Source organism: Bubalus bubalis, chromosome 3 (genome assembly GCF_019923935.1).
Source record: "Bubalus bubalis isolate 160015118507 breed Murrah chromosome 3, NDDB_SH_1, whole genome shotgun sequence".
Classification (NCBI taxonomy): domain Eukaryota; kingdom Metazoa; phylum Chordata; class Mammalia; order Artiodactyla; family Bovidae; genus Bubalus; species Bubalus bubalis.
Window position 1 is genome coordinate 68,368,458 of NC_059159.1, and position 288,358 is coordinate 68,656,815.

A 288,358-nucleotide genomic window follows, 5' to 3' on the forward strand; every position below is an offset into this window, starting at 1 on the left:
GATCTTACTTTGTGGAAAACTTTGTCATTCTAGGAATTTCTATAACCAATTCTCTGGACAATGATCCCTCCTTTGTACAGACACAGCAGTATTTTGTCTGTTCAGTAACCTCAAGGCCTTTCTCATTCCCACATTGTGTGTGTAGGGGGGTCTTTTTTTGGAGGGGGATGGTTCCAGGAGTGGGAGGGTGAGGAGGTTTCAAGGGTCTTGGGAATGGATTAAATATAACCTAGAATCTGAGTGTGTTCTCTCTGCTGAGTAGGAAATCAAAAGCAAGTCTATGCTCAAAAATCAAAAACAGAAGTCAGTTTGATAATTCCATGCAAATGTAAAATAATCTTAACATGGATAAGATTTAACCCAAAGAATCTATTTCTCAAGCCTTTCTCCTGCACAAAATCCCTGTAGCACTCCACTCTCAACAGCCTGGATTCGCGTTAGCTTCTAATGCTTGTCCTCCAGTGCCGGTGCTGCTGCCCAGCCTGCACACCCCTCCCACCCCTGCAACAACTTTCAGGGAAACCTTAAAGCTCCGTGCCTCTGGATGCCTATATTATGTCTAAAGCCGGTGAGAAAAAAACACTGAAAACATACATGCTGATTTATGACACAGGAGCAAAGGAGAAGACAAGACAGGTAGAGAGGTGACTGTAACAAGCAGTAATGATGAGGGCAGATCATGGGGCAGGTTGCACATAGTGACATGTGTGCTGGGGGATGTTAGACTTATAACATTCATGGCTAATGTCATATGTATTTAACAAGAGAATGTGATACGGGATGCCATTTATTTAACAAACATTATGTCTGCTTTGTGCCAGCCACTGTTCTAAGTGCTCTAAAAATACTTAATCCTAATAATGCCAATGAGAGAGAAATACTACTGTTATCTTCACTTTACAGAGGAAGTCACTGAGGCAAAGAGTGAGTTAGTTGCCCTAGGTCACAGTATCAGTTAGTATTCAGTCAGGAAGAGAAAAGCCACTTTGGACATTTCAGAAGGGATGTTACTCCCTTTGTTTTGAGGGAATCCTGACAGAAGGACTGAAGGACCAAAAGGGAGAGAGTGATATACAGCTCTCCGGAGGGTGCTGCAAGAACACCTAGCATCCCTGCCCTGGAGAAACAGAAGAGAAAGCTGTGTTATCCAAAACCCACAAATGTGTGCTCCTGAGATTTTTAGAAGTGAACTGTTGGATTATTAGGATGATGTCTGCTAGCTGCTTTACAGGAAGCCAGCAGCCTTCCGGGCCCCCTGTTCCTGGAGCCAGCACAGAGGAGCACAGCGCTGCTGAGGCTACTGGAGCCCCAGGAAAGGAAGAGCGCCTTCCACCCTCCTCCTGACTACTGAGCTCCCGTCAGCAGAACCCAACTGGAGACGTCCTGGCATGTGAGTCTAGGACATGTTCAGGGTTCCAGAACCCTTGCAATCCAGAGGAGAGGCTAGAGAAAGAAGCTGAGAGACTACAGACAAATAACCTACACAGTCAAACAACTGGCAAGTGGCTGAGCTTGAGTCTCAGGCAGTCTGGTTCCTGAGCCTATGCTCAATCAAGTACTGCAGTGTGCTATGGCCCTGTGAAAGAAACAAAGTGAAGTCGCTCAGTCGTCTCTGACTCTTTGCGACCCTATGGACTGTAGCCTACCAGGCTCCTCTGTCCGTGGGATTTTCCAGGCAATATTACTGGAGTGGATTGCCATTTCCTTCTCCAGGGGATCTTCCCGACCCAGGGATTGAACCCAGGTCTCCTACTTTACCATCTGAGCCACCAGGGAAGTCCTATGGCACTGTGGTATAATGTAATAAGAGTATTTCACACATTTTAAATTAATGCCTGATTATTGATGTCTTTTGGCAGCAAAAAAATTGTAGGACTTGTATGCATTAAATATTCTGCAAATATTTAGCAAGTTCCTACTTTGTCCTAGGTTCTATTGGAAATACATTGAGAGGGAGGAGAAACAAGCAAAGAGGAAAAAGAGCTCCCATCTCCCTGTTTCAGATTGAACAAAATTCCCTGGGAAGGATTCCAGCTGGCTTGGCTTGAATCCTGTGCTCACCCACTGGACCAAGTACTTTAGCTCCTGGGCGGATTTTAGGGAAATAGCCTTGTGGAAATGCCCTCTATAATCCCGAGACAAGGATTTGAGTGCAGGTAGTTTATCTGGAGGATTCAGGAAACACCAGTCAGAGGTGGGGAAGTCAGACAAAGAAGGGAAGGCAGTAAATAAAGGGTGCCTTATCAAGCCGGCTGGCTACCACTGGTACTGCCTGGAGTAATCCCATGGGAAAACTGGGAATTTGTATGAAACCCAGGCCTCAAAGTTACCCACCTGAGGGGCAAGAGAGCTAGGATATCTGTTACAACAGATCCTGTCAGTCATTAGGTGAGATCTGCTGAGAGGAGAGCCTGGCCCTTTTTCCGAAATGCCCTGACAGCATCGTCTTTATTCTCAGAAGACAGCCCTAGGGCAAAGATGCTGATCCTGGGAGCAAGAAAGCAGCCTGAGATAATGGGAAAGGCCAGACTATCATCAGTAGGCGTGACTTACAAACCTGATTATACATTCTTTTGTGGCCAGACTTCAAAAACTTCCTGCAAAGTTAGGGAAGTGGTCCATAGGAGACCACCCTCACTTCTGACACCAGCTTCAGAGTTCAGGGTTCCCAAGACCCTTGTTCGGGTTGATGATATATTTGAAGGATGCAGAGAATTTACTGAAAACAGTTATACTCACAGTTATGGTTTATTACAGCAAACGGAAACATTAAAATCAGCCAAGAGAATTGGTACACAGACAGAGGCCAGAAATCCAAATGTCCAGCTTCTAGTTGTCCTGTCCCAGTGGAGTCATGGACAGCATTACTCTCCCAGAAACAATGCGCAGTGACACACACAGAATACTGCCATCTAGGGGAGCTTATCTGAGTCTTGGTTTCCAGAGTTTTCACTGGGGCTCAGTTATATGGACATGGTTGACAGCCCTCATGGCTGATTTTTTAGTCTCCAGGCCCTCTGGAGGTAGAAAGGATACCACGTGGCCCAGGGCCCCAGGTAAACAAAGCTACTCTTCTTAGAAATTACCTCCCAGGACATGAGGGCAAAGACCAAACCAGTAAGGTTAATTCTTTACTACACATCCCCAAGATGTCAAAACACTCAATTCTCTGATTATATTCTCATAAAATATAGACATTAATAACCTATTGTCTGGCTCCCAGCTACCTGAGTCTTATGCTTATTATTTCTTTGTGATTTTACTTCACAGCTATGATTGTTTTGTTAAGCTTTTCAGATTCATATTGAAATTATACTTTCATTTGTTTTATGGTAAATTTTCATCTTCTGTAAGAAAATTGTGTTTTCTTACTGTAGCTTTCAGTAACTATTATGCATATGACTTTAACAATCCTTATATTTTAATTTTCCTAGACTTTCATCAGGAGGTAGAAAGAAGGGCCACAATAGCCTTACAGAACTTATCTCTGGTGGGCTTTCTCCTCCTTTGCTATAGCAAATGACTTCCCTAAAATATGGCAGCTTTATGAAGTTACATTTCCTCTGCCTCTCAGTACCTAACCTGGCTTTGAAGAGCTTCTGCACAGAGTTCTCAACTTCCTGATTTATTCACAGGCTTTAGGGACCAAGGCTTTGCTTTCCAAAATAATAATATTGCTTTTAGAAAGGTATTTTACTGGTATTTTCTAAGATCTGCTATCTCTGATTAGTAACTTTCTGTCCTGTCTCACCCTCTTGGATGTTTGAACCCTATTCAAGCTCAGTTCTTTCCCAAAATGTCCTCTTGAGTTCCTACATACACTTGTACTGCTTCTGGTCTCAGTTGCCTACTACAGTGTTCACATGTAATTTGGAGTGTTGGGGTTTTGTTAGTCAGCTGTTTGCTGAAAATTGTTTCGTGTGAATTTATTTTCATTTCCATGTTGCTATGGATAGATTTCAGGAAATGAAAAAAGTTTCAGAACTAAACAGACTCCATGCTCTTACAGAATGATTATATAATTAATTTTTCTCCCATGTTCTTAAACGAAGAAAGTCTCTGAAAGTACTATAATTATTGGCTTTAGATAATGAACAAGAACGTTCTAGCTATCATCAGCCTAATTAGAGCCAGTTATATAGATGTTTGGGCTTCCCAGGTAACACTAGTGGTAAAGAACCCACCTGCCAATGCAGGAGATATAAGAGGTGCAGGTTCATTCCCTGTGTTGGGAAGATCCCCTTGAGGAAGGCACAGCAACCCACTCCAGTATTCTTGCTGCAGAATCCCATGGACAGAGCAGTCTGGCAGGCTACAATCTGTAGGGTCACACAGAGTCGGACACAACTGAAGTGACTTAGCACGTATGCACATATGGATGTCACTCCAACTATGACACTAAACCTATTGTCTAGAATATAATATGACAAAGTAGTTTAATGGAAAATCATATGAGGCCTACAGTGTAGATAAAATTTTTAAGTGAAACAGCCTCAGAGAGAAGCAGCGTTTTATTTTGATATGCTAAAAAGAGAATTGTTAGTAAAATGTTCCTCCTGGACCCAGATGATTAGAGCATAGTGCAGGAATGTTGCGAGGGTCTTATTGGATCTTATCATAATCCAGTTGGATTATGGATGAAGAGATGTCCTGAGAATTCTTGGTTTATCCTGGGGATTTAAAGCTATAGTCAACTTATTTTTGAAGATTAATACTATTCCATCTTGGTAGTCAGCCACAAATAGTTTATTTGTAGAGCAAGCTCCTGCATTATCTGGGAATTATCTCTGCTTTTTGTACGCCTCACATTCTGGTGAGAAGAAAATCATGGAAGCAGCAGAGATAGGCTAACCAAGATGTTAAGACTCTGAACAGTATTAGATTGCAGATGTTGTTTTTAACATAAGACGGTACTAGTTATAACCAGGCAACTTAAGAAAAGAGGTGAGAAAAAAAGCTGAGCATGTGTCAGTCATTTGGGTCTAGGTTTGGAGTCCAATACACATTAAAGATGGTAACCCTAGTGAAACATCCCCCAGTCTGACAGGACCCCAAGAAGCATAACCCCAAAGTGGAGATGTGGACCAGGATCATTATTTTGGCTTAGAAATCCTCAAGTATTGGCTTAGGACTATTAGCACCCTTAGGACCTGAAAGAAGGCAATGAAACTCCTATTTGGAAGAATGCAACATGATCCAGTGCCTTAAATTATTTCCATAATTACTTTTTCAAATAAAATGAATAGCAAATAATCCAAGATGATGGGATGAAAGGATAGTCATAATCAGCCAGCACCAACAGAAACCACAGACAAAAGAAAAACTTAATAACAAGCATAGTCTTTATACCACTATGCTTGTTCTATTCATGAGAAGAAGTCAAGCTTATAAATTTTGTCAAAAAACTGGAAACCATAATAAGTGACTTTTAAGATTTGAAAAATAACCAAACTGGAATTATATAACTAGAAAACAGAACAATTAAAAGGATTAAAACTCTGGGTAAATTTTAGAGCTGATTAGGCACACCTAAAGAGACAATGAGTAGGAAGGTAGGTTTACAAAGCATGCCAAATGAAGAAAGGAGAGACAAATTAAAAATAAAAAAATACTGAAGATAGAACAGGAGACAAGGAGGAAACACTGGAATGGTCTAATATACATGGAATTGGAGCCCCAGAAATGAATGAGACAGTAAGGTCCCAGATGATTGTTCTCATTGTTCAGTCACCAAGTTGTGTCTGACTCTGCCACCCCATGGACTGTAGCACCAGGTGATATGTGAAGAAATAATGGCTGAAAAATTTTTTTTAATTTATTAAAGATGTTAATCTATTAATTTAAGAAGCCAATAAAGTCCAAGTAAGAATTTAAAAAACAAAAGGCATTTTACTTTAAATGAAACTAGAAGATCAAAGACAGAAAAAAGCTTTTAAAAGACGCTAGAAAAAAAAAATCCCAAATGAAAGAGGGCAAAGTAAAGATTACTACTAGGCTAAAAAATGTGAAGAACACATAAGTTTCAGTGTTAAAAGAATAGAAACAAAGTATATAATTTCCAAACTAACTAATGGGACTATAAAAAATAATCCAAAAGAAAGCAAAAAAAAGAACAGAGAGTAGGCAAAACAAATATAAAGCACAAAAAGTGAAGAATTAGTATAGTTGGATTTAAATATATTAAAATATATTAGTAATTACATAACTCTAAATGGACTAAATGCCCTAGTTAAAATGCAAAGATTATCAGGCTAGATTTAAAAAGAAAATATGCTAAACCACATGTTCTAGAAACACATCTAACACATTAGGATACAGAAAGGCTGAACGTAAAAAGATGGAAAAATATGCCAACACCAAATAAAAGACAGGTGCTATAACTATTGATATATTGATAGCAACCAGACAAAACAATTAAAGCTAAGATCAGAAGGTCACTACAGAATGCTAAAATGTTCAGCTCTGGGTTTACATAACAGTTTTTAATATGTGTTAATAATATAGTCTTAACGTACGTAAAGCAAGAATTGATAGAACTAAAGAGAGAAATCAAACTAAGTGGGATATTTTTACTTAGTGGAACAAACAGACAAAAAAGTCTCAAAGGATATATGAGTTATTAATCCATTTAATAGTACCCAAAGGGCATAGAACACCAACCTAACACAGAAAATAAATTGTTTTTAACTACATACAGAATATTTTTAAAAATTAACCATATTCTTGGTTAAGAAGCAAACCTCATTAAATTTTAGAGGATTTAGAATTACCAGACCATAGGTATATGTTTGGAAATTCAGACATGATTCAGCAGTTCTGTTCATCAATACCCATCCTATTAAACTGCAATCACAGATGTACCAGAGCACATGCACAAGAATGATCATGGCCTCAAACTGGAACCAACTCCTATGTCCATCAACAATAGGATGGATTAAATAAAGTGTATTTTATTCATCCACAATGAAAAGAGCTAGTTAAGCGAGGTACAAGCAGATCTTCAAATCAGTGAAGTCAGAGAAAACAGTAACGAAGTGTGAGATTCCACTTTCCTAAAGTTCAAAACCAGGCAACTAAAAAGCCTTTTTAGAGTTCATAACTGTGCCGTAAAATTATAAAGAAAAAGGAGGCAGTGACCATCATAAGTCAGCATAGCTGCTGATGGCCTGCAGACGATTATGAGGGAAAAGGAGCACGTAGGGTGCCAGCAGTCAGTCAGGGTCGGCTGCAAAAATCTTTTCCTTTGTCCCTTGGTCTGTCTCTGGACCTGCTACAGTGTTTTTCTAATCTGCTATTTAATTTTGCTCTCCCTTGGGTACAGCGGTTCTTATTGGTCAAAGGCAGACTCTTACGGGGCCTGATTCCCCACTGAGCTTGCTGGCAGGGAGAGGGAGGGACTGCCCACGCCAGCAGTCACTCCCTGCCATCAGGTCTCAGTGCTAAGGCAGAGCAGAGATGGGTGAGGAGAGCCGATAGAACCCACAAATTCAAAGAAAAGCGGTTAAGAATTTCATTGTGGTAATCACTGAGCTACAAGCAGAGTGGAGAGAGTAAGGCGGTGGCCCTGAGTCTTCTGAGCCTTAGCCCTGTTGACAGTGTTCTATTTCTTGAGCTGGGTTGCAGTTACATGGATGGTTATTTTACCACAACTGCTTAAACTGGACATTTATGTGGTATGCACTTTTTTTGTTGTGCTTATTATAATTTAAACTAGGACAAAGCATGGAGTAAAACAGCATGATCTTAGTTGCAATAAAGTAAAATTATTCCTCTATAAAGATGTTTATACTGGTATGTTAGTCGCTCAGTCATGTCCAACTCATTGCTATCCCATGGACTGTAGCCCACCAGGCTCCTCTGTCCATGGAATTCTATTTTTTTTTTTTTTTTGTCCATGGAATTCTTGAGGCAAGAAAACTGGAGTGGATAGCCATTGCCTTCTCCAGGGGATCTTCTCAAGCCAGGGACTGAACCTGGGTCTCCTACATTTCATGCAGATTCTTTACCCTCTGAGCCACCAGGGAAGCCAATTTATGGTATATACACATAATTGTTTTCTTAGAAGGAAACATAGGAAATTAACATTAGTTGCTTTTAAGGACATGGATTTGGAGAGATGAGGGGAAATGGGCTTTGGTTTTTCATACTGAATCTTTTTGTGTCATTAGAACTTACAATCATGTTCATGTGAGGATTAAGGACCAATTTGCATATTTTTGAAATTATGGAATTGCTTACTTTGCAGTAAAGCTAGAAAAAAATTCAATCATATTAAAAGCCTTAGAGGGAAGAAAGGCAGGGAAACATTCTTTTTAAAGAATATTTTGAACTGTTTCAGAAAGCAAAGAATATTTTGATGATGTCAAAAATAGCCTTATTATTTAGGTTTAATCTATATTTCTTTTTTGTCTGTTGTGAGGAAGATTTACCATGAAGCAAATGGATATAAGGTTCAGAGTCCCTCACCTGGACAAGGCTCGTATCTAATTTTTCATTCATAATTCTGTATGTTTTTTCTTAAACGTCCCTCAGATTATATAAACTTTGTTGAAGTTCAGTTGCTAAGTTGTGACTGACTCATTGGGATCCGATGGACTTGAAGCTCCCCAAAACATGATTCCATCCTTGACTTGGATTATGCCTCCTGCTGAATATGAGAAGTTGTAGAAATAAACAATGAACCATGGTTGTTAAGAAAATTTCTTTGTAGAGACAACAGATACACTAAAGAGATACTTTAAATCAGGGATGGTGAATTTACATGTCATCTACTCCGGGAACATTTTCTACTTGCCAGAGGTGAATCATTTCCTCCTGTATGCTAAGTCTATACTTTTCCTTTAATTTTATTGAGGGATGTGTCTTACTCTGTTTGTGTGCTTAGTCACTCAGTCGTGCCTGACTCTCTGTAACCCCATGGACAGTAGCCCGCCAGGCTCCTCTATCCATGGGGATTCTCCAGGCAAGAATACTGGGGTGGGTTGTCATGCCTTCCTCCAGGGAATCTTCCCAACCCAGGGATTGAACCCAGATCTCCCACATTACAGACAGATGCTTTACTGTCTGAACCACCAGGGAAGCCCAAGAATACTGGAGTGGGTAGCCTATCCCTTCTCCAGGGGAAATTCCTGACCCAGGAATCAAACCAGGGTCTCCTGCATTGCAGGTAGATTCTTCACTAGCTGAGCTGCCAGGGAAGCCCTAGTTTGTCTGTTGCTGCTGCTAAGTCGCTTCAGTTGTGTCTGACCCTGTGCGACCCCATAGACGGGAGCCCACCAGGCTCCCCCGTCCCTGGGATTCTCCAGGCAAGAACACTGGAGTGGGTTGCCATTTCCTTCTCCAATGCATGAAAGTGAAAAGTGAAAGTGAAGTCGCTCAGTCGTGTCCGACTCTTAGCAACCCCGTGGACTGCAGCCTACCAGGCTCCTCCGTCCATGGGATTTTCCAGGCAAGGGTACTGGAGTGGGGTGCCATTGCCTTCTCCGCTAGTTTGCCTAGGATACTATAAAAAATACCGTTAGCTGGTGGTGGAGCAGTAGGCGGGGGGCACTTATGAACAAAATTTATTTCTTCCAGTTCTGGAGGGTGGGAAGTCCAAGATCAAGGTGCTGATAGGTTCATGGCTGGTGAGTGTCCACTTTCTGGTTAATAGATGGCAATCTTCTCACATGGATGGCAGAAGGAGTGAGGTTGCTCTCTAGAGCCTCTTTTCTAGGGCACTAATCCCACTCCTTGGGGCTCCACTCTTATGGCCTAATCACCTCCTAAAAACCTGACCTTCAAATCTCATCACATTAAGGATTTGGTTTCAACATAAAAATTTTGTGGGGGACACAAACGTTCGTTTACAGCAGCAAGTATCGTGCTTGTTAAGGTACCTGTCTCCCCATTTAGACTGAGACCCAAAATGATTAGGACCCTCTCCCAATTATTTTTCTATCCCAAGGGCCCAGAAAAGATCCTGGCATGCCAATAAATGAGTATTTGATTGGAACTTTTAAAAACATTGCATTGTCTGTAAAGGAGGCATAGTCAGTTTATCACTTTCAGTTAAGTTCAGTTGCTCAGTCGTGTCCGACTCTTTGCGACCCCATGAATCGCAGCACGCCAGGCCTCCCTGTCCATCATCAACTCCCGGAGTCCACTCAAACTCATGTCCATCGAATCGGTGATGCCATCCAGCCATCTCATCCTCTGTCGTCCCCTTCTCCTCCTGCCCCCAATCCCTCCCAGCATTAGGGTCTTTTCCAATGAGTCAACCCTTCGCATGAGGTGGCCAAAGTATTGGAGTTTCAGCTTCAGTATCAGTCCTTCCAATGAACACCCAGAACTGATTTCCTTTAGAATAGACTGGTTGGATTTCCTTGCAGTCCAAGGGACTCTCAAGAGTCTTCTCCAACACCACAGTTCAAAAGCATCAATTCTTCGGCGCTCAGCTTTCTTCACAGTCCAACTCTCACATCCATACATGACCACTGGAAAAACCATAGCCTTGACTAGACGGACCTTTGTTGGCAAAGTAATGTCTCTGCTTTTTAATATGCTATCTAGGTTGGTCATTGAAGAAGGCAATGGCACCCTACTCCAGTACTCTTGCCTGGAAAATCCCATGGACGGAGGAGCCTGGTAGGCTGCAGACCATGGGGTCGCGAAGAGTCGTACACGACTGAGTGACTTCACTTTCACTTTTCCCTTTCATGCATTGGGGAAGGAAATGGCAACCCACTCCAGTGTCCTTGCCTGGAGAATCCCAGGGACGGGGAGCCTGGTGGGCTGCCATCTATGGGGTCGCACAGAGTCGGACATGACTGAATCGACTTAGCAGCAGCAGCAGCAGCAGCAGGTTGGTCATAACTTTCCTTCCAAGGAGCGTCTTTTAATTTCATGGCTGCAATCACCATCTGCAGTTATTGTGGAGCATCCAAAAATAAAGTCTGACACTGTTGCCCCATCTATTTCCCATGAAGTGATGGGACCAGATGCCATGATCTTAGTTTTCTGAATGTTGAGCTTTAAGCCAACTTTTTCATTCTCCTCTTTCACTTTCATCAAGAGGCTTTTTAGGTCCTCTTCCCTTTCTGCCATAAGGGTGGTGTCATCTGCATATCTGAGGTTATTGATATTTCTCCCGGCAATCTTGGTTCCAGCTTGTGCTTCATCCAGCCCAGTGTTTCTCATGATGTACTCTGCATATAAGTTAAATAAGCAGGGTGACAATATACAGCCTTGACGTACTCCTTTTCCTATTTGGAACCAGTCTGTTGTTCCATGTCCAGTTTTAACTCTTGCTTCCTTACCTGCATATAGGTTTCTCAGAGGCAGGTCAGGTGGTCTGGTATTCCCATCTCTTTCAGAATTTTCCACAGTTTATTGTGATCCACACACTCAAAGGCTTTGGCATAGTCAATAAAGCAGAAATAGATGTTTTTCTGGAACTCTCTTGCTTTTTCCATGATCCAGCAGATGTTGGCAATTTGATCTCTGGTTCCTCTGCCTTTTCTAAAACCAGCTTGAACATCTGTAAGTTCATGGTTCACGTATTGCTGAAGCCTGGAGTGGAGAACTTTGAGCATTACTTTACTAGCGTGTGAGATGAGTACAATTGTGTGGTAGTTTGAGCATTCTTTGGCATTGCCTTTCTTTGGGATTAGAATGAAAACTGACCTTTTCCAGTCCTGTGGCCACTGCTGAGTTTTCCAAATTTGCTGGTATGTTGAGTGCAGCACTTTCACAGCATCATCTTTCAGGATTTGGAATAGCTCAACTGGAATTCTGTCACCTCCACTAGCTTTGTTCGTAGTGATGCTGTCTAAGGCCCACTTGACTTCACATTTCAGCATATCTGGCCCTAGGTGAGTGATCACACCATCATGATTATCTTGGTTGTGAAGATTTTTTTTGTATAGTACTTCTGTGTATTCCTGCCACCTCTTCTTAATATCTTCTGCTTTTGTTAGGTCCATACCATTTCTGTCCTTTATTGAGCCCATCTTTGGATGAAATGTTCCCTTGGTATCTCTAATTTTCTTGAAGAGATCTCTAGTGTTTCCCATTCTGTTGTTTTCCTCTATTTCTTTGCCTTGATCGCTGAGGAAGGCTTTCTTATCTCTCCTTGCTCTTCTTTGGAACTCTGCATTCAGATGCTTATATCTTTCCTCTTCTTTGCTTTTCGCTTCTCTTCTTTTCACAGCTATTTGTAAGGCCTCCTCAGACAGCCATTTTGCCTTTTTGCATTTCTTTTCCATGGAGATGGTCTTGATCCCTGTCTCCTGTACAATGTCACAAACCTCATTCCATAGTTCATCAGGTACTCTATCTACCAGATCTAGTCCCTTAAATCTATTTCTCACTTCCACTGTATAATCATATGATTTGATTATATTTGCAGAAGATAGGTTATAAACTTTTGGGCAAGAACCACACAGTATTATACATTATTTTAAATTATATAAAAGTACCCAAAATAAGAAAATCTAACATCCTAATATGTTTGCTTTAGATTGTAAATGGAAACCACCTTTCAGCCATCCCCACATAACATCCATGGCCTCTCTCCTAACATGACCACCACCCTGAAGTTGGTCCATCCTGTTCATATATTCTCATTTTTATTATTTAAGACACTATATCCATAAACAATAAGAAATATTACTCTGCATTTTAATACTTTAAGCCAACAATATCTAATACAAACATAATGTGAGCTATATGTGTACTTTTAAATGTTACAGTGGGCATATTTTGCAAAGTTGAAACAGGTCAACTTTAATGTTATATTTTATGTAACCCAGTATAGCGAAAATATAATTTGAACTTGTAATTAATGTAAAAAAATTACTAAATTAATATTCTTAAGAAAAATGTTACTAAGTCTTTGAGATCCTGCTGGTAGTTTATATATACTGGCATATGTCAGTTCAGGTTTTAAGTTTAGACTTAACACTTAAGTCGAAAAAATAGATTGTTCCAAACATATTTAGAAGTTTTCCAATAAGTGAAATCAGTTTAAGATTTTTTAATGAATTAAAATGAACAATTCAGTTTTTCATTCACAATTAACCACATTTAAAGTGCTCGATATCCACATAAGGCAAGCAGACACCCTATTGGACGGTGCAGCTTGAAAAGAAAACACAACACTCACCATTAAGCATCTTTTGCCCACTACATTTATTTAAAGTTTTTCTTCCTTTGCTGTTTCTTAGAGCGGAAGTGCACAGATGGACTGGATGGCTATGAATATCAGGGTAGATGACAGTTTACATTTTTAAAAACTCATCTATCACTCAGTTTACTCAGCAAATATAACAGAGCTTTCAAAAAAACCCTACTGCTTTCTATTTTTGTTTAAACAATGGGATTGAACAGGATATACGTACTGATAAATGACGCGCTACCATTAGCAAAGATGCAGCTTTCGTACCAGCCACTCCCAACCTTCCACACCGCCCTCCACAGGCAGGCGTACACACGTACATTCACACGCGCGAGCACACAGACACGTACCCAGACACGCGTGTGCGCGCTCACGAGGTCGAAGCGCCACTTTCCCGGAGCTCTCGGCCGAGCGCGCGTCTTCGGTCTCTGGGAGCTCGTGGCTGACCGGAACTCGGAGGGGTTCTGCTTTTTATTTTTCAAGGGTGATTAGGTTCCTTCGAGGACAAAGTGGAGGTGCCCGGGCTGGAGGAGGAAAGCAGCCCCTTTAAGTCCACTCGTCCGGAGCTCCACCTCAGGAGGCCAGACAGAGTGCGCCCCGCAAGCCAGCGCGATCCTCGCACGGACAATGCTAGAATCTGGAGAGCCTCCAGTCCTCCTGCCGAACGGGAGGTTAGGACGCATGTCATCGCCCTGCCCACCGCCCCCGCAGGCGCCCTGATGGACCATCTCGGGCGTCAGTCGGCAGAGCTGCTACCCAGACCCCATGGGGTTAGACATGAGACCTCTGGGACCCAAAAACTGCCAGAGCGCCGTTCTCCTTGGTTTGGGTTTCCCACAAAAACGTTGTTTAGTTGCTAAGTCGTGTCTGACTCTTGCAACCCCATGGACTGTAGCCCGCCAGGCTCCTCTGTCCATGGGCTTTTCCAGGCAACAATACTGGAGTGGGTTGCCATTTCCTTCTCCAGGGGATCTTCCCCACCCAGGGGTCGAACCCATGTCTCCTGCGTTTGGCAGGCGGATTCTTTACTACTGAGCCACTTGGGAAGCCCCACAAAAGACGTATTTACATCAAAAACTTTTTCACAGATACAAAAAAGGCCCGAAACTTTTTTCCCCCACACCTTTCCTCCTCTCGTATCCCCTTCCTTCCTACCCTCGCATCCCCTCCCCTCCTACCCCCGCCTCCCGCCTTTTGTGCTTCGCTTCAGGAGTTAAGTGACCTCTTCGTCTGAAGTGCCAGCTCTGCAAAGTCCAGGAGCTAAACACAGCTCAACTTCCCGGGAGCTACCAGAGCCAGAAAACATCACAACCCCCCTCCCAACCACACGCCCCTGTTTTCTCAATGTATTACCGAAAAAAAAAAAAAAAAAAAAAAAAAACCAGCTCCGCCTCCGCGCGATGAATGCTGGGATAAGTAGTTCCCCTAAACCATGAAGCTCGATGTCAGACTGGAGCTCAGGTTGGCTTCCCAAAAGAGAACTACAATTCCCGTGGTGCCCTGCGGGCAGAATGGAAGGGGCGGAACGGCAAGGGCGCAACGCGCTTGCGCAGATCGAGGGCCGAAGGGAGGCGGAGGTATTGAGGTCCAACTGCTGAGGAGTCTCCATGTGACAGAGAGCGGCGTCCCAGCTCCAGGCGACGCCAGATTCCAGTTCCCGATCCCACGCCCCGTCCACTGACCCTGTGCCTGCAGATAGCAGCAGGCCGGGGCCCCGTGGTCTTGGCCGGAGGACCCTGGCTCAGAGTTAATAGTCTCCGCCAAGCAGGTGCGAGGGACCGCCGAGACCCCCTGCATCTCCAGAGAGGCAGGCGGCGCGGAGAGCAAGGCTTCTGTCATCGCGGCGCTGCGAGTGCGGGAACATGAACGGCTTCACTCCCGAGGACATGAGCCGCGGTGGGGACGCGGCCGCCGCTGTGGCCGCCGTGGTCGCCGCTGCTGCCGCCGCCGCGTCAGCCGGGAACGGGGCTGGGGCTGGCGCCGGGGCCGAGGTGCCGGGTGCAGGGGCAGTCTCGGCGGCGGGGCCGCCGGGAGCGGCAGGGCCGGGCCCCGGGCAGCTGTGCTGTCTGCGCGAGGACGGCGAGCGGTGCGGCCGGGCGGCGGGCAACGCCAGCTTCAGCAAGAGGATCCAGAAGAGCATCTCCCAGAAGAAGGTGAAGATCGAGTTGGATAAGAGCGTAAGTGACGGCGGTACGAATCTGCTCTGCCCGCCCCCCGGGGCGCTCGGGGAGAGGAGCAGACGCGTGTCGGTGAGGGTGCGGGAGCCCCAGACCTGGGTGCCTCGCGAGCCCGTTCCGGGGTCCCTAGTAGGAAGCAAACAACAAAGTGCTGCAACTCGGCCCGCCGTCCGCAGTAGACACTCTCGCGCCCCCCGGACCCGCTCCCGCGCCCCCACCCCTTAGGGCCCCCACTCCTCCTCTGAGGGGGTCGGTAGTGAAACAAAGGGGGCGGCCGCGCCGAGAACCCAGAGTAGCTGTTCTGCAACCCACGGCTCCTTCTGGAACCGAGGCACCTTCTTTGTTTTGTTGCCCGAGCGGGTCGCTTCCCCGGTCCAGGAGTGGAGTTCAGCCAGGACCGGACGCTGCGGGCGATTAGGACCCTGTCTCGGGTCCCGCGGGTGCGGGGTAGGGGACCCCCGGCTGCGAGCCGCGCGGCCGTGTCATCATCTAGGGCAGCTGCTCAAGACGTGGGGAACGGGCAGCCGCTGCGGGTTAGCAGCCCTCCGTTTGGCAGCCATCAGGGTTTCTTTCTTCGTCCTTTCGCAGGTCTGTTCCTCAGACCATCTAGGAGGTTTTTAGAAACCACCGTTTCCACTTTTACGAACCCTGGGGAGCGGTAATAAATCACAAGATGTGAGAACCAGCACACGTCCTGCATCTTCTTAACTTGCACTTTAGCTCAAAGTTTAATGTGAAAGCCTGTTAGCTCACTCCTCAATTTTTTTTTTTTTTCAAGAAGTAACTGCTGATGTATAAAACCCAGTATTTCAGAGGCTGCCGTACAGCTCTCAGAACTATGTAATTAACGTTTTTGAGAACTTTATTTGGGATACTTTCTGCCTATTCAGTTAGTTCCTCAGTTCTGTTCTTGAGAAACTTTCCAGATATACTTGAATCATTTCACATTGTTTTGGTTGGAAAAACGTATTATACATAAATGCTTTTATTTAATGCTCATGAAAGTTCATAATTCAAATTTGAATTTAGTAAGGATGTGAAATCAATTATTTGTCAAAAGTGGATGGTTTTATGTCTGGATTATAATTTGAGTATTAAGTTAGATTAGGAAGCATTCACTATGGTATTAATATTTTTAAATGCTCTTTTAAGTAAAGAAAATACTACCAAATAGCAAAATTGTGGCCAGCATCTTTTTTCTCTTGTTTAAAAAACCGGCAAAGCTGAACTAATCTAGTTCACCATCGCTGCAATTTGATGACAGAATCCAGAGCGTAGGAATTTCTCATTCTCTGCTTCTCTCCCTTCCATTACTGGCACTTCTCCCCACCCCACCCCCCAGTCCTCTTTAACAATATTGCTAGACATGATATGTTTTAACTGGGTTCAGGACTTAAGAGTAGGAAGAAACGTGCGTTGTCTTAATAATGGCCTGTTACTAATGTTTATATTTTTAATAATTCACCGTAACTATGTATTTTACTAATACATAGACACATTTTCCTGTAATCATAAGTTGTCTGTGAAACTTTTCTGTTTCAGGCAAGACATCTTTACATTTGTGATTATCATAAAAACTTAATTCAGAGTGTGCGAAACAGAAGAAAGAGAAAAGGGAGTGATGATGATGGAGGAGATTCACCTGTTCAAGATGTTGATACTCCGGAGGTAGGTGAAAGCTTTGTAAGTTAAATGTAAAACTTCTGAAAGTTTTATTTAAAAAATACAAACAAATTCTAAAAATACTTGAAGCATTTGAAAACTCTAAAAATGAAAGCAAAATTAAATATAGCCAGTTAACATGCAGTTATGCAGTTTGACTTGTTATGGCTTCAATTGATAAATTTTTTTTTTTACTTTTTAAAAAATTTACTTATTTTTTAATTGAAGGATAATTACAGAATTTTGTTGTTTCCTGTCAAACTTCAACATGAATCAGCCATAGGTGTACATATGTCCCCTCCCTCTTGAACCTCCCTACTCAACTGACAACTCTTATAGTCCCCAGTCTTTAATAATCATCCTCAAAAGATTGAAGCGTTTAATGCATTTTTAGTTTTGATTATTTAAAAGCCTTTTAGAATAATGGAATTAAATTTTCACTGTGTTGAAGTTGAAATGTTTTTTATAGCAAATATTAGTCATTAGCAAATGATATGAACTAACTCATATACATTAATTTTTTCTAGGTTGATTTATATCAATTACAGGTGAATACACTTAGGAGATACAAAAGACACTTCAAACTTCCAACCAGACCGGGACTTAATAAAGCACAGCTTGTTGAGGTATATATAAGTTTTAAACTATTTAACCTTTAATACAAAAAAAGTCATTAAATGCTAATGATATTAATTTAGTATATATAACAATACATTTTAGTTAGAAAAATCAAAGTTAATAAAATCTATTGTGGAAGAATCTAGTTGCCTAGAAATGTTTGTCTACCACTTAGGAAATTCCTTTATATAATGATTACTCAGTAGATTATATGCAGTTTTCTAAGCATCTTCTAATACTGATTTTCAGAAATAGTAAGTAAAAGGTTTTTTTTATTCTCTCTCTAGAAACCTGTTTCTTTTAAAATTTTATTTTACTCAGTAAACACTTATTGAGCACCTAATTGAGGCATAATAGTAAATTAATAAGCTTTGATGTCTTTGTTAGAATTTTTTTGAAGTTTTTGTTGGAATAGATTTTACAGATAAACCTCTGAACAGTATTCCTGTAACTTGCTGATTTAACTATTTCAGAACTTGTTCTTGTTGATGTTAGTTTGTTTTATGTGAAGCATCCCTGTTTTTATGACTAGAAAACACAAAGACTTTTATCCAAGCTTTTACTTATAGGTTCTTGAATATAGGACTTGCAGTCCTTCAGTGAATTTTGAAAAGTTGAGTGCTTGTGTTCTCAGGAAATAATAGAGCCAAGAAATCTGTGTGTCATATTAAGATATCTATAGATTTATATGTTTATACTCCTATCATGTTTAAAATAAAAATGCTTAACCTACTTGACAGACTATAAATAAATATGTAAATCAGTTTTCTCATATTCTTCAGCTTGAATTTAGAAAACTAACATTTTATAAAATGTCCATATTGAATAACATAGGTGAATAGAAGGTACACTTTTTTAGCAGAATGCTTTTTAACATTAAAGCTTTAGCCAGAATTTCTTCTTTCCTTCTTGTTTAGACAACAACAATCTAATTTTTCTTTAAATTTGATTTAAAAGGTCAAGTCCTTTTCAAGTTGTATGGTACATTAATATAACATAAACATATTTCCTGCCATGATAAATTATTAATATGTTGATATATAAACAGATACATAGTGAAGGTGCTTTTATTTTGGGACAAATGACAACCTAAGAACTGGTTATTTTAAATGTTATATTTAAATGTATATTTTTTTAAATGCAGAAGTCAAACCTGATGTTTTTGATAATCTGATCTTCTTTTAAAGATCTGTTTTCTTATTTAGAAATGAGAAATCCAAATAGTATGAGTGTTATAACTTAGTCAGAAATGCAGATATTTATAAACAATTCCAGAGTTGAGTGACCAGCCTCCGTAAGTCTCTTATCTTTTTTTTAAGAAGTTTTATCTTCTAGAATCTAAATATGCATTTCAGTGCCCCAGTTTAGTCTAATATACTTCTACTGGTAGTTGCAGTGCATGTGTTACACAAGCAGAATGAAAAGGCAAGAAGGCAGGTAGACATTCTTCAGTGGACATCCTTTCCCTTCTCATTTCTCATCCATAATTTTTATATAGAAAAAATTTCAGGGAATCTTAACAAAGAATATTTCCAATGAATGAATGAATGTTAAGTCATAGCAAACATATTTGTAAGATAATTCTTGGTTTGTTTCTATTGTACCAAAACTTTTCTGACTTAATGGTGGTTCTTTTTCCATAAGAAAAACCATAAACCATTATATGATGCATGTGGACTCTTAACATTCTGTTTTATTTCATTGATATTTGAAGTTTACAAGTAAAAGTATTTAATTCTTGATCTATGTCTCAGCTATAAAATTTAAAAGAAAGTGCAGTACACATTCTGATTAATATATACTTAATTGAGTGGGCTAAGGGGTCTTTTGAAATTACACTATCTCTTGTTCATAACATCTTATTCTTATATGCTTTTTGTCCTGTTGGTATTTTGTTAAATACAATTTATTTTTGAAAGGAAATAGCTCTTACCACACTTTTTCTTTTGATGACAGTGTTTTTTTTTACCTAGTTTATAAAATCTATTAATATCTATAATTTAATTTCCTCAATTTTTTTTCTTTATAGATAGTTGGTTGCCACTTTAGGTCTATTCCAGTGAATGAAAAAGACACCTTAACATATTTCATCTACTCAGTGAAGAATGACAAGAACAAGTCAGATCTCAAGGTTGATAGTAGTGTTCACTAGGAGAGATGGAATTAAAACTTGGATGTTCAGATGTTAAGACTGCTTACTGCTTTTTCACGTGTAGAAATGTTCCTTGTGTATTTTTTCTACAGAGGATTTTCTCTGGTTTTATTTTCTTTGTTTTGACTCTAATTAGTTGGAAGCTCATGTACAATGAGCTTTCCTAGATTAAAAAATATTTTAAATAAAGGTTATTACTATTATAGTTGCTTCAGTGTATTTATTTTGTGGAACTTGATTTTTATTTTAAACTGACTTTTAGGGAACAGTATTAATTGAAATTTTAATTTGAAGATCACTTTATTATCTTTTTTCCCTTTTTTTAGTTCTGAGAAACTAACAAAAGTAATAGATGTTGCCCATTTGCTCTCTCTGGGGCAATCTGATTTGGAATTAAGGATATCCTAAATAGTACTATTTTTTAAGTGCTTTTTAGTACTAACAAGTTCGAAATAGCAGGAAGAACAAATAGTTTGATGCCTACTTCCTTCCAAAGAAGAGTTAATGTGTCAGCAAAGGTAAATGCAGTGCTGAAAGTTGAAATCTGAATGTAGAATTAAATAGTTTGTCATTTCTTTAAATTTTGTTTTAGTGAAAAAGTATTTACATGGCACAAATATAGAAAGAACCTCTGAACTGCCCCTTAATTTTCAGTCATGTTCTGTACTGTTTACAATGCAAATTAAAACTAATAAGTTGGAGAGATTGAGAATTTATCAAGATCTTTAAATTTTGGTCATACATAGCTCTGACTTGATTTCTGTTTTATTTAGTTTTATATTTCATTCTCTGTTAGTTTTCTCTTATATATTTTTACCTCTTCTTTTCATGAGATTGTAGTATTTAGCCAAAGGCTTACAGTTACAAATCAAATTTATAGCTTGTGACATCAGAACAAAACATGTAGTGCAGATTTTAGGATGCAAATGCATGAGCCCATTAATGCAGCTCAGGATATCTCAAAGTCAACATTTGGTCCTGATAATTCTTTATTGTGGGAGGCTGTCCTGTGTGTTTTAGGTTTGGTGGCGTCACTGGAATCCACATACTAATGCAGTAGAGCTCTAAAGGTAATAACTAAAAATATCCCTAGACATTGTCAAATGGCTCTGGGGGACAAAATCACCCCTGCTTGGGAACCACTATATAGATAAGTTTAAAGAACATCTTAGTTCCACAGAAGGTGAGTCTGTGTATTTCTAAGTGTTCTGAGTGTACTGACAGCTAGAAAATATGGTGAACAGTAACACCATACTGGTGTTTAGGCCATTTAAAGATTTACTTGCAATTTTATTTATGAGCTAGAGGCTGTAATAATTAGTATATAGAAACCACTTGTTTCTAGTACTCCAGAAATCTCCATGAGAAGTTTTTTCTTAGCTGTATGAAGATAAACCAACCACACAGCTACAAAATGTGGTGGTTTGTTTGAAAAAAGTCTTACTTCTATGTTGTATATTTTTGCATAAATCTATAAAAAATTTCTTTTTCAGTAGAAACTTGACTGTAGGCTTAAATTTTATGAAATAAGCTTGAAATTTTGATCATATATAGCTCTGACTTGATTTCTGTTTTACCTTCTTTTATATTTTATTCTCTGTCAGTTTTCTCTTAAATATTTTTACCTCTTCTTATGAAAAAAGCTTGAAGCTATTTGCTGACATTAAAATCCATGTTTATGAATATAACCTTTGCCTCTCAATCTTAGTTTCATACAATTGCTTGCATAAAATGTAGTTGTATAAGAAAGTGAAATAATGAGAGTTGAGTGTTGATTTAGCCAATGAAATTAAATTTTGTTAGAGCAATTTAAACATGAAAAACAGAACTTAAGAGCCTCCCCCTCAAAGACAAGAGACTCAAGAAGCTGCAAAGTAAAACTTTTACATAGAAATTTTAATTCTTACTGAGTTTTTAAAATTATGAGTTCTATGGAAATCTTTATTGTACTTATCTGTATCTGAACAAGAAAAAGTAAATGGAAACTCATATCTCTGAAAGGATATGGATTACGTTTAATGTTAGAACATCAGGAAAAGAATCAAAATTTGACTGCTGTTGGGGTAGAATGTGTGGCAGGAGTTCAAGAAATTGTTTGGTAACTACCCTTCACGGAATTATTTAGGTAAAGGCTAAAAATTAATGTCTGAAATATATTTCTTTAAGAAAGTAAGCTCTATTATTTCTAAATAAAGGTTTTTTTTTTTTAGTTGAAATGTACATGATATACAATTAATCACTTTATACAGTTTGGTAGTATTTAGTTTATTCACATCTTCAAGGGTCACAGCCTTGTGGTGAAGGGACTTGTGTAACTTAATGAAGCTATAAGCCATGCCATGTAGGGTCACCCAAGATGGATGGGTCATAGTGGAGAGTTCTGACAAAATGCTGCTCCTTGGAAGGAAAGGTATGTCAAACCTAGACACCATATTAAAAAGCAAAGACATCACTTTGCTGACAAAGATCAGTATAGTCAAAGCTATGGTTTTTCCAGTAGCCATATATGCATGTGAAAGTTGAACTATAAAGAAGGCTGAGTGCTGAAGAATTGATTCTTTTGAATTGTGGTGTTGGAGAAGACTCGTGAGAGTCTGTTGGACTGCAAGCAGATCAAACCAGTCAGTCCTCAAGGAAATCAACCCTGGATATTCATTGGAAGGACTGATGCTGAAGCTCTAATATTTTGGCCACCTGATGCAAAGAACGAACTCATTGGAAAGACCCCTATGCTTGGACAGATTGAAGGCCAAAGGAGAAGAGGGCGGCAGAGGATAAGATGGTTCAATAATATCACCAACTCTATGGACATGAATTTGAGCAAACTCCAGGAGATAGTGAAGGACCGGGAAGCCTGGTGTGCTGCAGTCCATGGAGTTGCAGGGTGGGACGTGATTTAGCAACTGAAAATATCAACAAAGTGTGTTCACAACGTTGTGCAACCACCAGCTCTAATTTAAAATTTTTTCATCACCCCATAGAAACACCCACAAGTAATTACTCCCAATTCCACCTCTTCCCATCCCCTGATAACCTTTAATCTTTTTGTATCTATGGATTTGCCTGTTATGGTATATCATGTAAAAGGAATCATATAACACATGTCCTTTTGTGTGGATTTTTCTTTTACTTAAGATGTTTTCAAGGTTTATCCAAAATGCAGCATATATTAGTACTTTGCTCCTTTTTATGGCTGAATGACATTCCAATGTGTGTGTGTATGTGTGTGTGACAATTTGTTTTTCCAGTCATCCATTAATGAATATTTAGACATTTTGATTTCCACCTTTGGCTATTATGACTAATGCTACTATAAACATTTGTGTACAAGTTGTGTGGGCATGTCTTTATTTCTCTTGGGTATATGTCTAGGAGTGGAGTTGCCTAGTTACATGGTAATGCTGTAACATTTTGAAGAACCTCCAAACTTTTCCATAGTGGCTGTATTAACAACTATTTCTCGAAATTGCTAATGCCTGTATTTCCTTTTTTTTTTTTTTTAATTAAAGCTGTCCTAATGGGTGTTAGGGAGAAGGCAATGGCACCCCACTCCAGTACTGTTGCCCGGAAAATCCCATGGACGGAGGAGCCTGGTAGGCTGTAGTCCATGGTGTCGTGAAGAGTCAGACATGACTGAGCAACTTCACTTTCACTTTCCACTTTTAAGCATTGGAGAAGGAAATGGCAACCCACTCCAGTGTTCTTGCCTGGAGAATCCCATGGACGGAGAAGCCTGGTAGGCTGCAGTCCATGGGGTCGCACAGAGTCGGACACGACTGAAGCGACTTAGCAGCAGCAGCAGCAATGGGTGTTAAGTGATAGCATTGTGGTTTTGATTTGTATTTTTTTCAGTTCCTTTTTTCATTTTTAAATTGGGTTGTTTGTTTTTGTTGTTCAGTTGTAGGAATTCTTTATTCTAGGTATTAACTCTATATGTGATATATGATTTACAAATATTTTCTCTCATTCTGTAGATTGCCTTTTCACATTTTTGATAATGTTCTTTGATGCAAAAATGTTTTAAGTTTTTATTTAGTATAATTAATTTTTTTTCTTTTGTTTTCTCATACTTTTGGTGTCAAGCCTAAGAATCTATTGCCAAATCCAAGGTTATAAAGATAAGTCCCTATTTTTTTTCTAGGAATTTTATAATTTGGGCTCTTAAATGTAGGTTGTTGACCCATTTTGAGTCAATTTATGTATATATGGAGTGAGGTAGAGTTCCAGCTTCATTGTTTTGAATGAGGTTATCCGGTTTTGCAGCACTGTTGGTTGAAGAGACTGTTCTCCACTGAATGGTCTTGGCAGCCTTGTCGAAAATCAATTTGCATAGATATTTGGGTTTATTTCTATATTTTCAGTTCTATTTTAGGCTGTATTTCTATTAGGCCAGTATTATATATATATATATTTTTTTTTGACTATTGTAACTGTGTAGTAAGTTTTGAAATCAGGAAATGTGAGTCCTCCTACTTTTTTTTTTTTCACTACACTCAGTCACAAGTCTTGTCCGACTCTTTGCAGCCCCATAAACTGCAGCCAGGCTCCTCTGTCTTTCACTATCTCCTGGAGTCTGCTCAAACTCATGTCCATTGAGTCAGTGATGCCATCCAACCATCTCATCCTCTGTCATCCCCTTCTCCTCTGCCCTCAATCTTTCCTAGCATCAGGGTCTTTTCCAATGAGTTGGCTCTTTGCATCGGGTGGCCAAAGCATTGGAGCATCAGCTTCACCATCAGTCTTTCCAATAAATATTCAGGGTTGATTTCCTTTTTGGATTGACTGGTTTGATCTCCTTGAAGTCTAACAGATTCTCAAGAGTCTTCTCCAGCACCACAATTCAAAAGGATCAATTCTTTATGGTCCAACTCTCACATGAGTACATGACTGCTTTGTCAGCAAAGTGATGTGTCTGCTTTTTAATATGCTGTCTAGGTTTGTCATAGCTTTTCTTCCAAGGAGCAAGAATCTTTTGATTTCATGGCTGCAGTCATCATCTGCAGTGATTTTGGAGCCCAAGAAAATAAAATCTGACACAGTTTGTACTTTCCCCCATCTATTTGCCATGAAGTGATGGGACTGGATGCCATGATCTTAGTTTTTTGAATGTTGAGTTTTAAGCCAGCTTTTTCACTCTCCTCTTTTGCCTTCATCAAGAGGCTCTTTCCTCTTCGCTTTCTGCCATTAGAGTGGTATGATCTGCATATCCAAGGTTGTTGGTATTCTTCCCGGTAGACTTGATTCCAGCTTGTGATTCATCCAGCCCAGTATGTCACAGGATGTTCTCTAAATAGCAGTTAAATAAGTAAGGTGACTATATACAGCATTGATGTACTCCTTTCCCAGTTTTGAACCAGTCTGTTGTTCGATGTCTGGTTCTGTTTCCTCTTGTCCTGCATACAGGTTTCTCAGGAGACAGGTAAGGTGGTTTGGTATTCCCATCTCTTTAACAATGTTTCAGTTTGTTGTGATCCACACAGTCAAAGGCTTTAGCGTAGTCAATGAAGCAGAAGTAGATGTTTTTCTGGAATTCTCTTGCTTTTTCTATGATCCAACAGATGTTGGCAGTTTGATCTCTGGTTCTGCTGCCTTTTCTAAATCCAACTCGTACTTCTGGAAGTTCTCAGTTCATGTACTGTTGAAACCTAGCTTAAAGTATTTTGAGAATTACTTTGCTAGCTTATGAAATGAGCACAATTTGTGTGGAAGTTTGAACATTCTTTGGCATTGCCTGTTTTTGGCAATGAAATGAAAACTGACATTTTCCAGTCTTGTGCTCACTGCTAAGTTTTCCAAATATGCTGGGATATTGAGTACAGCACTTTCATAGCATCCTCTTTTAGGATTTAAAATAGCTAAGCTGGATTCCATCACCTCCACTAGCTTTGTTCGTAGTAATGCTTCCTAAGGCCCACTTGACTTCACACTCCAGGATGTCTGGTTCTAGGTGAATGACCACACGATCATGGTTATGTGGGTCATTAAGATCTTTTTTGTATAGTTCTTCTGTGTATTCTTGCCACCTCTTCTTAATATCTTCTGCTTCTGTTAGATCCTTGCTGTATCTGACCTTTATTGTGCCCATCTTTGCATGAGACATTTCCTTGGTATCTCCAGTTTTCTTGAAGAGATATCTAGTCTTTCCCATCCTGTGGTTTTCCTCTATTTCTTTGCATTGTTCACTTAAGAAGGCTTTCTTATCTCTCCCTGCTATTCTCCAGAACGCTGCATTCAGTTGGGTATATCTCTCCCTTTCTCCTTTGCCTTTCACTTCTCTTCCTTTCTCAGCTATTTGTAAGGCCTTCTCAGACAATCACTTGGCATTCTTGCATTTCTTTTTCTTGGGGAAGGTTTTGGTCACTGCCTCCTGTACAGTGTTAAGAACCTCTGTCCATAGTCCTTCAGGCACTGTCTGTCAGATCTGATCTTTTGAATCTATTCATCACCTCTGTTGTATAATTATAAGAGATTTGATTTAAGTTATACCTGAATGGTCTAGTGGTTTTCCCTTCCTTCAATTTAAATCTGAATTTTTCAATAAGAAGTTCATGATCTGAGCCACAGTCTGTTCCAGGTCTTGTTTTAGCTGACTGTATAGAGGGCTTCCATCTTCAGCTTCAAAGAATATAATCAATTTGACTTTGGTATTGACCATTTGTTAATATCCATGTGTAGAGTCTTCTCTTGTGTTGTTGGAAGAGAGTGTTTGCTATGACCAGAGCATTTTGGCGAATTACTGTTCGCCTTTGCCCTCCTTCATTTTGTACTCCAAGGCCAAACGTGCCTGTTACTCTAGGTATTTCTTGACTTCCTACTTTTGCATTCCAATCCCCTCTAATGAAAAGGACATCTTTTTTTTGGTGTTAGTTCTAGAAGGTTTTATAGGCCTTTATAGAACTGTTTGACTTCAGCTTCTTTGGCATTAGTGGTTGGGACATAGACTTGGATTACTGTGATGTTGAATGATTTGCTTGGAAATGAACCGAGATCATTGTGTCATTTTTGAGATTTCACCCAAAGTAGTGCATTTCGGACTCTTGTTGACTATGAGAGCTGCTCCATTTCTTTCATGCCCACAGTAGTAGATATAATGGTCATCTGAATTGAATTTGTCCATTCCCATTCGTTTTTAGTACACCAATTCCTAGTCCAGTTTACCTTGATTCATGGACCTAACATTCTTGGTTCCTATGCAGTATTGATCTTTACAACATCAGACTTTACTTTCAGCATCAGGCACGTCCGCAATGGACTATAGTTTCCGCTTTGGCCCAGCCTCTTCATTCTTTCTGGAGCTCTTTCTCTGCTCTTTCCCAGTAGCATATTGGACACCTACTGACCTCAGTGACTCATCTTCTGGTGTCGCATCTTTTTGGCTATTCCATACTGCTCATGGGTTTCTCGAGGCAAGACTATTGAACTGGTTTGCCATTCCCTTCTCCAGGTTTTTCAATATGGTTTAGGATACTTGGAGACCCTTGCGGTTACATATGAATTAGAAGACTAGTTTTTCTATTTCTGCCCCCTCCAAAAGACCATAGACTTTTGATGAGGATTGTACTGTCTCTGTAGATCACTTGATAATTGCCATCTTAAAAATTTTAAGTATTTCAATCCATGAATATGGAATGTCTTTCCGTTAATTTTCAGTTCAGTTCAGTCACTCAGTCGTGTCCGATTCCTTGTGACCCCATGAATCACAGCACGCCAGGCCTCCCTGTCCATCACCAACTCCCGGAGTTTACCCAAACTCATGTCCATCGAGTCGGTGATGCCATCCAGCCATCTCATCCTCTGTCGTCCCGTTCTCCTCCTGCCCCCAATCCCTCCCAGCATTAGGGTCTTTTCCAATGAGTCAACTCTTTGCATGAGGTGGACAAAGTATTGGAGTTTCAGCTTCAGCATCAGTCCTTCCAATGAACACCAGGACTTATCTCCTTTAGAATGGACTGGTTGGATCTCCCCGCAGTCTAAGGGACTCTCAAGAGTCTTCTCCAACACCACAGTTCAAAAGCATCAATTCTTCGGTGCTCAGCTTTCTTCACAGTCCAACTCTCACATCCATATATGACCACTGGAAAAACCATAGCCTTGACTAGACAGACCTTTGTTGGCAAAGTAATGTCTCTGCTTTTTAACATGCTGTCTAGGTTTGTCATAGCTTTTCTTCCCAGGAGCAAGCATCTTTTAATTTCATGGCTGCGGTCATCATCTGCAGTGATTTTGGAGCCCAAAAAACTAAAGTCTGACACTGTTTCCACTGTTTCCCCATCTATTTAGGTCTTCTTTAATTTCTTTCTGTAATGTTTTCTAGTTTCCAGTGGGCAAGTCTTTTACCCCTTGGTTAAATTTATTCATGATATTTTATTCTTTTGATGAAATTATAAGTGGAAATGTTTTCTCAATATCTTATTTTGCATTATTCATTACTCGTGTATAGAAAACTGATAGTGTGTGTTGACCCTGCAGTTGTCCTGAATTCATTTATGAGCTCTAGTAGTATTTTAGTGGATTTTATGAGATTTTCTATCTACAAAATCATGTTATCTTTAAGTAGAGATAATTTTACTTCTTTTTAATTTGATGCCTTTTATTTATTTTTCTTGCAAAATTGCTCTGGCTAGGATTTATAGTACAATATTGAATAGGAATGATGAAAGTAGGCATCTGTGTCTTGTTCTTTTCCTTATGAAGACAGTTTTCAGTCTTTTACCAATGAGTATAATATTAACTGTGGGTATATCATAAATGCTCTTTGTTTTATAAGGAAAGTTTCCTTCTATTCTTAGTTTCCTGTTTTTATCATGAAAGGGTATTGAATTCAGACAAATATTTTTTCTATATATATTGAAGTACTCATGTGCTTTCTTCCTTTGTTTTATTAATGTAATGTATTGCATTAAATTATTTTCTTTTGTTGAATCACCCTATCATTCCTGGGGAAAATATCACTTGGTATATAATACTTATATTATGTTGTTGGGTTTGGTTTGTCACTATTTTGTTGAAGACTTTTTGCATCTGTATTCATAAGGGATATGAATATAGCTATCATAGGTTTGTAGTTTCTTCTACTGTTTTTATCTCACTTTACTATTAGGATAATGCTAGCCTCATAGAATGTGTTAGAAAATGTTGCCTCTTTTGGTTTTTGGAAAAATTTAAATAGGATTGACATTAATTGATCTTTAAAAGTTTGATTGAAGTCACTAGTGACCATCTGGTCTGGGACATTTCTGTGATGGAAAATTTTTTATTATTGATAGAATCCCTTTACTTATTATAAGGTAGATGAGGTTTTCTATTTGTTCTTGAGTCAGCTTTGGTAATTATGTGTTTCTAGGAATTTGTCTGTTTCATCTAGATTAGACAGTTTGTTATCATACATTTGTTCATACTGTTCACTTATACTACTTTTACTTTCTGTAAGGTTGCTAATAATGCCCTTGCTTCCTCCCCCAACCCCACCCTGTGCTGAGGCAAAGAAGACTTCTAAGGAAATTCTGAGGGAAGGAAGGAGATTTCTCAGTGAAAGAAGATTTCTGAGGGAATTTTGAAGGAAGTAAGCAGATTTCTGAGGGAAAGAAGGAAATAATGAGGGAATTCTAAAGAAAAGGAGATTTCTGAGGAAATTGTGTGGGAAAGAAGATTTCTGAGGGACTGAAGGAGATTTCTCAAGGGAAAAAAGGGTTCAGAGGTAAAACATGACAGAACCTAGGACTTTCTGAGGTAAAATCTGACAAAAAGAAGAGGGTTCAGAGGTAAAATCTGACAACCTAGAGTGTTCTGAGGTAAAATCTGACAAGCTTAAGACATTCTGAGATAAAATCTGACAGAAACTAGAGTCTGCTGAGGTAAAATCTGACAGAAACTTGATGCTTCTGAGGTAAAATCAGATAGAACCTAAAGAGTACTGAGGAAAATCTGACAGAACCTAGAGAGTTTTGAGATAGAATTAGACAAAACCTAGAGATTGAATCATCGAAAAAACAAGAGTTCCAGAAAAACATCTGCTTTATTGACTATGACCAGGCCTTTGACTGTGTGGATCACAATAAACTGTGGAAAATTCTAAAAGAAATGGGAATATCAGACCACGTGACCTGACTCTTGAGAAATCTGTATGCAGATCAGGAAGCAACAGTTAGAACTGGACATGGAACAACAGACTGGTTCTAAATTGGGAAAGGAGTAGTCAAGGCTGTATAATGTCACCCTGCTCATTTAACTTATATACAGAGTACATCATGAAAAATGCTGGGCTGGACAAAGCACAAGCTGGAATCATGATTGCCGGGAGAAATATCAATAACCTCAGATATCCAGATAACACCACCCTTATGGCAGAAAGTGGAAAACTACTAAAGAGCCTCTTGATGAAAGTGAAAGAGGAGAGTGAAAAAGTTGGCTTAAAACTCCACATTCAGAAAACTAAGATCATGGCATCTGGTCCCATCACTTCGTGGCAAATAGATGGGGAAACAGTGGCAGACTTTATTTTTGGGAGCTCCCAAATGACCGCATATGGTGACTGCAGCCATGAAATTAAAAGACGCTTGTTCCTTGGAAGAAAAGTTATGATCAACCTGCTGTTGCTGCTGCTGCTAAGTTGCTTCAGTCATGTCTGACTCTGTGCGACCCCATAGACGGCAGCCCACCAGGCTCCTCTGTCCCTGGGATTCTCCAAGCAAGGACACTGGAGTGGGCATGACCAATCTAGACAGCATATTAAAAAGCAGAGACAGCACTTTGCCAACAAAGGTTTGTCTAGTCAAAGCTATGATTTTTCTAGTAGTCATGTATGGATGTGAGAGTTAGAGCGCCAAAGAATTGATGCTTTTGAACTGTGGTGTTGGAGAAGACTCTTTAGAGTCCCTTGGACTGCAAGGAGATCCAACTAGTCCATCCTAAAGGATATCAGTCCTGAATATTCATTGGAAGTACTGATGCTGAAACTGAAACTCCAGTACTTTGGCCACCTATTATGAAGAACTGACTCATTTGAAAAGACCTTGATGCTGGGAAAGTTTGAAGGTGGGAGGAAAAGGGGATAATAGTGAATGAGATGGTTGGATGGCATCGCCTATTCAATGAACATGAGTTTGAGTAAACTCCAGTTGTTGGTGATGGACAGGGAAACCTGGTGTGCTGCAGTCCATGGGGTCACAAAGAGTCAGACACAACTGAGCGACTGAACTGAATTGAAAGGTTTCTGACATAAAATCTGATGTTTCTGAGGTAAAATCTGACAGAACCTAAAGGGTTCTGAGGTAAAATCTGACAGAACCTAAAGGGTTCTGAGGTAAAATCTGACAGAACCTAGAGGGTTCTGAAGTAGACTGTGACAGAAACTAGAGGGATATGAGGTAAACTCTGACAGAACCTAGGACATTCTTAGGTAAACTGACAGAACCGAAAGGTAAAAGGTAAAAATCTGACATAACCTAGAATGTTCTGAGGTAAAATCTGACAAGCCTAGGACATTTTGAGTAAAATCCAGTAGAACTTAGGACGTTCTCAGGTAATACCTGACAGAAACTAGAAGATTCTGAGGTAAAATCTGACAGAAACTGGAGGGTTCTGAAGTAAAATCTCAGAAAACCTAGAGGATTCTGAGGTAAAATCTGACAGAACCTAGGACGCTCTGAGTTAAAATCTTCCAGAAACTAGAGGGTTCTGTGCTAAAGTCTGACAGAAACCATATGGTTCTAGGTAAAATCTATCAGAAGCCACAGGGTTCTGAGGTAAAATATAACAGAAACTGGAGGGTTCTTAGGTAAATTTTGACAGAAACTAGAGGGTTCTGAGGTAAAAATCTGACAGATCCTAGAGGGTTCTCAGGTAAAATCTGACAGAAAGTAGAGGGTTCTGAGGCAAATCATGAGAGAACATATCCCAAGTTAGAGAGGTGTGAGGTAATATATAACAAAACCATAGGATTCTGAAGTAAAATCTGACAGAATCTAGAGACTTCTGAACTCAATCTGATAGAAAAAGAAGGTTTCTCAAAAACCTGACACAAACTACTGCTTCTAAGGTAAAAAATCTATGAGAAATTAAGAAGTTCTGAGTTAAAATGACCTAAATAAGGAGGTCATGAGGGATTTTTGTATGATTTCTGAGGGTAAGGAGGAGATTTCTGAGGCTTTTTTTGTGGGAATGGAGGTTATTTCTGAGGAGTTTCTATGTGAATGTGGGAGATTTCTTAAGTTATTCTGAAGAAAAGACAGAGATATCTGAGAGAAAGTAGGAAATACCTGAGAGATAGTTAGATATTTCTCAGGGAAAGGTGTTTTCTCAGGGAATTTTGCAGAAATTCTGTATATTTCTGAGATAATTCTGAGATTAAGGAACAGATTTCTGAGGGAATTCTCAGAGATAGAAAGACATTTCTTCAGGAATTCTGTGGGAAAGCAGGATATTTCTGAGGGAAAGAAGGAGATTTCTGATGGAAATAAGATTTCTTTAAGGAATTCTGAGGGAAAGAAGATTCCTGAGATAATTCTGAAGTTAAAAAAAATCTGATTTCTGAGGGAGTTCTGAGACAAAGAAGATTTCTGATGGAATCTGAAGGCAAGGAAGAGATTTTGAAGATTCCTGAGAGAAGGAATTTTAGAAGGGTTTCTGAGAGAAGGTGGGTGAGTGGAATTGTGCTTGAAGGAGAGTATGATAGAGCTCTGAGAAAATGAGGTTGAGAGGAAATTCTCAGAAAATGAGATTTAGAGGGTATTCTGTAAGAAGTGTAATGCCCCTGCTTTTATTTGTAATTTAGTTATATGTGCTTTCTCTCTCCTTTTTTTCAGTAGTGTTGCTAAGATTTATCAATTTTGTTTATTTTTTATTTGAGGTTGTTGAATATTGTTTTTACATTTTCTATTTCATTTATATCTGCTCTAATTTTTTTTAATTTTCTTTCTTCCACTGGTTTTGGATTAAGTGTGCTCTTCTTTTTCTAGTGTTAAAGTGCAAAATTCAGTTGATTTGAGATCTTTCTTCTTTATTAATGTATATGTTTGCAGCTATAAATTTCCCACTGAGGTCCTCTTTTGCTGCATCCCATAAGTTTGGTATGTTTTATTTTTATTTTCATTCATGCTTAAATTATTTTCTAATTTTTCTATGCTTTTCTTCTTTGATTCACTGTTGTTAAGGATGCATTTGTGGATTTCCACATATTTGTTGATTTTCCTGTTTTTCTTCTGTTATTGATTTCTAGCTTCATCCCATTATAGTTCGAGAAAATAGCTTGTATGATTTCAATTTTTTTAATTTACGGAAAAGTGTTTTATGTGCTAACATAAATATGCTTCAGTCTATCCTTAAGAATCTTCCATGTACACTTGAGTAGAATGTGTATTCTGTTATCATTGGGTGAAGTGTTTTGTATATGTCTGTTAGGTTTAGTTGGTTTAGAGTATTGTTCAAATCCCCTATTTCCTTTTTAATTTTCTGTCTAGATGTCTTTCCATTATTTAAAGTAAGGAATTGAGGTCTCCAACTATTATTGTAGAACTGTCTTTTTCTCCTTTAACTTCTGTTAGTTTCCTTCATATATTTTCTGGCTCTGTTGTTTGGTGTGTATATATTTGTAATATTAAAATCTTATTGTAGCTTGACCCTTTATTTAACTACAAAATGTCTCTTGTACAATTTTTTTAACTTAAAATCTATATTGTTTGATATTAGTATGGCCAGACCAGCTGTCTTTACTGCTATTTACATGGATTTGCATAGCTTTGATAGCAAAATTTAGATTATGATCTAGGCAAGTGATAGTGGTTCAAAAATAAATTTTTGTCATGTTATTGCTTATTCATTTATCTTAAGTTAGTTTAAAAGTGTCAAGAAATGTCTTACATATGTATATCTATTTTTTTCAAATGTGTGTACTATTTACTATAGAATTCATTTTTTTGAGATCATAAAATTGCTTATATTTATTTGTAGCTAAAAGCTGATACTATAAACTTTAGTTTACTGTATGTGTCATGTCCCAGTTACATTTATAGTCTACATGCTGCTGCTGCTGCTAAGTCGCTTCAGTCGTGTCCGACTCTGTGCGACCCCATAGATGGCAGCCTACCAGGCTCCTCCATCCATGGGATTCTCCAGGCAAGAGTACTGGAGTGGGGTGCCATTGCCTTCATAGTCAACTATAGTTCTCAAATAATAATCATAGGAATTGCTACTGGATTATCATATGTTTGTGTGCATGTGTATTGTGTGTACATCTCCTTTAATGTATATTTTAAATGGACATCAAGTCAGTTTTATATCCATAATACCCAACAGACTTATATTTTGACTTCTAAGACTCTAGAAACATAGATCACATATACTTTTTTCATTTAAAATTTACTATAGGTCTTTGTTTGTAAAATTCTGAGAGTATATTGGCTACATGTGTGCCATGCATTGCTTTCCAGTTATACCACTATACAAAAATGAGAACATTTTGGTGATATAATTTTATAGAAGTAAATTGAGGGAGCTAATTCAATGTCAATTTACTATACTTTTAAAATATCAGATTCTTTTTAATTCTTTGAGAAAAAAATTTAGGTATAAGCTGTTAATGCAATATGATTTAGAAATATATGAATTTGATAATTTTTTTCCTTTTGTGAAAATTATTTTAAAGCCCATAGTGTTTACTGACAGATTATTTACATTTTAGAAGCACCTGCCATAATACTTTGCTAAAACAATTTATTATTAAAAGAATTCCTGTGTATCTATGAGCAATTATAAGGAAGTTAAAGTTGCAGAATAATCTGTGAACGTTCTTACCTGTCCTTCTCTCCCTTTGAGAATTGTTGCTCATTGTTTTATTTCTCCATATTGCTTCCAATCTTTAATAATCCTCTAGGATTAGTACTTAATCCCAGCAAACAAAAAAAGCAAAGCATCCCTATACATTATGATGAGGAAAAGAAAAATTTCATCAAGAAGAGATGAGATATTAGTAAGTATTACCAACAACCATCAACTTTGTGCTCAGCACCATGGAATTTATAGTGAGAACAAAAATATAGAAAGTCAAAGATAAATTGTTATTGTTATTCAGTAAGCATTTAGCATATATAAACTATATGAAATGTACAGTCGTATGTCTCATACAAGTAAGTTTGCTTTCCTGAAAAGGAAATAGATTAGATGATGCTATTAAGTAAAGCAGAGGTTAAGACTTGAGTTCTAGAGGAAGACTGGCCATATTCAAAACCTGGCTCTACTGCTCTGATAATGTAATTCTGGATGAACCACTTAATCTCTAAGCCTTGCCATTTTTGTCCATAGAGTAGGGATGATGGTAGTAGTACATACTTCATTCAGTTGAAAGATGGTGTTAGTATATTTTCTTTTTTTTTTTTTTTTTAAATTTTATTTTTAGACTTTACATAACTGTATTAGTTTTGCCAAATATCAAAATGAATCCACCACAGGTATACATGTGTTCCCCATCCCAAACCCCCCTCCCTCCTCCCTTCCCATTCCATCCCTCTGGGTCGTCCCAGTGCACCAGCCCCAAGCATCCAGTATCGTGCTTCGAACCTAGACTGGCAACTCGTTTCATACATGATATTTTACATGTTTCAATGCCATTCTCCCAAATCTTCCCACCCTCTCCCTCTCTCACAGAGTCCATAAGACTGTTCTATACATCAGTGTCTCTTTTGCTGTCTCGTACACAGGGTTATTGTTACCATCTTTCTAAATTCCATATATATGTGTTAGTATACTGTATTGGTGTTTTTCTTTCTGGCTTACTTCACTCTGTATAATAGGCTCCAGTTTCATCCACCTCATTAGAACTGATTCAAATATATTCTTTTTAATGGCTGAATAATACTCCATTGTGTATATGTACCACAGCTTGCTTATCCACTCATCTGCTGATGGACATCTAGGTTGCTTCCATGTCCTGGCTATTATAAACAGTGCTGCGATGAACATTGGGGTACACGTGTCTCTTTCCCTTCTGGTTTCCTCAGTGTGTATGCCCAGCAGTGGGATTGCTGGATCATAAGGCAGGTCTATTTCCAGTTTTTAAAGGAATCTCCACACTGTTCTCCATAGTGGCTGCACTAGCTTGCATTCCCACCAACAGTGCAAGAGGGTTCCCTTCTCTCCACACCCTCTCCAGCATTCATTACCTGCAGACTTTTGGATCGCAGCCATTCTGACTGGTGTGAAATGGTACCTCATAGTGGTTTTGATTTGCATTTCTCTGATAATGAGTGATGTTGAGCATCTTTTCATGTGTTTGTTAGCCATCTGTATGTCTTCTTTGGAGAAATGTCTGTTTAGTTCTTTGGCCCATTTTTTGATTGGGTCATTTATTTTTCTGGAGTTGAGCTGTAGGAGTTGCTTGTATATTCTTGAGATTAGTTGTTTGTCAGTTGCTTCATTTGCTATTATCTTCTCCCATTCTGAAGGCTGTCTTTTCACCTTGCTAATAGTTTCCTTTGATGTGCAGAAGCTTTTAAGGTTAATTAGGTCCCATTTGTTTATTTTTGCTTTTATTTCCAATATTCTGGGAGGTGGGTCATAGAGGATCCTGCTGTGATGTATGTCAGAGAGTGTTTTGCCTATGTTCTCCTCTAGAAGTTTTATAGTTTCTGGTCTTATGTTTAGATCTTTAATCCATTTTGAGTTTATTTTTGTGTATGGTGTTAGAAAATGTTCTAGTTTCATTCTTTTACAAGTGGTTGACCAGATTTCCCAGCACCACTTGTTAAAGAGATTGCCTTTACTCCATTGTATATTCTTGCCTCCTTTGTCGAAGATAAGGTGTCCATATGTGCGTGGATTTATCTCTGGGCTTTCTATTTTGTTCCATTGATCTATATTTCTGTCTTTGTGCCAGTACCATACTGTCTTGATGACTGTGGCTTTGTAGTAGAGCCTGAAGTCAGGTAGGTTGATTCCTCCAGTTCCATTCTTCTTTCTCAAGATCGCTTTGGCTATTCGAGGTTTTTTGTATTTCCATACAAATTGTGAAATTATTTGTTCGAGCTCTGTGAAGAATGCTGTTGGTAGCTTGATAGGGATTGCATTGAATCTATAGATTGCTTTGGGTAGTATACTCATTTTCACTATATTGATTCTTCCAATCCATGAACATGGTATATTTCTCCATCTGTTAGTGTCCTCTTTGATTTCTTTCACCAGTGTTTTATAGTTTTCTATATATAGGTCTTTAGTTTCTTTAGGTAGATATATTCCTAAGTATTTTATTCTTTCCGTTGCAATGGTGAATGGAATTGTTTCCTTAATTTCTCTTTCTGTTTTCTCATTATTAGTGCAGAAATAAATGCAAAAGAAACAAAAGAGACCATAGCAAAAATCAACAAAGCCAAAAGCTGGTTCTTTGAAAGGATAAATAAAATTGACAAACCATTAGCCAGACTCATCAAGAAACAAAGGGAGAAAAATCAAATCAATAAAATTAGAAATGAAAATGGAGAGATCACAACAGACAACACAGAAATACAAAGGATCATAAGAGACTACTATCAACAATTATATGCCAATAAAATGGACAACGAGGAAGAAATGGACAAATTCTTAGAAAAGTACAACTTTCCAAAACTCGACCAGGAAGAAATAGAAAATCTTAACAGACCCATCACAAGCACGGAAATTGAAACAGTAATCAAAAATCTTCCAGCAAACAAAAGCCCAGGTCCAGATGGCTTCACAGCTGAATTCTACCAAAAATTTAGAGAAGAGCTAACACCTATCCTGCTCAAACTCTTCCAGAAAATTTCAGAGGATGGTAAACTTCCAAACTCATTCTATGAGGCCACCATCACCCTAATACCAAAACCTGACAAAGATCCCACAAAAAAAGAAAACTACAGGCCAATATCACTGATGAGCATAGATGCAAAAATCCTTAACAAAATTCTAGCAATCAGAATCCAACAACACATTAAAAAGATCATACACCATGACCAAGTGGGCTTTATCCCAGGGATGCAAGGATTCTTCAATATCCGCAAATCAATCAATGTAATACACCACATTAACAAATTGAAAAATAAAAACCATATGATTATCTCAATAGATGCAGAGAAAGCCTTTGACAAAATTCAACATCCATTTATGATCAAAACTCTCCAGAAAGCAGGAATAGAAGGAACATACCTCAACATAATAAAAGCTATATATGACAAACCCACAGCAAACATTATCCTCAATGGTGAAAAATTGAAAGCATTTCCTTTAAAGTCAGGAACAAGACAAGGGTGCCCACTTTCACCATTACTATTCAACATAGTTTTGGAAGTTTTGGCCACAGCAATCAGAACAGAAAAAGAAATAAAAGGAATCCAAATTGGAAAAGAAGAAGTAAAGCTCTCACTGTTTGCAGATGACATGATCCTCTACATAGAAAACCCTAAAGACTCCACCAGAAAATTACTAGAACTAATCAATGACTATAGTAAAGTTGCAGGATATAAAATCAACACCCAGTACATTTTTAATAAAATGTTAGACATCTTGTAGCTAAAAGCTATGGAAAAAAATATCTATTCATTAAATAATTGGATGAAATGTTTGCTTTTAAAAACATGTTGACCAAGTTAGAGACTGTTGCATAAGTTGTGTGAACATTCATGTTTTTACCTTTATTTGCTAATTTATAAGAAACAATGTGTGCTTTGTTTTTTATTACAAAATATTACAATGTGTGCTTTTTTTTAATTATAGAAACAATGTAATGCATTTGTTTCTAAAAGAATGTAATATAATTGGATATTACAAGTTATTTCCAGAAAGGAAAGAATATGATGAAAATCATCATATTTATTTATAAAATTCCATTTATTAAATATTCAGCCTTTTTTCAAATACTGTTTTTCTCATCAGGGTTTGATTGCAGCATTAACGGGATACTTAATAAAATGCCATTGCTGGATTGCTTTTTTTGTCTTCCTTAGAGACAGTCTCTACTGAGTAGAAAATGTTACAGATTTACTGATAATTTTCTTTGTTTACCTATTCTATGTACTGTTCCAGAAAGGATGTAAGATTTCTGTTAATGAGTTAGTTTGACTTTAATACTTCACTTCAGTGAAGGAGAAAAAACTCAATCAAATCATATGCTATGTTGATTAAACAATATATTTTAGTTTTTTAAACAATTCCACTTCATGGATTTTTGCAGAGGTCATACTATTTGAAAACATGTTCTGACTTATGCTTTTGTAACTTTTAAGAGGAACTGAATTCTGACTACCTCAAAATTATTTTGTTCAGCCCAGTAACACCTATTGAACACTCAATAGATACCAGGTACTGTTCTGGATGTGGTCTTCAGAAACAGATCAGGGACCCCAAAGGATGTATTTCAATGAAATAATGTCACTTTAATACACAAAATGGTTATCTCCTAGTTTTACTACAAGTGTTATGCTTCTCAAATGTTTCCCCACAGCAATACTTTATAAAGCATTCTATACTTCTTCTTTGGAGCAGCAGGCTTCACATTTATAAATATTTGTAATGATTACTGTTTTGGTAGAATACAAGTTCCAAGAAGAGAAGTCCATCTTATTCATTACTACATTCCCAAATTGTTAACATCCCCAAATAACTGGCACTGAGCAAGTATTTAATACATTTTTTTTTATAACATGAAGGACTTTCTGAAATTACTTCTGCTGGCTACCAGTCAGTGAACACTCCTAAGGTATGGCGCATAGTCCAATACTGCCTCTAACAACCAGAAAATATCTTTGAAAGAATCTGTTTTATTTACCTTTAAAATTTGTGTGACTTTTTAATTCTCATCCAACATCCATTTCTTTTCATATGTGTTTTGTTATTCCCCCCAAAAAGGGACATGTCAGGGGTATGCTGCATAGTTTTAAGGATACAGCTATGTGAGTATTTTGGAGCTGGAACTCTATTCAAAGTCTGTCTTGATTTTTTAGCAAATATCTTAAACTTGAGTTAGCATCTAAAAGATTGGTTTAAGAATACTTATCTTGACAATTTTGTTGTTTTTAAAAGAGCAAAATGCAAATACACTTAAAGTATTTGGCATGCATAATATTTATTCACATGTTGGCTCCCTTTTCCCCTCTTACTATTAATAGAAAATTTCTAGTTTCCCTTCCAAGAACCTCAATTTATCTCTGGTTCTCTCCATTAAGTGTACATGGTCAATAACTGTTAATGAAGAAGTGAAAGTATTCTTCATCTTTGATCCACAGTTATGGCTCTGCATCTAGAAAACAGAATTCTTTTATCAAGCATATTAAACGCCTTATAGATGAAAATTTTCTAGTGAAAAATTTTAAACAATGTCCACAGAGAAAAATTAAATTGAATTTTTATTACTACTTATTTAACACAAGTTTGCTTAGACAAGTAAGAATTTGTAGAATCTGTGCTTTATTGCACTGCACAGAAACCAGAAATACAGTTACACTATTGTAGCGCTGTTTGCGGGGAACTATGGGTGGTTTGTCTGGAATACATGAAGATGTTCAGTGATTGTTGCAAGGAATCACAAAAGAGATCTTTGGTCCAAAGAAGACATCTCTGAAAAAGAGTAGAACATGAATTAAATCCAGCTGGAAATTAAGATACATGTTAGTCTTTGCTGGGCTAAAAATGGACAGTGATTTCCAGGATTTCAGACATAACTGTTCTTTTTAGGTGTACAAAGTACAATGAGAATGAATGGGAAGACTTGCCACAGGAGCAACAAAGATTAAGAAGGTAATCAATTCTTCTACTTTTCCCCATTTGCCATTGACATGATGCTATCATTTATTGATAAAGAAAAGCAAAGACTGGGTGACTTCAAAACATTACAATCATACCAAAAAATTCATTTCTCTGTTATGGGTGGGAATGGGCATAATGTTTAAATCTACTGATAAGAAACAGAAGTTTAAAATTTTCTAGGGAAGCAAATAAATACATTTCTAGGTTTTATAGGGAAAGGTGAAATGTTGAGCTACTCAACTTTACTCTTGTTGGAAAAATCACTTAAGGTGATATGTAAAAATGTGATGCTACCTTCTGTACTAATGTTATGTGTAATCAAAATATGATCCACAGGACTTGGAATTATTAAGGTGGGAAAATATGGATAAACTAATTAGGAAAATGAGGGCTGTTTGTAATAAAATGCCACTCCATTTGAAAAAATGCATGGAATAATATCAAATTATATGTATGTGCAAGGTAGTATTATGATTATGGCTCAGTAGAAATATACTTAGCATACAGTGTACAACATGATAACCATAACTAACACTGTGTGTGATATATTTGAAAGTTTCTGAGATAATATATCCTAAAGTTATCACAAGGAAAAACAATTTTTTGACCATGTGAGGGGATTTGTGTTAACTGCACTTATTATGGTAATCATTTCATAATACAGTTGACCCTTGAACAATACAGCAATAAGGGGTACTGACCTTCTGTGCAACCAAAAATCCGTGAATAACTTTACAGTCAGTCCTCCATACCTGTAGTTCCACATCTGAGAATTCAGCCAATCATAGATGATATAGTGCTATAGTATGTATTTAGTGAAAGAAATTTGCAGGTAAGTGTACCCATGCAGTTCAAATATGTGTTGTTCAAGGATCAGCTGTCTTTCTTTCAACTCATTGTGCTATACACCTTAAATGTGAACAGTGCTATATTTAACTATATCTCAGTGCAACTGAAAAAAAAAAGATGCAAAATTTGTGTTTACAGGTTAAAAAAAAAAAAAAGAAATATACTTACCTATTTGTTGCTAATGCAACAGCAGTAACCCAAAATCAGATAGAAACTACTTTCATATATTCATACTTCTATTTCATCCATTTACAATAGATGATCACAAAATTATATCATAAAATAACTACATTTCAGTAAATCAGTTTCAAGTCTTATAAGAAAATTTTAAGTATGATATTTTAATATTAGATGGCATTTCATTTATGTAGGAAAAGTTAGGTCATTTTATGGAATCAGTTAACTTGAGTTCTTGATATCATTCTTTAATCAAGTGATTCTCACATTTTATGATGAATCAGAATTACTCAAAGGGTTTAAACCATAATTGCTTTGCTTCCTCTCCATTGTTTCTGATCCAGCTGGTTTGGTCTGGGGTCCAAGGTTGAATTACATTTTTAACAAGAACTCAGCTAATACTGGAGCTGCTGCCCTGGGAACAACACCTAAGAACCAACTGGTTTGGTAGGAAAATTACCTGGTCCAAATCAGGAGTCCTGGGTTCTAGTGTCAGAGCTGATATTAACTAGTTATGTGGTTGGTGCTGGTCATTTTACCTCTCTGCACCTTTCCCTGATAAAGCGGTTTTATCTGTCCTTTCTGTCTCACAGATTTCTTAGAAAAATGAAAAACAATGATGACATATGTTGAAAGTAATTTGGAAAAACTAATTTCAAATGAAATAGGCAAGATCACAGTATTTGAGATTCCCCAATCACCAGGAAAAGATTACATTAAAATCAAGAGCTAAAAATCTATTGATTTATCTACCTTTGTATTATACTTAAAATACATCTACTTTCCAAGTTGGTAGAAACTTCAGTTAATTTCTGGTTAACTCATATATGGAACTAGAAGGTTTTTCTCTCACTATTATAAACCAAACTTTTCCATCCTGTTACTTGATCTGTTCACTGGGATCTTTTATCCAAAACCTTTTAATAGACTGGAATGTTCTTAATTTGTCTTTCATTTAGCTTAACTAAAATCTGCCAAACTCTGTCTCTTAAATGAAAACATTCAGTTGAGTACATACATAATGTTGATGATCCTAAAAAAGAGCTCCGATCTGAATAGGATTTTATTGAAAAGGGTGACAAGTTTCAGCAAACTCCTTGTGAAGGTGTCTTAAGAAAGTTGTTATGCATGCATTTTACAACCATACGTTCTGTGACTGCATTTCCTTACTTTGGGCAGCAGAGTAGTTCGCTGAAGTTGCAGTAGCAGATCATCTCGCATCCCTTCCCATCCCAGAAGTGATCCTGGACGTTGGCATCGATCTTTGTGAGGTCAGCTACTCCTTCTGGGAGGCTGTGACAGTTGCGATCTTCTAGTATTTTTCTGTAGCAGGAGAGGCGGTTTGCAGGCATGGCTTGGACTCCTAGCAGCAAAGTTAGTCCAACGGCGACAGCAAGCACTGTAAATTTCATTTTGGCTCTTGGCTCTGAGATAAAAGAAAATCCAAACTGCGTCAGCGTGTGTTTGTTTCGTAGGTTTTTTAAAAGGATGGAGTTCATCGGAACATAAACTTCTACAGCGTCCTCATTAACTCTTAAATTGAAAGAGTAGGAATTGATTTTTTTTCTACTTTATTTCAATGTCTTTCTCAAAGTTTTATGACTATCTACAATAAAAATCACTTATTATATTTCTTTAAACTGACATTCCTGAGCGCTACAAAGAAATATTGACTGAGAGTTGTGTGAGGGAGGGAGAAGGAGAAAGTGGGAAGAGCCACTTGCATTTTCAAGTACTCAAGTTCATTAAAAAAATTTTTTTTGTTGAGTTGTAATTTTCATACCATACAATTCACCTGCTTTACTTGCACTATTCAGTGATTTTTGGAATATTTACAGACTTGTGTAACTATCAGCACAGGCGTGGATGTTCTTGTTGTTTTTTGTTTTTGACCATGAGGCATACGAAATCTTAGTTCCTTGACCAGGGATTGAACCCACGCCCCTTGAGTCTTACCTGCTGGACCGCCAGGGAAGTCCCCCAAATTCACTTTTTTACCAGTATATTCAGTAGGGGAAAACTGCTTTTAAGATGATAAAACTGAAGTAAATTTCTAAAGCAGATATCATTGTTGTGTACAGTGATTCTTGACTTTGCATATCCTAACAACATTGTCAAATAACCTGGACCCCACCCTGACAGAAACAAAAAGCCCACTCATCCTGACACTGACAGATTATATTCTATAGATATATTTACAGTTAAGTTTTTAAAAGTTTCAGACTTATTTAGGGAACTGATTTTTTTTTTTGCATAATTTTAGTAATTTATGAACACTTCTCCCACATGGGTTACATCTGAGCCTCAGTTGAAAGCAGAGGCTTGAATTCCCCATAAGAGACCTTTAGCCTGTTTTTAGACACCTACCGTGATGGGGAACTCAATTGTTGACTAAATCCACATATTCCACTGATATAGCTCTAATGTTTCCCTTCCTGGAAAATATTTTTCTGTGGCTTCCACCCATTGGTTCTAATTTGAACTCTTGTGGTCATACCAAGCAAGTTTAAATTCCTCTTTTAGGAGATAATACTTCAAATATAGTATTTGTATGGAATATTCCAAAAGAAAGCAGAGTGCCAAAGAATTGATGCCTTTGAACTGTGGTGCTGGAGAAGACTCCTAAAAATCCCCTGGACAGCAAGGTGATCAAACCAGTCACTTTTAAGGGAAATCAACCCTGAATATTCATTGGAAGGACCAATGTTGAAGCTGAAGCTCCAATATTTTGGTCATCTGATGTGAACAGACGACTCATTGGAAAAGACCCTGATGCTGGGAAAGACTGAAGGCAAAAGAGAAGGAGGCAACAGAGGATGAGATATTTGGATGGCATCACCAATGCAATGGACATGAACTTAAGCAAACTTCGGGAGATGGTGAGGGACAGGGAGGCCTGGTGTGCTGCACTCCATGGGGTCTCACAGAGTCAGGACTGGGCGATTGAACATGGAATGTTCATGATCTATTGAATTTGGCTTCTCTGGCCTCCATATTAAACGTGAAGAGAGTAGAGGCGTTTGCAGTAAAGGGAGACTAGCAAGATAGTGGGAGCCAGAATCAGACACCACAGTCATTCAGATTTCGTCTTGTAGGCAGGTGCTGAAGTATCTGAAATGTTTAGTAGAGTTCACCACGGAGCCCATCTGGCCTTGGTGATTTCTCTTTTGGGAGGTTATTAATTACTGATTCAATTTCCTTAGTAGATACAGATCTACTCACATCATCTGAGGAAGGACACTCACTGCTTTTTATGAGTTTGGTGGTTTAGGTGGTTTAGTTGCTAAGTCGTGTCCAACTCTTGCGACCCCATGGACTGTAGCCCACCAGGCTCTTCTGTCCATGGGATTTTGCAGGCAAGAATACTGGAGTGTATTACTATTTCCTTCTCCAGGGGATCTTCCCAACTCAGGAGTCGAACCCAGGTCTCCTGCATTGCAGGCAGATTCTTTTATGACTTTAGAAACTGAAAATACTCTTTCGTACTCTGACAGAGTTTTAGATTTTATTTCATATTCTGATTTGAATTAGTCATTTTTGGCTTTGCTTATATATTTTCTTAGAATTATAAATATTCAATTTAATTCTTACCTCCAAATAGTAGTGAAAGGAAAGACAAAAAAATGAGATCTATTTCACTGTATGTTTTTTTCAGATTTAAGAGAACAAGGCGCTACAGTGTTATATTACATCACAGTCTAGTATAGATAGAATAATACCTTCCAATAATAATACCTTACACTTTGCAAATTGTAACATAAGTTGTATTTTTTTAATGTAATTCTGTGAGGTGTTTTAGTTCTCAGTTACTTCTGATTCAGGCCTTCTTTATCCCCATAATGTAATTGATGTTTAAAAAAAAGAGTTACATTTCTTGACATTTTTTTCAGATTACTCTTCAAAGAAGGATAATTAAATCTCTTGTTAATTGAACATTTAATATATGCTAGGAATCACCACAGTCATTAAACTTTAAAAGACATACTGAAGTCTAAGACAGAACTCTACTATGCAAAGTTTTTTTTAAAGAGCTTTATTGAGGTAAAATTGACATATACTAAAGTACAGATATTAGAGGATACACTTTGGTAAGTTTGGGCACATGTATGTCCCCATTATACCATCACTATATTCAGGATAGTGAGGGGACCCATCAGCCCTAAGTCTCCTCCTGCCCTCTTGTCATCCACCTGTTTCACTCCTCCCTGCCCCCACTCCCATCCAGACAAACACTGACCTGTTTTCTCCCCCGAGATTAAGGTGCATTTTCTCCAGTTTCATATAAATGGAGTCATAAAATATGCACTCTTTTTTATCTGGCTTTTATCACTCAGCATACTTACTTTGAGAGATATATATCTGTCCATTGCCTGTATCAATAGCTGACTCCTTTTTATTGCTGAGAAATATAGCATTATGTATGCTATAAATTGTTATCCATCCGTCTACTGATGGGTATTTAGGTTTTTTTCAGTTTCAGGCTGTTGCAAAGCTGTTATGAACACTTGTGTACAAGGCTTTGCACGATCATAGCTTTCATTGTGTGCATGTGTGTGCGTGCTCAGTCGTGTCTGACTCTTTGCTCCCCCATGGACTGTAGCCCACCAGGTTCCTCTGTCCTTGAGATTTTACTCTCCAGGGGATAGCTTTCATTACTCTTGAGCATATACCTGTGAGTGGAATAACTGGTGGGTGTATGTTTTACTTTTTAAGGAATTGCTAAATTGTTTTTCCAAAGTGGTTGTACCATTTAAAATTCCCACCAGCAGTCTGCAAGAGTTCCAGTTTGTCTACGTCCTCTCCAACACTTGATATGGTCAGTATTTTTAATTTGTACATTCTGATAGATGTCTTGTGGTTTTATGTAGCATTTCCTTAATGATTAATGGTATTTAACCTCTTTCATATGTTTTCTTCATCTGTGTATCTTCTTTGTTGACCTGTCCAAATCTTTTCTTATTTAAAAAAGTTGGATTGTGTTCTTGAGTTGTGAGGGTTCTTTGTATATTCTGAACACAAGTTCTTTATTAGATATATACTTTCCAAACATTTCCAAACATTTACTTCACCTATGACTTTCCTTTTCACCTTCTTATTTAAAATAAGCAAATGTTTTAAGATTTTAAAAGAAGGAAAGGTTTAAAATTAATGAAGTATAATTTCTCAGTTTTTTAAAATGGAATGTGGTTTTGGTGTTATTTCTAAGGTCACAAGGGCTTCCCAGGTGGTGCTAGTGGTAAAGAACCTACCTGCCAATGCAGGAGACATAAGAGATGGGGTTCCACCCCTGGGTAGGGAAGATCCCCTGGAGGAGGGCATGGCAACCCACTCCAGTATTCTTGCCTGGAGAATCCCATGGACAGAGGAGCCTGGTGAGTTACAGTCAATGAGGTCACAAAAGAGTTGGACACAACTTAGCGACTAAATGACAACAACATATAAAATAAATAACAAAGTCCTGCTCTATAGCCCAGGGAAGTATACTAAATATCTTGTAATAACTTATAATAAAAAAGAATCTGAAAAAGAATATATAACTGAGTGACTAACACAACATTGTAAATCAACTATACTGTATTTCAACAACAAAAGTTTTTTGAAATAAAATTCTATCTTCCTTCACAGATTCTTAATCTGCCTTTCTTGCTCTAATTTTCCATGACATTTATAAACCTAAATTATTATAAAATATTCTTATTGCGTCTCCCCCAAATTGAATGGACGCTCCAGGAAGGCAGGATTTTTTCCGATATGTATCCATCCCAAGCACCCTTAACAGTGCCTGTCACGTTAGTGAAAGAATAAATAATATATCCTCATCTCTAGATGCTTACAGCCAGAGAAGGATGAGTCTCTCAGATTGCTAAACTCAATAGCTAGTTGCAGAGAGCTGTTTATATCTGGAAGAGGTTAGTGACCTGCCACATCCTTAAATTTGCATGTCATCAGGTACTATTGTTTTAATTTAAATTAATTCATTGTATTTAACTTTTTCTAAATAGTCTGACTTTAAAATGTATATCCCAATTTCTGGTTTTTGTTCATTTGCTTCATTTTTGTCAAAACTAGCATTTGTTCTGGATTACTAGCTCATATCTGACTTAAAAATATATATATTTCTATGTACGTGTACATTTATGAGAAGATTCAACAGCAAACATCAGCTGCCTTTTCTGTAACCTCCCTCCCCTGATTCCTATCTTTCAAAAGATTGGGAGTATGGGGAGGAGTTGGGAGGAGAGCTGTAAGCTCTTTTTAATCTTTTTGCCTTAATGTGTTAGAATTTTTCTGTTACTTTAGATCATTGGCATTTTTCATATCTTTTTGAGCTTTGATCTTCCTAGTTTTTACTATGTAATCATGTTCTTATTTTTGGTAATCTAGTTTAATTTTGTCTATTTCTTGTGGCTTTTGAACAAACTCATTCATTTAGCCAACTTGGGCTCCTATTGCCTTTCTTATATTTCCCACATTTAAGTGTAGTTTGTTCTTAAGCTCATTTCATGACTGTTAATATCTTATGCTTTCTTTCTATTAGATGGTTCTAATAAGAGCCATTAGATTTTTTTAAGAAAAATTATTTTTCTAAAAAAATAGTAATACCTGGAGAAGGCAATGGCACCCCACTCCAGTACTCTTGCCTGGAAAATCCCATGGATGGAGGAGCCTAGAAGGCTGCAGTCCATGGGGTCGCTGAGGGTTGGACATGACTGAGCCACTTCACTTTCACTTTTCACTTTCATGCATTGGAGAAGGAAATGGCAACCCACTCCAGTGTTCTTGCCTGGAGAATCCCAGGGACGAGGAAGACCGGTGGGCTGCCGTCTATGGGGTCACACAGAGTCGGACATGACTGAAGTGACTTAGCAATAGCAATAGTGTAAGGCATGGAAAATACAGAAAAGCACAGATAGAATAAAAGTCAACTAGAGTTTCAATGTGGAGAGGACAGTTGTTAACCTCACTTTGGACTTCTAAATTTTTTTTAAATTGTGATATAGTTGCTTTACAATGTTGTGTTAGATTCTGCTGTACAACAAAGTGAATCAGCTATACATACACATATATCCACCCCCTCTTGAGCCTCCCATGCAGTGGCAAGGATGTTGAGAAGGAGAAATGGAGATGGCCAGGGACACTGGGAAACTAACGTTTATGTTCTTGGTGGGAAGTATGTCGGAGAAAGAAGTTGATCGAAGAGATGAGGTGAGAGAGAAAGACTCCAGGATGCCTATTAGGTTTCTGACCTGAATGGTACTGACATTTATTGAGCTGAGGGGGATTTAAGAGTAAATTTCTGGACAAGTTAATCTGAGATGCCCATCAGATGTGAAATGAAGATGTTGAGTAGACAGCTGAATGCAAATCTGGAGGTATGAATTTGAGGGTCATGGGGATATTTATTGCTTTGTCTTTGTCGTGGTGGGACTGCGAGTACAGACTGGGACGAGAAGAGATGAGGGACGGAGGCCTGGGCCAGCCTCTGTGTGGGGACTGGAGGAGGCGATGCCAGTTCCGTGAAGGCAGGGCGTGCACCTTTTCCTCCTCCCTCACCTCTCAGAGGCCTGCTTCCAGGCCAGGCTCACAGGACGGGCTCACACAGCATCCGCTGAAAGAATGAACAAGTAAATTGCTAGAGAAGGCAGTGGGTATGTTGCCACACCGTGTGCCTCCCTGGCTGTGTCCAGGCCAGAGCACAGAATGGTGTTTCTGTCTGCCTTGGTCACATACTAGGGTGGAAAGTTCCACACCTGGCAAGTACTCGCTTGAAGCTTTTTTTTTTTTTTTTAAACAGTTTATAAATTACCTGTTTGAACTGAAGTCTTCTCTTTTCCTTTACTTAAGTACAGATAAATAGCTTTAACTATTATTCTGCAAGTGGGGAAATGTCTGAACCAGTATGTTCCCATGATACATTGGTTTGTTTTTTCTTTAAAAGACACTGACCTTCATCCTTAGCAATCCATCAAGACCATATATTTTCAAGTGCCAACAAGAGTGAAATTATTTTGACCAGTTTGAAGCAAATTGCTCTCTTTTTTCCCCTCGTTCTGTTGAAGGACCTCCCCTTTAAATTCCTCCTGGAATGCATGCAAATTACAACAGCAAATAAAGCTAAAAACTGAGCATCTGAGGAAATAACAAGAGATCTTTAGATAGTTACCGATTGTTTTTTTTGGATTCAATTTTATGTAACTAACGTTGTTTCTAATGTTGTAAGGTATCATTCCTATCCCAATAGGATAGTGGCATTATTTTTTACAATAAAGTTATATTGTATCTCATTTTATGTGTTTAATAATTGATATTAACAAATACAATTCAGATGAAAAACCTAAAAAAATATAGATCACCTGATAGATGTCTGATTAATCATCAGATCAGATCAGATCAGATCAGTCGCTCAGTCGTGTCCGACTCTTTGCAACCCCATGAATCGCAGCACGCCAGGCCTCCCTGTCCAACACCAACTCCCGGAGTTCACTGAGACTCACATCCATCGAGTCAGTGATGCCATCCAGCCATCTCATCCTCTGTTGTCCCCTTCTCCTCCTGCCCCCCATCCCTCCCAGCATCAGAGTCTTTTCCAATGAGTCAACTCTTTGCATGAGGTGGCCAAAGTACTGGAGTTTCAGCTTTAGCATCATTCCTTCCAAAGAAATCCCAGGGCTGATATCCTTCAGAATGGACTGGTTGGATCTCCTTGCAGTCCAAGAGACTCTCAAGAGTCTTCTCCAACACCACAGTTCAAAAGCGTCAATTCTTCGGCGCTCAGCCTTCTGCACAGTCCAACTCTCACATCCATACATGACCACAGGAAAAACCATAGCCTTGACTAGACGGACATTTGTTGGCAAAGTAATGTCTCTGCTTTTGAATATGCTATCTAGGTTGGTCATAACTTTCCTTCCAAGGAGTAAGATTAATCATAACCCTGGATAAATTTTTTTTGAGCTTTTTATTTTGTACTGGGGTATATCCAATTAACAATGTGGTGATGGTTTCAGGTGAACAGTGAAGGACTCAGCCACACATGTACATACATCCATTCTCCCTCAAACTCCCTCAATAGTGGCCTTATTCTCAAAAGATCAGTGTAGAGGATATCGGGCTGTACGCAAGATGTTTCCAGTTAAACAATAAATCACTGCCACTGTCATATAGGGAGGGGATTGAAAATGTTGGTTGTGTAAGGGTGTTTGGCACCAGCAAGCTTTTGAATGGTTGGACTTAAAGGGAAACTGAAAAAGAAAAATTATCTCATTTAATGGCCAAAACTTGCAGGGTTATGTCGTGAAAGCGTTCAGACCTTCAGGGAGCAATGCTCCCGCAGACAGCTGATGTCTGTTCTAGAAACTGGCATTAATAGCATGGAATGAAGCAGAATTGATGAATTAGAAAGGGCAGCCCTTTTTCTGATTCCTTTTGTAACACGGCCAGAAAGAAGTGAAGGCTGCAAAAGCAATGAAAATTCCAACCCAGAGCTTGACATTTAAAATATCAAAATTATAGTTGGAAGAGATGAAAACTGCCGTCCAGTCCATAATGTTTTCCATTCATCTTTCCTGGCCGATGAAAATCAATGATTTTTTTTTTTAACAATTCCCTCTCTTTCTTATTAACTGCACCAGAAGAGATTTATATTGGAATGACTGAGCACTGAATTGAAACTTCTCAAAGTATAGGTTAAAGGAACAGAAGTGGTATTACAAGGTGAATAAGCCTTCCAAGCATCTTTAAAACAGACACAGTCAGCTCCAAGAGACCCTCATCAGTGGAAAAACAAAGTCCACCTCCTCCCCGAAGGTGATCTGCCTTCGAGCATCTTAGAGGATGCTATGAATATGCAGGCTTGCATCATTTTCATTATTTCCCTGAAATCATTATCACTGCAGCATTTGAGAGAGCTTTTCACAGCTTGTGTAACTAAGTGAAAGACCTTTAAAGAGAAATTTTCATAAGTCCCAAAGGAAAAAAGGGTTCCCTTTATTGTAGCAGTATAGACACTGTGTTGTATTCCATCCTGGGGGTGCCGAGGATAAATTTCATGAATTCCCTCTTTGTCTCAGATATTTATACCAGTTTCTTTTTAGGAATCAGGATTTTCAAAAGCAAAAAACAAAACAAAACAAAACAAAACATTGCTTTCTCACTGTTTTTATACTTCATGTAAAGTAGGAATAAAGAGATACAGCTAGTGCCTTGAAAAGGAGCTTATATACTTCCATCAGTCTCACGTAGTCCTGAGTAATTGTGGGGCCAGATTCAGAGTAGATGGGGGGCTTTAATAAGGCTTTCATAAGGACCAGCGGTGAGGGAGCTGCCCCCCAATTAAATGCCTTTCCTGTTAAGAAATGTACATTTTCTCTTCTCTTTTCATCTGATTCTTTCCCTCTAACCTGGGAAGTATCATTTTTCTCATCACCTCCTCTGAGGCTTTCTCCATCTCCCTTTCTCTTCTGACTAAAACACAAAAACACTTCTGCCCTATTCTATAGCAGTAGTTTGCAGCAGAAACAACAACCTAAAATGATTTTTAAGGAAAAAAGTACATACCCTTTTTCTTCTTCTTTCCTTTGGTCTTCTTGGCAGAGGAATCTCCTTAAATGCTCCAACTCACTGGGTGAGTTTGGGCAAAAGGAGAAAAGAGGAGGTGCTGGAAGGAGGTTACAAGTGGACCTTTGTCTGCTTCATCCCTCGCTAGCCCGCCTGCCAGGCCACTGCAGCCAAGACTGGGGAGAGAAGGCAGTGGAGAGAGACGGGGCTGCAAGACAGAGAACAGCCCCCTGGACTCTTCCAAACCAGGTGGGAGTGAGCTAAGAGCTTCTTGACAGAAGGAAATAGGTGGTCTGCACAGGCACCTCAGGGAGGCGGACTGTCGCAGCAATGAAGTGTAGAACCCGAGGCATTTAGAGAGCACAGAGAGTGATTTTTCCTTAGGGTGTGTGTGTGTGTGTGTGTGTGTGTGTGTGTGAGAGAGAGAGAGAGAGAGAAAGAAAGAGAGACAGACAGGCAGAGAGCACAGAGTGGTTTTTACCTTAGGAGAAGAGTGTGTGTGTGTGTGTGTGTGTGAGAGAGAGAGAGAGAGAGAGAGAGAGAGAGAGAGGAGAGAGAGAGATAAGGGCAGAGAAAGCAAAGGAGAGGAGGGAGGAGGAGCAGGAGGAATGGCCACTGTGATTCAGGAAGGCGGTTGGCTAAGGATCTTTTCCCTTTCACAGTTTCTCTGTGTTTTTGCCAAGTTTTCCTTACCATCTAGATGTCTTTTTGATATGGGTTGCAGAGTTGGACACGACTTAGCGACTGAACAACAACCATCCCAGCTTACCAGGTCCTCACCCAAATGTTATCCATCACTGTAAAACAAAACATAAAATGACTAAAAACGAAATCTATTCTGTGCCTCAAAATAAAGGCATGAAAGGAATTTCATTCTGTTTGGAGTGAAGTGGAATTGTAGCATCTGTTAACTATCCTTTGGTCATTGTTGTTTTAATTCAATTTTGAGCAGAGTTCCAGGAGTTAGAAAGATTATAATAGAGCAGGATTATCTAGATGAAGAATAGGGGGGAAAGCATTCCTGGTTGTATCGAATGAACTTTTCAGCCAACCCAGTGTGTATGTCTGTATATGTATGTCTTATATATTTATTTATGTATATATATATATATAGAAGGAAATGGCAACCCACTCCAGTATTCTTACCTGAAGAATCCCAGGGACAGGGGAGCCTGGTGGGCTGCCATCTATGGAGTTGCCCAGAGTCGGACACGACTGAAGTGACTTAGCATGCCTGCATGCATATATATGTGTGTGTGTGTGTGTGTGTGTGTATACGTTATCACTCTTATGTTCAATCAAAGTTTATTACAAATAGAAAGTGTTAGTCACTCAGTTGTGTTCAACTCTTTGCTACTCCATGGACTGCAACCTGCCAGGCTTTTCTAAGTCCATGGAATTCTCCAGGCAAGAATACTGGAGTGGGTAGCCATTCCCTTCTCCAGGGGATCTTCCTGACCCAGGGATTGAACCCAGGTCTCCCACATTGCAGACAGAGTCTCTACCATTTGATCCACCAGAAAGAAAGAAAGTGAAGCCTCTCAGTTGTGTCAGCCTCTTTGATACCCCGTGGTCTGTAGCCTGCCAGGCTCCTCCATCCATGGGCTATTCCAGGCAAGAATACTGGAGTGGGTTGCCATTTCTTCCTCCAGGGGATCTTTCCAACCCAGAGATGAAACCCAGGTCTCCTGCATTGCAGGCAGATTCTATACTGTCTGACCCACCAGTTCAGTTCAGTTCAGTTCAGTCGCTCAGTTTTGTCCGACTCTTTGTGACCCCATGAATCGCAGCATGCCAGGCCTCCCTGTCCATCACCAACTCCCAGAGTTCACTCAGACTCACGCCCATCAAATCAGTGATGCCATCCAGCCATCTTATCCTCTGTTATCCATTTCTCCTCCTGCCCCCAATCCCTCCCAGTATCAGAGTCTTTTCCAATGAGTCAGCTCTTGGCATGAGGTGGCCAAAGTACTGGAGTTTCAGCTTTAGCATCATTCCTTCCAAAGAAATCCCAGGGCTGATATCCTTCAGAATGGACTGGTTGGATCTCCTTGCAGTCCAAGGGACTCTCAAGAGTCTTCTCCAACACCACAGTCCAAAAGCATCAATTCTTCGGCGCTCAGCTTTCTTCACAGTCCAACTCTCACATCCGTACATAACCACTGGAAAAACCATAGCCTTGACTGGACAGACCTTTGTTGGCAAAGTAATGTCTCTGCTTTGCAATATGCTATCTAGGTTGGTCATAACTTTTCTTCCAAGGAGTAAGCGTCTTGTAATTTCATGGCTGCAGTCAGCATCTGCAGTGATGTTGGAGCCCCCAAAAATAAAGTCTGACACTGTTTCACTGTTTCCCCATCTATTTGCCATGAAGTGATGGGACCAGATGCCATGATCTTCGTTTTCTGAATGTTGAGTTTTAAGCCAACTTTTTCACTCTCCTCTTTCACCTACATCAAGAGGCTTTTTAGTTCCTCTTCACTTTCTGCCATAAGGGTGATGTCATCTGCATATCTGAGGTTATTGATATTTTTCCCGGCAATCTTTTTTTTTTTTTTTTCAGTGTTACAGCTCTGTTTTATTTAGAAGATAGCAGGAGAGTGAGAGAGAGAGAAAGAAAAGAGTGCACGCACGTGGGAGAGAGAGTCCGAGAGAGAGCGCTTTGGCTCCTCCTTTTATATGTTTTTTCCTCCACCTGGGCCTGCCCTATGCAAATTGGGCTTAGCCAGGAGTGCTGTTTGTTCTGTTTGTTCTGCCTGAAGTCTTCACTCTGGTCCTCGGACCTTCCTTGTCTTAGCCACTGCCATTTTGGACTCCTTTTCCCTATTCTACCTACCTAACATTCCCCCCTCAAGAGATGGGAGGCCCAATTCTTTGGGAATAGGGGCATCGAGGTCTTTCTGGCTACTTCCTGCTGAACTGGGGCGGTGAGGTGTATTGGGCCTCCCCCTCTTGCTAGTCTCAATCCTCAGAGCCCTTATAGCGGTGTCCAAGGGTGTGTGATATATTCTGTGGTTAGCTGTAGTTTTATATCTTTGTTGAACTGGCACTACATGTTGTAGCTGATTGACCTGGGCAGAGACGAAACAGGTTAGACAATTGACAGTACATGGAATAATCATAATCATCATCAATATAGCATAACAAGGACTAGTAGGGACATTGGTCAATTTTAAATTCACATCGCCAGGATAGCTCAAGTCCCTCCTTGTTCAGGGATCAGATCTATCTCCTGTCTGTCTTGGAGTACAATCTCTGTCAAGCTGTGTTGGCTCCTTAGAGTTATCCTGAGAAATGTTATCCCCAGAAACCAGATTTTGGGGGTGTTCATTAGAATGGCACTCATTTGTAGTTCTTAATAGGTATCTGGGATCTCCCAGGGGCTCACAGGTGTATTGAGTGTCCTCTTCTGTTTTCTTCCATGGCTTGACTTGGGAGTAGTGAATCCAGAAGTCATGTCTTGGTACCTTGACTGCTGTGGGGGTAGAAAGTATTACAGGGTAGGGGCCCTTCCATGTGGGCTGAACTTTTATAAGGACTTGAGTTCCTGGAGCATATAGTGGTGACTCTTTAGAATCTTTTGGGTCCTGGTTCATACCCACAAGTGTATATCCTGTTGGAATTGCCCAATGGCTATGGTATAAGACTGGAGGGTCTGAACCTCTGGCAATCTTGATTCCAGCTTGTGTTTCTTCCAGTCCAGCATTTCTCATGATGTACTCTGCATAGAGATTAAATAAGCAGGGTAACAATATACCGCCTTGACGTACTCCTTTTCCTATTTGGAACCAGTCTGTTGTTCCATGTCCAGTTCTAACTGTTGCTTCCTGACCTGCATACAAATTTCTCAAGAGGCAGGTCAGGTGGTCTGGTATTCCCATCTCTTTAAGAATTTTCCACTGTTTATTGTGATCCACACATTCAAAGGCTTTGGCATAGTCAATAAAGCAGAAATAGATGTTTTTCTGGAACTCTCTTGCTTTTTCAATGATCCAGAGGATGTTGGCAATTTGGTCTCTGGTTCCTCTGCCTTTTCTAAAACCAGCTTGAACATCTGGAAGTTCACGGTTCACGTATTGTTGAAGCCTGGCTTGGAGAATTTTGAGCATTACTTTACTAGCATGTAAGATGAATGCAATTGTGCGGTAGTTTGAGCATTCTTTGGCATTGCCTTTCTTTGGGATTGGAATGAAAACTGACCTTTTCTAGTCCTCAGCCACTGCTGAGTTTTCCAAATCTGCTGGCATATTGAAGGCAGCACTTTCACAGCATCATCTTTCAGGATTTGAAATAGCTCAACTGGAATTCCATCACCTCCACTAGCTTTGTTCGTAGTGATGCTTTCTAAGGCCCACTTAACTTCACATTCCAGGATATCTGGCTCTAGGTGAGTGATCACACCATCATGATTATCTGGGTCATGAAGATCTTTTTTGTACAGTTCTTCTGTGTATTCTTGCCACCTCTTCTTAATATCTTCTGCTTCTGTTAGGTCCATACCATTTCTGTCCTTTATCGAGCCCATCTTTGGATGAAATGTTCCCTTGGTATCTCTAATTTTCTTGAAGAGATCTCTAGTCTTTCCCATTCTGTTGTTTTCCTCTATTTCTTTGCATTGATTGCTGAAGAAAGCTTTCTTATCTCTCCTTGCTATTCTTTGGAACTCTGCATTCAGATGCTTATATCTTTCCTTTTCTCCTTTGCTTTTTGCTTCTCTTCTTTTCACAGCTATTTGTAAGGGCTTCCCAGACAGCCACTTTGCTTTTTTGCATTTCTTTTCCGTGGGAATGGTCTTGATCCCTGTCTCCTGTACAGTGTCACGAACCTCAGTCCATAGTTCATCAGGCACTCTATCAGATCTAGTCCCTTAAATCTATTTCTCACTTCAACTGTATAATCATAAGGGATTGGGAAGCCACCAAATAGAAAAATTCCCCCAAATTAATGACAGTGCCAGTTCATGATATAGAACTTAAGCAATAATGTTAAAAGTATCGGTATTAAATTTGAAAAGCAGGCTGATTAGTATTTCCTAAAAAAAAGTAACAGCAAAATGCTCCCAATCAGAGAAAGTCTCGGAAGATGTTTTAGGTATAAGTAATTGCAGACATTGGACATCTTAAACTTGTGGGGAAAAAAATGGGAACATACATAAACTCTTCCCCTGATTCCCACCTGGGAGCTTATGCCTGCACCCAGATTTAGGATATGCTGCTGGTCCCTAACCAGCCCCTTTCTCCCGTTTCCTCCAGGCTTAAAGCCTTCTGGAGTGGCTGAGGGTGCGGTGTGGAGAGAAGCAGCCTCAAGTTTCAACCTTCACAGGTCCCTCCCAGGAGAGAAGGAGGACCTGTTTTATGTGAGTATCTTCGACAAAAGGATTTTCACAATAATGATGCTAATTGAAAACGAATTCACAGTATATTTGTTGACATTATGAGACAAAATAGCCTTTGAAAATGTCTCTAAAAATCTTCCATCCGTTAAAAAGAAACAATTAACCTGTTTTATTAACTTAATTACCTTTGAGCTCCTTATAAGAGTATTCTTTTTGATGAAAACTAAAATTTCCTCTGAACCTGGAACGTTTGTGCTGAGAATGGCTTTTGCAAGTGGATTGAACAAGATAACCTCCAGTACCCAGACTTAGCTTTCTGCTACTGCAGTGAAACAGGAAAATTGACCCACTGAGGAGCCTCCATGAGGCCCGGAGGAGACAGCAGAATTAGTCACCAAGGGGCTGTGGCCTGTGAACTTACGCCGCTGTAGCTGCAGGAAGGGACCTGCTTCCTAAAGGCCCTCCTGTTGGTATTAGGATGCACTTGGGAACTGCTAGGACCCCCGACAGGCAGCTGTGACTGTGACGTGGCTTATGGGGCTTACGGGGGGAACATCCTGCTCAGAAACTTTCATCAGAAGAGCAAACACACAATCTCCTTTGCCTGGGTGTGCACAGCAAGGCTCCCTGACCCGTAGAGGTCGTGAGCACCCTGCTGGACCTGATCTTTATTTTTTGTTCTGGAATACACTAACTTATTGTTCAATTTGTTTCAAAATAATCCCTGGTGTCCCAGACAGTATGCAGGAGACCCGGGTTTAATCACCTGGTGTAGGGAATGGCTTCCCACTCCAGTATTCTTGCTTGGGAAATCCTATGGACAGAGGAACCTGGTGGGCTACAGTCCATGGGGTCGCAAAGAATCAGACAAGCCTGAGCAACTAACCCTTTAATAGTGAAATAGTTTGGTATAACAGCAATCACCATTTAAAGTGTTTTATGTTTTTAAGTATAGCTCAAGGCACGTGTATTCTGTTGCTTAGTCAACTCTTTGCAATCCCGTGGGCTCCTCTGTCCACAAGATTCTCCAGGCAATAATAGTGGAGTGGGTTGCCATTTCTTCCTCCAGGGAATCTTCCCGACCCAGGGATCAAACTCGCATCTTCTGCATGCCTCCTGTGTTGGCAGGCAGATTCTTTACCACTGAGCCACCTGGGAAGCCCTCAGCTCAAAGAACATCCGTTGCTTAAATGCACTTTGACATAATAAGACAATACTTTTATAGGCATCATTGACACCTGTGAACAATAAATAGCCTAATAGACAGATTAAGGTTTAACCTTTCTTTTCTTTGGTGGCTATTTAGAGATTTAAAAGAACAAATAACTCATTTCAACAGGAATCTGCTACAGATATTTACCTCTATATAATCTTCAGCTCAGACATGGAATGCCAACAACAAGCTTTTGTTAGCTTGACCCCCTCCACCCCCAACAATAAAAATTATCCCCAAACCCATGTTTTTATTTTAGATGTATTGATCTTCTAGTGTAAAGCTTGTCTTTTTAAATACCAAATGCAATCTAGGGCCAACAACCTGACTCCTCCTAAAGAGTGAGAAGAAAGCAGAACTGAGAAATTTATTTGAATTGTTTGGTGACTATGTACAAATTTTAGGAGGTCAGTCAATCTTGATACATGGAGCTAAACCTGCTGGTAAATAATCAATTACACTTCTCAGACACTGCAGTCTTTATCTTATGACAAAAACTGATCTTTAAATATCATAGAAATAAAGTCAGAAAAATGGACCTCAGGAGAGAAGTGAATCGAGGAGAACTAGCCAGTTTTAGGAGCCCATGGAATATTTAGAATGAATGATCATGTTCACATGAAAATAAACCCTGGCAGGAAAAGAGGCCAAGAAAGAAGGAAACTTGAAAATGAGCCCTTTGGTTTCCTGGCAGTCTAAAAGAGGCCTTGGTCTGACAGTAAATGGAATCATAGCCCAGATCCCAACAATAATTGTGTGGTTTGTTGGACACAACCTACTTATCAAACCGAGAATGAGAAAAGGTTAAGTTGCCAACGGGTGTTCTCTGTAGAGCCCAAGTGAGTGCTGAAGCCTCTACAAGCCTCTGGTCAGTTGGTAATGAGGACAATACCTGTATCAACATTAGTGATAAAAATGACATTGCCAAGTTCACCAAACACTTTAGAAATCTTGGCTTATTTCACCCAAGCAACATTCCTTCCCGAGGTACTTTTTCAGGTGGGGAACTGGGGCTCCAAAAGGTCAGACGGCAAGACCAAGCTCACCCAGCTGATAAGCAGTGGAACTGAGACTGGAAAGAAGACAAAATTGTGCTGTTAGCCTGTCGCCTTGGTAGTAGGAGGAGTGGAATGAGAGTGAGTCTAAAATTGCAACACAGTTGGAAACGACAACCCGCTAGGGCCACAGGGCTTACGTGCAGTGCCTTTTGCCCTCCGTTTTATAGGGTCTATTTCCAAAGTTGCTCAGGTCAGCACCTTTCTCTTCATCCCACTCTCTAGAAAGGTTGTTTTGTACAGTTGTCATATAATTAGCTTGTTCTGTCACATTCTACTTTCCATCCTGCGATACCCCAACCTCTTAAATATACTTTTTAAACTTGCATGCATTAAGGATCAGTCTTCATACTGTAAAGGTCAGTGGGTTTTGACAAACACATGGTATTCACTATCCCCTATTACATTATAATACAGAATAGACTCATTGCCTTAAATATCTCCTTCTTGTTCAGTCGCGTCCAACTGTTTGTGACCCTATGAACTGCAGCATGCCAGACTTCCCTATCCTTCACCGTCTCCCCTTGCTTGCTCAAACTCATGTCCATTGAGTAGATGATGCCATCCAACCATCTCTCCTTCTGCCCTCAATCTTTCCCAGCATCAGGGTCTTTTCCAATGAGTCAGCTCTTCGCATCAGGTGGCCAAAGTTTTGGAGTTTCGGCTTCAGCATCAATCCCTCCGAATGAAGAGTCAGGATTGATTTCCTTTAGGATTGACTAGTTTGATCTCCTTGCTATCTAAGGGACTCTCAAGAGTCTTTTCCAGCACCACAGTTCAAAAGCATCAGTTTTTTGGTGCTCAGCCTTTTTTTGGTCCAACTCTCACATCCATACATGACTGCTGAAAAACCATAGCTTTGACTAGATGGACCTTTGTCAGCAAAGTAATGTCTCTGCTTTTTAATATGCTGTCTGGGTTTGTCATAGCTTTTCTTCCAAGGATCTAGCATCTTTTAATTTCATGGCTCCAGTTACCGTCTGCAGTGATTTGGGAGCCCAAGAAAATAAAGTCTGTCACTGTTTCTCCTGGACTTCACCTATTCTTCCTGGAACTCGGACAATTACTGATCTTTTCACCATTTCTAGAGTTTTATGTTTTCCTCACTGTCATATAATTGGAACCCTAGAGTATGTAATCTGTATAGACTGGCTTCTTTCACTTAGCAGTCTGTATTTGAGTCATTCATGTATTCTTAAGCTTTCTTAGCTTATTTCTCTTTATCACCAAATAACTTTCTGTGATAGTGATATACCACAGTTTGTTCATTTTTTTCACCTGTTGAAGAATATCTTTGTTACTTATAGTTTTGCAATTATAGATAAAAGTGCTATAAACATTTGTGTGCAGGCTTTGTATACACATACATTTTCAAATATTTTGATCAATGTCTTTTTAATGTTTTTCAGGTTGATTGTAATTGTTGATTTATAATCAACTAACTTTTATATGGCTTCTCAAATATAGCTATTTGAAAAAATAATTTTCATATAATAAATCTGTTCAGAGTCAGGTATCATTTTTATAAAAATATAAACAATGAGCCCATAAGTGTTTTATGGAAGAAGAGAGCTCTCAATATAGAGCAATTTAAATGTATTTAGATTTCATATTCTTTGAAATATGAGCAGACATGTGGTCTGCTGAGGCCATTTCTTCTACATTGCAAACAGGGAAATTTATAGGTGTTAAATGAGCCTCAAAATTGTTCCTTTATTGCTGTAACCTCACTAATAAAACATGTTGAAATTTACACATTTGGAAATCCAAATAAAACCACTTGCAAGTTGAAGTAATAAATACAATAGGGTCTTAGATAACTAAAAGCAGCTCCCTTTGTGAATATACATATCAAGTAGGACACAGGAAATGCCAAGAAATAATAAGCTTTGGAAATATTTTTCCTGGATATTTCATCTCTAAGTACATGATATGTTTTACATATATTATAATCCTATTAAAACATCACTTACTGGGAGTCCCCTGGCGGTCCAGTGATTTGGACTCAGTGCTTTCACTTCTGGGACCCAGGTTTGATCCCTGCTCAGGGAACTAAGATCCATAAGCTATGCGGAGCAGCCAAAAAAGTTAAATTACTTCCTGTTTCCTAGGGTAGGGCATGCATTAGAATGGAGGGCAAACATGTTCACTGTGTGTGTGAATCACTCAGTTATGACCGACTCTTTGCGATCCCATGGACTATAGCTGGCCAGGCTCCTCTGTCTATGGAGTTCTCCAGGCAAGAATACTGGAGTGGGTTGCCATTTCCTTTTTCAGGGGATCTTCCTGACCCAGGAATCGAACCCAGGTCTCCTGCCTTGCAGGCAGATTCTTTACTGTCTGAGCCACTAGGGAAGCCAGTTATACGTTCACTGAAATTAATCTAAAACATGATAACAATTCTACCCAAAAGCCTTTCTGTTACTCAGTGTTCTATCAATGGCAAGTCAGCCTTTGCCTTTATTACTGGTATTCCAAAGAGAGCTCCTTTGGGAATGAATTAGCAAAAATTGTCCCCACATTGTGACCACCTTATAGAATCTTTACTGAGTCTTTCCACAGAATCCAAGTGATTTGTACTGATTGGACCAGCAGGGCTGAAGTATAAAATATCCCACATCAAGAGAGTTCTAGCAGAGTATGCTATGTTTTAATTTGTGTCTTGTTACTCAATGTAAAGTATTTCAGAAAATGGTGTTCAAGTATCAGAATGATGGATTTAAGACCATCACACAAGTTCCATTTATTTCTCCTCTCCATAGAAATGACAGCCTTTTTAGGGTCAGAAAATTAATGAGTCCAAACCATATTGGCAAATGCTGGAATTTTTCCCCCTAACCTAAAAGTTTTGGAGATTTCTCCACTAGGAGTTTGACTCACTAAGAGGTGAGGACTGGCTTCCAAGAAGCTCATGGCAGGGTGGTGGATAGGGGGTGGGAGGGGTGGTTAGGGCTTTAATTCACTGGAAGAAATTCAGGAGAGAATTCTTAGGAACTTGATTCTCTCTGAAGCAGAACACACCTTATGATCCATCCAACAAGGGCTTCTATAGAGAGACCCTTCCCCTTTAATATGTAAAATTATAGCAGGGGAAAATATCTTCTTCTATCTCTCTTTCACAAAAATATATATTTGTTTTAATTTGTTTTTGGCTGGAGGAGCAGCAAGACATTGGCCCTCTGGATCTTCTTGGGTTATTCCCTGAATACTGTCGATGATGCCAGTACAAGTGAGTTGATATTCATGTCTCCAGTGAAGGAAGATTTACAAAGACTGTTCTCAGTATCCCCCGCCATGTGCTAAGTTGAACTTATCAAGAGTTTTCCAGAAGAGGGGTCAAGGCCCTCTTCCCTTCCCTTCTGAGATTCAGCTTCCTAAGAACTGTGGTTTTTCCAGTGGTCATGTATGGATGTGAGAGTTGGACTGTGAAGAAGGCTGAGTGCCGAAGAATTGATGCTTTTGAACTGTGGTGTTGGAGAAGACTCTTGAGAGTCCCTTGGACTGCAAGGAGATCCAACCAGTCCATTCTGAAGGAGATCAGCCCTGGGATTTCTTTGGAAGGAATGATGCTAAGGCTGAAACTCCAGTACTTTGGTCACCTCATGCGAAGAGTTGACTCATTGGAAAAGACTCTGATGCTGGGAGGGATGGGGGGCAGGAGGAGAAGGGGACAACAGAGGATGAGATGGCTGGATGGCATCACTGACTCGATGGACGTGAGTCTGGGTGAACTCCGGGAGTTGGTGATGGACAGGGAGGCCTGGTGTGCTGCGATTCACGGGGTTGCAAAGAGTCAGACACGACTGAGCGACTGAACTGAACTGAACTGAAGCACTGAGATGGCCCTGGCACTGTTAGCAAGAAAATGTAAAAGTTCCCCCTACAAAAAAAGAGGGAGTCTTGGTCAGGGCCTTGGGCTCCAGACCAGAGCCTAGAGGTTTGTGAGGGATAGCGTGTTCTAGATACAGTGTGCAGCTGTGGTTAGAAACCCAGTTACACCCGGGCACCTTGGCAAAGCAGCCGTGTTTGTGGAACAGTGGCTGGCTGTGTGAGTGCAAATTGACTTGGGAGCCTGTGGCCTCAGAGCCACCCTGCTGCCTGCGTGGGGTTCTGAAGCAGAAAGGACAGCCTTTCAGCCTGACAGAACCAGTTCTCAACAGTGACACCACACAGAATGGATTAGAATCAGAGCTAGTTTAAGAATTGAAATATCGTTGATTTACAAGGCTGCATGAGTTTCTGGCATGCAGCAAGGTGGTTCAGATATGTGTGTGTCTGTGTACTTTGTATCCTTTTCCATCATGGTTTATTACAAGATATTAAGCATAGTTCCCTATGCTGTGCAGTAGGACCTTGTTTATTTTACATATAGTAGTTTGCATGTGTTAGTTCCACATCCCTAATTTATGCCCCCACTTGGAAACCATAAGTTTGTTTTCTTTCTTTCTTTTTTTTTTTTTTTAACGTATTTTATTGAACAATAGTCGTGGCACACAGGCTTAATTGCTCTGAGGCATGTAGGATCTTCCCAGGCCAGGGATTGAATTTGTGTCTCCTGCATTGGCAGGCTGATTCTTTACTACCAAGCCACCAGCGAGAAGCCCAGTTTGTAGACTTCTTTTTAAATTTATTTATTTTTAATTGAAGGATAATTGCTTTACAATATTGTATTGGTTTCTGCCATATGTCAACATGAATCAGGCACAGGGATACGTGACCAGCGTGAGGTGATACCTCACTGTAGTTTCAGTTTGCATTTCTCTACTATTAGTGTTGTTGAGCATCTTTTCATGTCCCTGTTGGCTCTCTATGTGTCTTCTTTGGAGAAAGGTCTATATTAGGTCTTCTGCCCATTTTTTTTTTTTTGATTGGGTTGTTTGTATTTTTTAGTATTGAGTTTTATGACCTGTTTGTGTATTTTGGAAATTAATTCCTTATTGGTCACATTGTTTGTAAATATTTTCTTCAGTCTGTAGGTTATCTCTTTGTTTTGTTTATAGTTTCACTTTCATGCCTTGGAGAAGGCGATGGCACCCCACTCCAGTACTCTTGCCTGGAAAATCCCATGGACGGAGGAGCCTGGTAGGCTGCAGTCCATGGGGTCGAGAAGAGTCGGACACGACTGAACGACTTCACTTCACTTTGCCATGCAAAAACTTGTAAGTTTGATTAGCTCCCATTTGTTTATTTTTGCTTTTATTTCTATTGCCTTGGGAGACTGTCCTAAAAAAACATTGGTATGGTTTATGTCAGAGAATGTTTTGCCTGTGTTGTCTTCTAGGAATTTTATGGTGTCCTATCCTTTAAGTCTCTAAGCCATTTTGAGTTTATTTTTGTGTAGGGTATAAGAATGTGTTCTAACTTCATTGATTAGATGCTCTCCCAGCAGAGCTTGCTGAAGAGACTGTCTTTTCTCCATTGCATATTCTTGCCTCCTTTGTCAAAGATTAATTGAACATGGTTGTGTGGGTTTATTTCTGGGCTCTATATTCTGTTCCATTGATCCATAAGTTTCTTTTGTGCCAATTCCACATTGTTTTGTAAAATCAGAACATCTAATGGGCAGATCAGAGTTTGTTCTCTCTGGAACTTTGAAACAAGACTGCTCCCTTTGGACTAACTAAGTAAATTCCCAGGTTGTGAACAATTTGGGGAATGGAGAGTCCCTGAGAGAGAGATACTGAATTACCTATAATGTGGAGGGATGGAGCTTAAACAAATAATTAGAAAAATAGAGATGCCCAAATTTTGAATCCAAAACCAACGGAGGTCCTACAGATTAGTATGCCAGTTCATTGTGACTCACCAAGAGCTCAAGTGTTTGCCAAATTTGTTTAACAGCTGAAAAAATATTTTTAACTAAGAATCTTGAGGGATGAGATTCTAAGGAACACCTGTTGGAAAATGCTTTTCGAATGGCAGAATTTTAGATACTAAATTGTGACAAAGGAGCAGTCAACGTATGGCAGGAGTTCTTTCCTGGAGCCTGTCCTTATGATGCTTACCCGTCTCAGAGTAGATCAGCCCCACCGTTCTGTGGAATTGATCACCGTGTTCTCATACTCCAGCCCGAGGAGGGCAGAGCAGCGGGTGCTGACTTGAGGTCAGAGGCTTCTCCTGGGCTCAGTCTATCCATCTTCAGCCTTTGAATAATGACTACCTACAATTCCTCATTGACTCCGGGTGTAGGTTTTTTTGTCCTTTCTGTTGTTATGCATCTTTAGTATCCAGACTCTGCCTGGCCTGATTTAGCTGCTCACTAGCGATGTGTTAAGCAGAACTCCTGGCCCTCTGTGTCCTGGCAAAGTCACTAGAAACCTAACCTGGCATTTCCTTTGCAGAGTCTATACTTGTACAGCAGGTCAGACCCTTTGGAAGGTTCAGGAGAGCAGCAGTGGCTGGGAACTCCTGATTGGGTGTGGTGGGCCCAGTCCTCAGCCACAGATGGAAAATGACATTTCACTTGTCAATCAAACAAAACCCAAAATCTGCCCAAGTCTGGTCATTCTGGGATGGTGGGGAGCAGGGGTTCAGTGAAGCCTTTCCAGGCTCCACTGGCTGAGTCACTATCCCCCAGCTTACCGCTGCCCAGTCTAACAATGATGTGCAGAGTATTTAACCACTTATATGGCAAAATACATTTTATAAACAAATGTATTTCAGTAAATCATTATATAAGTAAAAACATTAAATTTACCGTGTGTATTCTCTAAACTAAACTCATCCTGAAGCTACTTATGCTGTGATATAAGACAAAATGGTCACCAAATCATTCTAATTATTTCTAAGTCTCTTATTGATGTTTAGAAACTTCTGGGTGGGGACTTCTCTGGTGGTCCAGTGGTTAAAACTTCGCTTTTCAAAGCAGAGGGTGCAGGTTCGAAGTCAGGAAGCTAAGATTCCCCATGTCTCTTGGTCAAGAAAACCACAACATAAAACAGAAACAATGTTGTAAAAAATTCAATGAAGACTTTTAAAATGGTCCACATCAAAAAAATCTTTAAAAAAAATTACAGCTCATGGAGCCTGTACCTGGAGCCCCTTTGCTTCCGTCCCCACCTGCAGTGCTGTCCCCTGCTGGCCTCCTGCCCACCTGGGCCCCTCCTGAGGGCCCAGGGGGTCTGTGTCCATGCAGCTACCAGCCTTGAGCTGCTTGGCTCATGGACCAGCATCCCAAGTCCATTGCCACTGCAGGGTGGCCTTAGATGGCCATCCAGTGATACGTGGTCTAACCTCAGCTGTTATCAGCCCTCAGGGCCATGGTTCTGTGTGTTAACCTGCAGGAACACTGTGCCAGTGCATAGAGGCTAAATATCAGCCATGGTCTTGTCCTTTCTGAGTAGCTCAAGGCCTCAGGTCTTCTCCTCACGCCTTGCCTTGGTAACCACACATCTGATCTCTTTTTTCAATGCAGTTTTTCTTTTCAAGATTCCCCGTGTAAGTGAGGGCATACAGTATTTGTCTTTCTGTGTCTGACTCATTTCACTTAGCATAATGCCCTCAAGTTCCATTCACATCTTGCAAATGGCAGAATTTCCTTCTTTGTTATGGCTGAATATTCCATTGTGTGGCCACTTCAGTTGTTTCCATGTTTTGGCTGTTGTGAACAGTGCTGCTATGAACATGGATATCTCTTCAATGTAGTGTTTTCATTTCCTTCCGTTATATTCCCAGAAGTAAAATTGCTGGATCATATGGTAGGTCCATTTTAAATAAACCAATAGTAGAATTGGCCCATTTTTAAATTGGATTATTTGTTTGTTGTTGTTTTTTTTTGGCTATTTAGTTGTATGAATTCTTTGTTGTTGTTCAGTCACTAAGTCATGTCTGACTCTGTGACCCCATGGACTGCAGCACGCCAGGCTTCCCTGTCCTTTGCTGTGTCCTGGAGTTTGCGCAAACTCATGTCCACTGAGTCCATGATGCCATCCAACCGTCTCATCCTCTGTTCCCTCTTTCTCTTCGTGCCCTCAGTCTTTCCCAGCATCAGAGTCTTTTCCAGTGAGTCATCTCTTTGAATGAGGTGGCCAAAGTATTGGAGCTTCAGCTTCAGCATCAGTCCTTCCAATGAATATTCAGGGTTGATTTCCTATAGGATTTTAGAATAAATTCTTTATATATTTTAGCTATCAACCCCCTACTAGACATAAGATTTGTAAATATTTTTTTCCCATTATATAGGATGTCATTTCATTTTCTTGAGTATTTCTTGAGTATTTTCTTTTGCTGTGCAGCCTGAATATTTTGACACTCTTTCTGCCCTGGGTAATACTTTTTCCCCAATAGCTTGGGCGCTTAAGAAGAGATCTTTAATTCCAAATGGTTTAAGGAAAATTTTCTTAACACACCTGGGCACCAGAATCAGCCATTTGATGAGTCCCTTTGCTGTCCACCTGAAGCTATCACAACATTGTTAATTGACTATACTCCAATATAAAGTAAAAAGTTAAATGCAAAAAAAAAAGGAAAGGAGCAGGCATTTGAGTGAGACTGAGAAATGAATACTGAAACTGCATGTGTGGACTGGGTCTGCATCTGGTGTTGAGGAGAACCTTTATCTTAGGGGTCCTCTGTTTGGGGTCCAATGCAAGCACCCCGTTTTCCTCTCCATTTGTAGACACAGTGCTGAATCTAGTGACATACCTCAGTGAGACTGAGACTTAGGAAATTCATGGTTGGTTGTTATCAGGGCCTCCTGCCGCTCTGCAAACCACCCCTAAGGAGAGTGATGCACAATTTCCTTTAGGTTAATTCCATAAGTTACATTTCAGAAAGAAAAAGTGACCTGACATCACAGGGAAACCACTTTTAGTTGCTCCATTTCCTGGAGCCTACAGCTTTTTTTTTTTTTTTTGGTACAGCTGGCAAAACGCCTGGGACAAGATGTATTCAAGTCAAGTCAAAGCAGAGCTGTGTTCAGAGAAACAGATGGCCCACCTAAGGTGAAAAAATTACTTTCTTGCGGGGAAAGGCCGGGTGGTTTATTCACCTCTTCCTCTAGGAAGGCAGGAATGCGTGCAGGCAAAATAAATACAACGTATCGCAAGGGCATGCCACAGATGAATAGAATCACTGGTTCTGAGCCAGGCGGTGAGAGGCATCGTCCTGCTCCAGGAAGGCTGCGGGAACTTGTCACACACATATGAAAGTGCCCCCAGACCTGGAAAGTCACTCCATCAGTGGACGTAATAAGAATCAGGACATAAGGGAAGAGACCCTGCAGTCCGCTCTCTCTGAGGGCCTGTAATGACACACCGAGAAGATGGGGAACGGTTAGGACGAGCCAGGCACAGGCTCAGGAAAATGACTGAATGTGAACAGAGCAGAATTGTGTTGTGTTCCACCTGAAGAAACCCTGTCTGGGTTAATGTGGTTGGAGGTGTGGTCGACAGATAATCTGGGCTTGTTTAGAAAAGCGGAGACGTGGAATGGGAGTTCGTCGCTGGTTATCTAATACTCTCTGCAGAGGTTTGTTGTTCATTGTTTAGTTGCTAAGTCATGTCCCACTCTTTGGGACTTCATGGACTGTAGCCTGCCAGCCTCCTCTGTCCATGGAATTCTCCAGGCAAGAATACTGGTCTGGGTTTTCATTTCCTTCTCCAGGGGATCTTCCCTACCCAGGGACTGAACGTATATCTCCTGCATTGGCAGACGGACTCTTTACTACTGAACCACCGGGGAGGCCCTAAATGCAAAATAGAAATACCAGCATTGCATATTAATGTCTTCTTTCCCTGACGGGGAGAGTTGGCCAAAGGACTAATAATGATGACTGTTGTAAAAATGATCTTGAAATAGTCACTACATAGATAAAATAAGAGATGCCTTCACTTGCAACTGAGATTTATGGAGGTTCTGTGGGATGGCAAAACGGGGTTTGCAACGCAGGATGTTTATTGCTCCCAGAGGCTGTGGCTAATCTCTCATGAAGCAAGGTTTCAGTTGGGTAGTGATTGAGAAATTAGAACAGAGCTGCATTGTGTAACTCCTTCTTCCTCTTTATTTATTGTGAACCAGTGAATATCCCTAGTATCAAGCTATAGGCCAGCTTAATATATTTGATTTTTGAATATCTCATATCATAAGAGCTCAACGGTTCTTGCAAAAGGTGCCCACAGAAAGCCATGGCCTTATATTTATCTCTGCTGATGCTGAGCTTGTCTGATAGATTCATACTAGGGCATCCTAACAGCCTCGTGTTTAAAGGGAACAGTAACTTACATTTAACCACCTTATCTTTATTTCTCATGGCTAAACTGTGAGACTGCTATTATATCCCATATGCTAAGGGTGGAATTGAGATGCAGAGAGATTAAGTAACTTTCTCCAGGCAGTAGAGTACCTTCAAAGCTGAAAAAACATGCTCTCTTCCGCTCAGTTTTATACAGGAGAAGTGAGGTGTTAATGCAGTTGTTCAGTCGCTCAGTCACGTCTGACTCTTTGTGACCCTATGGACTGCAGCATGGTCCTTCACTGTCTCCCCGAGCTTGCTCAAACTCATGTCCACTGAGTACATGCTGCCATCCAATCATCTCATCCTCTGTCGCCCCCTTCTCCTCCTGCCTTCACTCTTTCCAGCATCAGGGTCTTTTCCAGTGAATTGGTCTCCATATCAGGTGCCCAAAGTATTGGAGCCTCAGCCTCAGCCTCACTTCTTCCAATGAATATTCAGGATTGATTTCCTTTAGGATTGACTGGTTTGAAATCCTTGCTATCCAAGGGACTCTCAAGAGTCTTCTGCCACAGCACAGTTTGAAAGCATCAATTCTTCAGCCTTCTTTATGGTCCAACTCTCACATCTGTACATGACTATTTGAAAAATCATAGCTTTGACTATACAGTAGAGCTGGATTTTCAGATTTCAAACCAGGCCCATCTGACCTCAAAGTCACTGCTCCTTCTGCTGTGCTCTGTGGCCATGTTGGCATATAGGAGGCTTAAGAAATTGCTAAGGGTTTTTTTGTTTGTTTTTAAATAGTTATGCTATTCTGTATTACTTTTCTTTTTTACAGTTGTGTGTATATGTGTAAAGTACATATAATATACAATTTACCAACTCCGGGAGTTGGTGATGGACAGGGAGGCCTGGAGTGCTGCGATTCATGGGGTCGCAAAGAGTCGGACACGACTGAGCGACTGATCTGATCTGATCTGATACCACCTTACCCATTCTTTTTATAATTTTATTTATTCATTTATTTATTTTTATTTTTGCTGTGCTGGGGCTTCATTGCTGTGCAGGCTTTTCTCTAGTTGCGGTGAGCAAGGGTTACTCTCTGGTTGCTGTTTGTGGGCTTCTCATTGCTGTGACTTCTCTTGTTGCAGGACACAGGTTTGAGGCAAGTGGGCTTCAGTGGTTATAGCACATGGGCTTGGTCGTTGTGGCCCATGGGCTTAGTTACTCCACCGCATGTGGAATCTTCCTGGACCAGGGATCGAACCCATGTCCCCTGCATTGGCAGACAGAGTCTCATCCACTGCGCCACCAGGGAAGTCCCATCTTACCCAGTTTTAAGTTCAGTGATATTTAAATGCATTCATAACATTGTGCATCCATCATCACCATCCTCTGTAACATTTTGCATCTTATAAAACTAAAGTTGTATTCCTACTAAACAATAATTCCCCCTTCCCTTCTCTTCCAGCCCCTGGGAACCACCAGTCTACTTTTGTCTCTAAAAATTTGACTACTCTTAGTACCTTATACATTTACTCATGTTCTCTTTTGGTGGCTGTTTGCATGAAATAACTTTTTCCATCCTTTTACTTTCATTCTATTTATGTCTTTGGATCTAAAATGGGTCTCTTGTAGATGTAGTCATATTCTGTGTTTTTTATCAATTCTGCCAATCTCTGTCTTTTGATTGAAGAGTTTATTTCAGTTCAGTTCAGTTCAGTCGCTCAGTCATGTGCAGCACACCAGGCCTCCCTGTCCATCACCAACTCCCAGAGTTTATTCAAACTCATGTCCATTAAGTTGGTGATGCCATCCAACCTTCTCATCCTCTGTCGCCCCCTTCTCCTCCTGCCTTCGATCTTTCCCAGCATCAGGGTCTTTTCCAATGAGTCAGTTCTTCCCATCAGGTGGCCAAAGTATTGGAGTTTCAGCTTCAGATCAGTTCTTCCAATGAATATTCATAACTGACTTCCTTTAGGATGGACTGGTTGGATCTCCTTGCTGTCCAAGGGACTCTCAAGAGTCTTCTCCAGCACCACAGTTCAAAAGCATCGATTCTTCGGCCATCAGCTTTCTTTATAGTCCAACCCTCATATCCATACGTGACTACTGGAAAAACCATAGCCTTGACTAGATGGACCTTTGTTGGCAAAGTAATGTCTCTGCTTTTTAATATGCTGTCTATGTTGGTCATAACTTTTCTTCCAAGGAGTAAGCATCTTTTAATTTCATGCTGCACTCACCATCTGCAGTGATTTTGGGGCTCCCCAAAATAAAGTCTGCCACTGTTCCCACTGTTTCCCCATCTATTTCCCTTGAAGTGATGGGACTGGATGCCATGATCTTAGTTTTCTGAATGTTGAGCTTTAAGCCAACTTTTTCACTCTCCTCTTTCACTTTCATCAAGAGACTCTTTAGCTTCTCTTCGCTTTCTGCCATAAAGGTGGTGTTATCTGCATATCTGAGGTTATTGATATTTCTCCTGGTAATCTTGATCCCAGTTCGTGCTTCATCCAGCCAAGCATTTCTCATGATGTACTCTGCATATAAGTTAAATAAGCAGGGTGACAATATACAGCCTTGACATACTCCTTTTCCTATTTGGAACCAGTCTGTTGTTCCATGTCCAGTTCTAACTATTGCTTCTTGACCTGCATACAGATTTCTCAAGAGGCAGGTCAGGTGGTCTGGTATTCCCATCTCTTTCAGAATTTTCCACAGTTTGTTGTGATCCACAGAAGAGTTTATTTACAATTAAAATAATTACTGGTAAGGATTTACTTCTGTGATTTTGCTATTTGTTTCCTAAATGTCTTGTAGCTTTTTTTCTTATTATTATTCATCTCCTGCATTACTTACTGGTTTCTTTTGGTGTATTCAGTTGATTTTTAATTTTAAAAAATTATTATTATTTTGGCCTGTTGTGTGGCTTGCAGGATCTTAGGTCCCCTTGCAATGGGATAGTGCGGTCTTAACCTCTGGATCACCAGGGAAGGCCCTGTGTTCAGTTGATTTTTTGTAGTGAAATGTTTGCATTCCTTTCTCATTTCCTTTTGTGTATCTTCTATAGCTATTTTCTTTGTGATTACCACAAAGATTTCCTTTAACATCCTAAAGTTATAACAGTATAGTTTGCGTTTATGCCAGCCTAACTTCAATAACATGCCCAAACTCCTTTATAGCTCCACCCCGATCCCTCTCAGTTGTTGATATCATAAAATTACCTCTGTCTACATCATATGCCCCAAAATGTAAAATATTATATTTTTAAAATGCAATACTCTCAAGTCATGTACAAAACAAAAAGTTCAGTTGCAAACCATTGTTACAATAACACTAGCTTTCATAATTATCCATGTATTTACCTTTGTTGAGATCTTGATGTTTCCATCTTGTATAAGAGTTAATTCTTAGGTAGGTTGATAAGGAGTCTGGGGCCCTCAAGGAGGAAGGGGTCCAGGGTCCTCAAGGAGTATAAAGGGGTCCAGAGCTCTCGAGGAAGAGAAAAAGATAAATGTTTTTCCATCTGAGGGGCTTCTCTGCTGGCTCAGTCAGTAAAGAGTCTGCCTGCAATGCAGGAGATCTGGGTTCAATCCTGGATTGGGAAAATCCCCTGGAGAAGGAAATGGCAATCCACTCCAGTACAGACAATGGGGTCACAGACAATGGGGTCACAAGGAGTCAGACAGGACTGAGTGACTAACACTTGTGATTTTTCCATAGAGATTTGAGTTTCTCTTATGGCTTCAAGTATCTTTTCATTTCACCTTGTAGGACTCTCTTGAGCATTTCTTGCACAACAGGTCCACTGGTAACAGACTCCCTCGCTTTTATCTTGATATCTTAATTTCTCAGTTACTCTCCAAGGGCAGTTTTGCTAGATACAGAATTCTTGGTTGACGGGTTTTTTCTTACAGCATTTTGACTGTATCAGCCCATTGCCTTATGGTCTCCAAAGTTTCTGATGAGAAATCTACTGATAGTCCTATTAAGGATCCCTTGTGTGTGATTATTTGCTGCTGTATTGCTGCTTCCTGGATGTTCTCTTTTTTGGGACTTTCAGCTCACCATCCTTGGACATTGTTGAACTTGCTGGATATTTATATTCATGTGTTTCATCAAGTGCGGCACATTTTCAGCCATTATTTCTTCAAATATCCTCTCTGCCTTTTTCTCTCTTCTCTTTCTGGGACCTCTAATATGTGTGTGTTGGTCTGCTTATTAACACCTCACTAACAAGCACTGTTTAAAAAAAAAAAAAATAGGACACTGTTCCCTTTAAATCTCCTGGCTGTCACTTAAGCCCGATGAAGAGGGACTTGCATTAGTGGGGGGAGGTGCTACAACAGGGACACCGCCTTTTTGTCTGGACCTATGTGGTCAGGAACAGCGACCAGTGATCAGAGCACAGACCACTGGTATCCACCTTGCCCACCCAGGCTCCTGCGAGTTGTGCACAAGCTGCTGCAGGAATCGGGCATAGCTGCCTGCCATGGGGTGAGGATGCAAGGCTGCTGTGGTGCTGAGAGCGGGAACTGGCCAAAAGTAACTGTCCACACCGCCTCCTGGACATTGCAAGCCTTCAATAAGCTGTCCAGAGTTCCACAGTAGTTACACCAAACAGATTCTGCCAGCTCAATTGTTATCCAGGGTGGGACACTGATTCTCAGAACTTCCTACTTCATCATCTTCCCAGAATTGGCCAAAATTAAAAGAAAGAAAAAGATTTCCTTTTTTCTTTTTTTTTGAGCAGTTTAGGTTCACAGCAAAATTGATTGAAAGGTACAGACATATCCAATATAGCCCTGTCCCCATTATCAACAGAGAAATGCCTCTGGATTTTAAAGTGTGTGTGTGTGCGCCTGCTTAGTCATGTCCAACTGTCTGCAGCCTCATGGACTGTAACCCGCCAAGCTCCTCTGTCCGTGGAATTTTCCAAGCAAGAATACTGGAGTGGGTTGCCTTTTCCTACTCCAAGATTATGAAGTACCACCATTAAAATCATGTATAAGGAAACATTTCTCAAGAAAAGGCTAGTTGTCATATCGGAGCATTTCAATGCTTTCCACAGCTGACAAGTCTGGCCCTTTTAAGACCAATACTCATGCACCAGGGGCTTCTTGGTACCCAAGAGGCAGGAACCATCATGTTTTATTCTTCTAGGTGTGCATTTGAAGTGCAGGAATAACAGTAATACTGTCTCCCATAGTCATGTGCTGTCAGTGGGCCCAGCATCTTCCTACTTATCTGGGAGCCATCTTTCATTATGATTTATCCTATTTGAAGCCTCTTGATGTAAATAGTTGCCAAGTTTTAGAATCGGTTGCTGCACCATCTCACCCATTGCTGTGCTCACTCCCACTCTTTTGTCTCAGATCCATGAACATGGATCCCATCCTGTTATATGAGTCTGCTGAATAATTTTCCCCCATGCCAGATTCTATCACATGGCTGCTATCTGTATCATCTTATAGCACAGCTCCAATGATCTCATGCTTTTGCTCAAAAAAAAAAAAAAAGGTACCTCTCCTATTCCAAAATCCCTAGAAAAATGTGATAGTTCCCAATTTCCCAGAGTCCTTTTCCAAAGCATGAGGTCCTAGGACTAGAGGGAGCATTTGATGTTTTGGGGTGGTGTTTCCTCAAAGTGGTGCTTCCTGAAAAGCTATCAAATGCTACAGCTCTGCTTTGTAACAAATCTATGCTGCTGCTGCTGCTATGTTGCTTCAGTCGTGTCTGACTCTGTACGACCCCATAGATGGCAGCCCACCAGGCTCCGCCGTCCCTGGGATTCTCCAGGCAAGAACACTGGAGTGGGTTGCCATTGCCTTCTCCAACAAATCTATAAGAAAATAATAATTCTAGACTCTCCAATCTCCGCAGAAAAGCCCTCATCTTTTTCCATTAAGTTGTTGTCTAGCGCCACCTGGTGTTAGAACTAGTCAGCAGCGGCTCTAGAGAAAAAGGAAAGAAAACCCTGTTAATGTTTTATCCCAGACTGAGGATCTTTGGCCACTTCATGCGAAGAGTTGACTCATTGGAAAAGACTTTGATGCTGGGAGGGATTGGGGGCAGGAGGAAAAGGGGACGACAGAGGATGAGATGCCTGGATGGCATCACTGACTCGACGGACGTGAGTTTGAGTGAACTCCGGGAGATGGTGATGGACAGGGAGGCCTGGCGTGCTGCGATTCATGGGGTCGCAGAGAGTCGGACACGACTGAGTGACTGAACTGAACTGAACTGAGGATCTTTAGCCCCAGAAAGGAACCTTACAGATCATTTAGATGGATGCCTCACTTTATAGATCAGTAATTTATCCAGGATTTAGAGAAAGAACTGGATCAAGGTTTCAGTCCCAGGCTTCTCAGTTTTCCCACACATCCACTCCTTGCCCCTGTAACTTCTGGGTTTTTTTTAAGCACTTTTTTTAAAGGTACATTTGGCTTATTTGTTTATTTGGTTATGCAGCATGTAGGATCTCAGCTCCCTAACCAGGGATTGAACCCATACCCCCTGCAAAGGAATCACAGTGTTAACCACTGGACTGCCAGGGAATTCCACCCCACCTCCCACCCAACAGCCACCCAGCCCTCCAGAGGAACTGGGCCAGAGTGATGATGCAACTTCAACTTTCACTCATCCTTTCATATAAACCAGTTACGTTGCTAAGTACATTTATAATATCTTATTTCTTCTTCACAGGTAGCCTGTTCCTATTCCTGTTTCACTGTTGGATAAGGTGAGAGACTGAGTGACTCCCCACAGTTACACTGTATTATTTCCTCACCGTTATCCACTCCCTCCTTGCCCTTGTGTCTGGGCCACATTTACACTTCCCTGCTCCCACTGACTCTGGGCTTGGCCAGTGGGACTTCCTTTGGTCAATAGAATGTGAATAAACTTGATGTATGCCCCAAATGAGAAGAGGCTGTAAGTTCTGTGGTGCAATTAGATGTACTTCAGCCCTGTCCTCCTCTGTGGGGACAACATACCCCAGAAGGTGGCTGTCTCTTCAGCTCTACCCCTGAAATAGGACACATGTGGAGCAGGGCTGTGCCCACCAGTCACAGTCGACTCAGAGTTAGCCTGCAGCCTTTACAAGATGTAAACAAAAAAATGAATATTTGTCCTTTAAACCATTGAGAATTTGGGGTTGTTTGTTGCTGCAGCAAAGCTGACCCATACAGGTTTGAACACAAGTCTGACTGACTCTAAAATCTCTTGCGAAACTGTGAAAAAGAAACTTGCTCTCAGGCGATGTCTTGTTAAACTAACTTGAGAATCTATGTGTTAGGGCTTTTTTAAAATGAACCTTTTCTTTGAAAAAGTAATGAATTGATTTGGCTGCACTGGGTCTCAGTTGTGGTATGTGGAATCTTTAGTTGCGGCATGTGGGATCTAGTTCCCTGGCTAGGAAATCGAACCCAGACCCCCTGCATTGGGAGTGCAGAAGTCTTAGCCACTGGCAGGGAAGTTCCTGTGTGTTACGTCTTAACTTATTAAGATTCTCGCCTCCTTGGACTCCTTGCTTAATTCTACCCTTGCACTGACACGTATCCTGAGGGTCTGATTTAATTCTGCAGCCTGCTTCTCCAGTTCCGCCTACTCTATGCTTTTGAGTCTCTTTCCCTTGATTTCCTTTTTCCTCTTTTTAAAAGCACTTATTACCTTCCAAAATACTCTACAATCAACTTATTTACAACACATTGTTTAAACGCTGCCCAGTTGAATTTTAAGAGGGAGGGAGTTTTTAGGTCTGTTTTGTTTATTGTCATTCCTTCATCAGTGCCTGGCACATGTGTGATTAGTCGCTCAGTCACGTCCAGCTCTTTGTGACCCCACTGACTGCAGCCCACCAGGCTCCTCTGTCCACGGGGATTCTCCAGGAAAGAATACTGGAGTGGGTTGCCATGCTCTGCTTCAGGGATTGAACCCAGGTCTCCCGCGTTGCAGACTGATTCTTTACCATCTGAGCCACCAGGGAAGCCTGGCACATAGTAGGCGCTAAAAAGTGTTTGATCAATGAATGAATGAAAACACTTCTGAAATCTTGGTAGCTGTTGTGTTTTAATAGCTTGACCAGTAGAGGTCATAGATGAGTTCTTTAAATATCTTGGACCTGCAAAGACTTCTCCAGCTGCTTTTATGTCAAGGTCTGTTCACTCTGGATATCTCGGGGATCAGTGTGGGTTGCCCTGTGGCAGTGATCAGTCTGGTGGTGGCATTTGGCATATATCTTGACAAACTGATGATGCGTCAGATCGTTTTCTCCTCCACCTTTGACCTAGTGTTGGCAGTCAGGAAAACAATGTCAAGTAGGGTGCAAAATGGGGCACAAAGTGTTGGCTTTAAGGTTGTATCTATTTATAGAAGTTGCTTGTAAAAAAACGTTAAATTCAGTCAAACAACCAGAGAGGATAGTAAATGCTTAGTGTCAGTTGCAAAGCTATTTGCCTAGATTAACAACACAGCCTCCCCAAAGTGTGTGTATGTGTATGTGTGTGTATGTTCAGATACAGCCTAGAAATCCTGGAACCCTTCACTGACCATTTCCTCTCCTCTTTTACAACGAAACGTGGCAAAGCAAGAATCATGAGCCTCGACTCTGCCTGTGTGTGTTTTATTCTCCTTGATTCACATGCTTAACCTCACCATGTATAACTGCATGGTGGGTAGGGGGATTTAAAGGGACGATGACACTGGATTGGAAGCTAATCGTTTTCTTCAGGTTGGCTGATTGATGGGTTTTGGTCGATTGATGAGTTCAAGGATAAGGATTTGAGAAGGAAAGAAATCTAATTTTGTGGCTTGCCTGCCACATACCAGGCACTGTGCTAAGTACTTTTACAGGTAATCTTGTCCACTCCCTGAAGTGAATGGCCTCAAAGGTCACACCTAGTACTTAGTGGAAGCTCAAAAATGACTGAATAAAGAAGCGAGCGAGTCGATGACTGTTAAGAAAAGGATCTGTTTCTTTTTTGGTTTGTTTGAGGGGGTTGCTTTGTTTTCTTTCCTCGATAGAACAAAATCCAACTGAAACCCAGAATGTGGGTTACACATGTTTGGTGTTTGTTCGTACCACATGTCCATTTACTGGGCACTGAAAAAGGATGCCCGGAATGTGGTTCCTGTCTCCAGATACTGGAAGGCGGGCATGGATGGAGCACTACAGGCGGCTGTTGTTGTTGTTTAGTAGCTCAGTAACATCCGATTCTTTGTGACCCCATGGACTGTAGCCCACCAGACTCCTCTGTCCATGGGATTTCTCAGGCAAGAACACTGGAATGGGTTACCATTTCCTTCTCCAGGGGATCTTCCTGACCCAGGTGTTGAACCCACCCAGTGTCCTCCATTGGCAAGCAGGTCCTTTACCACTGAGCCACCTGAGAAGCAAATAGCCAAGATAGCATAGTTTTATTCTATTATGAGGCTTGTTGCTAGATACATGCAAGGGTGGATTCTCCTATCTGATGATATAAAAGAATCAACTACCAACTACTCAACAACACGTTTAGTGTGGTGCATTGGGCAGGAGAGGAGGAAGAGTCCCCCCAAGGTTTACAGGGGAGGTACGTCCTCACTCTGACTTCTTCCTCTCCCCTCTCTTTCCTGCTCTCCTGTGCTGAGAGCCTTCCTGGACTATTAGGCATGTGATACAGTCAATGCGAGAGTAATCGGTACACAGAATGTAAAGACACCAAGTGTGCATGAACAAATGAGAGGTTCTTAGTCAAATCCAAACAAACATATACTTGATAATGGCTTTTGGCTGAAATTTATTTTTATACTTTATAGTATGTTCCCATTTGCCTGTGGTTAGCGAAGATTAAGCTTGCCAAGCTTTAATGTGGTACAAATGCCATGTTGAAGGCAAGTGCACGGTTACAGGATCTGGCAAGTAGAAAGCATTATCAACAGCTGCGGTTTTCCAACGCTTTGTGAGACTGGAAAACTAGAGCACATGTGCCTTTAGTAGAGTGGGCATTAACATGCCCATTAATTTTTTAAAATATAACTTGCGGTCACTGGTCGTTTCATATGGTTTTATAGTTACTATGAAATTCTGATTATGTGTGATAATGTCCAGAAGGCAGAAATTGGTTGAGTCCCTCATTAATTAATTATTGAAGGATTTATGGAGAGACTTCTCTGTTCACGGACATGTACTTGGTGCTAATTGTAGCCAGTCACGTCCCTCCCCTCCCCATCCACACGTTTGCCAGAATTGCCATGAGTGTAAGTGTTCATTTGAACCTCATCCCTTTCCTTTTATCACCATTAAAGGATACATCTTAAGAAATAAAAAGGTCGAAAGGTAGGAGAATTGTCATAAACATAATGAAGGAAAAGAGTAGTTCTAAATTGTTAAACAGTTTACTTCTGTGGAGCAGGAGGATTCTATTTAATGGTTCAAAGTATCTGATGTCAAAAACCATTTGAAATAAGTGACAGAAATTTGAAATTTTGCTTTACCTAGTGTCTTGAATTGATAAGGTTTCATCATAAATATTCTCTCACACATCTACTGAATCTCTTCCGATTGGCATAGGAACATGGAAGATTGTCAGTCATCATCTATTTCTGCCAATTTTCCATGTTCCTGTGCCAGTCATCAGAGAGAAAGCAACATATGTACTTTATGACTCCTGAACTGACAAGAACTGGTTGCTGTGGAAATACTTGCATGGTTCTGTAACATCCAGTAAACCCAGCAGTAGAAGTGTATTTTAAAGAAAAAAAAAAAAAAAGATGGAGCTTCCCTGGTGGCTCAGTGGTAAAGAATCTGCGTGCCCGTGCAGAAGACATGGGTTCGATCCCTAGTCCCGGAAGATCCCACATGTAGCAGAGCAACTAACCCTGTGCACCACGGCTGCTGAGGCTGTGCTCTAGAGCGTGGGAGCCAGAACTACCGAAGCCCACGCACACTAAAGCCTGTGCTCCACAACAAGAGAAGCCTTGGCAGTGAGAAGCCTGTGCCGCGCAGCTAGAGAGAAGCCTGTGCGGCACCGAAGACAGCGCAAAATAAATAAAATCCTTTTTAAAAAAAGAAGAAAAGGGTTATCAGTGAGCTGCCAATTTCATGACCACCACTTTGACTTAATTTTTTTTTTTGCTCTTGTGGCATTCTTTCCATTTTCCAAAAGATCTCTCATGACTCCTTAGGAGTGTCTAGCCAGAAACTCAGAAGGTGTAAGCTGTTCGAAAAGATCACTGTATGCTTTTCTTGAGTTTCATTCAGCAGCAAGGAATTTTCTGGTTGTTTTGATTGGTAGCTGGGCTTCCTAGCAATTTTCCAGTGCCATAATACACTTAATTTAAAAGACATCCATTCCCATGTATCTCAGACATCTCCTGAATCTCTCCTGCATCCCCTCAGGAGTCAGTACAGTGGCCACTGTGTCTGCAGGCCTTAGTCCTCTGTGCTGTCAGAACTCTCTGCTCTTTCATTCCATTGGCTCAATGCCCAATGAGATGCACAAGAAGAACAGATATGGGACATTAAACCAGCATATCTCATCAGTCTTTCACCTCATTATATAAGCCCTCCAGTGCCAATCTACCCTTGGAACAATAATAACAGCCCTTATCTTCTTGCCTTCTGCCTTCCCCCGCATCTTTTCCTGAGACCTATGAGGGTAGTTCCCAATTGCTATAATAATAATAGTTGTTGTTTAGTTGCTAAGTCATGTCCAACTCTTTTGCAACTCCACGGACTGTAGCCCACCAGGCTCCACTGTCCATGAGATTTCCCAGGCAAGAATGCTAGAGCAGGTTGCTGTTTCCTTCTCCAGAGGATCTTCCTGACCCAAGGATCAAACCTGCATTTCCTGCATTGGCAGGCAGATTCTTTACCGCTGACCCACCTGGGAAGCCCCCATAATAAAAATAGGCAGTATTTATTGAACATTCCCAAGCATTTACCAGACAATTCAAGGACTTTACATGCAGAGCAGGCCTCAGTGTCCCCACCTTTGCTGCCACTTTTATGCCATCACTCCCAGCTCGGGGACTGAGGCCCCAAACTAAAAGTTCTCCTGGGATAGAATTTTAACTGCCAGATTTAACAAATAGAATTACAAAAATACCAGTGAGATTTTAATTTCAGATTAAACAAGGGAAAAAATTAATATAAGCATGTCCCAAATATTGCATGAGAGGTACTTATGTTTAAAAATTACTTATTTTTAAAGATTGTTTTTGATATGGACCATTTTTAAAGTGAGGGACAGAGAGGCCTGGTGTGCTGCAGTCTATGGGTTGCAAAGAGTCAGACACAACTGGGCAACTGGACAACTACAAGTTTTTAAAGTCTTTATGGAATTTGTTACATCTCTCCTGTTTTATGTTTTGATATTTTGGCCAAGAGGTACATGGGGTCTTAGCTGCCCGACCAGGGTTCGAACCCACAACCGCTGCATTAGAAGTCAAGTCCTAACCACTGGACCACCAGGAAAGTCCACTTTTTGTTTATATAACCTTGCCTTTTCCAAACCAGATCACTGGCTCTACCTCCCTCTCAAGCTTTCTGCAATAACTCATTCCCAAAACATAGGGAAGTGGATCCTCAGAAAGTTCTCCTCAGAGTAAGCAATTTAAAAATCCCTTGATTGTGCAATTGTGGGTGTGCACAGTAAGCCCATGTGCAAGCTTAGGTTGGAGGCAGCAAGACAGAGTAGCAAGCGTTAGGAACAGAACAGATCTATGTTGCATGGCAGCCCTACAACTACTGCCTGTAGGATCTGGGGAAGGTCTTTAATTGTCTTATGCTACAGAGTTCTCATTTTAAAAAAGAGAAGAAGACTGCAATTGTAAGGTTGTGCATTCATTTTCTAGGGCTGCTGTAACAAAGTTGGTGGTTTAAACAACAGAAAGATGTTACCTCCTGGTCTGGAGGCTGAAAGTTTGAGATCAAGGGATGGTTCCTTCTGAGGCTGTGAGGGAGGAATTTGCTCCAGGCCTCTGTCCTCAGTTTCTAGATGGTGTAGACAGTTGTCTTTATAGTCACGTGGCATTCTTCATGTGTGTGTCTCTGTGACCACATTTCCTTTTTTTTTTTTTTTAAAGGACACAATTATATTGGATGAGGGTTCTCCCTGATACATCATGTTGACCTAATTACTTCTGTAAAGACCTTATTTCCAAATAAGGTCTCACTTTGAAGTACTGTGAGTGTGGACTCCAGGGTATCTTTTGGAGGGAACATAGTTCAACTTACAGCATTTTGCTGAAAGAATGGAATATGGTAATTTACAGGAGGCACCTAACAAAAACACTGGATTATAAGAAATACTTAACAAATAGCAGCTTTTGTGGTTGTTATTAACAGTTTTATCTTATTTTATAATGATCTTATGAGTACATGGTTATTCTCTGGGATTAATGGACACATATATAGAAGGCAATGGCACCCAACTCCAGTACTCTTGCCTGGAAAATCCCATGGGCGGAGGAGCCTGGTAGGCTGCAGTCCATGGGGTCGTGAAGAGTCAGACACGACTGAGCAACTTGACTTTCACTTTTCACTTTCATGCATTGGAGAAGGAAATGGCAACCCACTCCAGTGTTCTTGCCTGGAGAATCCCAGGGATGGGGGAGCCTGGTGGGCTGCTGTCTGTGGGGTTGCACAGAGTCGGACATGACTGAAGCGACTTAGCAGTAGCATATAGAAGGTCTGGCTTCCCAGTGTTAAAAGAATCCTCCTGCCAATGCAGTAGACACATGGGTTCAATCCCTGGGTCAAGAATATCCCCTGGGGCAGAGCATGTCAACCCACTCCAGTATTCTTGCCTGGGAAATCCCATGGATAGAGGAGCCTGGTGGGCTACAGTCCATGGAGTCGCAAAAGAGTTGGGCATGACTTAGCAACTAAGTAGTAACAATAAACATAGAAGGTCTTGGTGGGGAAAATGTATAAATATCCAGAAAATCTTAGGCATAAGAATCAAATATTGAGAATAAAGGACTTTATGTTACTGTATGTGGTTAGAGTAGAGAAACAGCAGGGATGTAGGATAGATGGTGAATAGAGGATATAGTATTTAATTATCCAGACTGACTGATGTTGAATTGATGAACACTCTATTTTAGTTCACTTTGAAAACAGAGAATCAAAGTTTACCCTTGGACTAGACAATCTGCCAGAAACAATCAGAATCATTATGTTTTCAGAGCAGAAAAAAGTCACCAGAGAACCAGTCACTTGATTCTGATGACAGAAAAACTCAGACTGTAGTTATCCTACAAACAGTATTACTTGGAAAATGTTTACAAGAGCGACAGTTTCAAGCCCCTGAGGGATTTGAAAGTGGTGCATTTTCTGTGGCACCTTTAACTTCACTGTATTATTTGAAGGGAAGTTCTTACTGCTAATAAAACTAGAAAGGAGAAAATTGCCCTTGGTTCATAAAGAGAGACACCCTGTTCCCTGCAGGATATCCTTGTTGGGCCGGGTAACTAAGACAGTGCAGTGGAATGTGTGGTGGGGAGGGTACGTCTTCAGTACCACAAAGAAGGGTGATTATTTAAGAAGTCTGGTCTCCATTAAGAATAGAACAAGAGGAAATATGTTTGATTTGCAGAAGGAAGGATTTAGGCTGGATCCAAATACTCTCTGTATTGGCAGTCTGTAAAATAGATACCCAAGGGAGGCGCAGTAATACCATTCCTAAGAAGGTCTATAGAATTATGATCTACATTGCATTGTTAATAGTTTCTGAAAATAGTAAGGCCTTACGAATATTCTGTCCAGCATATGAGATTTGCCTGTGAACATCTGAAAGAACATAGCCAGGGTGAGCAGCAAGAAAGAGTCTCACTGACCTTTAGCTGGGTCAGTTTTCTTGCTTTGTAACTTTGAAATGAAATCTAGAGCAGAGGACAGCCTCAGTATCAAAAACAAGGAAGCAAACAACCACTTCCTAAGGAAAGTGTGCAAAAGTGTGTCCTCTCTTCCTGCTACCTCATTGCCACCTGTCACAAAATTGAGGATGTCAGGAACTTTTTGCGCACAGCCAGAGGAAAGCACACCAGATCTGTTAAGATCAAGAAAAACAGGGATCCTGTGAAGTGGGGGCTTGGGTGCAGCGGCTCCGTGACTGTGGCAGACCGAGGGAAGGCGGAGCAAGGGGGCAGCCCTGTTCTGGGTTTGCAGCTGAAGCAACCAGTCCTGCTGACTTACCTGTATTAGTATTTTAAAAGTTCAAGCGAACAAGTTTTTAAAGGGATGAAAAGGCTACATATCTTCTAACTGAGCCGGCTGGTCACCTGTGCCTCCCAGCCTGGGTGATGCTGCTGGGGACTTAGCACGGACGGGCCCTGGATCTGATCGGGAAGCTCACCAGGCTTGCGGCTTCTCAGTGGGGGGATCTGTTGACATGAACAATCCTCAGCACATTGGGTGATTTGAGTGCACTTTCATGATTCGCTCTCATTTTACCCCGTTGCTATTTCCACATGCCACAAGAACCCCTCCACTCCCCTCTGAATTATGTGCTGTTCAAGACGGATGCTCGGACCTCCCACCCAGGCAGGGCAGCCCCAGCTCCGCGAACTCACAGGACCCATTGTTCGTCCCTTCCGTACCCAGCGCTGTCACCCCAGGCCTGCGCTCCAGCGCAGCCGGGAGGCTGGGAAACGAGCCCCCGGAGGGTCATCCGTCATGCTCATAAACGCTCTGAGTTCTACCAAGTTCCATCAGAGTTCACCTACACACCGAAGCAAAACAATCCTGCTCTGTGCATTCCTGTTTTCTTCAATGTATATGCTGCCCACAAACGTGCGTGAAGTATCTGCACGTGTAATGCGTACGCTTGAAGCTGTGCGCACATCTGGGCACTGTGCGCAGCAGGCACGGGCCGCGTGCCAGGGTGCGCGGGACGCCGGGCGCGGCGGAGCCTGCACCTTCACGGCGGCACGGAGAGGCCGCGCTGCTTCTGGGCTTGCATGTTCATGAAGCACCATTCTCCGGTTTTCTCTCAAGCCTGCCTTCATGAGCTGGTTTTGTTTTTTTTTTTTCCCTCCTAAAAATTGAAGTGTAGTTGATTTACAATATTAAATGTTATTAATATTTCAGGTGTACAACAAAATGATTCAGTTTTTTATATATGTATTATATATAATATTTATATTACATAACTGAATCACTTTGAGATATATATATATATCAGATCAGATCAGTGGCTCAGTCGTGTCCGACTCTTTGCGACCCCATGAATGGTGTGCTGCTATATATATACATTTCAGATTCTTTTCCATTATAGGCTATTAAAAGCTATTGACTATGCTTCCCCAGTGCTATACAGTAGGGTCTTGTTGGTTATCTCTTTTGTATATTCGTTGTTGCTATTTAGCTGCTAAGTCGTGTCCTGCTCTGTGACCATGGACTGTAGCCTGCCAGGCTCCTCTGTCCATGGGATTTTCCAGGCAAGAATACTGTTGTGGGTTGCCCTTTCCTCCTCCAGAGGATCTTCCTGACCCAGATGTGGGATCAAACCCACATCTCCCACGTCTCCTGCATTGGCCAGTAGATTCTTTGCTGCTGAGCATATAGTAGTGTGTGTATCTTGTGCCTTGGTTTTAATAGCCTCACTCATCTAAGCATCTCCAAAACCTGTGATTAGTTAGGGTCCTGGCCTGCTGCTGACTCCCCCCTCCACCGCTTCTGCCCCCACACCCAAATTCACCAGGAATGTCTATGGCTCGGTAATGAGGTTAAAATTCCTCTCCATGGAATCCAGGAGAACATGAAAGACAGACTGTCTTTTGTGTTAACATCAAGTACGGCTTTCACCATCTTCTTTCTACTGTAAGCTCTCTGCCCACTTACTTTAGAAAAGAAGCAAACTTTCCCTGAGCTTCCCAGAGCATGCAGTCTTGTTACTGAATAATCTTTAAACAGTTTACTATGTAAGACACCCAGAGCAACACACACACATACACACACATGCACGCAGTGTATGTTAAAACCAACCAGTCTGGCATCCTTTCCTTGTGTTTAATCTATGGCTGCTTCCCATCTAGTTTTCACCTCATGAAACTCATGAGAAATCTGAAGTCATCACCTCAGCTTCAGTCTGCGTGTTCTGCGGAGTCCTGGAGGGCAGATGTGGTAGGAATTTGAAGGCTGTTTCTCCATATTTTTGGATCCTTTCAATATGCATCCTTTAGACACAGATGTCTAGAACAGTCTTTTGGAATCTGTGGGAGAGGGCAAGGGTGGGATGATTTGGGAGAATGGCATTGAAACATGTAAATTATCACATGTGAAACGAATCTCCAGTCCAGGCTCTATGCATGACACAGGGTGCTTGGGGCTGGTGCACTAAGATGACCCAGAGGGATGGGATGGGGAGGGAGGTGGGAGGGGGGTTCAGGATGGGGAACACGTGTACACCCAGGGCTGATTCATGTCAATGTATGGCAAAATCAATACAAAATTGTAATTAGCCTCCAATTAAAATAAATACATTTATATTAAAAAATAAAGTATCAGGTTAGAAAGTGCCTAAAAGTGGTAGTTTTGACGAGAAGGGAGAAGAACCCACAAATTCCTTTCTCATTCAGCTCGAGGATTTTCTAATCTCTTTCAATGTAAAACCTCTTGACTGGAATGAGGCTTCTAGTTTTACCTCTTATGAAGAGTGTTTTCAGACCCCTTAGAAGACATACTAATAGTCGAGAACAAGAAGAAATTACCACAGAACAGGTGGAAAATGATCCAGGACTTGTATCAACAAAGTCGGACAACAATGATGAAATTCCATATTTTATCTAGAATCAGCCCTAGCATCCTGGGATGATTAAGGCTGTAACAGGGGATGATCCTGTTAGAGCTGTGGTGCCGGTGGTCCAGACTGACCCGCAGGTGCTGGTCACCTGTCTTTGGAGAGCGAGCCCCCAGACCCAGGGAGGCTGGAGAGAGTGCGGTTTGTGTTGCATCTCCAGACAGCTAGAGGAGAATTTGTGCCCTGGGGAGATGTTTCTGCCTTGCCTTTATTGATGACTTTCTTCTCTGAACTCTCATGTTTTTTGGTTTTCTAATTAATTTTTATTTGAGTATAATTGCTTTATAATGTTGTGTTCGTTTCAACTGTATAACAAACTGAACCAGCTGTATATATACATATATCCCCCTTTTTGTCACCAGAGAGCACTGTGTAGAGCTGCCTATGCTATACAGCAGGTTCTTATTAATTATTTCTTTAATACATAGTCATGTATATATGTCAACCCCAGTCTCCCAGTTCATCCCAGCCCACCCCCTTTCCCCCGTGGTGTCTGTATGTTTGGTCTCTACGTCTGTGACTGTGCTTTAACCTTGATGCACAGTTTATATGATTCATGCAGTGTGCCTATATGCCCTCAGCTTTCTCTCTGCGTTTCGAGGACAGAGAGTATGTTTTTCGAGCCACGCTGACTCGCAGCAGTCATTGTGCATGATGGCTGCTCCCGACGCTGCAAGGTCCCCAGGAAAACAAGGGGCAGGGTGTTAGAGTCAGGGAAGCCTTTCCCCGAGGTCTGCACCAGAAGTCCCTGGCTGAGGACGGTCCAGCACTGGCAGGATGACAAGGCTGAGGGAATCCAGAGATGAGAGAGACCCTGACGTGCCTCACCAAGCCCACTCTGATCTGGTCTCCAAACTACACGAATTAATTGATGTTCTTCTCAGGTAAACCAGTTAGCCTTTTTCCTTGCAAGAAAGCATACTAATTGATATATTTATACCTCTGAAATGTTTAAAATGATGTTAAATTGATGTAAATTAAATCTGGCTTCTCTTTGAAGAAATATTATATACTTCATATTACATTTCATTTTAACATTTATCATTAGTCTGTGCTGGGTCTTAGTGTGGCATGCGGGAGCTAGTTCCCCTAGCAGGGATCGAACCTGGGCCTCCTGCATTGGGAGCATGGAGTCTTAGCCACTGGACCACCAGGGAAGTCCCAGTTCATAATACAATTCTGATACAGAACCCAGTGTCCAACTTTTTATAGAAATTATTTTTTTTAAATGCCATGTTGAGTCAAACATATATGATGTATTTCTAGAAAGTTGTTTTTACAGAGCATATAACTGATAATTAGGACAGAATAGAGCCAATCTCTTCAAATTCAAATTCTTGTGACTATGTATCACATGTAGTTCTTGTCTTCCACCTTCATAATTCCTCCGCTGTGTTCAGTGCAGGAAGTAAGCACTCTTGCAGATCTCAGAACCGACTGGGGTTTTTAGGGGACATTTCACAAGACTCTTTGAGGAGACTTTTAAGGATATTTGGGCCCACATGATAAGTTAAGACATCATGCAAACCTACTTTTTGAAAATAGTTTTATGTATTTTTGGCTGCACTGGGTCTTTGTCGCTGTACACGGGCTTTGCTCTGGTTGCGGAGAGCCAGGCCTGCTCTAGCTGTGGTATGTGGGCTTCTCACTGTGATGGGTTTTCTTGTTGAGGACTGCAGGCTCAGTAGCTAAGGCACACGGGCTTAGTTGCTCCGCTGCATGTGGAATCTTTCTGGATCAGGGATCAAACCCATGTCTCTTGCGTTGGCAAGCAGATTCTTTACCACTGAACCACCAGGGAAGCCCCAAATGCACTTTTTTAATGGAGGTATTTCTAAGCCAATTATTTTTTCACTTTATTAACTGTAAAAGTCATACAGGATTATTTCTTAAAACTCAGACAGTACAGAATAAAAATGCTGCCCCTCATGCTGCTGAGGATTATACTAGTATTTATCCTCTTTGTGATTAGGCTGAAGCCATGTAAGTGTCATATTTCAGAGGATCTGTGAGGTCATAATAATGCTAACACGCTGTTTGCTTTTTCACCGCGTTGATGTTTGCACCGATGGTACAAAGGCAACAGTGGGTACACCCGCTGGTCCCTTAGTGTGAAACTGCACTGCGTATCCAGCTGTGTTGGTCAGCGTTGCATTATCCATCGCCGTGCATTCCCGGGAACCCAAAAAAGCCCACTTTAATTAAGCATGTTCTTGAAGAATTAGTAAAAATTGTGACTTTTATTCAATCTCAGCTCTGAGCATGCATACTATTCTGTGACACATGAACCACTTCCGCATGTGACGTCCTACAAGCATAAGCATTTGTGTCATTATCTACATTCCAAGATAAATGAACCTCTTTTTTCGTTAAGCAGTTTTTACTTGAAAGACAGACTACCGTTATTCAGATTGAGTTTTGGCATATCTTTTCTTTCAAATGAACCAAGTGAGCCAGTTACTTCAAGGAATGTTGCCAGTGACAGTGTGCTTTCAAGCAAAAATTTGAATTTTGAAAAATGTGTCTGCTACTGTGAGAGCTTGATAGCGTCTCAATACTGGAGGCATTTCTGATGAGTCAGTGGCGTTACTAATTACTGTGATTTTTTTTTTTTTTTGGATATAGCACTGTGAAACATGTCAGCTTTTGGAAGGAATGCAAAGTCCACTGAAGGGTTTAAAAATCACATTATGTAAACTTGAAGCAAACACTACTTGCCCAGTTGTGGTTCAGAGTCGGAGAAGAAGAGCTACAACGATCTGAGATGGCTGTTAAAACACTTCTCCCTTTGCCAATGATATATCTGATAGAGGATGAATTTTCTTCATATATTTCCCCCAAACAACGTATCATAGTAGACTGATTGCCCAAGAAGATAGGAGAACCAGCTGCCTCCCATGAAGTCAGACACTAAGGAAACTTGCAAAGGCATTTTATTTTTCTTTGGCTGTGCTGGGTCTTTGTTACTGCACAGGCTTCCTTGAGTTGCCTCCAGGGGGCTACTCTCTGGTTGCGGTGTGCAGGCTTCTCATCGTGGTGGCTTCCCTTGTTGCAGAGCACAGGCTCTAGGGTGCTGGGCTTCAGTAGTTGCAGCTCATGAGCTTCATTGCCCCACCGCATGTGGAATCTTCCTGGAGCAGGGATCAAATCCGTGTTCCCTGCACGGGCACGGGGATTCCTAACCATCAGGGAACTTCTATAGTAAATATATATCTTAAATTTCACCCTTTTAATTTTCTAATATGATTCATGTCAATAAATACAACTAACAAAACCTCTTCAGGATACTTAGTATTTTTAAAGAGTGTAAAGGGGTCCAGAAACACAAACTTGAAAATGTGCTTCAGAAAATATGAAGATACTAGAAACACAATGTCAGGGGTACAAAGCAGAATGCTGAAATGGAGGTGCAGTGACTCCAGCCATGTGAAAATATATGTGCACAGAAAAGGAATAGGATGAAACTATAAAATAATAATAATTAGGTGATTTAAGTTTTATTTTCATAAAATTTCCAACTTTTCTACAATAAAAATGTTTTGCTCCTATAATCAGGAAGGATAGAATTTTGGTTCCAACCACAGAGCATATATTTATCTGCCTTCTAATAGTGGCAGCCACCAAAAGAGCATCATGTTTTCATTTTATTAGTTGTGTAGAAGGATTTAATGTGCCTGACTCTAAGACAGGGAGATTTTTAAATAAAGAAACTTTCCCAAATCAAAACCATTTCTTTCTGGTAGTTCCCTGAAGAGGTGATAAACTTATTCAAATGACATTTTGGGGGCTCCTATTGAAGAATTGGACTTCCTTTGCGGCTCAGACAGTAAAGAATCTGCCTACAATGCAGGAGACCTGAGTTCAGTCCCTGGGTTAGGAAGATCCCCTGGAGAAGGAAATGACAACCCACTCCAGTATACTTGCCTGGAGAACCCCATGGACAGAGGAGCCTGGTGGGCTACAGTCCATAGGGTGGCAAAGAGTTGGATACAACTGAGGGACTAAACAATAACAACAAATTGAAGAATTGTCTATGAAGAGTCAGCCACAGAAGAAATGGATCTCTCTCTATAGAGACACAGCATTCTCTCTCCTCCCTCCTCTAACAGCTTCAGCTAACAGTTTATATGCTTGTTGACACTGACCTTGAAAGCTGTTGTGAAAGACCATAAGGCCACCTACAGGGGAGGAGCCCAGAAGAGCCCCCAGTCTCCTTATAAAAGCAAGTCTCTTTGGAGCTAGCCTAAGTTACTTGGCTGTACTCTGCAAAGGAGAATTAAAAGAAAGCAAGGGGAACTTCCCTGGTGCTGCAGAGGCTAAGACTCCATGCTCCCAATGCAGGTGGCCTGGGTTTGATCCCTAGTCAGGGAACTAGATCCCACATGCTGCAGCTAAGACCTGGCATAGCCAAATAAATAAATATGAATTTTTTTTAATAAAATGAGGACATAATTACACTTTCCTTTTTATCCCTACTCAGTACCGAGTGCCATACTGAGCACAAAGCAAAGGCTCAATTAACTTATGTTAGTGGCAGCCTCTATGCCACCCTAGGGTCATTCAGGCTGTGGACTGGATTGTCTGTGTTGACATGGCTCAGCTAAAGAGAAGCTGAGAGTTATCAGCTTGTTTAGACTCAAAGATGATTCCGCTTTCCCCAGTAACCTAAAACTCAGTCTCCTACTGGGGTGACCACTTCAGCATTCTTAATAATGCAACTTCACTCCGTCTTGGTCTGACCTGACTTCTCCAGCTAAGCTTATTCACCCAAGGCCGACCAAAGCTGGAGAGAGGCATCTGCTGGCCTGGCCATCTGACCTCTGCCATGTATCACTGTGCTACAGATGAACAAGTCAGAACAAAGGGACAGACTGCGCAGAGACAGGGCCCTGAACGTATAATTTTCACGGGAAGTTTGGCCTCTGGCTTACCCGTCAACTCCTTTTGAAGAACAGCTGCCTCTCAGGTTGAATCATCTCCTCTCTTTTGCCTGCAACGTACAGAAAGATAAACCAACCTGCCCAATGCGACTCTCTTCAGAACGAGGTTTTCTGCCAGGATTCAGGTGCTGGAAAACTCATGTCCCTTGAAAAGAAGCCCCAGCAAAATGAAGATTTATTAGTATTTATTTTTGCATTTGGAGAGGGAGGGCGATGTCATTCCATGTTTTAGACACATCTTAATTTGCGGATTTTTCTTCTAAGACTCTTCTAATTGGATGAAAGTGCGCCGGGGCTGATTTATGGATCTCCGGAGGTGCCAGGCATCACTTCACATCTGCACAGCTGCTCTGCAGCAGTTTAACTTGGCGGAGGGTGTAAGCCTTGGAATTGTGTCATCTATTTGTACATGCTTACAACAGACTCCTTGTGCAGGTTCTTCAAGACTCTTTGCGGGCACGGTCGAGCCTGGGCGTTGAAGGAGTCTCACGGAGTGATTTATCCTATTGGGAGGCTTTCAGAGTTTCCATAATGAAGGATGAGATAGTGTTCTGTGCCATGGATTCAGTTCCCCAGGGAATTAGAGATGGGCTGAGGTGGAGAGGCTGCCAGAATGCGAGGCTTCAATCCCACAGTGGTCATCCAGCCAATGCCGGAAGTGCCCCTGTGCACAACAGGCTCACTTTCACTCTGAGGTGTCACAGGGAAGCAGCCAAGAGCAGGAGCATGGGGGTGGGGGTGTGTGATGTCGTGTGAGTCACTGCAGGTATAAATAACTTGACAGGCTCGACTGACAGTAGAGGATCTGGCCTCCACAGTAGCTAACAAGGCTATCTTCCAACTCCAAGGGCCTGAGTTCTGGCCCTGATGTCCTTTGTAGTCAAGGATGATACTGTGTGTTCCTCCCTGTAGCCAAGTGTGGCTGAAAATACCCGGGTGACAGATGATAAGGGCTTTCTGTGGGGCGGGGTGTGGGATGGGGCATGGAAAGCTTGTGTGGGGTCTGTGTGGGGGGCCTCCTAGCAGTCAGCTCAGCTTGTCACAGAGCATCAGGACTCCATCTGCAGCGACCCAGCAACCCTGGCATCATCCCCTTGGCTCCAATGGCCCACAAATGTCTCCACTCTTGAGCATCTTTCCCTGGGTCCTGTGACCAGGGATTTCCCCTCCTACCTGGCCGCTTGCTGTCCCGTGTGCCCATGCTGGGCAGGCAGGCGGGGGCCAGCTTTCTTGCTACACTGTTTTCAGGGGGTGGGGGGAGAGGCCTTTGAGGTAGGCTGGGTCCTTTGGCAGCTTTCTTGATGGGTGGTTTTATTTTGCCACTTCAGCACTGATTTGTTCCCAACCTTTAAGGCTGAAAGGACTTCCCCCGCTTTCTCAACATCTCCTGTCTTAGACCAGGGAATGCAGAGGCAGTGCTTTGGGCTAAGATCTGCCTCTCCTGTCGGTAGGCTAAGTGGACCCTTACATAGTTTATAGCCTTAAAAAAACAGTACCATACCAGCCTATTTTCAAAATCCTTTTTTTTTTAAAGTTAGAAATTCCTAAAGGCTAATCTCAGAAACCTAGTAACGGGTTCACAAGCCACCGACAGAGCTCAAGTGAGGCCCAGGCAGCGCTGGTGGCTTCAGCCAATGGCAAGCACTGAGTGGCTGCTTTTTACTTCGCCTCTTTTGCAGATCAAGATCTTCTCACATGTGGGTTTAAGATGGGATTAGGAAAGATAGGAAAAGGGCTTCTTGGTGGTGCCTTAGCCTTAAAATCTCCTACAGGAGGAACTGCAAACTATCTTGAACAGGGAAAGTCCAAGAAGCTTACTAGCTCCTTAACTTCCTCGAGAAGCATCTGAACTGAGGGTAGCTTTGGGCATAAGGAAGTTGTGATGAGGATGGGTGAGATGAGAGGGTTGGGGCTGAGACCTACCCTGCCCACTGGGCTTCCGCGGGAGGGGAAGACAACCCAGTGCCTCCACGAGCAGCCAAGGGATACCAAGTCCCTTGGTGTCCAAGAAGGGACACCTTCTCGGGAGGGAGAAGGGCCCTGGAATTAGGAGACAAAGGAACTGAAAACAGACTTTGTCTACTTCACAATCCTGTCTCTTTGGTTTGAGGTCATCCAAGAGTCCCATCCTACACAACGTTTGAAGCTGTTTCTCCAGGGCACATCTCTAAATCAGCTTTCATCTCTTCCTGGCCCTGCGAGGATGCTGGAAGTGAGGCCCAGTCCCCAAGTCTCCAGCACATGAACCAGTGGTCTCTGATCTTGTAGGTATTCTTTTTTTTTTTTTTTTTTTTGACAGACTAGGAGGAATGGGATTGAGGGTAACAAGCATCTAATATGTTTTGGTATTCCCATTTTGTAGATGAGGAAACTGAAGTTTGGTTATGGAAGCAGACTCATGTGAGAGCAAACAGCAAAGCTGGGATGTAAACTGAAGCCACCTACCAGGGGTGAGCAGGTTGGCGAGTCAGCCCGAATCAGGGAGCCCCTGCATGTGACGTTGGCAGCCCTGTGTCAGAACCCTGGTCTTCTCTCTAAAGTCCTGACCAGGAACTCTGGGAAAACATTTAAGTTCTCCTCATGGTGTTTGAGAAGGAAATAGTTCCTCTGAGATTCTCCTTCTCCAAGGAAGATCCTAGTAGGTTTGGGTTGATAGACCCCCAGGAAGTCACTGGTAATAGAGGCTGACACCCCTATAAAATCAATCTATGCCCAGTAGGCTGAGCCCTTGGTTTCCTTTTTCCCACTGGATTTCTGTCAGGAATCCCAACTTCACAGCTTGTGACACGATCCGGCCCTTCTAGTTACAGAGCTCTTCCTCGTGAATTACTCAGTCAAACCTCAAAGCCCGTGTATCGTTCCTTCTCTGTCAGGTGAGGGCATGGAGACAGAACGCCCATGCATTCCTGACGGCAGCAAGGCTAGGACCCCGGGGACCGGGGTAGACTCTAGAACACGAGTGCTCTTAGCACTGCCCCGCCTGCTCCTTCTCCACATCCTACGCAAGGGTTTATTGAGGACCACGCTTCTGCACAAGGCAGCCGACGGCAGCAGTGGTCGCCTGGAGGCAAGGTCCTAGGGTGTGGTGCTGGTGGGGTTGGCCCGAGAAATGAAAATCAGGGCTGACTGGGGTACAACAGGAGGGATGCCAAGCTTGGCCGACAGGCCCGGCCTGAATTGGGCAGTGCTGGCAGATGCAGTGTTATGAAACATTTTCAAAGTACCTAAGAAATCTTTCTTAAGGTGATAAAATTTCTATGTTCAAAGTGTTAGAAAATACTTGAAACAAGCCATTCCTAAGTAGGTTGAGGTAAGTATTGCTAAGACATACTATTCACACGTGTAAGAGTAAGTTCTTCATAATAGAACTGAATTCAATTGTTTAAAATGGGTTTGCTCTTGGGTTGCATGGAGACATGCACGTGATTTAATTGTTGCCCTCACTTTTGAGCGTTTTGACTGTCAGACAGACATAGGATGGCACCTTTCCTAGGAAATGTGATTTATAATATACTCTACTCTTACTGAAAATTGTTCGTGTATTAGTTAGGATTAGATTGCCAGAAGATCCAAAACAGCACTGGTTTAAAGGAAATAGTTTATTTTCCTCTCATGAAAAGAGGTCAGGATGGTCATGGATGGTTTGGTGGCTTCCTGGTATCAAGGACTTCTGCTCCTCCTATCTTGTTACTCACTATGCATGAATTCTATTTTCAAATTCACCTCATGGCCCAGTATGGCTGCTGGAGTGCCAACAATTATATCTGCAGTCCAGGGAGCAAGAATGAAGAAACACTCTCTTCCACTTCCACTTATGTCTCCTCAGCTAGAACTCCGTGATTTGCCAGGTCTGGCTACAAAACAGACAGAAATGTATGATTTTAGCTAGCCATAATGTTCTCAGCTAAAATGATAGGATTACTTTTACAAAGAAAAAAAGTGAGAACAAATATTTAATGGCAATTAGGAGTCTATATACCACAGCTTGATTCTGGAACCTATTCCCTTCATCTTGTTCCCTAGGCTCCAACACTTGCTCCTTGCCCACGTGCATTTAGATTTCCAGCATTAAGGTCCTGTTGAGAACTGTGGAATGTCTGCAATTCCCCCTACTTGTGAGTGAGGAGCCTGCATGCCAGTGTCCTCGGTGCTGGCAGGAGACACAGGGCCCTGGGTCAGAGATAAAGGCTTAGTTACAGCAACAGTCTGAGCGCCAGTCTTTTCTTGCGGCAGCTCCCAGCCTCAGTCCCCATAGGGACAGCTGCACAGCAGCAGCTGGCATTACAAGAGAGGCTGGGAGCTCATGGAAGGCAAGGGTTGTCTGGTGGGAAGGGAGGCTGTGGCCTTCTGCAGAGGGAAACTCCACCTCTGTACTTCCAGGCCGTCCACTGTGAGGTACCCTTGTGAAGACAGTCCATCCAGAACACCAGTGTCAGCGTCTCTGCCTGCAAGATGACAGACAGAGGAGAGGCCGTGGGGAACAAAGACCAATGTGACACAGTACACATGGAGCGGGTCACCAGGAAAGAAGCACCAGACACTCCCCGGCCTCTTGTGAGTGGGCAGAGCTCTGGGGGCTTGGGGGAGGGAGGGGCGAGGCTGGACCTGGAGCCAGGAGAGGCTCCGCCTCACGTGTCGGTGTGCAGATGGGGCCAATGCTTCACAAACCTGCCCGTGTCCTGAGGAGTATGTGGAAGTTACACCTGCTCTCCGTGGACAGATGGAGTCAGGTTCTGCTCACCCCGTGTGTCCTGTTGGCCCTCTGTCCCACCCCTCAGCATCCTCTCGTCTCCCTGAAGGAATTCTTGTGCCCTGAGTGAAAGCGTATCTCCTGTATAAGGTCTGTGTTTCTCAATTCAGGGGGCCATGGGTTGCCCTGGATTCTAGGGTTCCCTGGCAGGGCAAAAGGATCCACCAGGGACAGACCACTGCTGGTCTGGGACTGGAATACCCTCTGGATTCCCTCAGGGGAACGAGAATTTCAGGAACCTCACAGCCCTCAGGATGGCAGGACTCACTGAGGTGACCTGGGCTCAGAGCTGCAAGTGCTCCTAATAGGTTGTTAGGGGCTGGGGTGTAGCGGGGGAGTACAGCCGAGCTGACCCTGCTTTGGGGAAGTTTAAAAGCGTACAAGTGAGTCCAGTCAGGGAAACAAAAGCAGGTAAGCAACTGTTTAGTGCTCCACTTGTCCTATGGAAGTAAAATGCAAGCCATGTATGGAGTTTTAAATGTTTTAGTATGTAGCTGCTGAGTCGTGACTGACTCTTTTGTGACCCCATGGACTGTAGCCCACCAAGTTCCTCTGCCCACAGGATTTCCCAGGCAAGAATACTGGAGTGGGTTGCCATTTCCTCCTCCAGGGGATGTTCCTGGGATCAAACCTGTGTCTCCTGCATTGGCAGGCAGATTCTTTACCTGCTGAGCCATTGGGGAAGCCCATAAATGTTTTTTAGTAGCCATATCAAAAATATGAAAAATAGGTTAAATTAATTTTAACATTATATTTTATTTAACCCAATATACTGAAAATGTGATCAGTTTAGTATGCAGTCAATATAAAATTATTTGGGAAAAAGTTCATATTTTATGCTAGTCTTCCTAGTGTGGCATGTATTTTATACCTACGGTGAGTCTCAATTCAGACAAGTCACATTCAGGGGTTCAATAACTATATGAAGGTTGTGGCTTCCATACCAGACAGCAAAAGCTTAGTCCAAGATTGTGGTGTGTGTGTCTGTGTGTGTGTGCGCGCACGTGTGGTGTCAGTGGTGCTTGACACAGACAATACGTGTACTGTCCTGACCTTGTCTTCTGTGGGGGGCAAGTGTTCTGTCTTCCCAGGTGTGTAGGGTGTCCTTTTCTTTTCCTCACATCTTCCTTTGCGCACCGGAAAATTAGCTATAGGGGAGACTTGGTGCTTGTTACCTTAGCCAGGCCCACATCCGGCTGGCATAAAGAACATTTATGGACAAAGTGGCCAATCTGAAGTTTAAAAAAAAAAAAAAGAGGTTGTGGGGGGACAGGTTAAAAAGAGAAGAGGAAGCAGGAGGAGGAGAAAACCTAGTACACTGCAGAATACACCACCGCTGCTGCTCTAAGTCACGTCAGTCGTGTCCCACTCTGTGCGACCCCATAGACGGCAGCCACCAGGCTCCCCCATCCCTGGGATTCTCCAGGCAAGAACACTGGAGTGGGCTGCCATTTCCTTCTCCAATGCATGAAAGTGAAAAGTGAAAGTCAAGTTGCTCAGTCGTGTCCGACTCTTTGTGACCCCATGGACGGCAGCCTACCAGGCTCCTCCGTCCATGGGATTTTCCAGGCAAGAGTACTGGAGTGGGGTGCCATCTCCTTCTCTGAGAATACACTACACTTGCGGTCAAATGGAACAAATTCTTTACTTGGTACATAGACTTGTCCTAGGCAGTGTGCTCAAAGGGAGAATTCCCAAGAAGCAGTGAGAGGTTCGGAGTCATTCATCGACTTAATCATGATCTATTTTCTTGCCTTGCCCTCCAGTGCCAGCTGGAATATGTTACATTCTATCCCAGGAAGGGAATCCAAGGAACAATTCCCAGCAAGCAGTTGTTCAGTGTGCAGAGAGTAAAAACCTCCAAGGCCTTTCATTAGGAGTTTCACAAGATTTTTCCATCATCTTCCACCTAGAGCTGTGCAGTGTAGCAGTGTTAGCTGCTCAGTTGTGTCCGACTCTTTGGGACCCCACGAACTGTAGCCTGCCAGGCTCCTCTGTCCATGGGATTCTGCAGGCAAGAATACTGGAGTGGATTGCCATTCCCTTCTCCAGAGCATCTTCCTGACCCAGGGATCAAACCCAGGTCTCCTGCATTGTAGGCAGATTCTTTACCATCTGAGCTAAAGGGAAGATCCACCTAGACAGATGTAGTCAAATGGGAAAATTAGGACTGGAATGTTATACAATTTGGGACCCAACACTGTGTTGGTGTGAGGAGAGACTCAGATTCCAATCAGAAGGCAATTTGAGTTTTGGTACAAGACATTCACTTAGGGCAGGCTTCCCTGGTGGCTCAGAAGGTAAAGAAGATGGAAAAAACAACAAGGCAGGCCTGGTAAATTGCCTGACACAGACATGGAACAGTACAAAGACTTAACTCAGCCCTGTCCCAGGCACCTGAGATAAGTGCTTGGTCTAATGATGTTTTAGCATTCAACTCTGTAATATATCACAAAATAATTGAATTAATATGCAAAACTATAAAAACGCAGTGAACTCTATATTGTGAATGGAACTGTACACTGTGAACTGGGAAAAATGAACATCAATTTGAGGGCTATGACAGACTTAAGATGTATAATTCTGAAATATGATGTTCGTTTACTTTATCTGAGATTTTAAGGAAATGCCAATATTCTATTTGACTCACAGACCTGATGTAGCCCCCTAAACCATGAATGTCCACAGTAGGAAAAATGAACTGAGCCTATAAACTAGTTTCTCTACTTTCTGAACTATTATCAGCTATGAGTTGTCCCCCTCTTCCAAATGTGGGCCTGATATTAATACTACAGAAGGGTAGTATCTATACACATATGTATCTACAATTCCAGGAAGCTGGGAATTTTCTGGATCATGTGGACTAACAAAAAATTTCTCATGGAATATGCAGTGAATTGAAACAATGCTTTAAAATTTTTTCTTAATTATAATTTATCAAGTTAATGTAGTCTGTTCTTTATTTGGATGTGAGTAAACAGTCTACTGACAAAAGGGATTTTCCTGTTGTACTAATGAATCACATGACCCAGTTTTTGGCATTGGTCTAGAATCTAGGCATTATTGTATTATGCAAAAGAATCACTAGAATTTAACCTAATTGACTACTCAAGTCTCTATAGATTAAAAGTCAGTGAATCCACCCAGGAGACAAGCCCGCACAGGTGCACAGCAGTTGACCCATGACCTGCCAGCTGTTGCCTTTTGGGTTCACGTGACCGAGAGGAAGGTGGAAAAACTCGAATTTATTGACAAAAACTGTTAGTCACCAAAGGCCAGAATTTTTTTGCCTTGGATTATTTTGGGAGAACCCTGCCAACAATTTCATAACGAGAACTTGGACATTTGCCTATAATTCTTGTAACCCCTCCCAGCTGGAGCTAAGTATTAGCATTAAAACACTCCTGTTAAAATGGTCCTCCAAGGTTCAGTGTCTCTATGCTGCCTTAATCTGCTCCCAGTTCCACTTCACCTGAATTCCCAAAGCCACACATGTTCTTCTATTCCAGTGATGCGGAGTCACATCAAGTCAGCCAAGCCAGCAAGCTTGGGAGTTGGAGAAGAACATTTTGAAATCATCTAAAAAGAACATGTTTTTTAATTACAAGAGGGTGGGAGAAGAGATTTCTCCCCAAATAATTGAACCCAAATGGAACTAAGGCTTTGTAAAAATGGAATTATTTAAAAAATCAATAGTGATCAATGATTATTTCAACGATGTAAGTCAGTGCTCCCTACATATTTTAGGCCAATAGGCCCACAAACTCCTCCCACTTATCCCTCACTGATGAAAACCTCTCCGTAGTGTGTGCTATGTGCCGAGCACGTGGCTGGGTATCACACAATGCTCTGTGTGAGGGCGATAGCTCTGATCCCAGAGCCATTCTCTGAGCTCCAGCCAGACAAGGACAGCCACCTGGTGCCCTCGCATCTCTCCCACTGACACTCTTACATAATCCAGAAGAAGGAGACTGAGACTTAAAAGGTCCTTAGAGTATTCCATGGCTCTCCCCTTTCCAACTGACAGACATCAGAGAACGACCCTGACTGTGGAGAGCCCAGGACACTAACGACACAAAGCATGACTTGAAAGTGGATGCTTCCCTCCTGAAACCCACTGATAAACACAAACTTTGCAGATAAAACAACAGTAACGGAGAACAGGAGGCAGTTGCTAGGGGTTGGTGGGAAGGAGGGAGCTGATGGCAAAGGGCAGCAGCGGGAGCTTTCTCTGGGATGGAGTGGTTGCTTCTGGGTCCTCATGGTGGTGCATCTATGACTCTGTGCATCTCTCAAAGTGTACAGAAATGTACACACACAAAATGAATTGTACTATATGCACACTAACAGTAAACTCAAAGAAAAGGGACCAACCCCTCTACACTGTTGGTAGAAATGTCAATTGGTACAGCCACTATGGAGAACAGTATGCTCTGCTGCTGCTAAGTTGCTTCAGTCGTGTCCGACTCTGTGCGACCCCATAGATGGCAGCCCACCAGGCTCCCCCATCCCTGGGATTCTCCAGGCAAGAACACTGGAGTGCGTTGCCATTTCCTTCTCCAATGCATGAGAGTGAAAAGTGAAAGTGAAGTCGCTCAGTTGTGTCCGACTCTAGTGACCCCATGGACTGCAGCCCAGCAGGCTCCTCTGTCCATGGGATTTTCCAGGCAAGAGTACTGGAGTGGGGTGCCATTGCCTTCTCTGGGAGAACAGTATGGAGGTCCTTAAAACTCTGTATGATCCAGCAATCCCACTCCTGGGCATATATCTAAACAAAACTCTTAATTCGAAAGGGCAGCACTATTCACAATAGCCAAGATATGGAAGCAACCTAAATGTCCATCAACAAATGAATGGATAAAGAAGATGTGGTACATATGTACAATAGAAAATAACTCAGACATCAAAAAGAATGAAATTTTGCCATCTGCAGCAACACAGATAGACCTATGAAGATAAACATTTAATAGATGTACTGGACAAGAATAGGAGTCTGTCTCCTGAAAAACAGCAAGAGCGAGAACTCTCTGCCCCCAGAGACAGAGTAAGCAGGGACAGCACAGGTCAAGACCCTATTCCAACCAGGCCCGTCAAATCAGGCACTGGGCCTGACCCACCTGTGTATTGCCAGCACCATGTTTTGCTCAGAGTAGGTGCTCACAATGTCTTGTTTTACCTGAAGTGTTGGGAGTAGAAGGCTTCTGGCAGGCACATACAGAGCAGCGACTCGGAGTATCCCCAGTGCAGTGATCCATGTAACTTAGAGTTAATTCTGCCACCGTATGTAAACAAAGACTGCCCAAGATATTTTCATTTCGTTTAGTTTGGCTGTCACTCAAGGCAGAGTTCAGAATTAAGGAATTGGATACTATCTTGGATATTAGTGATGGGCCATAAAAAATAAATTAGGTCCTTTAAATAGTAAGTACTGCATAAAACCACCCAGGGATTAGCCAGAGAAAAAAATGGCAAAGCAAATCTTTAAGAAAATTTTTCTGTAATCAATTGAATCTTTTTAGAATTCAGACAATATAAGATGACTCAGAATTTGGTCATAAAAAGAAAGCTGCCAAAATAATAACACAAAATAAGTGTTGAACCCTTTATTTTTATGAATTTGTTTTCTCAAAAGAAAACAGAGGTGCTGCCAATTTATCCCTCAGTAACTTTCCAACTGGGTAAAGCATTAAAATAATATATGCTATTTAAAAATTATAAGGAATTCATTAAATGGGCAAGATCTCAGATTTCATGTATTGAGGATTTTGCTTTGATGGGAAGCAAACTCCCTATTGGGATTAGATATTTTTGGATATGAGCAGCAGTTCTCTTCTCACTGGAGGGAAAATGCTGAATAAATGAGTGAATAATAAATTCTTACCTGCGAATTTCTCTGTCAGCATCAGACACCAACAAAGCAGCCTGCAGGAAGGAGAGGCGGGGGAAGGTGGGATGGGGCTCGTGGAGTCTGGCCTTCTGGGTGTAGGTAGGGAAGAGCTGCCCTCCAACCCAGGGGGAGGCTCGCTCCTGCAGCCTGACTGTCTACACATGGCCACGGACTCTGTAAGAGGCATATGTTGTTGCTTATGCTGCCTTGTAGCTGCCAAGGCTCTGTGCCTGCACACATGTCTCTAGAGAGACAGCATTTCCAGAGGTCTTACCTTCGTCGGGAGGTTAAGCATCTGGCCCAGCCCACATGGAGAAGCAAGGAAGAGTTGGGAACAGGGTTACAGTTCATATTAGTGATCTGTCCATTTCCTTTCTTTTTTCCCTTTCCCTCTCTCTCTCTAATCTGTTTATCATTGGTAAGCACCATAATATATATTTACCAGGTGGTATAAGATGTTATCAGTTCAGTTCAGTCACTCAGTTGTGTCCAACTCTTAGCAACCCCATGGACTGCAGCATGCCAGGCCTCCCTGTCCATCACCAACTCCAGGAGTTTACCCAAAGTCATATCCATTGAGTCGGTGATGTCATCCAACCATCTCATCCTCTGTTGTCCCCTTCTTCTCCTGCCCTCAATCTTTCCCAGCATCAGGGTCTTTTCCAATGAGTCAGCTCTTCACATCAGGTGGCCAAAGTATTGGAGTTTCAGCTTCCTTCCAGTGACACTCAGGACTGATCTTTAGGATGGATTGGTTGGATCTCCTTGCAGTCCAAGGGACTCACAAGAGTCTTCTCCAACACCACAGTTCAAAAGCATCGATTCTTTGGCCCTTAGCTTTCTTTATAGTCTAACTCTCACATCCATACATGACTACTGGAAAAACCATAGCCTTGACTAGACGGACCTTTGTTGGCAAAGTAATGTCTCTGCTTTTTAATATGCTGTCTAGGTTGGTCATAACTTTCCTTCCAAGGAATAAGCGTCTTTTAATTTCATGGCTGCAATCACCATCTGCAGTGATTTTGGAGCCCCCCAAAATAAAGTCAGCCACTATTTCCACTGTTTCATCTATTTGCCATGAAGTCATGGGACTGGATGCCATGATCTTAGTTTTCTGAATGTTGATCTTTTAGCCAACTTTTTCACTCTCCTCTTTCACTTTCATCAAGAGGCTCTTTAGTTCCTCTTCACTATCTGTCATAAGGGTGGTATCATCTGCATATCTTATTGATATTTCTCCTGGCAATCTTGATTCCAGTTTGTGCTTCATCCAGCCCAGTGTTTCTCATGATGTACTCTGCATATAAGTTAAATAAGCAGGGTGACAATATACAGGCTTGATGTATTCCTTTCCCTGTTTGGAATCAGTCTGTTGTTCCATGTCCAGTTCTAACTGTTGCTTCCTAACCTGCATACAGATTTCTCAAGAGGCAGGTCAGGTGGTCTGGAATTCCCATCTCTTTCAGAATTTTCCACAATTTATTGTGATCCACATAGTCTAAGGCTTTGGCATAGTCAATAAAGCAGAAATAGATGTTTTTCTGGAACTATCTTGCTTTTTCAATGATCCAACGGATGTTGGCAATTTGATCTCTGGTTCCTCTGCCTTTTCTAAAACCAGCTTGAAATTCACAGTTTACATATTGCTGAAGCCTGGCTTGGAGAATTTTGAGCATTACTATACTAGCATGTGAGATGAGTGCAGTTGTGCGGTAGTTTGAGCATTCTTTGGCATTGCCTTTCTTTGGGATTGGAATGAAAAATGACCTTTTCCAGTCCTCTGGCCACTGCTGAATTTTCCAAATTTGCTGGCATGTTGAATGCAGCACTTTCAGAGCATCATCTTTCAGGATTTGAAATAGCTCAACTGGAATTCCATCACCTCCACTAGCTTTGTTCCTAGTCATGCTTCCTAAGGCCCACTTGACTTCACATTCCAGTATGTCTGGCTCTAGGTGAGTGATCACACCATTGTGGTTATCTGGGTCGTGAAGATCTTTTTTGTATAGTTCTTCTGTGTATTCTTGCCACCTCTTCTTAATATCTTCTGCTTCTGTTAGGTCCATACCATTTCTGTCCTTTATTGAGCCCATCTTTGCATGAAATGTTCCCTTGGTATCTCTGATTTTCTTGAAGAGATCTCTAGTCTTTCCCATTCTATTGTTTTCCTCTATTTCTTTGCACTGATTGCTGAAGAAGGCTTTCTTATCTCTCCTTGCTATTCTTTGGAACTCTGTATTCAAATGCGTATATCTTTCCTTTTCTCCTTTGCTTTTCACTTCTCTTCTTTTCACAGCTATTTGTAAGGCCTCCTCAGACAGCCATTTTGCCTTTTTGCATTTCTTTTACTTGGGGATGGTCTTGATCCCTGTCTCCCGTACAATGTCATGAACTTCCGTCCATAGTTCATCAGGCACTCTGTCTATAGTAGAAGTTAAAAGGCTTTTAACTGAGTGTCTCCACTGTATAAGCATTCCACGGTGATGGTCATAGGGAGGTGAGGTGCAAGATGAACGGGTCTGATCCGTCTCTCCCCCTTGGCATTCACAGTCTAAATGACTGATATCAACTCACAGGCGATTTGGTGTTTAAATCATGTTAATGTGTCAGGTAGACTGGTTGCTAAGCAAGTGATCGTAAAGACTGTAGAAAAAAGAAGCAAGCAAAGACAACAACAAAAAAACACAAATTACCTTTCAACCAAAGCTAACTGTTAAATAACAAAGATCCAAACTGGATCACTTACCTTTTTTTTTTTTTTGAGGAGTTCCTGACATTTATTTTATCCTTGTCATCATCCTGACATCCCACAGTTCATAGAGCCATTCCAGCCTTTACCATTCCAAATTTGCCTTTGAATTTTAATTTTTTAAATTGAAGGATAACTACTTTACAGACTTTGGTGGTTTTTTGTCATACTTCAACAAGAATCAGCCATAGGCACACCCATGTTCCCTCCCTCCCATCTCCCTCCCCACCCACCCTTCAGCCTGTCACAGAGCCCTGTTTGAGTTCCCTGAGTCATACAGCAAATTCCCACAGGCTGTTTTACATATGGTGTGGTAAATTTCTATGTTACTCTCTCCATACATCTCCCCTTCCCCCTCCTCTCCTCCCTCCATGTCCATTGGTCTGTTCTCTAGGTCTGTTTCTCCTTTGCTGCCCTGAAAATAAATTCATCAGTGCCATCTTTTTAGATTCCATATATATGTCAGTATATGATATTTATATTTCTCTGACTTAACTTCACTCTGTATAATAGGCTCTAGGTTCATCCACCTCATTAGAATGGATTCAAATGTGTTCCTTTTTATGGCTAAGTAGTATTCCATTGTACAAATTTACCATAGCTCTTTATCCATTCATCTGTTAATGGACAGCTAGGTTGCTTCCATGTTCTAGCTATTGTAAACAGTGCTGTAATGAACTTTGGGGTGCATGTGTCTTTTTAAATTTTGGTTTCCTCAGGATATATGCCTAGGAGTGGGATTGCTGGGTCATATGGTGGTTTTATTTCTAGCTTTTTAAGGAATCTCCATACTGTCTTTCATAGTGGCTGTACCAGTTTACATTTCCACCAGCAATGCAAGAGCATTCCCTTTTCTCCATACCCTCTCCAGCATTTATTGTTTGTAGACTTTTTGATGATGGCCACTCTGATTAGTGTGAGGTGGTATCTCATTGTAGTTTTGATTTGTATTTCTCTAATAATGAGTGATGTTGAGCATCTTTTCATGTGCTTGTTAGCCATCTGTATGTCTTCTTTGGAGAAATGTCTCTTCAACTCCCTTTCCCATGTTTTGACTGGGTTGTTTGCTTTTCTGGTATTGAGTTGTATGAGCTGCTTGCATATTTTGGAAATTAATTCTTTATCAGTTGTTTCCTTTGCTACTATTTTCTCCCATTCTCAGGGTTGTCTTTTCACCTTGTTTGTACTTTCCTTTGCTGTGCAAAAGCCTTTAAGTTTAATTAGGTCCCACTTACTTATTTTTGTTTTTATTTCCATTACTCTAGGATGTGGGTCATAGAAGATCTTGCTTTGACTTATGTCATCAAGTGTTCTGCCTATGTTTTCCTCTAAGAGTTTTATACTTTCTGGTCTTACCTTTAGGTCTTTAATCCACTTTGAGTTTATCTTTGTGTATGGTGTTAGGTAGTGTTCTAATTTCATTCTTTTGCACATAGCTGTCCAGTTTTCCCAGCACCACTTATTGATAAAAACAATATGATCATCTCAATAGATATAGAAAAAGCCTTTGACAAAATTCAGCATCCACTGATGATAAAAACGCTTCAAAAAATGGGCATAGAAGGAACCTATCTCAACATAGTAAAGGTCATATATGACCCTTACAGCAAACATTATTCTCAGTGGTAAAAAACTAAAAGCAATCCCTCTAAGATCAGGAACAAAACAAGGGTGTCCACTCTCACCACTGTTATTCAACATAGTTTTGGAAGTCCTAGCTACAGCAATTATAGAAGAAAAAGAAATAAAAAGGATCCATATTGGAAAAGAAGGGGTAAAACTCTCACTGTTTGTAGATAACATGATACTCTACATAGACAACCCAAAAGAAACTATCAGAAAATTACTAGAGCTAACCAGTGAATTCAGCAATACAAGTTGCAGGATACAAGGTCAATACACAGAAATCACTTGCATTCCTGTATACTAACAATGAGAAATCAGAAAGAGAAACTAAGGAATCAATACCATTCACCATTGCAACAAGAAGAATAAAATATCTAGGAATAAACCTACCTATTCTGAAGGAGATCAGCCCTGGGATTTCTTTGGAAGGACTGATGCTAAAGCTGAAACTCCAGTACTTTGGCCACCTCATGTGAAGAGTTGACTCATTGGAAAAGACTCTGATGCTGGGAGAGATTGGGGGCAGGAGGAGAAGGGGACGATAGGATGAGATGGCTGGATGGCATCACTGGCTCGATGGACGTGAGTCTGAGTGAACTCTGGGAGTTGGTGATGGACAGGGAGGCCTGGCGTGCTGCGATTCATGGGGTCGCAAAGAGTCGGACACGACTGAGCGACTGAACTGAACTGAACTGAACTGAAAGAGACAAAAGACCTGTATACAGAAACCTACAAGATACTGATGAAAGAAATCAAAGATGACATAAACAGATGAAGAGATATTCCATGTTCCTGGGTAGGAAGAATCAATATTGTGAAAATGACTGTAATACCAAATACAGTCTACAAATTTAATGCAATCCCTATCAAATTACCAATGGCATTTTTCACAGAACTAGAACAAAAAATTTCACAATGCATGTGGAAGCACAGAAGACCCTGACTAGCCAAAGCAGTCTTGAGAAAGAAGAATGGAGCTAGAGGAATCAACCTTCCTGACTTCAGACTATACTACAAAGCTACAGTCATTAAGACAGTATGGTCCTGGCACAAAAACAGAAATATAGACCAACGGAGCAAGACAGAGAACCCAGAGATAAAGCCACGCACCTATGAATACCTTATTTTTTACAAAGGAGGCAAGAATATACAATGGGGCAAAGACAGCCTCTTCAATAAGTGGTGCTGGGAAAACGATTTTGTTTTAAATGTAGTTCATAAGAACATTTGCTTACTGAGTTTTTGCATTATACAACATTAAAGAAGCCCTATAACGTTTGTCTTTATTTCTTTTTAATATAGTTCAATGAAATTATCTGGATTTTGCACCTTGATTGTTACTTTGTAGCATTATGTGAATTTTTAGAAACAACTACCCTAACTATTAACCATTTATTAAGAAGTTTTACTTACTAGCTTTTAAAGTTAGACATGTTTATAGTTCAATACCAAAACGTGACTAAAATGAACAAATCTCATGAAGTATCAGTGGACTCTAGGAAACATGGCATTAAAAAAAAAAAACCTCTGTGAGCAATAGATTTTTAAATGTATTTTCTCCCAAAGGTCAAAGGGTAAGATTAAAATCAAATTTTAAAACTGTGATGATTTTTAACCTTTGAAGGTTAAGTATTTACAAAGAAATAAAAGCTGAAGATGTTATATATATTATGAAAATTAAAAGAAACATAGCAACTTGGCCCATGTGATGAAATAATATTGACTACACACAAAGTTTATAAAGTCTAGTTGTCCTGGATACTGAGATTTGAAATGCAATACAGACTCAGTTAGAAAAAAGAAATCAGCTGATTGAACTTAGGGGAATAAATTCCAAATTCATGAGAAGGCAAAGAATTAAAATCAGCCTCTATAATGTCAAACACATAGTAGGTTCTTAATAAATATTGGGTGCATTGGGAGAAAACAATGCATTTTTCGGTTGGATGCTTAGAAAGGCTTTTAGACTCTTCTTGGTTTCTTTTTTCTTCTTTGGGCACAGCACACAGCATGTGGGAGCTAGCTCCCTGACCAGGGGTTGAGCCTGTGCCTGCTGTAGTGGAAGCATGGCGTCTAATCCAGTGGCTGCCAGGGAAGCCCCTCCTCGTGGTTTCTTGATTGTAGTTATGCGTCCTGACCTGGATTCTGGATGAGAATCACCCATCCACAGGGCAGCTCAATATGAAAACTGGAACAGTCTCTTCTTAAGCAAACCCTCCCCCAACAAGACACTATTTTATACTCAAATGAGTATTTAACATCAATTTTAAACGTTTTCGTGGCCATTTGAGAGTTTAAAAAAATCAGGCAAACCAGTTTTTGGACTGACTTGCCTGGTTACTACACTGCACTGGTCGCCCTGGTAGCTTCTGCAAGCCCCTGCTCATGAGAGGCACTAACTCCTGGAGGTGGGGGTGGGAAATGACTTTGGAAAATGGAAATCATACTGACCTCTTACTACCTCTGCTTCTTCCTTTTCTTCCCTGTTTCTTCCTTAATTTCAACAAAAGCTTTCATTTGTTATATGGAGGGTTTATCATGGAAGAATCTTTCTTTTAAGGAGGAAAAGAGAAAAATAAAATTTAATGTCTAATGCTTGGCTGTTCATTGATATTTTATCTTTATTGTATATGCTTTTCTCTACAAGTTGCAGCTCCAGTACATTAACTTTAGAAGTATTATTTTTATGTGAAGTTTTGTGATACTTCATGGCTGAACCTGACAAAACTAGATTTCCTTTTGCCGGTGTATTAGTCAGGGTCCTCCAGAGAAGCAGAACCAACAGGACACACACGTGCGTGCATGCGTGTGTGTACGCACAAGTTTATTATAAAGAACTGGTTCAGACCATCATGGAAGCTGAGGTTATTAGATCTGCAGTCAGCAAGTTGGAGACTCAGGGGAACTGATGCAGTTCCTGTCCAAATCTGAAGGCCTGAGAACCAGAAACATTGATGGTAGGATCTCAGTCTAAAAACTGGCAGGTCTGACATCCCAAAAGAGCTGATGTTTCGGTTTTAGTTCAAAAGCAAGAAAAAACTGATACAGCAGCTCAAGGGCAGTCAGAGAGGAAGAGTTCTCTCTCAATCACAGGAGTGTCAAGACTTTTTTCTTCCACTCAGGCCTTCAGCTGGTTGGTTGAGGCTCACCCACATGAGGGAGGGCCAACTGTGTTCCTCAATCTACTGACTCAAATGTGAATCTCATTCTCAACCCCACTCACAGACGCACATACCCAGAACCATGTTTGACCAAATGTCTGGCACTCCTTGGTCCAGTCAAGCTGACACATAAAATTAACCATCACAGCAGGTGAGATTCATTATAAGATTTAATGAGTATTGATAGATTTACTTTAAAAAATTATGCTTGCAACATAAGTTCAAGTATACAGTTACAGAGCATTTGAAGATTCAATGAGCCATCTTAAGGGAAAATTAGTTGGCCTTTTCAGTGTTCCCTGAAAAACTATTGTTTCACCAAAAACAATTCTACAAATATTAGCCACTATTTAACTAGTTCACCAGTCCATCCTAAAGGAGATCAGTCCTGGGTGTTCATTGGAAGGACTGATGTTGAAGCTGAAACTCCAATACTTTAGCCACCTGATGAGAAGAGCTGACTCACTTGAAAAGACCCTGATGCTGGGTCTTTTCCTGAGGATGAGATGGCTGGATGGCATCACCGACTCGATGGACATGGGTTTGGGGTGGACTCTGGGAGTTGGTGATGGACAGGGAAGCCTGGCGTGCTGCGATTCATGGGGTTGCCGAGTCGGACACGACTGAGTGACTGAACTGAACTGGACTGAACTAGTTCATTAAATCATCTATCAACCATGCACACATGTTCAGTTGAGTATGTATTTTGTGCCAGGCACTGTGCCAGATGAAGGGTATTCAGATGCCAAAGGAGAGAAACCCACTCCTGTCAGCCAGGAATTAATGTCCTGCCCAGCAGGTGAGGCAGCCAAATACATAAATTAGAAAGTAAAGTTGATTTTTAAATTTTTTCCCCAGATATAACTGACATACAACATTATGTTAGTTTTAGAATGGAGGTAGAGAAAAGATGGTGAAGTAGGACTTGAGCTCACATGCCCTCACAAAAGCACCAAAATCACAACTAGCTACTGAACAACCATAAACAGAAAAGCCTGGAGCCTACCAAAACCAAGATTCTACATCCAAACACAAAAAAGGCCACAGTGAAATGGTAGGAGGGGCACTTGTGCAATATAATTCAACCCCAAACCTGCAGGGTGGGTGACCCACAAATGAAAATAATTGTATTGCAGAGGTTCTCCCAGAGGAGTGAGAGTTCTGAGTCCCCTCTCAGGCTCCCCAGTTCTTGGGCTGAGGAGGCCATCTCTCGGAAACTGCTGCAAACCACACATAGCAAGGACCCACAGGTAAAGAGTGTCTTGCTGCAGGGACTCTGCAGGCAAGGACTCCTGCATGGAAGCTCCAGAATAATGTGGCTGGGCTTCCTTCACCTGTGACTCTATCCGGTGCTGTCAGTGACTTTAAAATTTTTATTTTATAAATTTAAAAAATTTTATCAATTCAACTCTTATGTATTTTCTCTTAGATGGTTGCCTGTTTGTGTTCTTGTTTGTGGGGAGGTATAGCCAACATTTTTCATCTTGATGGAAATGCATCTTTTGCTTTGTCTTTTTTCCTTACAAGAAAATGATATTAATCTGAGTATTATTTAATTGCAGACATATAGTTGGTCAATAGGCACATGAAAAGAAGCTCAACATAGCTCATTATTAGAAAGAAGCAAATTAAAATCACAATGAGGTACCACCTCACACTGGTCAGAACAGCCATCACTAAAAAGTCTACAAACAATAAATGCTGGAAAGTGAAAGTGAAGTCGCTCAAGGGAGTGGGTAAAAAGGAACCCTCTGCACTGTTGGTAGGAATGAAAACTGGTACAGCCACTATGGAGAACAGTAGGGAGGTCCTCAAGAACCTAAAACTATATGATCCAGCAATCCCACTCCTGGGCATATATCCAGACAAAGCTATAATTCAAATACACACACACACACACACACACATATAATGGAATATTCAGTTCCCAGTTCAGTTCAGCTGCTCAGTCGTGTCCAACTCTTTGCGGCCCCATGGACTGCAGCACTCCAGGCTTCCCTGTCCATCACCAACTCCCGGAGCTTGCTCAAATTCATGTCCATTGAGTCAGTGATGCCATTCAACCATCTCATCCTCTGTTGTCCCCTTCTCCTCCTGCCTTCAATCTTTCCCAGCATTAGGGTGTTTTTCAATAAGTCAGTTCTTTGCATCAGGTGGCCAAAGTATTGGAGTTTCAGCTTCAGCATCAGTCCTTCCAATGAATATTCAGGACTGATTTCCTTAAAGATTGACTGGTTTGATCTTGCAGTCCAAGGGACTCTCAAGAGGCTTCTCCAACACCAGTTCAAAAGCATCAGTTCTTTGGTGCTCAGTGTTCTTTATAGTCCAGCTCTCACATCCATACATGACTATTGAAAAAACCATAGCTTTGACTAGACAGACCTTTGTCAGCAAAGTAATGTTTGCTTTTTAATATGCTGTCTATGTTTTTCATAGCTTTTCTTGAGCAATATTCAATGAATTGGTCATTGAAGACCAATATTCTTGACCAATATTCAATAGAATATTGTTCAGTGATAAAAAAGAATGAAATGTCATTTGCAGTAACATACATGGACCTAGAGATTGTCATACTAAGTAGCTCAACAGGAGAAAGACAAATACCATGTGATATCACTTATATGTGGAATCTAAAATATGACACAAATCAATGTATCTGTGAAACAGAGACAGACTCAACAAGACACAAAGAACAGACTTGTGGTTGCCAAGGAGAGAGGAGGGGGATGACCTGGGAGTTTGGAGTTAGCAGATGCAAACTATTATATACAGAATGGATAAACAAGGTCCTACTGTACAGCACAAGGAATTGTATTCAGTATCTTATAATGTATAATGGAAAAGAAGCTGAAGTTGTATACCTGGAATTAACACGATATTATAAATCAACTATAGTTAAATTTTTAAAAATTGTAACTGTGTATGTTGATGGATGTTAACTGAACTTATCCTGCAATATATTGCATTTTGCAATATATACAAATATTGAATCATTCTACTGTACCCCTGAGAACTAATGCAATGTTATATATTTCTTGCTTAGTCGCTAAGTCGTCTCTGACTCTCTGCAACCCCATGGACTATAGCCCACTAGGTTCCTCTGTCCATGGGATTTCCCAGGCAAGAATGTTGGAGTGGGTTGCCATTTCCTTCTCCAGGGGATCTTCCCAACCCAGGGACTGAACCCACATCTCCCGCATTGCAGGTGGATTCTTTGTTACTGAGCCACCAGGGAAGCCCAGTTTTCTACTGCAGGTCCCTGTTTTCTATTTGGGCATGAAGGAAGGAACCAAGCTGAATGAATATGATTAAGTTCTTGGCCTGAGATGTCCCCCACATGGTCTTGTGTTTGTTTTTCTTTAGAGGAAATGCTAAACCCTAGTGGCTCCCCCAAACACCTGGATTTTAGTATCTGAAAATTTAAGCTAATTAGCAAAACATAATTCCTACTTAATATAGCTTTCATCTGCTCATATCAATCTAATATGATTATTCCCAGTGCCAATTTCAAGTTCTAAATATAGTCTCCTGTAACAGGCAGCTTGCACAGAATCCGCATCTTCATTTCACTAGTTCAACTGCAGATAAGTGTTCCCTTGGCTATTCAGGCAAATCCTTCTAATCCTGGGAATGTGGTCCTTAAGTAACTAACCTCTTGTTGGGGGAAAAAAAAAATACCAGTCCTGGTCTTCATCACATTTCTATACTCTACTGAGCCCAGGTTTGAGCAGTTCCCAGTTTCCTTGCATCTAGAGATTTTAGTTGCCTGTAAGGCTTCTGACTTTTCTTATTTTCCTGGCATGTCTGTTGTGGAACGTCTCACAGTTTTAGCTCATCACCTCCTCCCACGCTCTCTCTTTCTCCTTCTAACCCTGGGAATTAAAGGTATGTGCTCTGCAGTTTCAGTAACCTGGCTTTTAAGTGAGACCGCAGTACAAAATAATAAATGAGATTTTAAACAATGTTTGAAGTGGGTGCGAGCCGTGCTGGACATTTCAAGATGGATATTCTTGCAGAAGCCATGGTAGAAGATGACGAAAGGCAAATGGATCACAGATGAGAGTGAAACAAAAACAAATGAAGAAAGAGAATGAACAGACACAGATTTTAGAAATCATTTTCTATTCCTAATTAGGCTTCATACACCCATGTTTGGTTACTGCTATGCTTTCATTCATGTCTTTTGACCTTGTTAAAAAAAAAAAGAAAGAAGTCACTTTGAGGGACCTCCATTTCAAATCCAGTGTGTGGCTCAATTCACTGATGGTCAGAGTCCAGCAGCCATCGTATACCTTCAGGAAAGCCCACCTTCTTGGTCACTGGGTCCTGCCTGGATCTCATTTCATTACTCAGGACAATATGTCATTCAGGTCTACAGCAGTTTACATTGCTCTAGGTCTGAACACAGGTATGGAGCAACCATAAAATACCAAGAGTGGATGAGGAAACTACAACACTCAGCTCCGGGAACCAAATGGTGGCCAATGTACTAGCCCAGGTATGCATGAACACTGAAAGCCAGAATGGTGCCAAGAATGACAAAGACAGGAGGGAGAGAATGAATAATTACCTACTGGCTTAATGCAGACATTGATTTGTTTTCATAATTTTAAGTGAATATACCAACTCAATGAAAGTGTTGAAAAACCAAATATAATTCTTTATTAAAATAGAAAGTACAGTGAGGTATGCTGTAAAAAAAGACTAACTTTAGGGAACTGGATATTTTCATGGCTCCACTGATGATTTGCTAATTGACAAAGAGAAAACCCACCTTACAAATGGAGAGAGATGGGACTATCATCACCTTAACTCAGGGGTCAAACCGGACATCAGTAATAGCGTGGCGGCCAGGCTTAGTACCCAGCTGGCGTCACGCACGATGCGGCACATGCCCGCATATGTGGAGCATTCTTCAAATGTGTAACCTGAGCCTCATAGAGACTCTACAGGACATATTGAACATGAAGGAATGTGTTAAACCACATGAAGAAAGAATCCAAACAGCTCAGAATTAGGGCATTCTAAAAGACAACTGGCGTAGCCTCTTCTAAAAGTCAGGAGCATGGGAAAGTGGTGTGTGTGTGTGCTATTTTGGATAAAAAGAAACTGAAGACAGACCAACTGCAACATGTGCTCTTTGATTGGATTCTAAATTGGAAAAAAAATTCTATAAAGCCCAGGTTACAATTTGAATATGGACTAGGTATGGGAATTGACTTATTAAGTGGATTATGTAAGGGGATGTTCTCATTTCTGGGGGATGTATGCTGAAGTGCTTGGGGGTGACTGACTTTAAAATGGCCTAATAACAACAGAACACAGATGAAGCAAAGATGGCAAAATAATGACAATTATGGATTAAAGGTATGGGATCATGGGTGTCCATTGTACTTTTTACTATTTCTCTTCATGCTTGAATATTTTATGATAAAAAGCTTTTTTAAAAAAAACCCCATAACTTCATGAGCCAATAATTTCTGAAAATTAGATGTTTCAAAACTAATTCATTTCTCTCCATCCATCTGGACCAGATCCACCTGCCAAATTTACCAAAAAATAAAATAATGAATAAAATACTAATGGTTAATATAAATTTTAAGTAAAATCTGCAGTTTTCACATGAAGTCATCCACTGGCAACAACAAAAGGCAGTAATTTAAACTAAACAACATCAACTTCCCTTTAATTGTCTTTATGAGGAAAAAACAAAAACTTGAATGGTAACAGTGCCTGGTAAATATCAATATAACTGAAAATGTGCTGTTTTTGTTAATGAGTGCATTTTTAAATAGATGGTGTAAAAGTGAAAAGAATCTTGCTAATCTCAAATTATCTGTGTAATCAACTTTTCAGCATGAGTAAGTTGAAGCATAAAGAATAGCTGTCAGTAAAAAAAGAACCACATGTAAGGAACTGCCCATAACTTATAAAGTTATGCCAGTTTACAAATTAATAAAATAATAGCGTAGTGGTATAGTGTTAGTTGCTCAGTCATGTCTGACTCTTTGTGACCCCATGGACTGTAGCCCACTAGGCTCCTCTGTCCATGGAATTCTCCAAGCAAGAATACTGGAGTGGATTGCCATTTCCTTCTCCAGGAGATCTTCCGGACCCAGAGATCAAACCCAGGTCTCCTGCATTGGAGGCAGATTCAATCCCCACATCTATTTTAGCCAGTCAATTTTCCTCCCTGGATGTACATGTACAATATGAGATCAAATATGCAATACTTACATTCTACTGTATACATTTCAATTGTTGTCCAGATTTGGGAGTCAAAGTTGACTTCTGAAATCACTAAAATTCCCTTCCGATAATAATGAGGTGATTATCAACTGGGCAGAATGAAAATAGCACAGGCTTGGGAGTTATGAAACTTATGTGACAGCCCACTCTGCAATGCTCGTGTCCTATACAAACAGTCCTTAGTGTCTTTGGACTTTAATTTCCTTGTTTAAATAGGCCAATGGTTAGAATAAAGACCCTTAACATGGATTGCAAGGGTCTGTGGATCCCCTGAAAGTAAACTATTTCGTGCATATTAGTGTAGAAGCATTTCTCTGAGAAGAGAATGGTAGATAAGACATACAAATTGCAACAACTCTCATTGAAGGGTATTATCTGATTCCCTGTCCCCTGGTCTGGGTTGGCCTTGTGACTCGCTCTGAGCAACAGAATGAGGCAGAAGTGATGGCATGTGACTTGTAAGCCTTGGCCTCGCAGCTTCTGCCCTTGTTCTCTGGGAAGGCTGCCACATGTAAACGAGCCCTGCACCCCTAAGGCAGAGCTGTAGTGCAGCTGGCAGCCAGCAATGACCACCAGACATGTGGCTGAAGCTGTCCTGGTATATCCAGCCTCAGTCTAGCCAAAGATGACTGAAGCTGCCTGAGGGACACCAGACAAAACTAGCCAGCTGGGCCCAGGAAAACAGAATTGTGAGCAAATTAATAGTGTTATAAGCCACAGAGTTTTGGGGTGGTCAGTTATAATGTATTATTTAACTATTCCAAGAGGGTTTTCAGCTTTTATAAAATTCTCTTTATTGAACTTCTGAATTTGAATTCGATTATTTAAAAGGTTATAATTCCTTGTCTCTGCTCTATTAACTACATCATTGGTATGATTTAATGTGGCAAGTCATGTATTCAAATTGCATTTTAAAGTACGTCCTAGAATTACTGAACTGAAGAATCAGCAGGTCTTTGAGTGTATACTTCAAAGGTGTTTTCTACTTTCTTCTTAAAAAAATGTGGAACAGTCCTCAGGCTCATCTTACATTCTTATTTTTAAAGATTAAAGCAATTTCATCTGAAAATTATATTAATATTCCAGTTTGTTATTTCCAGACAAGTGTTTGAACTTATTTAGGTCAGCAAGCATTTGCTCTCAAGTGATCTTATTCTTCAACCCCTTTTAACCAAACTCTGTCCCATCCTTTCTAAAGTGTGAAACAGTTTGAGGGTGTGGTCACCCTGTGCCTTTCCTGCTGACATAACATGGCTGAAATGCCATCCAGCCCTGTGTGGCTCCTGAAGTTGCTTTTTGTCAAATGACCCTCTTCATCATCAGGAATGGTGGACTCCTTCTGGATTTAGTCTTTCTGACTCTTTTCTCACATGTTCTTGACAGATTTTTTGTATCCATGCTTGTTTCTCAGATCATATTTCACATTTATATACACTATTGAAAAACATATCTGATCTCAGCAGCCAGCTTCCTACACAAAAATAGTAAATCTTTTTGGCTGCCCCCTTCCCTTTTCTTCTCTTCTTCCCCTTGGCCCCAGCCCTTGCTTTGGATCATTCACAATTGTAGCATCAGAATTTCATTCTGAGGACTCTCCCCTGCTTCTTTTTGGACTCTCAGACCAGGGGAGACTAAAGGGTCAAAGTCAAGCTTTTATAATTTCCTGAGATATTTTAAAACTCAAACTAACTGAGTGTGTCTGGCAGTGACCACATCCCTCTGGAATTTTCTGATGGCCAGGTGGCCCTCTTCCAGGATTCCTGTCACTTCTGATTTTCCATGCAGGGCCTCTGAGTTGGCCAGAATTAGAAGCAGAGTGTTAATCCTCTCCCTTCTGAAAGATGAAATTATCATGTGGGTTAGTGATTCTCAACCTTGCTGCACACTGGAATCACTTGGGGACTGCTAAGTTGCTCCAGTCATGTCTGACTCTGTGCGACCCCATAGACGGAAGCCCACCAGGCTCCCCCATCCCTGGGATTCTCCAGGCAAGAACAATGGAGTGGGTTGCCATTTCCTTCTCCAATGCATGAAAGTGAAAAGTGAAAGTCAAGTCGCTCAGTCATGTCCAACTCTTAGTGACCCTATGGACTACAGCCTACCAGCCTCCTCCGTCCATGGGATTTTCCAGGCAAGAGTACTGGAGTGGGTTGCTGCTGCCTTCTCCGCACTTGGGGGCAGGGACATTTAAAAAACAATGTCTGGGGCCCCACTCCTAGAGATTCTGCTTTAATTAGAATGGGTAGAGCCTACCCTACCCATTAAAAAAAATTATGGGGTAATTCTAACAGCCAGATATGGCTGAGAACAATAATTAAGGTGAATTATGAATTTATCAGCTGTTCTGAGTTTAGAAAATGAGGCATCTGGCAATGCCAGGGTAGTTGAAGCCCCCATCGCGATGAATCTTAACGCTTCTTTTCTCTAACCCATTAAGCTAACACAGGCAATCCAGTTCTAGCATGTCTAAACAGGATAATGACAACCAGAACTGTGATATTACTTTCTGATTGTTGATATTAATTTCAATGCAGCTCTAACATCTTTAAACAAGACGAAGCTCAACAGCAAAAAAGTTCTTTGAAAAGTTCAGAAGACAGCTGAGGACAGTAACTTTTCTGAAATTCCAAATAAAGATGAACTACATTACTATGGATGGTTTTCCTTATTAATTAAGAGAGTAATTTGACAAAGTGTATTGAAAATGAAAAAATATAGCAATATTTTTTCTCCTTCTTTGGTCGATTTTCAGGATGCTAATTCTGTGTTAGCCAAAAGACAACTGAGATGTAAAATACATTATACTTTTGAAGAATTCTCTCTCACCATATATCACATACACTACTTTTTGGGGCTTAAAATTTTTTTTTAAACATCCCAATTATTATCCCCAAGTATTCAAATGCAATTTTTCATGAGGCTATTGTGCTTTCATGATGGAATTGCCTTGTTTCTATTATAATTAGTGGCAGAACTGATTCGAGTTTCATTCTCAGACATAGGCTAAGTGTCAGCCAGGTTGGGTGCTAAGGCGTGAACAGCAAATCAGTTCTGAATGAGCATCTTCTCAAAGGACCTACTGAGGGCACAGCACATGCTAGGACTACCTTCTCATGATTAGGCCACTCAGTAGGTGGTGAATTCCCCTGCATGCACTGCGGGCATGCAGGGGAATTCAGCTTCCTGTGAATTGGTCATAGGAGATTGATTCCAGAGTTGATCGTAGGAGAGCAATTCTCCTGAATGCTCACTCCAGGAGTAGAAGGCATAGAGAGTTCTGAAACCTTAGCTCTAATCTGTTCTAAGTTACCAGTGTAGAAACTGCTATCTGTGGACAGCAGAAGTCCAGGGGTATGCTTTGTAAAATCCAAAAGAGAAAAACAGCAGAAAAGAATGAGCAGTATTCTCATGCTGAAATCAACTGCTTTCAATCAACCAGGCCCTTTCAGAATCACATGCATTTTGTCAACAATTCAGTTTTGCAAACATTTTGCAATACGGTATCATCTGACAAACTCTCAATAATGTATTTTCCACTAGAGAAAGCACACACGTACAAAACAGTGTCAAATAGCATGAAAGGGTGTGTTCTGAAACTGTGGACACTAAGAAAACTAGTGTTGCTTTTCTTTCCAACTCTAACTCATGCCATCTTGAGCTAGGATTATAGGAGCTAAAAACAATGCATGAGAAGATGGAGCAATGAAAAAGAAACCCTGACAAACAAGAGAGTACAAACAGCAGAGCGAAGACAACTGCTACGAGGTTTCCTAAAATTGGTGCGTGTCTCAGACCCGGACTTACTTTAACCTCTCTCATTTTACTTAGAATACCTAAATACCTACAAATATTTCACCGTGTGTGCGTGCTCACTCAGTTGCGCCCAACTCTTTTTGACCTCATGAACCGTAACCTACCAGGCTCCTCTGTCCATGGAATTTTCCAGGCGAAGAGTACTGGAGCGGGTTGTGATTTCCTACTCCAAAATATTTCACCATTTACTGCCAAATAGCAACACTGAAAATGATGTATACCTTTGTTCTATGTCAGGGCAAGAATTGCAGATACATGCCTAAGTGTTTATACAAGTTTAAATAAAACTTCGTTAGATTTCTGTTCCTACCAAAATTGTGCAGTCTTTCTAAACAACTCTGTTGACTTTTCCTGGAGAAAAGAGAAGACTCCCACTGTTTCAAATTAAGTCCACTTATTAGCAGAGAAATCACTGGTTATGACCAAAGGAAGACAGATTGGGTGCTTCTTCAATTAGAAGTTAAGTATATTCATCTTACAAATAGCTTGCCATCAGTGGCTCAGATGATAAAGAATCTGCCTGCAATGCAGGAGACCTGGATTCAATCCCTGGGTTGGGAAATCCCCTGGAGGTGGAAATGGCACCCCAATCCAGTATTCTTGCCTGGAGAATTCCATGGAGAGAAGAGCCTGGTAGGCTATAGTCCATGGGGTCGAAAAGAGTCAGACATGACTGAGCAACTAACACTTTCTCTTTCAGAAAATAAGCACCTCAGATCTGAGGTGTGCATCCACGATGGCTTTTTCTACCTCTCTCCTTAGTAGGATGAGAAAAAAACATACTTAGTACCCTAATGTTTTGGTTTTGCAAGCAATACAATCAACCTCCCAATTTCATCCTAAACCAGGAGGCATTCCTACTTTGCACAGTTCAACCAGGACTGCACAAATGACTGGGATCAAAAGAAGACATTCTGCCTCTTCACTTGAACTGAGTCAATGTGAATTAATTTAAAATGTCAAACTTGATTTCAATAAAACAGACTTGAAAAACAATACTGTTTGGTTAAGAAAGAGGTTAATGAGGAAAATGTAATCCCCACTCAAATGTCATTGGAATGCAAAGCCACATTTATTTGCATGTGTGGTATCTGTAAAAGGTCCAAGGAATTTTGTTTTTAGTGTTTTGAATTGTTTATAATGTATTCTCTTTTTTTCCATCTACTAACAATTCCCAGAAATGATGAAAATCAAAAGATGGAAAAATATAAATGCATTTGGGTTCTAAGAAAATTACCAGTTGCAACATCTGCTCTAGCCACAGTTCATAAAGCAGGTGATTATGGAGACAATAAAGAAAAATGTTATTAAGTCAGTAAAAAAAGATCTCTTGAACCTTGCCAACTCTGTGATAGCGCCTAGAAGTCTGACACTCCAAAACGGTCCATGCAAAATTTTACAACAAAATTTTCACTAATAATGATGCTCGTTTGAGAGCACAGGGTTCAGATATTCCAGGCTTCAGGACATGAAATGCACTGAGCAATTTCTCTGACCTTGTTATATTTTATTAAATCATTTACCAAAGTGTCAAATAAAACAAATCTATTATTTAAAAATCAACCCTGGAAAGGTCATTAGCTTTTCAACAGACCAGTCTTTCGTCGCACTTTTAGATATTTTTCCGCACATTTCAGGGCCAGGAACTGCTTCATTAAGAGCACTGGGTTTCAAAACAACCCAGTTTCCCGAGGCGGCAGGCAGGGCAGAGCACTGTTCTGGGAGCCACAGACCTCAGTTAACGAGGAGCCAGGGATGTCTTGGCAGAGAGTCCACCCTGTTAATGTTCTGGCCACAGTTCACCTAGTAAGGAGCTGAAACTCTATTGGATAGGATTACCGTTGCTTAAAATTTTATTTAATGCCTTGATCCGTCACTTGAATGGTCTCCCTAGGCCTTCAAATATGCAAGAATGAAAATGAGACAAGAATTAACGTGTTTATAGCCTCTCCTTATATTTCTATTTCTGGTGAATCCTTTCAGATACTGAGAGTGATATAATTCTACAGCCATGAAATCCCTTTGGAAACCTCTATTTCCCCACCCCAAAGTTTTCAGGTAACAGGACTGCCTTTGGAGTAACTCCCTGCACCCTTTCCTGACCTAGCCCATGGGTGTGTCTGGAAGAACCACTGGCTCTTTTGGACCAAACCTTAGCTGGGGTGAGAGGTACAACCCATGAGGCCTCTAAAATCCCAATTACTTCACAGAACTCAATTAACTACTAGAGAATTAATATTTTTTGAGAGTGTTAGCACCATGTCCCTCCTGGGTTCCTGCAGCAGCAGCATCATTTTGGGGCCCTGGCTGGGGAGCCGCCTCTATCTGCATCATGGCTGACCTGCAGTCAGAGGGACTAAAGTCAAGGGCAGTCAGTTCCACTCCCACTTCACTGGCAGGAGCCAGTTCACGGTCACACCAGAGCATGGCACAGTGGGGAGGTCTCCCCCTGCAGGGAGGGGCGCTGTGCCCAAGAGCAGTGGGACGGTAGCAGAGCAACCAAGTCCTTCCGGAAAAAATTAATAAGTGACAGATTCAGTCTTGCCTGTGCTCAGGAAGAATTGCTGAGCCAGAGAATCAGCTCCAGAATACTATCTGCAGGTTCAGGGTGTTAGGGTGGGGCTTAGGCAGCAAGGTAGACAGAGGAAGCAGCCCCACTGTGGCTGGGATCCGCATCGTCCATCTAGCAACCAGTTCACACTGAGCCAGGCCAACTTGCTCAAGTAACTAGTTGTTTAGCCTCAGGCTGGAAATAAAAAATACAGTCTCTTAAGTAGCATAGACATAGAAGGGCTGGAGGAACAGCCACCGTGAGAACCCCCACACCCTCTAGGCTGGGAAACAGGCAGTTGGCAATGGGATGGGGCCACTGCCCAAACACCCACCTTTCAGAGCCCTCCTAGGCACCCCCACAGCTGAGGAAAGACAAGTATTTTCCTCTTGTCTGCCTTTCAAATGCCATGTGAATGCATTTCATTATCAGAACCTGCCCTGCATCCTGCCTCTTGCTGCAGATGTCCTGGGAATTCTAGTCCATGTACCCTGGGTCCCCAGCACAAGGAGTTCCACAGGCATGGGCAAGGCCCTCCTCCAGGGACAGTCATCCACATTCTTAGTGGCCTGCCAAGAGGAAGATGTCTGGAACCCTCCGGAGTCCTCTCAAGATGGAGAGTCCCCAGATACACCACTCAGAGCCAGTGTTACTGAGTCACCCTCCTCCAGATCTGATCCCCCCAGTAGCCTTGAGTGTTAGGGGACTGGCTTGGGGTCGGGGGGTGGAGCAGGGTTCATGGAATTAAGGTGGTAAGGACAAGATCTCAGGAGGGCTTTCATCTTGCTCTGCCAGTCACCTTCTCCCCCAACCCCCTTCCCAAGAGTCTACAGACCACTGGTTCTCAAGGTCTGGTCCTGGGCCAGCAGCATCAGCTTCACTTGGCAACTTGTTAGAAATGCACCCCAGGCCTGGTGCATCAAAGCGGGAGTGGAGCCCAGTAATCTGTAGCCTAAAAATGCCCTCCAGCTGATTCTGCTGCATCCTGAAGTTTGAGAACCCCTGCAGTTGGAAATTAGGCATTTCTGGAGCAATAGAAAGTGGAAACAAGGCCCACTAGATTAGCAGTGGTGAACACAGCATATACCTCAGCAGAGGTCCCGGTCAGGCTCAGATAGAGCCTGGGCTAGAGTCCATTACCCCAAAGTCTAAGCCTATGTCCTCTTTCCCTCTGGCTGACCACATGAGATAGGGTTAAAATCATGACCAGCATGAATGCAAGGAAGACAGAGAAGGAAGGCCACATCCAATGTGTGTCTGGCTCAGATAACCAATCCAAGTATCTGGAGTGGAAAAAGAGAACCTTGGTTGATATGCCTGGTGTCATACAGGGCAGGCTCCTATACCAGGAAACAGGAGAGTCACTCTTAACACACAAGACCTGCCCTTTAGTACATACGGTTTAATCAGGGTACTGTCTGCTCCTCTTAGACACTGGTGCAGAGAGGAAGATCAGGGACAGAAGCATTCCTCATCCTCAGGGTCAGTTCCCGAGCTTGGGAATTGGTTTAAAACTATTCTACCTTCCCCTGCTAAGATAAGATACCCTCCCCTCCAAACCCAGACTGAATAAGCAGGCTTCTGCTATATCCCCATCTTCCCATTGCCACCTTCCCCTTGAGGCCTGGGGGTCCATCTCACTCTTCTGTGCCAATCTTTTTCCTGGGGCCTGAGGTCTGACATGATCTCTTATCATGTATTACTTTTATAACCAGGAAAAAACCCACAGTGCTGAGATTTGAAAAACTGAATCTTCATCTCCCGATCTCATTTTCTCTGAGGATCATGCTTAGTGTCAGGTCTGCAAGAGGGCACATACCCTCTAGCTCACCACAGAGCAGCAGGAGCCCCAACTTTGCACCCCAAACTCCAAGAGCATAACACGGATGGGGCCCTTGGATTTCTCTACCACTATCATGTTCACTTTTAAATGTAATCCATGACAAGAAATATATTTTGCATTGTGACTCAGTATACATGTATACACACACATGGGGAAAACTTTTCTATGCCACTTTAAAACTGCCAGTCAAATTTCACATTACTCATTTCATGAGTTATGAATGGATAGCAACCTGCAGTATGAAAAACACTGTTCTGAAGTCCACAGCGTAACAAACACACCACCAGCATCGAGAACAGGCAGCATTAGTAGCACACCGTCGTCATGACCCGCACTGCTGGGAGCTCTGTGTGTTTGCATATGTGTTACTGTCGTTTCTGTTACAGTTCTAAAATTGCTACAGGCCATAATACCAATTCTGTGTTCCTAGTTTTCCAATAAATACCAAAAAATTACTTTTAATGGATTCATCTTAAAATTTGGCGATGATTTGAAACAGCAGCACGTGTAGATGGCTAAATTCTCATTAGCAGATAAGTGGTTATTTTCTAAGTTTCAACAAACATTTCTGTTCAGTGAAGTTTGGTTTAAATCAAGTAAATCTATATAATCGCATAATGGAGTTTCTCTCTTCTCCCTGTTAAATGACAGTAGTTCACAGACTGGAAACACTTCAAGGATAAAGAATGGGGTTTGAAAGTTGAAACGTGTGCCTTCCCTAATAGAGCCAGACCCTCAGCTGTCCTGTGAGGGAAGCTCAAAGCCCTCCTTCCACAGCTGGGTTGGGTCTGCCTCTTTAGGACCTGCATTCAGGGCTTTGTCACTCAGCACAGTTATGCCTGGCTCAGGACACCAGGTCTTCGACCCTACCCGCGCGCGTGCGCGCGTCATCTGCAGCACAGACAGGCGGACACAGGATACTGCGAGATTGAAACAGGCCTGCCCCACTCCTCGCCCTCCTTCCCCAAATCAAAACCCACCGAAAACACCGTGAAAAGCCAGAAACCTCATGGCTTTAATTACTTCCATTCCCCAAGCTTCATTTGGCACACAGGACACCTCGTATCCCTCCAGGGGTGCGCAGGGGAGGGAGTGCCAGCCCAGCCTGCCTTCCTTCCAAGTCCGCGCCCTCCACTCCGGCAGGGCTTGCGGGCTGGCGCCACCTGGCTTCTCAGAGCAGAACGGGAGGCAGGAGGTCGAGGAGGTGGGCGAGGGGCTGCGGGCACCCAGGAGGCAAGGCGCCCCGGAGCGCCTCCCACTTCAAAGCCCCGGGGCAGCCGGGCAGCTGGCAAATCGCGCTGCGGAAGGAGAGGCAATTACCCTCCTGGGAAACGAAAGACCAAGAATTTCCCCTGCTACTGACGTTAGAAGAGCAGATTCCACAATTAGGGCAGGCCCGAAGCGCAGACATAATGGTGGCAACTCAAAGCATTATAAACAAGCACCGGGCGATTTACGCCTTCATGGGTTCTGCCGGATTTTACCGATTACCTATTCTACACAAACTTCCTCCATCGACCTCCGGGAACGGAAAGACGACAGGCTCTGCTACCCACCCAGCTGAGCACTGGAAAAGGGAGGGCTGTCGAACGGACCCCTTGGCATGCAAACTGGGGAAACCACATGTTCAGTAACTGATGTGAAAATAAAGCAAAAGCCCGGCTGGGAAGTGCTTTCAACATAAAGGCTTTAGTAGAAAAAGCGGTAACAGCCGTAATAAAAGCTGTAATGAATTCTAATACCTGTTCAGTGCCCTATAAATTTGCACTGTTTGAATTTGTGTGTATGGATGTGATGAATTCATAGGACTGGTAACTGGACAGCACTGCTATTAAACCTGGACTGCTTATCAAAATTATCTACCCACCTATTTCAGCAGGTCTGTTCAGGGGGGATCAAGACCAGTGAAGGTTTTGGAAGCTGTTTTTCCAAGTAAGCATGCAGGTGCACCAAAAGACACATGGATGCATATAACATGCACACATTACGTGCATGTATGGAAATGTGGGTTTGCATTTATTATAATGACTCAGGTACCGTGCTATACACTTTATAGCAGACTTTTACATTCACTTTCCATTAATCCTCACAACATTAGGGGGCATCATTAGTCCCCATTTTACAGGTGAAAAACCTACAGCTTGGGAAAAATGTGTTGGTGTCTATCACATATTTACTGAAAGTGAGAATGGCTTCGAATCAGAATAAAAGCAGCTATAAAACCAAATATACTTATTCTAGTTCCAGGCCATTCTCATATTCAGCAAATATGTGATGGACACCTTCTATACACCAGTAAAGCACTATGGCCATGAAGATTAAAGACTTGTTCTACTGCCCTTGGGAACGCACACTTGGCGGAAGAGAGAGAAATTACAATCCTGTAGAATATAAACTCCGTAATCAGCCTGAGGCTTAGTGAAGACTTCCTAAAAGAGAAGACACCCAGGCTGAATCCTGAAGGACCAATAGAATGACACACTTCTACCTTGTGGGGGAGGGGGGAGGTGTGCACAGCCTAGGGAGACAGCACATGGGGAGACAGGAAGGCAGAAAACCACTGGTGTCCATCGCCGTTCAGCAGAGCCAGGCTCCCACGTGTGAGAAGGGAAAGTGGCGAGAAAACAGATGTTATGTAAGGAGCATCAAATGCTCACGTTTACATTTTCTTGAAAGTTTGTGGGAAGTGAACGAAAGATTTACAGTAGGGAAATGATATGATCACATTACATTATATAATGATGACTCTGGTTGCTTCGAGGACAAACTGAAGTGCACACTGGCGGGAGGAGAAATGATGGAATGCTGCAGGCACGGTCAGTACCTGTCATTACTAAGGCAGGAGATGGGGATAGGTGAAGAAGCAGATTTGAAAGATAATTGGAGGAACTGGCGATGGTTGCCAGGTTACTGGCCTAGCCCCTGACTGTTATCAGTGCCATTCACAGAGACTAGACCAGACGATGAGTTGCAAAAGGGACTACAACTATATTCCATCTTGAGAATGGTGAATTTAAAAAATCTAAGTACATCTACTTAGGATATGGAAATGCCCTCCTGTACAGGGTTGGATATTCAAGTCTAGCGCTCCTAGAAAAGGCTTGAATTATAGGAAAATCTGCCATCAACATCACCTGTGACCACGGAATGACTAAAAATAATAACAGTGATGATAATAACTGCTAACATGCATCTAGTGCTTACTATTAGATTTTCTCATTTAGTTCTTATAACAACCTCAGGGATACTCCTGAGATTAGATTAGACTGACTACTGCCCAGGGAGAGATTTTCATATCAGCAGAGAAAAAGTTCTAGAACAGGACCCTGAGGATGAGGTTTACAAGGAGGGGCTGGAGAGCTCTAGCTAGAGTTGCAATGAACACCTTACATAATCAGCCAGACTCAAACATGGAAGGTGAGTATCTTTGCTCCAGGACAACAGCCAGGAGTAGTTTTCTGGGCTGGCAGCCCATCCCCACAGATGTAAGGTCTTTGCTGAGGGACACCCCTCAGCCCTAGTGCTGTGTGGGGTTCTTTCAGCCTCCAAGTTGTCAAGGTCTCCCAGCCTGCAGGTGATAGAGGCAGAGACTGCTTCAGTGCAGAGAAACTGCTTGTTGCACTACATACCCCTGGATTCCAGCCAGGCTCATCAAGGTCAATCGAAACAGGAGAAAGCGCCCAGACTTAATTTCCAACATGGCAGACAGTCCCCCACATCATATCTCACATCTAGAAGGTGCTTCCCCAAAGCAAGCAAGAGCAGCTTTACCATCTTATCATTAATAGTGAATAACTCCTTTGTTAGCTCTTCCACCTGCCCCTACTGTTGATAATCTGGGAGTCTGTGTGTGAGGGAGAAGGATCACTTCTTAACATTGATTTACTTTATACATTTGTTAATTATTATGTTGCTTTTGTATTTGATCATGGATTTCTAAGTCTCTTACACTGAGTTCAACACTAAAACAAGTGAGACTTGTCACTGTGTCATTAGAGGAACTATAACCTTGTCCCAAAGGTCCTCGTGGGCTCAAAATTCACACAACAGAGTTGATATCTTTAAAAGAACACAGGTGACAAAGTGCTGACTTTGAGTTTTGATTTAATTTTGTACTCCTGAAGCCAAGACTATTATATTCTGGTTCAGGTATTGCTGTTCTGAATGAGAAAATGGGGTGAGGAGTGCAGATGGTTGGCTCTTAGAGACCTGTCTTTGTAAAAATTTTCACAAAGGAATGTGGCACAGAGCAAGAAGCAATCCTGGGCTCTCCAGCTGTGCAACCTGGAGAAATCAGCTCTCTGGGCTCCTATGCTCATCTGCAAGAAGAGGGCAGAAGCAACACTAAAGCACTTTGCAAGTTTAACACTCATTGAGTACTTAATACAAGAATAAGCAGGGTGCTGTAGTTGGTTCTGCTGCTCCTCCATCTGCTATGAGTAACGGACTCACTGTATGTTGATACACACAGTAGCATCAGACAACATAAAAACAAATGATTTATGTAGTAACAGATTACCAAGATTAAAAATGAAATATGCATTGTTGTACAGCAGAAACACAACATTGTAAAGAAATTATACTCCATTAAAATTTTTTTTAATGAATGACATATATACATGCATATGTATATACACAAATATATAGCACACACATATAAGTAAATAAAGATTAAAATATGTTTATATAATAAAATTTAAAGTATGTGCAAATAGCTCCAGAGAAACTGGTCCAGACATGCAGCAGGTTGATGGCAAAGCCAGGTGGAAAGTCCAGATTTTCTAACTACTAGTCAGATAATTTGCCCACTGGTCTGGGTGTGGGCAAATTATAAGTCATCAGGTACTGGAAGATTCAGTAAGATTCATGTTTAACGCTCCATGTGTGACACGTTCCCTTCCCCACCATCATCAATAATGCATTAGAAAAAGCTGCATGTGCCGGTGACAGCATGGATCTGCTTTTAAATGGGAGCCCCAAGAATTTACCCCTGCCTTAAATACCAACTCCACATGTAAATTCGCTGAGGAATATTCCGAAAACATTTTTCAGAAGCGATCATAGGAATCCATTTAATGGGAAGTAAGCGAAGAGAGCAGAGAAGGCAATGGCACCCCACTCCAGTACTCTTGCCTGGAAAATCCCATGGGCGGAGGAGCCTGGTAGGCTGCAGTCCATGGGGTCGCTAGGAGTTGGATACAGCTGAGCGACTTCACTTTTCACTTTCATGCATTGGAGCAGGGAATGGCAACCCACTCCAGTATTCTTGCCTGGAGAATCCCAGGGAAGGGGGAGCCTGGTGGGCTTCCGTCTATGGGATCGAACAGAGTCGGACACGACTGAAGTGACTTGGCGGCAGCAACAGCGAAGAGAGAAGAAATTACCCAGCTTGTCCTTCAACTGAGGGACAGTTAGGTCAAAGAGAGCATGTTCCCCAGTTCCATCCTAGTATGTGCCCTGGGCAAGTAGCTATCTTGTTAGGTCTCAGCTCATTTTCAGGGAAATTCAGAAGCCGAAACTAGATCATTTTAATGACCCCTTACATGCTGAGATTTTATCTTGAGAAATTCCTGAAGCAAACGGCCTGAACTTTGGGCCAATTGTCCCATGCCTCTCTCCGCAAGGTAACTGAAAAAGCTGTGATAGTTACTATTGTCCAGTAGTAATAATAATGTTAAAATAGCTGTTGAGGAAGAGGAGCTTTGCATGTGTTAAATAAATCTTGTTTGTTGTTGTTTAGTCCCTAAGTCGTGTGTGAGTCTTTCGTGACCCCATGGACTGCAGCCTGCCAGGCGCCTCTGCCCACGGGATTTTCCAGGAAGAATCTGGAGTGGGTGCCATTTCTTTCTCCAGGGGATCTTCACTACCCAGGGATCGAACCAGCGTCTCCTGCGTTGGAGGCGGATTCTCCACCACTGAGCCACCTGCTGCGGCTGCTAAGTCACTTTCAGTCCTGTCGGACTCTGTGCGACCCCATAGACAGCAGCCCACCAGGCGCCCCTGTCCCTGGGATTCTCAGGGCAAGAACACTGGAGTGGGTTGCCATTTCCTTCTCCAATGCATGAAAGTGAAAGTGAAGTCGCTTAATTGTGTCTGACTCTTAGCAAATCCCATGGACTGCAGCCTACCAGGCTCCTCCGTCCATGGGATTTTTCAGGCAAGAGTACTGGAGTGGGGTGCCATTACCTTCTCCGACTTAGCCACCTAGGAAGCCCCAAATCTTGTTTGCTGCTGCCGCTGCTAAGTCACTTTAGTAGTGTCTGACTCTGTGTGACCCCATAGACGGCAGCCCACCAGGCTTCCCCGTCCCTGGGATTCTTCAGGCAAGAACACTGGAGTGGGTTGCCATTTCCTTCTCCAATGCATGAAAGTGAAAAGTGAGAGTGAAGTCGCTCAAGACAGAAATAAAAAAGTAAAATGGAGCCAGGTGTGCAGGCTCCTGCCCGCCCTTCGCTTCAATACTCAAGTATTGAATTGCCCTTATCTCAGGAGCCATGCACTAAGGCAGGCCTGGGACTCAGCTGGTGTGACTTGACATTAAGGGACTGCTTACCAGCAGGAAACTCACCTGCTTTTTCCAGGTAAAAAGCTAAAAGCGACCTGGCACTTCTGCTCTGGCTCCTGGCGGAGTCATGGCCCTGCAGTTTCTACAGTCCCTTCTGGGTGAAAGTCACCTTCCCAAAGTCCTTGTGGATCTTCCGCAGCCACCTCAAGCGAAAGCCCAACTCCCGGGGAACCCAAGCCGTGGCTCCCTCCCATTTGGGGAAGAAAAAAAAAAAAAAAGTAGACTAGAGTGGGGGTGTGGCAGGGATGGACAAAAAAAAAAAGGAGGAAAATCCTGCGAAACGTGTTTTGGCAGGCCCGGCCTTCCGAGCCCTTCCATATGTGTTCCATATTGCGCAGACCCGGTCTTTGATGTTTTTCCTGAAAGTAGAGACATTATTCTTTCTCCAACTGCGCCTGAACCCACAAACAGGGAAACGGCGAGGCCGGGCCACAGGCCCCCGGCAGGTTGGCCACGTAAATGGAGTCGCTGCCCCGACGCCCTCGGCCCCGGGGCTCTCCCGTTGTGGACACCAGCCAGGCTGGATCCAAGGTGTCCTACCGACGGCAGTTAGGAGCTAGGCGTCACTCATTCATCTAACTCCTAACACCCAGTTAGGAGTTACCAAATGGGCCCTCATGTGCCCACTGTCAAGTCCTCCTTCCCATTGCCTCCCTCTATCTCCCTCTACCTGTGCAGTAACCTTCTAGGAGCCCTGAATCCGCTAGGGCTCTTCCTAGCAATAGGGAGGGCCAGGCCGCCACCCACCGCGACCCAGAGGCAGAGCAGTCCTGGAAGTGACTTCAATAATCCCAGTACCTCGAGAGTGGGCGGAGCGGAGAGGGCTGGCCAACAAGAGCAGCTGCATCAGAGCTCCCACCACTTCCGGGTCTCTGCAAGTACTTCCGGGTGTGCGGACTGTGTAGGCGCCTGTTGCTGCTGCTGCTGCTGCTTAGTCCCTTCAGTCGTGTCCGACTCTGTGCGACCCCATAGACGGCAGCCCACCAGGCTCCCCCGTCCCTGGGATTCTCCAGGCAAGAACACTGGAGCGGGTTGCCATTGCCTTCTCCTGTAGGCGTCTGTGGTTAATTACAAATACTCAAGGCGAAGGTTAGAGCCAAAAGAGAGCAGTAAACTATCTTAGCCGATGGTAACATCCAGGTGGGTGACACTATAGCCTCTCCAGTTGATCATGATCAAGCCCCAGTTCTCAAGCACGTTAGCGTCTACTCAGAGAAGGGGGATCTGAAGTGGAAGACCAGGGCGCTGCTGCAGCATTCCTGCCCCACCTGTCATCGCAAGTACTCAAGCACGGCCCGAGTGCCCCATTAGTTAGGGTGAATTTCACCAGGCACACGAGGCACGGCATTTATGCACTTTGGCTTCCAGGAAGGTCTTGGTTGTCTGGGGTGAATCTGACCTGAGGGTGAACTCGGTCGGGCTGGCTCAGGTTACCTAGAGACTCGCGGGTCAGGAGAGGTGCGCTGTCAGGAGAAATCACACTGATGCGCTGTCCGTTCAGTGGGTCAGCTGGAGTGGGCCCCCTTGTATTTGGGTGCTGTGTTCAAAGTAGGAGCTGATCTACCTGAGGCGATCTCATTTATGAGCTTGAAGTTAACTGGATAGGCACAGGCTACACACATGCCCACCTTTATTTACAGTTGCTCTCAAACAATTGCTCCTTTTCCTTCGGAGCATCCGTCTGTCAACCATGATCTATTGTTCCAGCTCCTACTGTATGCTCAGATCTTTAGCAGCTCTTTCAGGGATCCAAGGCCACAGAAGGCCAGTTTTCTGGCCGTGAACCTGGCTCAGAACTGGGTATTAGTGCGTTAGTAGAAAAAAGGGAGGGGGCACATTAAAATTACTTCTTCTGTTGCACTTTTTTCTGGAATGAATCAAAGGGTCCAGAGAAGAATATAATATTTCATGCCTGGACTTGAGCTCCGCTTCCTTTTTCTGACCCTTCCTCAACCCGGCTTTCGCTCCTCAAGAGATCTGGAATTCCCCTTACAGAGGGTGGGTGGGGGAAGAGCCAGCCCAGGTAAGTATGGGAGCCACATGGTCTCCAGAATGGAGAAAAGGAAATCATCTCCAAATGCAACTGGGCAGGTGGGGGTAGATTGAAGCCGAAAAGGAATAGGCAATCTGGATAACCCCCAAGGAAGCAGACCCTGGACCCTGGTGGTGAGGTGTGAGAAACAGTCAACATTTGGAGTTCTGGAGTCAGAAGATTTTTGGCAGTTAGATAACTTCCTGATCTGCAGTAAATCTCACGTGACCGAGAGCATGTTTCTGAAATTCTGTTGCCTGGCAACCTTCCTCTCTTTCCAAGTCTGCAAACTTAAGAGATTTTTACTGGGTCCCAGTTGAATGTGGGGCGGGCCAAATATGGGCCCAGGAAGGAGTCCAAGAGAGGCAGCTCCATCTCACTGACCTATTGCCTCTCAAGCTTTCAACTGCAAGGTGACACAGAGGCTCCCTTTTTGGAATGGATTCAGGCGCCCCCATTTGAGTGGCCAACCTATCGGTTCTGGACACTCCACAACGGTCCAAACTAAACTTTTTTTTTTTCTTTTTATGTATAATTGCAAGCGTCTTCCATGGTCCCAGCACCCTCCTGGGCGTAATTAGGGCCTGACCATTATGGAAATATATGCAAGATGTTTAATTTCCTTAGTGAAAAAATTTTAAAAAGAGCCTGACGCACAATGCAGGATTCCTTTGGAAGCAGCACGCGGTAAGAGGGGCCCAATCTTGAACCCTTCTCTGCGTGGGTGAAGGCAGGGGGAGGGGCTAAGGACCCCAAGCCTAGGCGGCTCCCTAGGACCCAAATCCCTGGGTTCTTCCACGGGCCAGTTGTTGTCGCCCCTGGGTCCCTGTGACCAGCTAGCCACTGCATCATTTCCACTCCCAAGCCCCCTAGTCATGCATGTGGGGCCTGGCTCGTTTGGCAGGTGAATAGGAGACCTTGCTCCACTGGCATCAGGAGTCAGGGTTTTTGCGTAGGTTCTGGTCCTCTTGGACCGTCTAATGTGGGGCCGTCTAATGTTGGCTTCTGAGACGTGCAGCGAGAGGGTTAGGGACAGACTGGAACACAGTCTCAAGAATGCAAGGGTCAGGTCTCGCCCACTGGGTGGGAGAATGCAAATTTCGGAACAAATCGCTTGTGAGACGGAAGGGATGGACTTGGAGACCCCAGAATCGGCGGTTAGGGGAGGCAGGGGGTCGCCTAGGAAGTCACACTTAATGGAAAGAGGGGATGGGAGTTCCATCACATCCCGCGTTTCTAGGGAAAAAAAATGACGGGATTTCCCCCAAGACAAATACACAGCGATAAGGCTCACCAGGGCTAGAAGCGGCACTTTCAAACCCTTATTGGGCATAGGTCCCAGTTTTTCAAACGTAAAAACAAACTTCACGAGGCCAAGATGCTGGCTCAAATCAAGTCCAGAAGCCAGGACTCAGCCCAGGCGTGCCTGGCCCCGAAATGCATTAAGGCGCTTGCCACTCAGCCGCTGGCAAAGAGCTCAAGCGGGATCATCGCGACGTTCCTAATATTACAAGAGTCCTGGAACTGTCTGAACCCTTGAAGGCTTTGGGGGAGGGATATCATCCTTAGGAAAGGAGAGACTTACCTTAAACCTGCCGCTGGGAGGAAGCTGGAGGTCGTTTCACGTTATGCTTTCCAGGCCGGCACCATTGCACCCTCCGCGCCTCGATGCCCACTGCCGAGCGCCTGTCGGCCGGCAGGGAGCCAAGGCAGCAGCTGGGTGCGTTGTCGCCGGCGCCATCCCCACTCAGCCAGCGCGCACAGCCCGCTGCTCTAGTGTTCTCATTTGGAGCCGTTTCTTTTTGGTTTTGGCTTAAGAAATCACCTTGGTCATGAAAAACGGTAATAATATCACTGGTCCGAGTATTCCAGAACGGTGAACAGCCCAGAATCTCCCCTGAGGCGGCGGGCGCGGTGCCCCTCCTGTACCACCGCCGGTGACTAGAGAGAGCCCTGAAGGAGAGCAGCCCCGCTTGCAAGTGCCCGTCCTACGCTAAGAACCCCGGAAATACTGAGCTAGGGAAGTGCGCTCTAGAAACCGTGTGGAGAAACCGAGCCAAGTGGAGACAAACAAGCTTTAGCTTCGGTTGTTGGTAACTCAGGCAGAGTTCCGAAAGCTCTTCGAATGTTGTGCACAATTACTTCCCCTTTCCTTTCTCTTCCTACAGTTTCTGGTCCTTTTCATTTCCATCTCGAATGCCTTGATTTTTACTGTTTCCAGACTGAGTCCCTGGAAGGAGAGGAGATTTCACTTCCGGGTTAGGGCATTCTGGTCGGAGGAAGAAAAACCAAGTTCAACTCAAACTGGCGACCTAATCCCAGTCTCTGTTTAACCTCTTGGATTTGGTGTTCCTAAAGTTGAATGTGGCCAACCCGCCACAAGTAGGGGTGGAAATGATGGCAGAGGATGACAGAGGAGAAATCCACGTGTGCATTCCGGCTCCCTAACTTGGTTTGTACTTGTCTATCAGTCTTGTTCTCACCAGAGTCAGATAATACATCACTGTTTACTAAACAAAATCGCAGGGTAGGGGGGCTAGTTACTAGTTGGCAATTAGGAACTCACTATAGTCACTCCCTCTTTCTCACTCCCCCATGACTGTAAAATGAATTCACGTACCCTGTAGGGTTTTAAAAGTCCTGTTAAAGGACCACTCATTTAGCTGCCTCCAGATTTGGAATAGTGTTCCAGAGGAAATGAGGGTCCAGAGCTCTTAGATTAAGCAGAAATTCAGGAACTGCTCCAGAAATTCCTCTTCATGCCCGAAGGGAAAAGAGGGCTTAACAGGGATGAGTACGGCTTCAGGGGCTCTTTAAAACAATTTGTTCTTAATGCCCACCTGGAATCACTCCTCTGTGCCGCTGACTGCCCTAAAAAGAAGGATGTGGGCTCCTGCGCCAGAATGCTCCTTTCCCAGGCTCAGCATCTGGAGAGTAAAGAAAAATGGAATGGAGAAAGTGAATAGAGGATGGAGAGGCTCTGGGCTGGGATTGTCTCTGTAGGAAAGGAAACAGGAAAAAATCGCTTCCCTAAGCAACTCTCAAATCACAACCATCTCCTGCCACAGGCCTGCACACACCCCTTCCCTGCCTTCTGGCTCATCATAACTTCCACAATACCTCAAATCCAGAATCTAAAGCATTTTCTCTAGAGTCACCAGACTGCCTCTCTCTGGATCCAAGGGGAGCCCAGGACCCCAGGAGGCAACCACCAAACAAGTGCTGGGAGATGGACACACACAAATAACAATATTTGGGAGATGGGGCTCCCAGGGTTTCACTACCAAAACTTGATGCATGCGTTTCCAAGGCCCCACACTCAGTCCTCCTCCCCCAGCTTAGGGGTGGGTGGTCCCTTCTGCTCACTGGGCCAACTCTAAACTCTAGCCCTGGCAAGTGGAGAAAAAACTTAGGCAGCCCTTGGAAGTTAGGAACCATGTGAATCCCTTCCCCAGGCCTCTTTAGTCTTGAGGGGAGAGCTCTGGGCTCATGTTGGATATTAGTGGGAGAGCAGAAACTAATCCAGTGAATTAGAGTTTCAATCTCAATGCTGGTGTGGTGGGGCACAATAAGTGACACTGAGGAATATATGTGATGGATGCTGGGCTCCTGAGTTGAGCAAGAGAGTCTGAGAACGTCCACTATCCTGGATTTTTTGGAGGAAGTGGTAGAAAAGCACTACAACTTGTATAGTGCCCAAAGCTTCAAGATCCCACTCCTGAATTTCCCATGACCTCAATCAGCCTCTAGGAATGCATGTTAGAGGCTCATGGAAGGCAGCTCAACTCCCTGTCAAGGTCACCAGGAGACTTGGCCCTTAGAAGAATGTAGTAGGTAGGTAGTAGAAGAACTACCTACTACTGAATGGTAGTAGGGGGCCTGGAGTATGTTTGGAGGCACAGATCCATGGCTCTGGCCAGGTCTCTCATCTCTGCAGCTCAGCTTCCTTGCAGACACACAGGGTTTGGAAATACTCCTCTTACAGTTGGTGAAGATGAAACAATATGCAGCCTGCAAACTGCTCCACACATAAGGGGCTCGCCTTAGAACTTATGTCCTTCTCACCCCCACCAAAGCAGGTATCATCGCTTCCCTTGATGGAAGAACTGAGGTGGGATCCTGAGGAGCAGCAGAGGATCATTCTCAGCTTCCCCAGACTCTTCAGACTGAAGCTCAGGACCTCTGCTTCAGTCCTGCTTCAGTGCCGCCTAACTATACCTTGCAGCACACACAGGGAACCCAGGCCTGGGACACAGGGGAGGCCCAGGACCACGTTGTTGACTGTGCCCAGTGGGGTCCAGGGCACTGTCACTGGACTCTAAGTCTCCTTCTGCCCTTCTTCTGGGAGCAAGTGCCACTCCACAGAAGCCACCCAACAGCCAAAGAGTGACTCGGTGCAGGGAGCCGGGCTTCCTCACCTACCTGACCTCTCCTCTGCTCTGAAGCTCTTGGGCCTGGTCTTGGGCTGTAGCCCCACCCCCACCCCAGGCCCCTCAGTGTCCAGATGCTACCCCTTGGGCCCCAGGCTCCTGAAGGAAAGGCAGGACTTACTGTGCAGGCCAGGTTTTACTTCTTGTCTTGCTCCTGGTATGAAGCAAGGCTTTGTTCATTGAACAATCGCCCAGCTAGCAGCACATAATTATCAAAACCTGGAACAGTCCCCACATCCATTTCCTCCCCCTACCCCAAAAACCATCCCCTCTCCCGCCCTTGTAGGCCAGGACTAGACCTCTTCCATACCTGTGTGCTCCCTCCCAGCAGCGACCACCAGGACCGCCTTCCTAGGGTCTGAAGATAGATCTCAGGAGAGGAGAGAAGGAAGCCAACAAGGCCACGGGCTGAGAAAGCCATCTCCTCACCAGGAGAAGGCCCATGAAGGCTGTGATTGAGGGAGGGCTGACTTGGTGCATGGAAGTATTTAGCAGGTTCAGTGTTATTACTGCCTAACAGGGTGTTAAAAGTAATATGAATGTGAAATACTGTGGGAAAACGTAGTTTCCAAAGCCAGTAGCGAGGCCCCTCCGTGGCGGCCTGGCCTGCAGGGCGGAGTCGGAGTCTGGCTGCCCCGTGCGTTGGGCCGGGAGGCGCCTCGGTGGCCAGGGACCGCAGAGGGGACTTGCCGGGAGAGATTAGGGACCAGAGAGGGGATGGGATGCGCGTCGAGACTTCGGGAGGTGGGGGGAGGTCAGCTGGTAGCATACCCAGGAAATCTCGATGACGCTTTCCCCTCCTAACTTGCCAAGGTTGACACCAGGCGGCTTCCCCATCTCCCTACTGAGTGCACAGAGAAAGACCTGGAGTTTTAAAATAGATAACCAGCACGCGGTAGGTTAGGTGGAAAACAAGATTTTACTGGTTTTATGGGACAACCTATCCAGCCACTGGGTAGAGATGAGGTGTGCGGGTGTTTTCTGCAGGAGGTGGGATGGAGGCGAAAAGGCGAGGTCCTAGTTGATGTAAATTTCTCCAATCGATTCCAGATCAGTGGCACACAAACCCGGCAAGCTTTCCCACTGTGCCCTGGAGACGCGGACCGGTCCTCGCGGTCTGACCATAACCCCGTACCCCCAACACACAGCTCCTGGGCCTCCCCCAAACGCTGTCAGGCGTCCGAACCACCAGGAACCAGGCCACGGATCGCGCCCGGCGCTAAGTGCCACCCAGACACCTTCTCCTCGGGTGAGAGCAGGGCCCTCCAGCAAGGCCTAGAGGAAGTCCAGGGTCCCGTTCTCCTCGCACAGCGGAGAGGTACCCGCTCCGAGCTGGGTTCCGGATTGTCGCCAGCTCTTCCGACGCAAACGCGCTCCGCGACCTCGGCTGGAGCAGCATCGCGGCCCGGAGGACGAGGTGCTAAGGCCCTGTTTGGACAGGTACCCCCTGCATCGTCAGGCGCCTTGTCAACCTGGAAACGCTCGTAGGGCTCGCTCGGGGCTTTCGGGGGCTCGTGCTGGCCGAGACAGCCTGCCTCGCTCTGTCCGCGTTTCCAGAGAGGACTGCAGCGGAGCCGTGGGGCGCCGGCGCTGGCGGTGGAAGACTGTAAAGATTGGGAGAAGGATCCTCAGCTCATTCTTCTGAAGCGCGAGGACTGAGCGTGTTCAAGAGTGGGTGGCCACGGTGGCCCCAGAAAAACTCCACGTTCGCAAGGTAAATCGGATCCCCAGGACCGGACGTCTGCAGGGGCGCGCGTGCAGGCGAAGGGGAGGTGGGCGCGCAGGGGCGGGAGCGCGCAGCTCAGCCGGGGACGCACCCGCGCGGCTGGAGGCTGGGGCAGCACGGACCCGGTCGTGTCTGCTGGACCCCGGTGCTCACGAGGCCCCAGCCTCTGGGTTCTGTCCCGGAGGCCTGCGCCTCGCGAGTCGCTCCCCGCGCGCCTGCACCCATAGCTGTGAAGAACCGAGTGCGCGACTGAGACCACGTCCGGGCGCGCGGCCCCGGCGGGCAGGCCGGGTTCGCAGCTCCTCCCCGGGCTCCGCAAGCCTCTCGGCGCCGCGGGCCAGCCTGCCCCGTGAGCTCACTTCCTCCCCAGCGAGCGGACCTGGGGCGTTCGGCCTGCTGTGGGAGACATGCGCGAGATGCGGGCAAATCAGTCGGGAGGAGAGAAGTCGAAACCTCTGCCAAGAGAGGAAATGGCCTCCTTCGTGGTCCAGCTCCGAGCGCGGGCCGTAGCGCGGGGATCCGAGGCGCCGGGGAAGAGGCAGCCTGGCGCCCCGGCCTCGGCCCGGAGGCCTGAGTTTCTCCCCGTCCTTCTTTCGCCCCCAACCCCTGACCCCCTGGTTTACTCCTTTAGTTTTCACCTGCATTCAAAAATTTGATATGCGGGCACGTTTACAAAGTCATTTCGCATTTTAAAGTCGGCAGCAGCGGAGGGAGTATTACAAATAGGCTCAGATTTAATTGGCTGGTAATTCTCCTCTCCTGCCCCTTTAATTAAACGGAGATTCTAGTGGTGCTTCGGAGCCCGCAAGTGATTATGACAAGCATATCTTATATTTACATTAAAATGCTGTCCCCAGGGTGTAATTCAAGCCAGGACTCCATTTATTTCGAACCTGACCGCTGAGGCCAGAATACAGCTCCCCAGCCCTGGAAGGATGGTTTGTGGGGGCTGTTTAGTTTCCTTGCTGATTTTTATTTTTGTCCAGTTCCGTTTCTGAGGCTTAAGGGAAGACCACCGATGGCTCCCGAGGCCCCAGAGAATCTTCAGCCTCACACCCCACCGAAACCCACGCTCAAAGAATGAAAAAACATTTGTTTTTAAAAGCGCGAATTTTTGCAAAACCAAGAGCCACCCTGGTGGTGCCTTCACCCAGAGAGGCGCCCAAGCAGAATCTTCAGCCAGGACAGTGGACCGCATCAGCCGTGCGGTGGACTGACTGCACGCAGAGTCCAGCAGCCGGGCTTCCTGACCGCGCAATCTCTCCTCCTGTGCTCTCTTCGTCGCCACCTCGCCTTTCTCTGATCCACAACCTCCCTCCGCGATTCCCCAAGAATCCTCGCTAGTTCCCTGGCCCGGTCGCTGCCTCTCTCCGGCCAGGGACGCAGCAGAACCAGGCGCGCTCACCGTGGGGCCCGGCGGCTGTCCCCCCGCGGCCTCCGCGCCGCCTGACAACTCCCAGGCTCTAAGCGAAGCGCGTGTCCGTGTTGTCACCAGATCCACCAGCGCTTTTGATGAGAGCTGCCTCACTGCTTTGCTTTTGGAAACATCATTCCTTCTTCCCAAGAGAAAAGAGTGTTTTCCTGGACTGGCTTAAACACCACACACACACACACACACACACGGAGGACAAAGTATCTGTGAAAACAGCCTCCAATAGCTGTCGTGGAGTCCAGTAAAGACTCTTAGGAAATATGAAGACCGGCCTCCAGGAACCCACCCCCAGGTTATCACTTCTCTGGCGACCTTTCTTCCGGCCTCAGTCTCCACATCTCTTTCCTTTTTTTTTCTTCAAAACTTTTCCGGCAGCCATCTCCTCCTTATTTCTCTTAAATAGGAGACCCCTAGAAATAACTAAGATGAGGAGAGGAACCCACCACCCCCAGTTTCACTCATTAGTGGCTTGTGCTGGCCAGGGACCAGAAGCATCTCAGAGCCTGAGTCTTCTCACCTGTGAAAAAGGTTAGAACTCCAAAGTCCCACTTCTGAAATTCTATACAGTTAAGACAAAACTTGTCTTCTGAATTTCCGAACGACTGAAGATACATACACATTCTAGTAATGTTCGGTGCCAAGATACAGATAAGGACATTTTAAACTTCTGCTGATGCCCTATTTGGCTGGTTCCTCCCAGACCAGCCTTCATTTCCAGGAACGAAAAGAGCCTCAGGGTGGAGAACACCAGGGGTAGGTCTGATCACAGCCACCATCCAAGACCACTTATGGTCACATGATTCATTAGGACCCTTAATCCTCATCTGACCCGCTGATTCAAGCCCTGCCAGTGAAACCTCATAAAACTGGCCAAGAGGCTAGCCAACATATGCGCACACTAATTAGAGTTATGTGAGCCTTAGGCTTCCAGTCTGATGAACAGCTCCGGGGCTGCAGGGGGCAGGGGTTTGGGGTCCTTTTCACCTACCAATGCCCTTTAGTCCTACCAGAACATCATTTGAACTCAGTGGGTGATCTGAAAGCTACCCCTGCTTCGGAAGGTGGCTTAACCACAGTAACTAAGGCTAAAAACCTGGCAGTGGGTCCCTAAGAGGGACAAGCAAGAATCTCTTCAGAGGCAGACAAGAGAATCAGCAGTGAGCTTTGTTGTCATTATTGCATCTCGTATTACTATGAGACAGGGGCCGGAAGAATAACAAAGTGAAAGAAGAGAGATTTTTGGCATTAATAGAAAGAGTGAATTCTTAATAACCCCATCCCTGAACACACACACACACACACACACATGCACATGCACACATGCGTGCACACACACGTATAGAGTAATAGCTATATTTCATCAAGAAGCTGAAGATCTTTCAACCCCACGGACAAGGATAAGGGAAGAAAGCATGGTGAGGAGGCTTCCACCATTGACTTGAGCCAGTTTAGCAGCTGCAGTTCTGGCCAGGTACCAGAAAGTCACAGAACACCCCAGATAGCAGAACTGGCCACATCCCTGGCAGGGGGCCCTGTGTATGGCACTTTTCCTACAAGGCATGTCTTCTTCTCCATCTGCATCTGACTCCTAGATAGAAAATGGTCGGGGACAGGAAGACCCCTGAGCCTCTTTGAGAGCTGCCCTAATGTAACTGATGTAGCTGGAGGTGCCATCTGCTTTGTATAGGGAGCTGTCAACTCTGGCTTTGTTTTTGTCTCTTTAGATTTCAGAGGACAAAATACCTGAGGTCTATCAAATCTACATATACTAACTTGTTACACTACAGAATTTATCTCAGTTGTTTTAAAATACATGTGCATTTCCCAATCTCACCCCTGCACCCCACTCCGTTTGTAACCCATACAAAATATCTACAGACTAAAACATTACAGAACCTTTCTGAAAGTAGGAGGAAGTGTATTTGTGACTTACTTGATGCCTAACAATTTAGTCCTTTGAAATTTAACTGGGGGGAAGGGACACACCAAAAAATGAGAAACCACTCTTTTTTCAGTTCTAAATTTGATTACCTCACTCTTTATGTTTGCTTTTCTTCCTTTCTTTCTTCCCTTTTCCCTTACTGTTTGGATTCAGCAACACAGTTTGGAGCCTTAGGGATCATTTGTTCTGCATGTGCCCTGTCTTCTCTTTCATTGATACTTTAAAATTACAGTCAGGAGGCATCTCACACCGTGACCAGATTGTATTTGACATGAGCCTCTTTAAGTTCTTCAAAGCTTCCAGAGATCTGCCCCCATCCCCCAAGCCCTCCTGATCAGCAGAACAGATACAAATGGAGTAAACTGCAGCCTTCTGGATTCATAGCAATTCCATTCCTATTTGCTTTTCTATGCAGTAGGGAGTTCTGGAGGACTGTTAAAGAAATTAATAACAATGAGAAAGAAACTGGACTGATAAGAGAAAGGCTATTCACATACACGTTTTGTATATTTTTGGACGGTGAGAGTGTACTGCCTATTCATGAGAAATTAATCTCAGAATATATATGATAGATGCTAGATGCCGAGTACTATTAGACATAATATCGTATCTTGAGTAGGAGGATCTAGAGTCCATTTATGGAGAATATTGGATTGAAAAACATGTAATAAACTTTCTGTTTTGTTCCATGGGTTGTAAGTTGGAAATCTGACCAGAAAATAGTATTTTAATGCAGAAGTATAGGGGCCTTCTGCTTCCCTGATGGGTCAGACGGTAAAGAATTGGCCTGCAGTGCAGGAGATACAGGTTCGATTCCTGAGTGGGGAAGATCCCCTAGAAGAGGAAATGGCAACCCACTCTAGTATTCTTGCCTGGAGAATCCCATGGACAGAGGAGCCTGGAGGGCTACAGTCCCTAGGGTTGCAAAGAGTCAGACACAACTGAAGCGACTGAGCATACACACACACACACACACACACACACACACATATAGAAGTATAGAACTTTAGGTCAGGCAGAAGGTAATTCCTCTCCTGTTCTCAGAAATGAATATTGGCCAATTGAAAGCCATTGGCTCATCCAGTTAAGCCAGATCACTAGAAACATTGACTTGCAGGACTGACCAAACCCTCAGTGCCAAGGGGAAAGGCTGAGCTAGAACACATTTGAAGGACTGACACTTCCTAATAACGTTTGAAAATGGACAATTTCTTGCATAAGGAAGAGGATACCCTTTCTCAGAAATGGTTGCCTATCAGCACATTCCCACTCTTACCCTTCTCAGGGTGGGCTGAACACGTCACAGTGGCAATCTGCCATTGCCCTAGGCTTTAACCAACTGCAAGATTCTTGTTAGGCTAATTCTACTCAGGAAGCCTACACCAAACAAGAGAGTAAAAATTTTTAGAGGAATGATATTAACTCAGAATATCTAATGATATTAACTCAGAAACTAATGGATCAACGAAGCAGTGAGTGGAGTAACCAACCCACACTCCATCCCCAGATCATTAAATAGTCCCTGGATGCCAAAAAACTTTTAGTGAGAACTGCCATGTGCTTTAAAAAGTATGGATTAACAACAAGGACCTACTGTATAGCACAGGGAACTATATTCAATATCCTGTGATAAACCATAATGGGAAAGAAATTAACAAACATTGTAAATCAACTATACTTCAATAAAAAGTTTTTAAATGTGCAAATAAACAACTCCACCCCAACTGGCAACCCATCTCATCAGCTCACACTGGAGCTTACACCGCCTGCAGCTTTTCTGGGGGCACAGTCCCTGATGGTAAACAACTTAAACCATTGCTGTGGCAAAGGTGAATTGCAAAATGAAAGGAACTTTTAAAAACTTTTATGTAAAGGTACGGTATATAGAAAAACCACATGGGAGATTATCTCTGCTCTACTCACTCATGTTAATAAACAAGACCTCCCCTAAACACAGAATCAGACCCTCTTTTCCCATGAAAACAGGTGGTCATCTGTGTAATTTCTAAGGAGGTACTACTTGGTTATGTCAGAAAATGGGAAAGATTTCAGCAGGGGGGCCAGGAGAAAGAACAGGGCAATGTTTGTGAGACCCACAAAAGGTGGCATTTGGGGAAACCAGTGAAGCAGGAAGGAAGGGAAGGGAGTTGAAAGAGCCCTTGGTTTCTCCAGCTGTTATCGGCAGTTTGAACACGTGGAGTCAGGGTTTTCCAAAGACAAGGAATAGAAAGTACAATTCTTTCCCCCACTTCCCTCCACTCCCACCTCCCTCTACCCCCTCCTCCCTCCACCCCCTCCTCCAGGCAGGTCTTCCTCCAAATGAATGTCTTCAGGCTGGAGAGTTTTCCTCCTGCTGGGAATGTGCAGAGGTCACTTTTAGAGCCAAATATCATCATTTAGTAAAACTCACAGTGTGGTTATGGAAGCAACAGAAGGAATCAAGGTGTTTGTGCTAAAAAAAAGACTGCAAGAGCAGGTCTGGCTGAGAGTGGGAATATCCAAACGGGTTCTTCATATTTCACGTTTTATAGACAGTCTTTTCCCTAAAGGATATACTTTCATTAGGTCATAAATGCACCAACAGATGAGAGAGGCAAGGAGGGTATGTGTGTGTGTCTGCGCACGCGCACGCCCTCTCGCCTTGGGGGTGCGGATAAGCGGGTCTTAGTAGGAGGTGGGATCCTGGCCGAGGGTGCCCGCTGCCCACTCCCGCAGGCAGAGTGGAGGAGCCCTAGGAGTGCCTTCCTCTCTTCTGCCTTAGCTCTTAGGTTTCCGGTGGGTCCACCGAAGCTCCTAACTGCCCAAGGTCCAAGCATTGACTTGCTACAGGCCACAAAGTGGGTAGAGGGCTGACATGCTTTTTCAAGAGATTTTGTTAAACATTTTAACTCAGCAAAGTTTCCTTGTTGGGGCCTCTGTGCCAGAGCCTAGGAAGAAGGAAAATGGATTTTCTGGCGACTTTCACTTCCCGGTAGACCTGGATTGAAAAGATTTACCTCCTCCAGCACCCAAGAACTGCGACTAGGTGCCCTGCTCCAGACAGGACTGGGGTCTGCAGACGTGCATACCTCGTCACCATCCACCACCCTGGCTTTTTTCAGCCCATTTCTCCAAGAGCAACTGACATCAACTCGCTGCCTATATCGAGTCCCGGAGGACGTTTCAACCCGCAGCACTGATTTCACACTTAAGCAGTCGGTAGCAATTTTGAAATTATTGTATAATACCACCTGGATGATATATTGTCTGTCTAGGCCAGATTAGCAAGCCACGCGCGCATACATTATGTTTAAATCACACCCCGAAACGCGAAGAAAATGTTTCAGTAGGGATCTACATGCCGCAGAGGGAAACTGGAGCAATAATTATTTCCCTCTTTTCTGATTTCCTGTTTCTAAAGAAAGCACTGGTATCAAGGACGAGTTAGGTAATGTGAACTAAAAGGCTAGCAGGTCGCTGTCATTTAAGGCCAATCACAGTTCGTAGTTCAAGGAAAACTGCCTTTAATTGACACCGTGTATATATTCTTCTGCTACTCTCGGACTCCCCACGCAGGGACGCCCCCAAGAGTATTTATTTCTAGGGCTGGAAACAAAACAACTAACCCGGTCTGCCGCGTAAGAGAGCGTTCCAAGATGGACTGCCGGAGAAAGGCTTTTTGACCCCAGTGGAAATTAGTCATATTGACAGACGCCCGGGGAAGGTAAATTACCCCGCGCGCTGACGTTACGCAGAAGCGCGCCCGGTTGCGACTCCGCCTCGGCGCCCGCGGGGCCAGAGGCTCTGTTAGTCTCTCCAGATTCCGATAAATCCCCACTCTGCTTCTCTGGGGCTGGGATTTCAACGTGAAGGAGACGGGGAGAGCGGTAAAAAGGTGCTAGAGAGGAAAAGGGCAAGAGTAAACCAAAAAAGTGGAGGGGAAGAGAAACGCTGTGCGCCCAGGGCAACCTGGACCGAGACCCAGAGCAAAGGAGCAGAGTCCGCGGGGAGGGGGGGGGAGGAGGGGGCGGGGAGGGATAGGGCCGCGCGGCTCCCCGCTCCCAGGTCCGCCACTTGGGAGGTCCCGGCCCCAGCACAGGCCTGGCCAAAAGTCCCCCCGGGAGGCTCGCGGCTCGGGCGGGGTCGCAATTACACCTCGGCTCCAGGCGAGGACTTAAAAACCGAACGGCGGGGGCTGCTGTCTGGAAGCAAGGCCCCTGCGGTCATCAGAGGGGGGCCAGGCCCGTGCACAGGAACCTTTTACAAGGCATGTGGGTACAAGAAAAAAAAAAAAAATCAAAATAAACCACTTTCATCGAGCGTGGGCCGTGAAAATAAAAGCTGCCTTCTAAAGAGGGCAAGCGGGAGTTTTGAAATTCAATGTGTGTTTTGCTATTATAGAAAGAGTTTTGTGATTTTACCTGATGACCAGGGGAAAGAACTGTCAGATTGTTTTTCCCCAAGAGAGGGCTGTAATAGGGGGTTCACAGATTTCTCTCATCTTTTGTCCCCGGACTGCAGTCAACTGCATACATCCATACAGATCATTATACAAAGTGTAGAGGGAATACTGAGAGACCGGGTTATTACTGACTTAAAATAGGACGTAGTGGTCCTACCTCTATTCTGAGTTTGCAGAGGGGGCAGAACGAAGACAGTCTAAAGCATGACCTCTGATTTCAAAAGTTGCACCAGAAGATTCGGCTACCAAAGGCCCAGGTCATCAGGGCGCAAAGACACGGGGAAATGCCCCCAGTGGCTGCCGGGTGGGCGCCCAGCTAAGCCCCGGCCAACCCTCGAGGTGCAGAAGGCGGTGCCTCCAGGGCAAGCCGGGGCCGAGGGAGGCCGCCAGCTCTCTTCCGACCCCCAGTACCTTGGGCCTGGCGTCTGCGGTATTTTTAGCTCCTCTCCGGGTTCCATAGAGACTCTTTTGTAAGCGGTTCTGAGACTTTCCAAGCTGCCCTTACTCGGAGGGGTGTGGGAGTAGGCGGAGGGGGCTGCACGGGTATTCTGAAGGAGAAACCAATGCCTTCTTTAAAGCAAAACTCGCTCTCTCCAGGTTTCTGTCCTTCCTTTTCTCTCTTTCGCCTCCGCCCCAGGCCCGTGGGAGCACGCCAAGTGCCTGAGTTAAGAGGTCTGGATGGTTGGGGTCGAGAAATCGGAGCAGAATCAGGGTGCTCCGCGCGCTCCGCCTTTCACCCTCTCCCGTTCCCCCCACCCCCCTCTGCCTGGGCACCCTTGGGAGGGGACAGCACCTCGGAAGCAATCTCCATCGCTTCCGAAGAGATAGCGAAGGGGCTGTTTAATTGTTAGATAAAAGTTTAAAATAAGTCGAGTAGTTTCTGCAAAGGAGTTTCCAACTTCATGTGCGTCCAGGAATACGAAACTTGGGACCCAGACAGGCAGCTCTCAAGCGGGCGGATGTTGATGGCTTGGAGAGCTGGGTCTCCCTGCGCCGCGTCTTACCTGGGAGATGCCCTGGCCCACCTTCTGCCGCCCCGGTCCCCGCTACCTGCCCCGGTTCAAGCCGAGCCCGAGGCTCTCGAGCCGTCCGCACGCCCTTCCCGGTCCCGAAGGGCAGCCCCCGCCTCCTTCCCAGGCTCTGTACGGCCCCTGAAATTGTCCCGGCGGGCGGGACGGCGCTCCACCCGGGAAAAACGCGGGAGGGAAGCTGGGGGCCAGGCCAAGCGGCTCTGCTTCCTCCTAAGGTTCAGTCTCCCGCCCTCCCCATGCAGTCCACCCCGGCTGCCTGGGGTGTTCCGAGGGGCCCTCACGTCCCCGACGCCGCGCCCCTACCCACCGGATTGCCTTCGGGGCCCTTGGGTGCTGAGTCGACGGCGCGGCGCTGGGCCCGGCGAACACGAACGACCAGGGCCGCCAGTCTGCGCCGTTAGCAGCCTGGTAACCTTGCCGGTCTAAGATGCTCAGAGGAGGAGGACGTGCAGAGAAAAAAGAAAAGGAAGGGGTCGGGGCGGGGGGAGCCTAACACACACACACACACACACACACACACACACGCAAGCAAGCAAAACCAACTTTGGTGTTGGACTTTTTCAGTTTCACACGAAGCGACCTGGAGTATCTGGAGAAGGTTTTTGAAGACGTTTAGGAGGGAGGGTGAGTTTTCGGCTGAGAAACTCAATCTGCCATACAGTAGCGGCCCCATCTGGGATCTGTCACTGCTGACAGCACCACAGGGCACCGCCGTGATCTTCTGCACAGCCTGCACTCCCCGGAATACCCTCCTTAATCAAAGGATGTCTGCGCGCGCCCGGGCTCAGCTGACCGCGCCGGGAGCAGAGCGGCTGGTGAATTCCACCACCACCCCCCCCACCCCCGCCCGCCCCCTCCCTCCCCACGGACAGAGCCCTGGCCCCTCGTGTCTCCCTAGCACATTCATTAAAAGCGGAAAAGAGACAGAGGCTGATGTCATTGCTCTCAGAAGATCATAAACGTAAAAGAGTCATCCTGTGAGAATCCCTGAAAATGACTTTAATGAATAATTTCAGAGACAGTTATGGCTCTGGGTGATTACTGAGCGAGAATATGAAAACCAGATTTGCAAAGTGAAGGCGATGGTCAGGCGGCTCCGCGGCCACTTTCTCCCAGTAAAACCGCATCAGTTTTCTTTCATGACCAAGTTCTACTCACAGAGTCAGTCTGAGTTTTCTTCTTCAAAAATAAAAGCAACACACAGTTTTTGTTTCCTGTGTGGCTGCCTTACCCTAAAGACAAAATGTCAGCCCAAGGCAACAACAACTCACTTTAAACAGAAGGGAATCCTGTACTGGCATAGTGGCTTACTTCTTTCCAGAAGGGAAGAAGTATTTAGTGCCATCTTAATTTAGAATGATACCTTTTTTGGCCTCTTCTCTAGGCATGAAGGTTGAAGACTCTCTGCCAGAGTAAGTGCACTGTTTACTCTAAGTTCTTTCAGCAGGGAGAGCAGCAAACAAGCAAATAGCAAATGACCCCACGTCCTACTGAAAACTGCACGTCTCCCTGACTCCTGAGTTCTTGCTCACCAACGAATTGAAAGATGGTTTGGTGCTAAAATGAGGACTGACATTCAGAAACCCTCCATCTGGTCACAGGGAAATACCAGGTTGAGTCTGGTTGTTCAGGATTAGTTGTGCATTAAATATACTATTTGAAAAAATTGGGTTTTAAGTTGGGGTGGGGGCTGGTGAGTACCCTGTGATGCTTTCTGTAAATGGTTTAGCTGCCTGCAATCCTGTCTCCTTTGCTTAGAAATGCAAACAGGGATTCATTCTCTGGGCCTGTGGGCCACATTGATTCATCCCATTTAATTCAAGTAAAAGTTGATGCATGCTAAGTGCAAGACAGTATCACAGGAAGAAGTGATGTGTTTTTGGTTTTGTTTGTTTGTGAGTGGTCTGAATGACTCAGAAAACGGCCTGTCTCCACTATTAAGGCAGAACCTGGAGAAGCCACTAACCAGCGCTGTGGGGAATTACTTGGTGTGGCCTTAAGCACAGATAGGTACACTCTCCTCCACTTATTAAGGATCCAATCTCTAAAAGCTTCATTCTCTATCCCCACACCACCCCCATATTTCCTTTCCTCTGTGCTAGGGATATGGGTGGGTGGGAGGGGGCGCCAACCTCTCAGTGTGATGCTTTCACCAACCTAGGAGGAAATGGTTCTCTTCTCTTCTAGATTACAAGACCACTTTGGAGTTTGCTGTACTGAGTTGCCTGGAAGAATTGAAGAGAGGTGAACGTTTGGGAAATTTTCTCAACTGCATCTCCTGTTTATTTTAGATACCCTTAGTCCCCCAATAGATCTTCTCATCACTACTCTCAAATCACGGGATACGACTTCTTTTCCCTCTGGCTGAATTATCTGTAGCCTTTGAGTAAATGCTCAGCGTGGCCTTTGCAGCCTGTGCTGAAATAAATCACATCTTCTGGCTTTTTGAATCTTTGCTTTGCTTAGTTAAATCAAGGTGTGGGGCTGATCCGTGATATGGCCAATTCTGTCCCAGGAAAGACTTTAAATAATGCAGTCCTGGCCCTCCTCCATGAGAAAGCCATCCCCACACCAATTGTCGTGTTTCACGTGGGCCCTCCAGAGTGCCATGGGTGAGGGGCTGGTTGTAGTGAATGTGTGTGGCCTTAGGTACTGGTTCCCTAACTCCCTGGGGGTGTCTTGAAAGCTGAAGACTTCAGGTCTTACCCTGACTGGCTGAAGCAGAATTTCTGGTGGAGGTGGGGCTGTATGTATAATTTTACCAGGTTCTTCAGAGGTTTCTGATCACTAGGATGGGAAGCTCAAACCTAAAGGGTTCTAGAGTTGGATTACACCAAAGATCAGGCCAGTGCCACAGGGCAGGAGGGTGGGAGGTCAGGGATATTCTCCTCCCGGTGCAGGAGTTACTTAAATATACCCAGCCTCTGCCCTGGGCACTGACATAGTAGGGAACAAAGCTGCCCAAGGCATCCTTCCCTGGGAAATTGTCAGGGTTTGTGTCAAGGACATCTCCTGAGCGGGGAAGGGGAGGCAGGAGAAAGTCCAGAGCCTCAGATCCTTGGGCTGTAATAGCAGGTGCAAAGACAGAGGCCTGGAGAGACCTCCGGTTCCATCATCAGGGTCTCCCAAGCCGCCCAGCTGGGCAGAAACTCACTATTTTGGCTCGAGGGGTATAAGGGTCAAACGGGTCCCAGTACCAGGAGAACGACCCGTCCCCCTCACCCCTAAGAGCCACCTCCTCCTGGCAGCCCGACCTGCATGGGCACCACTGCAGGGGCCGCAGCCGTTGGTGTAGGAGAGCAGCACCTCAGCGCAGGGATAGCGGAGGAGCGCGCGGTAGGGTCAGGACCAAAGGAGCCTTTCCCAGGCCAGAAGCATCAGACGCAGCGGGCTGGCAAATTTAAAGTGGGGACGGGCCCCGCCGAAGCGTTCACCGGCCCCACCTCATCTCAAAAAAAAAAAGAAAACAAGAACGTCTTCTGGACTAAAAATACATATTGAGAAAGTCCCCGCGCACAGACGGGCGGCGCGTTCCAGCTGCCGGCCTGGCCCGGGAGGACTTGGCCACGCGGCCGCCGATTACACCCAGCTTGGCTGGGATGGCTCCGAGCCGTCTGCCCTGACGTCAGCCCGGCTCCGGCCGCGCCGCGGCGAGATAGGCAGCGCGGCTGGGCGCGGGCGCGGGCGCGGCGCTAATCACTCCCAGATGGCCCTAATAGCGGAGATAAAGACGGACGGAGCGGCCGGGAATAAATTTGTAATCAGGGCTCTACCATCTGATCATCAAAGCGGCCCAACTGCTGGGAGAATTGGAAGGGAATGTGCGTGTGTGTATAGCGGGGGAGTCGGTTCAGCGGAGAGGCGGGGGCGCGCTCCTGCACCGGGGCTGGCTTGGGGAGGGCGAGAGGGGACGGGAGAGGACGCTCGTCCGTGTGCCTGGGAGTCCCTGCCCCGCGTCCTTGGACGGCCGACCCGCCGCCGCCTCTGGGAAGCTGAGCCTGGCCCTGGGACACCCGCTGCAGGCTGTGCGCGCTCGCAGTCTTCCTCTCCTAGAGCTGCCCCTCTCTTGCCAAACAGTTAAACACTTGGTTCCCCCATTCATCCCCTCCCCCCGCCCCGTGGACGTAAATCCTACAGCTCGGCTGGGCTTCCGGGGAAGCGGGCTGCCTCCGGCCTCGGGGCCTCTCCGGGGTCTTTCCTCAGAGGGGTGCGCGGGCTTCCACAGGCCTGGGCCCTCGTCGGCGCCCCCTCCCCGCGCGAGGATGTGGATGGACCCGAAGAGTCAAGCCCGGTCGAGCGAATGGGTCCCCTCAGGTCAACAGATCCGGACAAGACAGGCGGCGCCTAGGATCCCGATGCAGCCCTCCCTGGGGCACAGGCCCCGCGCCTCCTCTCCTGGGTCGCTCGGCTCGTCACCTACCGCCAGTCCAGTGTCCAGATGCAGGCGCGTGGGTGGGACTCGCGCAGAGGGAGAGCGCGCGCGGCAGTGGAGGAGGAAGTCGGGAGCCACTAGCGCTGCTGAAGACAGGAAACGCTGAACTGTTTCCCGCGCTTTGTAGAGCCACGGCTCAAACGCAGCGCCGGCTAGAGTGGTACCGCGTGCCTAGTGTACTGCCGCTGCACACACACGCGCCTAGGGCCCTAGCATCTGGCTCCGGTTTTCTCTGCAAAACTAGTCTCTCGGAAGCAGCTCACATGCCTCCTTCGACTCTGTGTGGCTTTGCATCTAGCTGTCTCTCTCCCTCGGCTCCCTATCCAGCGAAGTCCGGGTGCACACAACTCACTCTTCCTCTGGCGACCTCAACCACGCCGGCCAGTCGCGGATGGCGGCCAGCAATGGTCCAGGTGAAGGGGCAGGAGTCCAGACGCCCTCCAGCCCCGACTCAAATGCACATTTTGTTTTCCAAGGGGCCTGCCTGCAGGCTCCGTCCCTGGCGCCACGGCTGCGCCCACCTCAGGGCGGGGACGACCAGGCCTCCTGGTCGTGCTAGCCCAAAGAAGGGCAGCTTAGGTGAGAGGCTCACCTTTCCTACGTGCCCAGACCTATTGGCTAACAGACTCGTGGCTGGGGTCGCCCACCGACCCCCTAGAGTGTGGTCCTGGGATTCAGAAGGCAAGAACTCCCAAGTGATCTTGCTGTCATCTTCTTGGCACTTCCACCTGAAAAAAAACTCTGAAAGCCACAGTAAGTGTCCTGTCCTGGCGAAAAGTTCTGGAAAATTGAGGCTGGAAACAGGGTGTGTGGTCAGGTCCCCCTCTGTCAAGTTTCCCAAATTACTTCCCAAGAAGTTGAGAATGGGTCTATTGGACACACGCGCGCGGGCGCGCGCCCGCGGCGGCGAGCCCTCGGCCCGCAGTGCTCCAGGGTTATCAGGCGCTCGGCCTGCGAGGCGGTCTGGGGCCCGTCCCTGACAACCAGATCCACCATCAATTTACCTTCCGCCGCCCCAGCTTCCCATTTAGCTTTTAACGTCAAATCCTGCATTTTTGTCGGCTCCGGCCTGTCTAGAGAGCTTGTGATTTCGCTGCAGGAGTGATTGCTTTTAACAAAATGGCAGCAACCACATTATCCAAGCAATTAAAACAGAGGCCTTTTAGCCAGTCCCACAAGGCAGGAGCTTGGGGGGAAATTTTTTTTTTTTTGGAAGCAAAGGAAAAAGGGAGTTAAAAGGGAAAGAAATGTGTAGAAGAGAAAAGCATGGAAGCGTAGAAGAAACGCCTGCCTAGTCCACCACTTGGTGCCCTGGTACTTGACAACGTGGGACGACATGTGGGGTGTCTTGCTAGTTGAGGCGTCAGGTTAGGGGGTTCGGCACCCCTCTGGGTATCGGGTCTGCTGGATGTCTGGCCCGTTGGGATTGCCGGTGGGTTGGAAGGTCCAAGTGCTGGAGGTGTCCAAGCACTGGAGATGCAAAGCCCTAGGAAGCAGCGCGGCGAGCGGGCAGGAGGGCAGCGCGGGGGCCCAGGCCAGACAAAAGAGTCTTTTCTGGAGCGCGGGTTTAAACGCACGTGCAGCAACCCGCGGCCTCGTAGCAACGGTGCTGCCGGGGTGTTCTGATTCCCTCTGCTGGCTTTTAACAGACCAGAGATAGTGTTAAACCCCCTAGAAATGCGTTAAGGCCCAGATGGCAAGGAAGACCAGCCAGCCCAGGCCCGCACGGGCACGCAGGCACGTGAAGATAACTCCTGTTTTGAAAACCTCACTTCCTCCACCACCGTACATTCCACGCCCTTGGTAAAAACTCCTTCCCTCCACCAGTAGGTTCCGGCATCTTTTCTCTTGAACGGATTAGCGTAAAGACGCAAAGGGCGGCAGGAGAGGGAGGGAGCCACTCGGTCAAACGGACAGGAATCCCAAGAGTAATAGAAAATCAGGGCGCGCCTCCCTCCGCCCCCCAGCGCTATAAACAAAGGCAAGTGTCTGTAAACACAACCCTGCGCCCACCACGTCGGCCCAGCGCCCGCTGACCCGAGGGGAGAAAGTTCAGATCGCTTTGGCCGAGTTGTTCTAACCCCGCGCCCTCACGTCGTCCGCCGCCCGCAGAAGAACCCCGCAGCGCCGCTCGGAAAGCCTGCAGCTTGGCTCTAGCGAACTCGCCGGTGGCCCGGGAGGGGCTCAGAGGCGGCACCGGCCGGAGTGGGACCCCTGGGATGGAGGGGGAGAGTCAGTGCCCGGGGCCGGGGTGCGAACGAACATCACCCCGAGGATGGGTTCCAAGGTGGAAACCCTCTGGCAAGCCGCCCTCACAACAGATTTGAAGGCGCAGCGTCTCATGAAACAAAACCGCTTTTTAATACGTTTTGCCTTTCTTCTCTCCCCTCCCTGTGTACCCCCAATGCTTCCTCCTCCGCTCCCCTTCCCCAGCCTGCCGAGCCCTTTACGGCACTCGAGCTCCTCCAGCTCCTGGAGCAGAGATTCCGCTCCGACCAGGCCCGCGGGCAAAGAAGGCTGGAGACTTCCTCCTGGGAGGTGCCTAGACTCCCCGAGCCAAAACCTCCGGCCGCGGGATCAGCCCCGGCGGCTGGCAGCGGGGGAGGGAGCCCTTGGCCGGACTGGCCTGCGGCCGGGAGGACTACAGACACCGCGCGGTTAATACTGAGTTCCCTATAACGCCTTGTAAATCTAGCGCCAGCTTCACCCCTCTTTAAATCCTCGGTCGAGTTCGCGATTTCTTACTTGACGTAGAATTCCTTGTTACCTAATCATGGACTTTTTCCGAGGGCCTTCCCCCTCCCCCGGGCGGCTCAGAGGAGTCTCCCCCCCCCCCCCGCCCCCCCGCCCCCTCCACCTACCCCACATCGAGACGACCAGCAAAAACCTCCTCTTTTCCTTTCTCCTGGTCTTTTTTCCCCTTTACTTGGATGAAAGCCCTATATTTTGAATTAAAAACCCTAGACTAGCTCCTGCTGCTGCAATAAGGGCTAGGTTCCTCCCCAAAACTCCTCCACCGAAAATGGCTCCTCCAACAAAACCCGAAGCCCCTACCACATGGTGTCTGGTTGATTTCAGGTTGATTTCAACCAGGACAACTTTCCACCTTTGGAGCAAACGGCTTAGGCCTCTCTGCGGCCCAGACCCTCCTTCTACAGACCACTTGGTGCTCTCCTGGAGGCAGAGACAGAGGGAAGGAGGCAGGACTCATGGAGCCCAGGCCCTTTGGCAGGACTTTCACCAAGGTCATCTCTTTTTAAAGGGCTTCCTCGCCGGCCCTGCCTTCAAGGTTGCTCACGTTGATGACTGATCCGAACCACTGACTGTATCAAACAAAGTTAGAGGCAATCACGATAATTTAGTTTACTTCTGAATATTTTAAATATAATGAAAACAAATATAACAGTTTTGTTTTCAAAACTCTCTTGAGGTATCAACCATTAAAAGATAGGGGTTTTGTAAAAAAAAAAAAAACACACAGTGGTTTATTGAATACTTACAACGTTTACACCTTCAATATTAATTCCACTTAATTTTAGAGGACGGAAGTGCACAAAACAAGGAGCTGTTGGAAACATCTTCAAAGTGGGAACCACATCAGATGGAACTGTGGCGCTAGACACTTAACCCCAACATACATGATTGTGGTGGTGGTTTAGTTGCTAAGCTGTGTCCTACTCTTTTGCGACCCCATGGACTGTAGCCCGCCAGGCTCCTCTGTCCGTGGGATTTTCCAGGCAAGAATACTGGAGTGGATTGCCAGGTCCTTCTCCAGGGGATCTTTCCCACCCAGGGTTCGAACCCGAGTCTCCTACATTGGCAGGCGGATTCTTTACCGCCAAGCCAACAGGAAAGCCCAACGGACATGTTAGCCGCCCGTTTTCTGCTTTGAAATAAAACTTTATAATCCCCAAGAATATTTATATCCGAAGGCCAAGTATTAAAGATACACTTCACATACACACTAGTGTCCCGCTGTCTTTATCTGGAAGGGTTTAGGTAAGTGGAGAGGGAGCATCGCTGGTGTCTACACAGCAGGAGGAAACATTCACAAACAGAGACTCTACAAGACAACGACGGGATCCCTTACCACGAAGGAGTGTCCTCTTCATATTAAAATACGGAATGCTTTTCTTCAAATATCCACTTTTTTTTTTTTTTGGAGGGGAAGGTGGGGATCGGATGCCTCGAAGGGGGGCAAAGAGAGGGAGGCACATTGCACATAAATAAACCGGATGATTCAAATGCAGGAAGTCCTCAGAGCAGAGCACGCAGAGCTTGCCTGGAGTCCTGGGTCTGCATCCAGCTCCTGGGCCCTGCTGGAGCTCTCCTTCTCTTCCTCCTCCTCCTCCTCCTCCTCTTCCTCACTGCTTGAGCTCCAGGGCCCAGACGTGCTGTGGCCAGCCCGTCCGGCCTTTGGTTTTCTTGTCGTTGCTGCTTACTGTGCTTTTCAAGATTTCATTCTGGGCAGAGAAGAGGTGAGGTGAGGGGGAGAAAAGTAGAAAGAGAAAATCAGAGAGGAGATCCGGTCCCACGCAACCCCCACGCTTTCCCGGTCAGAGAAGACAGTGAGAGAGCCAGCCAAGGACCGCGGGTGGGGTGGCCTCAAGTACCGGCCCCTGCAGAAGAGCTAGGAAGGCTGGCGCTGTCCTAGTTACCGCCCAGGCCGACGTGCAGCGGCAGCACTCAACTCCCAGGTCGGCGAGTTTATAAACAACCACCCGTTTTCAAGTCGTTTATGGAGGAACTGGGGGCCTTCTCTCTAACTCCAGACGTAGGGGCGCGAGCGGGGGTCGGCGCTCAGTCTGGTTTCCCTGTTTTCAATTGCAGTCCCAGACCCGCGCTCTAAGGCAGATGGGGAGAGGTGCCTCGGCCTCGGCCTGGGCCTGTCCGCCCAAAGCCTCCTAGGCCTCCTCCAAGGCCTCTGAAACCCCGGGCTACAGGAGATCCCTCGACTTTGCAGCAACAAAAGCGCCAAAGGCCCCAAGGAAGAAAACCTCGACAAATGGAATTATTTTCCAGGCTCTTCATGGCAGTATCCCTGCTCTAAACTCCACCACCTATGGGCACCTGGTCAGGAATCTGAGAAAACTAATTTTCAGTTATAACTTTGTGTTGCTGTTCAGAACAATGACAATGACTATGATAATATTTACTATTTGTTTTAAAATGTAAAGGCCCATGCAAACAAAACCAGAAATACCCAGCAAGAATCCTCATCTGGAAAGTCACGTTTTAACATCACTGCCAGAGAGAAACTGAGCTGCATTTTGAAGTACTTATGTTCACCTTCACGTCTTCCCGGCATAGTAATCAGAACCACCGCAAAAACTCTTAGAATCAGTGGCTGCCTCGTTCTCAAGAAGAGGAAACGCAACCAGTAGTGAAATAACTGGAATCAAGTGCTTCTGAGCAACTTATTTTACAAACATCTGAAAGCAAGAGCGGACTGGAGGCCGAATGAAGGCTCGAAAGGACGAGGAAAGAGGGGTCCAGGCCAGTACGATCGAAAGATCAAGCTGGAGTTCGCGAGGCCCGCCCTAAGTGCCTGGGGGCACGGCGATAACCCGGGAAGAAGATCGCCAGCGCAAAACATCCCTCTTAACCTCCTCCGCATGCTGACACCCTCCCCCGGCCTCTCTGCTTCTGCGGGAAACCTTCTGACCACAACCTGGTGCAAGCAACTTGGCTTAGGGAGCTGCCAGAGAACGCGGCGGGCCATCGTTCAGCCCAGCTGGAAAGAGACCGGGATCCCCGCTCCCCCGCACCCCACTGCCCTCTGCCGCCTGGTACTGACCAGCTCCTTCTTCCTCTTCTCTTCTTTCACATCTGTCTTCTTGATCTCTGCCTTGAAGGCCTCCGCCTCGCCATTCTGGTCGTCCTTGGCCAGCAGGTCCATGAGGTAGGCGATGTAGCTGGTGGCCAGGCGCAGAGTCTTGATCTTGGAGAGCTTGGTGTCGGCGGGCACGTTGGGGATGCACTCACGCAGCTCTGCGAAGGCGCTGTTGATGCTCTGAGTCCTACGCCGCTCCTTGCGGTTGGCGGTGCCCCGGCGCTTCACCGGGCGCGGCCCCCCCAGGCCTGGGGGCCCAGCGCCCGGCGGCACCCCCCCGTAATGGGAGTGGTCCAGGCTGGCGGCGCCGCTGGCGTACTCGGGGCTGTAGGACAGGGCCATGCTGTAATCGGGGGGCGACATCTCGGGGTGGCCGATGAGCCAGCCGTGGAAGTACGGGTTCTCCTCGTGGCTGCAGCGGCTGGCGGCCGCGGCGGCAGCAGCGGCGGCGGCGGCGGCGAACGGATAGCCCTCATGATGCACCACCGGGTGGTGGGGGAAGCCCCCCACCAGACTCATCTCGCCCTCCGCGCCCCTCCACGCGCCCCAGCGTGCGCGCAGCCCTGCCGCACCCTCGGCCCGGGCCCCCGCTTCGGCGCTCCGCGGCCTCCCCCACCCCCCACCCCCCAGCCCCCGGGCGCCCGGGCCGGCCCGGCAGCCGCAGAGGGGGCTGCTGCAGCCCGGGCCCCGGCCCCCCGCCTGGCCCGCCGGGCCCGCCTCAGCAGCGCCGCGGCCGCCGGCTCCCCATAGGGCGCGGCGAGCTGGTCCCGGCACCGTGCGCCCCTGGCCGCCGCCGCCGGCTCCCGCCTTGCTCCACGGCCCGCGCGGAGACTCCTGCTTCCCGGGCGGTTGCGGGCAGGCACAGTCCTCTGGAGCTCATGCAAAGGTGCCCCGGCTCCCGCGGGGCTGCTCGGTGGAGTCGCCGGGCTCCGCGCCCCGGCGGCGTGCCCGGCGCCGCGGCTACTCGCAGTCCCGGGGCGAGTCCAAAGCCGCGGCTGGAGGAGCCGGCCCGGCTCTGCAAGGAGGCGGCAGGGTCGACTGCTCACTGTGAAGCTACCTCCATGCGACCCTCCTCTTCCCGCCCCTTCCCCTCCCCCCCCACCAGCCTGATCTGGATTCTTGTGCGCTTATTGTTTTAATGAAATTTTTGGTTGTTGTTTTGGTCCTTGAACGTAATTTTAGCTGCGAATAACGTGTTCCGCGCTCCTCTCGGGCTCCCTCGGAGGGTTTTCAGAGAGGTCTCTGTGCATCCATTTTCTCAGATCCTCTCCTTTCCGGGGAAGGATCTGGGCCCTGCAGGCCCCTGGAGCGCGAAGGCGGCGGCTGCGGCGCGGAGGGCTCTGCGCGGCGGCCGTGGGAGCTCCCGGGCAGCGGCGGCGGCGGCGGCGGCGGCAGTTCTCCGGTACTGGACGCCGTAAGGGGAGGAAGCGGATTTTCCCAGCAAGATCTCCATGTACAGCTACATCTTTAGGGCCGCTCGGGTTAATATATGTCGTCAGAGGCTCCTCACGCCAATCCCGGGGCGGCGGGGGCGGCGCCTCGCGCTCTCCGCAATAAAACTTTTTGATGTTCTTGTTGCTAATTGCCGAGGTCCTCGTCCAGGATTGGCTGCCCCTTCATAACCAGAAGATAATTAAAACGAGGGGGGGAGCAGGGTTAAAAAAACTTTTTTATCAGCCGGAGGTTAATGCAAGTGTTTAACAGATGCTTCACTATTAAAATATTTTTCCCCCAGGTCTCAAATACTGAAGAATCTTAAACCAGGTACGGTATTACTCCGCTTTCTTTTCTGGTTAAAAAAAAGGAAGCAGATATTGCTTTTCGAAGTGTTTTGTAGGTAAAAGAGGCAAGAGCAGAGCAGCAGGCGCAGTTCTGTGCTGGGCGGGAGAGAGGCAGAGGGCGGCGGCCCCCCTCCCAACCACCCCCCGGGAGGTGCGTCGCCGGCCGGCCGAGGCGGGCGCGGGGCGCAGGGCAAGGCTGCGGCTTTGACCTGGGCACAGACTGGAAACGCGCGTCTCTGCGTCGCTGGACTTACCTACCTCGTTACCCAGGCCAGGGCCCTCTCGGGGAGCTTGTGTTATAGTGGCTACTTTTGGAAATCGTGGTGAAGACCCCGGGACCAACGGTCAAGATTGTAAATACTCTTATTTCGATGTTCTGCAGGGACGCCAGCCCTAGCGCAGACCTTGGGCGGTTTCAAAGCGCAGGGCACCTCGATTCCCCGAATTTGTTGTGTGGCCGGTATCGGTGTTTCCCAGGTTTAACTAGCCTGTCTGGTAAGTAACTGAATATTTTTTACAGCGTGTTCAGAGCTTATTTTTCAGTTTTTATGAACAAACATATAAATACATCTCCGCATTCCTACCTCTCCCATAAAAGCGGGCATGTGTGGAAAGCAGGTTTAGTTATCGGAGGGGAACCATTAAACACCAGTTTAAGAGGCAGGCCGGGAGGACGGCTCGTGGATGTTTAGACTGCTGGCCTTGGTGATCTTGAACACATTAGAACGGAAAATGGATCTCCACTTGTAAGTCACCGGGCCGCAGGGCACCGGGACCGCGGCGCCCGAGTGGCTTCAGCCGTTTTGAGAAGAGGTTGGGGGTTGGGGAGGGGGGTGGACGATGGCAAGAGCTGAAATGATCCCGGGAGTTAGCCGGCAGCCTTGGACCTAGGCTGATGTGGAGCTGAAGATTCCGCCCGAAGGGTCGGTGTGGAAAAGAATGTCAACAGGAGCCCAAGGGCCGTAAATTAGAGGGAGCCCACGCGGGGTGTGCCTGCGCCAGCACGGGCGCTGCGGCCTCGGACTCGCTGCTGGGCCTTGCCAGGCTCTGCCAGGGGAGACCAAGCACCCCACCGTGGGCTTCGTCCCAGGGAGGCAGGCAGAGTCAGGCCCCAGGCTGCAGAGTCCCATTCCAAGAACTTGGTAAGGACAGTCCTTTGCTTGCGTGCTGCCCACTCTTTGCTGGGTACAGGCTTGGGGATGGAAGGCCTGGTCTGCAGGAATAGAGGGCAGGGTTTGGGGGTACCCAGAGCCCTGGGCACAGCTTTGACAAACATGTTTTAGGTTTTCAGTGGCCAGGCTGTAGGAGAAGAAAAGGAACCCAGAGGGGGCTGTAGAAAGCTGGCTGAGCGTCACCATGAGGGCCCATCCTGTCCCTTCAGCAAAGGGTCAGTTTTCTGGGATGCCCCCAGCAGAGGTCTTGAAACCGAGAATAGGGGTGGGGAGTGGCTGAAACCAGATATGCTGGGCCCTTTGGGCTCAGAACAAAAAGCCGCCTAGAGCTTCGAACCTCCACCTTAGGCAGGTCTGCAGTTTGGAGCACAAGGACAGTCTTTTAAAGACCTTGTTCTTCAAGGAAAGAATATGGGTAGTGTGGTCAGGGTCCGGTCTGCATTTTCACCAGAAAGGTAAACCCTGAATGTGTAAATACTGGTAGTTCAATCCTCTGACATTTGATACATTAAAATAAAGAAGTCTGTTTATAAAAACACATCTAGGCCTTGAGAGCAGATAGACAAAAGTAAGGTGATTGCACCCAGATAAAAAAACACAGGCTTTCCGGCCAGAGGGAGTTTGGGAAATTGAAAGGAGGTGGAAGAGGCCAGGCAGAGGGCTGAGCTGGGATTGAGGTGCAGTGTCTACCAGGGATGAGTAGCCTCCGTGGCAAAGGCATCTGGACTCGCCACTCCCAGCCTTCCTCGAGCTCTTTTAATCGAAACAAACAAAAAATGGACAAAACCCCTCATGGTCCCAGAGAGTTGGCAAGTGATAAAAGACATGGACAACATGGGACAGGAAAAAAAAGTCGTAAAAGATGCTAATCTGAACCTCGGTCCTCACTGACAGTGTCATTATCAGTTAATTAATGTGATCCAAGGGTCCGGGACTTCATGATTCTCAGAAAGCCAAAATGCAGAGGCGTATGGCCCCGGAAGCAGGGGACAAGTGGGAGAACTCTAGGGTCCCAAAGGGGCTGAGTTCCACTCTGGGTGTACAGCCAACCGAGTCCACTTTTTTCTCTCCGTCTCTCTTTGGGACTTTTTGCTGCCGCTCTAGTGGGCTGCTAGATTATGCTGCTGCCGTGAAAAGCTGTGAGGCAAAGATGCCATGTCAGGTGTGCCCCCAGTTTAGATGCCTTGTGCCTTCTGGGGCACTAGAGATGGAGGTGATGGTAGTGGTGGTGATGGATGGGGCAGTGGGGAAAGAAAGGTAGGAGGCAGAAGTTCCTGGTTTCCTAGTCCAGACCCCATCCTGGGGTATTCTACGGTAGCCTCTGGTGTTCTGCTCTGGGAAAGGGGACACATACTCCAGGGGCTCCCGAGCAGCTGAGAAGTTGCTGGCTTGGGGCCGCCTGGGTTGCCTGTAGGAGGAATCCTGCAAAGGTGAGGGTGTTCTAACTACTTCCCTTCCTCTGAGGCCCTGAGCTAAGATGCAGCCAGTCTTTCCCAGGTGGGGAGACCAATTCATGGGTTGAGGGGGACAGCCCTGGTTTTGGGGGAATGTTTGAGATCCTTGTAACTGATGATATCACAACTGCCTTCTTCAGCTAAGCAGACAGAACTGGGGTCCAACATTTATTTTGGGCCTGTGTCTCTTGTCTCTTTTCCCCTCACCCCCACCCCCTTGCCTGGAAAAGGGTCCAAGGGCATGGGGTTGAGGGGGGCACTGATGCCCTGGCAAGCATTCTGGGCTTGTGAGATATTACTTTAAAAATCAATCTGCTTTAAACTAAATATTTTCTTAAAAACTTCAGTCTGTTTTAAGGGAGAATACAGATCTTTTCAAGGTATTTATTATTTCAAAGGCAAGGGCAGTTTGTATCTTGTGTTTTGCTCATGAGAACTCAAAATAAACTGGACCTGAAAAGAACCAGGCCGGAGGGCCATAAACACACATTTTATGTTTACGGGAATTATGGCTCAATTCCCCTCAGCGTTTTTCAAGTCTCGTTTTACCTTATTTTCCTAACCGACGTAGTAGAAGTGACTCTGGGCATTCCTGTTAATCTCTATAATGCTATTATGGGAGGGGAACCCCAGAACATGCCAAGAACCCCAGAAAGAACATCCAACCCAGAAGATGGGAGAAAAAACAATGTATTCTTGAAGGTGTCACCCCGGCCTCACCTGTCTAAGGGTGCTGCTTCTTCTGACACCCTGACTGCTTTGCATTTCTGTCCCTCCAAGGGTGTGGTTGCATGGTGCATACTAGCCACTTAGCTCCAGACCCAACCACTAGAACAAGGCGCATTGTCCAAGTGGTGGGCAAGAGTCCCCCTCTAACAGGGAGGGGTTTGTGGTCCCCACCTTCTGGTTTACCTTTTGGCAAGTGACAGTGGGCCCAGAAATGTAGTGGTGCTCCTAGTACACATTTCCAAAGTGGAATCACGTTTGCTCAGACTCATGTCTGTTTCAGAAACGAAGGGCAGGAAGGGCTGCCCTTGGCTCCTTTGAGGTTTCATTTCTTCTGAGCGTTTTCTTGTTGAGTTTTGGGGCGGGGATGGGGTATCTGGTGAGGGTGCCCTCATCCCTCCTCTCTCCCGTCCGAGCAGAGAGCAGAGCTGTGCAGACGGGGCAGGAGAGGCTGCTTCAGCTGCAGTGCCGACTGTGGTGGGGCTCATGGCTCCTTGTTGATTAGGAAACAGTTAAGTCAGTGGAGAAAATTGGAACTTGCTGGGTGTTTGTAAATCCCCCCCTTTTCTCTCTCTTTCCTCTCCCTCTCTCTTTATCTCCTCCCCCTTCTCTCTTTCCCTCCTTACTAATTTGTCTGCCAGCAATGCTTGGATTTATAAGGTTTTTTGGTGTCACAGAAGCTGAAAGAGATGAAGAGCAAGATACTGTTTCGTCCTTAAGTCAGATTCTTTAAGAAAAATATTTTTAATTGATATATAATTGACATATAACATTGCGTACAATACTTAAGGTGGACACTGTACAGGAAACATCTGAATGTCCACTATTATAGACAGTGGGAATTGCATCTTTTCCAAATAATCTCTGACTAGATCTTCATATAAACTGGCAAGTGTGCTCCTGCTCTGGAGGGTCTTTATTGATCGGGGGAACTCAGTCCTTTGCTGGGTACCCACATTTGCCCACGTTTGTCTATAAAGCTAAATTCCTTACTCAGACTGAAGGGAACAAAAGATAATGCACTTGAAGGGGGCTCCCTCCAGGCTGCATGATGTATAAGTGGGAAGTGTTATTAATGAAATTCCAGTGATCCAAAGAAGTACAACAAATTTGATCTTTGCTAGTCTGTAGTTAAATAGAGATGGAGGTGAGAGCAAAAGTGGTGTAAGAAAATACACCGCACAGGATTTATGTTAACTGCTCATTCACATTCTTGTTTCAATCACATCACCTACACATACAAGCAATATATTCTTCCAAGCCGGGAGGAAAGCTGTCGACATTCAGAAGAGGAAGTAATTGTAATTTTGCATACACACTCGAAGGCAACGGTAAAGAATAGACTTCAACTAGTCTGCCAGACAGTCTGGGGTTCAGAATAAAATTTGAAAGCAAATGGCAGCTTAACATGCGGGGATTTGGACAAACCACTTATGTGACCGAAGGATGTGTTAGCAGCCCCAGTGCATTCCCAGTGCTAACTGCAGTATGGCTCGCATTCCTAGGAAGTCCTGCTCTGAAGCCTCCTTTGCAAGTTCATAAAGAGATTTCTGGCAGTTTCTTCCAAACCCTTGCTTCTTTCTTCCAGGGCCTTTGCTTCTAGGCGAGGGCTCACCATGATGGCTGAGTTATCAGGTTAACAAAAAGAAACCGTTTTATCGTCAATATTAATGGCAAACCTCGATTTTTACAAGGCTTGGGTTTAGCAGATCAAAAGCAGCTTGGCTTAATTTCTCAATATTCTCTGGAGCTTAGACAATTAACTGCAATTTTGCTCCTAATGAAATGACACAGAAAAAGTTAGCGATAGAAAACGTTGAAGGTAGTCTTTCAGCAGAGTTTTTCTTTTTCTAAAAAAATACCAGTGTACAACATATCAGAATCTAAAACACTTGTCCACTGAAGCTGAGCTGTGGTTTGAAGGAAGCCTCTTTAAGAAAATGTGTGGGCAGAGTGTCTTCACTTGCAATGCCACGAGCCTGTTCAGCTCTGCATTCCTTGCTTGCCTTTTTGGATCCAGCAGACTGAGGTCTCCCTGGTAATTTGGGTACACCGAGTCTCCAGTTAATGACAGATAATCAGCCTTTGGGTCATTCGGTCATTCTCCTATTACAAACCCCTCCTGCTCTCTCTGATCTCCTTTCAAACTAAATTTCACACAAACAAATAAAGCAAGACAGGGACAAGTTCTTTTAAAAAAAGAGAGAGAAGGAGAAATATTAGAAACTCCTGATACAGAACGCTACGCTAGGAAACGCAAGCTAAAAGAGGATAGAAAAGAACATCTTATCCAAATGAACATGTTGTGTACAAAACATTAAAGGAAAAGGCTCTGGTTTCTGTTAAAGTGACAGAAAATTAAAATAAAAATAATTGCAGGCAGAAAAGTTATAATATAAACAGAGAAGGCAGGATGCTTGCTGGAAATGCGCAGCACAAGGAGGCGAATTTGTTGTTACAGATTATACATCTGCCGCGTGACTGGAGAGGTGCGACTTTGTTCCATTTTCCAGAAAAGAACGCTTTTCTTTTTAATACTTGTGTGAGTGCCCACTTAAGTCAACACAGGCCAAAACCTCGAGGAACGAAAAAATGGAATTGCATTCTGCTTTGCAAAGCATCCAACTTCAAATGAAGGAATTGGTTGCATGCAGAAAAAGCAGAATTCCATTCAGAAAACACTGAGCAGCTCCACTGGACGCCTGTGACTGATGCTTTTTTGTTTTGCTGACAGAAAGCGCACATCATTCTGGGAGAAGTACCACCGAAACCAGTTCTCCCTGCCCCTCGAGGGTCTCCATTTTCCCAGTCCACCTCTGCCTGGGATTCCAGAAAGACAAACTTCCGATGCGCCAAGGTACATCTCTGACCAGATCCCTCGGGAAAAGCTGGGAATGTGTGGCACTAATAGCCCTGGGGAGAGTGCCCCAATGCCATGTTCCTGCTGGGCCTGCCCCTCACAGGCCCTGCTGGCCCAAGTCCAGGCCTCCTGAAGGGTCAAAGTCTTGCCTCTGGTGTCACCTGCAAGCCCTAGATTTTCAGTCCTAAGGGAGACTGAAACTTTGGCTCAGGACTTGATCAACTCACATTCTCTACGTTAGAGGGGCAGCCAGGGATCAACAGGTGGTGACCCCCACATTGTCCCCAGCTGTAGGTCTGGCACCCCTTGACTTGCCAGCAGAGCTGGCAAACAACTTCTCTCTCTCCCATGTTAAAGAATCCACACTTCCTGGTTTCTTCTAGACCCAGCGTAAATGCCACCTCCTCCAGGAAGCCTTTCCAGGTTTGGCTTCCCTCCTTTCTGCTCCAGCAAATCAGGTCTCCCCTCTGAACTCTGTTCTGGTGCCCAACCCTCCCCGCCCCCCCCCTTCTCTCTGGTAGCTCTCCGGGCACACACCTTTCTCCTTCTGTGACTGTGGGTTCCCTGAGAACCCAATCAAGCCACTGAATCCAGTGTGTGCTTAAACAGCTGTGTAAAGGATGACTTTCGCGTATCCCAATGGCAATCGGATTGCAATTTTCTTTGTTTTGAAAGCGACCAGAGCTAGTGCCGGAAGCGGACATCGTCTCTCAGGGAACCGACCTCATCACCAAGTCCTTGGGAGAAGCGGGGAGAAAGCTGCTTGGATGGACCGCGCATCCAAGGGCTCCGAGACGCCGGCGTGGGATGGAGAAGAGGGGGACCAGCCTGGCCTGGCCTCCCCTGGGCCCTCCACCTCCTGAGCTGCCAAGCCAGAGCCCGCTGGGCGGGCACAGGCTCCCAAAGGACTGGTTTTCTCTAAGCCTTGGTGTCCGCATCTGAGCAATGGGGTATTGAAGCTGGCTGCGAGGATGCGCTCGGAGTTGAATGAGACCAAGGCGCGCACGGGGCTGGACGCTGAACACACGGGCTTTTTCTACGCGCAATAAATGTGTGTGTGTGTTTTCTCTTCCCGCCTCTTGAGTGTCTAGCCTTCCCTTTCAGCCGTCTGGGACCCCCAGTCGGGGGTTTTGTCGGAGGGCGCCGCGGGGCCGAGGGGGCCGAGGGGAGGAGGGAGATGCGGGCGCGGGCGGAGTTCAGGCCGCGGCAGCCGGGGAGCTCGCCGCGCGGGGCGGGACCGGACGGATCCCTGCTCCCCCTCCTACCCTTTCTGGGCTCCAGGGCTTTTGTCTGAAGCGGGCAGGAAGGGGTTAAAGGCGCCCCTCCCCCCTCCCCCGCCCGCGCCCTCCCGCCCCAGCTCTTTCTTCCCGAAGTCTCATTAGGGAACCCTCCGCGCTATTTTCAACATTTCCTCAATCAAGGGCCTTTAAATAGAGCTGCACAAACAAATTGGCGGCAAAAGCGTAGATCTTGTCACGATTGAGACCGACCCAATATTTCAGCCTTGTTTGCTTTGCAATTACGGACAGGCTTTTGGCTACGGTGCCACCGGGGCAAAACGGCCGCCGCCCGCTTTCTCTCGGCACCGGGCGGCGGAGGAAGGACCCGCGGAGCCGGCGCGGGGCGAGGAGAATGCGGGGAGGGGGCGGGGGCTGCAGGGCTGAGCTCTGGGGCTTTTCCTTCCCGGTGGAGCGGCTGGGGCGCACGCGGTGTTAATGCGCCGGACAGTGCACACGTGGAGTCCAGTGTATCCACTTGCCCAGCTTCCTTTCTCCCCTCTTCCGCTCCACTTTTTTGCATCCCATCCAGTTTTCCTCTTGCACTTCTAGGCGGTTACCGGATTTCCCTCTCTCTCTCGCTAGCCTACTTGGTCCCGTTTTCCTTGGCCACTTATTCTGGTTTGATTTTGTGCGCAAAGTCACTTTAGCTCGGCTGCAGGAGGATGAGGCTCCGAGGCCTTTGGCGGTGCTCCCGGGGGGCGTGGGGCCGCCCACCCCTTCTTCAACCTGCGCCTTGGGCCACAGCGGGCCAGCGAGCTGGTCTCAGCAGAACAGTAGTTAACTCGAATCAGGTCCTAAGCCTGATATTTCACAGACAATTAAATCTTGGCTGCTGTTTCATAAAATTGTAATATTTACCCCTGCTTTATACCGAGGAGCACTTTTAAAGTCAAAAACAAATACTACATTTCCAAAGGAAAATATGATAATAAATCTCTTTTTTATGGATTCTCTCTGCATAAGTGGAAACCACACGATTTAACTCCTGGACATCCCCACGCCCCCGCCCCCTGCCCCCAGCCCCCAATTCAGGCGCAGCTGAAGTTATACAGATACAGGCTTTTAATACACATTCTCCGTGTTGGGGGGGGGAGGTAACTGCGTTTGTCACGTTCAGCATAGTTTCCAAGGTTTCACATCCCATCCTAACCCGTGTAGCTGAGTGCAACAGGGATTATAATATAATTAGGTCTGGGTTGTGAGGTCCATTTTCACCGAGATTCTAGAAAGATGGGCATGCCAGGCAATTAAGTAGTCGTAGCTTCATACTACTTTCTAAATGACTACCCTTTTCCTACCCCTGTCCAGGTGAGAAAGTTGAAGCTGAGAAATAGTTTTATGAAACTCTGAGGTACATGTTAAAATATGCTTCTGTATTATTTAAAAATGCATGACTCCACATTTATTTGCGAGTGGCTATAAAAGAAATTCATAGCTGTTCTTGCCAATTAACAATCTCTTTTATGCTCTTTTTTTTGTTGTTGTTTATAACCATACCTTCCTTCTTTAAAATTAATTTCCTATAGTCATGTTTTGGTTTTCGACTTTATTGAAAGGAAACTTCAGAAATGAAGGTTTCATGAAATTGTGTGATGCAAAGTCACAGAATAATGTTTCAAGTCCATGAGTTATGCACACCCACGTGCATATCTCATGCAATTTTCTATCTGAGATTGCTTTAGTATTTCTAGAAGAAACACAAAGCAGTAGCTAGAAAGGGTACCATTTCATAAGAATTCTTCCTTCACCAGAAGAATTGGTCTGACATATTATTCAGTGCACAAATTATATTACTTTCATGTGTGTTAATCTGTTTGGTATTAAAACTGCTAGCGTCTTTTAACCATTAACATGTTTTACCATTCCACTTTCAAATTCATGATCTCAGATAATTATAAAGATTTTGATGTTAATCCCACATTAAGTGAACAACTATGAAAATACCCTGAAAGCATTATTATACTTATATAAATGCCAGCGAACATAATTGTACAGGGAACACGATTACTTTTTTATCTGCCATTATCCTATAGGGATATGCATTCACTTCTTTCTTAATCAGAGCAGTTTTCAATGACTTTTAACACAGCATTTTTTCAACACATTTTGCATTGCCTACAAACCACAAGCAACTTTGTCATGACAGATACATGTTTTTCTTTCATTGTTATTCATTAGCTTCTTTGCAAACTCACTAAAATAGAATAATATAAAAATATAAATAATTATTAGACTCTACATATTTATTTGGTTTAGCTAATGTTATTAAAATATAAAACATGTGCCTGGCATATAAATGTTTCTTTAAGAATTCTTTTTTGGACGCATAGTTATTATTTTTTAAACCAACTCAGACTTTCAAGTACTGACTTTTTGCCTCTAAACAGGCATTGCATTGTTTTAAACAGTAGCTCCTGGAACAGTACTACCCTTCGTATTTTAGACTTCCAAACAACAATTGGAATTGGATAAATACTTTCAGCTGGGAGCACTTTCCTAATACCTTTGTAGGTAACACGAGTCCCTCCTTGTGCTGGGTGACCAGCAGCGCTCTGGACATTCAGATTCTTCCCTTTGCAGCCCCCACCAGAAAATGGAGCTTTCCTCTAAGACGGCTGTGGTCCATCTAAAAAAAATTCTATGAAGATGTAAAATCAGAGAAAATGAGTGAGTGCTTTTTCTCATGACAGTTATGAAGTGATGGCTTAAAGAGGGATACAAAAGACAAGACAGGAGGAATGCAGAAACATAAAATCTGAAAAAGAAAAGTTTCCTTTGGCAAGGTCTGGCTTTCTCTATAAACAGAAAAGGCACAAGTTGCATCCACATAACCAAATAGGTTGGGTTTTGTTTTTGGCTTTTCAAATCTGTGATTTCTAAGATAGATTTTTCACTGAGTGAAGAAGCCCCCATCAAGGAATGGAGGTAAATTCTTGGTATAGAAAATTCTAGCTGTCTTGATTTTTTTTTTTTGAATGTGAACCATTTTTAAAGTCTTTATTGATTTTTGTCACAATTGGTTCTGCTTTATGTTTTGGTTTTGTGGCCAAGAGGCTTATGGGGTCTTAGCTACCTGTCCAGTGATCAAACCCTCAACCCTTGTATTGGAAGGCGAAGTCCTGACTACTGGACCACCAAGGGAAGTCCCACTATTTAATTTTTAATATTGGGTTAAAATATAAGGATCTTTAACTCACTATACCACTGTTTTTTCCCTAAATGAATGCATTTTGTCATAACTGGTGTCAAAAAGCATTTCTTTCCCCCCTCAAATTGGTGTAAAACTGGAGTAATAAAGTATATCCATGAGATGATTTCCATAAATTCCTACTTGTGGAGAAAAAGGTGAAAAAAAAAAAAAAAAAAAACCTTTACAGGAAGAAACCAGGCACCTTTGACTATTATTAATCTGAGATAAAAAAGCAAGAAACTGCCTCCTTACATTCCCAGTAACTCTTTCTGCTTTTCCAAATATTGTTAAGTTCTCTGTATCTTTTGCTGTTCAAGATGATGTCAGCAATAAAATTACAGAATCTAATCAAGTGCTTATTTTTGCTTTATTACAAATATAAATTATATGTGGGCTGTTGAAGTGCTTTTTCTTTGCTGAATTTTTCTTTTTTCAGATAGAGTGATGTTTAATGAAATGTTTATAAGGATAAATATGATAGCTTATCAGAGATAAAATAGCCACATTAAGAAAATAGCATTTGAGTCCACATGGTGTGGACCGTGCTTTGTAAATGTAGTGTTTTTAAAATCACAAAAAGAGAACATTGGAGAACTCAAGTATCCTTAATGTACACAGGCAGGAACTATCTGATATGTGGAAATAACTAGATCACACCCTGAATTTTTCTCATTGCCTTGAATTCCAGGGGGTTTAACTTATAATCTCAGATACATCTGGGCAAATAGGAAGCCAGGTTCATTTTATTGTATTATTGTTTATACCCTGCTTCATGTTATTTACAGCAGTCTTTTTTCAAGGATTGATATGATAAAATTGTCACAAAATCTGTTTATAAAAATAGCTCCTATAAATATAATTCTAATTTATTTGGTTTATTACAAGGTCAGTGAAGTACTCCTCTACATATCTGATCCCAGGATGAAGCAAAGTCACATTTGGAATGCGACAAGTTTTAGAAATTAAGTTTGCATACGTTGTAAAGAAATATTATTAATAATACATACAAATAAAAGCGATTATTATGCATGTAAGGCAGCATAATAGAGTGATTAAGACCGAGTCTCTGGAGTTGTAGGCAGACCCTTTATTTTTTTAAACTCTTTGGCCACACCCCTCAGCATGTGGGATCTTAGATTCCCCACCAGGGATTGAACCCATGCCCCTTGCGTTTGAAGCTGAGCCTTAACCACTGGACTCCCAGGCAAGTCCCTGGAGGCACAAAAGTGCATGTTGATAGAGCAGCTATCAGCATATGATCTTGAGAAAATTAGTGAACCATTATTAGCTTCCATTACCCCATCTGTACAAGGTGGATAAAACTTGTGAGATGATTGTATGAGGCTCTTAACTGAGGGTCTGGCATACAGTAAATGCTTAATAAGCACTAGGTAAAGCCATACAACATTAAAGAGTGGCATGCCAAGTACTTTCCTGAGTCATGGAATGTGGGAGTGTTGACAGCCCATGGACGTCACAGAGATTTGTGTGAGGGGTCTGCACTGGCTTCCAGACCTCAAGGTTGACAGGGAGAAGGTAAAGACTTTTGTCTGTCTTTAGAGGCTCTAGAAAGGTATGGGGAGGTGCTCTTAGCGAGAGCAACCTGCAAAACTAGCAGAGGAGATCTACCTTAATGCCATCTTGGCCACGTGTGGTAGTCTGCTGCTGTCTAAACTGGGGAAAATGAAACCTTGAAGAAGTCAGATACCCTAACTCAATGGTCTCCTGCCTGTTTGAATTGTGCACCCCAAGGGTAAAACATGTATATTTATTGGCAAATCATGTATCTGTACTACTTTACTGACATCATATGTACATTATGCTGCTGCTGCTAAGTCGCCTCAGTCGTGTCCGACTCTGTGCGACCCCATAGATGGCAGCCCACTAGGTTCCCCCGTCCCTGGGATTCTCCAGGCAAGAACACTGGAGTGGGTTGCCATTTCCTTCTCCAATGCATGAAAGACAAAAGTGAAAGTAAAGTTGCTCAGTCGTGTCCGACTCTTAGGGACCCCATAGACTGCAGCCTTCCAGGCTCCTCTGTCCATGGGATTTTCCAGGCAAGAGTACTGGAGTGGGGTGCCATTGCCATCTCGTTTATATACATTATAAACCCATACAAAAGCTAAGGGTTTCCCATGTGGCTCAGTGATAAAGAATCAGCTTACCAACGTAGGAGACACAGGAGATGCGGGTTCTATCTCTGGGTTGGGAAGATCCCCTGGAAAAGGAAATGGCAACCCACTCCAGTATTCTTGCCTGGGAAATCCCATGGACAGGAATCTGGTGGTCTACAGTCCACAGGGTTGAAAAAGAGTCGGACAAAACTGAGCACAGTCTTCTCTTACAAAAGCTAAACTAAGAAAGAGCAAGATAAAGTAAACAATAGGTTTAAATATTTTAAGGTGAGATTGAACCTTACAGCTGTGGCTGAAAATCTACGTTTTAAATAGTCTTGGTGATTTACTGTTGGATTCATGTTGTCTGTGCTTGCCTTGTTTCATAGCCTTAGGATTGAAGTGCTTAACATAGAGAAAGAGCAGTATCAGTTCTCTCATTTTCTCCTTGATGTTTTATACCTATGTACTTTGAATTCGGAGAAGGCAATGGCACCCCACTCCGGTACTCTTGCCTGGAAAATCCCATGGATGGAGGAGCCTGGTGGGCTGCAGTCCATGCGGTCGCTGGGAGTCGGACACGACTGAGCAACTTCACTTTCACTTTTCACTTTTATGCATTGGAGAAGGAAATGGCAACCCACTCCAGTATTCTTGCCTGGAGAATCCCAGGGACGGGGGAACCTGTTGGGCTGCCATCTATGGGGTCGCACAGAGTCAGACACGACTGAAGCGACTTAGCAGCAGCAGCAGCACTTTGAATTATCTTCAATCTAAGATTCCTTGTAGGAGTCTTTTAAAGCCCTTTGTTGAAGTTTAGTTTAGTTAAAACTGGATTCTATAATCTGCTTCTACCCAGCTGAGCCAGATAAACCATAACCTATCTCAGTCCATGTGAGCTTGTGGTGGTGTTACTGAGTCCAAGCTCATATTGCTCACCACGGGACAGAACAATAAATTGAGAGATGAGTTATTGGGGCAAAGAATAACGACTTTATTTGGCACGTTAGCAGACAGAATGTTGGACTAGTGTCCCAAAGAGCCATCTTACCTGAGTTCGAATTCAGGCTTCTTTAACTAAAAGGGAAGGGGTGTTTGCCTGGCTGTTGCGAACTTCTTACTGCTGAAATCCTTTGTTCCTCAACTGTCCTCCTAGGTATGGTCACAATGTTCCTACAAACCTTCAACAAGGCAAATGTTATTCTCTGTTCTGCAACTTCTTATCTCTATATGAGGGGGAAAGTGTTTTACCTTAAAAGATCAGAGGGTTGAGAATAGCTATCCAGTATCTCTTGGCTATAGGCAACATTCTTTTAGTGATTAACTTGCAGGCAAAAGCAATTGGATAATGTTAAAGGAAAAGAAACAGATCCAATATGGAGTCAGATTTGTTCTTCTCTATTACAGTGGGGGTACTCTTAGCCCCTTTGCCTTTGAGATCTCCCCCATCCCTGGGTGCCTCGGGCAACTGTTGATGAGAACAAAGTGAGGCTGTTGGTGAACCCATTTCTGATTGTTTATATGAAAACAAATACAAAGGGAATTTGTGTTCTGGTCCTCTTGCACCCCCTTCTCTGGGGCATCACTGTCCTAGACTCCGAAGTCATTGTGGTTCCTGCCATTTTTCTACCTTGACCTCTGATGGCAGAATGAATGAGACCCTTTGGTGTCCTGGACTTTGTTTTCTATAACTTGCCTTCCTCTACTAGCCACATCAACATGTTACAAATTGCTTTTACATATTTCTTTCATTTGAACTCTCTTCCAAACCCAGGGATTGAACCCAGGTCTCCTGCATTGCAGGTGGATTCTTTACCGTCTGAGCCACTGAGGAAGCCCTTTCATTTGAACTCAGTACCTCTGGAAGGTAGGTAAAGTAGGTCTGATTCTGTTCCTCTGTTCATGGGATTCTCCAGGCAAGAGCACTGGAGTGGGTTGCCATGGCCTCCTCCAGGGTTCTTCCCGATCCAGGGATCAAACCGCATCTCCTGCATTGCAGATGAATTCTGTACCAACTGAGCCACCAGGGAAGCCCCTTTCCTGTGCTCTATATACACATTATTACTTTACTTGGAAGGGTTAGTTTTTACATATCAGGAAATTGAGGTCCAGAGATGTTAAGTAATTTGTCTAATATGCACAGTATGCCTGTATGTTTCAGTTGTAGAGTTTAAACAAAAGTAAGCTGATGTTAATATATATGGATATATGTAACATATATATGTGTGTTGGCATATATATATGCCAAATATATATATATTTAATCCCTTGTAATGTTAAAAATAACAAAATATGTTAAATTTGGAAGACTTGCCAGCAGTTTTTGCCCTAAACTGGATCTCTGGCTTTGGCTAAAAGTAAACTATGCCAATACCACGTGCTAATGAAGATGTAGGAAACTGGATCACTCTTACACTGCTTGTGGGGAGAAAAATGGGACAGCCAAAGGAAGACAGTGTGGCAGTTTCTTTTAGTAAAAAGTAAACGTGCAACTACTGTATGACTCAGCAATTGCACTTTTGAGCATGTATCCCAGCTCAGTGAAGACTTAGGTTCACATTGAAACCTGTGCATGATTGTCTATTGCAGCTTTATTCACAGTAGCTCCAAACTGGAAACAACTCAGAGGACCTTCAAAGGACACTCAAATGGTCCGCCATTTTGTTAACAGTCAAGTATGTGCTGTTAATCATAGTACATGCATACCATGGAATGCATGTGTGTGTGTGCTAAGTTGCTTCAGTCGTGTCTGATTCCTTGTGACCCTATGGACTGTAGCCTGCCAGACTCCTCTGTCTGTGGAATTCTCCAGGCAAGAATACTGAAGCAGGTTGCCATGCCTTTCTCCAGAGGATCTTCCCGACTCAGGGTTCAAACTCACATCTCTTATATCTCCTGTATTTGCAGGTGGGTTCTTTACTACCAGCACCACCTGGGAAGCATACTGTGAAATACTACTCAGCAATATAAAGGAATAAATTATTGATCACCTCAACAACTCAAATTCATCTCCTAAGAATTATGCAGGGTGGAAAAGTCAACCCCAAATTGTTACATACTATCCGGTTCCATTTATATAACATTTTTAAGTGGCAAAATTATAGAAGTGAAGAAAAGATTTGTGGTAACTAGGGCTTAAGGAGTGGCAGGAATGGAGGGAATAAAATAAAGTTAAAAAGTGGGCTGCCCGTCAGTGAATTAAATCCCATGCCTTCTAGATCACCTGCAAATTGAGGAAGATTGAGCTGTGAGGTATGAACTTGAAGGATGACAATGTGACACCACACAAACTCTTCCAAACCTATTCCCTTTGATTTTTATTACTGACTGTAATGCGTTCTTACTGCCGTGTTGCTGCTGCTGCTGCTAAGTCGTTTCAGTCGTGTCCGACTCTGTGCGACCCCATAGACAGCAGCCCATTAGGCTCCTCTGTCCCTGGGATTCTCCAGGCAAGAATACTGGAGTGGGTTGCCATTTCCTTCTTCAGTGCATGAAAGTAAAAAGTGAAAGTGAAGTCGCTCAGTCCTGTCCGACTCTTAGCGACCCCATGGACTGCAGCCCACCAGGCTCTTCCGTCCATGGGATTTTCCAGGCAAGAGTACTGGAGTGGGGTGCCATTGCCTTCTCCTTCTTATTGCTGTGTTAGGGGAGCAAAAGATGCCATCTTTTTTGTCATAGGACTTCTGCTTTGTAAACCATGGTATATATATATATTTTTTAATCTATTGGGATTTGCACGTTAGAGGATGAAACCGGACTGATTGTCTCAATCTATTTTTAAGTCAGAGAAGAGTTTTTATTACCCTGCTTTTTTCTTTTCTACTTATTTTTCTTTTTTCCTTATTCTATTACTATTTGACCCCATAGTTCCCCATATTGTACTATGTAATCTGGAAAACAATGTGTGCATATTATAGATGGAATTAGCAATGTCCTTTACAAAACTTTTATTAATTTTGGCTGTGTTCAGTCTTCATTGTAGTATGCCTGCTTAGTGGTGGCAAGTGGGATCTTAGTTCTCCAGCCAGAGATGGAACCTGTGTTCCCTGCATTGGGAGTGCAGAGCTCATCCACTGGACCACCAGGGAAGTCCCAGTAATATCCTTCTTAAAATGGGAAATATAGAGATAAACTGAGTCTCTGACAGTACTATATGTTTGCAGTATGCCTGTATGCTCTTTCTTTTGGAGAGGAGTAGTGAGATTGTAACTAAAACAAAAAGCCTATTGATGGTTTGTGGAGAATATAAGTAACAGCAGTATTGCAGGGGGCTGGTCTGGCTTTCCCAGGCCACCAGCACGGTCCCAGGGCCTCTACTGACACCTGACAATGCTGGAGAGTGATTTAGTCACCGCAGAGGCGCTGCCTTCATGACAAATAGGGGTTAAATTGTGAGAATTTCAGGACACATTTTGGGGAAGGATTAAATAAATCAGGGAACTTGCTGACAGCAAATAGTATCTTTGAGTGGCTGATTTGAAACACAGAATCAGAGAATTGAGATGAATCCCAGGTGGTCGTTGGGAGCTGGAAAAAGTCCGAAGAGTTGGCTGACTTGAATCTCAGCTCCATCTCAGCATCATTAAGTAGGCTTTAAGTGATCCTTATAAGTTATCATCTTAAGAAAAGATTATGCAAAATACAGTGGTGGGATTAAGGTATGTTAATCGAGGGAACAATATTTGGAGTTCATTTAAATGATTTCCCTGGGAGTGGTGGCAAAGGAAGAGACCTTTTGACAATCTCTCCAATTCCATCACTGTATTACTATAACACATCTTTCCTGAGGAACTTAAACATGCATTCAGTTTTTAGCTGTCAGAATGAAAATGATTTTTAAAAATTCTAACAATGTGCTTATTCTACTACAATGGTGAACAATAAACTTTATTCAAGGATGCCATCGTTGGATGTTGAAATTGAATCATTTTAACTCAACTAGTTCATCATGGAATGAGGGATGCCAAGAAAGTTGATTGGTACCACAAAGCCTGAAAAAAAAAAAAAAGGACATTTCCAGCTGCTTACCAGGAGGAAGTGGCATGGGGGAGGCGGCAAGGGCTGTGTGAGACAGGTGAACACCAGGCAGGGAACAAAAGCTTCACATCTAATTCCACCTCAATTCAAGAGACTTTAGAATGTCTGGGCCACCTCACTTCATAGTTTTCCCAGATCAAATAGATAAAGGAAAAACAGAACAACAACTGAAAACAAGCAAACTCCTGAAACCAACAGCAACACAACGAAAACTTTAATACAAGCCAAAACAAAAATTGGGCTTTTATGAGCTTGACTTGGGGTCAGGAAAAGAATGATAAACTTTGGAGAGGAAGAAAGAAATCATCAAAGCCAAGAGAAGCTCAAAGTGAAGTTTAATAGCAGCTATCGTGTTGCACCCAAGCCTGGACCACTCCTGCCACAGCTGTTTTGTTTTAAGATGCTCCAGTTCCTGATTCACTCACACAACCCTCCACAGTGACCAAGACACACACACCCAGGCACCCGGGCCATCCAAAGTACCCGGAAGCCCCCAGAGGATGACCGTAGGGGCAGCATGTGTGGAGTTGGGAAACCCAATATAGCAGTTAGCTGAATCACGTTTGGGGTCAAGCCCAATGAACAATTAGCAACATCAGGGATCTCCTTGTTCCTGTCAAAATGGCACTGATGGGATCTTGTGCAAATTATGGCAGTGTGTGGAAGTCAGTTTTTTTTTTTTTTGTCTTTTTTAAAAAATTAATTTATTTTTTACTGAAGGATAATTGCTTTACAGAATTTTGCTGTTTTCTGTCAAACCGCAACATGACTCAGCCATAGGTATACATGTATCTCCTCCCTTTTGAAACTCCCTCCCATCTCCCTCCCCACCCCACCTCTCAGTTCTAATGAGGTGGATGAACCTAGAACCTATTATACAGAGTGAAGTGAGTCAGAAAGAGAAAGATAAATATCGTATTCTAACACATGTATACAGAATCTAGAAAAATGGTACTGAAGAATTTATTTACGGGGCAACAGTGGAGAAACAGACATAGAGAATAGACTTATGGACATGGGGAGAGGAGAGGAGAGGGTGAGATGTATGGAAAGAGTAATATGCAAACTTACATTACCATATATAAAATAGATAGCCAGCGGGAATTTGCTGTATGGCTTAGGAAGTTATTTTTTTGTGATGAATACCAATGGACCTTGGGTAGTAACTTGGATATAACTTTAAAAACAATACTGAAGGACAGGAGTGGTTATAAGTTTCTCACTCCGGAAGATCTTTTTAAACACTGCAAGGCATTAGGACTTTTGCAGAATTCACTTTTTTGATCTGCGAGCTTTCTCTTCCTTCTTCACAAAAGCAGGATAACTTATTGTAGGTGTGACTGTCCCCACAGGGCAGGGAGCACCACATGGAATCCTGGAAGTTGGATCCTACACCTGGAATTAGAGGTGTAATAATACTACTAATGATGATGATAGATAATAAAACTATGTGCCAGATCCTGTTTAAAGTGCATTTCCCATATTAACACATTTTTCATAGGTATCAACTAAGATACAGTTATTATCCCTATTTTATACCTGAAAAGCTGCATCTCAAAGATGTTTTGCATCACACAGCTAGTGAACTCCATGCAGGAACGAAACCCACTCTTATCCACTACCGTTCACTCAGGTTTTACGTATTTATTAACCATCTAATGCAGACAGGTATTGGGCTTTCTGTAGGCAAACTTCACTGTATACAGATAGATGTCTCTGCCTCCTTTCATCTTCTCACCTATGGTGCATAAAGGCTAATGATCCACTGTGTAAAGAACTTGGTATTGTGAGAAGTTATTCATCGGTGTTTGTGGCATGGTGATTTTGATCTAAGCTCCTTGGTAAACACAGGGAGCTCACCTCCTACCCACATAGCCATGGTTGTCTTCTTTCTTCTGCTCCTCATGAGTGGTTCCTTCCACTGGGTTGTGAGGTATGTCTCAGACTAGGTGGGCAGGCATCCCACCTGGACATGACTGTGTCAGCAACAGTGGCAATAGGGGTCAAAGGTGGGAGCCCGGTGATCTTTTAATGCATTGCTTTTCTTTTGGCCATACCATGCAGCTTGTTGGATCTTAGTTCCACCACCAAGGATTGAACTCCGGCTATGGCAGTGAAAGTGCAGAGTCCTAATCGCTGAACTTCCAGAGAGTTCCCGAATGCATTACTTTTAATTAAAAACTTTGTTTTGAGGTATAACCAGAGACTCTGGAAAAGTGACTCTGGGGTCACCCCCTCAGGGATGGCCTCTGGAGGGGATTTAGAGAAACTCAAAGGGCTTTCTTTTAGACAAAGAAGGTCCAAGCTACTTCTGGAGATCCAGTCACATCTGTTATCTTGGACCTGGGCCTAAGCAATTCTACCTTGATCTTTTGGAAATCTTAAGACAATTTTTCTGGGATTCAAACTTGTAATTAAGTGGAATCATGAAAGGAGGTATAGCTGAGCCTAGTTTTGGAGACTTTTATCTTGAATTCCATCTGGAATATTCCCTAAGGTAGAGGGGTTGGGTTCCCCAGTTTAGGTGGCTGGAATTGATTCATTCATGCTTCACTCAGTGTGCCTACTTTCCTAGGTGGCTAAGTGGTAAAGCATCTGCTTGCCAGTGCAGGAGACATGAGTTTGATCCCTGGATCAGGAAGATCGCCTGGAGAGGGAAATGGCAACCCACTCCAGTATTCTTGTCTGGGGAATCCCATGGACAGAGGAGCCTGGTGGGCTGTAGTCCATGTGATTGCAAAAGAGTAGGACATGACTTAATGACTAAATAACAACAACAACATTGTATACAAGACCTAAAACACATCAGACTTAAGGTCCTGGATGTTTTGGCTTTCTTAAAGATTTTAAAAACAAAATGGTAACATTAGGGGACTTCCCTGGTTGTCTAGAGGCTAAGACTCCAAGCTTCCAATTCAAAGGGCCCTGGTGTGATCTCTAGTCAGGGAACTGAAATCCCATAGGCCATTTGGCATGGCCTATATATATACACATACATGCTACGCTAAGTCGCTTCAGTCGTGTCCGACTCTGTGTGATCCCGTAGACGGCAGCCCACCAGGCTCCCCCGTCCCTGGGATTCTCCAGGCAAGAACACTGGAGTGGATTGCCATTTCCTTCTTCAATGCATGAAAGTGAAAAGTGAAAGTGAAGTCACTCAGTCGTGCCCAACTCTTAGCGACCCCATGGACTGCAGCCTACCAGGTTCCTCCGTCCATGGGATTTTCCAGCAAGTGTACTGGAGTGGGGTGCCATTGCCTTCTCCGTATACACATACATACATACAAGAAAAAATGCTATCTTTAGATTTACATGAGTATTTAGGATGAAAAGGAAATAAGTCACAGATTGTTCAGAAAACAATATTTCATCTGCTGTAGAGGTGGATATTCAATGATAAAGCATACTTATACATATAAACGGGCTTCCTTGGTGGCTTGGACATAAAAGCATCTGCCTGCAATGCGGGAGACCCAGGTTTGATCCCTGGGTCAGGAAGAACCCCTGGAGAAGGGAATGGCAACCCACTCCAGTACTCTTGCCAGGAAATTTTCATGAATGGAGGAACCTGGTGGGCTATAGTCCATGGGGTCACAAAGAGTCGGACACGACTGAGCAACTTCACTTCATACAGATAAACACATTTGGTAAAGTGACACAGTATACTTTTTATGAGAACGTATCTAATCACTAACATGGAGACCCAGCTTCTTCTGAAAGTGTCAAATGAATTAGAGATTTATTCATATTCATGAAAATGGAAGTGGCATATGTGTGTGGAGTGAGTCTTCGGTTGAAGGTCCAGCAGATTAGGAGCTGTGCTCTGTGGTTTTGCCACTTGTGTGTGATTAAACCCTACAGAATAGAGTCTGTCCCTTTGCATTTGGTTTATGAAGAAAACTAGTAATGTGATATAGATTTAATGACCCAGTTTCTTTAAAGGAGCGGCTGTTGGCCTAACACTTTCCTAAGTTGGAGCTGTCAACATGCTTCATTTGCTTCTAATGGGAGCGAGGCTGGAAAAGGCAAAAGTTTTGTAGGAAAGGTTATGTGATATTAACAAGAACCACATTTCTATTTGATATTCTCTCAAATTATGTGTGCTTTATCTTACTAAAAATTGAATATTCAAAACAATAAAACCTCCTTTTCTATGGCCTATGAATGATCAATTTTTTGGATGATCAAAAAATTTTGTGCCAAAGATATCCTTACTTCTCGCCCACCTTTATTTGCTGGTGCTGATTTCCAGCTGAAAGCACCCCTTCATATTATTTCTAAGCATAAAAGTCATGATGTGTTTTGCAAATACTCAAAAGAGCTTAAAAATCCATGAACCTCTGTATTTCTGGTTTTTTTTTTTTATTCTTCTGTAAGAGTGTATTTAAATTGGTTAAACAGATGGCTTTCTGTGTTTGAAAAAAACTGCTAGAAATATTCACCTTAAGATGGAGAGCTTGTAGGTTAAATTTCATTCTGGAGTGCACTTTTACAACCAAGTAATTAACCTTTGAATATGAGGGTATTTGAAGGAAACAAGGAAAATCTTAACAAGAGGATCTCACTAACAGGGTATGGTAGCCATCTCAGAGATGCTCCAGAAGGTTAATAATTAAAGACTTTAAAATAGTTTATAAACATTGTTTTATTTTTCAAGTTTTCCTGTTTTCTTTCTTTATTACAATAACCTTAAGAGAGAAATACTTGGAGGAGGAAGTGGCAACCCACTACAGTATTCTTGCCTAGGAAATCCCATGGACAGAGGAACCTGGCGGGCTGGGGTCACAAAAGAGTCCAACATGACTTAGCAACTAACCAAAAACAACTTGTGTTTAAAAAAAAAAAAGATTAGAAAAAGAGAGAGAGAAACACTTCAAGGAGTGCTTTTGTGTAACAATAGGCTTCCACTGTGGCTCAGATGATAAAGAATCCGCCTGCCAACGCAGGAGACATGGGTTTGATTCTTGGGTCAGGAAGATCCCGTGGATTAGCGAGTGGATACCCACTCCAGTATTCATGCCTGGGAAATTCTATGGACAGAGAACCCTGGTGGGTTATAGTCCATGGTATTGCAAAGAATTGGACATGACATAGCGACTAAACAACAGCAACAGGAATTCGCACAAAATTCTTGGTGGAAGGATGAGTTTAGTCAGTTACTTTGGGTACTTATCACATATGGAGGTGTTTCCCATGTGTGTAAGGAGATACAGCACATTATAGCATGTAGAACCTGAGCTGTGAACCAACCATTTACTGAGGCTGTGAAGAAACGGATTAAAGAAAAGTTACAAGAAAAAGTAGACAGGAATAATAGAGGGAGTGCTGAGATAGTCCCTGATTATTGTCTGGGACATTTTGTTAATAACACTAAATTAAAAGAATGAGAGACCTTTATGGGATGAAGTGGACAGGAAAGAGTTCTCCTTAAGCTTGCATTCAACCTTGAGAGTCAGATCAGTTTTGGAAAAGCAGAATTTGGGTCTTTGGAGGGAGTAGCATACCCTAGAAGGGAGAAGAATTTCATTTTGAAACCAGAGAGGTCTGAGTTCAAATCTTGCTTCCATGGCTCTCCAGCTCTGGAATCTTGGGAAGTTACTCCACTTTTGTGGGCATCTTGTGGAAAATGGGTATAATAGTGACTGCTTAATTGCCAATATCCGCTGGATCATCGAAAAAAGCATGAGAGTTCCAGAAAAACATCTATTTCTGCTTCATTGACTATGACAAAGTCTTTGACTGTGTGGATCACAATAAACTGTGGAAAATTCTGAGAGATGGGAATACCAGACCACCTGATCTGCCTCTTGAGAAACCTGTATGCAGGTCAGGAAGCAAGAGTTAGAACTGGACATGGAACAACAGACTGGTTCCAAATAGGAAAAGGAGTTCGTCAAGGCTGTATACTGTCACCCTGCTTATTTAACTTATATGCAGAGTACATCATGAGAAACGCTGGGCTGGAAGAAGCACAAGCTGGAATCAAGATTACCAGGAGAAATATCAATAATCTCAGATATGCAGATAACACCACCTTTATGGCAGAAAGCGAAGAGAAGCTAAAGAGTCTCTTGATGAAAGTGAAAGAGGAGAGTGTAAAAGTTGGCTTAAAGCTCAACATTCAGAAAACTAAGATCATGGCATCTGGTCCCATCACTTCATGGCAAATAGATGGGGAAACAGTGGAAACAGTGGCTGACTTTATTTTTTTATTTATGGATGTGAGAGTTGGACTATAAAGAAAGCTGAGTGCAGAAGAACTAATGTTTTTGAACTGTGTTGTTGGACAAGACTCTTGAGAGTCCCTTGGACTGCAAGGAGATCCAACCAGTCCATCCTAAAGGAGATCAGTCCTGGGTGTTCATTGGAAGGACTGATGTTGAAACTGCAATACTTTGGCCACCTGATGCGAAGAGCTGACTCATCTGAAAGGACCCTGATGCTGGGAAGGATTGGGGGCAGGAGGAGAAGGGGATGACAGAGGATGAGATGGCTGGATGGCATCACCGACTCAATGGACATGAGTTTGGGTAAACTCCGGGAGTTGGTGATGGACAGGGAGGCCTGGTGTGCTGCGGTTCATGGGGTCGCAAAGAATCGGACACGACTGAGCAACTGAACTAAACTGAATTTTGTCTTAGAATTCATTGAGATAACATATACAAAGTGATAGGTAATAAGCAGTTGTGGGTGCTGCTAAGTCACGTCTGAATCTTTGCAACCCCGGGGACTGTAGCCCAGCAGGCTCCTCAGTCCATGGGAGAGAATACTGGACTGGGTTACCATTTCCATCTCCAGGGGATTTTCCTGACTAGGAATTGACCCCGCATCTCTTACGTCTCCTGCCTTGGCAGGCGAGTTCTTTACCACTAGTGCCACCTGGAAGCCCTAGTGAGCACTCAGTAATTGCTAATACCCTTAGTTGGAGAGAATGTTCTGAACAAGCACAGAGTGAGGACAGTGCTGGCCATGTCCACAGGTTCATGAAAAAACTACTGAGAATCTTGGAGGGAAGGATTAAGTAAGAGCATTGAAGTGAGACAAAGTGGAAAGATAAAACAGGATCAGAGTCTTCCACTCGTCTCCTCATTCAACATGGATTGAGTTCCTTTTATGTGGGAAGCCCTCCCCTAGGCATGGGATGCAAAGAAAAAAAAAAAAGGACTGAGTCTTGAATTTCTACTGGATCTCAACATAAGAAATTGGAACTTTATCCCACAGGGAGCTACATCTTTTGAGAGGGGAGGGGCTTAAAAGTTGTATTTTAGTGTTTTATTGGCCACGCCACACTGCATGTGGGATCTAGGTTCCCTGACCAGGGATTGAACAAATGCTCCTTGCATCAGAAGCTTGGAGTCTTAACCACTAGACCACCAGGGAGTCCTGAAAGTGGTATTTTTGGATGGTTAATTGGAATATATTTCTTGAGCCCCAAGATGTAAGTTCAGTTGTTGTTTCTGGGTGGTTGGGGGTTGATGAGCCTGCTGGCTCCTTGACCAGGGTCCTGTGATGGAGTCCACTCAGATGGATGAGGAGGAAAAGCTCATGGGTGGAACTTCATATCATTCCTCGAAATAAAACCTTGCCACTGAAACTGCTCATACTGTACTTGCGAAGTTTCTCATTGAATCTGGGATTTTCCACACTCGGTGAGTATTACACTGAACCTGCAGTCATGAGGACACTTGGAGGTTGGCCCCAGAGTCGCTGTCTATCCAGGGTGAAGGGCAACATGAGAATGCAGATGTCAGGGACTTTCTCCCAAATTCTGTCTTCCACAAGTAGAATTCCCCTCCCCATTGGTAGATCTCTGTAACCAGAGCCCCTCTGACACACAAAACACACAGATACGCAACCAAGAGTTGTAGACTGACTGAATACAGATGTTTCTTCGTGACGTTTTGCCAGGATAAACAGCTTCTGTGTCTTCTACTCACAAATTATTGGCTCTTGTTCTTACCTCTGCTCCTATCAACTACTATTCTTACTCCCCTTTTTTAAAGCCCAAGACTCAGCAGATCACAGATCAAACGAGCTGTGGAATCTATTCCTGTCTTGGATTTCCTACCAAATGGTTAACTACCATTTCAGTGGCCATTTTCTTTATTTCAGGATTCATACCATATTGAATTATGGTATAGAACTGAAAAGTGAAAGTGAAAATGAAGTTGCTTAGTCGTGTCCGACTCTTTGTGACCCCATGGACTGTAGCCTACCAGGTTCCTCCGTCCATGGGATTTTCCAGGCAAGAATACTGGAGTGGGTTGCCATTCCCTTCTCCAGATCTTCCCGACCCAGGGATTGAACCCTGGTCTCCCCGCGTTGTAGGCAGATGCTTTACTGTCTGAGCCACCGGGGAAGTTCAAGCAGTTCTTTTATAAGATGATCATGTTTTGGTTCTCATCTTGGAAAATGGTGTGGATTACAAGATATATAATTTACAGGGGGACAAAACACCTCCTTTAGTATTGAGTACCTAAATACCAGTATTATGTCCAGTATGGTAGGTTATTATGTACCCGGCTTTGACACCCCTCCACAGAGACATCTATTGACTTATCGTTCAGTCTACTTTTTTTTTTGGTGGCTGTTTGACTCAGGTGGTTAGGATGTTGAGCTAATGAGAACAAGGTCACAGGTTCAACCCTGTGTGGGTCAGCAAGGTTTGCTTTGTTCAGTGGCCACAGACCTGGTTGAGCCAGCTGTCTAGCATATGTCTTCCCCGGGTCATAAGAGGACATGGCAGGAGTGTGCAGATGGACAAGAGCAAATCCATCACCACTGTTACAGAAAACCACCCAGGGGGCCAAACATTTACTAATGGGGGTCAAAAATGTCTCATTCACAGGAGGCTGACATTTTAATACCTCTTGCTGAGAGGGTCTTTTGAACATCCCATTTAAACACTGTTGCTTTTTTGGTGTCAATTCATCTCTCTAATAAATGGAAGGCTGTATAAGACCTCAGATAATTAGAGATTTCCAAACACAGATTGAATATTTGAAAAGTTGGTTTAGCATGAAAAAAGAAATTTCAGAATGGCTATTCAGTTGTCTCCCCTTATTTTAAAAATCTATTTAAGCTGGTGAAATAAAAAAATTAATTAGTTCTTTCAGAGAGTGGTTGATAATCATCTTTTTCATTTAAGAATGAAAGCATTTTAGTTAAACATTCTTGTAATTAGATCACTAAAATGTTAGCAAGAAGGATGCACAATTCAGTCTGTATTAGTCAACTCTTTGGCCATCACCCAGCCCACACAGCCCATCTTTCATTTCTATGCAAATATGTTCCCCAACTTACTTCATTATTTAGCATCATGTCTTGTTAGATTTCAAACTGGATCAAGGTCAGCTCCATTCCAAAGTACTCTGCCTTAGCTGCTTCCCTCAGTTCGATCTTTGTGAGCACTGAAAATGCATTTGATGCACAAAAGAGGAGAGCACAGGATAAAAAGGAAACTTGGCAAGAGGAGGAGGGAGGGTGACATATTGGTAATTCTTTTAAAATCCACTTATTAAACAAACATTAGGCCAGTGATAATGGAGACATATATTACATTTTTGTGTAGATTATACATTCACAAGATTAAGAATGAAAAATATAAAATGAGACATTGTGAAGAAATTGGTTCCTTTCCCCATCTTGCATGTAGAACCATTTTTATTAGTTTCTCATGTCTTGTCTGTAATTTCTTTACGCAAATATATCTGAAAACCTCCCCTCCTTTAATGCAAAAGGAAGCACACTATAAACTTGTTCTTAATCTTGCTTTTGTCACTTAACAGTGTATTTCAGATATCTTCCCCTATGGGCCCAGTAGCCTTGGTTTTCACAGGCTATATACTACAGTATGTATAACTATATACTATTCCATTGAAAGGATGTTTTCAGTACTATAATTTATCTACCTAGTCACTTGTTGATGGACCTTGATAGGATTTCTTACATTTTTTATTACAAAAAAACAAAGTAATAAATTACTTGAGAATGCATTACCAGTCTTTCTTAAACATTGGCCTATCACTCCATTGAAAGGCTGTATCATGATTTTTTTATCCAGTCCCCTTTTGGTGGACATCGAGTTTCCAATATCTTATTTTTGCAGACAGTAAAATAACCTAATACTTAAGTATTTTCATTTATTGTCTTTTTAGGCAGTGTTAGAGCCATACAAGTCCGAAATTAGAAAAGTCTAGGTAGCCTGCTAAAGATTATAGAAAATGCCTTACATGAGAAGTGCGAGCCCATGCTAACTGCATGAATAAAATGTTTGGCTGTGAATAATATTTTTCTGTTATGGATAATTTTTAGATACTATTAGCTGAGGAAAGTGGAGAAAAATCCTTCTGTCACTGAGTCAGGAATTTTATGAGATAAAAGTTAGTGCTAGTAATGATTAATATTATTATGTACCATTTAAAAAATGTAATATATCCAGGTAATTTTTTTATACCCATTTAAGTATGATATTGGAGAAGGCAATGGCACCCCACTCCAGTACTCTTGCCTGGACAATCCCATGGATGGAGGAGCCTGGTAGGCTGTAGTCCATGGGGTCGCTAAGAGTTGGACACGACTGAGCGACTTCCCTTTCACTTTTCACTTTCATGCATTGGAGAAGGAAATGGCAACCCACTCCAGTGTTCTTGCCTGGAGAATCCCAAGGATGTGGGAGCCTGGTGGGCTTCCGTCTATGGGGTCGCACAGAGTCGGACACGACTGAAGCAACTTAGCAGCAGCAGCAGCAGCAGCAAGTATGATATGATTGAGTCTAAGAATTATTTTAAATTAAGAAATAAAAAGTAGAAAAAAGGTAGAATTTAGGAAATATGGCCCAAAAATGCCTTCCTCAAAAATTGTCAACCTTACATATATTTGTAGTTAATGCTGTTTTGGGACATTTCTTTCAATGTGTCATCAATATGACTCTTCCCTTTAAAGACAGGGAATTTAAGGAAGTCATGGATGGAAGACTGGTTTAAGGTGGGACACATTAACACCTGGGTTATTTTGGGTCCATAGTAATGGGATTTGTTGTAGAGTATTCATTCATTCATAAATCCATTCAATTCATTTATTCATTCATTCCCTGTCAGATTCCATATTTACTTGGCTTTTGATATGCAAATCATGCTAAAACTCTGGAAAATATAAAAAGTACAAAGTACAGATCATACCGTACAGTCTTGTAAGGAAATTAACAAATACACAGGATACAATGAAAGGGTCCATGGTAAATACCGCAAGAATGACATAAACTGATATAAAGGCAGTTCCAAAGAGGAAGACATTACTTTCAATGGGCAAGAGATGGTGGCATTTGTCCTGGAGTACAGGATAATAGGAATAGCAAAATCTGAACATAGTAGATTCTACTGACAATGCAGTGACTTACTCAAAGTCTGCATTGATTGGATAAATTCTCAGAAACTGATGAACAGATGGCTTCCTAGCTGCCCACCTTCCCTGGTATTCCAGACACTTGCATAACCTGGTTCCATGTTGCCCACTGGGTCTGGGTGGGCTGTTGGACAGAGGATCTTGGCATTTCTCGAGATGTACACGAGGGGCAGACTACATCATTTGTTGCTCAAAGACCCAAAAGTTCTTTCTTTTATAGTTGATTGTATCTTGCCATTTTTAGAGTGTATTTTGGTGTGATCTTTGCTACCATCTTTTCTGGAAATTCCATATTAGATAGATACAAGTTGAGGTGAGCAGTGTGGTACTGGACTTTTTCCAGGCTTTACCCTTATGCATCCTCTTTATCCATCCTGACTCCTATTGCTAAGCCACAGTGGCTATATCTGGAACAGTTCTTCCCAGTCTTGCCACAGAATAACTATGGAAAGGATCTTGATGAATTTGGACTTAGGGTGGGATATAGGAGGAAAGAGAAATAATTCTAAGTGGAAGAAACAGGACAAATGGTGTCAATAAAATGTTCCATGTCTGTGCCAATGCAGTAGCCACTCATCACATGTATTGGGTTTGCCAGAAAGTTCTTTGATTTTTCTATACGATCTTATGGGTTTCCCTAGTGGCTCAAATGGTAAAAAATCTGCCTGCAGTTTGAGAGACCTGGGTTCAATCCCTGGGTTGGGAAGGTACCCTGGAGAAGGGAATGGCTACTCACTCCAATATTCTTGCCTGGAGAATCCCATGGACAGAGGAGCCTGGCGGGCTACAGTCCTTGGGGTCGCAGAGAGTCGGACACAAATGAGTTACTAACACTTTCACACAATTCACATACAATCTTATGGAAAAATCCAAAGGAACTTTTTGGCCAACCCAATAGCTATTGAGCAGTTGAATGGGGCTCCAGCAAGTGCGGAACTGAATTTTTTTATTTGTTTGATTTTAGTTCATTTAAATTTGAATTTAAATGGCCACATACGAAATAGTGGCTTCTATATTGGACAGCCCAGCTCTAGGCCATTCTTGGAAATTCTGAATATATAGGACTAGTTAAGAGCTGAAATAGACCTTCAAGTTTACCTAGTCTGGCATTTTGATTTTACAAATGAGGGGTTTGACAAATGGGAATACTGAAACCCAAAAGGTAGCACGCCTCATTCAAGGGTTTTGCACATGGGTATTGGCGAGCCGAGTTGGAAGCTGGCCTTCTGATGCCCTGAGCCCCAGTTTGGTGGACTTTTGGCCCCAGCATGTCGCCTCCCAGTTATGACGGCAGTGCTGTAGCCACACCCAGTCACAGGATGGTTGATTGGAAGATTTAAAAAGTGAAATCACGCGTAGGTCCTTCAAATCAGCTAACCATGAGATACGTGCTGAACTTGGTGGCATGCACTAAGATCGGGGGGTAGTTGTTGGTGAGGGAGGTGCAAAGTGTCATAAAGAACCCACAGTCAAGTTGAGGAAACAGGAAATTTTCTGAAATATATGTTAGAATATATTCTAATATAATATATATTTCTATAGACTTAACCTATATTGAAGTCTCTAACACTGGAAGTAAAAGATGACATTCAAACGTAACAGTGGTTGGACTTCTCTGATGGTCCAGTGGTTAAGGCTGCAGTTCCAGCGCAGGGGGTGTGGGGTCAATCCTTGGTTAGAAAACCAAGATCCCAAATGTCAGGGGACAAGGCCCAAACAAACAAACAAACATAACAATGGCTGATATGAAGCAAACTTCTGCTCCATGGCTGACTTTGCATTCTTGCATTTTGTATTGATTACACATGCTCAGTTATCACCAGGATCATTTATACTGTTTCTGGAGTTTTAAGACGTGAAAGGCAAGTTTGTTTCTGGATTATTTTCCTATAGAGTGGCACTGATATAGAATGAATTAGTATTAAAGCTATGCTGTTAGATCACAGAAGAGTAATACAGTCATGGGAGGCTGTCTATTTAAATCAGGAGAAAAGTATTGGCTCCTATCTTTTAGACATAGCCAGGCAACCAAATCCTTACTTGATTTACTGAAGTCTGAACCTGGGGTTGCATGACAGCATTTCTAGAGTCTTTTTTTCCCACTGGTAGGCAAAACAAATGAGACCCACGTGCTCATAGAACATTCCAAAGAGTCAACAGAGAGAAGTGGAAAGTATTAGAAACATGATTGTCTTTAGAAAAGGAGACACAATTATAAGTAAAATGGGGAATGAAAAATCATCTAGAATCTAAATAACCACACTATAAATGTTTCCTAAGATTTTTTCCTTTCTCTTACTTTATAAAGGTAATGTGTGCTTAATGTATTCAGCCAGGAAAATAAAGAAAAAATAAACAAAAGCAACTAAAAATTACTCCCTATCTCACTCAGAAACAACCCATGTTAATTTCCTTTTCCTTTCTTTCCAAAACCTACTTTTAAATATTTAGTTACTTAATATTGTAGAGAGCTTTGTACCATAATTTTTCACTTAACCTTAATTGAATTTTGACTGGGGAATTTTTTTGAGGGAATGACTTTTGTTAGGGGAGCCCAAGCCAGTTGGGAAACCCATGCAGCGTTTTCCACTTCTGCAGGTCTTTAAGGGTGTTAATAAATTATGTCTTGTAATGTTAATAAGTTCCAAAAGTTTTCTTTGTTGGCATGCTTTGGTAAGGGGGTAAAATTATCTGGCTTGGTACTTTATTCATTGTCTAGTTGCTGATATGAACCACCCATCAATCTGCGCCAAGAACGTGTAATGCTTGCGTCTTCAGAGCTTTCACTTCAGGAAACACTGTCGTCAATGGCAGGGACAAGAAAATATCCGTTGTCTCCTTGGCATATGGAGATCTGATTTGTCTAGGGCATTCCAAAGTGGACTTCAAGAGTCATCTCCTTTTTCCAATGAAACATATTTATGTAACCATATTGCATTTATTATGCGGACTTTTTCTATGCCATGTTGAGTGATGTCACATTCTGTTTTCTTCAGTCCTGGGAAGGGATCTCTGACTTGGCAATTTGGTAACATTTCAGTGTCTCTTCTTGCTACAAATGATCTATTAGAAATATTGCTGTAATACATGGATATATATATGAATGGCCGAGTCCCTGTGCTGTTCACCTGAACCTATCACAATGTTGTTAATTGGCTATACCCCAATACAAATAAAAAAGTTAAAATAAAAAAATGACTATAGTTGGAAAAATAAAGTAATATCAGTGCTGGTAAGAAAAGAAATATTGCTAAAAATGTTTGGTCCAGTTTGGATAACCTAAAATGATACTCTGTTCTTTACTAACCTTGAACTTTATAAATCAGTTTCTTATCCTCAGAGGAATATTTTTTTAAAAGATGTTGTTTCCTGAACATTATTGCCTCCTTTGATCTCACACTACATTTGGTCTTTCAGATAAGCGAGCCCAATAATTCCTCAGCTATAACTTCAGCAACACAGATAACTATCAAGCACCATATGACATGCAGCTCATTACACAGTTGTGAAGAACTAACCGTGGTCCTACATTAAATGTTTTACAGCTCATCTCTTCATGGCTTACCAAGTTAATATAACACTTACGGCTATCTTTGTGTCCAGGACTGATAAAGCAACTCTTTATAAAATGGCATATGATATTTAAATTGAAACATTTTAAGATGTCTTAGAAGAAGAAAACGCATGAAAACACACGAGTAAAGTAAATCTCCATATGTAGCTTAGTCCTTTTATTTTATTCTATCCAATAAAGGGGCCTCCTTTCTTTGATGTGTCTAGTAATTCTCATTATTGCCTTTTGGATAAAGTAGATGAATATGCAGAAGCAATATGCCGTCTTCAGAACTCTCTGTATCAGCATCTACTGTGCCATCATCCTTCTTTATCCACTTTATAATATACCGTTGAGTTCTTTGCAAGGCATAAAGACCTCTTTGGAATGTAATAGAAAAACAAAAGATTGGTTCAAGATCTGATCACATACTTCAGGACAATCTTTCTACAGTTTTAGCTCACCAAATAAAGAGCTGGCAGTCTGGAGATGGCTGGACGAGCAGTTTCCTAATTTCGAGTCTTTGGCAAGCTGGAATTCCACCTGCTAACATGTAACAGTGTGGAGATTGTTGTCCTCCGGGTACATTTGCAACTTTCTGTTGGGTGCTCAATAAAGCGGACTGTATTACTGCGCTGGAAAAATTTAACTTGCTGCTCATTTGAGTATTAATCTATCAAAATATTTCCTGGACTTATTTTATGAGCTAACAAAAGAGCCATTATACGTTTACCATCAGAAAGTTCTTAGTTCAGATTGATATTTTTAATTCCTTAATTGAATGGTTTTACTTCCTTGCTTAATGTAGACATTATTTTCAGATTATTGGTGAACTAAGAGAAGGTTAATTTGTAAGTTGAATTGGATTTTTGTTACAATCTGAAAAGACTTTTTGTAACCCAAAGACATTTTTTTCCCTGGGTTCTAACTCTCCCTACCACCATTTCCCCAGCATCCTTCTCCTCTCAAATGAGGCTCCCTCACTCCTTCATTTCTCCTTCTCCTCAGTAAAGTGACTCCTCGGTCAGATAGTATAGATGCACTTCTCAAGACCAACTGGTTCCCAAACATTATAAGGGGGATGCAGATGTTTATTTAAATGATAGCAAAAGAGGGAAAATGATGAGAGCCTAAAGTTTTCTGGAATATATACCAGGATAAAAGTCTGCTTGTTTTACAACCTAAGTGGGAACTTTAGCAGACTTTTATAATTTTTTTTAGAAAAAATATTCAAGATGATAAAAAATATATAGCATTTTTTTCCCTAACTTAGCGCAAATATCTAGAGTAAAAGAAGAATTTTTTTTTTTCCCCAATCATGTCTGGGGTTGTATTATTATTATTATTTTTTTGTCTCTTTGTGGAAATTTTTTGGCACAGTAGGTTCAAAGTTTGTTTAAACTTGGAAATTAATTTTTCAAAAAGGTGGGGTTAAAATTTGTATGGTCTAATTCCTACCTTAAAAACACAAAATAAGGGTTTTTTAAAATTCTACTGTCCATTGTTCTTACTCAAATCCAATTTATTGGTGTGTGTGTGTAGGACTTGTGTATATGCATGAACAATTAAAAACAAGACTTTAATTAAAGGAAGAAATTATCATTGTGAGTAAGGTTTTGTCTACACAAACAAAATAGAAGGCTATTTCATAATTATCAGGTGAAATAGGACTATAAAAAATGGCATGGTGGTGGATCTCTGTTGTTTTTTGTTGTTTGGTCACTAAGTGACTGACTCATGTCTGACTCTTTTCGACCCCATGGACTGTAGCCCACCAGGCTCCTCTGTCCATAGGAATTCCCAGGCAAGAATACTGGAGCGGATTGCCATTTCCTTCTCCAGGGAAGCTTTCTGATCCAGGGATTGAACCTGAGTCTCCTGCATCTCCTGCAGGCTAATTCTGCAAACACTGCAGACTTTTTTTTAACCACTGCACCACTTGGGAAGTGGTGGATCTTGGTACCAAATTCTAGTCCCTTCAGTAATACTTTTACAGCATGAAGGTTAGTCTTCATTTCATCAATGTCAATCCAACTGAAAGTGTTTGGGCAAGGGACACTACAGTACTGCAACCTGAACCTACCTTGGCAAAGTTTTGTCAGGGTAAAATCTGTGTTGAATAACGACTCCTTCATAATTCTGTTCTTTGCAACTCATCATGTGGACTGGTTTGCTGAGCAGTCAGCATGGTGAATGGGGCTTCCCTGATGACTCAGTGGTAAAGAATCTGCCTGCAATGCAGGAGATGCAGGTTCAATCCCTGGGTCAGGATGATCCCCTTGAAGAGGTCACGGCAACCCACTCCAGTATTCTTGACTGGAGAATTCCATGGCCAGAGGAGCCCGGTGGGCTACAGTCTATGGGGTCTCAAAGAGTCAGGCAACAGACACGACTGAGGTGACTTAGCACACACACAGCATGGTGAACAGAAAAGGGCGTGAGTTTTAGGATCAAAAGACCCCATTTCTGAATCTTATAGCTTCGGGGCTTTGCAAAAGTCAGATGGCTTCCTGGAGACACGATTGTTACCTCTATAAAAGAGGTGAACAGCACCTACCTTCCAGGTCTATGGTGAGGAAAATAATTCGATATGTGAATGTCCCCCATTATGTTTTTTTTCTTGGATGTGGACTATTATTGAACTCTTTATTGAATTTGATCCAATATTGCTTCTGTTTTATGTTTTGTTTTTTTTGGCATGTGGGATACTAGCTTCCTGATGAGACGTCCAACCCACACCCCCTGCATTGGAAGGCAAAGTCTTAACATCATGGAAGTCCCTGAAAGTACCTAACATTGTCCCTTATACGCAGTCACCGCTCAGTACATTTTATGTTTTCACAATTACTTACTACGAATTAAATATTTAGCTATTTTTTGTTTTGTTTTGTTTCTTTTTGCAGTGTAGCATCAGTTAAAGTATTTCGGGGATATCTCATTAATAGGCAAATGTATTCCAACAGCAGACATCCATATTATTGTATATTTGTGACATCTGATCATCCTCAAATGAAAAAAGGAGTGCGACAGGATACCTCTTTGAAAACTTGGAGGGGCGCCTGGCTGCCCTGTGAGTTTTCTTTCAGGAGATCTTAATGTGCGTCTAATTCCTTGTCTTTCGGTAGCTGTGTGCTCAGGTGTTTTTATTGTGGACCTTCTGGGGCCTCATGCTGCCTCCCCCACCCCTTCCCCCCACCACACAGCCACGCCTCAGTACAAGCAGAAGTTCATTTCTTTGCTAAAATCACAGTGACCTTCAAAGACCCAGAGATGGGAAGTGCTGGATCAGAGACATGGCTCTTCCCTTTGTTCACCAGACCTGTGTTTTCTGCCAATCCTCTCAGGTGGCTTGAAGAGCCCTGTGGTATGGGCTCTTCTATTTCCTTGGACATCCTGTGTCCTCTTTGTCACAAGAGAGGCTCTAGCTTTTATTTGAAAATCAGTCCTATGGTACATCCAAGCACTGACAAGGAAAGAACTGTCAAGATAGGCACTGTACTTTCTTGGGATTGTTCATTCTTGAATGGCCTGGTCCCTGCCCGCTTCCATCCCCTCAGGTCTGAGTCCTAGTGGAGGCTGAGGCCTGACCTGCTATGGCTCTGCTGCTGGATCACCCCTTGCCTGTGGTGGATGGTGGATGGTAATGTAAGGGATGAAGCTTTCTGGATTTGAGGCCTTTTTACCTCTTCCTTCTTGGGAAGCCACTCCACTTACATAAGGTTTCCTTGATGGCTTGGTGGGTAAAGAATCTTCCTGCAATGCAGGAGACACAGGAGACCTGCCTTCCATCCCTGGGTAGGGAAGATCCTCCGGGAGAAGGAAATGGCAACCCACTCCAGTATTCTTGTCTTTAAAAAATCGCATGGACAGAGGAGCCTGGCGGGGACTACAGTTCATGGGGTCTCAAGAGTCGGACATGACTTAGTGACTAAGCACGTACCACTTACATAATTGTTAAGGGGGCTTATTTATAAAACAGAAATTGAGTCACAAATGTAGAAAACAAACCTATGGTTAACCAGGGGGAAAGGAGGGAGGAATAAATTGGGAGATTGGGATTGATGTATACATACTATATGTATACATATATATGTACAGTCAGTTCAGTCACTCAGTCATGTCTGAATCTTTGTGACCCCATGGACGCCAGGCCTCCCTGTCCATCAGCAACTTCCGGAGTTTACTCAAACTCATATCCATTGAGTCAGTGATGCCATCCCAGCATCTTATTCTCTCATCCCCTTCTCCTCCTGCCTTCAATCTTTCCCAGCATCAGGGTCTTTTCAAATCAGTCAGTTCCTCCCATCAGGTGGCCAAAGTATTGGAGTTTCAGCCTCAGCATCAGTCCTTCTAATGAATATTCAGGACTGATTTCCTTTAGGATGGACTGGTTGTATCTCCTTGCTGTCCAACGGACTCTCAAGAGTCTTCTCCAACACCACAGTTCAAAAGCATCAATTCTTCGGCGCTCAGCTTTCTTCACAGTCCAACTCTCACATCCATACATGACCATACAAGGCTATGGAAAAACCATAGCCTTGACTAGACAGACCTTTGTTGGCAAAGTAATGTCTCTGCTTTTTAATATGCTGCCTAGGTTGGTCATAACTTTTCTTCCAAGGAGTAAGGGTCTTTTAATGTCATGGCTGCAGCCACCAACTGCAGTGATTTTGGAGCCCCCCAAATAAAGTCTATCACTGTTTCCATTGTTTCCCCATCTATTTCGCATTAAGTGATGGGACCAGATGCCATGATCTTAATTTTCTGAATGTTGAGCTTTAAGCCAACTTTTTCACTCTCCTCTTTTACTTTCACCAAGAGGCTCTTTAGTTCTTCTTCACTTTCTGCCATAAGGGTGGTGTCATCTGCATATCTGAGGTTATTGATATTTCTCTTGGCAATCTTGGCTCCAGCTTATGCTTCATCCAACCCAGCATTTCTCATGATGTACTCTGCATAGAAGTTAAATAAGCAGGGTGACAATATACAGCTTTGATGTAGTCCCTTCTCGATTTGGAAACATTTCCCGATTTGGATTTGCTATGTCTATTGCACTATATGTACATATATATGTATATACACTATATGTACATATACAGACTATATATATAAAATAGATAACTAATGAGAATCTACTGTACAGCACAGGGAACTCAGTACTCTGTAATGATCTATATGGGAAAAGAATCTAAAAAGAGTGGATATATGTATATGTATAACTGATTCACTTTGCTGTACAGCAGAAACTAATACAACATTGTAAACCAATTATATTCCAGAGGGCAGTACCTGGAACTCAGGTAACCCTTACCATGTTTTGCAACCTTTATTCCTATCTTTGTTATTTATTTGTTTAATTTTTATTGGAGTGCAGCTGCTTTACAGTGTTGTGTTAGTTTCTGCTGTACAGGAAAGTGAATCAGCTACATGTATACATGTATTCCCTCTTTTTTGGATTTCTTTCCCATTTAGGTCACCACAGAGCACTGAGTAGAGTTTTCTGTGCAATACACTAGGTTCTTGTTAGTTGCTTATTTTCTACATAGTATCAAAAGTCTGCAGATGTCGGTCCCAATTTCCCAATTCACCCCACTGCCTTTCTTTGTTATTTAAAGTAGGAGGAGCAATGGCACCCGACTCCAGTGCTCTTGCCTGGAGGATCCCATGGACGGAGGAGCCTGGTAGGCTGCAGTCCATGGGGTCGCTGGGAGTCGGACATGACTGAGCGACTTCACTTTCACTTTTCACTTTCCTGATTGGAGAGGGAAATGGCAACCCACTCCAGTGCTCTTGCCTGGAAAATCCCAGGGACAGGGGAGCCTGGTGGGCTGCCGTCTATGGGGTCGCACAGAGTCGGACACGACTGAAGCGACTTAGCAGTAGCAGCAGCAGCAATAGAACCTGACTCACCTGTGAGTGTTAAGTGAGCTGAGATGCTGTGTCTATTGCCCTTGGCACACTGTAGGGCTCCCATACATGTTTCACTTCAGATAATCAGAAAATGAGTTCTTATCCAAATGAGAAGAGCTTCAACATCATGCCCCTTCTCCAGGCTGCACACAGGTGGGTTGGTGCTGGTGGAGAGGCGGGGTGAGCCCTCTCTCTGGGTTCTGGTGGCTCTGCATTGGGTTCTTTGGGTCCTACTGTTGCTCCATGGGTTTAAACTGCTGCGGTTTGAACAAGTGTAGAGAGCCTGGCCAGGGGTCGGGGGGTGGGGGTGTGGAGTGGGGGACCAGTGGCAGGCTTTTCTCTGTTGGTTTCTCAAGGAGCCATAACTCTTTCAGATTCACTGCTCACATATGGCCTCCAAGCAGGCCTGGCAGTTCCCATCCATGGTGCAGGCTGGGAAAGGTAGGGTCTGGAAAACTCATAAAAGCGGACTGAGTGGTAAAGGAAAATCAATCTTCTCCTGCTTTGGACCAAGTTGATGAGAATCCTTCTCCCTGATTCTCCATAAATTGGAACAAGGCTTAGGACACTAATCCTACTGTAATACCATTTGAAGACGAACAGTGACATTTAAATACCAGTTCAGGTCTGCTATTAAACCAGGGCCTCCAACTGTTTAACCTTTGCTCTTGTGTACTGTTGCCCTTGGTCCAGTGGATGCAAATGTATTTATTAATGCATTTCAGCTTTCTGATGACACATACTTAGTTCATTCTGCTGGCTGTGTTGCTTCTGTGAATGGCGCGGCACCAAATGCAACATTTGTTTTCAAACTTTTCAGTGTGATACATTCCAAGACTCTCTCTTAGATTTTTTTTTAAATAGAGTTAAAGCTAAATAAAAGTCAAGGCCATTATCCAGAAAACTTCCTGTGGGTGGAAGAGTGTATTTCCGGAACTATCTAGAGAAGCCCAAAGCCAAATTCATTCAGCAAAATTTCTCAAATGCTTTTTGTGTCACATACTGTATTATATGCAGTACGAAGAAGAGGTGCATCTTGCCTTTAAAGAATGTAGCCTTGTGATTTAGGGCCCTGCTTATGGGGTTCTGCACCTTAACTTGTATGAATCTCACCTTACTCTTTGTCTGCGCTGACAAAATCACAAAAAGCAGATTCTCGTCTAGTTAAAGTCATGTAAACACATGAACTAGAGACTGGAGGATATGGATCCTTTTCACTTTGATATGTCTTCCCGGGTGGCTTAGACTGTAAAGAATCTGCCTGCAATGCAGGAGACCCAGGTTCAATCCTTGGGAAGGATCCCCTGGAGAAGGGAATGGGTACCCACTCCAATATTCTTGCCTGGAGAATCCCATGGACAGAGGAGCCTGGCGGTCTATAGTCCATGGGGTCACATAGAGTTGGACATGACTGAGCAACTAATACTTTCTTTTTTTTTTTTTTTCATGGTATTTTTAAACAGTGTTGGTCTTAAAAATCAGGAATAAACTCTTCATTCTTGGATATTTTCCTGAGCAGGAGAAAACACTTTCTGCTTTGTTCTTTCTCATCATGTACCATCTCCTGAGCAGTGACAAATCTGCTGCACATCTCATAGAAAAGCAGGTCGCTTTGGTACTAGGATCACTTGGAAGCTGGCATTCTAGTTTAGCTTCAGATAAAGTTAGTCCCAGCCTGGCTGGTTCCTGAGAGACCCAACCTAAATGACTGGTCCTGCCAGTTGCTAGATGTGCAAAATTCACCAAGGTGCTTCTTCATTCCATGGGCCTCTGTTTTCTTATCTGTAAAATGGGTGAATTGTACTTTCTTGCTGAGTTGTCAGAAGGATCAGAGGAAAGAATTCTGGGAAAATAGCGTAAAGCCTGGCCCATGGCAGCCTCTGTTTGGGTCCCCATGCTCTGCAGAGCCCCCATCCCATTTCGTTCCTGTTCCAGCTCTGCTGCTGGTCACAGCACAAACCTTTTCCTTCTGGGCCAGTGATTCTAGACTAGGAACTATTTGTCCCCAGGGATACACCTGAAAATGTCAGGAGACTGTTTTGGTTGTTACAGTTTTTGAGCAGGGGGGAAAGTTACTTGCATCTAGAGAGAAGAGGCCAGACACACCGCTAGACGTCCTATAATCTACCCTCCCCCACAACAAAGACACATCTGGCACGAAGTGTCCGTGGTCCTGAGGTTGAGAATCCCTGAAGGTCCCTGGGAAGCTGACATTCTCTTCCCTGAACAACCCATTTCCAGGGTCTGTGCTTCTTTATCATTGGTCACGTGGGATGAGTTGAGATGTGAGAGCGATGTGGGCAAAACTTGGAAGTGTGGGATGGAGTGTCTTTATGCTTCAGTGAGGCCCCTCCCAGAGGCCTGGGGTGGATGAAAAGGCAGTGGCCCTTGGGCCTGCTCTCTATGTTCCAATGTGGATCCTTTTAAAAAATATTTATTTATTTGGCTGCATCACAGGATCTTTCATTGTGGCACATGGATTCTCTAGTTGTGGTGTGTGGGATCCGTCGCTCCATGGCTTGTGGGATCCTAATGGCTTGTGGGATCCTAATTCCCCAACCAGGGATTGAACCTGTGTCCCCTGTGTTACAAGGTGGATTCTTAAACCACTGGACCACCAGGGAAGTCCCCTCCAATATGGATCTTGCAGGAGGCTGAAGATCCTCCACAGCAAGCTGGCCTTCAAGTCATTACAAAAGAACATCTGTCAAGGCCAGATGATAAACTATATTTTATTTGTCAGTTTGTAAACTTGAGGAGTAACTTTAAATATTTAAACATATGACACGGGGGCCTCTGTTTGCATTCTTGCTCTGGGAAATGAAAGTGAGGGCTGGGAGCATCAGTTTGATTTCTGAGACTCTGCCCTCTTCGCTCCTGCACAGCTGGCTACAGTGGTTCCCCCTGCAGGCTCAGCTCTAAGGCTGTCCCTGTACTGCAGGCAGGTGGTGGAGGAGGCTCTAGGGCTGCAGGCTCAGCCCCAGTCTGTTTTGATTGCTGGTTTGTTTCTGAGTTGGTGATCTTTTTTTGTAGTTGAAACAATTGCATTTGGGAAATTTTTGTAGTGTAAATAAGGAAACAAGTTTTCACCTGGACATGTACAGTTTATTAGATGCAATCTTGAAGACATATCAGAAAAAATTGCATACTGCAGAAAAACTGGTAGGAGAGTATACAAATGAGTATTCAGATGCTGGTCTAGGGGCCTAGCTCAGAGGACATGGCTGGCCTTGGGAATCAGAGTATGTGTGCATGTGAGTGAGTGTGGGTGGGTGTGACTGACTGTGTGAGCCTGCTATTTTCCAATATCTTAACATGTGTTTTCTCACTGATTCTTCATTATAACCACATGCAGTCCGTCTTATTATTTCCATTTTTATAAATAAGGAAACTGGAGCCCCTGTTAATGGTGGAAGTGGAGTTTGAATTTGGGTATGAGGGTAGTAGTAAGGTGGGAGCTATAGAAATCAATGGTTTTCTTATAGAAATGTTGGAATGTCTATTTTTATCTGTTTGTGTCATGCAAAAATTTAGGTTCTAAGAAACCACTTAGAAGTTAACAGTGCTTAAAAATTGTAGCCTGCAGACTCGTCTGAGACACTTCTTTTTTTTCTTCTCTGTTTGCTCACCTGAGGATTTAAGCTGCTTCCAAGAGATCCAGTTGATTCATTAATGCAGGCATTTTTTTGGTGTGTGTGCAAAAATGTCCAAGTGGCTTAATGATATTACACAGTGAAGACAATTGACTGACTGGCTTGCTTCCTTTCCCTCTTGTAATATTTTTTTATTCCCCTGCTGAGGTTTGCTCTTCTTTTGCTTCTCATTTTATTCAGGCTGCTCAGTCAATGTCTATGAGTTTATGTGGGTTTGTGTAAAGTTTTTGTTTTTTTTTACTGAAGTGTAATTGATTTACAATATTGTGTTAATAACGTTTTCTTATATATAGACTCAGGATGGCTGTCTGGATAAACTGATCATCTGTACTAATATCATTGTTAAGATGAATTTTTTTAAAAGGCAAATTAATTTCAAAAGTCAATTTGTTAAACTCTTAAACATTCTATTTATGCTTTTAGTCTTAGCCTGGCCATAATTTTAGATTCAAGAACTGAACCTAATTATAGATATATGTATAAAAAAGATGCTTAGAATAACTTTGTCATAGTACAGAGGATTCTATGCCAACAGTTTTATGATTTTGTTTATTCCTAAAATATCCAGTCTAATGGACATTTCCAAGATAATTTAAATAGGGAAGTTTTACCATGGTTGTTGGCAAATTAGGGTTTTGTTCCCCAAAACTACCATATGTTTTAATCAATAATAAGTAAGATCTAAAGTCTTACACATTCTGCTAGTTCTGAAAGAAAATTAAAGGTCTAATTAAAGACCCATGTCATGGTAGAAAAAATGATGAATCTTTTCACCACTCAGCATCATGGGATCCTCTAAATATATTGTTCTTTTTTCCCCCTTGGAGTTATTTATTGGCCAGAAGGGGAGGGTGGACAGAACTTCTTTTGAAGTTAAACATCTTGCTTGGATGAGTAGATATGTTGCATCAAATCACAGTAATAAAAAGATAAAATGCTTTATTAAATCTTCTTTATCACTATATTGTGCTCCAATAGAATGATCTAATTAAAGACACAGTGAAGCCTCTTTTCATCTGAAGAGGAGTTCAGAGGCTTTCCTTATTAAAAGGTTTGCACACAAACATATACACTGCTGCCTTGCTTCCAAGTTTCTTAGGGGTGCCTCCTTCCTGTTTTGCTCTAATAATTATGGATGTCTTGGCTGTCACTTCGTGGCTTGAAACTAACTTGTCTTTTTCATCTTCAAAGTACCTGCAAGGCATTTACATGATTAATATTCATAATACCACTCAGAGAGAGGCACTGGGAATGCTATTCTTTTCTCAGATATGGAAACAAAAGAAAAGAATGGAAAGTGGTGCTTATTTGCTTCTGCTAATGAACAATTTACTTTCTAGTTCTAAGCTTCCAGATATCTAAGCTGGTGCCTTTTCCTGGCAACTCTAGCAGATGCTGCCAATTCATTCTGCCTAACATGAGACTTCTTTGAGCAATCAGATGAATTGCTATCATTGTCATGGGAAAATGTATACGAATCAGAGAGAACGTGATTCGGTACTACCCTTCTGTTAGAGTCTCTCTAGGTTCTCTTGATTCAAGGAGCATTTATGAGGAAAGGAAAGGAAAGGAAAGATATACTCATTTGAATGCAGAGTTCCAAAGAATAGCAAGGAGATAAGAAAGCCTTCCTCAGGGATCAATGCAAAAAAGTAAAGGAAAATAATAGAATGGGAAAGATGAGAGAGCTCTTCAAGAAAATTAGAGATACCAAGGGAACATTTCATCCAAAGATGGGCACAATAAGGGACAGAAATGGTATGGACCTAACAGAAGCAGAAGAAATTAAGAAGAGGTGACAAGAATACACAGAAGAACTATACAAAAAAGATCTTCACAATCCAGATAATCGCGATGGTGTGATCACTCACCTAGAACCAGACATCCTGGAATGTGAAGTCAAGTGGGCCTTAGGAAGCATCACTATGAACAAAGCTAGTGGAGGTGATGGAATTCCAGTTGAGCTCTTTCAAATCCTAAAAGATGATGCTATGAAAGTGCTGCACTCAATATGCCAGCAAATTGGGAAAACTCAGCAGTGGCCACAGGATTGGAAAAGGGCAGTTTTCATTCCAATCCCAAAGAAACACTATGCCAAAGAATGTTCAAACTACCACACAATTGCACTCATCTTACATGCTAGCAAAGTAATGCTCAAAATCCTCCAAGCCAGGCTTTAGCAGTATGTGAACCATGAACTTCCAAATGTTCAAACTGGATTTATAAAAGGCAGAGGAATCAGAGATCAAATTGCCAACATCTGCTGGATCATCAAAAAAGCAAGAGAGTTCCAGAAAAATATCTACTTCTGCTTTATTGACTATGCCAAAAGGCTTTATTGACTATGCCAAAACCTTTGACGGCGTGGATCGCACCAAACTGTGGAAACTTCTGGAAGAGATGGGAATACCAGACCACTTGACCTTTCTCTTGAGAAATCTGTAAGCAGATCAAGAAGCAACAGTCAGAACTGAACATGGAACAACAGACTGGTTCCAAATCGGGAAAGGAGTACGTCAAGGCTGTATATTGTCACCCTGCTTATTTAACTTATATGCAGAGTACATCATGCGAAATGCCAGGGTGGATGAAGCACAAGCTGGAATCAAGATTGCCAGGAGAAATATCAATAACCTCAGATACACATATGACACCACCCTTATGGCAGAAAGTGAAGAAGAACTAAAAAGCCTCTTGATGAAAGTGAAAGAGGAGAGTGAAAAAGTTAGCTTAATATTCAACATTCAGAAAACTAAGATCATGGCATCTGGTCCCATCACAAATAGATGGGGAAACAGTGAGAGACTTTATTTTCTTGGGCTCCAAAATCACTGCAGATGGTGATTGCAGCCATGAAATTAAAAGACACTTGCTCCTTGGAAGAAAAGTTATGACCAACCTAGACAGCATATTAAAAAGCAGAGATATTACTTTGCTAACAAAGCTCCATGTAGTCAAAGCTATGGCTTTTTCCAATGGTCATGTATGGATGTGAGAGTTGGACTATAAAGAAAGCTGAGAATCGAAGAACTGATGCTTTTGAACTGTGGTGTTGGAGAAGACTCTTGAGAGTCCCTTGGACAGCAAGAAGATCCAACCAGTCCACCCTAAAGGAAATCAGTCCTGAATATTCACTGGAAGGACTGATGCTGAAGCTGAAACGCCAATACTTTGGTCACCTGATGTGAAGAACTGACTCATTTGAAAAGACCCTGATGCTGGGAAAGATTGAAGGTGGGAGGAGAAGGAGATGACAGAGGATGAGATACTTGGATGGCATCACTGACTCAATGGACATGAGTTTGAGTAAACTCTGGGAGTTGGTGATGGACTGGGAGGCCTGCTGTGCTGCATTCCATGGAATCGCAAAGACTGAGCGACTGAACTGAACTATGAGGTACTGAACTGTGTTTTAACTTAATCCCCTGAATAATATCCTTCTTGCATAAGAACTTCATTCAGGTTGAACTAAATTATGGATCAAAAACTAGCAGCTGGTGTATTAATGCATATTTGTGGAATCTGAAAACAATTGGTGTAAATGATATTCTTTACAAAGCAGAAATAGAGACACCAATGGACAGAACAAATGTATGGATACCAAGGAAGAAAGATAGGGGGTCGGATGAATTAGGAGATTGCAATTGACATGTTTATGTATGTATATATATACTGTGTATAAAATAGATAACCTAATGAGAACCTACAGTATAGCACAGGGCACTCTACTCGATGCTCTTTGGTGGCCTAAATGGGAAGCAAATCCAAAAAAGAGGGGATTATATATATGTGTGTGTGCTCAGTTGCTCAGTAATGTCTGACTCTTTGAGACCCCATGGTCTGTGGCCCACCAGACTCCTTTGTTCATGGAATTTTCCAGGCAAGAATACTGGAGTGAATTGCCATTTCCACCTCCAGGTGATCTTACCCATCCAGGGATTGAACCCATGTCTCCTGCCTTGGCAGGTGGATTCTTTACAACAAGCCCCCTGGTAAGCCCTGATATGTGTATATCTGATTCACTTTTCTGTACAGTAGAAGCTAACACAACATTGCAAAGCAACTTGTTATTGTTCAATCCCTAAGTGGTGTCCAGCTCTTTGCAACCCCATGAACTGCAGCATGCCAGGCTTCCCTGTCACTGTAAAGCGATTGTACTTTTTTCAAAAAACTAGCAGCTGTCTACAGATATTAATTGGTTGTTCACATTGTTAATAATTTTGTGTTTGTGTTTTCAATTCTTGTGATGAACTTTGTACTTCTTGATTCATCACAGACACCCTCCTCTACTCGACACAGAATGATTCTGTGGAATTTATGTTGTCCATTAACTGCTGAGGGAATTTGAGATTGCTGGCTAAATAGGAAATGATTATCTTATTTCTCCAAAATGAGGAAAATTTGGTAAATTGACAAATTTGGTAAATTGTTGGATTTCTTTGACGTCATATCACTCCTGCCCCCAAATGATCTCTCTCCCTTCCCTGTAAAATTCTTGTTTTATTTATTTCATTTAGCATTCTCAGAGGACAGTGACTTCACAAGGGAATCCACGCAGAATTGTGAATGGGTGACTCCAGAATGATGGTTTGTGCTCTAGAGCTACTGGGAGTTTAAAGGAGAGCGCTAACCCCATCATCATCTCTGGTATCTTGCCAGGCATTGGAATATTTTTTTTTTGGGGGGGTTGCTAATGGTATGATTGGTATAATGGTCACATTATACAGTAGTGATTGACTTTGACACTGAGTGTATAGCATATAAGGCAAGTCCTATCCAAAAACCTATTTTTAAAAAAATAAAAAAAAAAACCCAATTTCATTCATGAATTAATTCATTAAACTTTTTGGCTGCATGGCATGTAAGATCTTAGTTCCCTGCCCAGGGATTGAACCTGCGCCCCCTGCATTGAAAGTGTGGCGTCTTAACTATTGGACTGACAGGGAAGTCCCAAAGCCTATATTTCTATATTCAGATTTCATTGTCAAAATCTAGAAAAACTGGAAGAAATTCACAAGTAAATATCAAAAAAGTAGTCTAAAACATCACCTATTCCATGAGGGTCCTCTCTGCGTTAAAGAGAGTGTGAATAGGAAGAGAATGTTCTGGGGCAGCAGTGCAGAGAAGCTAGGCAGACCCTCTTACATTTCAGTTTCCATTCTGAATTTGATGCTGACCTGCCTGGCCCTGGGAGTACATACACAGACAGAATGGAGATCATGATGAATTATCCTGGACGGAGGCGCAGGTCGGGTAACGGCAACTGTGAGTAAGACACATGAAACACTCCAGTGGTGACTTCTAGGATGGACCTGCAGGCGGGAGGGGTGAGCTGAGAGCTAGGAGCAGAGTCCACTTCGTTACTGTCCCAAGCTCTCGAAACCTTCACTGTCCCCTGTAACTTGCGGTTAGCTGAAGTCACTCAATTTAAGTCCTTAAAGGCCCAGGCAGTGCAAGAACAAGAGGCTTTCTGAGCCATGTACAACTCAGTTAATTCCTTGGGCCTTCCATTTTTAATTTTCACAGGTTTTCAGCTTGAGTTTAACAATTGTTTGTGATCAAGGTTAAATGAAAGTTTATTTTACTTTTGGTGACATTTTCACAGCTAATTTGAACTTAGGTCCCTTGCTGGAGAAATATTTACAAAGAAATAACATCAAATTGCACAGAATAAATGCCATGCCATTCAACTATGTAAATAGCAGCTGAGATGTTTAATTGAAAATAAAACACTGGTAAAATGTAAACATTTTGTTCCAGTTGCTGTGAGTACAGGATTCAGTGGCAGCAATGAAAACGGGAACATGGAAGTTAGAGTTTGTGACAGCGTCCACTCACTCTAATGTGTCTGTAAGCCTTTTTTTGTAGTCGCTGCATATTCTACAAAGCTGTTTAGTCCACCTCTCAAAACACACTCATTTGTGTTTTTCCAAAAAACCTAAATGACTAACTTGAAAAGATACATGCACTCCAGTGTTCATAACAGCACTACTTACAATTGCCAAGGCCTGAGAGCAACATAAGTGTCCATTGACAGATGACTGGATAAATAAGATGTAGCGTATATACAGTGGAATAGTATTCAGCCATATAAAAGAATGAAAATTTGCCATTTGCAGCAACATGGGTGGACTTGGAGGGCATTATGCTAAGTGAAATAAGTCAGACAGAGAAAGGCAGATACTGTATGATAACACTTATATGTGGAATCTGAAAAACACAACAAACTCGTGAATAAAACAAAGAATTAGATTCACAGATATAGAGAACAAATCAATGGTTACCAGTGGGGTAAGAGAAGGAGGAAGGGCACCATAGGGGGAGGGGGAAAAGGATTATTATGGGATTATATGAAGCCATGCATGTGAAAGTTTTGAAAATTGTAAAGCACTATAGAATTTAATATAAATTAATTTTTTTATCCAATAAAAAGTCTTACTAAGATAACTAAAATGGAATAAACAAATAAATAAATAAAATCTTCCTCCTTAATAAAAGGCCACTCATTTGTTATCATAAGGTTTGGTTGGTTGAGACCTATTTCCACCAGCCTTTTAATGTACAGTTCAATGGACCACCAGGCATTTGGGTCTTTCACTCATTAAGCTATTCTGTGGCTGTCAGTCAGGTATCTCTCCAGAGTCTTTGGGCTTCCCTGGTGGCTCAGACGGTAAAGAATCTGCCCGCAACGCGGGAGACCCAGCTTCAATACCTGGGTCGGGAAGATCCCCTGGAGAAGGGAATGGCTACCCACTTCAGTATTCTTGCATGGACAAGAATTCAGTATTCATCCCCTGGACAGAGAAGTCTGACAGGCTACAGTCCATGAAGTCACAGAGTTGGACACAATTGAGTGACTAACAGTTTCACTTTTTCCAGATGTTTTATTCTTTCAGACCACTAGGAGCACACCTGGCCTTCCAAAGCATCAAATTCTGGTGTTTTGATTTGATTGTCTATTTATATAGCTGTATTTATATAGGTCTTCCCTGGTGGCTCAGAGGTTAAAGCATCTGCCTGCAATGCAGGAGACCTGGGTTCGATCCCTGAGTCGGGAAGATCCCCTGGAGAAGGAAATGGCAACCCACTCCAGTATTCTTGCCTGGAGAATCCCATGGACAGAGGAGCCTGGTGGGCTACAGTCCACGGGGTCGCAAAGAGTTGGGCACAACTGAGCGACCTTAATTTATATAGCTGTAGTTCTGTACCCCAAACAAAACCCTCCCAGGTCCTATCTTGACAAGATTAATATTGGAGTAAACATAAATATTTATGTACCTTGGGGAGAGTTGTCTACGTGTATCTATTAATACTTTTTGGAAAAGGGGTCCTCTTTTCCAGATTTAAAGCTTTAAGATTAAGAATGAAATTGTGATATATTTTGACCTAAAATTTAGGAGAGGTGGAGGATTATTTTGAAAATTCCAACCAACTGTATATTTATTTTGAAATTGCATTAATTGGAGAATTTCTGTTACCTTTGTTGAAAGCCTTATCTGAAGAGGTATTATAACAACTATTAAGAGCACAGACTATGGACACAGACTTGTTGGATTAGCCCCCACCCTCACAACAAGTTACTGAACTACTCTTTGCCTCAATTTTCTCATCTGTAAAACAGGTATAAGAATAATATTTAGTTCATCAGGCCATTGTAAAGATTATACAGGGTAGCATATATAAGCATAATAATGCCTGGCACAGTTAGTGCTAAATAAATGTACTTATTATTCATTCCATTAGTACATATTTATTAAGAGCTTTTATTACTTAGCATTTACTTATCTGTATTAACTTTCTATATTATTATTATGTTTTATGGGAAATGCTTTAAACTGATTTATTTCATTATTTTTTCCAGCTTGATTGATGTATGATTGAAAAAAATTGTATTTATTTAAGCTATACAATATGATTTTTAAAAGGGTGTACAGTCTGATTATTTCATATGTATATACATTGCGAAGTGATGAGCAGAATCAAGTTAAATGGTATATATAGGACCTCATGTAGTTACCGCTTTTGTTTGTGTGTGGCAAGAAAATTTAGCAACTTTTAAGTATATAATACAATATTGTTAACTCTAATCCCCATACTGTACATTAAAGCCCGAGAACGTAGTCCTCTTATAACTGAAAATTTGTACAGTACCCTTTGATCAACACCTCCTTATTTCCACAGCTTCCCAGGGAAGAAATTCTTTTTTTTTTTAATTTACTTTTTGGGGTGTAACTGCTTTATAATGTGTTAGTTTCTGCTGTACAATGAAGTGAATCAGCTGTATGTATACATACATCCCTTCCCTCTTGGGCCGCCTTCCCTCCCCTCCCCCATCCCATCCATCTAGCTCATCACAGAGCACTTGAGTTGAGCTCCCTGTGCTAAAGCAACTTCCCACTAGCCATCTGTTTTACACACGATAGTATGTATATGTCAATTCCACTCTCAATTCATCCCACCGTCTCCTTCTCCGACTGTGTCCACATATCTGTTCTCGATGTCTCTATTCCTGCCCTGCAAATAGGTTCATCAGTAACATTTTTCTAGATTCCACATATATGCATTAATACATGATATGTGATTTTCTCTTTTTGACTTAATTCATTCTGTATGACAGACTCAAACTTGATTACAAATTCTCCCTGCTTCATCCCCACAGTGAGGGTCGAGTTTTAAAGAGTTAAAATCTGGTGAAAATGTGCTCATATCTGGCAAAATTCTTAGCATGGACACGTTTTTTAAAAATGAGAGGCAGCATCTGGACTTTGGTAAGCAAATGTGCACTAACGTGTTACTTTGACCTTTTAAAAAGTTGATCTTCATTTTATTCAAATGGTAGAAATATTCTGAAAAGTTCCATGTTGAATTGCATTTTGGCCATCATTTAGTGAAATACTGACGTGCAAATGATGCTTTTACATTTTATACTTTGTACTAAAAATTAGACTTATAGAATCATCTAAAGTAAAAAATGAGAAAGATCAGACTTCAGCTCACCAAACACAGGAATCCAACCCGAAAACATCCTTTTCAGATGGGAAATAGCTGACTCTTTCTTGTTCTAGCATAAGGGTCAAAAACCCTAGGATGGGTGATTTTGCTCCCTGTTACAGCCAAGTCTCTATGACTGGAATCAGGCTGAACCCAGTAACCACTGGCTGCAGCCCAGACATGAGTGTGAGAGCACCTCTATTTCTGTTTCCTGCTCAAGGCATTTAATTTCTAAAACTCAAAGTGGACTTTGCCAGAAATAGAAAATTATTCCCCCAATTCAAAGTCTTTGTTTATTAATGAAAGAGCAAATGCTACAAGCACATTTATACTAAAGCTTTGTTGTGTGTGTGTGATTAATTAAATGTTAATATTTTACATGGAAATATCAATGCAGCTGATGGTAACTTAGCTTTCAATAATATTTTCTTTGAAGCTAATAGCTCTTGTGAAACTTCATCAGTTACATGCTTCTGTAGGGCTCCACAGTGAGATTTTGCCCAAATGTGTTTTGGGTTGGCAGTCATTGCTAATCAGCCAGTGAGAGTATATGTTCTAACTCAGTTCTATAGTTCAGCCTTTTTGCTGCAATTTTGGGGATAAAATGTTGACAGTATTGAAATGAGCTACACTGATATCTTGGGGGAGGTGGTGGTGTTCAGTTGCTCAGTAATGTCCAGTTCTTTTGCTACCCCATGGACTACAACACACCAGGCTTCCCTGTCCTTCACCGTCTCCTGGAGTTTGCTCAGACTCATGTCAATTGAGTCAGTGATGCCATCCAACCAGTTCGTCTTCTGTCATCCCCTTCTCCTCCTGCCTTCAATCTTTTCCAGCATCAGGGTCTTCTCCAAGGAGTCGGCTCTTTGCATCAGGTGGCCAAAGTATTGGAGCTTCAGCTTCAGCAAGGAGGGTCAATTAACAGACACAATTGGTTTCAATACTTGCTTTCCAGAAGTGAAGTGTCTGCCACGGTGTTATTAGCTGAGATACCGTGGGTAGTTTTACATGTCAGGAACTGTGAACATGCACCCTGCAGGTCTGATTACCAGTGTTAAGGAAGTTCTGTGCTACATAACCCCCAGAGCCAAGCCTCCAGGAAAATTAAAGGTCCCTGTTCTACCAATAAAATGGGAGACTCATGAGACTTTTTTGGATTGACTATAAACTCGGACTTGTGGAACTTTGTTCTTAAAGGTGAAAACAAACACAAATGGAGGACAAATTGCTTTCCTTAAAAATCGTTAAACCTTCCTTGAAAGCATTGATCAGAAAGTTTCTGAAAAGAAACGGTATCAATACTGCCTTATGGTTATCAAAGGGAAAAAAAGTGAAAAAGCTGAAGTGGACATTTTCTCCTTAAAATCCAGCACAGAAGAAATTTTATACACTTAGGCCATTGCCCAGAAGAGTGGTAAATGTGATATTTGATATGTGAGACAGTTGGAGGAACAGCAGAAGGAGTCATATTTATCAACAGATTTTAGGAATAATTAAATGATTGTGAATTTATGAGACATATCATGGACCCTTGAAATACAAAAGTAATTAGGTGAGATTCACCCACAGATGGTGAATTAAAGGCATAACTACTCCTGTCCAGTAACATGCATATCAATTATCTTGAATGTGAGATCAAGAGCATGGACTCTGAGAACGCAAGCTTTCTATCAGGTTTGAAATTCCATGGTCCTAAAAGCATACGTTGAATATTTTTTTGAAAACTGATTATGTTTCTCTTCTCTCAGAATGAAGGGAAAAGAGACAGAAAAGAAGTGTCAAAACAGACAGTTCTAATCCTAAATGCTGGGCCTCTGAGTGAATTCAGGACGCAGATCCATTTAGTTCACATCCTCCCAGACTAAAAAGAGAGGCGGGCTGGCTGCTGTCCCCCAGAGACCACCATCTAGGGCAAAGGATACGTCTCTTCACCACAGGGTGATGCGGGTGTCACCACAGACAGAGCTGGACCACAGTGGCGGTTTCCACCTCTGTCACCAAGAGCCTGTGGCTCTGGACAAATTATGTAGCCTCTGTGGGCCTCGTCTTCAAAAGAGGTGCTTGGACAGGCCTCCAGCATTCTTTCCAGCTCTTATATCCTTTGATTCAAAGAAAGCATTGTCTTTCGTATCATGTAACAATCCAATGTGTCTACTAATCTGAGGTCAAGTTTTCTTTATTTTTGCCTAAAATAGTATCATTCCAAGCTGCAAAGTAGAGATAGCTCCCACATTGAGACTAACTGGGCCATTTACAAGGACAAGAGGAAGATTTTGGACTTTTCCTGGAACCAAGGAATTAAAGGGCTTCCCAGGTGGTACAGCGATAAAGAATCTCCCTGCCAATGCAGGGGACGTGGGTTCGATTCCTGGGTGGGGGAGATGCCCTGGAGGAGGCAGTGGATCTTCAGTGCAGTACTCTTGCATGGGAAAATCCCATGGACAGAGGAGCCTGGTGGGCTACAGTCCATGGGGTCTCAAAGAGTTGGACACGACTTCGCACAAGAAAATAAAAGAGCAGGGCGCACTGTCAGGAGAGCTGTAAAGCTGTGGGGAGATGGAGAGATTAGGCATTTTTCTATCAAAGACAAAAAAGTTGTAAGAAGAAAGTGAAAAAAAGAAAGAGGGAGCAACACGGGGGAAGGAATGGGGGAGGAAAAAGGAAATAAATAGAATAAGTGCAGCCCCTCTCAGCTGCAGGTCTTTGAAGTGAGGCCAGAGTCACGGCCCAGCATCGTGGGACCAGAGGTCGACCAAGAAGGAGATGGAGCCCCGTTGTTCAAAGGTTAATAGTGTGTTATGAGGGCTTTATCAGAGTGAAATGCCCTGGCGTTTTTAGATACTTCTTAGAGGAGTAAACCAGTTCTGGGGAAGTTTCCCAACATCCTTATGAAAGAAAAGTTTGGTTTAAAACCTAAAAAAGATCCTCTGCAACTAAGGGACTCTGTTTTCACTAGAAATATCTTTGAATTATTTGAATATGAACTAGGAAAGGACTGGTCGTTCCTATTTAAAATGATCCAAAACAAAGTGGTTTGATTTTTATTTGGGGTGAAAACAGTGGGTGAGTGAAGTGTTGATAGTGATCCTTTTCCCTTACTCTGTAGGATTTGCACTGTTTCCACAAGCTCAGTGCCATGTAAATAATGAATGAGACGAGAGATCTTTGCTCTCTGTAGACATTCTGGTTCCTAAGTGATGCCAGCCAAAGGTCAAAACCGAGGTAAATTCAAGTTTGCTTTGGCAAAAGCTACCTTCTCATTCAGATAGCTGAGTAGGTGATTGTGTAAAATTAGCAGAGGTTACTATGGAATCATCTGGAAAGCTTCCTGCAAGTGTCGGCGACCAGGGCAAGTGGTGTTTCCTTGAATGAGTTATCCAGAGTGCTTCAGATCACTCAGTTCCAGGGAGATATAGATGTATTTTTTTTTTTTTTTAATAAGAAAGCCAAACCTTTTGCTTTACATTTGGCGGGTTTCTTAGTGTGGAAGTGATGTGGTCCAGCTTTTTCATTTGTCCGGCTCTCCTCCGATGGTGCACAGTCAGACAGCTTCTCAGATGATTAAGGGGGCTCGCAGGGAACTTCCACCTCTGACTGTTTAACTTACCAGAACTTTTAAAAGCAAGGCTGATAAAATTCATAAATTTGTCACATCTCTAGCAGTGGATGGCCCTTGTCAGGTTCGTTTCTAAAACCCTTTGGTTCTGCGCTTTTGTGAAGCCGGGTCACCAATGACAAGTGCAATGCAGGGCCATCAAGTCATAACTAACCTTTAAGTGTTTCCTTGAAGGCTAAGACCCTAGAATCTGAATAAAAAGTAGCAGGATGCTTGCTCTGATCTTTTTCTGACATTTCCCAAATCCCCAAGGCTGAGGGCACAGTACAGGTTGGAGCACATAAACTGTTCCATACTTGTGTCCCTCACTGTGGGCTCACAGGCGTGTTGGTTTCTGCTGGCAGGGAAAGGCACAAGCATATAGTAGGCAACTCATTGGATGCGATTGTGGATATAATTTTAAGAAGCTTATCAGAACTCCTTAACTGTAAAGAAGACACAGAGGTAATAAATGATCATACATACATACAAAATGCTGAGATGCAAATTTCTTTTGTTTGACATATTATAAAAATTCTCATTTTTCTAAGCTCTTGTGGTACAGTTCTTATAAAGCATCTCGTTTCACCCCAGCTCAGGATTTTGAAAATTATTTAATCTGAAAAAAGGATTTCCTCCTGTTTTAATTGTTCCTCAAAATTTCAGATAGAATGCGATATTAATATTTTTTTATATATGATAACAAGCAGACAGTGTGTTTCTTCTAGGATGGATGGTTTGTTGTCCTTATATAACCAAATATCATTTTCTGAAAAAGCAGGTCAAGTAATGTTAGACTTAGTAATAGCTGTGGGTACCTTGAGCAGGTCTCAAATCAATAATGACAGAGGTAGCCTGATAGCAATTTATGAACCACAATCCTCTTGGGAAACGTATTTCAAACCATAACTTCATCTAAACTGTTTATCGGCTAAGCTTGCTCAAATGTATGAAGTGTCAAAAAGTTTCTTTGACATTAGGCTTGTTATTGTCCTTTGATTTATGGACAAAAGCAAAACGTAGTAAATAAAAAGAATGTTTGGTGGTTTGGTATTTTCAGGAAATGATTAGAAACATTTGCCAATGCTATTCATTTTATATGGTTTTTTTTTTTTCCCTTTTCAAAAAAAAAAAAGGTGCTTCCATCCAGTGAATGACTTCACAGTAATGTTACCTTAAAGGATCATTATCGTAAGCAGAAAGGCCAGTGAAGTTGCTATGAAATATTTAGAAAACTCTTAACTTAATGTGCAATGGTCATTTAAAGCGTTTATCCCTTCCCTCAAATTTCGCATGCCCGGCAATTCACAAAATGTCCTGTTTATAATTTGACACACATTTATGGTGGCAAATCTGACTTATTAAAAACAAGGTCATCATATCTTAGTTGGTTTTTGTGGAAACTACCAAATGGCAAAGAAAGGACTATTTTCTTGAAAAGCATCCTTCAAGAAAATTCTTGGGTGTACACAAAGCATTTTTATTTGCTTAGAAATGGAAATACTGACTTTTTGGCTTTTTTTTTTTTTTGAGGATAGAATATTATAGAGGTATAAAATGAATCAAAAGGCAAGCTGCAAGATAAATCCTTTGAACTATATTTCATTTATATATTTTAGTCCAGTCCATTTTACACTTTATTTCAATTTGATGTTTTCCATTCTTATAATTACTTAAGCAGATTTTCATATTAGACAACTCTATGGGCAGAATGTATATAAACACTTAAATATAAGATGATGAAAATTGACCAAGAATTCCAAAGGATTGCACTGTGAATTTTAAAATGTTAATTAAATAAGTGTGTTATAAATGGAATTCACTTGCATGTTGAAGAGAAACAAGAAATCCAGTGCAGATGGACACTTTTTAATGTAAGAGTTGCTTAAATGAAGACTATTTCTGTTTCCAATATATCTTGTTCTGAATGGTTAACTACTAAGTTGATGGGCACCATCAAAAAAGTCACAAAGGTAGAAGGACAAATGAGTACACAGATATCTATGCCAGCATTGTTAACTTGGTACTGAATCTGTTTCCTTGAAAACAGGATGCAGTGAATCTGGGTATATTTAATGGAAAGTGGCCACAGTTACTGGAGATTTAGGACAAAACACTCCCGCATGGAGTCAGAAATTCTGATCTGCTATCCTTCAAAGAAAGGCTGTTTCCTAGGCTGGCCAATATTCCTATGGAGCAACCTATGCCTATTGATAAGTTATCGGATTCCTCTCCGGAATCAGCTGGTCAGGAAGGATACAGAGGGGGAGGAAGGGAGTGAGGGAAGTTTGATAGTGGCTTTGTCTGATCGCCAAGGTAGGAAGGGGGTGGAGTGCTGAGAAAGGAAGAATAAGAGAGGTAAAGATAGGAAGGAAAGCTGGGAAAGAAGGGGAAGGGTTCCAGTAGAAACAAAGCAAGCAGGGAGAAGATTTGTGTTATTTGGTCACTCAGACGTGTACGACTCTTTGCGACCCCATGGACTGTAGCCCGCCAGGCTCCTCTGTCCATGGGATTTCCCAGGCAAGAATACTGGAGCGGGTTGCCATTTCTTTCTCCAGGGGATCTTCCCGAAAAGAAACGCTGGCTTGTGGTGATTGGGTGCTTATTATCTTCCATGCACTATGAGAAGCATTTTATATGCTTTATGTCATTTAATCTTCCCAACAATTTTATGAAGTTTCTGTTGTGTTCATTTTCATTTTACAGATGGGGAAACTGAAGCCTAGAAGTCAAGAAATTTGCTCAGGGTCATGGAAGAAAAATGGTGGAGCTCAGTATGTGAACACAGGCTATGTGACTCTATAGCCCCTGCTCTTTATTTTTTTTTTTAAGGGTTTGTTGAATTTGCTACAAAATTGATTCTGTTTTTATGATTTGATGTTTTGGCTGAGAGGAATGTGAGATCTTAGCTCCCCAATCAGGGATCAAACCCTCAACCCCTGCATTGGAAGGCAAAGTCTCAACTAATGGACCACAAGTGAAGTCCCTAGCCTGTGACCTTGTACCATCAGTCGGATTGAGGCAACGCACCTGGAAGGCTTAGCTTAGTGGTTGCTAAGTTACTGTTTCTGCTGCTGATGGGCGAGAGTCCTGGTCCTTTCTTGAAGTAGTTACCATGGCACAATTTGCGCTGAAGCTGCTTTTATTTCTGAAACATGTATTGTTATCTTCTCTCCCTCCATGTTAAACGTTATACTGCAGTGTTCCATCTTGTTTTTCTCTGCTCCCCTTCCAGGTAACTTCCTGGGTTCTTGAGATTCTGTAATTTTAGGGGAGAAAGGATCACAAGAATCTTGATATGAGTTTCAGAAGAAAACAACCTTTCCATCACCTACACAAAGTTGTCTCCTAGGAGCTCTAGGAGAAATTGCGTTTCCCCAGACACTTGATTTTCTATCAGAATTAGCTCCAATTCTTTGGAAGGGTTACCTTAGCAAGTGCTCAGGCACTCAGTCATGTCCAACTCTTTTGTGACCCTATGGACTGTTGCCCACCAGGCTCCTCTGTCAATGGAATTCTCCAGGCAAGAATACTGGAGTGGGTTGTCATTTCCTTCTCCAGGGGATCTTTCCAACCCAGGGATTGAAGGTGCGTCTCCTGCATTGGCAAGCGGATTCCTTACCACTGAGCCACCAGGGAAGCCTGGTACTTGACTCATAAATGAGCTCTTTATTTGTCAGGAGCAATGCATAGGTGGAGTAGGTCTTCTCAGTTGGAAACACAGCGTGGAGCCTCCTTCTGCAAGGCTCTGGAAAGGATGGAGTGACGTTTCCTGATCTGTTCCTCCCTCAACTTCACCCACCCTCCCGCCTCCTCTTCAGAAGCAGGATGCTGCGAAAGGGCTGCAGAACTGGTTTCCCTGGTGCCTGGTGGAACCTTAATTCCTTCCTGTCAGCACATCCCTAGGCCACTCTCTGAATTAGGATAAGCCCTGGATAAGCTGTTGAACTTCTGGGTAGTTTTCCAAATGAAATTCAACCTCTAGACCTTTGGGGGTTTACCAAGTCTTCTTCACTACCCTAAGCTGAGTTTGGAATGAATTTTCACTTAATGGATTCTATTTGTGGGTGGGAGAGGCAATGATTGCATTGCTCAGAGTTGCGAGCATAACTTCAAATAAGGGAAAAGAACCCAGCAGGAATGTGAGAAGAGATGTGATCCCTGGGAAGGTGTGCCTGAGGAGGTGTGGGGAGATTCTGATCGCCTGTTGAATGGAGATACCATAATCACGTGACAGAGGTCAGCTTCTGACAGGAGAGTTGTGTTTGAGTGGTGGTTTAAAAAATAATATAGCTGACAAAGAATATGAAAGATGTTGCTTCAAAGTACGGTGAAGCTGACTATGAAACATTCAGGATGAATGACCAAGGACCAATTAGCTGGGAGAAAGGCAGTAAAACATTAAAAGTAAAATTTATAGGAACAGCATCCCAAGTAAGTGGGACTATGCTTCCTGCTGGTTTATTGCAAGGAGTTTTCTTTGGGGGAAATTCCCTTTGAATTCTGTGACTTGTGAATCTGGATCTAGGTCTGCAAATGTAATAAGAATGGAAAGAGAACTTCTTAAAATACCAAGATATCTTTAAAAATGATCATTTTTTAGCTCATGATTAACAACTCATTAGCATAAATCCTTACACTGCAGTTTGTCTATCGGTTTGCCCCTGCTTTTGTACGGGGACGAAAACGAGTGTGAAGCCACTGTGTGCCCAAGGCGTGGCCCTATTTCAGGGCACATGTCTTACTTGGTAAATGAACAGGCTCCAGATATACGTGTGAACAGGATTTCTCTCCATATATTTATTTTCTTAATGTAGTAAATAGCAAGAGTTTATTAAGGTTTGGCAGTAATTCTCCTTTGGACTAAGTCTTATTTTTCTTTGAAGATGACACTTGTTTCCCAAAACAGAAAAATGTCATCACCAATATCTCCTTAACAACAAATAAACGATCATTTCATTGAAAGAGGGTGGACTTCATAGCTCCACATATGAAAATGCAAAGAGAAAAATTGAATGGGCAAAATAGCTTTTTTTTAGGGTGTTTTTTTAAATGTCTTGATTGAATTTGTTACAATATTGCTTCTGTTTTATGTTTTGTGTTTTTGGCCATGAGGCATATGAGATCTTAGCTTCCCTGACCAGGGATCAAACACACATCTCCTGCATTGGAAGGTGAAGTTCTAACCACTGGACTGCCGGGGAAGTCCCAAAATAGCAATTAAAAACAACTGATGTTATGGTGATAATACAAATGTTTTCCTCTGCCAGGGAAGCAGATCTACCTGCTATGACTTGGAGATGTCCTTTTTTGTCTCTTCTCTTTGTGCATATGTTCCAACTTCCGTTCAGTTTGCTCCTTTGTCTGTGGATCCGTAAACGTTGTTCAGCTCAAGGTGGTGCGTATCCTGTGAAATTAGACAGTGGAAGAAAATTAGCTAGGGCCCAGAAAACTCACAGACTTCTTATAATCTGCAATCATTATGTGTAAATCTATACAATTTCAGCATGAAGGACCTTGACCACACATACGAACTAGGAACTGGGATGGAAATTGATAATAATGGTGGCTATCTGTCATCCAACAGAAATATGAAGTTTACCTCCTTTTTAGTTTGCTTTATAATTTACCTGCTTTGGATCCACCCATAAACACCTTTCATTTCTAAGCAGGACAGGTTTTTAAATTGGAGTATAGTTGATTTATAATGTTGTGTTAATTTCAAGTGTACAGCACAGTGCTTTAGCTATACACATATATATTATTTTTCAATTTGTTTTTCACTATAGGTTATTATTATAAGATGTTGAGTATAGTTCGCTGTCCTATACAGTAGGTCCTTGTTGTTGACCTCTGTTATATATAGTAGTATGTGTATCTGTTAATTGCAAACCCCTAATTTATCCCTCCCACTCCTTTCCCTTTGGTAACTATAAGTTTGTTTTCTATTGTCTGTGAATTTGTTTCTGTTTTATAAATACATTCATTTGCACTATTTTTTGGATTCCACATATAAGTGATATAATATTTGTGTGACTTCACTTAGTATGATAATCTCCAGGTGCAGCTGTTTTGCTGCAAATGACATTATTTCTTCTTTTTACAGCTAATATTCCATTGTTTGTAAATATCATATCTTCTTTATTCATCTGTTCATGGGCATTTAGGTTGCTACTGTGTCTTGGCTATTGTAAATAGTGCTGCTATGAACATTGAGGTGCATGCATCTTTGAGAAATATGGTTTTCTCCAAATATATGACCAGGAGTGGGATTGCAGGATCATATGGCAATTCTATTTTTAGTTTTTAAAGGAACCTCCATACTGTTCTCCATAGTGGCTGCACCAATTTTCATTCCCACCAACAGTGTAGGAAGGTTTCCTTCTCTCCACACCCTCTCCAGCATTTATTATTTGTAAACACCTTAATGATGGCCATTCTGATCAGTGTGAAGAGATCCCTCAGTGTAATTTTGATTTGAATTTCTCTAATAATTAGCGATATTGAGCAACTTCTCATGTGCCCATTGGCCATCTATTAATATATGTAGGACAAAGTTTTAAAAATGGCTTCAGTGAGCTATTTTGCATTTTCCCAGGTGGTGTGTCCTTGGACAGATGGGTTTATTGAGGGCAGATGCCGAGACTCTGTAACAACACAGAGCCAAGACGGTCATCTAACCCTTACAGTCCTCAGCGGAGTCCAGCCGTGAATCTGTTCCATTTCTAATTCCTCAACTGGGTTTTCTTAATTGCACTGAGGTATTTTTCTTACCCTGATCGCAATGTTTGCCTTAAATCTCATAAAGTTCAGTGTGTTCCTGCTGCTCTGAAAGTCTCCTGCTTTGTGAACTATGAGGTTTAGTGCATTGGGACTATCTGTGCACATTGCATTCACTTAAAAAGGAAAAATCCTTTCAAACAGCTCCAGCTATAGAAAATCAATTTAGTTTATTTAGGAGGAAATGAGAAACTTGCATTGTAGGTGTGGAGTCTTACAACCATTCTGACTGGTAAAGTGTTCTTAAGGGGGTGGTTGGAAGAGTATGGAATCGCTGCAGCCAAAATTATTTTTGCGAGCACATTTCCAAACTCATGATCATGTTTTGATAAGAAAAATCCCTCTCCTCCTTAAGTTCTCAGGCTTCCCTCACTCCCAATTCTGGAACCCATGTCAGGCTGTTCTGTGGCTCAGTTCTTGGTGATATGTTTTCAATTTGAGTCACTTGATGGGAGAAAAATTACTAAAAAGTGGGAATGAGCTGTGAGGTGAACAGGGTTTTCCTATCAAAGTGGAGGTATTTTTAAAAGCATTTATTATTTCAAACTAAAACATTTATAGAAAGCCATGAGTGTGAAGTGTATGGTTACCAGTTGTGGATTGCTGCATTGAAAAAGTCAAGTTCCTAGGAAATATTAACTGAGGCTCTGGTTAACAAGAAGTTTGATCGAGGGAATAATTTGGTCCAGAAGACATAGCAGCTTAAAACAATAGTTTACTAATGTGGTAGAAACTGGCAAATAGCATTCATAAATGCTGCCATGATTGAGACAGCATTTTGGGTCTTAAATGGAAACAATTCTGTCATTAACAGAATTGAAATGCTGAATGTCTATGTCTTCTGAATGTCTATGTCTTATGCATGATGTGTATGTCAGAAGTGAGAAAACTCAGTCCTCCATTTTCTATATTTTATGGCCTCTGATTTAATATGGTTATTTTTTTTCAGTGTTGAAAATGATAACTATACCATTTTCATCACATTTGTTCCATAATACAGAAGTATTTGATGGACTTCCCAGGTGGTTTAGTGATAAAGAATCTGCCTGCGATACAGGAGACGCTGTTTTGATCCCTGGGTTGGGAAGATCCCCTGCAAAAGGAAATGGCAACCCATGCCAGTATTCTTGCTTGGGAAATCCCATGGACAGAGAAGCCTGGTGGGCCACAGTCTGTGAGGTTGCAAAGAGTCAGACACAACTTAGGGACTAAACAACAAAAAACAATAAAATATTTAGCTTAGAAGCAAAAAAGTCTGGTTTCGACTGTGGATTAAAGAGATGTTATAGAGTTAAGTTCACTTTTTTAGGGAAGGTCAGTCTTGTGTGGCATCTCTGGAAATTTGTTTGAAACTTATAAAATTCTCTTATCACGGAACTGCTGGAGATCTGAGAGAAATGTGTTTAATCACATTGGGTGGGAATGTCCCTTTTTGTGTAAGTTCTTAGCTCACAATGTTTCTTCTCACTCAGTTAAGCAGCGTGGGTTCATTCTGCAACAATGCATATGGTATGTTGTTAGATAAATAGCCAGCTGCAAACTGTATTTATGGTATATGATTCTACATAGACATAAAATTTTATGCACGTGCATGTGGGTGCATGTGTATAAAAAGAAAGATGACTTGAAGGTTGTTAATACTTAACTCTGGGTGGTGGGTTTGGGGTGATTATTGTTTTCTTTGTACAGTTTTTAGAGTGCTCATTTTCTTTTGTTATTATGAAATGTCATACATTTGTTCAGTTTAAAGAACAGTAATATAATGACTACCCACTGCCTGGCTGAAAAATAGAATATTGTGTTATCTTAGAAGCCAAGGCTTCCTCTGTCCCTATCTCTTTCATGGAGGTCATTACTTGCCTGAATTTTTTTGTGCTAATCATTTCTTTATTTTTCTATATGGTTTACCCACCTATGTCATCCTCTGCTCACTTTTTTTTTTTAAACAATAATTTTATTTATTTGTTTTTGGCTGTGCTGGGTCTTTGTTGCTGCACATGGGTTTTTCTCTCGTTGCGGTGAGCAGGGACTACTCTCTAGTCGCAGAGCACAGACTTCTCATTGTGGTGGCTTCTCTTGTTGCAGAGTAGGGGCTTTGGAGCACGTGGGCTCAGTAGTCGTGGCTTGCAGACTCTTAGAGTGCAGGCTGAATAGTTATGGAGCTTGGGCTTAGTTGCTCTGCATCATGTGGGATCTTTCTGGACCAGGGATCCAACCCTCGTCTGCTGAATTGGCAGGTGGATTCTTAATCACTGAGCCACCAGGGAAGCCCTCCACTCTCCTTTCTCTGCAGACATTCCCTGCACTGGCCTCTTTGCTGTTTCTGCAACGCCCTGGGGACCCTCTGACCTCAGGGCATGTGCATTTGCTGTTCCCACTGCCTGGACTGCTCTTCCTCCTTATCTGGCTCATCCCCTCACTGTCTTCAGGTCTGAACTCCAGTATTACATTCTTGATGAGAATTTCCCCTACTGTTTTCTGTGAAATTATTAACTCCCAGAGCCTATATTTCCTACTCTCTTTCACTACATTGCTTTTTCTGTATATACTTACATTATCTAATACATTATACATTTCACGTTTTCACTTTGTCTTTTTTATGTCTTCACTGGAATGTAAGGTCTGTTTTCACAACTGTGTTCTAGTTGAATGGTATTGGCACAGAGTAGGCACTCGATATATATACTTGTGAAGAGAATAAATGAACATGTGTATGAAAACATGCTCTTACTACTACCTTATATTACTTTTCTTAGACTACCCTAGTTCCAATCCACATTTTAATTAGAGCAACATATTTGTCATTACGTGAAAGCATTTGCATGTGTTTTCTTTTTCTGTACCACAGCTTGAATTTTGCCTTTACCAAGCTTAAAAAGTAACCTGTTGAGTGCATGTTTAATCTTTTCCGTCACTTGGAGAAAAGAGCTTCTTGCGTTAGAAACTGAAAAATCTTCAGGTATTCCAGATATATTCTCTTTGAGAAAATGTCTCAGGAAGAGCTTTTAAATCTATCTTTGTATGATCTACACATCCAAAGAGCAAAGAAATCTTTGAGTAGCAAGACTTATCATGAGATTCAGCTCAGTTCAGTCACTCAGTCATGTCTGACTCTTTCCGACCCATGAACTGCAGCACACCAGGCTTCCCTGTCCATTACCAAATACCAGAGCTTGTTGAGACTCATGTCCATTGAGTCGGTGATGCTATCCAACCATCTCATCCTCTGTAGTCCCCATCTCCTCCTGCTTTCAGTCTTTCCCAGCATCAGCGTCTTTTCCAATGAGTCAGTTCTTTGCATCAGGTGGCCAAAGTATTGGAGCTTCAGGTCAGCATCAGTCCTTCCAATGAATATTCAGGACTGATTTCCTTTAGGATGTACTGGTCGGATCTCCTTGCTGTCCAAGAGACTCTAAAGAGTCTTCTCCAGCACCACCGTTCAAGAGCATCAGTTCTTTGATGCTCAACTTTCTTTATGGTCCAGCTCTCACATACATACATGACTACTGAAAAATCCACAGCTTTGACTATATGAACCTTTGTTGGCAAAGTAATGTCTCTGCTTTTTAATATGCTACATAGGTTGGTCATAGCTTTTCTTCCAAGGAGCAAGCATCTTTTAATTTCAAGGCTGCAGTCACCATCTGCGGTGATTTTGGAGCCCAAGAAAATGAAGTCTGTCACTGTTTCCATTGTTTCCTCATCTATTTGCCATGAAGTGATGGGACCAGATGCCATGATATGCATTTTTGAATGCTGAGTTTTAAGCCAACTTTTTCACTCTCCTCTTTCACTTTCATCAAGAGACTCTTTAGTTCCTCTTCACTTTCTGCCATGAGGGTGGTGTCAGCTGCATATCTGAGATTATTGATATTTCTCCCGCAGTCTTGATTCCAGCTTAGGGCTGCTTTTACATTTGAGGTGGATGGTCACCTCCATTAGACCTCAGTTGATCTAACCCAGTTCTTCATCTTGATCTTCAGATATCAATACTTGAGTGAACATTTGGGTCAGATGGTCTACACTGCATATATATTTCCTTTTCCTTGTTTGACTTCATTAAAGATTAGAAAGTTTTCTCAGCAGAAGGGAGAAAAGAAAGTGAAAGTGTGACCCCATGGACTGTAGCCTACCAGACTCCTCTGTCCATGGAATCCTCCAGGCAAGAATACTGGAGTGGGTTACCATTTTCTTCTCCAGGGATCTTCCCGACCCAGGGATTGAATCCAGGTCTCCTGCATTGTAGGCCAACTCCCTACTGACTAAGCCACCAGGGAAGAGTTGTTATCTCTTAGTGTGCCAGCAGAAGGAAGATGGAGAGTCAATTAATCTGTCTGGATGCCTGTTTTTATAATGTTTTACTGGAACACAGCCTCTCCCATTTGGTTAAATCTTGTATGTGAATATTGTCTACACCTGCATTCATTCTATGACAGTAGAACTGAATAATTGTAACACTGGCTATATGACTGACTTGTGAAGCTTATTTACTTCTGGCTCTGGTTAGAAAATGTATGGATCCCTGATACCAAACTATAACCAACATGAAAGGGAGTGAAGCCAAAGGCAATTAGCCTTGTGAAAGAGGAGAAAACAAAGGTATTCAATTGGGACTTCCCTGGTGGTCCAGTGATTTTTTTGGGCTCCCAAAACACTGCAGATGGTGGCTGCAGCCATGAAATTAAAATACGCTTGCTCCTTGGAAGAAAAGCTATGACCAACTTAGACAGCATATTAAAAAGCAGAGACATTACTTTGCCAACAAAGGTCCATATAGTCAAAGGTGTGGATTTTCCAGTAGTCATGTATGGATGTGAGAGTTGAACCATGATGCATGATTGAAGGCAGGAGAAGGGGACGACAGAGGATGAGATGGTTGGAAGGCATCACCAACTTGATAGACATTGGTTTTAGCAAGCTCCAGGAGTTGGTGATGGACAGGGAAACCTGGCATGTTGCAGTCCATGGGGTCACAAAGAGTTGGACACAACTGAGCAACTGAACTGAACTGGTGGTCCACTGGTTAAGGCTTCACCTTCCAAGTCAAGGGAGGCAGGTTTGATCCCTGGTTGGGGAGCTGAGATCCCTCATGCCTCATAGTCAAAAACCAAAACATAAAACAGAAATAAATGTTCGATAATCCATAGGAACTCCGTCCTTAATTAATAAGCAACTACATTTTTTAAATTTGTACAATGGCTTGATCTTGTTACATTATTTGTAAGCATAAGTTTTCTAAATATGATCATTTATTCTCACTGACATATTGAAATTCAAAGCTGTTTTATTTTAATTATGGATAGATTTTCAAGTAGCAGTGACTTCTGCCACTCATTTGCAGTTCCTTTGCAGCTTTTTAGATCAAATGCTATTCTGTAATAGGCACCACTGCATTTTTATAACACAAATTACACTATAACTTGCCTGTTTTATATATGTGTCTTTTAATATGTGATTGAAATTTGTTGTAGTGATTGGTTTTGATGAAATCCTATCTCTTTAAACGTAACTACTTCACAGTGGAAAAATAAGTCGTAGTTAAATGCTGTAGTTAATTTGGTCATCCAGTCAGGTTTTATAAAAACATCTTGTTTCCTGGATTTTTAAAAAATACAGATAGCACCTACAGATTTAATGTATCTTATTTGCGGAATATCAAATAGACTATATTGAAATGTCTCTTGAGATGTGTGAAAAATGATAAAAATTAAGTATTTGTTAAACACTTGAAAAGCTTTCAGAATGTGTTTTCTGCATTTGGAAATCTCTAGGAAGGTCCTACTTAGATTTGCCATCTGTTTGAATTAATGAGGTAGGTATAATAGAGACAGAGTGACAAACCCAGCCTTCAAATGTTTATGGGGAAATACAAAGCCATGTCACATTTTTAGTACATAATGCAGCCTTAACAGTCTGAAAAAGTAGGTTCACTGTAAGTATTTCACAGTCAGATTTACGTAGGCACAATGGAAAACAGAGGAGACTTTTGACTATAATGTATGCATAAATATATAGCCATTAATTCATAAGTAGAAGACTGTATCTGGCACTGCATTGTTGCAGTAATTTTTTTCTTTAATCAAAAAGTAATAATAGCAAAATGTACCAATTGTGGAGTCTCATGTGTGTCAGACTTGTTCTGTGCGCTTTCTGAGCATTGTGTCTTGGTGTCATGTGTCTTTTATGAGATCCTTCCAGCTCTATTTTGCTGATGAGGAAACAGGCTTAGAGAAGTAACATCTCAGGAACAAGAGAGGAAGTCAAGGCATCAAGTTTTGACTGATCCAATCTATCATATCTGGAAGTATAGCTCTGAATCCCTGCAGTGTGCAACCACCCTCAATAGGTATTCAGTTCAGTTCAGTTCAGTTCAGTCGCTCGGTCGTGTCTGACTCTTTGCGACTCCATGAATCGCACCACGCCAGGCCTCTCTGTCCATCACCAACTCCCAGAGTTTACCCAAACTCATGTCCATTGAGTCAGTGATGCCATCTAACCATCTTATCCTCTGTCGTCTCCTTCTCCTCCTGCCTTCAATCTTTCCCAACATCAGGGTTTTTTCAAATAAGTCAGCTCTTTGAATCAGGTGGCCAAAATACTGGAGTTTCAGCTTCAACATCAATCCTTCCAATGAACACCCAGGACTGATTCCCTTTAGGATGGACTGATTGGATCTCCTTGCAGTCCAAGGGACTCACAGAAGTCTTCTCCAACACCACAGTTCAAAAGCATCAATTCTTCCGCACTCAGCTTTCTTCACAGTCCAACTCTCACATCCGTACATGACTACTGGAAAAACCATAGCCTTGACTAGAAGGACCTTTGTTGGCAAAGTAATGTCTCTGCTTTTTAATATGCTGTCTAGGCTGGTCATAACTTTCCTTCTAAGGAGTAAGTGTCTTTTAATTTCATGGCTGCAATCACCATCTGCAGTGATTTTGGAGCCCCCCAAAATAAAGACTGCCATTGTACCCACTGTTTCCCCATCTATTTGCCATGAAGTGATGGGACCAGATGCCATGATCTTAGTTTTCTGAATGTTGAATTTTAAGCCAACTTTTTCACTCTCCTCTTTCACTTTCATCAAGAGGCTCTTTAATTCTTCTTCACTTTCTGCCATAAGGGTGGTGTCACCTGCATATCTGACATTATTGATATTTCTCCTGGCAATCTTGATTCCAGCTTGTGCTTCATCCAGCCCAGCGTTTCTCATGATGTACTCTGCATATAAGTTAAATAAGCAGGGTGACAATATACAGCCTTGACGTACTCCTTTTCCTATTTGGAACCAATCTGTTGTTCCATGTCCAGTTCTAACTGTTGCTTCCTGACCTGCATACAGGTTTCTCAAGAGGCAGGTCAGGTGGTCTGGTATTCCCATCTCTTGAAGAATTTTCCACAGTTTATTGTGATCCACACAGTCAAAGGCTTTGGCATAGTCAAGAAAGCAGAAATAGATGTTTTTCTGGAACTCTCTTGCTTTTTCCATGATCCAGTGAAAGTTGGCAATTTGATCTCTGGTTCCTCTGCCTTTTCTAAAACCAGCTTGAACATCTGGAAGTTCACAGTTCACGTATTGCTGAAGCCTGGTTTAGAGAATTTTGAGCATTACTTTACTAGTGTGTGAAATGAGTGCAATTGTGTGGTAGTTTGCTTATTATTTGGCATTGCCTTTCTTTTGGATTGGAATGAAAAATGACCTTTTCCGATCCTGTGGCCACTGCTGAGTTTTCCCAATTTGCTGGCATATTGAGTGCAGCACTTTTGCAGCATCATCTTTTAGGTTTTGAAAGAGCTCAACTGGAATTCCATCACCTCCACTAGCTTTGTTTGTAGTGATGCTTCCTAAGGCCCACTTGACTTCACATTCCAGGATGTCTGGTTCTAGGTGAGTGATCACACCATCATGATTATCTGGGTTGTGAAGATCTTTTTTGTATAGTTCTTCTGTGTATTCTTGCCACCTCTTCTTAATATCTTCTGCTTCTTTTAGGTCCATACCATTTCTGTCCTTTATTGAGCCCATCTTTGCATGAAATGTTCCCTTGGTATCTCTGATTTTCTTGAAGAGATCTCTAGTCTTTCCTATTGTATTGTTTTCCTCTATTTCTTTGCATTGATAGCTGAGGAAGGCTTTCTTATCTCTCCTTACTATTCTTTGGAACTCTGCATTCAATAGGTATGATCTTAGCTTATTGATTATGGGAAAGTACTTAAATGAATCCTGTCTTCACATCTGTTTTTATGTCTTACACAAAATGGTTAAAAACAGAATTCTCTCCTACCTTCTATCAAACCCTGCACCCTCAACCCTGTCTCTTTTATATTTGCATACTTCATTACCTTTTGGAGATCACACAAAATAAAATTAAAACCTGTTTTTTTTCAAAGCATTACAGTCATCTTTCTCTTATTTATCCTTTTCCTAGATTCTTAAATGTGATGTTGTAAATCTCACTTCTCATTCCTGCCTCAAAAGGTGCTTTCTCATTAAAAGAAATAAAAAGAAATGTGGAAATTCCAGGGTTGCTGCAGACAGCTGTATTTTGTTGAGTTGACTTAGGTCTGGAAGGTGTTCATTCTACTAGACATTTCTGGAAACAAATATTTTAGCTTGATTTATGGTGCTGAAATAATTATTGTTATTTTACGAATCCCATGTACTTCCATTGGAAGAACATTTGGAAAGCATCTTCCAATTGTCCAAGCACCTTTCCATGCCCTAAATGATTTCCGTTTAATTAAACCAGGTGGTACTTTGTGTCAACAGATTTTAGATAATACTTCTAAAGAGACTTGAAGGTGAAACGTACAATTTAGCAGGACATGTTATTGGTGTAATGCCATCAGTCTGGATATGACAGGTCATTGATAAGCACCTTCTTTGTACAGTTTTATGTGCAGACAGTTGTTCTGGCATCTAGACAGCATCTGGAGAGTGCACTCTCCCTCCATGATCATGGGAAACTTTGGGGAAGAACCAAGGTGTTTTTCAAGTTGATCTCCTTTCTCCCTCTCTCAGCTCCTGACTGTCTGCTGAATGAGCAGAAAATTATTTTGCAGCATCTAGAAGTCGAAGCATGCAATCATGTTGCCCACTCAGGGCACACCTGACTGAATTTCCACTTATTCCTTTGGAAGCATATGGAGAAATGAAGGTGAAATTTTTTCACAAGCAGTTAATAGATTCAGCAACACTTGCATAATTATTTCAATCATTAATAAAATATTATTGACTATCTCATTCCAGAAAATATAGTCTACCTCACTCTAGAAAAGTCTTGAGGGGATGCACTTGAATGTGTAAAATAAAGTTAAAATTCTGCTGTAGTAGGAAGTCAGGACAGGGGAAATATTACATGGCAATTGAGGCTGGGAGAATCAGGGCAGAACCATTCATGTAGAAGTCAATAATGTGGAGGTCCATGTGGCTTTGAACTTCCTGTGACTGACTTGGAAAGGAAATCTTGCCTGCTGCTGCTAAGGCGCTTCAGTCGTGTCTGACTCTGTGCAACCTCAGAGACGGCAGCCCACCAGGCTCCCCCGTCCCTGGGATTCTCCAGGCAAGAACACTGAAGTGGGTTGCCATTTCCTTCTCCAAATCTTACCTGGTAAAGTCTAAATTTAATTAACCGAGAAGAAACTATGCAAACATTTCAGTGCTTTTCCCTCCATTGTTTTGAGTAGTAAAAGTCACAGAGGGTCAAAGCTTTTTTAAGTCCCATCTTGTCATGGTGGTCATTTTGAGGGAAATTAATTGATTCTTTCTTGCCACAGATAACATAACTAGATGGATCATTCCATTCCATTAATGTCACGTGGGAAAAAATTCCTCTCACAGTGTAGTCAATTTAGATCTGCAGAATGGACACACTTGGTAGAATCTGGCTGGTTCTCTTTAGTTTAGTTATAGGGACCAGCGATGCTGTTGAGAACTCCAGGAAGAGATATTCACATCTTTCTCTATTTCCCCCTTAGTATCCCTCTTCCGAGGCCAGCATTTGGACTGTGGTCGCTATCTCAGATCTCCCTGTTAGGAACTGTGAAAGGTCTGCTGTCTTACCCCACTTGCAAGCTGACAAGTGAGCCTGACCTCATTCATGACTCACAGCAGCAGCAGCAGCCGGAGGATCCCCCCACACTCCAGTTCCACAGGCCACATAGAGAGGGTGAGGGGTGCCTGCACAGTCAGTGGGTTGTAGTGGTCCCCAATCTTTTTGGCACCAGGGACTGGTTTCATGAAGACAATTTTTCCACGAATGGGAGTGGAGCAGAAGGTCTCAGGAAGATTCAAGCACATCACATTTATCGTGCACTTTATTTCTATTACTATTACATCAGCTCCACCTCAGATCATCAGGCATTAGATCCCAGAGGTTGGGGACCCCTGATCACAGGAGAGGAACCCTGAGCTTAAGGCACCCGCCTATCTCGATATTGTATCATGGGCAGTAAGCATGCTGCTCCTTCATCCAAGAGAAAGACATTTGTTTCTGTCTTGTCAGGTTGTCAGTTGTACGAACATCCATAGTTTGAAACAGTGGCCATTCATGCCTTTTCTTGTAAGAAATGCAAAAATGTGACAGGCCCACAGAGAACAGCCTTATAACAGTACCCCAGTTCTTTAGATCTACCTAAATACTATCCATCCCTGAAAATGAACATTTTCAGAGCTGCTTTTTTTTTCAGACTTCCTGATGCCTATATTTTATTTTAACTAAAAAATGTTTTATTGGAGTATAGTTGATTTACAATGTTGTGTTTAGTATCTACTCTACAGCTAAGTCAATTATTTATGCATATGCATATATTCACTCATTTTTAAGATTATTTTCCCATATAGGCCATTATAGAGTATCGAGTAGAGGTCCCTGTGCCATACAGTAGGTCCTTATTAGTTATCTATTATCTCTCTCTCTATATATATAGTAGTATGTATATGTCAATCCCAATCTCCCAATTTATCCCTCCTCCTCTTGAGTGCTTGTGTGCTAAGTCAGTTCACACATGACTCTTTGGGACTGTATGGACTGTAGCCACTAGGTTCCTCTGTCCATGGGATTCTCCAGGCAAGAATACTGGAGTGGGTAGCCATGCAACCCAGGGATGCCATGCTCCTCCAGGGCATCTTCCCACCCAGGGATCGAACCCATATCTCTTTCATCTCCTGCATTGGCAGGTGGGTTCTTTACTACTAGTGTTACCTGGGAAGCCCCCTCTTCCCCTTTCAGTTCAGTTCAGTTCAGTCACTCAGTCGTGTCCAACTCTTTGCAACCCCATGCATCACAGCACGCCAGGCCTCCCTGTCCATCACCAACTCCCGGAGTTTACACAAACTCGTGCATCAAGTTGGTGATCCCATCCAGCCATCTCATCCTCTGTCATCCCCTTCTCCTCCTGCCCCCAAGCCTTTGCAGCTTCAGGGTCTTTTCCAATGAGTCAACTCTTCACATGAGGTGGCCAAAGTATTGGCCTGTTTCCCCGTCTATTTGCCATGAAGTGATGGGACCAGATGCCATGATCTTAGTTTTCTGAATGTTGAGCTTTAAGCCAACTTTTTCACTCTCCTCTTTCACTTTCATCAAGAGGCTTTTTAGTTCCTCTTCACGGCTGTGATCACAGTGGAAACAGTGGCTGACTTTATTTTTGGGGGCTCTAAAATCACAGCAGATGATGATTGCAGCCATGAAATTAAAAGACGCTTACTCCTTGGAAGGAAAGTTATGACCAACCTAGATAGCATATTGAAAAGCAGAGACATTACTTTGCCAACAAAGGTCCATCTAGTCAAGGCTATGGTTTTTCCAGTGGTCATGTATGGATATGAGAGTTGGACTGTGAAGAAAGCCGAGCACAGAAGAATTGATGCTTTTGAACTGTGGTGTTGGAGAAGACTCTTGAGAGTCCCTTGGACTGCAAGGAGATCCAACCAGTCCATTCTAAAGCAGATCAGTCCTGGGTGTTCATTGGAAGGACTGATGCTGAAGCTGAAACTCCAATACTTTGGCCACCTCATGTGAAGAGTTGACTCATTGGAAAAGACCCTGATGGTGGGAGGGATTGGGGGCAGGAGGAGAAGGGGACGAGAGAGGATGAGATGGCTGGATGGCATCACCGACTCAATGGACGTGAGTTTGAGTGAACTCCGGGAGTTGGTGATGGACAGGGAGGCCTGGCGTGCTGCGATTCATGGGGTTGCAAAGAGTTGGCGCAGGACTGAGCAACTGAACTGAACTGAACTGAAGAAAGTGCCACAGTTGGAAAGGTTGTCCATGGTAACACAATGATAAATAATTGCTCATAATTTCCAATTTTTCATGCTGCAATGACCAAAAACACAGAATCCGTCACTAAGAATCTCAAAGTTTTTATGATTTCATAGCTGTAGCATGCCAAGGTTCTATAGCCACTCTTGGCTTGGCTTCACTGGAGTTTAATCATGGCATGTTGGTGATTAGTGTTGATTTATCTCTGATTAAACATAAGGGATGGAAGGAACTCTCATGAGACAAGTGTGGCTCTGTTTTTATCCAAAAGCTTTTTTCTATAAATAGGGCCAGTCATGTGCAGAAGACAGGTGGCAGCAAGGTGGAAGGCTAAATTGTGGATGAGCACAATTCATGTCTGTGTTAATTAAGCAAGCAGCAAGTCCATGTTTGTTGAAAATTAACTAGATATCTGCACTGGGCAAGTCTTGTCATCTTGGTTTCTGGTACAGAAGCAGAGACCGAGACCAGTATGTGTACCGGAGATGTCAGGAACTGAAGTACATATTTTTCCTTTTTTTTCTGTATATCTATGAAAAAGCAAGATATGTTTTGAAATGGAATTAGAAGGAAGGCAATTTTATAGATTTGTCAGAGGCACTTTAGCCTCATGGGCGGCATAAGCTTTGGAAGCAGGGTTAAAATCTGGACTGCACCACTGAGTCAGGTTAAATTGCATGAGTTTGCTGAGTTATCAGCAAATGCGGAAAATAAAGCACACTTCTTGGAGAATTAAACGACATAATGGATGGCAAGCACCCAGTGGATGTACATCTGATACATACAATTGGGCCCCCAAATGCTAATTTTCATTATTATTAATATTAAACAATTGAGTTGTAAAGAAGTTTCAAGGCTGGAAAAGTGGGGAGGTAACTAAAGAGGAATTAAGAAGAGCAGAATTGGGGGAATGATTTCCCTGGTAGCTCAGTGGTAAATAATCCACCTGCCAATGCAGGAGATGCAGATTTGATCCCTGGGATGGGAAGACCCTTTGGAGAAGGAAATAGCAATCTGCTCCAGTATTCTTGCCTGGGAAATCCCATGGACAGAAGAACCTAGTGGGCTACAGTCCATGGGGTTGCAGAGTTGGACACAACTTATCGACTAACCAACAACAAAACAAAGGGTTGGAAGGGAGGGATGAATTGGCAGAGAACAGGAGATGTTCAGGGCAGTGAAACAATTCTGTGTGTGCTATAAAGGTGGATACATGTCATTGTATGTTTATTCAAACGCATGGGATGTACAAGGCCAAGAGTGAACACTAATGTGGTGGTTATGATGTGTGTTGTAGATTCATACATAGTAACAGATGGGGCTTCTTTAGTGGTCCAGTGGTTGGGAATCTGCCTTGCAGGGCAAGGGACACCGGTTTGATCTCTGGTCTGGGAAGATCCCACATGTCTCAAGGCAGCAACTGCTGAGCCCACTCATCCTAGAACATGTGCTCCTGTGCCCCACAGCAGGAGAAGCCACCACAGTGAGAGGCCCGAACACCCCAACTAGAGAGAAGTAGAGAGAAAGCTCACAGGCAGCGATGAGGACCCAACACAGCCAAACAAAAAAATAAAAATAAATTTAAAAGTTAAAAAATAATAACAAATGTAGTACTGGAGTAGACAGTGATGATGGCGGAGGCTATGAAGGGCAGAGAGAGGGGGAGAAGGGACAATCTCTGTACTTTCTGCTCAATTTTGCTGTGAACCTGAAAGTGCTCTAAAAATTAAAGTCTATTTAAAAAAACAGCATTAGAAGCAGCCCTCAAACAGGAAATAGGCCAAGGGATGCAGGAAGATTTTAACTAAAGCCCAGGGCACCCACCAGGTTTCAGAGCTGGAGGGAAAAAGATGACAACCCTTCATCAGGTTGGTCTGATGGATTAAAATTAAAATTACCGATGGATTAAATGAAGAATCTCAGTTTTCAGGATCACAAAGAAAGCATATTAAATTTTGTAATGCTATTGATCCTTGTAAATTTTCTATGCTAAAAGTGGACAAGTCATTCATAGAGGCTTTGTCTGAGTTGACTTTTTTTGTATTTTTTACTTGCTTTTTTAGATAGTTTCATTATAAACTATAAAATCAAAATTATGATGTAGAGAGTAATAGTCTCTTTGTCAAATTGAAATAAGGTAACTGGTAGTTTCCCAAGACAGTCTGAAGGGGGTGAGTTACATTTATGTGATCTAAATCCATTGGTTAAATGCACAGGGATTAACATCTGTTAAAAGAATTGTGCTTAGCATGCAGGTGTTTCAATATTTGCATTTAGTATGTGTTTCAGAAACGGCCTCTGAGAAAAACATTTATACAACAATCTGGTGGTTTTATTGTCTAAATCTGTCAGGACAGTCATTCTGTTACTCAGACTTTGTGACCCTCTTGCAAGCTGTAAACTGTTTAACGAAGTGAGTATATTGAGAAAGATGACAGACTTTCAAACTCTGGGGAAAGAGTCTTATATGAGAAGAATCAGCTTTTCCCCTGGAGACAGGGCCTAATATGTGAACAGCAAAAACAATTACATTGGTGATTTCAGGAAGTCCAATAAATTTCATGGCACAGCCCCACTTTTGAAATATTACATCACTCAGCAAAAGTTCAGGCTCATATATTAGCTGAAATGAACTAATCATGAATTAATTACCACCAGTTCATTTTTGTGAGTGGACTGCAGAGGTTGGGCTCTGGTGTCAGTGTGGTCAGCGCTTTGCAGCTTAACTGTGCTGCCCTTTAAGTGTCCCTGTGCCCACAAGTGAGGGCACCCGGGGGTGGACTCCATCCAGCAGATCGGGGGATCCCCTGTCATTGTGGGGGTTGACCCCATGCCCTAATCTACCTTGTTAAAATAAGTTGTACTCTGGGCATTTGTTTTGTAGGTAAAGCAGGGGAAATAAATGCAGCATTTCTCCAGGGATTTGTGGCTTAAAATTAGAAGTAAAATAGAGGAATCAATTGGTTTTGCACACTGCCAGATTGTCTTCAGAGCTAATGAAAACTGGGAAAAAGAATTAGAAATGATTTTTGCTTTATGAAAACCACATGTAGCAATGACAGTATAGGATGGCTCGCTTTGGCTTAATTACTGAAACAGTAAGACATTGAAGTACCTTCAATGTCTTGAGGGTATGTGGACAGCCAGTCAGAAACCATGTTTTGTGTATAAATAGCAATTAGCTTTTGATGTTAATATCTGCCATGCGACTTGTTCTTCACAAGGACTCTGCATTCTGACTTCTAGATAGTCCTAAATCAAGGTGATTTCAGGTCACTTTGGAAACTCATCCAGGAAATTTCAGTTGAAGCAGATTTTCAGAGACCTTATGGCTTCAGAGTTGGACTATAAAGAAGGCTGAGTGCCAAGGATTTGATACTTTCAAACTGTGGTGCTGGAGAAGACTCTTGAGAGTCCCTTGGACAGCAAGGAGATTAAGCCAGCCAATCCTAAAGGAAATTAACCCTGAATATTCACTGGAAGGTCTGATGCTGAAGCTGAAGCTCCAATACTTTGGCCACCTGATGCAAAGAGCTGACTCATTGGAAAAGACCCTGATGCTGGGAAAGATTGCGGGTAAGAGGAGAAGGAGGGGGACAGAGGATGAGGTGGTTGATGGCATCATTGACTCAATGCACATGAGTTTGAGCAAACTCTGGGAGATGGTGAAGGACAGGGAAGCCTGGCGTGCTGCAGTCCATCGTGTTGCAAAGAGTCAGACGTGACTTAGGGACTAAACAACAACAACAAATGGTTTCAGGTCACTGTCTTCATCAGCTGAGATTGTGTCATGTGGGGTTGCAAGTAGAATTTTGTCTGATGGTTTCTGGAAAAATCCATACTTTTCTGGTGTCATAATAGCCATCTTTTGTGTCTTCCTCACTGAACATGTTTTATTATTTCTCCCAATTACTGTTGCCAATCAGTCTGATAAACTGTACCTTATTCGTATATCTTCCTTTGGTGCTTTGCATGAACCAGAAACATCTCCAGAAATTTTTTTGAGGGGAGACCTGTTTTGATAATTAACTCCTGATTTTGCCAGTTATGAGTATTAAAAAAACATACTTTTAGCACTTAATAAATGAGAGTACATTTTAATACCCCAAGTTAAGAAAGATATGATGAGTGAATGAAGAATGGCACGTTGAGTAAATTTGATTTATAACACAGAAGCAGTTTCTTATTTTTCTCATTTGGGTGACCTGGATTGACATCTAGCAGGAGAGTATCGAGAATCATTGAGAGATCTGAAAATGCCTTTCTCTTGATACCAGAGGACCTGGGTTGGGGTGAGGCGCTAACTCCAGTTCAGTTATTGTTTTTTTTTTTTTTTTTTTTTTCTGAGATTCCGCCTCTGGGAAGAGGAGATGGGAACTTTGGCCTGGCCTTTCTGGCAAGTTTATTATGAAATTCACATGAAATAATGTATGTAGAAGTTTGGACTATAAAGCATGCTTTTGGACTATAAAGCTTGATGAAAGTGAGGTTGTTTTATTGAAAATTTATGGAAGATGATAATGAGGTATTAGAATCCTCCGGTTGGGCACATAGTCAGGAATCATCTGAGGAATTGCCGCCTGGTCTCTCTGCTGAGTGTTTGACCTCTCCATGTGCGCAGCAGCAATGCCGTCTTTTGTCTCTGACTGGTAAAGGATACAGAGATTTTAGCTGAGCTGGTTCAGACCTTTTCCTGAAGCACCTCCTCCTATTGCTACCAGCTCCTTTGAAGAAAGAAATGCTCCTTTTCTTTTCAGTGATGGTCCTTGAGAAAGGCAAACATGTAGTCCCTAAGATTTTATTTTTTTCCAGGGCAAACATGTCTATTTCCTTTAATCATTTCTCATGTGGAAAATTCTGAGACCCATGGTCTTCCTGTCCTGTTCCTCCCATCTCTCAGGGGCGCTAACAATGGCCTTTGTATCCCAGGGATGCTCTGCAGAGCACATGGAGAGGTGTGGTACCCAACTCCTCGCTCAGCATGTGGTACTGCAAGTAAAGCTTTAAAGACCTTGGGATGTCCTTCCTGGACGTTGTATTCTCTGGTTTCCTTGGGCTTGGCATACACCTCCCTTTACTTCTACTACATTCTATTTAATGCATAGAAGCAACTGAAGTGACTTAATGCACGTGCGCACACACACACACTAATAAGCCACATATTTCTTATTTTTTAAAAAATACTTACTTTTCCTGGTGTCAAGAACAAAACCTTATAAAAACTTTGTTTCACCCTATAAATTTGGCCCTGTACTCAGTTCTAATATCGAGTGCAAGTCTGGTTTTTAATTTCTTAAATGATTTTAAATTCAGGTAATACATGTATAAGGAATACAATTCAAAGGGCAAAAAAGTATATGCGGTGTAAACCAAGTCTCCTTTTTTTGTCTGTATCTCAGAACCTGCCACCTCTCCTCTCCAGATGGAATTGTTACCTGTTTCTTGTATATTCTTCAGAAATGATTTACACACACACACATTTTTCATATATACACATTGTTCTACATGGGCTGGATAGAATACAGTTGATGAGTAGTCTATTTTTCTTATGCAAACATACATATTTCATGGGTCACACAAGGTCACATAAGCAGATCACATTTAGTGTATTTTAGATGGGAAAGAAAATAGATGTCAATTTGTTTTAATATTTAAATTTAAATTGGCATTTTGCACCCTTAAAAAAACTGCATCCTTGCTAAGTTGCATCTGACTCTTTGTGACCCCATGGACTGTAGCCGGCCAGGCTCTTCTGTCCATGGGATTCTCCAGGCAAGAATACTGGAGTGGGTTTCCATGCTATTCTCCAGTGGATCTTCCTGACCCAGGGATTGAACCTATGTCTTTCATATCTCCAGCATTGGCAAGCAGGTTCTTTACCAGTAGGGCCACCTGAGAAGCCCTAAACTTAAGGAAGGCAGCAGAACCCATAAGTCAACCATACATTTTATTTTATTTAAAAAATTTTTTGATTTGGACCACTTTTAATGTCTTTATATAATTTACTACAACATTGCTTCTGTTATTTATGTTCTGGTGTTTTGGCCATGAGGCATGTGGGATATTAGTTCCCTGACCAAGGGATCTAACCCACAACCCTTGCACTGGAAGGCAAAATCCTAACCACTGGACCACCAGAGAAGTCCTGTCATTTCCTCTTCTTTGCCCTTTAAGAGAGAAGGATGGGTGTCTATAAGCCTTGGTGCTCTCCAGCACCAACCGATTTTTCTTGCCCTTCCTTCTTGTTTTCTATGACTCACAGTTTTCCTCTATGTGTGCATTGACTCTGTGGTGGTGGTGGGGGTTTAGTGGTGTGGGAATGCAGGAGATGAGGGAGGAAGGAGAGGTAATACCTGATGACTGGGGCTATGTCTATAGTCTCTGAGGAAGTGATGTAAGCACATTGTCAGGTGAGAATATGAGTGTCACTGCTTCTTATTTCAAGGGTAAGGAGTGACTGGAATGGATATTACATCAAGGAAGAGAAGGTGGGTGGGGGCTTCCATTTCACGTCCTGCCTCCTCTGTTCCTTCTGGTGCGTCCTAGACGATCAGTCATCATTACTGCATTGCAGAATCATACCTTGTCTGTGAACAGCATATTATAATCCATAGTATCCCTATTTTGAAGAGTAGGAAAATAGATGGATGAAATTTCTTTAATTCCTTTATTTACTGTTTAGGAGGGCTTCCCTGGTAATTCAGCTGGTAAAGAATCTACCTACAATGCAGGAACCCTGGTTCGATTCCTGGGTTGGGAAGATCCCCTGGAGGAGGACATGGCAACCCACTCCAGTATTCTTGCCTGGAGAATCCCCATGGACAGAGGAGCCTGGTGGGCTATGGTCTGTGGGTTCACAAAGAGTAGGACATGACTGAGTGACTCAGCACAGCATAGTGCTGTTTAGAAAGTTAGTAGTACCTCACTGCTAGCCTAAAAGAATGTGGGAACTTCTGGGAGACAGAAGAGATATGATATCTTTAAACACTACATGTGTACTGGAGAATCATCAGGGGATCCTTCCCTGTGTGGTGTGGTGCTGCCTTAACCACATACGATTAGATGCTAACATGCATTTCTCGAGGTTCTTTAACATTTATTCTGTAGGATGTCCTCTGGCTCCCGATGCGACCGGCTTCCTGGGCTACTGTTTGGGTCAGATCTCTGTGTTTAAAGCAACAAGACAGTGATGGACAAATGATGCCTTGTGTAATCGTGTGAATACTACTTTTCTGAGGTCCATCTCATGATGCTAAAATGGAACAGTTTTCTCACATATTTACTTCTGAGAAAGTGCTGCTAATGAAATCACTATAGATTCATATTTCCACTGAGTCTCCAATAATCTGTATCCTGCGACCTACTGCATCATGCTTCTGCAGGTTTATATCTTCAGTGAAAATTTGCTTGCTGAAGCCTTTAGAAAAGAGAGGGAGCGAGGGGAGAGAGAGAGAAATAGAGTAGGAGGAGGGAAGGAGGGAGAGAGACTGCAACTTTATTTATTTATTTTTTTTAATTTTATTTTATTTTTAAACTTTACATAACTGTATTAGTTTTGCCAAATATCAAAATGAATCCTTCTAAGTCAGGGCAGAGAGGAAACAGTCACCAGCATTCATGACATTGATGTCCATGTGATGAGGGCTGTCACGTTACTAAGTTGTTCAGGATTTCAGTGACATTTCTTTAAAAATATAGCAATGGACTGGGAGTTTGGGGTTGGTAGATGAAAACTATTACAATTAAAATGGATAGACAAGATCCTACTATATAGCACAGAGTATTATACTCAATATCCTGTGGTAAACCATAATGGAAAAGATACATAAAATGGAATAATGGAAAAATATATAAAAAGAATATATGTATATGTGTGTGGATAACTGAGTCACTTTGCTGTACTGCAGACATTGGCACAACTTTGTAAATCAACAGTACTTTGATAAAAAGAAATATATAGAAATAGAAATTATAACTAATACTAGTAAAAGAAAAATAACCTACAGATTGAATGTGCTTAACAAAAAAATCCAGAAAAAACTTATTTCCAATGAGCTTTCCAGTTGTGGTGCTGAGGAATATGTGTTACTAATCTTCTAATAGAAATAATGACTTCAATCCAGGTTTTCTAAGAAACTGAATGACTGCCCCAGGTTAATGGCCTCGAGGCACTCTCCCAGGCAGCCCTCTATCCTCAGGAAATGCCCCAGTCCTTCATCATTATTGTGTAAATAATACAAAAGTGGTATTACTTCTCTGGTCAGATGGGAAACATACAACCCTGTTCTCTCCTGAATTTCCTTTTTGATAATAAGAATAACATATTAGGGACAAAATGCAACAATTTTGCTATCAATGCAAATAAATAGTCTTGTTCAAACAAAATTATTAAGCATAACATTAAACAACTTGAGCTCTGTACATCTGGGTAAGAAATAGGGGAAGACTCCAGGCTCAGAATTCTTAGACAGCTGTAGTTACAGCTGAGCAGATACAAGTATTGCATCGAGAATAATGCAATTACTGTCATATTAGATATTTCAAGTTAAAATCAGGGTTAAATAGACACATAACTGACTGCTTTAATGGTTGCAAAGAAAAGACGGTACTGAAATGTACTTTTAAAATTAGGACCTTCTATTCTCATAAAAATATCTTATGTAACTACACTTTAAAAGTTTTCCAATATATATTATGATGTATAAGGATTGTATTTTCTTATCTTAAAATATCAAAGGATTTTTATGGTCTTTTCATGGGCTTATTTTGCATTCCAGGATCTTCAAGCAGGCAAATAGTAAAATGAAAACATGTGCGGGAAATTAGGATTGTAGTTGCCTCGGCCACTGTGGGGGTTACTGCTGAGGGGGAAAGGTCTTGGAGGTGTTCTTCTTACTTTGAACAGAGATGTGCGTGCATAACAGCATCCCACGCCTCACATTCAGCCGTAGAAGTTGTACGCTTTAAATATCGCACAATTGTATCTGTTAATTATATGTTAATAACACTGGAAAAAAGTAAATTAAAAAAAATGCTCTTTCTTGCTGTGAGCGTTCTTTTTATATTCAGAGGGTCAGCTCTTTTTCTAAATGATTACACGCAAAGCTTTTGATTTAAAAGTCCATCTTGTTCTCAAGTATGTGGTTGTTGTTGTTTAATCAATAGGAATATTTCATGAAAAGATGGGCACAATAAAGGACAGAAATGGTATGGACCTAATAGAAGCAGAAGATATTAAGAAGAGGTGACAAGAATACACAGATGAACTATACAAAAAAGATCTTCACAATCCAGATAATCACGATGGTGTGATCACTCACCTAGAACCAGACATCCTGGAATGCAAAGTCAAGTGGGCCTTAGGAAGCATCACTACGAACAAAGCTAGTGGAGGTGATAGAATTCCAGTTGCTGCTGCTACTGCTGCTAAGTCGCTTCAGTCGTGTCCGACTCTGTGCGACCCCATAGACGGCAGCCCACCAGGTTCCCCCGTCCCTGGGATTCTCCAGGCAAGAACACTGGAGTGGGTTGCCATTTCCTTCTCCAAAGCACGAAAGTGAAAAGTGAAAGTGAAGTCGCTAAGTTGTGTCCGACTCTTAGCGACCCCATAGACTGCAGCCTACCAGGCTCCTCCGGATGTGGGATTTTCCAGGCAAGAGTACTGGAGTGGGGCGCCATTGCCTTCTCCGAGAATTCCAGTTGAGCTCTTTCAAATTCTAAAAGATGATGCTATGAAAGTGCTGCACTCAATATGCCAGCAAATTGGGAAAACTCAGCAGTGGCCACAGGAGTGGAAAAGGTCAGTTTTCATTCCAATCTCAAAGAAAGGCAATGCCAAAGAATTCTCAAACTACCGCACAATTGCACTCATCTCACAAGCTAGCAAAGTAATGCTCAAAATTCTCCAAGCCAGGCTTCAACAGTACATGAACCATGAACTTCCAGATGCTCAAGCTGGATTTATAAAAGGCAGAGGAACCAGAGATGAAATTGCCAACATCTGTTGGATCATCATACTTCTGCTTTATTGACTGTGCCAAAACCTTTGACTCTGTGATCACACCAAACTGTGGAAAATTCTGAAAGAGATGGGAATACCAGACCACCTGATCTGCCTCCCGAAATATCTGTAAGCAGGTCAAGAAGCAACAGTGAGAACTTGACATGGAACAACAGACTGGTTCCAAATCAGGAAAAGAGTACGTCAAGGTCGTATATTGTCACCTTGCTTGTTTAACTTATATGCAGAGTACATCATGAGAAACGCTGGGCTAGATGAAGCACAAGCTGGAATCAAGATTGCTGGAAGAAATATCAATAACCTCAGATAGGCAGATGACACCACACTTATGGCAGAAAGCAAAGAAGAACTAAAGAGCCTCTTGATGAAAGTGAAAGAAGAGAGTGAAAAAGTTGGCTTAAAACTCAACACTCAGAAAATGAAGATCATGGCATCTGGTCCCATCACTTTGTGGCAAATAGATGGGGAAACAATGGAAACAGTGACAGATTTTGCTTTTCAGGGCTCCAAAATCACTGCCGATGGGGGCTGAAGCCATGAAATTAAAAGACACTTGCTCCTTGAAAGAAAAGTTATGACCAACCTAGACAGCATATTAAAAAGCAGAGACATTTTTTTGGCAACAAAGGTCCATGTAGTCAAAGCTTTGGTTTTTCCAGCAGTCATGTATGGATGTGAGAGTTGGACTATAAAGAAAACGGAGAGTTGAAGAATTGATGCTTTTGAACTGTGGTGCTGAAGACTCTTGTGAGTCCCTGGGACAGCAAGGAGATCCAACCAGTCCATCCTAAAGGAAATCATTCCTGAATATTCACGGAAAGGACTGATGTTGAAGCTGAAACTCCAATACTTTGGCCACCTGATAGAAAGAACTGACTCATAGGAAAAGACCCTGATGCTGGGAACGATTGAAGGCAGGAGGAGAAGGGCACAACAGAAGATGAGATGGTTGGATGGCATCACCGACTCAATGGACATGAGTTTGAGTAAACTCCAGGAGTTGGTGATGGACAGGGAGGCCTTGTTGTGCTGCAGTCCATGGGGTCACAAAGAGTTGGACCCAACTGAGTGACTGAACTGAACTGAATCACTAGGTCGTTGACTCTTTTGTGACCCCCCTCATGGTAGCCCACTGTGCGCCTCAGTCCATGGGATTTCCGAAACAAAAGTACTGGAGTGGGTTAACGTTTCCTACTTCAAGGGATCTTCCTGGCACAGGGATTGAACCCAAGTCTCCTGTATTGGCAGGCAAATTCTTTAACCACTGAGCCACCAGGGAAGCTCCACATGTGTGATAAGGTACCTCAATTAGAATCTCTGTTTTCATATTTCCAAATAATTGGATCTTTTTGGACTTTTTCTTTTCTGTTGTGTTAGTCTGACTGTTTATTCATCTGCCATGCTTTGATACAGAGAAGTGCTAATCACTTCTGTCTTGGTTCTTCATAAAGGGGCTATCAGAAATTTTGCATATATTTTACATATACATGTGGATTTTAGAGCCAACCTGTTTAGTACCAGGATCTAATTTACATATATATTTTTTGGGAAAATCACATTACATTTCCATTACCTAGAAAGATGTCTGGTATCGTTTTTGTTCAGTTATCTTGATGAGAAGCAAGGGTTGTCTTTCTATTTGTTCAACCTCACTTTTTTCTTTCAGGAGTGTCTGTAATATTCCTCGTGAAGATTTTGTATGTTACTGTTAATGCACAAAATGTTTTTTAGGTTTTGTTGATGTTTTTCCTGTCCTTACATCTTCTGCCTGGTTATTATTTATACATGTTATGACTATAGATTTTTGTATAATTTTGTATTTTGCTAACATTCTCAATTATTTTATTATCACTTTATCACTGATTTGGATATTACAAGTAAAGTATTGTATCATGTGCAAACACTAGCTCCAATTATTTTCTCTGGTTTCATTACATTAGCTAATAAATATAATTCTGTGTTAATAGTTCAGTAGAATAGTATGAACTCTTGCCTTGTTCTGGATCTTAGTGGAAATGCTTCTGCTGTTTACCTAGTAGTCACTGACTGGTTTTAGAATTGAGGTAATTATTTTACCAATTTGAAGAAAAATCCATGATTTTCTATTTTACAAAGTGTTTTTTTTTAATCAGAAATGGATTTTGAACTATTGAACTTTTTTCAGTATCTATGTGAATAATCAAATTTTCTAAAGATTTTTTAAAAAGATAATGGTCATACTAAAGATTTTCTTAATATTGAATCACTCTTGCTTTCATGTAATAAGCCTTAGTTATGATATATTAATTTAAAAATATGCTATTATAATCTATTTCCTAATGTTTCATTTAAGATGTTTTTGTCCTGGGACTTCCCTAGTGGTCCAGTGGTTAAGACTCAGTGCTTTTACTGCAGGAGTCTCGGGTTCGATCCCTGGTCAAGGAACTAAGATCTTGCATGCCATGTGTGGCCAAAAAAACTAAAACAACAACAAAAAAGGATTTTGTTTTGTCCTAGTATTTCAAAGTGAGACTGGTCTGTGTTTTTCTTTGCTATGCTCTTTTATCAAGCTTATGTATCTATCCTATATTTCCTTTGTAGTAACGTTTTTGAAAATGTCTGTCCTTGGAAAAATTAAAGTAGCATTGGATTATCTAGTCTTTGAAGGTTTGACTGAATTCCTTGTGAAACCTCTGCACATGCTAATTTTTAAGGGCTAGTTCCCCATTTTGTCTATGAAAATTAATCCAAGTTGTTTTTTTTTTTTTTTTGAAAGATATTTGTATACTGGTATACAATAAAAAAATACTGGCACCTAAAGGTGTCTATGCCCAATTCCCTGGGACCTGTGACTATGTTATGTTGCATGGAAGAAATGAGGGTGTGAGTCTGATTAATGGTAGAGGACTGGAGATAGGGAGATTATTTTGAACTATGTAATATTTTGAGAATTTAAAAATGCATAACTTTTTTTTTTTCTAGGTCAGAGAGATACCTGTGAGAGGCACTTGATCTGCATCCACTGAATCTGGCTTTGAAAATTGGGTGAGGGACCATCAGCTAAGGATATTGGTGGCTTCCAGAAGCAGGGAACGGCTCTCAACTGACAGCTGGTAAGAAAACAGCCACAAGGAGACAAATCCTGGCAATACAGTCAGCTGGAAACAAATCCTCCTGTAGACAATCCAGAAAAGGAAGCAGACTGATGGCATCTTGATTTTTGTTCAGGGAGACCCATATTGGATTTCTGACCTCCAGAACTCTAAGATAATACATTTGTGTTAAGCCATTAAGTATGCCAAAAGAAAAAATTTACAATAACAGCAAATGACAAAGGAAAAAATTTACAAAGCAGAAATAGAAACACAGACATAGAGAACAAACGGACGGACACCTAGGGGGAAAGAAGGAGTGGGATGAATCGGGAGATTGGGACTGACATATATAATCTATTGACACTATGTATACAATAGATGAGAGCCTACTGTATGGCACAGGGAACTCTATATTAAGTGCTCTGTGGTGACCAAAGTGGGAAGGAAATCCAAAAAAGAGGGGATACATGTATATATAGAGCTGATTCACTAAGCTGTGCAGTAGAAACTAACATAACACTGTAAAGCAACTATACTCCAATAAAAATTAAAAAAAATACACAACTAAATAAAAAGATTATTCCTTAAAAATTGTGTTAAGCCACTAAATTTGTGATATTTTTGTGACAGCAATAGAAAACAGGGTCAAATTTGATAAATATGTTTTCATACGAAGTGGACAAATTTAGGTAGGTTTTCAAATGTGTTTTCATATAATTATGCAATACGGAGGCATGATTTTCAAAGTTTTGTCTATTTCCCTTTGGTCATGTATTATTTTGTGTATTTGTTCAGTTCAGTTCAGTTCAGTCACTCAGTCGTGTCCAGCTCTTTGGGACCCCATGGGCAGCAGCACACCAGGCTTCCCTGTCCATGACCAACTCCTGAAGCTTGCTCAAACTCATGTCCATCAAATCGGTGATACCATCCAACCATCTCATCCTCTGTTGTCCCCTTCTCCTCCCACCTTCAATCTTTCCCAGCATCAGGGTCTTTTCCAATGAGTCAGTTCTTCCCATCAGGTGGCCAAAGGATTGGAGTTTCAGCTTCAACATCAGTCCTTTCCATGAATATTCAGGAATGATTTCCTTTAGGATGGACTGGTTGGATCTCCTTGCTGTCCCAGGGACTCACAAGAGTCTTCTCCAACACCACAGTTCAAAAGCATCAATTCTTCAACTCTCCGTTTTCTTTATAGTCCAACTCTCACATCCATACATGACTGCTGGAAAAACCAAAGTTTTGACTAGATGGACCTTTGTTGCCGAAGTAATGTCTGCTTTTTAATATGCTCTCTGGGTTGGTCATAACTTTTCTTCCAAGGAGCAAGTGTCTTTTAATTTCATGGCTGCAGCCACCATCGGCAGTGATTTTGGAGCCCTGAAAAGTAAAGTCTATCACTGTTTCCATTGTTTCCCCATCTATTTGCCATGAAGTGATGGGACCAGATGCCATGATCTTCGTTTTCTGAGTGTTGAGTTTTAAGCCAACTTTTTCACTCTCTTCTTTCACTTTCATCAAGAGGCTCTTTAGTTCTTCTTTGCTTTCTGCCATAAGTGTGGTGTCATCTGCCTATCTGAGGTTATTGGTATTTCTTCCAGCAATCTTGATTCCAATTTGCACTTCATCTAGCCCGGCATTTCTCATGATGTACTCTGCATGTAAGTTAAATAAGCAGGGAGACAATATACAACCTTGACGTACTTCTTTCCCAATTTGGAACCTGTCTGTTGTTCCATGTCCAGTTCTCACTGTTGCCTTTTGACATGCTTACAGATATTTCAGAAGGCAGATCAGGTGGTCTGGTATTCCCATCTCGTTCAGAATTTTCCACAGTTTGATGTGATCCACGGAGTCAAAGGTTTTGGCATAGTCAATAAAGCAGAAGTAGATATTTTTCTGGAACTCTCTTATTTTTTCAATGATCCAACGGATGTTGGCAATTTCATCCCTGGTTCCTCTGCCTTTTATAAATCCAGCTTGAACATCTGGAAGTTCATGGTTCATGCTTGGAGGATTTTGAGCATTACTTTGCTAGCTTGTGAGATGAGTGCAATTGTGCAGTAGTTTGAGCGTTCTTTGGCATTGCCTTTCTTTGGGATTGGAAAGAAAACTGACCTTTTCCAGTCCTGTGGCCACTGCTGAGTTTTCCCTTGAGTGCAGCACTATCACAGCATCATATTTTGGGATTTGAAAGAGCTCAACTGGAATTCCATCACCTCCACTAGCTTTGTTCATAGTGATGTTTCCTAAGGCCCACTTGACTTTGCATTCCAGGATGTCTGGTTCTAGGTGAGTGATCACACCATCATGATTATCTGGGTTGTGAAGATCTTTTTTTGTCTAGTTCTTCTGGGTATTCTTGCCACCTGTTCTTAATATCTTCTGTTTCTGTTAGGTCCACACCATTTCTGTCCTTTATTGTGCCCATGCCCGTGTTTTCATGAAATATTCCCTTGATTTCTCTAATTTTCTTGAAGAGATCTTCAGTCTTTCTTATTCTATTGTTTTCCTCTATTTCTTTGCATTGATCACTGAGGAAGGCTTTCTTATCTCTCCTTGCAATATTCTTTGGAACTCTGCATTCAAATGGGTATATCTTTCCTTTTCTCCTTTGCCTTTAGCTCCTCCTCTTTTCTCAGCTATTTGTAAGGCCTCCTGAGACAACCATTTTGCATTTTGCCTTTCTTTTTCTTGGGAATGGTCTTGATCACTGCCTCCTGTACAATGTCAGGAACCTCCATCCATAGTTCTTCAGGCACTCTATCTGATGTAATCCCTTGAATCTATTTGTCACTTTCACTGTATAATTGTAAAGGATTTGATTTAGGTCATACCTGAATGGTCTAGTGGTTTCCCCTACTTTCTTCAATTTAAGTCTGAATTTTGCAATAAGGAGTTCATGATCTGAGCCAGAGTCAGCTTCTGGTCTTGTTTTTGCTGCCTGTATAGTTTGTACTTACTCTCTTTTTCTTCAGTGAAGTTAGCTAATTTTTGTCTATGGCTACTTTCAGGTCTTTGGAATTGGCAGTTTTGGAGGGGAATGCCAGGGGTTGTATCTTCCCTGATCTTTGCCCCATTAGCTCTGTGATGATTTCGAGAAGACAGGGCCAGGCTTACCTCATGCTGAATCTACCTCTTATAATTCTCTCTCTCTTTTTTAATTTTAAAATTTTTTATTTGAGTATAGTTGATTTACAGTGTTGTGTTAGTTTCTGCCGTACAGAAAAAGGAGTCTGTTATATATATATCCCCTCTTTTTTAGATTCTTTTCCCATATAGGCCATTACAGAGTATTGAATAGTTTCCTGTGCTATACAATAGGTCCTTATTTGTTTATCTATTTTATTTTCTTATTTATCTATATAGTAGTATGTACATGTCAATCCCAGTCTCCCTATTTATTTCACTCCCACCCCCGTATAATTCTCTTGAAGTAATTTCTCTTGCAGGAATGCTAAACTCAGCAAGGAAAAGCCAAGTCTCACCAGAATTCTGATTCCCTCCCCACCACTTAGTCTCACTCACAGGCTCTACCTGCGTGTGAATTTGGACCCTCTGATTGGTTTGCTCTGTCTGCGTGGTTGCACATGGCTCACTCTATACCCTCCAGGCCTGACCCATCACCTCTGCTTACACTGAGTTGGACGGAGCTTAGACACACCCTACATTCTTTCTCTCCTACTGGCAAGGAAGGCTGGGAAACGTAGTGTTTATTCTCAGTGGCCGTCTGTTCAGCTAAAACAGATATCATCTTGTAATGGCAGAAGAGAATGCATAGCTGGCCAGCTGTTGGCATGTGCCATGTCTTTATCTCATGATTTTTTTCTTTTATTTTCCCCAGTAAAAATAAGGATGTTTCTTTGCACTTAAATGCTTAAAAATTTACTGTACACTAAGTAATATTTACATTGAGAGAAATTTAAACTAGTTTATTCTTCATTTAGTTGTTAGTTTTTTTCTCCAATGAAAATAGCCCTTTATCATATATACTATAGTTAATAATGATCATTATTTAAAAATAATGAGAGAAATATCCAACATTTATGCACATTGAGAAAAAATATCAATAATGATGACTATTCTTTCCTGTAACATTTTAGAAATATACACCCACTTTTCCAAAGATTTTATCAAAAAGTCATCATGTAATACTGCCTTTACTGTATAAACTTTTAAAAATGCAGTTTTCTTTTTGTTCATTTTCTTTTCTCCTCTCTCCAAGTAATTAACCCTAGATATCAATGTTATCACTTTGGTATGTATCTTGGCTTACTTTAATTTATGGTCATAAAATTATATTCATACATATATTTGCATATACACATTATATAATTATACACATGTGTGCTGCTGCTGCTGCTAAGTCGCTTCAGTCGCGTCCGACTCTGTGCGACCCCATAGACGGCAGCCCACGAGGCTCTCCTGTCCTTGGCATATCTCCGGGCAAGAACACTGGAGTGGGTTGCCATTTCCTTCTCCAATGCATGAAAGTGAAAAGTGAAAGTGAAGTCGCTCAGTCGTGTCTGACTCTTAGCGACCCCATGGACTGCAGCCCACCAGGCTGCTCCGTCCATGGGATTTTCCAGGCAAGAGTACTGGAGTGGGGTGACACATGTATAATTGTATATATATTCAAAAATCTTGGTATTGTTTGTTTAGAAAAGTGGGATAATATATATTACATATTGTATTATAATGCAATATGTTATTACATATTTCTCTGCCTCTTACCTTTCTGACCTAACAGCATGCTGTAGAAATCTTTTCAATCATTGATTTTATGATTTTATTTATTATTATTTTTTATTTATTTTTGGCTGTGCTAGGTCTTTGTTGCTGCAGGGCTACTCTCTAGTTGTGGTGTGCAGGCTTCTCACTGCGGTGTCTTCTCTTGTTTCAGAGCACAGGCTCTAGGGCTTTCGGGCTTCAGTAGGTGCAGCTCCTGAGCTTTAGAGCACAGGCTAAGTAGTTGTGGCATGCAGACATAGTTGCTCTGAGGCTTGTGGGATCTTCTGGATCAGGGATTGAACCCATATCCCTTGTGTTGGAGGGCAGATTCTTTACCACTGAGCCACCAGAGAAGTCCTCAGTCACTGATTTTAGATTGAAATTATTCTTTGCAATTGCTGCCTGTTATCTCATAGTATGGCTTTACCCAACTTATTTAAATTTTGGGGTTTCCCTGATAGCTCAGTTGGTAAAGAATCTGCTTTGCAATGCAGGAGACCCCAGTTCGATTCCTTGGTGGGGAAGATCCCTTAGAGAAGGGATAGGCTACCCACTCCAGTATTCTTGGGCTTTCCTTGTGCCTCAGTTGATAAAGAATCTGCCTGCAATTCAAATTTTTACCTGATACTGAGCATGCATTTTTTTCTCCACATTTTTTTGTCTCTGCCCTGAAAAACAGCATTAACCTTCCTTATACACCAGTACTTCATTTCTACAGAATAGATGGCCAGTAACAGGAATACTGATGGGAAGAGTGTATGTACTTGAAATTTTAATAGATATGGCCAGGGTGCTTGTCCAAAAGGCTATAACAATTCATACTTCCTCCAGCAACATATAGTTATATCCTTTCCCACAACTCTATCAGCAATAGGTGTTATCACTCTTAAATCTTACCAATATCGTGTGTGAAGTGATATCTCATTGCTACTTTAACTTTTCATTTTATGATCATTGAGACTGTGTGTGTGTCTGTGTTATATGTGTAGTATTTTTTAGGCTAACTGAAAAATGTTATAAAACAAAACCCATGAATTTTAGTACTTCAGTGACACGTATGTGTGTGTCAGTCGCTTAGTCATGCCCGACTCTTTGCGACCCCATGGACTGTAGCCCGAGAGGCTCCTCTGTCCATGGGATTTCCCAGGCAAGAATACTGGAGTAGGTTGCCATTTCCTTCTCCAGGGGATCTTCCCGACCCAGGGATCGAAACTCGGTCTCCTGCATTGCAGGCAGGTTCTTTACTGTCTGAACCACCAGGGAAGCCCATAGTTTGTCTATAGAAGGCCACATCAGCTGTTCAAAAGATAAAAAACTAATACAGTTATGTAAAGTTTAAAAATAAAATAAAATTAAACACACACACACACACACACACACACAATTCTGTGCAGAGCTTTGTGTGATATGAAATACCCATCTCACTGCTCTTTTTCTTTTCAGAAGTAGTTTCAAATTTTAAATTGTCTAATTAACTGGTTGTTTTCTTATTCTTTAAACCCAGCAGATGACTAAATAGCTAGAAAGCTTCTACTTCCAGGTGAAAATATGCTATACATCCCATTGCTTCAACAGTAAACATTTGGCTATTTTTGCAATGTTTAAAAATACTTGGATTACTTTAGTCTTAAAATTTTGGCAGTCAATTTAGAAGAGCATCATTTGGAAGCTCTTCCTGACCTGTCTGGGTCTTTTCAAGGTAAATGTAATTGCCATTTCAGGAGGTTAAGATTCTAGTCCTGTAGCTTTGACATAGGTGAACCTACCTAAAGACTAAGAGAAATAATTTTGTCATAATTCAGACTAATGGTAGTCTCTTAGTCTAAAGACATAAACTTTAAGTTAAACATTGAAGCCATTGATTGTGTTCAATGTAATTGATTTTGGTAAACATTAAAACCAGTCTTGTAAAAGTCTTGGTCTAGGTATTTAAAGAGAACAGCCTAGGTATTTTCAAATATGGTTGTTTGGGTATTTATTACATACCTGTTCTATTTAAAATAAAAAAATCTTACAAAACTGTTCCTTTATGCCATTATGTTAGTTCCCAAATATTACAGCTTGATTTACTTATACCAGTCTCAACTTTTAAAACCTATTCAAGTATCAAATATATTTTTACAAAGGCACCGCAATTGCTCTTACAAACTCAAATTGCATGATTACTGTACCTATATGTAAATAGCATGTATATTATGGATGCCAAAATCTAATACATGTATTAGGTTGTACTTGAGAATTCCCCCCTCATGGTATCATGTTTCTCTTAAATTTTTAGGAGTCTGTGGTCTGTAATATAAATGCTCTGAGTGCTGGGTCAATTTTTTAAATATAGATGTACAAAATTGTAGCTACTTGTCATTGGGTTTTTCTTACAGAAAAACCAGCACCAACCTTTTGGCCAACTCAGTCTGATGTGATAGACAGAGAAACTGTGAAGTCAGGTTTGGTTGTTCCTGTGGCATTTTAAACAAGCAAAAAATGTTAAACTGTCTATAAAGAAACTGTGTTTGTAAGTTTTATTATTAAATCTGCCACTGCTTTGCTGACTCATAAAAATGGAAAATGTGTGCTTTTATAGGTTTATAAAAAGGCAAGCTATCGTTTCATGAAAAATATCTTGCACCGATTGAATACAGGTGGCTGCTTGTTTGGGCTTTGAAGATGTAAAGGCTTCGTATAGATGTCTGAAAAAGGTAATACAGCAATATAAAAAAAAATCTTCCTCTCTTTGCTCATCAATCCTTTGGGTATTCCATGTCAAATAAACGCTACAACAATTTATAGTAAGAGTACACAGTGGAAGTGCCAACCCTAACACTCCTTAGGACTGGATACCAGCCAGGTTTTTCACACCAATATTTAATGCGAACTAAAACGTCTTTTCCACTGGAAGTGTGAGAAGGAGCCTGCTTTCCTATATTTGGCTACGCGCTTACGTGAAGTATAAAGTCAAATGCCCGTGATGTTCTCTTTATTTCAACCGTGATGAATTGTGTTCATTTGTTTAAGTGCATGTGGCAGCTTTAGTGTTCCAACTATAAATTTTGGTTAACGTCTATTGACATGCTGTATTAAACTTAAGAAAAACAAATTACACTTCACCCGTTTTAATTGACTAAATGTGTCAAAAACACAGTGCGTCGAACACGAAAGGTCAGCGCCTTCGTCTACACTGTAATGGGTGTCATGGCAAGGATCCAACTTTTCTCGTACATTTCATTTTTCACCGAGTTTGAGGACGAAGCATGCGTTTCACGTTCACTTCCACTTCTCATTTGTACTTCAGAGTTTATCACAGGCTGTGTGACTACCAAGAACACTTCTCTCCTGTGCTATTTAAAATTCTCTTCGCTATGACGTGCCTGCCGAGAGAATACTGATGTTCTCCTGTAAACACGGCCTCAAGAATGGACTGCGGCGTTCTCAGGAACAAAATGCTGATTTATAGCACACATAGATCACCGTAGTGATGCCTGGAAAGGGCCCCGTTTACATATCTTGTCCCTGCTTCCATGACTGAACCAGCAACTGTGTGGCTAAACTTGGCATCCCAGATTCCCTTGGGATCTGATTAAAGTTACCAGTTCTTTGGCTCTGCATCCATCGGTTTATATAAACCTTGATTCCTCCAGTAATTTATTAGCTTGATGCTTGATGATTATATAATGTTTATGAAGCTCTCTCTCACCTGCTACCACCCACCTGTCCTTCCCTGCCCCCGCCCCCGTCCCGAATTACCTCTTGGTCTGGGATCTTTTCATCTCTTTTCTCAAAATTAGCTCCTTTTCAAGGGTTCCACCATGAGTTTCCAGTGTGAATTTATGTCTGGAAAAACTCTCCATGCAGCAGGTGTTTGCAAAGTGTTACATTTCATATTGGATAAAACAGGGATTCTAAATCTTAAAGTTTATGCCACTTTCATCATCGCTTGCAACAATCTCATTCCTTATGACATTCTTCATTCTGTAAAACCACATGTTTTATGTCAGCAATAATGAGACACTGTCAATATTTGTTCTACTCGGATCAACTAGGGGTGGAAAACCTAATAGTCGTCCTTATCTGAGAAGCTCAGACACTGCCTGGTGGAGCTTCATTTGGACTTTCAATCCTGCTTAAGGAAAGGAGACGGCTTCCCTGGTGGCTCATTGGTAAAGAATCTGCCTGCCGTGCAGGAGATGCAGGTTCAGTTCTTGGGTCAGGAAGATCCCCTGGAGAAGGGAATGGCAACACACTCCAGTATTCTTGCCTGGAAAATTCCACGGACAGAGGAGCCTGTCAGGCTATCGTCCATTGTGTCGCAAAGAGTCTGACCCGACTGAATGGCTAACACTTTAAAGAAAGGAGGAGACCACCCCACCCCAGGGAATCGCTACTACCATGAAGATTTTCTGTTTATTTTTGCTTTTTTATCTCAAAGATTTGATGAGAGTGAGTCTGGTTCTAAATGATGGGCAGGCAGCTTTTTGTAAGGGACCAGAGAGGGAAATTTTAAGCCAAGAAGCCCAGGTGGTCTCTGTCACAGCTCCTCAGCCCTGCCATCCATGGCACAACTTTCAGCGTTCTGTAAACCGATAAGTGTGGCTGTGTTCCCATAAATATTTATAGACAATGAAATTTGAATATCATATACATTTCACGTGTCATGAAACAGTCTTCTTCTGACTTTTTTCCAACCTTTTTAAAATGCAACACCATTTTTAGCTTGGGGGTCATAAGAAAACTGTTGGCAGGCTGGATTTGGCTGGAGGGCCCTAGCCTGCCGACCCCTGCTTTAAACTCACATGATATTAATTTCTAAAAGACCCAAGACAATTAGAGTTAGGAAGTTTCCCTTTTAAAATAGAGTTGCTCTAGTCTTCTCTATGGGTTTCCCACGTGACTCAGTGGTAAAGAATCAGCTTACTAATGCGGTAGGCACAAAAGATGAGGGTTTGATTCCTGGGTTGGGAAGATCAACTGGAGAAGGAAATGGCAACCAGTATCCTTGCCTGGGAAATCCCAAGGTGGGCTGCAGTCCACAGGGTCACAAAAGAGTCAACTGAGCACAGTCTTCTCTTAATACAAGAATTGTTTCCCTCCCTTCCCTCATTTTTGGGTTGGATGGTAAATATGGTGGCATTTGGAGTTGAATCCTGTGAGAATGAGATGTAGCAAGGGCATGTGATGCCTGGCCAGTATCTGGTCCATCCTTATCCCCACGCCTGTCCTCTCTGCCGCTTAGTGCAGCAGGCTCCGAGTCTCTGCATGCTGTCTTGTCTGGCCTCCGGGGTGCCTTTGGCCCGCGGGGGAGGCTGTGCCGGAGGTGCTAAGGCGGTAAGATCCCTTGGGGGTAGCCCTTGGCCAGTGACTGAGGGTAAGTATCCCCAGTGTGGGTGGTCTCCAAGGGAAGATCTGCATTGCCCCTCTGGTTCCTCAGTGGGGTGGGAGCCCTTGTTGCTCATGGCTGCAAAATTCTCAAAAACATACCCTTGACTGGCCTCCATCCTTCTCTTTTGCATCCTAACCTCTTTCCTGGTACATCTCAAGACTCCCCCCAAAACCACCTGCTTGCTAGAGCCTCTAAAGGTAGCATGTTCTTTTATTTTTTTTTATAAGTGATTAAAAAAATATTTATTGACTGCGCTGGGTCTTTACTGCGGCATGTGGGCTTTCTCTAGTCGCAGAGAGTGGGCTTCTCTAGTTGTCAGTGTGCACGGGCATCTCTTTGTGATGGCTTCAGTAGTTGGGGTGCCTGCGCTCAATAGTGCAGCTCTCGGGCTCTCGAGTGCGAGCTTAGTAGTTGTGGCCCATGGGCTTAGTTGCTCTATCAGGGATAGAACCCATGTCCCCAACACTGGCAGGCGAAGTCTTAACTACTGGATGGCCAGAGAAGCCACAGATGGCATGTTCTTAAATTTAAAAATAATGAGGCCCGCTGGCTTAGGTTGTAAATCTTAAATCCTTCCCTTTTCCATCTGTATTTAGGCAGGGCCGGCCACCTGTCCTTGAGTGTGGTGGGGACTTTTTCCTCCTCTTTTGTCTTTGGCCGAAGGACAGATACCAGAGGTCCTGGCCCTCTGAATGATTGCTCACCAAAGAGCATTCCGAGAAGTGGCGTGACACCTGCACCCAGGTCACAGCAATCGTTGTGTTGTGTGTGCTGTTACAGAGGACACAAGAAAATAGGTCAGAGGGGATGCTGTGTGACTGCCTCCCGCCATAGCAGCCTGTGACATGTCAAAGGCTATCTCTATGAGAGCTCACTTTCTCTTTTCTGTTGTGAGTGTAGGATTGGGATGAAGGAAAGTGATATGGCCTCTTTGAACTCCAAATCTCTGATAAATCTTACTCTGTGTTCAGTCCACTGCCGATTTCCTTACTGCCCTTTGCAACTCTGGCCCATCTGCTAACTTTTCTTCTTTATGGTGCTGGGTGGCGTAAAGTCATTCCAGAAAACAATTTTTACATTTTTATTAAGACTTTTTAAAAAGTAGTTAAAAGTTTTCCCTTGATAACACCCTCACTCTGAATCTTTCTTTCATTAGCAGGAGGCATGGACATGCCTTACTAGTATTTCTTTTACTGACTCCTGTTTTTGAAAAGCACAATGTCTTCATTACTTACAGTATAAGTGGAAAAGGAATAGGGTGACCAGAAGTGTTCTTAGGGTAAAATTTTCTTGAGGAAAGAGAAATAAAGTGAGAAAATGCAAAGGAGAGATATTAAGATTCCATGTATAGCAACAGAAGGGGATGAAGAATGATCTGAAACCATTAAATACAAAGTTGGTAAGATAGAAGGGTTATGCTTACCTAAAGTCAAAGACACTTAGAGAAGCAAATTTATAATTTAATCAAAAGATTTTATTTTATTTTTTAAAAATACTTTTTGATGTTGACCATTTTAAAAGTACTGAATTTATTACAGTATTGCTTCTGTTTCTTTATGTTTGGGTTTTTTTTTTGGCTCCAAGGCTTGTGGGATCTTAATTCCCTGACTAAGGACTGAATCTGCACCCCCTGCATTGGAAGGTGAAGTCTTAACTGCTGGACTGCCAGGGAAGTGCCAGAAGTTTTATTTTTAATAGAAGTCCCTACCACTACTTCAAGTTGAATGTCAGATTTTAAAGAATGTATGTTTTTGAATAATTATCACCATAGTAATTTCCAATTGCTATGAATATTAAATCAATGTTTACTTGGACTGAAAATTTCTTAGATACTTTGGCATAGAGAATGATGTGGAAGGCTAAGGTGAGAAAAAGAAAAACCAGGGATTGACCAGGAATTATACTTTTATAGGCCATACTTGCACACTTTGAAGTGAAATAGATGCCTTCATATAGTTGAGAACTTGGCTTTGAGGCTACACTGAATATGGCCAGTTTAATTCAGCAAGTGATCAAGGTGGTTCAGGAAGGAAAAGTACAGTTAAGAGTAGTCCCATGTCTATGATGAGCTGTGTTTTAGATGAAGTCTTCTCATTTAACATTGTTACAAATAGGAACCTGGATGGATCAATGGATTGTCTTAATTCTTTCTACATATCGGCCTAGACCTGGGTGTTAAAGGTACTTCAGTTACTAAGATGTGGTCCCTGGCTTAGGCAGCCTCTAGTGACTTCATGAGCAGCACCAAAAATGGTACAGGAAAACCCAAGAAATGCCTTATGCTCTTTGACTGATTCCACTGCAGTGTGGAAAACCTGTGGTGTGGTCATCGCTTTCCTTGGTCAGGGATTCATACTGACTTCATCCATCCATTCATTTCACTCACTCAATATTTTTGGATCACATGCTGTAAACTGGATATTGTGCTCAGTGTTTCAGATGTCCTCAGGGAGCTTACTCTCTTGTCTTTAGAACAAAGCAACACTGAGATACAAGAATGCATTAGTAATCTTTGAGCTCCAGGAGTCATTAAAACTGAATTATGATATTGAATAATCCACATATGAAAATTAATTTATTGCAGATGACAGTCTTTGAGGGCAGCCTCCTGACAACACAGGACGACATTCACATGAAGATGGGAGGTAATTTGAAGACAGGACATCTTCTCTATTATGTTCAAAGATTTAGTTGCCAACTGTTGCTTTTAATAATCTATACCATCCATGCAGCAAAACTCAGCAATGAATTTTCAAGTTTCCTACTGGTTAGTTGAATAACTCTGCAGATACAACTTTTTACATTATGAATGGATGTCTACCACCTTAAGATCACTGCTCATCTCACTTCATCCTTCCTTGGGGTCCTCAGTTGCACATCATCATGTATCATCACCTTTCAGCCTGCTCTGGTTCCCCCATCTCACACTTCATCATGTCTTACATTCTTTGGGAGCTCTCTGCTCTGTCAAGGAACCTGTCTCCACTATTTACTAATTCATTATTTCCAAATCAAGTATAATGCAATTGAATTTTATTGGTATCCAAATTAGTTCTTTTTAATGTATTAAAACTAGGACTACTGCACATTATCAAAAGGGATAATTTCTTTGATAAAATGTGGCCAAAAAGTAGTAAATGATACTATGTGGTGTCTGGGCTTTCTTCTTCTTCTCTACATTGATTCTATGAACTTGAGCAGATAACTTACTATGGTGCTTTTGTGACATGAAACAGAAAGTTACATGCTGACTTCCCTGTTGAGGTGTCTGCATTATGAGTTGGTCATATTGCTTTTGGTGATGTTGACTTAAGCAGGTTATTATTTTGAGTACATTTCAGAGTAGTGAGTGTCATTTTGGGGGAGGTTCAATAGCTAAGTAATTTCTTTCATTCTGATTGACCAATGAAGGCTGAATGAGAACTAATCTGGATCATTTGAAAGACGACGAAATTGAAAAAACTAAGGAAATCCCTGGCAGTCCAATGTTCAGAACTCCATACTTCCACTGCAGGGGACAGGGACAGGTCAAGGAACTAAGATCCTGTAAGCTGCTCAGCATGATCAAAAAAAAAAAAGTAATAAAAAAATTAAAAGACCAGTTGTTACATGGTTTACTCTTGATGTAAGTAGATTTTCCTGAGTGAATTATTGCTTCAAATTTTCTAAGGCAAATTGCTAACATATATTTTATTATGTGATAGAGTTGGGCATAGCAAATGTAATATTTTTATTCACAATCATTTCACTTTATCTATTCAGATTCTAAGCCACCCTTGTGGCTTCCTTTGTGACTCAGCTGGTAGAGAATCCGTCTGCAATGCGGGAGACCTGGGTCAGTCCCTGGGTTGGGAAGATCCTCTAGAGAAGGGAAAGACTACCCACTCCAATATTCTGGCCTGGAGAATTCCATGGACTGTACACCATGGGCTTGCAAAGAGTCGGACACGACTGAGTGGCTTACTTTCACTTCATTCAGATTCTCATGTATTCTATGTACAATTTCTCACTCTTTGCTAATATAATAATTTCAAATTACCCAAAAAGATTTTTTCCATTGCTCTGTGTGTCTCAGTCTATTCAAGCTGCAAATACCACAGACTGGGTGGCTTACAAACAACAGAAATTTATTTCTCACAGTTCTGAAGCCTGGGAATTCCAAGATCAAGGTGCCAACATGGTTGTGTCCTAGTGGGAGCACTCTTGCTTGTTCATAGCTGGCCATCTTCTTGCTGTGTCCTCACGTGATAGAAAGGGAGACACTGGAGCCTTTTTCTTAAGGGTACTAATCCCATTCATGAGAGCACCACCATCATGACCTAATCACTTCTCAGAGGCCCCCACCTCCTAATACTATCATCTTTTGGGGTTAGGATTTCAAATATGAATTTTAGGGGGACACACTTAGACCATAACATCATGTCAACTAGAATCAAAGGTTGTACATTTAAGAAGTTCACCCTCCCCCACAAAGTTACTGCATTTCAATGTGTTTCAATGTGTTTTGGTAGCTAGCACCTCAGGGTGGGGAGACAAGCAGCAATTTCAAATCTAATGTGAAAGCATCATGATTTCTGATCTAGAATTTTAATAATTCTAGAAGTTGCATAGATATATGTTATGTCTCGTTGGTGTGACTAGAGCATTATTCCATTAGTCCTAGTGAATATTTAATTCATACTATTAGAGTGGGAAAAACATGCCAATAGGAGGCATTTAAATTGCGATGCAGAGAAATATTTATTATTTAGAACAATATTTCAGTTTAAAGAATCAAACCTGCAAATTCAAGATGACTAACTTTTACCAAGGCACCGTGTTATTGCCTAGGCTTAAAGCATGATATTAAACACATATGTTACAACAAAGCAGTCAGGTGTGTGTGGTCAATTTTTAATTTTGTTTTCATTCTACTCTTTGGCCTGTGGAATTTAAGACTTTGTTTATTCAGAAGATGATGAGAAAACCCTGCCTTTGGAGTACTCCATAAAAATTTACAGAGACAATGCTGTTTTCTTTAGTCAAAACAATGCATTGCATTGACTTTAATGGTTGCTTGCAGTTGTAACTGATTTGTACTTTGAAGCACTTTGATATTTGCTATCAGTTTTTGACTTAAGAGATGCTGGTTGAAATACAAATAGGTTGATAAGTCTTGACTGATGTTAGAAACAGGCATTTTCAATTTAACTTCAGGAATCTGAGAAAACAAATGTTAATGTTTGCAGAATAAGAAGGTATGATGTTACATAATCCAGTATTCACAGAAACATGAGGTCCTTGGTGGCTCAGACAGTGAAGATCGGCCTGCAGTGCAGGAGACCTGGGTTCGATCCCGAGGGTGGGGAAAATCCTCTGGAGAAGGAAATGGCAATGCACTTAAGTATTCTTGCCATGGACAGAGGAGCCTGGCGGGCTACAATCCATGGTGTCGCAAAGAGTCAGACACAACTGACTGACTAAGCATACACATGCCACACAGAAACAGATTTATTAGATATGATCCAGAATAGGAACAGTGTGAATTAAAAAAATTGAGACAGGCAATGTGGCACTGATATTTGTAAGTAAGTGATGGAGGGAACATCCAGAAGAATTTTGTGTGATCTCTGATGGCCAGTAGATATAAGACTTTCTATTGGATTCAGATGGAAAAGGTGAGATGACTCGAATGATGTATTTTAGAATGCCGACAGCCGGTCTACGGAAGCCCACGGCCTGCCAAGAGAAGACCAAAATGTCACCTATGCTTACTCTTGGCTCAGCAAGCATTTCTTGCGTCCCTTTAGCATGTTAGGCACAGATGATGGAGACAGAAAGATAAATAAGACACTATCCCCCATCTAGAATCGGGCTATATGGAAATAATGAAAGTAGTAGTAGGCAAAATAATTATCATCATTTATTAAACACCTAAAGTATGCCCACTGCTTAAATGCAGTTACTCCTAACACTCTGATTCTACAAAGTATCATTTGTTGCCATTTGCCAAAAAAAAAAAGAAAGAAATAGCCCTGAAGTGATTAATGAACTGAGCCAAGTCACAGAGAGCAAATAGAGAATTTGGTTTGGACCTTGTTCAGATCCCAAGGTCTAAGGTCACCATTTTGAAAATACATGGGTTAGATCATGTAGCTCATTTAGGACATTTCAAGTAATTTATATTTTATTCTGAAGGCTATTGAATGCTACTGATTTTAAATAGCCTGTGGCATGCCAGGATGTAGGCTTTATTTTTTAATATATATTTTTTAAATCAATTTTTTAGTTTTCCTCTAGTTTCAGCAAGCCAGGGCTCTCTAACTGTAGTGCATGGGCTTTTCATTACAGTGGCTTCTCTTGATTCAGAGCACAGGCTCTAGGGAGTATGCACTTAGTCGTTGCCGTGGATGGGCTTAGTTACCCTGTGGCATGTGAGATCTTCCCAGACCAGGGATGGAACCCGTGACCGCTGCATCAGCAGGAGGATTCTTAACCACTGGACACCGAGGAAGTCCAGGGTGTGGGCTTTAGAGAGAAATGTCAGACGAGGATGGAGAATGGAGATGAAACCTCAAGAAGGTAACACTGGATTAGCAGGTAAAGTTGATGAGCCCTGAGGAAAAAGCCTTGAAAATGAAAGTGAAGTGAAAGTGTTAGTCGCTCAGTCATGTCAGACTCTTTGTGACCCCATGGACTGTAGCCCTCCAGGGTCCTCTGTCCATGGGATTCTCCAAGCAAGAGTACTGGAGTGGGTAGCCATTCTCTTCTCCAGGATATCTTCCCTACGCAGGGATCGAACCCAGGTCTCCCACATTGCAGGCAGATTCTTTACCGTCTGAACCACTAAGGAAGCCGCTCAGGGAAAGGATAGACCCTTTGAGGACCTCAATTATTTAAGTGGGAGAAACAGGAGATGACTTTCCATCTCAATCCATTCTTCATGTAGAAGAAAAACATAGAGCTATCATGTTATAGAAACTGGTTGAGGAAAGAGATTGAAAAAGTTGTTCATAGTGTCAAATGTCACAGAACAATCAAGGTAGGGTAGATAATTATCCAGTGGCTATAGCAATTTAGAAACTGCATGAATAGCAATTTGATCTCATCAAGAACAGTTGTTGGAATTCCCTGGTAGTCCAGTGGTTAGGACTCTGAGTTTCCACTGCAGGGGGAGTGGGTTTGATCCCTGGTTAGGGAACTAAGATCCCAAATGCCTCATGTTACCACCCTCCTCCCTCAAAAAAAAAAAAAAAAAAAAAAAAAAAAAAAAAAAGCAGTTGTTGTAGAATGGTGGAGAAAGAAACCACACTATAGTGAATGAAGAACTGAGGAGTGGGAAGCAAAGACTACTGTTGAGAAATGATCATGAAAGACAAGGGGCCCTAGAGAGATTGCTCAAGAGATGTGCTGGCTGGAGAGAGGGCTTGTTTCTTCACAAGGAAGAGGCCTGAATCACACGCAGAAGGTAAAATCCAGGACAGAGGAAGAGGTTCAAGGGCAGGGAAGAGCAGAGCTGACTGGCTGTGGAAGATGTGGGATGTTAGACTAGCTTTTGGCAGGAGGCGGGACATCTCATTCTCTGTGACAGAAGGGATAGAGGTGTGAAGATATACCATGTAGGAAAATAGGACTTTAAGAAAATTTTTCCTAAATGATTTCTGTTTTTTTATGTTGAGAAAAGGATAAGACAATCTATGGCAAATGAGAAAGATAGGGTTTGAAAAGGAGTAAATGTAAATGGTAAAAAATTGTGGAAATGGGAAAAGGAGCAGACTGCTGCTGCTGCTGCTAAGTTGCTTCAGTCATGTCTGACTCTGTGCGACCCCATAGACAGCAGCCCACCAGGCTCCCCTGTCCCTGGGATTCTCCAGGCAAGAATACTGGAGTGTGTTGCCATTTCCTTCTCCAATGCATGCATGCATGCTAAGTCACTTCAGTCATGTCCGACTCTGTGCAACCCCATGGACAGCAGCCCACCAGGCTCCTCTGACCACAGAATTCTCTAGGCAAGAGTACTGGAGTGGGGTGCCATTTCCTTCTCCAAGGAGCAGACTAGGGATATGTATAGAAAGGACTGCTGCTTGTCCTCAAAGATTTGATCAGAGCTCTGAAACCATGTTTCCTCCTGATGCCAGATTTCATGGCTCTGGGATTGTCTTCATGGTACTTAGATATAGAAACGGAGTAGATCAATGGCTAGGTTGATCCAAAGGTTTTCAGCCTTTATGGGTCAGAAGAGAGATTGACAAAGTCAAGAGCCAGTAGATGTTAACAAGAGAATGTGTGAATATTTGAATAGAGTCTGAGACTCAGGCTAGATATGAAGGAATGGGGGAAAGAAGAGGCAGGTTCTTTGAGACATATGACAGATACTGATAAAAGTAGGAGAGTGGGGAATCTGTAAAGAGAAAAATTTGTGATTGGGATGTGGTGCTTTAGATATAAAAGATTTCAGGGGAAACGAGAAATTTAAAACACCCCAAAGCAATTTGCATATTTTTTCATGGGGGGATCATGGCATCTGGTCCCATCACTTTATGGAAAATAGATGGGGAAACAATGGAAACAGTGAAAGACTTTATTTTCTTGGGTTCCAAAATCACTGCAGATAGTGACCGCAGCCATGAAATTGAAAGATGTTTCCTTCTTGGGAGAAAAGCTATGACCAACCTAGACAGCGTATTAAAAAGCAAAGACATTATTTACTGACAAAGGTCTGTGTAGCCAAAGCTATGGTTTTTCCAGTAGTCATGTATGGATGTGAGAGTTGGACCATAAAGAGCCAAAGGAAGAATTGATGCTTTTGGATTGTGGTATTGGAGAAGACTCTTGAGAATCCCTTGGACAGCAAGATCAAACTAGTCAATCCTAAAGGAAATCAGTACTGAATATTCATTAGAAGCTCCAATACTTTGGCCACCTTATGCGAAGGACTGACTCCTTGGGGAAGATCCTGACGTAGGGAAAGATTGAGGGCAGGAGGAGAAAGGGATGACAGAGGATGCGATGGTTGGATGGCATCATCAACTCGATGGACATGAGTTTGAGCAAGCTCTGGGATTTGGTGATGGACAGGGAGGCCTGGCATGCTGCAGTCCATGGGGTTGCAAAGAGTTGGACATGACTGAGTGACTGAACTAAACTGAGCTGTGTAGCAGAGGGAACTTGACTCAGTATCCTGTAATAATCTACAAGGGAAAAGAATCTTGAAAAGAGTAGACTCATGTAGATGTATGTAACTGAATCACTTTGCAATACGACTGAAACTAACACAGCATAGTAAATCAACTATTCATGTGTGTTCAGTCCCTCAGTTGTGTCTGACTCTTTGTGACCCCATGGACTGTCGTCCCCCAGGCTCAGCAAGGATACTGGAGTGGGTTGCCATATCCTTTTCCAGGAGATCTTCAATTTAAAACAATGAGTTGAAAAAGCCCAAAGTGACAAGATCATGTGAAACAGTTCTTTCGGTCTCTTGTCCATCATGATCTTGCTGTTTCAGAGCTGAGCACACCGTGTGGTGAGCACTGTAGTGTCTGTCCCATTCGACTATGATTTCATCCATGGCAGTGACTACAACTTATTTATTTCAGAACTTCCAGTGCTTAGCAGTGTCTGGCACAACCTGCATGTGTGTGCTTAGTTGCTCAGTCACGTCCGACTCTTTGCGACTCCATGGACTGTAGCCCGCCAGGTTCCTCTGTCCATAGGATTCTCCAGGCAAGAATACTGGAGTGGGTTGCCATGCCCTCCCCAGGGGATCTTCCCAACCTAGGGATTGAACCCAGGTCTCCCACATTGCAGGCAGATTCTTTACCATCTGAGCAACCAGGGAAGCCCTGGCACATCCTAGGAATTCAGTAATGTTTGTTTTCTTATGTAGACAGAAATAATCAGAAAGACTTCATGAACTAAGCATGTTTTCAACAACCTGCTGTCCTTTTTTTTTTTTAATCACTGTTTTCCATATTCGATTTTTTCCCCAAAGGATCAATGTAGCACACATTAAAGTGAGAGTGTTAGTTACTCAGTCGTTTCTGACTCTTTGTGACCCTGGGAACTGTGCCCACCACGCTGCTTTGTCCATGGAATTCTCCAGGCAAGAATACTGGAGTGGGTTGCCATTTCCTACTCCAGGGATCTTCCCCACCCAGGAATCAAACCCAGGTCTCCTGCACTGACTGCAGGCAGATTCTATACTGTCTGAGCCGCAGCATTCATACTCACAGAACACAATAGGTACATAGTAAATAGTTGCAATCAGTTGATTATAAAAGAGCAACCTTCCTTGATTGTAGAATGTTGGAGTTTGCTTTGTTGCTACTTCTGTAAACCCACATCTGGGGAAATATGTTTAAACAGATTCCATTTACTTTTCTTAGTTATGACAAAAACATGTTTTACTTCCTGAAAACATGCCTTTGAGATATGGCTTCTTCACCTTGTTGAAGGTATTCAGCACATGATTCTGACGCTGATGGAATGATTTCAGTTGAGTCGGATATCTCTGTACATTGCATGCACCTGTCTAGGGTGCTCACAGACATTTAGAAGTTTACAGAGAACTCTTCTGAAAATTTTATTCTAGTTGATTAATAGCTCATCTACCTCACAAAAGTGGAAAATTGAACTTATTGCTTATTTGTATCTTTTTTTTTTCTTGACTAGCTCTATACCAGTCAAAATCTTTGAATAATTACTCAGAGAGCTCAAGTGAGGTTTGGGTAAATCAACATGTCTGGGGGATCATTTGACTGACATAGGACGGAAAAAATATTGCCATTTTAAAAAAGTGAAAAAGCCTTTTAATTACAGGGATATTTGTGTACTGGCAACAGGAATGACTTGTTTCTTTCAGGTGCACAAGCAAACGTCAAAACTAGTTAGAACGTTTGGTTGGATCCTGTGCTGCAGTTTCTGAGATTCTCTCTGCTCCACTCTCAATTTTAGAGGCTGCTGTTCTTCTTGGACCAAAGTGGTCTTCTTTATTTTTAATGTTTGTGAGAACTCATTACCTATCACCCATTTATCTATAATTTAGAGAAGTTTGAAGTACTGTATCAGGTTCCTAGATGTCTCTTATAGATATTTATAAAACTCCACTTATGGCTAACAAACACATGAAAAGATGCTCAACATCACTCATTATCAGAGAAATGCAAATCAAAACCACTATGAGGTACCATTTCACGCCAGTCAGAATGGCTGCGATCCAAAAGTCTACAAGCAATAAATGCTGGAGAGGGTGTGGAGAAAAGGGAACCCTCTTACACTGTTGGTGGGAATGCAAACTAGTACAGCCACTATGGAGAACAGTGTGGAGATTCCTTAAAAAACTGGAAATAGAACTGCCTTATGACCCAGCAATCCCACTGCTGGGCATACACACCGAGGAAACCAGAATTGAAAGAGCACGTGTACCCCAATATTCATCGCAGCACTGTTTATAATAGCCAGGACATGGAAGCAACCTAGATGTCCATCGGCAGATGAATGGATAAGAAAGCTGTGGTACATATACACAATGGAGTATTACTCAGCCATTAAAAAGAATACACTTGAATAAGTTTTAATGAGGTGGATGAAACTGGAGCCGATTATACAGAGTAAAGTAAGCCAGAAAGAAAAACACCAATACAGTATACTAACACATATATATGGAATTTAGAAAGATGGTAACGATAACCCTGTATGTGAGACAGCAAAAAAGACACAGATGTATAGAACAGTCTTTTGCACTCTGTGGGAGAGGGAGAGGGTGGGATGATTTGGGAGAATGGCATTGAAACATGTATAATATCATATAAGAAATGAATCACCAGTCCAGGTTCAATGCAGGATACAGGATGCTTGGGGCTGGTGCACTGGGATGATCCAGAGGGATGGTACCGGGAGGGAGGTGGGAGGGGGGTTCAGGATTGGGAACACGTGTACACCCGTGGCGGATTCATGTTGATGTATGGCAAAGCCAATACAATATTGTAAAGTAATTAGCCTCCAATTAAAATAAATAAATTAAAAAAAAATTCCACTTAACACAGAACTTCCCAGGTGGCTCAGTGGTAAAGAATCCACCTCCCAATGCAGGAGATGCAGGAGACATGGGTTTGATCTCTGGGTCTGGAAGGTCTCCTGAAGGAGTAATGGCAACCCACTCCAGTATTCTTGCCTGGGAAATCCCATGGACAGAGGAGCCTGGCGGGCTACAAATCCACCGGGTTGCAAATAGTCGGACCAACTGAACGGCGAAACTCATGCGCGCGCACACACACACACACACACACACACCACTTAACACAGAAAAGGACCATAAGGATATAAACATCACCTGATGTAATTGTGAACCCAATTGAAAGTATTTCTATATTCAGTGGCCATCACAAATAGCCGCATCCTAACAGTAGTATCTTCAATCTCTATTTTGACCACAGATACAAAAAACCTTAGTAAGGTCAGAGGGGTTATATATTACTGTTCTATAGCAATTTCAAGATTCTGGCATAGGCTTAATGATGAAATGATACCCTGTGTGACAAACCAGGGCAAATCGCTTCTTTGAAATCTGAATTAAAACATCAGTGTTGATTTTTTGAAAATTTCATCAAATGCAACTTAGGTTACTTTAAACTTATAAATAGTACTCAGAAGGAATAGTCACATGGAAGAGAAATATAAGCCTGGAGCACTTTAATTAGCTGTTTTCACAACTGACTTAAGAATCAACATTTACATAGTGAGATATATTTTTCAGGAAATGTCACAAAGTGAAATAATTATGTGTCAGTAGTCTCAATTTCTGAAATAACTGAATGCTTCCTTTTTCCAAGTTAAAGACTTTTCAAGAAAGGGTTGAATAAGTATGCAACCCCAACCAGATGTTACTTAATCTCTCTGAAAGACTAGTCAGTAACAATTCTTTTCATTTCTGATTGCTTGTCTGGTTGACAAGATTTTTCCAAATTCTTCTTGGATCCTAAGAAACAAAAAAGGGATGGAGGGGTGAATAAAATCTGTTACTTCCTGCCATTAAGCTAGACAATTTACTTTAGCTTTTTCAGATTTAATGCATATACATTTTCCTAATGTGTCAGGTGGGCTGGACTCACCTCATGGCTCTAGCTTCACCTCTAGGCAAATTATTTTAGTATCAATTTCCCCCACTTCTGCACCTGGATTTATTTGAATCAAAACCAAGCTTTGAATTCACTTTTGATGTTGCTGACTGCAAATTTCTAATAATCTACCTCTTCAACAACTCTTCCTTTTTTCTTACACCCAAGACACCTATTTTTTTTTTTTTTTTTTTTAATATTTCTTTGGCTGCTTGGGGTGAGGAACCTGGTGGACTACAGTGCATGGAGGTTGCATAGAGTTGGGTGTGATTGAGCATGCACACGTGTTTCAAAAGCAATGCATTTGCACATCTTTTTTTAAAAATCACATTTTATTTGTTTGTTGTTGTTATTATTTGGGTTTCCCTGGTGGCTCAGCTGGTAAAGAATCTGCCGGCAATGTGGGAAACCTGGGTTCAATCCCTGGGTTGGGAAGATCCCCTGGAGAAGGGAATGGCTGCTCACTCCTGTATTCTGGCCTGGAGAATTCCATGGACTATAGCCCATGGGGTCAGAAAGAGGACACGACTGAGTGACTTTCACTTTCATTATTATTTATTTTTGCTGGGCTGGGTCTTAGTTACAGCACACTGGATCTTTACTTTCAACATGTGGGATCTAGTTCCCTGACCAGGGATTAAACCCAGGCTCCATGCACTGGGAGAGCAAAGTCTTAGGCAATGGACCATCAGGGAAGTCCTGCACATCTTTTTAAGATGGTGCTTCTGCCGGTGACTGAGGTCACCTGGTGTACATTGATTTTTTTTGAAGTTTCAGTTTCAGAATGGGATGTTCTCTTATCTGAGAGCATACGCTGGAGTTCAGTGAACAGATTCTTGCTGACACAATGCAATTAGAGGAAGTCTTCACCAAAATCTCAATCAAGCAACAATTTCCTAGGAGTAGTTATTGGAAAATGCTCCATTTTCTTCAATAGATATTAATGAAATTATGTGCTACATTCAAGGTTACTAGAGATAATGTGTGTGTAAAAAAGAAAATCCATTAATTTTCAAATAAAATTATCTTAAATATCGAAGCTCTGTAAATGGATTAAAAAAGAAAATGCTTTTATTTGTGATGTTTTACTATGTTCTCTCATATGCAATCTCATTTATCCCTTAGTAATCTTGGGAGCTCTATATGAATGAGTCAACTGAAGCTTTGAGATTTTAAGTTAATTTTCCAAGATCACTCTGTTCACAATCGGTGATGTCACTCATCCATATTTGATTTGAAAAGATTTGTGAGATGGTTAAATCTTATTCCAGTGCAAATTTGATATTTGACAAATTTCAAAGCAACATGAAGTGGTGTGTGTATGGATTTTGCAGAAACCAGTAAGCCTATCTCTCAAGAGCATGGATTTTTTAGTAGACTGGACCCGAGTTCCAGTTTCTGCTTTTCCATGTAGAAATTTTTTATTTTTTAAACCTTTTGTAAACCCCAGAAGCCTGTTTCCTCATTTAGAAAACAGGCATCATAATAGTTCCTGTCTCGTGGAGTTGTGTTAGAGCTGAATGAGCTGATATAGAAAAAGCACACGGTGCCAGGCAGAGGCTAATGACTCACCAAACATTAGCTGCAAGTTCCTTCTTTTTTTTTTAATCATAGACAGTAACAGGTCTGATACATATTTATTCATTGAATTTACAGTTTTCATTTCTAGACTGTGTATATCTTATATATGTGTATATATACATATATAACAGGTCTGATACATATTTATTCATTGAATTTACAGTTTTCATTTCTAGACTACGTATATCTTATTAATCACATTAAAATGTGATTAATCAGAGAATGCCTGAAGTACATTTCCATTGTAAATTGCTCAAACCGTCTCAGAGAATGAGAACAGCCCTGAGGTGCAGCGCTGACATTCTCCGACAGCTGGGGCAGCAGACAGTGCTGATGTCTTTCTACCTATGAACCAAGAGTTTTATCCGACGGAGGTGGTGACCGTGATTTCTCTCTGAAAGATGCCTGAATGCCAGCCAATGCTGTATTAGGATCTGACACACCACCTGACCCATCTAAAAGCAGATAGAAGAATAAGGTTTTTCAAAGGTCACTTTGAAACCATGCAAAGTGTTTTACGTGTTTTTGCTATGGCTGAAGATTGTGTTTAAGACAATTGTAACAAACGCAACAAAAATAAAAATGAATCAACAAACAGAATGAAAATAGAGAAAGAAAGGGAAAAAAAGGAGGGAGGGGAGTTTGGGGGAGAATGGATACATATATATGTATGACTGAGTCCCTCGGATTGTTCATCTGAAACTATCACAACATTGTTTGTTAATCGGCTATACCGCAATAAAAAAAGTTTTTTTAAAATTTTTCTTTGAAGAGCTTCTGTCCAGGATTGAAATGCTTGCACTTTAGTCAGTCTTAATGTTTTTGATAATGACATTATGCACGGCAGCAAAGAAACAAAAGGGGATAAAGGTCTTAGGAGTTATATTGATAAACTAAGTGTGGTGCTCAAAAATGGCACGGAGTATCTTGTTTAAGCTGTAAAAATATATTAGCGTGTCATGTTATCTTCATAAATTCTTCTCACACGTAGGGTGGGTGGAATTCCCAAATCCCAAGGCATATCACCCATTCGGCCGGTCGCTGCAATTCATCCGTTGTTTTGCAGGCTCACGGTGGAGACTGAGGTATTATGATCCTAGAGGGTTTGATAATAGGTGAATTATTAGCTGTTGGGGACAGATTCGTTTTGGAGCCTTTCTGTGGCAGTCTCTCCTATAGGACGGCAATCATTCTCATGGCACTTGCTCCCTCAGACTTAAAGAGATTCCAACTCTGGCTTGTAATTTTTTTTTCTAGTAAAATTTCGTTAGTGGTTAATTATGACGGGTAGAGCTGTCCGGAAGTTCAGCAAGTGTGTGGAGAGTTCAAACATGTCAAATTCTAATCAGTCTCACGATGGAACAGCCTTTGGGATTCTTTGTCACCATGTTTATACACATTTGTATTCCTTTCTTCCATAGAGGATCATGTGTTGAACTTCAGATTTTGACCTTTTTGGAAAACAAAAAGACTCTTAGAACTTATTTCTTCTTATGTTGAGCAGTTTTACTTTTTGATCTTCGAGTATTTCCGCAGCATCTAACTTAGACAAGGGTGCAAGAAATTAAATGCTCTTTTGAATGTTGTAGATCAGGCCAGATGAACCCAAAGTGTGCTTAAGCCTCTTCACTCCTTTCTAAAAGCTTTCTAAGGAAGCCAGATCAGCCAGGGCAGATTAAGCAGAATCATCTTCTTTTTCAAAGGCGTATATTTGTGGGAAACTGAAAGACGACAAACCACCCAGGAATGTCATAAAGTTCTCAAGAAATTCTCAAAGTTCCAAATTGCAGTTTTAGAAGAGTTTCTTCACATTTAGGTAGGATTTTAGTTCACACGTTGCCATCAGTTTCAAAGTTAGCTTGACTACTAAAATATTTATTAATCACTTGTATTTCTTTCAGTGGGGGTTGGATGATATGCAAATAACGAAGGATTTTCAGAAAGTCACCATGAAATATAGTTGCGTGTGTGCTCAGTTGCTTAGTTGTGTCAGACTTTTTGTGACCCCTGGACTGCAGCCACCCAGGCTCCTCTGTCCATGGAACTTTCCAGGTAAGAATACTGGAGTGGGTTGCCATTTCCTTCTCCAGGGGATCTTCCTGACCCAGGGATCCAACCCACATCTCCTGCATCTTCCTGCATCGGCAGGTGAATTCTCTACCACTGAGCCAACTGGGAGGCCCCCAGATATAGTTGCATTGAAATAATTAGATAATTAAACACACAAATTATGCTGAAACCAAAGTTTTTGCTAGGAATATATTGTTATCAGTATTTTGTGCTGTTTTTTGTCTCTAATTTTTTGAAAACTGGGTTTTTCAGAAAACCACATCTATAATTGCATAACTGGAGGACACAGAGGAGAATAGCAAACCTGAATTAAAGATGGAGAAATGGTCCCAATGGCAGAAGTCGCAAGTGGAAATTGCATCTACAGCAAGCATTCTAGATGCTGAAGTTGATTTAGAATGTTTTCTAAAGCACTTTGTGTTTTTGCTGTGTCAGATATTTTTTGGGTGAGGGGCATTTCTGTTTCAGCAAAGAATTATGTGGTTGAATTATCAGGAGTGAGATTCAGGACCTGAAAGATATTTGTTTATGTGCTGTTGAGGGCTCATAATTGAAACGAGGTATGAGTCACAGACATTATGTATTCAACAGTTATGTGAATTATTTCTGATAAGTTATTTTGAACCCTTTTGTCAGCCCCTGTAGCTCTCAAGCCATTTTAGAGAACTCTTGGCCAAGGGCAGACTCAGTGTTAGATTTTCCTATTTAAAGGGCCTTATGAAGGGGACGTCCCTGGCTGTCCAGTGGTTAAGACTGTGTCTTTACAATGCAGGTGGCACAGGTTGGATCCCTGTTTGGGGAACAAAGATCCCACATGCCTCGCGGCAAAGCCCAAAAAAAAAAGTGCATTATGAGGGATACAAAAGAAATCAAAATGATAGACTATATTCTGGAAACTTACAGACTATTTTGGGAAAGCAGCATTCACTGGTAAGAATAGAGAGAGGGAGAAGACAGTGAGGGCTTGAGGTGCCATGGAGTGATGAACTTGGATGGCAATGAACACGGAGGGTGATAATCTAAGACTAACCTGAGGGATGGGGCAAGCTGACTAGGTGTTAAAGTTGAGATGTGTCTAGCATAAGGCACTGGAAGACCTTCTCCCTCTTCTCTATTTAATTCAGTTGCTCATTCAAAACAAGTATATTGGGTGTGGACGGTGGGCTGGGTGCCTTGAGGAATGTAGCATTTAGGATGATGGGCATTGGTGCCTCCTCCAGGAAGTTTAGGGTCCAGAGTTCAGCAGGCAGAGACTATTTCCCAGAATTTGCCCAAACTCATGTCCATTGAGTCAGTGATGCCATCAAACATCTCATCCTCTTTGGCTAACTTCTCCTCCTGTCCTTAATCTTTCCCAGCATCAGGGTCTTTTCCAGTAAGTTGGCTCTTTGCAACAGGTGGCCAAAGAACTGGAGTTTCAGCTTCAGCATCAGTCCTTCCAGTGAATATTCAGGGTTGATTTCCTTTAGGATTGACTGGTTGGATCTCCTTGCAGTCCAAGGGATTCTCAAGAGTCTTCTCCAACACCACAGTTCAAAAGCATCAATTCATTGGTGCTCATCTTTCCTTATGGTCCAGCTGTCACATCTGTACATGACCATTGGAATCTCAGTTAACTCTTGCAGGGGTCCTGTGGGTCGCACAGGGCAGGCCCTGCCAAGTCCCATCTTGTTTGAGAAATTGAATCTCAGAGGCTGGCTGCCCTGCTGGCATCCTGCAGTTGAGAAGTGGAGGAGGTGCTGAAACTAACTTCAATTAAAAAAAAAAATCACAGCAGTTTCCAATAGAAAGTTTCAAAGCAGAGAGGATCTAGGACTCTCACTGTTCTCAGAAAATTCGAGAACGTTGGGATAATCAGGAGCTTTTGTTTATAAATGTGTCCAGTGAAGAAAGAACTGTGGTTGGAAGGAAAATTCCACTTTATCTGAAGGACTGTTCAAATACCTCCTTTCTGGCTATTTCCTTCTTGAGAACACCAGTAGCTGGCATGGAAGCTCTTTGATAACAGTCTTGGGTCAGTTTCTGTCTTTGCTGTCACAGGTTCTTACTCTCAGTACAGTGGTGTTTTGAAAAGTTTTAATAAGGCTTCTTTGTTTGCTATGTAGAGAAGAGACAGGGGATGAGGTGGAGGCAGGAGGGAACACCTGGAAGGCTGCTGCCCTGGTCTGAGTGAGAGAGAGGATGATGGTGTTGGTAAGAAGTACTGGGTGTATTGGATATACTTTTATATTTTGAGACTTCCCTGGTGGCTCAGACAGTAAAGAATCTACCTGCAATGCAGGAGACCCAGGTTCAATCCCTTGGGTGGGAAGAGCCCCTGGAGAAGGGAATAGCTACCCACTTCAGTATTCTTGCCTGGAGAATTCCATGGACAGAGGAGCCTGATGGGCTATAGTCCATGGAGTCACAAAGAGTGACATGACTGAGCGACTAACACTTTCACTTTTGAATTTTGAAAGCAGAGCCAGCGGGACTCTGACAGGTTAGATGTGGGTTGTGGGAATTGAGGTCAAGACAAGTGTTTTGGCCTGAAGTCTGGAGGGAAGGAGGGGCCCCCAGAGAGGATGAGGAGGTGGGAGGAGAAGCCAATGTGGATGGAAGATCAAGAGTCCAGTTCTGGAAATGTGGAGCTCAAGGCACCTGGTTGATTTTCTTTTTCTCATTCTTTCTTTCTTTCCCCCCTCCTTCCTTCCTTTCTCTCTTACTTCCTCCCTCCCTCCCTCTTTCCCTCCCTTCCTTTCTTTATCTTTCCTTCTTTTTCGCCACTTGACCTTTTGTAACATCAAATTAAGGCAGACATACCGGATTTCTGCGTAATACAGTTTATTTCACTTTTCTAACTTTAAAATATTTACCTGCAAGAGGAGGAAAAAAGAAATTAGAAACAAATACTCTAGTTTTTGAGTGGCAACATTATTTTACTAATGTATTCTTGCAGTTAAATAAGAGATTCATTTTTCAATCGATTTTGTTTTTTCAGTTTTACAGGAGATGTTGTGCACCTCCGGGCTATGTTTTCCTTGACTGGTTCTGTTGGAGCTGGTCGACGGAGAGTGGCATCCCCTCACTGCAACAGCATCTCTGCTCAGGGTTTGATCCACTCCCTTGGAAGGCAGTGCTGTGTCCTGCTGATTCTATGTCAATTCCAACTTGGTAAAGAACGTCAAACATCTTCAAACGTTCAGTAAGAGGATAGAGCATATGAAATATGAATTCTTAACATTATACACTGTCCTCACCCTTTCACTGAAGTATAGGCCTGAAACTCAGGGCTCTCACTAATTCTTTCATGTCGTTAGGGTACTGTTCTTTGATAAGCAACTTTATTGCATTGAATTACAAGCAAGCATGGATCTATTTTAAGCCACTTAATATTCAAGTACAGGATAAGACAATGAGCATGTCTGAGACTGAATATTTCTGAAAATATTTTCAGTAACTTGTAATCATAAAAAGCGTATGGATATGGCCATGTTAAGGCACTCCAGGACTTTCTTTTATCTTTTATATATTAAAACCCTTTCTTCTAAAAGCACTTAAATTTTTTAAACAGGTATAATTCAGTAGCACTCATGCTAACTTTTGATTAAATTACATGAAGCAAAAATAATTGCATCTTAGCACATGAGTAGAGATGAACAGTTTTTATTTCATTCTTTTAAACTTCAAATCATGAGAATCTCAACATTGCCAGGGATATGTAATTTAATATTCACTATGTGCTTAAATTGGAAAACTTCCACTAGAAAAAATGCATTGTTAAGAAAATACAACTTCAACAAACTAGGAAATGTAACAAAAAAGAAGCAGGATCACAGAGATAGAGAACAATCTGGTAGTTAACATTGGGGAGGGGAGGGGCAGCACAAGGGAAGGGTGTTAAGGGGTACAAACTACTATGTATAAAATAAGCAGTGAGGCTATAGTATGCAACATGGAGAACTACCCAATATTTTATAATAACTATAAATGGAGTATAACAGCAAAATGGTTATAAAAGCCAAATGGCTGTCTGAGGAGGCCTTACAAATAGCTGTGAAAAGAAAAGTGAAAAGCAAAGGAGAGAAGGAAAGATATACCCATTTGGATCCAGAGTTCCGAAGAATAGCAAGGAGAGATAAGAAAGCCTTCCTCAGTCATCAGTGCAAAGAAATAGAGGAAAACAATAGAATAGGAAAGACTAGAGATCTCTTCAAGAAAATTAGAGATACCAAGGGAACATTTCATGCAAAGATGGGCTCAATGAAGGACAGAAATGGTATGGACCTAACAGAAGCAGAAGATATTAAGAAGAGGTGGCAAGAATACACAGAAGAACTATACAAAAAGATCTTCATGACCCAGATAATCACGATGGTGTGATCACTCACCTAGAACCAGACATCCTGGAATGTGAAGTCAAGTGGGCCTTAGGAAGCATCACTACGAATAAACTAGTGGAGGTGATGGAATTCCAGTTGAGCTCTTTCAAATCCTAAAAGATGATGCTATGAAAGTGCTGCACTCAATATACCAGGAAAACTCAGCAGTGGCCACAGGACTGGAAAAGGTCAGTTTTCATTCCAATCCCAAAGAAAGGCAATGCCAAAGAATGTTCAAAGTACCGCACAATTGCACTCATCTCACACGCTAGTAAAGTAATGCTCAAAATTCTCTAAGCCAGGCTTCAGCAATACATGAACTGTGATGTTCCAGATGTTCAAACTGGTTTTAGAAAAGGCAGAGGAATCAGAGATAAATTGCTGACATCTGCTGGATCATTGAAAAAGCAAGAGAGTTCCAGAGAAACATCTATTTCTGCTTTATTGACTATGCCAAAGCCTTTGACTGTATGGATCTCAATAAAGTGTGGAAAATTCTGAAAGAGATGGGAATACCAGACCACCTGACCTGCCTCTTGAGAAACCTGTATGCAGGTCAGGAAGCAACAGTTAGAACTGGACATGGAGCAACAGACTGGTTCCAAATTGGGAAAGGAGTACGTCAAGGCTGTATATTGTCACCCTGCTTATTTAACTTATATGCAGAGTACATCATGAGAAATGCTGGGCTGGATGAAGCACAAGCTGGAATCAAGATTGCCGGGAGAAATATCAATAATCTCAGATATGCAGATGACACCACCCTTAGGGCAGAAAGTAAAGAAGAACTAAAGAGCCTTTTGATGAAAGTGAAAGAGGAGAGTAAAAAAGTTGGCTTAAAGCTCAACATTCAGAAAACTATGATCATGGCATCCGGTTCCATCACTTCAAGGCAAATAGATGGGGAAACAGTGGAAACAGTGGCTGACTTTATTTTTTTGGGTTCCAAAATCACTGCAGATGGTGATTGCAACCATGAAATTAAAAGATGCATATTCCTTGGAAGGAAAGTTATGACCAACCTAGACAGCATATTAAAAAGCAGAGATATTACTTTGCCAACAAAGGTCCGTCTGGTCAAGGCTATGGTTTTTCCAGTAAGCATGTATGGATGTGAGCGTTGGACTACAAGGAAAGCTGAGTGCCAAAGAATTGATGCTTTTGAACTGTGGTGTTGGAGAAGACTCTTGTGAGTCCCTTGGACTGCAAGGAGATCCAACCAGTCCATCAGATCAGCCCTGAGTATTCATTGGAAGGACGGATGTTGAAGCTGAAACCTCACCTGATGCGAAGAGCTGACTCTTTGCATTGGAAAAGACCTGGATGCTGGGAAAGATTGAGGGCAGGAGGAGAAGGGGATGACAGAGGATGAGATGGTTGGATGGCATCACCAACTTGATGGACATGAGTTTGGGTAAACTCTGGGAGTTGGTGAAGGACAGAGAGGCTTGGCGTGCTGTGGTCCTTGGGTTCACAAAGAGTTGGACATGACTGAGCGACTGAACTGGCTGATAAATGGAGTATAACTAAAAAATTGTGAATCACTATATTGTACACCTTTAATTTCCATAATATTCTACAGCAACTGTACTTCAATAAAAAAAGAAGAAAATAAAAAGTACAACTCCATTATGGACTGAATTTTTTCTTCCTATTTTTGATGATCTCTTCCCTAATGTCCTGATCTGAAATTCACAACTCTTGTTTTTTTTTTTTTTTAATTGGGGTATAGTTGCTTTACAATGTTGCATTAGTTTCTGCTGTACAGCAAAGTGAATCAGCTATATGATACATATATCCCCCTGCTCTTGTACCTTCTTCCCCCTCCCGCTATCCTACTCCTCTAGGTCATCACAGAGGACTGACCCACAAGCCTTTCAAGATCTACCTCAAATTGCTACATAGTGAAAGCTGCTGAGAACTTCTGCCTTCATCAAACTCTACCTCCTGGGCAGCCATGCACTTATTAGCTGCATCAGTGATATAGAAACAATTATTATGGAACTGATTCCATGCAGCTTCGCACAGTGTTACATAGCATTTAAAAGTTTTCTGTGCATGTAATTATTCTCTCTGCAGTAAGTTTCTAAGGTGTCTGAAGACAGGTATGTCATGCCTTTTGTTCTGGATGCCATGTATTTTTTGTTGAGTGAAATATTTTATACATTCAACTATCATTTATTCAGTTCACTATAAGCCAAGGATGGTGCCGGTATTGGCACACAAAGCTTTATTTGTTATTTATTAATTCAATGCATTTTTGAGTATCTGATACCTGTCAGGTGCTTGAGATACAGGAATAAAGTAAATTACATTTCTAGTTTTGTAGATCTTACCTCCTAGAATGGGGGACAGACCACAAAAAAAGTAAATAGCCAATAGGTACATATTTTTAAGTAGTGATAAGGGCTATGAAGAAAATGAAATAGTAAGGAGAGATGGAGCGTGAGCATGGGGGTATCTGAGAGAAGATGTTGAGGAAGGGTCTCTCTCAGGAGATGGCATTTGAACAGAGAACTGAGCAAAGTGAGCGACAGAACCAAGCAAACATTTGCCAGGAGAGAGTTCCTGCCAGAGGAAAAGAAGGGCACTTTCATGTGCTGGGGAAGGGGGTACCCATGGCATGTCCTGGCACAATGAGAAGGTCACTGTGGCTGGGACACCCTGAGTGATGGGAGAGGGGGCTCCCGGGAGGTGAGGTCAGGGAGGAGGCAGTGCCAGCTCATGGTGGGCTTTAAAGGATTTAATTCCACGCACGAGAGGAAGACACTGAGAGGTTTTATGTAGGTTACTGACATGGTCTGATTTATGCTGAGATGAGTGAGAAAGATCCTGGAATTGTTCTAAAGAAACTGAAAATCTGTTATTCAGAGTTCTGCTGCACAAACATTCATAGTCATTTTTTATTAAACTATGAAATCAGAAAAGGAAATTTCCTAAAAATTAAAAAATTCCAGCTATGTGTATGGTATTAAGTAGGGTGCACATATAAGTGGGTAATTGTGTGAAGTGGCACATAGTAAACTTAAGTAGAAAATTATAGCCTCAAAAGTTATAAAGACAAGCAATGTAGACTTTACAAACTGAAAACCTAAGTCCAAGAAATGCAATATTTTCATCTGAGAAATGAAATGTGTGGCTATTTAATTTACTTCCATATATTTGCATGTCAAAATATCAAGGTATGATTTAAATATTTTATGTAAAAATCTGCATTTCTTTTATTTGAATCACAGGACTAAAGGAATGTTAATAAATAATTACGGCCCATGTTTGACTCAGAGAAGGGCATAGTTGTTAATTGGATCTAAAGAGCTGTGAAATAGAAATAATTATATGCTCTTATGGTATTAAATGGTGGCTCAGACCATAAAGAATCTACCCACAATGCAGGAGACCTGGGTTCAATCCCTGTTTTGGGGAGATCCTGTGGAGAAGAGAATGACTACTCATCCCAGTATTCTTGCCTGGAGAATCCCATGGACAGAGCAGCCTGGTGGGCTACAGTCCATGTGGTGGCAGAGTCAGACAGAACTGAGCAACTAACACTTTCATGGTATTAAATCATCAAAGCTTTTTTTTTTTTTTTTCTGTCCACAGATTAAATCTTTGTGCAAGGGCACTGGGTTGTGATATTAATTTTGACACTCATGTGATAGACTGTGTGGTTCATGATAAACAGTGGAAAATTCTGAAAGAGATGGGAATACCTGGCCACCTGACCTGCCTCTTGAGAAACCTGTATGCAGGTCAGGAAGCAACAGTTAGAACTGGACATGGAACAACAGACTGGTTTCAAATTGGGAAAGGAGTATGTCAAGGCTGTATATTGTCACCCTGCTTGTTTAACTTATATGCAGGGTACATCATGAGAAATGCTGGGCTGGATGAAGCACAAGCTGGAATCAAGATTGCCAGGAGAAATATCAACAGTCTCAGATATGCAGATGACACCACCTTTAGGGCAGAAAGTGAAGAAGAACTAAAGAGCCTCGTGATGAAAGTGAAAGAGGAGAGTGAAAAAGTTGGCTTAAAGTTCAACATTCAGAAAACTAAGATCATGGCATCCGGTCCCGTCATTTCATGGCAAATACATGGGGAAACAGTGGAAACAGTGTCAGACTTTATTTTTTTGGGCTCCAAAATCACTGCAGATGGTGATTGTAGCCATGAAATTAAAAGATGCATATTCCTTGGAAGGAAAGTTATGACCAACCTAGACAGTATATTAAAAAGCAGAGACATTACTTTGTCAACAAAGGTCCTTCCAGTCAAGGCTATGGTTTTTCCAGTAGTCATGTATGGATGTGAGCGTTGGACTACAAGGAAAGCTGAGTGCCAAAGAATTGATGCTTTTGAACTGTGGTGTTGGAGAAGACTCTTGAAAGTCCCTTGGACTGCAAGAGGATCCAACCAGTCCATCCTAAAGGAGATCAGTCCTGGTTGTTCATTGGAAGGACTGATGTTGAAGCTGAAACTCCAGTACTTTGGCCACCTGATGCAAAGAACTGACTCATTTGAAAAGACCCTGATGCTGGGAAAGATTGGGGGCAGGAGGAGAAGGGGACAACAGAGCATGAGATGGCTGGATGGCATCACTGACTTGATGGACTTGAGTTGGGTAAACTCTGGGAGTTGGTGATGGACAGGGAGGCCTGGTGTGCTGCAGTTCATGGGGTCGCAAAGAGTCAGACATGACTGAGCGACTGAACTGAACTGATGTGATAGACAACTTGGAGCAAGACAAATAATGGTAGAAACAGCCAATGTTTATTGAGTGTCTTTTCTGGGAACTCTGTGAGTTACGTGCTTTGTGTGTGGGTTTTCTTGCCAGAGTTCTGAACTAGATGAGCAAGAAAACAAAACTGGTCACAAGGAGAAGCCTCTTTACTGCTAACGAAGCTATCACCAGACAATGTGGTAACAACAGGCTTCAAACACTAAACTCTGGAATTCCATGAACATCAGCATCCAGATTTGCCACTAAATGGCAGCCTAAGATGAATAGAACAGAGCATAAGTTGAGTGTTCTGTTCTGTTGGCAGCTGATCCCAGGATAAAAAAAGCAGAGAAAGGATCTGGGCTACACTGCTCTACCTCATCTTCTTACGTCATAGTTGAGGGTATTTGAGGAAATCCCCTTTTGAGGCTTTCCTGGTGTCTCAGTCAGTAAGGAGACTGCCTGCAATGCAGGAAATCCAGGTTCTATCCCTGGGTCAGGAAGATCCCCTGGAGTAGGAAATGGCAACCCACTCCAGTATTCTTGCCTGGGAAATTCCATGGACAGAGAAGCCTGGCGGACTATATAGTCCATGGGGTCACAAGAGTCAGATACGACTCAGAAACTAAACCACCTCTTCATTTAGATTATGGAGGAACTTCCTTGGTGGTCCAGTGGTTAAGACTTCCAGTGCAGGGGGAGTGGGTTCGATCCCTGGTTGGGGAGCTAAGATCCCATATGTCTGGAGGCCAGAAAACCAATATGTAAAACAGAAGCAGCATTGTAATGAATTCAGTAAAGACTTTAAATGTGGTCCACATTTTAAAAAAAGCTTAAAAACTTATAAAAATGGGCAAGAACTGTTGTTCTTCATGGTAATGAACGTATTAGTTTGTTTAATTCTCACAGAAATTTTATGACATAGAAACAAAGGCACAGAGAGGTGAAGTAAGTCACCAAATATCCCGCACCCAGCGCTGGGGGAAGCAGTCTTGAACTCAGGGTTTGGTCCTGGAGTTCTCACCCATCTTGCTTCTCCAATCATTATTTTTAGCTGAGCTTTCTTATCTGAAAAATGGCAGGATTAGGCTAGAAACATCTCTAAGAATTCCTTTCAACTTTAAAATGCTTTCACATGTTGGGTTTATTGTAAAAATATCTGGGTGTGTGAACTATTTTAAACTCCTCAGGCAAGGGAGGATATGGAACAATATTATACACAACTTAAAATGTTATTCTGATGAAAAGTCGCAGTAGGTAATTGTAACCCAATTCTCTTTTCAGTGTGGAAAACTTAACAGTTTAAAAAGGAGCAGACAGATGGAATTTTGCTAACGTGTCCAAGTAGGAAACATGACTTCACATGCATATTATATGCAAGTTTATGAATGCAGTCATAGGGTCTGGATCCAAGATAGGAAACTGTGATGAAAATCAGTGAAGTAAAATATCAAAATAAAACATTGCATGACAACCCCTAATGGGGAGCAATGCTGATGCCTGTAATAAAACTTGGGAGTATTAACATGAGACACAAATGGCTGAAAGATTCTGAATTTCCCTGGTAATATTCATATGTCACAAAATGAATGTTAACTGGCAACAATTCAAGAAGCGATGCATTTAACATGCCACTGTTGAGATGGCCGGGTTGTGATCACTGACAATAAATTGTGACATTTTACTTTGTGTCAAATTAACTAGACCCTTGTTTATAATTTCCTAAGAACTTGTTGAGTGCAAAGATTTAGGATTATAATCTCCGCTAAGAATGGAATGTGTGATTTAGGTAACAAGCTCACCTTTGTGTATTTGACATTATCAACATATTTCCAACAAAATGGCTTCAGTTTTCTTTTTTTTTTTTAAGTCTTTCTGGAAGTAGAGAATTTCAGTTCAGTTCAGTTCAGTTCAGTCACTCAGTCGTGTCTGACTCTTTTCAACCCCATGGACTGCAGCACACCAGGCCTCCCTGTCCATTGCCAACTCCCAGAGTTTACTTAAACTCATGTCCATCCAGTCAGTGATGCCATCCAGCCATCTTATCCTCTGTCGTCCCCTTCTCCTCCTGCCTTCAACCTTTCACAGCATCAGGGTCTTTTCAAATGAGTCAGTTCTTTGCTTCAGGTGGCCAAAGTATTGGAGTTTCAGCTTCAACATCATTCCTCCCAGTGAACAACCAGGACTGATCTCCTTTAGGATGGAGTGGTTGGATCTCCTTGCAGTCCAAGGGACTCTCAAGAGTCTTCTCCAACACCACAGTTCAAAAGCATCAATTCTTCGGCACTCAGCTTTCTTCACAGTCCAACTCTCACATCCATACATGACCACTGGAAAAACCATAGCCTTGACTAGATGGACCTTTGTTGGCAAAGTAACATCTTACTCCACGTTTAAATACATTCTGGGCATTTTGAAATAATATTTTTTATTGAAAATTTTAAAAAGCCCTCAAATTAATGTTTCTAAAAACAGCTTCAAACAAATATAAAATCTAATTACACAGTTAATTGTTCTGTGTGTGTGTGCTCAGTCATGTACCACTCTTTGAGACCCCGTGGACTATAGCCCACCAAGCTCCTCTGTTCATGGGATTTCCCAGGCAAGAATACTGGAGTGGGTTGCCATGCTCTCCTACAGGGATTCTTTTCCACCCAGGGATTGAACCCTAGTCTCCTGCATTGCAGGCACATTCTTTACCAATGTGTCACCTGGTAAGCCCAGTTAATAGTTCAAATAACTTCAATTTTTATGTCAAATTAATTTGGTAGTTGGAAAATGTCAAATACCTTTATTCAATGGAATACATTTAAATTCTAGCTGATGAGCTTTTTTCTCCACCAAAAAAAAAAAAAAAAAAAGGCAAAAACAAAAACTAATCAGAAGAATAGAATTGCCTTTGCTAATTAAGTAATGTATCTTTGAACAGTGTGATTTAAAAAAAAAAAAGCATTTCTTTTCTTCAGGGGTTGCTTTGGTATTATGTATAGCTATAGTTTTAATTCTCTGTTTATCTCTACTATCGTCTTAAGAGTATTATCTTCCAGAATCCTTCTGGCACCTCAGAAGTACTTTCCAAAGATTTTTTTTTCTTTTTGGTTAAAAAGAGGTTTGATTTGCCCACTTCATGTATACTTGCTCTTTCCCATCTGTGTGTGTGTGTTTTGAAATTATATCTTTAAAATTATGATATGAAAGGGTATTATGATTCTTGATTTCCATAAGTAGCCTAAGCACAAGAATGACTTTTTAATGATACAGTTTAATCTATATATACATTATAAATTGCTTCTAAGAATATGCTTACTTTATTGACTAACATCTCAGGATAGAGGACATGATTTAGTCAGGAGCAGACTTGGCATATTAAAAAGAGAAATGACCAATGCCGATACTCTGGAGCAGAGAGGTTTATTAAAATAAATAGAAAAGGGACCAGAGTCTTTTATCTTCATTGTATATTACAAAGTGTGATAAAGTATCTCAACTCATAGCATAAACTAAAACTACATTATTTGATTCCTAATAAATTTGGCTGATGGCTTGTTACAAAAATGAACAGTAAGGACTAAATACAAGTGTATAAATAAGTTGACATGTATTCAAAAAATTCTAATAATGTCCAGGGTGTAGTGGGTTAGAGATGCCAGGAGAGGAGGAGGGCTGTCTGAATAGTTAGGTCTCCTCTGTGGCTTATTTTGAGAACAGACTTGGAGCTGTTGTGAAATATTCTCTTGTGATTCCTCCACCTATAAATAGCTCGCTTTGGGTCTGATGGCTTCTAATCAGTGAATAATGATTGCCGACTGGGCCACGGTTATCAACAGCAACAACAGTAGCATTTATGGGACTTGAATCCTCATAACAAGCCAGTGAAGTAAGGATTATAATTACCTTCATTTTACCCACAAGCAAACCAACACTCGGAGAGTTTAGGCCACTTGCCAAAGACCATGAAACCAGGCAAATATCACTGATATTTATTGTGCTCCTGCTATGTTCTAGGCACTGTTGCTGGTCTCGAGGACAAAATGGAACAAAAGGCAGCCTGTGTTCTCAATCCCTGTATAGTCTTCTGCGGGAAACAGAAGGATTCTTAGGCAACAACGGTGTACAGAGCTAAGCGCGAATACAAGAAGTGTTGCACTGAGGTGCCATGAGATACAGAATACATTCCCAGGGGGCCGGGGGAGACTTCTGCAGGCAGAAAGTAACAGAACAAGGTAAAAGAGCGCTCTTTCTTGTGTTATAGTTGTTGTTGTTAGGTTGCCGAGTTGTGGTGTCCAACTCTTTGTGACCCCATGGACTGCAGGACGCCAGGCTTCCCTGTCCCTCACTATCTCCTGGAGTTTGCCCAAGTTCATGTCTGTTGAATTAGTGATGCTATCCAGCCACCTCATCCTTTGCCACCCACTTCTCCTTTTGCCTTCAATCTTTCTCAGCATCAGGGTCTTTTCCACTGGAGGAGGGAA

At 42.4% G+C, this 288,358-nt stretch overlaps 3 protein-coding genes and 2 long non-coding RNA genes across 13 annotated transcripts; 1 reads left to right on the forward strand and 4 right to left on the reverse strand.

The window, feature by feature from the left end:
• The first annotated feature begins 14,646 nt into the window (after positions 1-14,646).
• On the forward strand, positions 14,647-119,676 carry SAP30 (Sin3A associated protein 30). 8 transcript variants are annotated; one of them, XR_003108093.2, is made up of 9 exons: positions 14,647-15,333; positions 16,876-17,001; positions 17,523-17,621; positions 40,439-40,501; positions 76,579-76,615; positions 94,710-94,863; positions 94,962-95,049; positions 96,980-97,153; positions 119,559-119,676. XR_003108093.2 is itself a non-coding variant. In XM_025281316.2 (5 exons), the coding sequence occupies exons 1-4, from the start codon at positions 15,019-15,021 to the stop codon at positions 40,454-40,456; spliced, it is 558 nt and encodes a 185-aa protein (XP_025137101.1). In that variant the 5' UTR covers positions 14,647-15,018; the 3' UTR covers positions 40,457-40,501; positions 42,719-43,166. The 8 variants fall into 8 exon arrangements, 2 of the variants coding, with proteins under 2 accessions (XP_025137101.1, XP_025137098.1); XR_006549728.1 differs by lacking the exons at positions 96,980-97,153; positions 119,559-119,676 and adding exons at positions 57,346-57,449; positions 68,558-68,638 and having other exon boundaries at positions 94,962-95,006; XR_003108096.2 differs by lacking the exons at positions 94,710-94,863; positions 94,962-95,049; positions 96,980-97,153 and adding exons at positions 57,346-57,449; positions 68,558-68,638.
• Positions 40,098-52,490, reverse strand: SCRG1 (stimulator of chondrogenesis 1). Its single transcript, XM_006063753.3, has 3 exons — positions 52,094-52,490; positions 42,707-42,962; positions 40,098-40,321 (listed from the first exon to the last, which is right to left on the reverse strand). The coding sequence occupies exons 2-3, from the start codon at positions 42,946-42,948 to the stop codon at positions 40,267-40,269; spliced, it is 297 nt and encodes a 98-aa protein (XP_006063815.1). The 5' UTR covers positions 42,949-42,962; positions 52,094-52,490; the 3' UTR covers positions 40,098-40,266.
• LOC112583830 lies at positions 96,184-103,816 on the reverse strand. Its single transcript, XR_003108101.2, has 2 exons — positions 103,231-103,816; positions 96,184-96,453 (listed from the first exon to the last, which is right to left on the reverse strand). It is a non-coding gene; the product is annotated as an uncharacterized LOC112583830 (long non-coding RNA).
• Positions 105,542-136,788, reverse strand: LOC123332742. Of its 2 annotated transcripts, XR_006549730.2 has the most exons (3): positions 136,669-136,788; positions 135,414-136,058; positions 105,542-105,882 (listed from the first exon to the last, which is right to left on the reverse strand). It is a non-coding gene; the product is annotated as an uncharacterized LOC123332742 (long non-coding RNA). The 2 variants fall into 2 exon arrangements; XR_006549731.2 differs by lacking the exon at positions 105,542-105,882 and having other exon boundaries at positions 134,435-136,058.
• Positions 136,789-156,610: 19,822 nt separating this feature from the next.
• HAND2 (heart and neural crest derivatives expressed 2) lies at positions 156,611-159,755 on the reverse strand. Its single transcript, XM_006063754.4, has 2 exons — positions 159,060-159,755; positions 156,611-157,725 (listed from the first exon to the last, which is right to left on the reverse strand). The coding sequence occupies exons 1-2, from the start codon at positions 159,612-159,614 to the stop codon at positions 157,627-157,629; spliced, it is 654 nt and encodes a 217-aa protein (XP_006063816.1). The 5' UTR covers positions 159,615-159,755; the 3' UTR covers positions 156,611-157,626.
• Positions 159,756-288,358: the final 128,603 nt, after the last annotated feature.

What these genes read in the sequence shown, in the direction of transcription:
- HAND2 (XM_006063754.4), bottom strand. Translation starts at nt 159,614, where the DNA reads ATGAGTCTGGTGGGGGGCTTCCCCCACCACCCGGTGGTGCATCATGAG. An exon ending in AGAAGAGGAAGAAGGAGCTG is followed by an intron (nt 157,726 to 159,059) that starts GTCAGTACCAGG and finishes TTCTCTGCCCAG; the next exon opens with AATGAAATCTTGAAAAGCAC.
- SAP30 (XM_025281313.2), top strand. Translation starts at nt 15,019, where the DNA reads ATGAACGGCTTCACTCCCGAGGACATGAGCCGCGGTGGGGACGCGGCC. An exon ending in AAGATGTTGATACTCCGGAG is followed by an intron (nt 17,002 to 17,522) that starts GTAGGTGAAAGC and finishes AATTTTTTCTAG; the next exon opens with GTTGATTTATATCAATTACA. An exon ending in ATAAAGCACAGCTTGTTGAG is followed by an intron (nt 17,622 to 19,642) that starts GTATATATAAGT and finishes TTTTCTTTATAG; the next exon opens with ATAGTTGGTTGCCACTTTAG.
- SCRG1 (XM_006063753.3), bottom strand. Translation starts at nt 42,948, where the DNA reads ATGAAATTTACAGTGCTTGCTGTCGCCGTTGGACTAACTTTGCTGCTA. An exon ending in GAACTACTCTGCTGCCCAAA is followed by an intron (nt 40,322 to 42,706) that starts GTAAGGAAATGC and finishes ACTCTTTTTCAG; the next exon opens with AGATGTCTTCTTTGGACCAA.